General features: G+C 38.5%; 10 protein-coding genes, 1 long non-coding RNA gene and 1 other non-coding gene across 15 annotated transcripts; 4 read left to right on the forward strand and 8 right to left on the reverse strand.

The window, feature by feature from the left end:
• Positions 1-30,307: 30,307 nt before the first annotated feature.
• Positions 30,308-41,367, reverse strand: wiza (WIZ zinc finger a). The gene is made up of 8 exons (XM_056267062.1): positions 40,800-41,367; positions 39,899-40,645; positions 38,214-38,690; positions 37,250-37,570; positions 36,283-36,497; positions 32,646-32,922; positions 32,366-32,531; positions 30,308-31,556 (listed from the first exon to the last, which is right to left on the reverse strand). The coding sequence occupies exons 1-8, from the start codon at positions 41,194-41,196 to the stop codon at positions 31,388-31,390; spliced, it is 2,769 nt and encodes a 922-aa protein (XP_056123037.1). The 5' UTR covers positions 41,197-41,367; the 3' UTR covers positions 30,308-31,387.
• A 13,094-nt stretch (positions 41,368-54,461) lies between these two features.
• Positions 54,462-62,627, reverse strand: rasal3 (RAS protein activator like 3). Of its 3 annotated transcripts, none has more exons than XM_056267064.1 (17): positions 62,508-62,627; positions 62,243-62,321; positions 59,779-59,846; positions 59,563-59,648; positions 59,289-59,415; positions 59,069-59,167; positions 58,278-58,949; positions 58,057-58,201; positions 57,821-57,965; positions 57,368-57,604; positions 56,999-57,200; positions 56,759-56,850; positions 55,622-55,889; positions 55,380-55,496; positions 55,020-55,210; positions 54,849-54,933; positions 54,462-54,738 (listed from the first exon to the last, which is right to left on the reverse strand). In XM_056267064.1, the coding sequence occupies exons 2-17, from the start codon at positions 62,313-62,315 to the stop codon at positions 54,649-54,651; spliced, it is 2,697 nt and encodes an 898-aa protein (XP_056123039.1). In that variant the 5' UTR covers positions 62,316-62,321; positions 62,508-62,627; the 3' UTR covers positions 54,462-54,648. The 3 variants fall into 3 exon arrangements, with proteins under 3 accessions (XP_056123039.1, XP_056123038.1, XP_056123040.1); XM_056267063.1 differs by having other exon boundaries at positions 55,622-55,892; XM_056267065.1 differs by lacking the exons at positions 62,243-62,321; positions 62,508-62,627 and adding an exon at positions 61,272-61,448 and having other exon boundaries at positions 55,622-55,892.
• Positions 62,628-64,600: 1,973 nt separating this feature from the next.
• On the reverse strand, positions 64,601-68,689 carry pglyrp2 (peptidoglycan recognition protein 2). The gene is made up of 5 exons (XM_056267070.1): positions 68,434-68,689; positions 67,287-68,138; positions 66,976-67,186; positions 64,906-65,200; positions 64,601-64,793 (listed from the first exon to the last, which is right to left on the reverse strand). Exons 1-5 carry the CDS (start codon positions 68,495-68,497, stop codon positions 64,773-64,775), a joined length of 1,443 nt encoding a protein of 480 aa, XP_056123045.1. The 5' UTR covers positions 68,498-68,689; the 3' UTR covers positions 64,601-64,772.
• A 1,964-nt stretch (positions 68,690-70,653) lies between these two features.
• On the forward strand, positions 70,654-71,016 carry LOC130101380 (uncharacterized). Its single transcript, XR_008808977.1, has 2 exons — positions 70,654-70,837; positions 70,882-71,016. It is a non-coding gene; the product is annotated as an uncharacterized LOC130101380 (long non-coding RNA).
• Positions 70,966-97,435, reverse strand: myh11a (myosin, heavy chain 11a, smooth muscle). 2 transcript variants are annotated; one of them, XM_056267078.1, is made up of 41 exons: positions 97,059-97,435; positions 95,420-95,576; positions 92,706-92,733; positions 89,468-89,567; positions 89,028-89,054; positions 85,986-86,078; positions 85,833-85,896; positions 85,594-85,692; positions 85,314-85,457; positions 85,082-85,177; positions 84,863-84,981; positions 84,617-84,769; positions 84,352-84,525; positions 83,929-84,102; positions 83,353-83,467; positions 82,946-83,139; positions 82,718-82,839; positions 82,075-82,144; positions 81,823-81,983; positions 81,634-81,742; positions 81,320-81,451; positions 81,025-81,231; positions 80,772-80,909; positions 80,566-80,689; positions 80,279-80,450; positions 79,942-80,154; positions 79,679-79,823; positions 79,372-79,578; positions 79,152-79,256; positions 78,862-79,014; positions 78,523-78,771; positions 78,206-78,418; positions 77,897-78,109; positions 77,654-77,815; positions 76,502-76,630; positions 76,008-76,096; positions 75,598-75,721; positions 75,166-75,374; positions 74,161-74,269; positions 73,850-74,022; positions 70,966-71,324 (listed from the first exon to the last, which is right to left on the reverse strand). In XM_056267078.1, exons 1-41 carry the CDS (start codon positions 97,398-97,400, stop codon positions 71,180-71,182), a joined length of 5,952 nt encoding a protein of 1,983 aa, XP_056123053.1. In that variant the 5' UTR covers positions 97,401-97,435; the 3' UTR covers positions 70,966-71,179. The 2 variants fall into 2 exon arrangements, with proteins under 2 accessions (XP_056123053.1, XP_056123054.1); XM_056267079.1 differs by lacking the exon at positions 89,028-89,054.
• A 9,015-nt stretch (positions 97,436-106,450) lies between these two features.
• On the reverse strand, positions 106,451-111,275 carry cep20 (centrosomal protein 20). The gene is made up of 5 exons (XM_056267077.1): positions 111,199-111,275; positions 110,750-110,947; positions 109,744-109,828; positions 106,614-106,752; positions 106,451-106,481 (listed from the first exon to the last, which is right to left on the reverse strand). The coding sequence occupies exons 1-4, from the start codon at positions 111,224-111,226 to the stop codon at positions 106,623-106,625; spliced, it is 441 nt and encodes a 146-aa protein (XP_056123052.1). The 5' UTR covers positions 111,227-111,275; the 3' UTR covers positions 106,451-106,481; positions 106,614-106,622.
• Positions 111,276-111,710: 435 nt separating this feature from the next.
• ube2g2 (ubiquitin-conjugating enzyme E2G 2 (UBC7 homolog, yeast)) lies at positions 111,711-121,084 on the forward strand. The gene is made up of 6 exons (XM_056267076.1): positions 111,711-111,851; positions 112,216-112,251; positions 112,375-112,420; positions 114,613-114,731; positions 117,163-117,303; positions 120,136-121,084. Exons 1-6 carry the CDS (start codon positions 111,809-111,811, stop codon positions 120,246-120,248), a joined length of 498 nt encoding a protein of 165 aa, XP_056123051.1. The 5' UTR covers positions 111,711-111,808; the 3' UTR covers positions 120,249-121,084.
• A 5,333-nt stretch (positions 121,085-126,417) lies between these two features.
• On the forward strand, positions 126,418-147,212 carry tspeara (thrombospondin-type laminin G domain and EAR repeats a). The gene is made up of 12 exons (XM_056267069.1): positions 126,418-127,132; positions 131,989-132,209; positions 133,454-133,680; positions 134,021-134,111; positions 134,223-134,379; positions 135,674-135,805; positions 136,565-136,797; positions 140,817-141,006; positions 141,986-142,218; positions 144,364-144,542; positions 144,629-144,730; positions 146,894-147,212. Exons 1-12 carry the CDS (start codon positions 127,018-127,020, stop codon positions 147,045-147,047), a joined length of 2,034 nt encoding a protein of 677 aa, XP_056123044.1. The 5' UTR covers positions 126,418-127,017; the 3' UTR covers positions 147,048-147,212.
• An 881-nt stretch (positions 147,213-148,093) lies between these two features.
• Positions 148,094-171,743, forward strand: usp40 (ubiquitin specific peptidase 40). The gene is made up of 31 exons (XM_056267061.1): positions 148,094-148,820; positions 149,905-149,972; positions 150,073-150,186; positions 150,773-150,937; positions 151,497-151,643; positions 152,314-152,457; positions 152,739-152,867; positions 152,969-153,100; positions 153,370-153,477; positions 154,430-154,742; positions 154,930-155,011; positions 156,021-156,192; positions 156,357-156,441; positions 156,756-156,826; positions 157,265-157,626; positions 160,410-160,566; positions 161,623-161,683; positions 166,341-166,394; positions 166,471-166,559; positions 166,673-166,759; positions 166,851-166,887; positions 167,227-167,291; positions 167,389-167,463; positions 167,541-167,649; positions 167,785-167,864; positions 168,981-169,099; positions 169,270-169,335; positions 169,421-169,631; positions 169,727-169,822; positions 170,290-170,378; positions 171,522-171,743. Exons 1-31 carry the CDS (start codon positions 148,631-148,633, stop codon positions 171,634-171,636), a joined length of 3,792 nt encoding a protein of 1,263 aa, XP_056123036.1. The 5' UTR covers positions 148,094-148,630; the 3' UTR covers positions 171,637-171,743.
• Positions 171,744-212,408: 40,665 nt separating this feature from the next.
• nabp1b (nucleic acid binding protein 1b) lies at positions 212,409-217,704 on the reverse strand. Its single transcript, XM_056266936.1, has 6 exons — positions 217,607-217,704; positions 213,984-214,122; positions 213,789-213,860; positions 213,620-213,707; positions 213,478-213,541; positions 212,409-212,716 (listed from the first exon to the last, which is right to left on the reverse strand). The coding sequence occupies exons 1-6, from the start codon at positions 217,698-217,700 to the stop codon at positions 212,532-212,534; spliced, it is 642 nt and encodes a 213-aa protein (XP_056122911.1). The 5' UTR covers positions 217,701-217,704; the 3' UTR covers positions 212,409-212,531.
• A 363-nt stretch (positions 217,705-218,067) lies between these two features.
• On the reverse strand, positions 218,068-218,149 carry trnas-cga (transfer RNA serine (anticodon CGA)). Its single transcript has one exon. It is a non-coding gene; the product is annotated as a tRNA-Ser (tRNA).
• A 2,794-nt stretch (positions 218,150-220,943) lies between these two features.
• On the reverse strand, positions 220,944-238,314 carry cavin2b (caveolae associated protein 2b). Its single transcript, XM_056266840.1, has 2 exons — positions 237,699-238,314; positions 220,944-221,984 (listed from the first exon to the last, which is right to left on the reverse strand). The coding sequence occupies exons 1-2, from the start codon at positions 238,254-238,256 to the stop codon at positions 221,127-221,129; spliced, it is 1,416 nt and encodes a 471-aa protein (XP_056122815.1). The 5' UTR covers positions 238,257-238,314; the 3' UTR covers positions 220,944-221,126.
• Between the last annotated feature and the right edge of the window lie 5,852 nt (positions 238,315-244,166).

Below are 244,166 nucleotides of genomic sequence, written 5' to 3' on the forward strand. Positions count from 1 at the left end.
CCACACTGTCATGGCGTTGAAATTATAAAATTGGATATAACCTCAGAAAATGTTTGCAAACATGTTTTTAATATACTAAAATCATGTTAACATGCATATCTTGTGAGACAGACCTTTTAAAGCAGTGAGTATTTTAATGTATACTGATTGGCCTCATTCAATTCCATTGTAGTTGTTTTTTTAAAGACAAGTATGGGTGAATATATTTTAAAAAATATTCTTAACTTGTTCTGAACCCATATTCCTTTAATGATTCTCTCCAGTGTTTTTGATGTCCTTGAGAGCTTTATTTATTTAATGAAGCATAAGTCTTTTACTGCTCAGGCAATAATAAATGTCTCCGCTGACTTTTTAATTGACTTTATATGTGAGAATTCAAGCTGTGAGGTGTACTGTCCAAAGGCTGCCATGGCCTGGGTTGTTTTTCTTCCTGCGTGACCTGGATGAATTCCTGCTTTAATCTTATTTTTCAAAAGCAGGGTCCATATTACATATCCATAAAGGCAGCTGCCGCTTAATTCCTCTATATCTCATTCTGCCAAGTTTAACACGTACGTTTTCCTTTGAACTGCACTCTCACCAGTCTGGATCTGAAAATGACAAGAAAATTCAATCCAGAAGATTGAAATATTTTGTGTGAACTACTCACAAACCCTTTATTTATGACAAAGGAATCAATGTAAAAGGAAAGTTTAATACATTTTACATCCCACACAACACCTTAACCACCATTCTCATTCTGATTTATATCCGTAAATGCAACAGATATTTTGTCTTTTGATGAGATGCTAGAAATACTCCCTCACAGGGTCCAAAGGTCTGAGACCATATTGAAAATCAGTGATTTAAAATCTAATTTAAACCTTTAAAAGAAAGGTTATAAAAGGAAATCATAGTCTGGATTTCTAGGTTACTGATCAAATGAGAAAATACATAGCATTAATCATGTGAACTCAAAAGGTCAGATTTTAAAGGTGAAGTACTGTATATAATTTGCACAAATTGAATTGCCCAAAATTGATGTGTAAGTTTATCAAACACTCCCCTCCATCTTCTATTGGCCAGGCAAACAGACGACCCCGCCCCGCGATCACACCATTGGTCGAGCCAGTGTTACTGTGTTTGCTGGTTGGATTGCAGAATTCAGGGGAATATATTAGATATGGTACAATGTGTTTAACAGCAAAAAAGAATAGGCCTATTAGACACTTTGATAACTGAAAGCATAAAATAAACATACTATAAAATTATAACAAAAACACAAGTTTGAGCATTTGTAGAGCTTTGTGAATGATAAGTGGGCAAATCTTTGGTGTAGATTCTGTTGGATAAGAACTGGGAGAAAATATTTGAATATAAATGTACACATTTCAAATTTAAGATTCAATAGATAATATATTGAGAACAGATCAAAAATAAATTCGGAAGGATTACACTCTTTTGCATCTGGAAAAGGTTGATGTTGTGACCAAAACACTATTAGTTAATGTCTCTGGCAAACACAATGTATTTCTCAATGGATTTTATATTTCCGGAGGCTCTGTGCTCTTTGAAGACTCCTGAGAAATGAAAAGCATGTCCAGAGCTATTAATCATGAGTGGACATACATCTCCAATGTGAGATGTTGAATAAAAAGTGAGATGATGAAAGATTGTCTCATAACTCATTTACTTCATAGAATAAGCACACATTGGTGTTCTTTGTTGGATTTGCAGTTACGGTCAATCTGTTCTCCTTGAATAAAACACAAATGGGTTGTCTCTTCTGGGATTGAGGTTTATTGGAATTACAATAAACGTGCAGAAAATTGTGCAAATGGCTGATTAACAAGGACTAGCAGTTAACTGGCTTTGGTGTAATTTTTTTACAATTACATGATTAGAAATGTTATATAAACAATCTAACAAAACAAATTTATATGAAAAATAGCTTATTTTAAACATCAAATATCTGGCTATTTTTGAACGCATACAATATATTTTTCATTATGAATGGCTTAATTTTATAAATGGATTTATAAAAAGTCTATTTAAATTTGATGTTTATAGCTAGAAGATTACAAATAAATGAATACAATACAAAAAAAATATATTGTCACATACTGCTGTGCCAAAACATTATGACCAGTCACAGGTGAAGTGAATATCATTGATCATCTCCTAACAAGGCCCCATATTAAGGTCTGTGTAGATTAGACAGTAAGCAAACAATCCGTTCTTGTAATCAATGTTTTGGATGCAGGAGAAAAGGGCAGGAATAAAGATCTGAGAGACTTTGACAAGGTCAAATTGTTATGGCAAGGCGACTAGGTCAGAGTCTGAACAACAAAGGCTATCTATCCCATCAGAAGGTATACTGTGGCACAAGTAATTTAACATTTTAATGATGGTTATTTCAAGGAATATGTCACAACATACATTGCATCGCACTCTGCTGTGAAGCCTCAGACCAACCAGAGAGCCTATCACCCCTGTCTACTGTTGAAAGCAGGGCACACGAGTGTTGGAACTAGACCTTAGAGGAGTGGAAGAAGGTTGTCTGGTCCGATGAGTCCCGTTTTCTTTTACAGTGTAAAAGTGTGACCCTCTCTGGGCAATGTTCTGCCGGAAAACCCTGGGTCCGACTATTCATATAGACTTAAATTTGACGTGCCACCTACCTAAACATTGTTGCAGAGCAGGTCCACCCCTTTTTAAAATTTTCAGGAGGCTAACCTTCTTTCACAGAGAATTTGATTAAAAAACAAAATTAAGATGAGTTTCAGAACTTTGTAGCCCACTATGGGATTTGCAGAAAGGAAAAAGAGTCAGTGTGAGAATCAGTCAGTGAAGAAGAAGAAAAAAAAAAAGAACTGGAGAAAGAGAGAAGGTTAGGCAATGTGAGAAACACAACAAAACAAGTCTCCAGACCCCCGTCTCTGGACTATTGTCTTTCAAAGGTGTCTAGAGAATTAATGATTCATAACACAAACAGTCATGGATTCCATTTGTTCATCACAACAACGGGAAAAGCTATTTGATATTTTTTATTGCTGGTAAATAAACTCAAAAGACCAACTAAGATGCACCTGCAATTCAAATGCACTTATATTTCCCCAAGTCCCTTTAAATGTAAGCGCAAGGGAATGTAAATACAGACTAAAGAACCAGCCAATGAATGATTCAGACACTGGTGAGAGATAAAGATGCATATTTATCTATTTGAATATTTAAAAGATAAATAGCTGTTTGTCATTTAACATAATCATGCACTGAATGCCAAAGAGAATTAGATTTAGCTTTCTTGTGTGAATGAGTTTTAAAGTATTTTGAAGTAGTATAATAATTTCGTAGTAAACTGAGAAGTTATAGGATTGTAAAGGGGTCATACTTTTGTCATTTTTCATACTCATACAGTTATAACAAAATTACTTCCATTTACACACAAAATGAACACACAAAAATGGTCAAATTTAAGTTAAATTAAAATGTAAGTTTAATTGCTGCCCTAATTTAAAGCTGCAGTCCGTAGTTTTCCTCTTTGTCGCCATCTCTGTTCGAAATCTGCAATTGCAGTTATTTGCGGAATTATCAACTTTACGTGGGTTGTGTCTCGGCACGGCACAGCGCGGATGAATCCAATGTTTGAGGAGAGTGTCCGGCTGTCAGTCGCCGCGCCGGTGTGGATACTGTCGTTCCAGCCCGATCTCATGAAAGTGCGTATCTATACCACGAATGTCATTTTTCGTGCTATTTATACGCCAAAAATGGTTTTTGCGTCTGTATGATACGCAGTTTTCGCGTGCATATGATACGCACTTTATGGCGTGTAATACGCACGCACTCCCCACCCCCCCTCCCCCCTAAACCTACCCAAGGGGTTTTCAGTGCGTAGCATATGCACGCAAAAACCATTTTTGGCGTATAAATGGCACGAGAAATGACATTCGTGGTATAGATACGCACTTTCATGAGACTGTGTTGGTCATTCAGAATCACAGATTCTACGTTTTGGAAGTATGACCAACATAAGAATTTTCAACGGAAAATGTAATCTGAACAAGTAAGTAACATCCACTTTTGTTCTGACCAACTAAGGGGAAAAAAGCATTGCAGTAAATCACGCTGATTCAATCCAACGATCGCTTATCATATCACGTCAAACCGTGCAAATTATACTTTGTTCTCAAATTGTTAATGTTAACAACATCAGCATTGCATGACTACATTTAATGCCCTTCCGATATTTATCCTTGTTTTCGCATGGGCCCGGTTGCAGTCTCTTGTTTTCTGTAGTCACTCCGAAGTCCGAAGTCTTTTGCGTTTTACAACAGGTGAGTCTCCAGTTGTCACTGGTGATTGTCGTTTGAACCTTTCTGGATCCACCATCAAATTGATAAGTTTAATTATATCAAGTGCTGTGAGAAAAGGCTATAAATCTCCACCTCCAACATCCTCACTCGCAATATACCCTACTAGCCGAGACTCCTTCTTTATGTGTACAAATGTGACGTAATGATGCAAAGACATGCTTGAATTTCCTGCGGAAATCCACCAGTCACTGGAATTAAAAACATTATTACAAGCTTACCCTTTGGATTCGAGCTAAGGCGGCAAGCAGAGAGTTTTGAACAGTGGCTGGTTAGGCAAAATTTTATTTTGGATCATTTTTAACCCAAAAAAGTTACGGACTGCAGCTTTAAGTAAAATCAAAGTTACAACCTACAGTGATGAGTTCATTGTACTTTTTGAACAGTTTGAACATATTGATGAAGAAAATTGAGCTGCAACTTTAAAACTAAATAGAAATAGAGAGCAAAGATGACAGAAATGATTGTGACTGACAAATGTGATGAAAACCTTAATGAAAGGAAACAATAGCTTACAGGAGATCACAAGGAGATTTCACAGGTAAGTAGAGCAGGTGAATTGTCTGTAATCTGTACAGGAGAGAACAGACTAAGGGGCCGTTTACACAACTGTTTTCAACTAAAAAAGGAAAACTTATGCGTTTTGGCCGTCCATTCACACAACAGTGTTTTGGGGGCCTGCAAAACGCGAATTTGTGAAAATAGTGACGTCATACGCATGCGTATTACGTGTTCAGTCTATAGGTGCTTAGTGTTTCTTTACAAATGTAATGGACGTTGGCCAGTAAGAGCTGTGCATGTAAACTTAACTCCCCTGGCCTCAAGAGGTGCGCTAGTGACTGACGCTAGCGGCTGAGGTCTTTCGCGCTATAGAGTTTCCTCTAGGATTTTTTTCCAGCCGTGGTGGCAGGCCCATTTCGCCAGGGGGAGGGGGCGTGGCCCATGAGTGATATTCCCATTGGCCACGCCCCCTTATCCCAGGTGTTTAAACCTCCCCTAAGCATCATAACATGAAAGGCGCCAATAGGAGCGGCAAAGCGATTATGCGCATCCCGTGCACGTCCCGTGAATATGATTTAGAAAGCGCTATAAACTCCAGCAAGATAAAGTCATTTTATGCAAACTATAGACCTTTATCTACAAATAAAGTATAATAATGGGAACATTGATCTTGAAGAGAGTGTCGTCGTGTTACTGTCGTAACCGAACGTGACGTGCTGTTTGAATGCTGAATGGAAAATGACTGAGGAGAGATGAGTTTCCATTAACTTTAACTTAACGACTTAAATATACACTTTTACCTCACATTATACTATTGAATGACTTTAGAAGTCTTGGAACATAGTGCGAAAACTATATGGTGCTTTACAATGTTTTGTATGCCTTTAGTGGGGCTTAACAATAACACATACAATATCGGACCGAGAAGCTGCAGCCGTGGCGGGATGATTTTAGGTGGGGCGGCCAGCCACGGCAGAATGAATGTAGCGGAAACACTGTGTTAGTGTGCCAGATACCCCGGTTCAAATCCCGCTTAGAGCGGGTCAAGTTTGGTGCCGTGACCCGGATAGGAGTGAGGTTTAGGTGGGTGAGTGTAATGGACGTAAGCCTCAAGAGGCGTGCTAGCGGCTGCGTTCTTTCCTTGTTAGCGCGCTCACCTCCCATGCCAAAGACCCCGGTTTGAATCCCGCTCGGTTACACTAAGTGTCATCAGCAACTATTGGTCTGGCAGCATAACACCGTTTAGTCATTTTCGTGGATCCATGTGAATGGGGATCGTTTTGACAACATTGTTGTCTGTACACGAGAAAACGCAAAGGAAAAACTTTTCCGTTTTTAGTACATCGTTGTTACGTTCCACGTGTTTTGTTTCACTGATCTGTTTCACGTGTTGGCCATTATGTTCATTGTGTTTCTCTTTCGTCCCTAGTTCACTATCTCTGCTCGCAGGATTGCTGTGATTGGCTGAGGAATGTTCGGGAATGTTTTTATTGCCACAAAGTTGGTCATTTAATCGCCGATTGTGTTGTGTTGAAACAAAAACAACCGAATTCTGTACCTAAGAGCGCGGGTTTTGTTAAAGTGGTTGATCCTGTTAAGATTGAGTGTAGTGATAAGCCTGATCCTAGTTACGCTCCTTTTCTGCTGGAAGGGTTAATTTCCTTTACGGGAAATTCTGAGGAACAAAAATGCGTAAAAATGTTGCGGGATACTGGGGCAATGCAGTCTTTTATTAGTGCAGATGTACTGTCGTTTTCTGAGCAAACCTATTGTGGCAGTAATGTGCTGGTACAGGGCATTGAGATGGGTTTTGTCCAGGTTCCGTTGCACCAGGTTCATTTAGAGTCAGAATTGTGTACTGGTTTTGTGAAGGTGGCCGTCCGTGAGAGTTTGCCTGTTGGAGGAGTACAATTCATCCTTGGCAATGATTTAGCCGGTGGGAAAGTTATGCCTTTGCTGGAAGTGTTTGATAGACCAGTTCTGTCAGATCAGCCTGATGCACTGTCGAGGTCTTATCCTGAAACTTTTCCAATTTGTGTAGTTACGCGAGCTCAGTCTAGTAAAATGGATGCTGAGGATTTGGCTGAAACATTTATGGCACCTGTTTGTATCAGTGATGTGTTACCCCATAATGAGAGTAAAATTGATGAAAAGTCGCCTGCTCTGAGCACTCTGAATGTAAAGTTGCGTGTAACACGCGAAGGGGTTATTGCTGCTCAAGAAGAGGATGAAAGTCTTTGGAAGTGTTTTGCTGCTGTTGTTCCTCTAGAGAAAATTCAAGAGAGGAAAACTGCTTATTTTGTTGAGAACGGGTTACTGATGCGTAAGTGGTGTTCTGAGAGTGCCGATGATGCTGAATGGAACAGTGTGTATCAGATTGTGATTCCTTCGTGTTACCGACCACAAGTTTTGTCTTTAGCTCATGATCATGATTTGTCAGGACATCTAGGAATCAAGAAAACCTATCATCGGGTTTTAAGACATTTCTTTTGGCCGAGAGTAAAAGCTGATGTCACACGTTTTTGCCGCACCTGTGGCACCTGTCAGATTATTGGTAAACCAAATCAGGTAATTCCGCGTGCTCCTCTTGTTCCTATTCCTGTGATAGGAGAGCCGTTTGAACACGTTATTGTTGATTGTGTTGGTCCCTTGCCTAAATCCAAGTCCGGTAATCAATTTCTTTTGACAATAATGTGCACAACGACTAGATTTCCGGAGGCAATACCTTTGAGAAGGATTACAGCGCCTGTTGTAACTAGAGCCCTTGTGAAATTCTTTTCTACGTTTGGTTTACCCAAAATTGTGCAGTCAGATCAGGGCACTAATTTTCTTTCTAGAATCTTTACTCAGGTGTTGTCCAGCTTAAGTATATCTCATAGGGTTGCCAGTGCCTATCACGCTGAAAGCCAGGGGGCGCTTGAGCGGTTCCACCAAACGCTTAAGGCAATGCTGAAGAAGTATTGTATGGATAGGATACGGGTAAAGAATGGGATGAGGGGGTACCACTACTTTTATTTGCAATTAGAGAAGCAGTTCAGGAAAGCCTTGGATTCAGTCCTGCTGAATTAGTTTTCGGACATACCGTCAGAGGACCCTTGAAAATGCTTAAGGAAAATTTATTGTCGTTTGAGTCTAGCCCGAAAGTGAACGTGTTAGACTATGTGAGTAAATTCCGTGAACGCTTACATAAAGCTTGTTCAGTGGCGAGAGAGTCACTTGAAGTTGTACAGAAAAAGATGAAGAGTCATTATGATCGTAAGTCTGTGCAGCGTTCTTTTAACGAGGGCGATTCGGTGTTGGTTTTGTTGCCTATGGTAGGGTCTGCCCTATCAGCACAGTTTTCTGGGCCATATGAGGTGGTGAGAAAACTTAGTAACACCGATTACGTAATTGGGACTCCTGACAGGAAACGAAAAACGCGTGTGTGTCATGTGAACATGTTAAAAACTTTTCACCACAGAGAAGTTGTCCAGAGTGACGTGTCACCTGCAGACGAAACTGCCATTCCTGTGGCATCTCCTGTGCTGATCGCTTGTGCTGCTGTCGAGGTTGGTGATCCGGAGGATGATGGAGTGATCTTGCGTCATACTCATCAACAGTGTGCTCGTCTTAAAAACTCAGAGGTATTGAATGATTTTACATCCTATGTATCTCATTTATCTGAACAACAGGGATATGATGTTATGCAGTTGATTAATGATTTTAATGTTCTGTTTAATGATGTACCTTCTTGCACTACAGTCCTAGAGCACAACATCAATGTGGGTGATGCTGCTCCGATCAAACAGCATGCATATCGTGTGAACGCAGTGAAAAGAGATATTATGCGGAATGAGGTTCAGTATCTGTTAGAGCATGGCCTTGCTCAGTTCAGTTGTAGTCCCTGGAGCTCTCCGTGTTTATTAGTGCCAAAGAGCGATGGTACTGCGCGATTCTGCACCGACTACCTGCTAAAGTAAATGCAGTAACCGTACCCGACTGTTTTCCATTGCCACGCATGGAGGACTGTGTGGATAACATTGGTTCAGCTTGTTATGTCAGCAAGCTAGATTTGTTAAAAGGTTATTGGCAAGTTCCGCTTACGACCCGTGCTTCTAACATCTCAGCTTTCGTGACACCTGATAGTTTCCTACAATATCGTGTTATGGCTTTCGGCATGCGTAACGCCCCAGCCACTTTTCAGCGATTAATCAATATTGTGTTGGCTGGAGTGCCTAAGTGTAACGCATATTTAGATGATCTGGTGATTTATTCGGCTGATTGGCCAGAACATATTTCCTCGTTACGTATGGTTTTTGAACGACTTGAGAAGGCTTCGCTAACTTTAAACTTAGCTAAATGTGAGTTTGGCCAGGCCACTATTACCTATCTTGGGAAGGAAGTTGGTCAGGGCCAAGTGCGCCCGTTAGAAGCTAAAGTTACCGCGATAGCTGACCCTATTCCAACCACCCGGCGTGAGCTCCGTCGATTTTTGGGGATGGCTGGCTATTATCGTAGCTTCTGCAAAAATTTCTCGACAATTGCACAGCCGTTGACTTCGCTTCTTAGTCCCTCCCGTTCGTTTTTATGGTCTGACGACTGTCAACATGCTTTTAACTCGATTAAAACGTTTTTGTGTAACGCACCTGTTTTAGCCGCACCAGATTGCGCTGCTGCGTTTAAACTTGATGTGGATGCGAGTGCCGTTGGTGCTGGAGCAGTGTTAATTCAGGAGGGTAAAGATGGTATTGATCATCCCATCTGTTATTTCTCGCGTAAGTTTAATAAACATCAGTTAAACTATTCGACAATCGAGAAAGAGGCTTTAGCGCTTCTGATGGCTCTCCAGTTTTTTGATGTGTATCTTGGCTCGAGTAACATTCCGGTAATCGTGTTCACCGATCATAACCCTTTAGTTTTTCTATCACGCATGTATAACCAGAATCAGCGTTTAATGCGCTGGGCTCTGATTGTACAGGGTTATAATCTGATAATTAAGCACAAGAAGGGCGTCGAGAATGTGATAGCTGACGCACTATCTAGAATTGCGTATAACTGAATTTGAGCATAACTATTTGAACAACTATATGGTCGATTTTGTCCCATATAGTTGGTTCCTCAGGGGGGAAGTGTTACGTTCCACGTGTTTTGTTTCACTGATCTGTTTCACGTGTTGGCCATTATGTTCATTGTGTTTCTCTTTCGTCCCTAGTTCACTCTCTGCTCGCAGGATTGCTGTGATTGGCTGAGCCGGACGTTAGTCATCATTGAGGCGACGTTCCAGAACCAATCAAAGGCCGTTCAGCTGGTTTTAAGAGAGTGGCGCGTTCATTCATTCTCTCTCTCTCTCCTGTGGCGCGTTCAGTCTCTCTCTTCTGTGGCGTGTTGATCTCTGTGTAGCGAACTGAGTGAAGTGCGATGTTGAGCTCTGTGTAGCGAACTGAGTGATGTGCGATGTATTGGTGTGTTTATTCCATATCATAGAGGCATTACGATAATCTGGGAGGACGAACGGTAGGTCAGTATGCCGCGGTATACACTGCCCGTAGATCTGTCTCTGTTATGCACACTAGGTTAGTGGTGAGCGCCAACCCTTGTGCTTTTGTTATTTAGTTAGGTTAGTCAGCGCTGCGTGCGTGAAGACTGCGGTTTCTTTTTCACATTTTGTTTTGAGTAGGGTTAGGGTTAGCTTAAGGATTGTTTTTGTTTTATTATGTTCTTTCCTTTGGCGCCACTCTTTGTTTGTCTCCCAATCTTTTTATTATTATTGCATTGTACATAGCGCATACATTGTCCTGTTACTGGAACTAGTGGCTTCGGCTTTTTGTGTAATAAAATCCAGTAATTTCTCTCTTTCAAAGTTTGTCTGACATGTTCTTCCAGTCTACTTCACATCTAGCAGCATATTAATATTTTAATGGTACGACATTCCCTAGGCCTTTTAAAGATCATAACAATCGTTGTTGTGTAAACGCACCAAAAGTGTAGCTCTGAGGTGTGTGCTTTTATACACGGATGCTGTAGTTTCTGACTATGATGAGACTGGTGAACAGATGGAGAGCGTATGTGAACTTTAGCCGCTTTCCGACCAAGTAGTTACAGGAACTTAGTTATAGGAACTGTCCACTTCTAAACAGTTCTAAGAACTACTCTCCCCCAAACTCGGTTTTGCTGTTTGCGTTCGCACTGGCCAAGTGGCCATAGGAACTGGTAGGAGGGGTAAGGGAGTGACGCAAGCACGGCGGCGGCGGCGCCACATACAACAACAACAAACCAGCGTGGAGGAGGCTATCGGAATGTTCCTGTTCTGCCTTGCCGGGAGCTTAATAACCAAGGGGGTAATCCATCGACCGGAAGTTGAAGCCGGCCGGGTGCCGCCATGTTGTAGCAGAACTTCACTTGCGTTAGCATTTCCATTGACTCCCATTCATTTTTGCGTCACTTTGACAGCGAATAACTTTACATCTGAGGCGTTTAAAGACTCCATTTGTCCATTATTTATTTCTAAAGAAACACGACAATGTATAAAGGGCTCCATTACCTTCTATGTTACACTATGGCCCCGTAGAAACAGATTTAGTAAAAATAGGCTAACGATTGCGTCATAACCACTCGACTCTCTGTCGCGCTGTACAGAAGTTACCGTACAGACAGGAGGAGAAGCTCGCAGGCAATCGGGGGGACGTCCCGTCAAGGGAGAAGCCCATAGATAATGAGTCCATAAAAGCAACGGAATACTTACACCTGCTCACTCACACCAAAGAACTCTTTGCTCAAGTTCCCCGTCTCTGCAAGATTAACGTTGGCAGTTTTCACGCACAGCTACTAGAAGATTAACGTCTGTCAGACAGGTTGCTCACGTCATCAAGCTTAGTTTGAGTCGGTCTGAGTCTGCGCGTCAGGAACGGAAGTTCTCAAAAATCGCTAAAAGTGGGCTTCAACTGTCTCAACTGAGTTCCAATGAGATCGCTCTGTCCATTTCTTTTACTGTCTATGTTAATAACGAGTACGAACGGCGGCGTTTAAAGATCTTGAGTTCTGTACAGAGAAACACAGAAGACGAAGGCTCCAGCGTAATATGATCTTAAATAATATGATGGGAGAAGATAGAAGAGCAGAGCGCAGGAGGCAAACAAAACGACGGGTAAGTTTAGCAAGCATTAGCAATTAGCTGGTTGAATGCGTTATGTTTGTCTTAAGTTATGAGTTAGCATAGCCTACATAGGCGAATTGCAACAGACAGTGAAGAAAATGTGTTGACAGTGGGCGTGACTTATAAGTTGAACCAATCAACGTAGACCTAGGGAAAGGGAACTAAAAAAGTCCTCGCTCTAGACTAGGTACTGAAAGAGTTATAGGGGGCGGTACGAAGATGGCGAGTTGAGCAGTCGTGTTTTCTGAAGCTCGTTATAGTTGTTCCCAAAAGTTTGTCTGAAGTAAGTAACTCCAACTGATTTGTCACGCGATGTCTTCACAAAAACTAATTAAACCTGCTAAACTAAAACTAGACCCCAAAGGAAAAGATCTGTCGCCAAATATTGAAAAGAAAGTTGAGGCCAGAGAAACGGAGCACGACTACGCAATGGAGGTCTCTGTAAACAGCAAAAGAGGACGCGGTGAGGCCTCTCTTCCTGCAACGCCAAGTAAAAATCCTGCGGAAAAAAAGGTCAAGCCTACAGCTGACAGTGAGAAGGCGGAAATCTCCAATGAAACCATTTTGGAGGCAATTTTAAAACTTGAAAGGAGGGTAGATGAGAAGCTGGCGGATTTAAGCGAGCAAACTAAGCAAAGCAGCGCCATGATTGCAAGCTTAACAAAGGCGATTCAGTTCAACACAGAAGAGGTAAATGAGTGCAAGAAAAGAGTCAAGGACTTGGAGATTCAAAATGAGCTTCTTCGCAAGGATAACGATGATCTAAAGGAGAGGGTGAGAGAACAGGAAAGATATAGAATGAGATGGTGTCTTCGTATCAAAGGCATTGAAGAAAAAAAAGATGAAGATATCAGATCACGTGTCATTCAGATTCTAAGCAAGTTTGCACCTGAGTCGGAGGGAAAGATGGAAGAGGCTGTTGACATTGTCCATAGGCTGGGAAGAAGGATAGACAATAAAAACAGGAATGTCATCGTGCTGTTCACTCAAAGACGGGTGAAGGATGAAATCTGGCGCCGAAGCAAAAATTCTCCTATTTGCAAGACGGAAGGAGTTCGTTTCGCGGAGATGCTTCCTCGAGAGGATTTGGAAGACAGACGAAAGCTTTGGCCTCAAATTGATCAAGCAAGGAGGGCAGGAAAGGTTGCGTTCTTTCGCGGTCCATATGGCTTCATTGAAGGACGACGGATCGACGTTGACGGGTGAAATTATACATTTATACGTGTCAATCAGGTGCTAATTTAGTTGGAAACTTTTCAATGGGACACTAGAGCTCTATTTGTAAGTCGCGGTTCATACAGTGACTGAGTGAGCCTACAAGTGGTTCGATTTTTGGTTTTATAGTTCTCTAATTTTCGTTTTTGTTTTTTTGTTTGTTTTAGCGTAATGATTAAGGACAAAATAATCTTCGGTTCTTTGAATGTTAGGGGCTTAAAGGACATTGTTAAAAGAAAAGCAGTTTTTTTATTTTGTAAAGGGCAAAAAGCTAATTGTGTGTTTCTACAAGAGACTCATTCTTCGGACTCGGATGCATCTTTCTGGACTAATCAATGGGGGGAGAAGATTTTTTTCAGCCATGGGTCTAACCGTTCTGGAGGAGTGGCAATATGTTTCAACAAATGTCCTGGGGAAGTCATCGTTCATAAAGCTGATGGAAGTGGGCACTGGTTGATGGTGGTACTGAAAATTGAGGGTATTTTTTTCATTCTAATTAATATTTATGGATTTAATAATGCAGCACAAAATCAGAAATTATTAGAAGATATTTCTAATATGATCTCCGAAACTAAAGTAAGATACCCATCTGAGAATGTTTTAATAGGAGGGGACTGGAATCTGGTTCCTGACGAGTGGAAAGATAGATGGCCTCCCAGACTTAACAAGGGGCGGCTTATAGTGTTGATTTTTTGGTGACAGAAAATAATTTGAGTGATGTTTGGCGATATTTAAATCCTGAGGTTGAATGCTTTTCATGGTTTAAACCAAATGGGGAGAGCAAATCTAGAATTGATTATTGGATGGTCAGTGACAACATTCTAAAATATGCTGTAAAATCTACAATTTCTAAAGCTCCGTTAACGGATCATTGTTTCATAGATCTCGTTTTAGAACCCACAACTAAGCAATTTAGAAACAAAGGTTACTGGAAGTTCAATGCCTTCCTTTTACAAAATGAAGAATTTTGCAATAAAATTAAGGAGTTAATAAGAGATATAGAGATAAATGATTCTTTTGATTCTAATATAAGTAAATGGGAATTTCTAAAATGTAAAATTCGTGAATTTTCCATTGGATTCTCTAAGAAACTAATAAAAGAAAAAAGAGAATATGAAAGGAATTTAATTTGTGAAATAAGTCAGTGTTGTAACAAACCTATTTTAAATGATTATGACAATGATAAGGTGATGGAGCTGCAAAGTAAATTAGATAATTTGTATCTTGAGAGGGCACAGGGTGCTTATATAAGATCGCGCGCTAAGTGGATTGAGGAAGGTGAAAAGAACTCTTCATACTTCTGTAATTTAGAAAAAAATAGACAGCAAAGGAACTCTGTCAGTAGTTTAATGATTCAAGGTGAGGAATGCAAAGATTATAAAATAATTGAAAAAGAAGTGTTTCAGTTCTATTCTAAATTATATTCCTCAGATTTCTCTTCCCATGAGTCAGATCTTTTTTTTGCTCAAATTCAGAACAATATTCCCCGTATTGAGGACTCTTTCAAAGTTTTATGTGATTCGGATCTTAAAATAGAAGAATTGGATTCAGTTGTTGAGAAGATGCCTTTAAATAAATCCCCAGGGACAGATGGGCTCACTAATAATTTTTTTAAATTTTTTTGGGGAGATTTGAGAAATCTATTTTTCTGTGCCCTTAAAGAAGGTATTGAAAAAAAAGAGTTGATTGAAAGTATGAAGCAAGGTTTGATTACACTGATTCCAAAAGCTGGTAAAGATAAAAGAGTCTTAGACAATCTGAGGCCTATCACTTTGCTTAACATTGATTATAAAATCTTTTCTGGGGCTATCGCTGCTAGGCTGAAAAAGGGTTGAAGGGTTGGTCAAAATCCCTTGCCTCTTCAAATACATATATAATCATATATCATTTTGAATGGTTATATACTTCCTTTATAAAAATCAATAATCAAATATATTCATTATCACATAATAATTTTTATATTCTTGTGCTTGTGAAATTATATTTTCTTAAATGCATGGATGCAAGTAACCAGTTTCTTTTAGGTGCCTTCCAATCTTACTTTGAGATTGCACTTAGTACACGCAGGACACGAAGGCCACGGAACCCACAAGGCCGTTTGTCTCTTTCTCTGGGATCAGTAGAAAGGTTAGAGGGTCCTAAAGGCAGCGTGGGCACATATGATTCTTCGTTGGACATATGGTCAAGCTATATTGAGCGTTACTATCAAACTTTAATTGTTGTATTAAAATGTATTCTTTCCAGTATATTTCCTTCCTTGGGAGTAAATACCAGTTATCTGTTTTTCTCCCAAACGAGTGAATGTTTTAGCATTATGTTTTGGTATACTTAACTGATAATAAGGAGCTCAGACTCTCTTCAGCCTTGATGGGAGCTGTTATTTGCTAGTGTCTGTTATTTGTGTGTGTGTGCGTATGACATTCTATGTAGGTTCTGGACAGTCGGACCAGACACCCCGGCGCCCTTCTCTAACCTGCGAGGCCACCACAGACCTAAATCTAATGAGTGGACGACAACTATCTTGACTAATGGCGATAGGCACCCCTATCTCCTCACATGTGTTAAATTGTTTAGGCTCTTAATATTTCTTAGCCAATGAGAATCATTCAACCTGTAAGCAATGACGTAGCTTAGACCTTGGAAATGGTATAACTGCTGTGATCTTTGTAACTGTAAGCGGGGCGGCCTACGAACTCCTGTGTGAGTCTTGAAGCTGACTTCTGCTGATGAAAATGCAAACTATCTTCAGTAAAACTTTTCTTTAATTTTTTATAATTCTGACTCCGGGTCTTCATTCTTCATATCTGGTTCTGGGTCTTTGACTGTATACCCCTTACAGTTATGGTGGAGGATGCGCAGGCAATTATTCTCGGTGACACCCCTGGCAAATCAACAAACAAGGTAGTAAGCTTTTGTTAATTGTTAGGGCTGTCTGACTGGAAGAGATTTTGAAGGAGAGCGGGAGAGCTTCACTCCGATGAGGCGAGTGAAGCTTCACTCCGATGAGGCGAGTGAAGGAGTAAGTTAATTATACTACTGACAGTATAAGAAGTCGCTGAGAGCGTCGTTAAGGGTAACGGCAGCAGACAGCGCAAGCGAAGCGTGCTCTGTGGGGGCCCCGCTGGGCATTACTGGTGTAGCACCACCCCAGCAGAGCACGTCCCTGGGCTAGAGGTCCAGTGGCACCGTAAACCTGCTCAATCTCTTCCATCTCAGATAGGGGATCCCCGAACTTAGTGAAGTGAATCAGGCAGTTAGGGATACTAACAATAATAGGGTTGTTTGCCAGGGATGCATCAGGAACAATTCCGAGAGAAAAATTTAAAAAGTTGTGACCCAAATTGGCATGGACCAGTATATGTAACTGTGATTTTGGAGTATACTTTGCAGTTTCATCACGCAGAAGCCAAGCTGTGTTGTTCAAAGATCGCCGCCTCCATTTCTGCAATAACTTCAGGTGAGTATGAACCATGATTAAGATATGGCAGAAAAATGTAATAACTTAATCAGTAACCTGAAGAGTCCTGAAACAAATAGTGAGTCAGGAAAAGCAAACGCTGTAAGCAGCTGTGCTCTAAAGCCCTCACTTCAAAGAAATTAGCAGAAATGATTAAGTAAATGGTAGTCAGGATTTTGATTCTGATTGGAAATTTAAAAAAAAAACTTGACTGGCTACAAACAAACAAAGAAACTGAAAAATTGAAATGTTTAGCCTCGTATTGCTTACGATGATTACAAGAAGCAAGTGAAAGAAATTCTGGGTCAGGGATAATTTCCCTCGACAAGCGACTAAAGTTAAACAGACACTTTGTGAAAACAATATTTTGCAGCTTATGAAAATTAATGTTCTGCCAATAATAATGATGAAGATTATGATTGGGTTATTATGATTAAATCAGCCACTGGTGGACTGTAAAAGAATACAGAGAACTGCTTAATCAGTAGCTCTGTTTGCATTCCTGAATGGGACACACTGCTTCAAGGGCGTGCAGTAAGTTGGAGCCGTTGAGGCTGACACATGAACCCACCAGATGACAGAGAGTGTTTTAATGGTGGTCATCAGGACCATTTAATACGTAACTCTAAATTCCCACCGAGAAGGTGTTTAAAAATGTGATAAAATGACAACACATTTCTGGTAATAATGTGAGTTTGAAAGTAGATCAGTGTTTAAATGACGATATTAAAGTTGTCGTCTGAGAAAGAACAAGAGATAAAACAAGGTCAAAAGATTGAAGTCTTAAAGTGAATCCTTTTGAAGAAAAGATCTATAATACTAATTTTTAGTGAATTGATGAATACAGGTTGATGTAAAATTAATGACTCCAACAAATGTGAGTTGCAAAATATATCAAAGTAACTTAAAGGATGATTGTGTTGTAATTAAACATTTTAAAAAGGTTTTAGATGATATAGAGAGACTAATCTCACAGATGATTTACAATAACTGCAAAAGTATCACAAGCAGAGAGTGCTTGCCTCGTCAAACTTAGTGTGAATACTAATTGGAGATTGATAAACTCCAAGAGAAATCTTAAGTCAAATATTAAACTATGGTTGAGAACTTGACAATTAAAATTGAGATTGAGAAATGTGAAACGTTATTGAGAACTAGAATAATTATTTTTATGTAAGAACAAATAAGCAGAAGCAGTACTGGATTAACAGTTGCTAAATGCTGATTAAACAAACAGCTTGAAAAGTTGACCATGAAAGAACTAGAAGCTGATGTTTTGCTTTCAAAAGATAAGTTTGTTATTGGCTGTAAGGAAACAGTTCGCTTATCTGAATCTGATGTGTGCTGTGGCTGAAACTGCCAGTGCAACAGACTCAATCTGAGTGGAAATTTGTAATGCCTAAATTTCCTGATGTGTGGGCAAAAGACAAATATAAATAATATGTTTATTTGAAACCGTATGTAATATCTGGCAAAGATGCCTTAAGCTGGGATAGAGTTAAAAGATGGTAGATAAAGTTAGAAGTATATGAGAGAGCAGTGTACCATCCAATAGAGTCTCAGAGTCTCTCTCATTCAATGAGTCAGCTAAAAGCTGGTATCTGTGATAATGTGTAAAGCACAGTGTTTCAGTTGAAGGATCATAGACACAGAGATGTTTTAAAAATAAAACTGAATGACTTTAAAGAAGTATTTAAAATAATAATACAGATAGAGATGACATTTTGATTAGGTTAATTTAGGACCAGTAACTTCTTTGTCTGATCTTAGTCCCCACCATGAAACGGGGGAGGGGCCGACGGAAATGTACACTGAATGTACGGTTGTGATCTAAATTCACTGAGTATAATCCAAGTAGCTAGGTTGCTGCTTTTAAGATAGTTAATGGATTTAAGTGATTAAATACTGTTGTTCTGACCTGTCTCCCTATGTGAACACTATTAGGCAATCCGAATGGCTCTGGTGACTCTTGAACGTGCCTTTCCTAAGCTCTAGAAAACAGCTGAGTTCTGTTGAAGCAAACAGCCTGTGATGGGAAAGAGCGGTCACCAGTGGGCACGAGTGGCTACTCAATGACGGGTAAGACCTTCTATTGGCCAGACAAGGGGCAACCTAAGCCAGAGTGGATCACGTAAAGTCACTGGCATCTCAAGATGGAGGTGTTTATGTGAGAAAGGTATGAGAGTGGAACGGATGACTGTGAGGCCAGCAGCATCCTTTATCGTTAGGGCGGATGCGCTGTGAGGAGTTACAGACAGTCTGACCCAGAAACGTGATGTTCCTCTAATACCAATCACCAGAAACCGCATTCATTGTATGGCTTGTTTTTTTATCGTCTGCAAATATGCCAGGGGAAAACACCCTGATGGAGATTATAGATAAAGGGCTAACAGGAGTGGGCTTTCAAGAGCCAGCTGAGGCCATGAAGTGATTCCCATTAGTTGTTGTGGAGACAGTAGCAAAACTTTTTATGTACTGGTTTGCCTTATGGGCAAGGAAAATCATAGTGTTGATTTTGAACTAATAGGTCTATGACATAGTTTTAACTCCTGAAGGTCGTTAGACATGGTGGTGGCTAAAGATGAAGACAGCTTTTGTAGATTTGAGAAAAGTCTGGATAACAAGGTGAATGGTCAAAGGTTATTGTAATTAATTTAATATTACATTTTGTCTAAGTTACAGCCTTAGAAGGCTGTTGAAAAAGATTATTTATTTATAGTGAGAGAGACTGCTTGAGCAGAGGAAGGGATGGTAACTGTGTCTGTCTTTCCATTATTGGCCTGCTAGAGCAAGCTGAAGCAAAATAATGATAATGAAACAAAACAACCCAGCTGACCTTGTTAAATTCTAATGAATAATGAACAAGACATGCTTTGAAACTGGTTGGGAGACCATGTAAAATTAGGTAGAAGCTACCGGAAAATGGGAAGTTTAAAATCTTATTTAAAATGTAAATCTTTTAGCAATAATATAAAGAAAAGTGAACATTGAAAATGAACAGTTAACATATGTGTGTCTAGTATGAGTGCGTATGATGGTGACAGCACTTTATGTCTTGTATGTATTAGTTTGGGGTACTATTATTTTTCCTGATTTTGAGGATATTGTGTCATTAACCTCTGGAATTAGTGTTTTATCGTTACAGATGGGTTAAGTGAAATGACCAACTTTAGAAAAGTTGATAATTCTAAGTCAATCTGATGAAAAGACAATGCAGAACATGGGACGAGCTTTAATTGGAGTGGTTTTCCAGCTCTGTCTGCTATTGGTAATTATGAATGCTTTTGTCATTTATGATATTGAACTGAATTACTCTCTGGATTAGTATTTTATATAAATTGGAATTGTAAAGAAGATTGCCGTCCATTCTGGGGTAAAACTCTTGTCTAAATTCAACTGAGGGTCTAAATTTAAATAGACAACTAGGTGGGATCATAAGGATAAAAAAAAAAAAAGATATATATATATAGACTTGACGGCAGAGAGACAAAGTGGCACATTGGCTAAGTCACTATCCAAATTATCCAGAGTGAGCTCCCTCATTTTTATTGAAAGGCCGGAGGGCGAACAAAGAAGGAGTGAATATAACTTCTAAAAAGAAAAGGTTTTATTTCTCAATCCCTTAAATGTATGTATGACATTAGATGTCTAAGAAAACTACAATTTAATAAAGGTAAAAAGAGAAAGCAGCTATATGGCTGGCTGGGATCTGAGTAACATAATATTTTGGTTTCTGTAAAACTGTAAAGATAAGCGGAACTGAGACAAATACTGTGAGAAGTAGTTAAAATGAACAATAAAGTTGAAGTTAATGATAAGAAAACAAGAGTTTTGAAGAATTAATAAAATACCATGATTTCCCCTAACGAGGGAACTTTAAGTGTCACTAGGCTGACAGTGGTGAGAGACTCGGATGCAGAAGGAACTGGCATTTAGGGCAAGATGGAAGAAATATAGTAGAAGAAAATGTATGTTATGAAAATACAATTTCTGATAGGATTTATGGAAGTCAAATTAAGTTTAAATGGTATGAAAAAGGTTAGGGTTAGACATTGTATGATTGACAGGGATTCAAGTGATATAAGGATAAGGAATGAACAAAAGCTTTATTAAGCAGAATGGGGAACGATCCTATATTTTAGTGGTAAAGTAATGACTGAAATGATGATGTGAATTTGTTTTATTTTATTTCTATTTTTGAAACAAACAAAAAAGGGTATAAGATGTTATACAATTAAAATGGTACATGCTATGTGACCGTAAATTGAAGGATGATTTCAGTAAAGACTTAAAGTGCTTACATCGATTATTATGGGTCTTAATTATTAATATTTTATTGTTTGTTGTTTATTTTTAGTTAGACAACCATTGTGTTTTAAACCTAAAGGGTCTATAAAAGGGGTAGTGAAAATAATGGATTAACCATCCAACTTTGTTTATAATAAAATGATTTGGAAATCATAATTTTATAAAAAAAAAACTAGTGCATATATTCTGGTATTCATGATTATAGACAATGTCTTTATTTAGGATCTGAGTAGTGACTGTGGATCTAGCCCATGCTAGTAGGAATACAGCAATAGTGCTTGCTTATTTAGCCTGGCTTCCAAAGAAAAAATATGTACTTGTTTCGTAATCAGTTATGTGTTTTATAAAAATTTTAACCTGACTGATAAACTGAGGAAGAATGACATTGATGTCCTGTTGTGAGTGGAAGGTGGGAGAGCCTCTTAATGGGGACTGGAATTTTTAGTATCCAGCATGTCCGTGACGAGGTGAAGAGACAAGTGTGACCCGTCAGGGGAGCATGCGTCACCACTCCTCCCTTCCGTAGTGACCTCACTGGTTAGACCAGACGTGGCGGTATTGGACCCCACATTGGTCTAAAACGGGGGACTGAAGGGTTGGTCAAAATCCCTTGCCTCTTCAAATACATATATAATCATATATCATTTTGAATGGTTATATACTTCCTTTATAAAAATCAATAATCAAATATATTCATTATCACATAATAATTTTTATATTCTTGTGCTTGTGAAATTATATTTTCTTAAATGCATGGATGCAAGTAACCAGTTTCTTTTAGGTGCCTTCCAATCTTACTTTGAGATTGCACTTAGTACACGCAGGACACGAAGGCCACGGAACCCACAAGGCCGTTTGTCTCTTTCTCTGGGATCAGTAGAAAGGTTAGAGGGTCCTAAAGGCAGCGTGGGCACATATGATTCTTCGTTGGACATATGGTCAAGCTATATTGAGCGTTACTATCAAACTTTAATTGTTGTATTAAAATGTATTCTTTCCAGTATATTTCCTTCCTTGGGAGTAAATACCAGTTATCTGTTTTTCTCCCAAACGAGTGAATGTTTTAGCATTATGTTTTGGTATACTTAACTGATAATAAGGAGCTCAGACTCTCTTCAGCCTTGATGGGAGCTGTTATTTGCTAGTGTCTGTTATTTGTGTGTGTGTGCGTATGACATTCTATGTAGGTTCTGGACAGTCGGACCAGACACCCCGGCGCCCTTCTCTAACCTGCGAGGCCACCACAGACCTAAATCTAATGAGTGGACGACAACTATCTTGACTAATGGCGATAGGCACCCCTATCTCCTCACATGTGTTAAATTGTTTAGGCTCTTAATATTTCTTAGCCAATGAGAATCATTCAACCTGTAAGCAATGACGTAGCTTAGACCTTGGAAATGGTATAACTGCTGTGATCTTTGTAACTGTAAGCGGGGCGGCCTACGAACTCCTGTGTGAGTCTTGAAGCTGACTTCTGCTGATGAAAATGCAAACTATCTTCAGTAAAACTTTTCTTTAATTTTTTATAATTCTGACTCCGGGTCTTCATTCTTCATATCTGGTTCTGGGTCTTTGACTGTATACCCCTTACAGGGTATTTCTACTATAATTAGTGAGACACAATCAGGGTTTTTGGCAGGAAGGTCAATTCATAATAATATTAGATTGGTTCTAGATTTACTCGATTATAGTGAAATGGTTCAAGAGAGTGGGTTTCTTATTTTTTTAGATTTTTACAAAGCTTTTGATGCTGTTGAGCATCCTTTTTTTTGAAAACCTTACATAATTTTGGTTTTGGAGTAAAATTTATAAATTTAATTGAAATGTTATATAACGGAATCAATAGCTCTGTAGCTCTAGGGCATGGAACCTGCTCAAGATTTTCAATTAAAAGAGGGATTCGTCAGGGATGTGGTAGCTCTCCATTATTATTTATAATGGTTGCTGAGTTATTATCGATATTGATTAAAAATAATGGTATTGAAGGTCTTACAGTGTTGGATAGTCATATAATTATAAGTCAATTTGCTGACGATACAACATTGTTTCTAAAAAATGAATATCAAATTCCACTAGCTTTACAGTCTATTAACCATTTTTCTAAAGCTTCGGGGCTACATTTAAACCTAAACAAATGTGTAATGTTAACATTACATGAGTTTCCTTTGCAGTCATTATCTAATATACAAATTAAAAGGGAAGTTAAATATTTGGGGATTATTATTTCTAAAGATAAAGATGTTATGGAGAATAAAAACGTGTTGAATAACATAGATAAATGTAAGTCCATACTAAATAGATGGCTGCAGAGGGATCTTACAATATTTGGAAGGGTTCTTTTATCTAAAATGGATAATTTGTCCAGACTCATCTATCCAGCCTTCTCCTTGCCCATATCATCACGAATGATTAAATTAATAAATAAGGTGAATTTTAAATTTATTTGGAGAAATAAATGTCAGTACATAAGAAAGGATGACATGATTAAAAAATATGAAGATGGTGGGGTGAATGCGATCTATTTTGACATTATGAATGGTGTTTTGAAATTGAAATGGTTAAAATCCTTCATTCAAAATAGCCACTCCTTTTGGTTTATTGTCCCCAATGCGATCTTTAACAAATTGGGGGGAATACATTTTTTGTTATGTTGTGATTTTGAGTGCACCTCGTTACCAGTTAAACTTTCAGCCTTTCATCAGCAAGTGCTGCTCTATTGGAAACTATTGTTCAAACATAACTTCACGCCTCACAACACTCCAGTTTGGAATAGTAGATATATCAAGTTTGGCAGAAAATCTGTATATCTTGAGGAATGGAAATCTAAAGGGATTTGGGCTATTGCCCATTTCTTGGATGATAATGGTAATCTGTTACTCTATAGAGAGTTTTGTGAGAAATTCCAAGTACAGTGTACTGTTAATATTTTTAATAGAATGATTAGAGCCATACCAATTCCTTTAAGACTAATGGTTAAAGAAGACATGTTGTACTCCCAAATCTCCCCAGAACTGAGACCTCTCTCCTTAGAAGGTTATGATTTTTGTGATAAAAAATGTGCAAATAAAGTTATTAGAAATTTTATTTTACAGGCTAATTACCCAAACCCAATTAGACGGCACTACGTGCTTAAAGATTTTGATACGGTTGAAATAAAAAAAATTAGGAAAAATTATTTGTCTTTTCCCCTTCCTCCTAAAGCTAAGGAGGTGAACTTCAAAATTTTAAACGAGATTTATCCTACTAATGAATTTTTAAGATTGAAATTTAATTTTGAGGTGAATAATTGTGTTTTTTGTGAAAAAAATATTGAGAATTTAGAGCATGTCTTCTTTGATTGTGATATGGTGCAACCCTTTTGGAGTGAGGTGCAGAACTGGTTAAGGTCTAGGAGGGTTGAACTCCCACCTCTCACGGTGAAGTTGATTAGGTTTGGTGTGTGTCTGGATAACAAAGATTGTGATTTTGGTATTAATTTCTTGTTATGTTTTGGAAAGTTTTTCATACACAAATGCAGATGGTTTAAATCTAAACCCAACTTTAATCACTGGATGAATGAGGTTAAACTCTTGTACAAATCTTTAAAATTAGTTAAAAATCAGAAAGCCCTTAAATTGATATCTTTTTTGGATATGTTTAAATTAATTTAAAAGTCCCTTTTTTTTTTTTTTTTTTTTTTTGTATTGCTCTTTATTTAATTATTTGTTTGTTCTAGTAAAAAAAAACAAAAAAAACAAAAAAAAACTGAAAGAGTTATAGGAACTACGGTCTGAGGAACTAAAAAATCCCCAACTTAGTCCGGTCGGAACACGCGAAAAAAAGGGTTATAGGAACGTTAGGTTCTAGGAACTGCAAAAGTCCCTCCGGTCGGAAAGCGGCTTTTGTAACACACTTTAACTTGAACGGTAGCTACTACTAGTAATCAGACTCTCTCTTTCTTTCTCATGCATAAATTGTTGAGACGCTCTGCCTGGATTTGTCATTGAATCAGTCTGCTTTAAAAATAGCCCATTGGTAAGTCAATGCGGTGGCTGGACCGTCAGACAGGCCAAACATCAAACAAGGAATCATCTGGAAATGTATTCAGACAGTGTACTCGCTGTCCAGGATATTATTATTAATATTCAGCCTCATATTGTTACGTGTGCTCACATGAATTATGTGCTGAAACATTCTTTTCATTTAAAAAATGTGACAGAATGGTTTTGAAACTCAGATCATCTTTCGTGAAAGTGTGACGGTATATAGAACATGCCTCAGGACAAATTCAAAATAATTCTTTTAAGACTATAAGACTAACTATAACTTTAATAAGTTCGCTTTTCCCCAATACTGATTTATCTATAAAAAACTAGGGTTTCACACAGCCCATAAAATGTTTTTGTTTACGTTTTAAACCAATAGCCTTTTCGAGTTCTGTAAGTTAATGCGTTCAATCAAAAAATGTTTGAAGGATAAAAAAATTATTAAAGTAATTATAAAGTATTTAATATATTATTTATATATAAATATTAAATAAAAAATAAACACCTACACCTAAACAAATGTTACAAATTTGAAATGTTTCAAATGACGTGCACTCATTGGTAAAAATTACTCACTTGATTGCACACACAATGTTTATTTCTTGCCTTTGTTTAGTTTTAATTTTCTCCTGCATCAATATTTAGCTAATCTGAATATTTTGAATACTTGCTTGGATATATTGATTACCTTTAGTAAATCATATTTCACACTGAATAAAGATTATTGTTTATGCATCATCCTGGATCCATAATTTCCCGCATCCGATGGAGATACTGAGGAACAATTGAAATTCACTGGAATTGCAGACTGCAGTGTCTAGTCCTTCAAATGTCAAGATCATTTCGTATTGGTATAATATTAGTTAAATATAACTGAAGTGTGGCGAGAAGCAGGGCGGGGCCGAGAGCCGAGGGAACGGAGCGAAACTAGTGACACGAGTGCTAATGAGCTAATGATGACTAATGAGTTTATGTTGCGTTTTATGTTTATATGCGGGAGTCTCCGTGAGGGGCTGCCGCTTTACTTTTGTATTGTTGTTTGTTTATTTTGGTGATTACAATTATGTTGAATGTTCGCTGGTTTCCACCTCCTTTTCCCCAGAACCTTAGTCTTTAACCAAATGTCCAAATACTTAGATCAGTGTTATTTTAATATCAGTGAAATACTAATATAGTATTTTATAATTTTGAATCAGATATTTTGTTTTCATTTTAATTTGAGTTAAGTTGTTAGTAATTTTGTTGTGTTTTTGTCAATTTTATTAGTTTTTTAAATGTCTAGGTTTAATTATGTTTTAGTTTTTATTTTATTTTAGTTATTTTAGTACCTCAATTTAAACTTAATGAATATGCAATTTTATTCCTGTGAGGGACTCAACATGAAGGCGAAATAGAATCTGGGAAAGTATTCGGGAGAGGGCTCCCTCTGGTGGTTGGATGAATGGATGTTTATTTTATCTTAAAAGTAATGAAAATGTTTTTTTAATTGTTTTAATTTGAGTTAACAATAATAAACCTGGACTAGAGTATCAAAGAAAGCATCCAAAAAAAAAAAAAAACCTGAAAAAATATCAACATACAGTGCTAGTCAGCTAGTCAATTTAGCTAGTGTTGGCCTGTAAATACGGATTGATAACACATCAGTGGATTTCACTACAGCCCATCATTAACACTGTTATGTAACTTCCTCTTCTTCCTTCCTCCCTTAATTTCACCTTTCCTTCCACTCATCCTGTCATCTCATGGGATGTGCTATCAACTAATCTTGCATATACTGTGCCTTTTTGTACTTTTCTCTATTGAGCTGCATAATGAGAAGTGTAAAAATAAGCCAGCGCTTGTTGCTGAAATCTCCAGCAAAGTGACACAAAATCTATATATAACAGCCCCATTATACATTCATTTTATTGAATTGATACAGTTTATGTTTAAATATTATTATATCATTATAAACAATATTTGATTGATTATGATCAATCAATCAATCAATCAATCAATCAATCAATCAATCTATGGACCAAATATTGCACCTAAACATGCTCACACTAGGCTGAAAATATCCTTGATAAACATGTTATCTTCAGTTACGTGATGAGAGAAGAACAACTGAATATGTTCACAATATTCACAACCCGTCAGTGATGAAAGATACACACGTCATTTTAAGCAGAAATATGGCGTTAATTAAAGTTCACACATCCTTTCAGTTTGAGATCATCTTACCTGAGCTTTGCGTTAGATAGATGCAGTCGGGTCAGTCGTGTCATATGACAGTCGCAGAATCAATGTGTCATCAGTGGAGGAAACTGAAGATGCAGAGAGCATCATGATGAAAAACACGTTGTTCCTAATAGAAGGAGGAGCATTAGAATAGCATGAAAGATATTTTCTCTCGAGAAGATCTAAATTATAAATAATGCTAAGATTTCATAGGTCGCTTACTAATGTACATTTTTCACAGTGGGTTTGTGTTGACTGCCAAAGCTGATATAATCATCATTGCAGTTTATTCTTTTATCATGACATGAAGCACATCCATTCAATAAGGTTTTAAAGAATAAACGACGTGAATTATAGATGGGGATTATTTTTGTAGTACATTGCGAAGCAGCTCAAGATGGAATACAAAAAAACTCCAAGTATCCTCTAGCACAAGTACATCTGCACTGAGAAACGGCTCCTCGGAGAGCTCCGATTGCAAAGCCACAAGTCATGTAAGAAACTGTTCTCAGCTGCCAAACCTTGAAGCGTATAAATCATCTATCAAAGATTACAGGCCTCGTTTAAATTGAGAAGAAGGCTTGGATGCTCTACTGTAATTCAATATTGTCATCTCACAGTTTTAACCAGACTCCCGGACTTTGTGTGTGGCTCAGCTCTGATACATGGTCTCTTGTACTTTGCAATGATAATGGACTTCAAAATGGACAACCCCCTTGAAAATGCTGCCGAAATACATTTATCCAGCGTTTTAACCTTTGACTAGAGAAGAAAAAGAATATTTTGAAGATCCCAAATGTTTTATTTTAAATTGTTTTATTCAAATTCCAGATCGTAAATCAAGACTTAAATGGGACATATTATTCCCTTTTTCAAAGTTTGGATTTTTGGATTCACTGAAATAGGTTTTCTTGCTTGAATGTTTAAAAAACATTATTTTTCACATATTTTACACTGTTGCAGCACCTCTCTTTGCAGTCTGTCAGTAACGCTCTGTTCCGTTCCTGTCTCTATGAACCCCCTCCTACCGAAAAGCGCAATGTGCTCTGATTGGTTGGTGGACCAGTTTGTTGTGATTGGTCAACTGCTTCAAGCGTGTTTCAGAAATGCCACGCCCCTAGCCATAGTCTAGCTGTGTTCGGAATCACCCCCTATACCCTCATTCGCTATTCCCTACTCCCTACATTACTCCATTATAGGATTGAATGAGTCCGATTTCGGACGCAGCCTGTGAGTTTCAAACCACTTCTAATGCAACTCAACCAGGCCTCTCAGCTTTGTTTTGCATATGCCTTGAGTGGGAATTATTTAAATGAGGAATATTGTGACACTTCCCGTGCTCCGGAAGAAAACTCAACGAGTTGTTTCAGGGAGTTCAAAAACTGTGCTGATATAGCCTAGAGGAAAAACTCCCTTTGGAGTGCTTTTTCATGCGCAAACAGCAACATTTTACATACACAAGAAAGTTGAAAATGTAAGGCCAGGTCTATTTTATTCATGACTTTTATATTACACTATAAAAAGTGCGGTAACTGCAATTGTTACAATGGACAACTATTTCTACCTGATTTAATTCATAAAAAAATGTTTGTTGGTATAAATTGATAAATTTAAGTTGAATCATAGATGTTAAATTATATTTTTGGCTTGAATAAAACCAGTTACCATTTTTTCCACACAGCTCGACTACCTCCTTTGTCGGCCACCATATTTATTCATGAATATCCATTTGAATGGTGTTGTTTGAATTGCCTGTAATCTTCAGAAATGCTCTGTTGCGTTCTCCAACTCTATTTCAAGGGTCCGGTGCCTCACTACCTTACTTCCATTAAGATGTCCATTGATCTCTCTCTCTCTCTCTCTCTCTCTCTCTCTCTCTCTCTCTCTCTCTCTCTCTCTCTCTCTCTCTCTCTCTCTCTCTCTCTCTCTCTCTCTCTCTCTCTCTCTCTCTCTCTAGTCTACATGAGGGGCTCATGCTGAACTAGAAAAACTTCTTCTTTGGACTTGAACTTCTTTGGTGAGCACATGGGTCATTTTGATATAATTGTGCTGGATAATTTCAGGATTTTTAAAAAATAATTTCATTTGAAAAGGTTAGCCTAATGCTGAACTTTCCAGAAATCAGATTTTCCCACTTCTGCTCCAAAGTATCATTAACTATGATGTCAGAAAAATGAAACCGCAATTTTAATTAATGTCACAGCATAATGGGACTGAACTGAAAGTGAAGGGACATGGACAAAAACTACTAAGTTAAACCTTATGCAGCAGAGAAACAAATGTGCAGCCATCTTTATAATGTTGTGTTTGAAAATTAGCTGAAGTGGTTTATTGTAGAGTTAACGAAAGTTATCATGAGCAGCATTGTAATGTCTGAAGCGGAATGTTATAACAAATCTATCAAAAACGAGCGGTTCATTCAAAAATCCGTAAGATCTTACCTTCTTTCTGTGGAAAATTAAATACAAACCGGAAGACAGAACAAAACAAGCGCAGCGCTGAAAAGCTGCAGGATATGCCATTTTAATTGAAATACAATTTTGGTAACTTGCCTAAAAATGTATTTTTTTTTTTTTTAAACATTGGGCTACACAATAATTATAATACCTTATATAGGCCTATGTTTACATACTATAGGCTAAGCTTTTTTAAGGCTCTCAGAGATAGGCTTATAGGATATGTAAAGCACATAATAATTCGGTTTTTTTTCTAACAGAACAGTCCAGTGCTCGATTTCACCTTCCTCTTTTCCTTTCTGAAATGACCCTTTATCCAAATAACAGCTTCATAAAGGTGTTGGTCCTGTATCTCTCAGCATTGCTGGTTTACACAGACTCCTCACTGCAGTAAGCAGACGATAGGCTGCTCTTGAAACAGGAGGGTTTCATTTACATAGGAATATAGCATTACCAGACCTCGTGAGTGAAAAACAGCCATGGAAAATGGAAAGGAAGAGTAGCTCTGGGAATATCACCATCTTTTATGTCTCAGATACAAGATATAGGCTACTTCTGTAAAGATGCTGAATTGTTTATGCAGAGTCAGTAGTTGATGAGGAATATGAAAATGTACTGTATATGACCCACAAAGCAGTAAATGGATTCAAAGTGTCTTTATTAATTTGTTATTAATCAAATGCAGGTATAAAAAGCTTCAATACTGTATTTTACCAAATTATTAAGCAAGGACTACAGCTTGTCATTGACAGTTTCAATTGATTTAAAATCTTGCAAAGCCTGACTAAGAAAATGGTGAAACAAAACATCATATATCACACAAGAAACAATGTATATGGAAATATGCAATTTCCACACACATTCTGGAAAGGTATTTAATAGCATGCTGTCGGAGTATAAAACACCCTTTACTCCAACCAGACACACAGTGCTTTACAAAGAAGACAAATACACAAGTACATGTAATAGAATCACACTGTTGACTAATTTAACGGGTACTATGGAAAATATATAGAAAAAAACAAACTGATCATCAAAAATACAGTTATAAAAACATATTAACAAAGACATATTAAAGTCTCATTTAATGCTGAAATAACTAGAAATGGCCTGGCTTTACTGTAGTGCTGGTTTCTGCTTAAATTTGACAAAAAAAACAAAAAAAACACCTGAAAATGTTTATTAATACATATGAATGAAATCTTCAATTTTTTTGGCATCGAAAAATCTGATTGTTCACACATGTGAGAAGCGGTTTTTAAAATACTATATTAAAAGGTAAGAACAACAACTTCATTTCAATGACCAAAAGCTGGTCTACACTGTTTCTTTCACAAAACATTTTTTAAAACTTAACACATTAAGTACTTTTGGAAACTTTAAGTACAGTATAAAACAGGTTTGAAATCTTGTTAATCAAGAAAACAAAATGTGCCAACACATTATCGAAATACAATAAAAACAGTGAAATGCAATAAAAAGTACAATACATTCAAAACATCCCATCTGGAAAACACTTTGACATGTAAGAAACGCTGTGGTCATTATCTTTTTCAGTAGTGTCTTGCAAAAATGTTCATCTAAATAGAAAAAATAAAATCCACATCACAGTTGGCAGTTAAGGTCCAGGTAATAGAGCAATATTTGTAATAAAAGAGTCAGTGTAGTGTGATTGCAGAATTTCAAAATGATGAAAATAAAGACCACAGCAGAAAGAGTATCTAGACAGCCTGAGGGCCGATGAGAAGCGGCGCTTCGGTATGACTGAGAGGAGGCTGAGGTGATGAGGTTGAGGCCGAATCCTTCTTAAGCTTCAGGATGTGTTGCTGTAGGTGCATGACCCAATCCTCCTGTATGGACAGCGGCCCTTGGAAAACCTCCTCACAGAACCTATAAAATCATTTATAGAAGAACACTTATTGTTCTAATAGTGTATTTATAGGCATTTAACTACAATCAATGCATTTAATGACAAGGAGACAACTATTGGTGGGACATAATGCAGGTCAAATTCAAAATCTTCATGCACCATAAGCACAAGCACTGCTTTAAAAATTTTAAAAGGACGAAGATTTTTTTTTTTTAATTTTATTTAAAGGCCATATTGTTTTTATTTGGCACTGGCCTTTAGAATCTAAAATAGATACTTACATTTCCTACAAGACAAGATAATCATCACATTAAAAAAATTAAGTGCAATACCAGTGCCGAAAAAATACAGGCTTTAATTTATACTGTACATTATTATTATACTGTACTGTTAAGTTTTTGTCTCCCAAAAGAAAGTGTCAATTCTGAACCACTAAACCGTGGTTCGGGTTGATCAGCTACTTCTTCCAAAGTTTCTTTACCGGACTCGGGCCTGAATTGATGCAGTAAAATAGACGCCATCATTACGGTTCGTATCACTGTGAATCAAGTGCTGAGGAAGCCTCCAGAGCTGAAATTAAGATATGGTAATGGGCGTTTTGTTTCTGATACACGCTGTAAGCAGTAGACCGATCACAACAGACGGGGCCATCTAACCAATCAGAGCAGAGTAGGCTCTCGGGAGGGAAGGGTTTATAAACAGCATAATAGGGGCACTTTAATGAGGGAGAATGGGATCAGGTCATGATGTAAGCACACAGCTCTTCTCCACTCCCAGACAGCAAAACCACCAGGTTTACAGAACAAACTGATTTGTGTTTTCAACTCACCTGCACTTGAGGGAGTACACCTTCCCAACCAGCTTTACTAGGCTGGTCTCTGGTGGTCTAGGCACCAAGGATGGAATGTTTCCAGCCCGAGAGGGCTTTGAAGATTCTGTTTCCCTGGATCCACTCTCAGAGTGGGATAAATGCTTCGGAGGACGCCGTTCACAGCCTAAGACAAGCACAGTGATTATCACAATGCATAATCATTTTTCTTATTGACTAAAACAGCACTAATACATAATTTGGAGCTCTAGTATGAGCAAGAAATACATATTTTCCCTACCTCGAGGAAAACGAACATTCAGTTCCCTGCGGGCCGTGGGAGTCTGGAATAGGCTGTCTGAGGAAAGTTCATTTGATGAAGGCCGTTTCTTGTATGTGGAGGAGGAGTGGCTCATTCCTGCTTTGCCATCTCTAGCTGTTGCCACTGTTGCTTTGAAAAGCTGGTATACCTGCGGCTGACCAGCAGAGTCTCGAACTGCTGATGAACCCTTGTGAGAAGCAAGACGGACAGACTCAGAGTCTGAGGAAGAGTACGGAGTGGAGGATCTTTTGGAGCTCTACACCAGAGGAAGACAGAGAGACAATTTGTGAATAGCAAAGATAACCCAAGATGCTAACAACTTTGTGTTCATGCAAATCTTAAGGAGGAACAAAAATACTGTAAAAGACAAATAAATCAGTATTTTAGTATAAGTATAAGGGACCTTTGCAAAAAATAAAAAATAAAGACTATCGCGTGCGCACGCGAAACACATTGCGTGCACACGCGATACGTTTCTCGTGCGCACGCATTACAATTTCCGGTTTGCATACAATTTGCGTCACTGTCATTACTATGAGGAAAACAAGAGCATGTATGTCAAAGTTGAAACTTCTCCTCTAGATTAAAAAAGACCAAAGTGTTATTAAACTGTTGGTTGACCAATAAATCCTTATTTTTAAGGAATTGGTTTAACAGGGATATTAATCGTCTTATGAATATGTTTGATAATTATGGAAATATTTTAACATACGAACAATTTATGCGAATCCATAGTTTTCCTGTGCATTTTAAACAATTTAATTTTGTCATTTAAGCTATTTCCCCTACTCTGATTCATCTTATCAAAAGTCATATTCAATTTAACTCCACATTAATGATAAATCCAAAATTAATTTTAAATGGCATTGAATTGATTGATAAAAAATGCAATAATAAACATATTTGTACAATATTTCAAATACAAAATAAAATAGCACCTAGAGGATTTTTTTTAAACTATTATTGATAATATTAATTGGAAGACTGCTTGGTTAATCCCCTTTAAATATTGCATTAATAATAAAAACCAAAGAAATTGCAAGATACTCTGATATTGACGATTTATGTTCCTTTTGTAAAAGTGGGAAAGAGGTGTTGACTCATTTTTTTTTTTAATGCAAAATTATCCAAAATTTCTGGAAGGAATTGGCAGAATTTATCTTTAATTTAGTAAAAATTAAATACTATTTTACTTTAAAGGATATTATTGTATATTATGAAAACAATGTTAAGAAAGGTCTTGAATACATTGTTAATTTATATTGTTGGCAAAATTTTATATCCATAAGCAAAAATATTTAAATTCATCCCCAACTTAAAAGGTGAAACTAATATATAACAGAATTATTACATGCAAAGTGAGATATTTCAAGCCTTTATTTGTTATAATTTTTATGATTATGGCTTACAGCTTATGAAAACCCCAAATTCAAATTTAGAATATTGTGAAAAGGTTTTCATAGCTGTAAGCCATAATCATCCAAATTCTAACATGTATAGTATGCAAAATTTTAATATGTATTTCTTTGGTTTTATTATTAATGCAATATTTAAAGAGGATTAACCAAGCAGTCTTCCAATTGATATGATCAATAATAGAGTTCCAAAAAAATTCCTCTATGTGCTATTTTATTTTGTATTTGAAATATTGTACAAATATGTTCATTATAGCATTTTTTTATCAATCAATTCAATGCCATTTATTTTGGATTTATCATTAATGTGGAGTTAAATTGAATTATGACTTTTGATAAGATGAATCAGTGTAGGGGAAATAGCTTTAATTAAATTGTTTAAAATGCACAGGAAAACTATGGATTTCCATACATTGTTCGTTTGTTAAAATATTTCCATAATAATCAAACCTATTCATAAGATGATTAATATCCCTGTTAAACCAATTCCTTAAAAATAAGGATTTATTAGTCACGTTGTAACCAACAGTTTAATAACACTTTGGTCTTTTTTAATCTAGAGGAGAAGTTTAAACTTTGACATCCATGCTCTTGTTTTCCTCATAGTAATGACAGTGACGCAAATTGTACGCAAGCGGAAATTGTAATGCGTGCGCACGAGAAACGTATCGCGTGGGCACGAGAAACTATCGCGTGCGCACGCAATAGTCTTTATTTTTTATTTTTGCAAAGGTCCCTTTAGGGGCTCCGTAGTATTTTTGTCTTATTTTCCATTAAAATATTTGTATTAAAAATAAGTGTAATTTTACTTGAGAAGAAAAACTGCATAAGATATTAAGATTTGTTTTTTGGGGAATATACACTCACCTAAAGAATTGATCAAATTATGGTGTATGGAACACCATACTAATACTGTGTTTGACCCCCTTTCGCCTTCAAAACTGCCTTAATTCTACGTGGCATTGATTCAACAAGGTGCTGAAAGCATTCTTTAGAAATGTTGGCCCATATTGATAGGATAGCATCTTGCAGTTGATGGAGATTTGTGGGATGCACATCCAGGGCACGAAGCTCCCGTTCCACCACATCCCAAAGATGCTCTATTTGGGTTGAGATCTGGTGACTGTGGGGGCCATTTTAGTACAGTGAACTCATTGTCATGTTTAAGAAACCAATTTAAAATGATTCGAGCTTTGTGACTTAGTGCATTATCCTGCTGGAAGTAGCCATCAGAGGATGGGTACATGGTGGCCATAAAGGGATGGACATGGTCAGAAACAATGCTCAGGTAGGCCGTGGCATTTAAACAATGCCCAATTGGCACTAAGGGGCCTAAAGTGTGCCAAGAAAACATCCCCCACACCATTACACCACCACCACCAGCCTGCACAGTGGTAACAAGGCATGATGGATCCATGTTCTCATTCTGTTTACGCCAAATTCTGACTCTACCATCTGAATGTCTCAACAGAAATCGAGACTCATCAGACCAGGCAACATTTTTCCAGTCTTCAACTGTCCAATTTTGGTGAGCTCTTGCAAATTGTAGCCTCTTTTTCCTATTTGTAGTGGAGATGAGTGGTACCCGGTGGGGTCTTCTGCTGTTGTACCCCATCCGCCTCAAGGTTGTGCGTGTTGTGGCTTCACAAATGCTTTGCTGCATACCTCGGTTGTAATGAGTGGTTATTTCAGTCAAAGTTGCTCTTCTATTAGCTTGAATCAGTCGGCCCATTCTCCTCTGACCTCTAGCATCAATAAGGCATTTTCGGCCACAGGACTGCCGCATACTGGATGTTTTTCCCTTTTCACACCATTCTTTGTAAACCCTAGAAATGGTTGTGCGTGAAAATCCCAGTAACTGAGCAGATTGTGAAATACTCAGACCGGCCCGTCTGGCACCAACAACCATGCCACGCTCAAAATTGCTTAAATCACCTTTCTTTCCCATTCTGACATTCAGTTTGGAGTTCAGGAGATTGTCTTGACCACACCCCTAAATGCATTGAAACAACTGCCATGTGATTGCTTGATTAGATAATTGCATTAATGAGAAATTGAACAGGTGTTCCTAATAATCCTTTAGGCGAGTGTATATTACCCCTTTTTTATGTTTTAAGTGTAAATCTAACATCTTTAGTGAGTTTATGCTTAAGAGATAAGAAATATCATTCTAGTTAGGCAACAATTCAACCTGGACATACCTTCTTAACAAAAGGCAAGTCCCCCCTCATGTAGCTTTTGTGGAGCTCTGCTACCTTCCCCGGCTCACTTTTCATCCAGGCCTTCAGGGTCTCAATAGGAGAGCCGATGACCTTCCAATCCACTCCCTGCTGCCTTAAGTGGGCTCTTGCGTGGCTGGCCAGTGCCTTGCGATTCTCAAAATCAAAACCACAGAGTTCACAGGTGGCATCACAGCCTACAACAGAAAGGGAAGAGAGTAGAGAACACAAGACATGAAAGTAGACATTGCTTTACCATCCAGAATAATGTCTGGATAGAGTCAGCTTTGGTCAGTTTGTCCTTTGTAACTTAATATTTAGAATGAAATACTAATGTACTTAACAGTACATAACATATATATATACAGTATATATAAAAAAACACACTATGGTGCTTTTTTTTAAATGGAAAGGTTTTTCCCTTTGCGTTTTTCACATATAGGGAACGTTGTCAAAACGATCACACAAAAACGACTAAAAACGCTGTATTATCGGCATATGTATTTATCGGCCAGCACTAGAAATAGCAAAAGATCATGGCAAAAAAGGAACCCTTTAAGGGTTACTTTTTTGAATAACACTTCCCCTTTAAGAGTGCACATCAAACATATTAATAAAGTAGAATAGATTCATATTATTTGCCATTTTTTAAGTTAGCAGCCATTGCATTAAAATAATTTTTGGTATCAGAAAATGCAAAAAACATCACAAAGACAGTGTGGCATGTTTCATTCAGCAAGTGACATCCAGTTATCAACGTGGAATTTAACATAGTTATTTAGAAATTTTATCTGATTGTGTGATGAAATATCTTTGTTTTCACAGCCTGATCAAATAATAAATAATAATGTATTTGATTAAAAATAGAAGAATGCTTATGTCTATGAGCAGTTTTTGGGAGGTTGTAATGTTAGTTACTAAGAGACAAATAATTCTTGGTTCAACGTACCTGTAGTTGTGTCGTCTGAGACAGGTTTCTCTTTTTCCACAGGTGATAGAGTAAAAGTGTGAGGTGAGGATTCTGTTTTTTTCAACTGCACTGCCGCCCCTGAATCAGGTTCCGGTTTGATTTGGGATGCCCGTTCAGAGTCCTTCCTCTTCATGACCTCATACAGGGCCTCTATGGGCGGGACTTTCAGCGACCACCTTGCTCCCATCTGTCGTAAGTGACCACGTGCGTGACAGGACAGGGCTTTACGAGTATCAAACATCTCGCCACAGTAGTCACAGCATACAAACTGTTTGGGCTCCTGCTTTTCAGGCTTAGGAGCTGAGGAAAGCAGACACAAGTCATTACAAACCCAACAAAACAAGGGATTCACAATAAAACATGAGATTTGTAGTGGGTGTTGACAGTTATTTATGGGTTTTTTTAAAATGTTTTTTTGCTAAAACGTTGAACATCACATTAAGATATAAAATTAACCAGGCAAATAAATAATCAGAATTAAAATGGAAATTGTAAAATTATGTACCGGTAATTATCTATTAATTTCCTAAATTTATACTTTTAATCCTTAAATTAATAGCACACCTAAAGGAGTGGTCACACTACAACGTTTGTTCACTTGACTTCCATTTATGCACATGCGAATACAGGAAACAGGAAATGCAAAATCATGCGAATTTCACTGCATTTGAAAGTTCAAGTTTGGTGAACTCTGACTTGCAAATTCGTATCAGGTAAAGACATGTGACCAACGGAAGAACGATTCGTCATGGCATGAATATCTCTAAGCTGAATTACAAGACTTCAAACTTTAAAGCTGCAGGTTTGTAGTAAAAGGGAATTGATTGTATAGTTGTAGTCTAGTGTGACTACGTCTTAAGGATGGAAAAATCTACAGAAAGTTTAAATAAATAGAAGGAAAAGAATAAAAGAAGTAACTGGATGCACTGTAATTTTTACGCACCGATCATGGGTGATCTAACGGTGTTGGAATCAGATGGAGGTGTTAAAGGGCTGGAGGGTGCGCTTTGTGGCTTTGGAGACTCTATGATAGAGATATCAACTTCCACAGGTTCGTCCTTTGGTTTTGGGAACACAGTCCTGGAGCCTTTCTTGGCCTTTGGAACTTTGTGAGGAACAGGAGGAGGAGAGGAAGACTGGGTACTGGGTTTAGAGGATGAGAGGAGAGGGGGTATAGAGGGAGGTGCAGAGGGAGGTACAGAGGGGGATACCGGTGGGGTCAGCGAGGGCGGCCCAGGGGAACTGAGAGATCCAGCACGTTGGGCCATCACCTCTCGCAGAGTGGCCATGGGAGACCCGTTTACAGACCACTCGGTGATGCCCAGCTGGCGCAGGTGATAGCGGGCGTGACTGGCCAAGCTCTGACTCTTCTTAAACTTCTCGTGACAGAATTCACAGGCGACACCTTTAGATGACTCGCCTTGAGGGTAAGAAAGAGGGCATTTCATAAATGATCAGAGCAAAGTATGTTAGGACACGTTTTTTGTAATACAACTGAATGTGCATATTTGGTAGTTAAAGACAGAGGTCACAAACATAAAAACAAATGGTTTGTTGGTTATTGGATGTAAAATCATGTCTTAATGCCCCCTGTGAAGAAGCTTAAGGTTAACTGTATATATATGAACTACATTACCGTTTAAAAGTTTAGGGTTGGTTAGACTTTTTAATGTTTTTGAAAAAGGTCTCTTTATGCTCACCAAGGCTGCATTTATTTGATCAAATATAAAAATGGTAATACTGCAAAATGATTTTTTTTAGTAAAATATATTTTAAAATCTAATTTATTCCTGTGATGGCAAGCTGAATTTAACAGGGTCCATCAGCAATCATTCAAAGATGCAGATTTGGTGCTCATTCCAGAAACAATATCAATGAATGATATCAATGTTTAAAATAATTGTGCTGCTTTATTTTGTTTTTGGAAACCATTATATGTTTTTTTAGGATTCTAGGATGAATAGAAATGTCAAAAGAACAGCATTTATTTGCAATTTGTTGTAACAATGTAAAAGCCTTTAATGTCAGAATAGTACTGTATATGTATATTGCTACTGACCAAAATAATATTTCAATGGCTTTCCAGTTGTTCTTTACTGAAAAGACTTTTTAAGATTGCGCTCAAAAAGAGTAATTTCTAGTCTACAGAAACATGCTATATTTAACTAGTCTTTTAATATCTACACAGAAATTTAATATCTACGCAGTTTTCCATGGGTGTCACACTCTTAAAAATCTGGGTTTTCCATTACCATATTTTGCTATAAATTATCACCCACCCCCAAGTCCATTCATAGTCAAGATATTCAAACATTCCTAAAAAAAAAAAAAAAAAAATTTTTTTTTTTTTTTTTTTAAATCTGAGCTGGATGGCATCTCTCTTTTTCTGTAGAACTGCTTTATAGATGAAGTGAATCAATTTAATAATTGATGATCTTTACAATGGAACTGAATCAACATTGAACTGCTGTACAGCTGTTTGCATCATTGAATATCATTTTTCTGTTATCACTGTAAAGGTGCTTTGAAACAATCTGCATTGTAGAAAGCACTACATAAATAAAAGTTTCTTGGTTAAAAAAAAATACAAAATACAATAAAATAAATGAAAACTATTTATATTCTTACCTCGAGAGGGTGATTTAAATACAGATTTTTTGTCAAGCTGCAAGCCCGCCGAAACATCTGGAGAAATCTTCTGCTTCTTCGCTGAGGGAGGTGATATCAATTCTGTTTTCTCAATGAGAGGTAAAGCCTCTGAAACATCTGCAGAAATCTTCTGTTTTTTGGTTGGCAGAGATTTAAATTCTCCTTTACCAATGAGGAGCAAGATCCCTGGAACATTTGAAGAAATTTTCTTCTTTTTCGTTGAGGGAGGTGATTTCAATTCTGTTTGGCTGCTGAGGGGCATGTTCCCTGAAACATCTAATGAAATCTTCTTCTTTTTGGCTGAAGGAGGGGATTTAAATTCTGCTTTCTTGCTGAGGGGCAAGTTCCCTGAAACATCAGGAGAAATCTGCTTTTTGATTGGGGGAGGTGTTAGACGAATGGATGTCAGTCCTTTAAACGATAGAGGGGTAAGAGAGGGATTTTTGCTGATGGATGATGAGGTGGAAGGAGCCGAGGAGGGTGAAGTGTGATCCTCAAAGTCCGACCCTTCCAGCTGCCCAGCACTGGCCTTTTCCTGGAATTCCTCGCTCTGAATAATTTTATGGAGCATCTCAATGGGAGCACCTTTAGACTCCAAATTCACACCAAACTGCCGCAGGTGGGCCCGTGCGTGACTGGAGAGACCTTTACGGGTCTCGTACCAGGCTCCACATAATTCACACACATGAACGTCATCCCTCGCAGCGGAATTTTTTATCATAGTTGCTGGTGAAAAAGCACAGAACATTTCAAAATTGATTTTGTATGCAAGGATTGCTTCATCAGATTAACTAGCTTGCTTCAGTGAGTGGTAAAATTTACTAGTACAAGTTTCCCACTTCCAAGCACATACCAATACATTTTTAATACTGTTACTTACTTAAATTGAGAGGAGCATCTGTTTCCTGAGGGGCCCAGAGGGGCTTGGCTGAGGCCAGTGAGAGGGAGATAGGTGGGATGCCATCAATGAGCCTGGGTTCAACAGCCTTGAGAGGAGACAAGGCTGAAGATGGAGTGGACACCAAAATCTTCTTTGAAGATGCTTTATGAGGCTTCCCTACAGCGAAAGGCGAAGAAGAGTGGCCAGACGCTGCTGATCCTTTGACAGCAGAGGGGGAAGATGAGGAAAGAGCATATTTTTTCTTTACAAGGTTGGATATTTTAATCTTTAATTTGGGCCCAGCTTCCTTTTTGAGTTTGTGGGACTGGGGTTTGTATTTTTTAACAGGGCTGGCCTGTTTTTTGAGCTTGGGTAGAGTTCCGCCTCTTTCTTTCATCAGCTGGCACAGAAGGTCTATAGGAGCTCCACTGCTGTCGGACACAGCCACTCCCAGCTGCCTGAGATGATACCGGGCGTGACTGGAGAGACCTCGTCTGGATTCAAAATTTGTCCCACAAAACTCACAACTATGGACTGTAAAAAAGTGAGATCGAATAAACAATGTCACGACACCTGTATGGAATATGAACTAATACTTGACAGCATGTTTTGTCCAGTTTTCCTGAAGGATCTATATTGTTTATTTGACTGCGACATAAATGGAACAGTCCCTCCAGGATTTGAAGATTCTGCGATCACAGAATGTAATGCAAAATCAAGCCAACTCAGCATTAAATAAAAAGCTCCCTATAAATGAAATTAGTGAAAGTTTCAAGAAGTTAATGATACTATTAAACTACTATATGTAATAAGGAATATAATGTATATTGGGGTGAGTTTTTGCTAGTCCCATAATGCCTGATTTTTCAGCAATAAATAAGTACATTTATTATTTGACTGAATATGCATTAATATGCACTCTTTAAATATGCACAGTATTAAAACAATAAACAATGATTTAGTTGTTAAATGGTATTGTTTATAAATTTTATAACACGGTCACTGGTTACTTACTGATTCAGTGTGAAGGGTTGGTCAAAATCCCTTGCCTCTTCAAATACATATATAATCATATATCATTTTGAATGGTTATATACTTCCTTTATAAAAATCAATAATCAAATATATTCATTATCACATAATAATTTTTATATTCTTGTGCCTGTGAAATTATATTTTCTTAAATGCATGGATGCAAGTAACCAGTTTCTTTTAGGTGCATCCCAATCTTACTTTGAGATTGCACGTAGTACACGCAGGACACGAAGGCCACGTAACCCACAAGGCCGTTTGTCTCTTTCTCTGGGATCAGTAGAAAGGTTAGAGGGTCCTAAAGGCAGCGTGGGCACATATGATCCTTCGTTGGACATATGGTCAAGCTATATTGAGCGTTACTATCAAACTTTAATTGTTGTATTAAAATGTATTCTTTCCAGTATATTTCCTTCCTTGGGAGTAAATGCCAGTGATCTGTTTTTCTCCCAAACGAGTGAATGTTTTAGCAGTATGTTTTGGTATACTTAACTGATAATAAGGAGCTCAGACTCTCTTCAGCCTTGATGGGAGCTGTTATTTGCTAGTGTCTGTTATTTGTGTGTGTGCGTATGACATTCTATGTAGGTTCTGGACGGTCGGACCAGACACCCCGGCGCCCTTCTCTAACCTGCGAGGCCACCACAGGCCTAAATCCAATGAGTGGACGACAACTATCTTTACTAATGGCGATAGGCACCCCTATCTCCTCACATGTGTTAAATTGTTTAGGCTTTAATGTTTCTTAGCCAATGAGAATCATTCAACCTGTAAGCAATGACGTAGCTTAGACCTTGGAAATGGTATAACTGCTGTGATCTTTGTAACTGTAAGGGAGGCGGCCTACGAACTCCTGTGTGAGTCTTGAAGCTGACTTCTGCTGATGAAAATGCAAACTATCTTCAGTAAAACTTTTCTTTAATTTTTTATAATTCTGACTCCGGGTCTTCATTCTTCATATCTGGTTCTGGGTCTTTGACTGTATACCCCTTACAGTTATGGTGGAGGATGCGCAGGCAATTATTCTCGGTGACACCCCTGGCAAATCAACAAACAAGGTAGTAAGCTTTTGTTAATTGTTAGGGCTGTCTGACTGGAAGAGATTTTGAAGGAGAGCGGGAGAGCTTCACTCCGATGAGGCGAGTGAAGCTTCACTCCGATGAGGCGAGTGAAGGAGTAAGTTAATTATACTGCTGACAGTATAAGAAGTCGCTGAGAGCGTCGTTAAGGGTAACGGCAGCAGACAGCGCAAGCGAAGCGTGCTCTGTGGGGGCCCCGCTGGGCATTACTGGTGTAGCACCACCCCAGCAGAGCACGTCCCTGGGCTAGAGGTCCAGTGGCACCGTAAACCTGCTCAATCTCTTCCATCTCAGATAGGGGATCCCCGAACTTAGTGAAGTGAATCAGGCAGTTAGGGATACTAACAATAATAGGGTTGTTTGCCAGGGATGCATCAGGAACAATTCCGAGAGAAAAATTTAAAAAGTTGTGACCCAAATTGGCATGGACCAGTATATGTAACTGTGATTTTGGAGTATACTTTGCAGTTTCATCACGCAGAAGCCAAGCTGTGTTGTTCAAAGATCGCCGCCTCCATTTCTGCAATAACTTCAGGTGAGTATGAACCATGATTAAGATATGGCAGAAAAATGTAATAACTTAATCAGTAACCTGAAGAGTCCTGAAACAAATAGTGAGACAGGAGAAGCAAACGCTGTAAGCAGCTGTGCTCTAAAGCCCTCACTTTAAATAAATTTGCAGAAATGAAGTTGAGTAATGAAATGAAGAAAGTAAATGGTAGTCAGGATTTTGATTCTGATTGGAAATTTAAACAACTTGACTGGCTACAAACAAACAAAGAAACAGAGAAATTAAAATGTTTAGCCTCGTATTGCTTACGATGATTACAAGAAGCAAGTGAAAGAAATTCTGGGTCTGGGATAATTTCCCTGGACAAGCGACTAAAGTTAAACAGACACTTTGTGAAAACAACTTAGAATATTTTGCAGCTTATGAAAATTAATGTTCTGCCAATAATAATGATGAAGATTATGATTGGGTTATTATGATTAAATCCGCCACTGGTGGACTGTAAAAGAATACAGAGAACTGCTTAATCAGTGGCTCTGTTTACATTCCTGAATGGGACACACTGCTTCAAGGGCGTGCTTGTTGGAGCCGTTGAGGCTGACACATGAACCCTTTTGAAGAAAAGATCTATAATACTAATTTTTATAAGTGAATTGATGAATACAGGTTGATGTAAAATTAATGACTCCAACAAATGTGAGTTGCAAAATATATCAAAGTAACTAAAAGGATGATTGTGTTGTAATTCAACATTTTAAAAAGGTTTTAGATGATATAGAGAGACTAATCTCACAGATGATTTACAATAACTGCAAAAGTATCACAAGCAGAGAGTGCTTGCCTCGTCAAACTTAGTGTGTGAATCCTAATTGGAGATTGATAAACTCCAAGAGAAATCTTAAGTCAAATATTAAACTATGGTTGAGAACTTGACAATTAAAATTGAGATTGAGAAATGTGAAACGTTATTGAGAACTAGAATAATTATTTTTATGTAAGAACAAATAAGCAGAAGCAGTACTGGATTAACAGTTGCTAAATGCTGATTAAACAAACAGCTTGAAAAGTTGACCATGAAAGAACTAGAAGCTGATGTTTTGCTTTCAAAAGATAAGTTTGTTATTGGCTGTAATGAAACAGTTTGCTTATCTGAATCTGATGTGTGCTGTGGCTGAAACTGCCAGTGCAACAGACTCAATCTGAGTGGAAATTTGTAATGCCTAAATTTCCTGATGTGTGGGCAAAAGACAAATATAAATAATATGTTTATTTGAAACCGTATGTAATATCTGGCAAAGATGCCTTAAGCTGGGATAGAGTTAAAAGATGGTAGATAAAGTTAGACGTTCAGAGTGCAGTGTACCAGTCCCTCCCTCATTCAATGTCTCTCTCTCAGTCAATGTCAGCTAAAAGCTGTTACCTGAGTCGGTGTCATAAGTGATAATAAGCTATTTGTAGTGACATCTTTGATTAGGTTATTTTAGGACCCGTAACTTCTTTGTCTGATCTTAGTCCCCACCATGAAACGGGGGAGGGGCAGACGGAAAAGTACACTGAATGTACGGTTGTGATCTAAATTCACTGAGTATAATCCAAGTAGCTAGGTTGCTGCTTTTAAGATAGTTAATGGATTTAAGTGATTAAATACTGTTGTTTTTGACCTGTCTCCCTATGTGAACACTATTAGGCAATCGGAATGGCTCTGGTGACTCTTGAACGTGCCTTTCCTAAGCTCTAGAAAACAGCTGAGTTCTGTTGAAGCAAACAGCCTGTGATGGGAAAGAGCGGTCACCAGTGGGCACGAGTGGCTACTCAATGACGGGTAAGACCTTCTATTGGCCAGACAGGGGGCAACCCAAGCCAGAGTGGATCACGTAAAGTCACTGGGCATCTCAAGATGGAGGTGTTTATGTGAGAAAGGTATGAGAGTGGAGCGGATGACTGTGAGGCCAGCAGCATCCTTTATCGTTAGGGCGGATGCGCTGTGAGGAGTTACAGACAGTCTGACCCCGAAACGTGAGTGTTCCTCTAATACCAATCACCAGAAACCGCATTCATTGTATGGCTTGTTTTTTTTTTATTGTGACAAGCGTCTGCAAATATGCCAGGGGAAAACACCCTGATGGAGATTATAGATAAAGGGCTAACAGGAGTGGGCTTTCAAGAGCCAGCTGAGGCCATGAAGTGATTCCCATTAGTTGTTGTGGAGACAGTAGCAAAACTTTTTATGTACTGGTTTGCCTTATGGGCAAGGAAAATCATAGTGTTGATTTTGAACTAATAGGTCTATGACATAGTTTTAACTCCTGAAGGTCGTTAGACATGGTGGTGGCTAAAGATGAAGACAGCTTTTGTAGATTTGAGAAAAGTCTGGATAACAAGGTGAATGGTCAAAGATTATTGTAACGAATTTAATATTACATTTTATATAAGTTACAGTCTTAGAAATTTATTTATAGTGAGAGAGACTGCTTGAGCAGAGGAAGGGATGGTAACTGTGTCTGTCTTTCCATTATCGGCCTGCTAGAGCAAGCTGAAGCAAAATAATGATAATGAAACAAAACAACCCAGCTGACCTCGTTAAATTCTAATGAATAATGAACAAGACATGCTTTGAAACTGGTTGGGAGACCATGTAAAATTAGGTAGAAGCTACCGGAAAATGGGAAGTTTAAAATCTTATTTAAAATTTAAATCTTTTTTAGCAATAACATAAAGAAAAATTAATATTGAAAATGAACAGTTAACATATGTGTGTCTAGTATGAGTGCGTATGATGGTGACAGCACTTTATGTCTTGTATGTATTAGTTTGGGGTACTATTATTTCCTGATTTTGAGGATATTGTGTCATTAACCTCTGGAATTAGTGTTTTATCATTACAGATGGGTTAAGTGAAATGACCAACTTTAAAAAAGTTGATAATTCTAAGACAATCTGATGAAAAGACAATGCAGAACATGGGACGAGCTTTAATTGGAGTGGTTTTCCAGCTCTGTCTGCTATTGGTAATTATGAATGCTTTTGTCATTTATGATATTGAACTGAATTACTCTCTGGATTAGTATTTTATATAAATTGGAATTGTAAAGAAGATTGCCGTCCATTATGGGGTAAAACTCTTGTCTAAATTCAACTGAGGGTCTAAATTTAAATAGACAACTAGGTGGGATCATAAGGATAAACGTAGGAAAAAAATATATATATATATAGACTTGACGGCAGAGAGACAAAGTGACACATTGGCTAAGTCACTATCCAAATTATCCAGAGTGAGCTCCCTCATTTTTATTGAAAGGCCGGAGGGCGAACAAAGAAGGAGTGAATATAACTTCTAAAAAGAAAAGGTTTTATTTCTCAATCCCTTAAATGTATGTATGACATTAGATGTCTAAGAAAACTACAATTTAATAAAGGTAAAAAGAGAAAGCAGCTATATGGCTGTGGGCTGGGATCTGAGTAACATAATATTTTGGTTTCTGTAAAACTGTAAAGATAAGTGGAACTGAGACAAATACTGTGAGAAGTAGTTAAAATGAACAATAAAGTTGAAGCTAATGATAAGAAAACAAGAGTATTGAAGAATTAATAAAATACCATGATTTCCCCTAACGAGGGAACTTTAAGTGTCACTAGGCTGACAGTGGTGAGAGACTCGGATGCAGAAGGAACTGGCATGTAGGGCAAGATGGAAGAAATATAGTAGAAAAAAATGTATGTTATGAAAATACAATTTCTGATAGGATTTATGGAAGTCAAATTAAGTTTAAATGGTATGAAAAAGGTTAGGGTTAGACATTGTATGATTGACAGGGATTCAAGTTATATAAGGATAAGGAATGAACAAAAGCTTTATTAAGCAGAATGGGGAACGATCCTATATTTTAGTGGTAAAATAATGACTGAAATGATGATGTGAATTTGTTTTATTTCATTTCTATTTTTTGAAACAAACAAAAAAGGGTATAAGATGTTATACAATTAAAATGGTACATGCTAGGTGACTGTAAACTGAAGGATGATTTCAGTAAAGACTTAAAGGGCTTACATCGATTATTATGGGTCTTAATTATTAATATTTTATTGTTTGTTGTTTATTTTTAGTTAGACAACCATTCTGTTTTGAACCTAAAGGGTCTATAAAAGGGGTAGTGAAAATAATGGATTAACCATCCAACTTTGTTTATAATAAAAGGATTTGGAAATCATAATTTTATAAAAAAATAAAAAAACTAGTGCATATATTCTGGTATTCATGATTATAGACAATGTCTTTATTTAGGATCTGAGTAGTGACTGTGGATCTAGCCCATGCTAGGAATACAGCAATAGTGCTTGCTTATTTAGCCTGGCTTCCAAAGAAAAAATATGTACTTGTTTCGTAATCAGTTATGTGTTTTATAAAAATTTTAACCTGACTGATAAACTGAGGAAGAATGACATTGATGTCCTGTTGTGAGTGGAAGGTGGGAGAGCCTCTTAATGGGGACTGGAATTTTTAGTATCCAGCATGTCCGTGACGAGGTGAAGAGACAAGTGTGACCCGTCAGGGGAGCATGCGTCACCACTCCTCCCTTCCGTAGTGACCTCACTGGTTAGACCAGACGTGGCGGTATTGGACCCCACATTGGTCTAAAACGGGGGACTGAAGGGTTGGTCAAAATCCCTTGCCTCTTCAAATACATATATAATCATATATCATTTTGAATGGTTATATACTTCCTTTATAAAAATCAATAATCAAATATATTCATTATCACATAATAATTTTTATATTCTTGTGCCTGTGAAATTATATTTTCTTAAATGCATGGATGCAAGTAACCAGTTTCTTTTAGGTGCATCCCAATCTTACTTTGAGATTGCACGTAGTACACGCAGGACACGAAGGCCACGTAACCCACAAGGCCGTTTGTCTCTTTCTCTGGGATCAGTAGAAAGGTTAGAGGGTCCTAAAGGCAGCGTGGGCACATATGATCCTTCGTTGGACATATGGTCAAGCTATATTGAGCGTTACTATCAAACTTTAATTGTTGTATTAAAATGTATTCTTTCCAGTATATTTCCTTCCTTGGGAGTAAATGCCAGTGATCTGTTTTTCTCCCAAACGAGTGAATGTTTTAGCAGTATGTTTTGGTATACTTAACTGATAATAAGGAGCTCAGACTCTCTTCAGCCTTGATGGGAGCTGTTATTTGCTAGTGTCTGTTATTTGTGTGTGTGCGTATGACATTCTATGTAGGTTCTGGACGGTCGGACCAGACACCCCGGCGCCCTTCTCTAACCTGCGAGGCCACCACAGGCCTAAATCCAATGAGTGGACGACAACTATCTTTACTAATGGCGATAGGCACCCCTATCTCCTCACATGTGTTAAATTGTTTAGGCTTTAATGTTTCTTAGCCAATGAGAATCATTCAACCTGTAAGCAATGACGTAGCTTAGACCTTGGAAATGGTATAACTGCTGTGATCTTTGTAACTGTAAGGGAGGCGGCCTACGAACTCCTGTGTGAGTCTTGAAGCTGACTTCTGCTGATGAAAATGCAAACTATCTTCAGTAAAACTTTTCTTTAATTTTTTATAATTCTGACTCCGGGTCTTCATTCTTCATATCTGGTTCTGGGTCTTTGACTGTATACCCCTTACAAGTGACAATGTGCAAGCTACTGTGTCTGAGAATTATGAGCATGTCTATGCTAGTGTCACCATTGCATTGTGCAGGGGGACCAAAAACCACAATTTCAGTAATTACACACAAATATATTTACAGGTAAATCTACTCTTACAGTCACTAACACCAATTACATAAGTGCATCATGATTATTGGCGAGTTTTCACTGCACAAAAAATGCACAAGTATTGCCGAAATTTGGGAAAAGCTGCCGCAAATTCTGTCACTTTAGGCCGCAAAAATCAGAAAATAATCCTGTTGGGACTGATAAAACAATCAATGCTGATCAAAAGTGTCAGTGATCTTTAAAGGAATAGTTCACCCAACATAAAAAGTTCCTCACAGTTTTAGAATGACATGAGTGTAAATACAGACAGCATTTTATTTTTGGGTGAACTAGCCTATCTCTTGAAAGAATACATCCTAAACTGTCTATTCATTAGAGTTAAGGCTGAAATACATTACACGACTTTTCAAATCTGAACAGATTTTAAAATACTAGGCATCATACACTTGACAACTTTGTAAATGGTTACAGAAAAAATATGGAATCATAATCTAAAAATCAGAGTATGTGATCATCATACACTACTACAACTTATGTCCAATATCTACAGACTGACTGGCTATGTCTTTTAGCAATGTGGCAAAAATCTGGGCAAAAGGCATGTATCTTGGTGTTACTTACAATCAGAGTCATCCAAGTCTTTATTCAAGACTGGTTCCAGACACTCTTTGGAAAAGGTAGCAGTGGTTGTCTTCTTTGCCGTGTCTGATGCTGTCTTCTCCATGGCTGGAATCTCTCCCTGGCACTTGCAGAGAAAAGCAGCTTATACATTAAGACCAATCTTGTCTAAGAATGCAACTTATCTATTCATAGACAAAAAACAAAAAAAAACTAATAATTTTCATAGCTGCAAAATTCAAAATGTAGAAATGTCTGAAAAAATACAAGTTAGAATAACTGGTAACAGTTCTTACCAAAATGCAATAATAACTACAGCTATTACTACAATAAAAAGTATTACATTAATAACATTACATCAGTAATGATGCATTAACCATCAATGTAACAAAAATACCTAATAAACCAAAACAACAAAAATATTCTGGATTTTCCTAATAAGCAGCATTTACTTTTATTTATTATGGTTTTACAGTATCAACTATTGCATTTAAGCGGGAACTATGGCTACCATGGTGATTTTTTTGCAATGTTTACATACTATGACACTGACAAGGCACCATTGGTTACCTGAATTCTCTCGTTTTCATAGTCACGTTTTTAAATTAACTGGATACATTTGCTCAGAATCATTTATTTTAATCACGACTGGAGTCATTATTGCTGTGTGCTTACGATAAACCAAAAACAAACTTTCCATCTCGAATAATTTCATGCATCAGTTCCAACCATTTAACACAAAACACGCGCACATGCAGCTAGCACGAGCTGATTATTGATCAGGCACTGCAAGTCGAAACACATTTTTATAGTGTGCAAAGCCTGTTCGGCTTTACGTAGCTAACCATATTGAAAATAAAATGTTGAAGCACATAATGGTTAAAATTACCTTAAAGTGGCGAGGTTTCTCTAACAGGAACAAGGGACAGCAGGCACTTTAATCCCTACAGCACAGTCGAGCTAGGCAAAATCAATCGATCCCTCATTTAGAAAACGTTACATGGACGAATCACAGAGGCGTGGTTGCTATCAGAACTAAATATTATGCGTTTTCCATATAAAATCTTGAAGACCAGAACGAATGTACTGTAGATTGACATTCATTTTATATCATTATGTTAAATGTGAAATTTAAATGTCACACAAATAGGTAAAAAACGTGAGGGTACAGGTAAACCGCAGGTGAGCTCCTACACACCGACACTACTGAGGTATGAGAACATCGTGTCTTTTTAAATAATATGTCATAGATGTAACGTAACGTTATGTGTCTACGTTTAGTGATATTTTGGGCGGAAAACAAATTAGTGTGTTTCATTTTTCTGTCATTGATTGGTTGCCTCCAAAATATTAGAAGTAGGCCTATGTAGCCTAAATAAAAAAAGTTTTTCACTAGGGGAGAGTAAGCCTATCTTGGCGCCCTAGTGAAAAAAAGTATACTTTATTGTATTTTAAATATATTCCCTTTTCAATAGTACATTGCAATCTTTAAATATATTAAAAGTATTAGCATCTTGCTTTTACCTATTTTCACAATACAACTTTACACACTTTAAAATAATTGTACTAAAATATATTCTAAAAATATATGCTTGAAGTGAAAATTCTGTGTATTAAGTGTATTTATTAAAAATATATTTGAGGTATGTTTTAACTGTGTGCTGGATATTATCATTGTAACAATGCATTTAAAGTATACTTTCAAAATACATTATACTATACAATAGTATTTTGTACAAAGTATAGCTAAGTTTTATTTATCTAATAATGTACATTTGTTATTGAAGACAAAGTATGCAATTTGTATTATTTAGAATACTATACTATATACTCATATATCGCATCACGATAGCCTCGTGGGCAAGTGCACCGACATGTGCTTCTGGCACCTAATCACAGCTTCTACAGACTACAGCACAGCATCTGTGACAATTTTGGATGAATACTCTCTCGGGTGAGAGCTTTGCATCAAAAAGCATAGGCCTAGCAGTTTTCATTCTCACATGATCTGTGAGAAGCTGCCTTTGTTCCCAAGCAGAAACCATTCTGTCTGTTCCCTCCGGAACCTGACCTGCAGTTATGGTGTCCCTTAACTTTTGGAGTCTTGTTTCTAAAAAACAAAAATATACATTCACTTGTCCTTAAAAGGGCTATACTCATGATTATGATCACACATAAATATATATATTAGTTATACTGTGAGTCTGTAGTGGAACTGACAAAACACAATGCTTCAGTATGATTAAATAAATGGTGGAAATTGGAAAATGTAGTGTAATGTTAGTGTAACACTCAGTATTCTCACCAAGACTTGCCAACTCTTGATCTTCTATCTGAAGGCCTTCCCAATGCACAGGATCCCTTCTTCTGGATTGAGAAGCAGCTGCAGAGACAGTCATTTTGCTTAACCCTTGATCCATATAATATGAAACCAATTCATTTCAAAATGAAAATATTCCATAAGGACTTGGAGGCAAGGAAACTAAGCAAAAATTCTTAAAACACAACACAAGTAAGGATTATCAGTTGCATGCTCTTAAACTATCTTATATATTAGTGAGAAGATTTTTCACAAACATTGCAACACCATTTTGTCAAAGTGGTATCTGACTCTCATTTTAGAATACGTGTAACCACCAAAACACTTTTTAATGAATTATCTTTATTCTTAGATACAGTAATCATGTTTTAGTAAAGAACAAACCTGATCCAGGGCAGTGTGTTTCCCGACGTTTCTCACGCCTGCCTGTGACCAGTGGATTAGTGAGGGATCTCTTTCTGCTTTTCCTCGTTTTTCTTCGAGGAAAGGCAGGGTTTTCCTTGGCCATGGTAGCCTATATATTTGCAGAGCACTTATATCAGCAGCACTTAATTGAGCATTATTCAGTAGTTGCATAAAAGGGTCTTACTAACCCTTTACATCACATCAATAAACAGCATTAGCCATTAGTATTTTCAGACTTAGGTATTTGCTTGTCTTGACAAGCCTTACCCTGGCATCATGGAGATGAGCATAACTAATTAATCCTGCCATGTGCATCCTGGCATCATTAAGACCATCAAAGACCCTCACGTCAGAATTGAGGGACATCACATACAGACAATACAGACACAATATAAAAGCAATACACGAAATGAATCAACTTTACCAAACAAAACGAAAGTAATGACATCAGCCCCTCACGGACGGCTGCTGTCACATATAATAAAACACAACATCAAATAAAACAGTCCAGGCCTGGTCCTCTCTATAACATGTTGCTGCTGCTAGAGAAAGGGAAGTTTTGGGAATTTTGGGCATCCAAGACATTTATGCATTTGGCAGACCAATGTCAAGACCAAGTCCTATCTACTTGAATGGAGGAATCCTGAGATCTTTAAAAAAAACCTGCTTGCCAAACTCATTTAAATAACATATTTCAAATCATCATCAAAATCTGATGAACTGTCCCATAAATGTTGTTTCTTGTGCTCAAATAGCATTAAAAATACTTGGATCAGCCTCGGATGTCATGCCTACGGATGTCAGGCTGAACGTCTGATGCACAAGTTGAATTTTCCAGGATTTCTGGGAGACATGCGTTCGCATTCTTTAACAGTCCACCTGGAAACAAAGTCCACCTTGACGGCAAACCCTCTTATGGAAGAAGAAAGCCGTCATGTTTACAACTGTGGCAATGATCGCTTATCAGGATCAACTAAATGCTGGATTTTCAAAAGTATGTGACGTTCACAGGATCACTGTTGCAGTTAACTTGCACGCTGGTCTGTTATTATGAGGACATCGGCTTTACATCTTCATGCCCCTAAACATCACACTGAACAAAACAAACTGACCAATCAAAAAAAAATGTTGCTTTACATGTCTGTCAGATGACCTCTTGGGGAGTCCTTGGCCAATGAAAGCTGCTATGCGAGTCCAGACAGAGATGGTCCTATTATTGGGACTGGGAGATACGAGGGTCCATGGCTCTACCATTGGAAAAAGCATAACAACTATTGCATTACGTGTTCCTTTGGTTACTTAATAACCAAACACATTACAGGCTTGACGTCTTGGAATTTTGTTGTGCGACAGTCAATCACTGTTTGGGGATACCACAGAAATGAATGAAAGTGCCTTAAACTGAATTATAACTGTCACGCAATTGTCCGTGACTTCTCTTAAACAATTAATGTTTAAGAGTAAACATACTGAAGATTATCCAATGGGCTGTTGATTCATTAAATGATAAGCTATTTCCTCACAAAAGCCTCTCTTCCATTTGCATCCATTTAAAAAAATGGCCTCTTCTCTCCTTCGCTGCGTACCACAGTGTTAGCATGCGTTAATGAGTAGTGAAAAGTATTGCTTAATGGAGGGATGTTTCATTGATCAATGACATTATGCTACAGATGCTGTTACAGGAGTTTATCTTGTGCAGAACCCAGAATATTGCTTTAACAAGGCGTCACTTACAAATTTTAGGGTATCCAGTATCTTTGAGTTGGCCTAATTGCAGTTACTTTTTACAACAATTACAGTTAAAAGAATAACAGCGATGATTCTGCTTGGTTTGGTTAATACACATTTTATTTGTGAAAAGTCTACAAAACCGTTGATAAAAGTCTCATGCAGATCTATACGCAATGTTAGACTAGAAGATCAGGATTAAAGAATAAATGCACAAATAGGTGTCCCATTTTTAATTTGCAGTGATTGCAGTTAATTTTTCATTATTGCAGTGATAATAAGATTTGGTTTATTTGTTACAGGTAGGTAGCTATGTAAGCGCATTGTTACCAATGAATAAAAGAAATCTGACAAAGGCTACTAGCAATGCAAAGGGGCATCATTTAGCGCACCACACCAGTACTTTCTATGTTACATCAGGTATTGATGTACGTCTTTCTTATGCCATCAGCGTTAACTGCATAGAGTTGGTGCACATCTTTCAACAACCCAGCAAACTGTTCCTCCTGTAATCAGACACACAAATGCAAGTGTTAACTTAACCATAACGTAAGTACAAGCCTGAATTAACGATGTGCATTTGTAAAACTAGAAAGAGGAGAAAACCATTACTTACCAAAACATTCATGCGTTCAACTGCAGCCACAGCGACATTCAGCTTTCTTTCGTCTTCCTCCCTTTCCTCTTCTATGACGCCCAGTCTACACAAACATAAGTACAAACATCTCAGTTGTCCTATTTGCATTTACAAATTAACAAATTTTTACTTCTTTTAAGCCAAAATTACCTGAAACTTGCACTGGCCAGCTGTTCCTCACGGATGGCTAACAGATTACGAAGGTCCTGAACCTCTGCCTGTAGCTGTGTATTCTGGTCTTGGCTCAGAGCTATGAAGTCTTCTAATCGCTTGGCCATCTCCAGCTCGCGCTCTGTCACCTGCTCCACTCCTAAACGCAGCTCAGCCAACTCTTGCGCATGCTATGGCACACCACAACTTTGTCAATATTCTGTGACTTTTTATTACACCATTTCCTCTAAGTAATTTCTGATCAACTTCAAAGTAGAGGTAAAACATTTTTTGTTCATGCATTCAAATACACTTGATGGCCCAAACCTGTTGCTTCTAGAGTATGCAGACAAGACCCACCCTATCTAATGTGCTTGTGTCCTCTTGCTCTTGCCCTTGCCCTGTTATTTGATGGGACTCATTGCGATCTTTGATTTCCCAGAATACTCTTGCTGGTCCGGTATTGGGTTTCATGGACTATACACAAACAGAAAATACACATCAAATAATATATATATACTGTATATATATATATATATATATTTTTTTTTAAAGCAAATCATTGGCAAAATGTCTGGTAAATTTTAACCAATCTTACTTACATTGCTGGGCAATGTAATTTCCAAACTGGGAGCTTGGTCCGGGCACTGCGTAGGTAGCTCTTCATTGCTTGCTTGCCGCTTAACTGTTTGCCTGAGCTGCCGGGATGGTCTGTTGGGGACACTGAAAGCCCGCTGCACCTGCTTCCGCTGACGCTCTTTGCCTTGGTTGAATTTTGAGTCTACAGGAAGCTGCTGCATGGAGTTTTGCAATGGACTGTACTTGGGGAGATCCCTTGGAGGTAAGTATATAGGCTTTGGTGTTCCATGACTGCTGTAAGTAAAAGTAAAAGTACTTTGAACAAACATTGATTTTAAAGCTTGATACAGCTTCTATTAAGCCTTGCGGGTGTCCAATCCTGCTCTTGGAGGGCCAATGTCCTGTAGAGTTTAGCTCCAACCAGCTCCAACATACTTGCATGGAAGTTTCTGGTGAATCTGAAGACCTTGGATAGCTGGTTTAGAGTAATTAAACTCAGCTGGAACAGAGTTGGACACCCCTGCCCTAGGCGAATTTTGTTTATTTTGGGTGTCTCAATCAGCTACCTAGGTTGTGAATCAATATATCAAGTACACAAATTCGGGCACTAAGGACAGTAAGGCCCCTGGCTCACTACACATTGGGACACTGATAGTGACATCTATAACGTCTTCGTTGTACAACATCACTGTTGATGCAACAGCAGAGCTGATTTTAATTTTTTTTCTTTAAGTAAAACTCTTTAAGTTAACTTTTCAGACGTAAATGTTAGCTATATTATGTTCACTACTGCAGTCTTAACCTTGTTAGTACCTTGTTAGCGCGCCCGCCTCCCACGCCAGAGACCCCGGTCCGAAATCCCGCTCAGAGCAGGTATAGTATCTGTTTCACTGAAATAGAACTAAATGACGGTTTGTTTTTTCAAAACCTCTATCCTCTAACCATCTATCTTTATGGTTGTTGATTTGTCTTGTGTGATTTATGTTTTGCGCTTCAGAATTTTCGTTAAGGGAACATAGTGATTTGTGGTGCAGTGTGGGACTTTTTAGAGAGTGAACGTTTCAGTGAAGGAATGCGACAGCCCTTCAAATGGCCAACTCCCTGATCAGTGCCCTGATACTGGGGAGCTGATTGACACACCCATTGTAAAATAACCGTACCTGCTAAAAGGGATCCGTTGAGCATCATGATCAAGGAATTCTGTGATCTGGTTCAGGATTGAAGGCAAGGGTTGTAGGTTGTCTATTTGGTCCTACAAATATATATATATATATATAAAAAAAATTTTGCATGAGCACATTGTTTTATGAGATGTAAAACTTATTAAAAAGTCAGTAATCCCATAGTGTTCTGAACAAAGATTACAGCAAAGGTTTAGATGAGACCTGATGTTTTGTTACCTGTTTCATTACAGAGATAATATCCACCAGGAGGTTGTGAAGGACCGCTAGACGAAGGGGCAGGTCTACATAGCCATCAAATCGAGCCATGGCCATTTCACTGTCTGGATCAGATACTTTCTGTAAGAATCCTCGCATAGGCTCCCAGTGTTGTTCTAGAAACTCATTCATAAAAAACATGTATTCTTCCTTTTCGCCAAACCTGGTGGATATTGAGATAAAATGGTTCTTGCTTATCATATATGAAACAAATCTTTCAAAATCTTAATTTCCTTTTGGATATATAATCCAAGACCTGATGTAAGTTAACTGGAAGATGGGAATAAATTTGCAATATGCAGTAAATTTGGCTTTAGAGATGTGACTCACAAGGTGCAGTTTGCAAGGTTTTGAATGACCTTGGCTGTCAAAGTGAGAGTGCGAAGGGTGTTTGTCTCTGGATAGGGTTGGGTGAGGCCGAAGAGTGATGGACTGAGGATTGCTGGGCATAAGAATCGAAGAAACAGAGATGCTGATATGAGACGGTGTCCGATGTCCGTTAGACCTCGATCCTCACAATCTGATACCCAACTGGAAAAAATGTCATTCAGCTCTGCAGGGAATGAGCTGTTTATAGAAAGGAAAGAATTAATCATTTAAAAATAATTATCCATTGGAAGATTTCTGACACCTATTTAGTGGACAAGGTACATCTATTTACTGTTATTCACAGTATATTACAGCAGTTCGGTCATCTTATGTGTTCTCTACAGAAAATACTTACGCTAATAAATACGTTTTCAAATATATTTTGTAGAGTGTGTTCTTTTTGGTTTATCTTACTCATGCATGTCAGTGATTCTCTTTACAACATCCCCACATGTCTCCTTTAGATGTCTCTGGTTGATTGGTAGATCAGAGGAAGAGCATTTTTGTGGGTCTACCTCGCAGCTCTCCCCTCCACTATACAGTCTGGATATAAAGTCGCCTATGGGTGAAGATTGTTACATAGGGGATTAGAGGTAAATAAAATGACACATGGAGTTTTATAAGAAGGGATGCAGTAGAATATTCCTTACCAAGTGTGTCTATGAGATACTTCTGGCCCACCAATTTCATATATTCATCAATAGCCTTTGTGGCCAGTGTATTCTCTCTGAAAATCAAAGCCTCATTTTCTCCCAAGCGCTGAACTTCTGCACTACCAAGATCAATCAAGAACTCCTGCACAAACAAAAACCATTCAGAAATTTGAAAAGCTTATCTGTCTTGTCCTACAATTACTGCTGTTGCAACTCACCTTAGCTTTCCCAATGCTCTGGAGCACATGAACAAGTGCTCCTGCCAGTTCTTCTTTCTCCCGTACATTAAGAAGAGGTTCCAGGCTGCTGCACATACCCACATAATCCACCGTGACATACTCAGCAAATTCCTTGTACCTCTCAATAGGCAGAATTTTCAGGTTCTTAAATTTGGCCTTGACTCGAAGTGAAGCCTGAAGTCCAAGTTGGTCCTTTGCTGTACTTGTTCCTGGGGGCTTGTAGGGAACGATGGGGTACCACTTCTCTTGAAAGGCCCGTCCTTTTATGTCTGCTAGAGCAAGAGCCACACTTCCTAGAGGATGCAGCATAGAGTCATCCTTGGAATGGCGCTTCTTCTTGGAGTCTTCTTCTCTAAAGAGGTGCAGGGTGATCTGGGTGACAGGGGGCAAGTTGTCAAGTTCAAAAAATTCGCCCCAGAATATCTGGCAACCTCCTGCAACACCACCACCATGGCCTGTACCAGCTGCACCGGATCCTCCGTCAACTGCTTGACTGGAGCGTTGGACGGACTTCCCCACGACCCGGCTACTGGTACGAGCAAACAGTGTACCATCAAGGTGGACCTCACAATAATATCGCTTCTTTGGGGGAAGGTCTTTTGCTTCATTAACCCAAAGGCTCAGGGAGTTCTCAGTACGCTCACAGTTGTCCTGAAAGAACAAGACAGTATAAGACAGTAAAACCATTTTCATTATTTCTAACAAATACTGTTGGAATAACAAATAATGACAATTTTGGATAGACATTTAAGTTGAAGAATATGTGGTACCTTATTTGGATGTGCAGTACGACGCAAGTCTTCAATCCAGCGGTCTCTTTCTGCAGCTGAACTGCACCCAAAGCAGTGGTTATTCTCTGAGTTTATGACCTTTTGTGAGTTGGACAAGGAAATACCCAGAAAATGAGTAATTTGTTTGGATTGTGTATAGACATGATGATCTGAAAATTTAAACATGGTTTACACTTCAATATTCAACAGCAAGGCCTACCTGAAAACAGTACTTTTCCCCTAGAATAGAGCTGTGGACTGGCCTGATGACGGTGGTCTGGTCTGCATTCAGATCCAGGCTTTTTGCAGCACTGACTGGAATGGATAAAGATTCTCTGGAACCGTACCTTGATAGAAAGTGTGAAAGACTGGTAAATGGCATAGCATATCAAACCATCACATAATATGTTTGTTCCCATTGATATTAGACATTACTACAGAGTGAATTTTGGAAAAATCTGTATTTTTTCTGTATTATTTAAATTATCCTCCACCTTCCAGCACCACTTAGTCCTGCAGTATTGATCTGTGTGCTGCTTTTCCGTTTATCATCACCCTGTAAGCGGCGCTTGATTAAGTTCTAGCATGAGAATGAAAGAAAAGGAAAAAATCAATATATTTTGGAAAAAATCAATATATTTATGCATGCATTTTGTTCAGCAACAGTTTCAGATGGTACACATTTCTTAGACATACTAATGTATACTCACTTTGACACCTCCATCTTGCCCTTTTATTTTGGTACCACTTTGGGGAACCACAGGATCTGGATTTAGCTCTAAAGAGAGAAAGAGAACACATTCTATATTAGATCATCACTTTAATGACACTGTATTCCTCTTTTGTTTGTTGTGAGCATTGAAGATGGAGGTCTGTCCCTTTTCTTTTGAAACATGTTCCATAATACAATTATTGAAATAAACATTTGCGTGTGCATGTACTGTATGTCTTTCTGTTTATTTCAGTCTAGTGGGATAAAATACTGCAGAAAGACATAATCTCAGTGCAATCGCAGATTCTGAAACCATGACAGGAAGCATATCATTTCCTTCCTTCTTATGTGCATCAGATCAATAATTTCCAGTTTAACAGAAAATGTAACTTTGTTAGTTGAATTCTGTTAATACGGAACAGAACGGAAATCTAGGGCTTATTTAATTTTTTATGTCAAAAATGAGCTATTACTTGATCATCCATGTGCCTTTATGGAAGCTGGAGACCAGACGAGCAGTATAATGCACAGGATGTGGTCCCAATTTTTGGACATACACGATTATGGGGGTCGAACTTCACATGCTTTAAACAAATCACAATTACAAAAGCAGCAGCTGTGAAAATGAATGAGCCTATTAACGTTTTGTGTCTTCTATATAAAAGAAGTCTGACAGTTTGGACGTTGACATGAATTTTCAAAGCAACACTAAGTAAGTAACTTAGGAAAAAGGAAAAAGTGCAACCTTAAAAATTACAACACATTTAACTGAACTAGCAACCACTCCCAAAAGAAATTAAGCTTTAAGTTTCCTTAAGTTGATGGGTTATCTGTCACTCACGACCAATTGTGATACATAACCTGGTATTAAAAGCACAAAATCTCTCAGCATATTTCCCACATACAGTCGGTATTAAATTCGGTGGAAGGATACCTTCAACAGGCTTTTAGGAGTCTTTAGGTCGTATGACGTGCATGGAATATAAAACTTTAACAGAACCAGATTTGGCTTATAATCTTCCATCACAATATACAGTGTCAAAATTTAGAAGGTGTCTTATATGATCCTCTAAATGACCAGATCTAAATTCTATGAGATATTTATGGAAGCTCAAAATTTTTTTCCACTGGAGGCTTTTCTTCTTCCCACTAAATACAGATCAAGATGTATATATATATTAAAAAATCAAGGTCTGTACTAAAGGTCAGACCCTGCTTAATAATCTTGTCTACTCTCTTCATGTATAGAGTAACAGCTTAAGACATTACATTTAATAAACTATTCTATTTGAAAGCAGTACTCATAATATATCTTTGTGCTTTGCTAAACAACTGAATTAAATGAAAATGAAGACCAATTTAAACTCGAGTGTATTCTGCCGTCTCCTTAAATTTGTTTTAATGCTGATTGTATTTCACATGCATTATTCTCTCTAGCAAAATAATTTGATTTATTCATTTAAGAAGGCAAAGTTGAATTTTTTTTCTTACCTAGTGCCCCTCCACATACAATCCAACGCCTGAAACCCATGCTTGGGAGTAGCTTAGAATCAATTTTCCTTTCAGAACGCAATACTCATAAATGTCCTTTTATGTTTTTTTTTTTTTTTTTACATTTCAAATGAGGGTCCTGCATGCTTATGTTGAGTGCTAGATAGCACACCCCATCAGTCTCAGTCATCCTCTGGTATGGAACACCCAGTTTTGATGCTATCTTCAGAAACTCAAAGGAAGCAATTTTACAAGCACACGCAAACATAACCACGTCAACCATTTCCTCTGTGAATATCTTGCTTCACTTTAGTCACTGACAGGCAGCCATTGGCTAGATAGGGACAGATGATACCTCTCATCTCTTGAAGTCATCTCCAGCTTTTAAATGGTCATGGACACGGAGAACTTTAGACTGTTACTTCAATTAAGTGTACTGCAGTCCCAACAATGATCTTCACAAGATACAGTCATACAACTTTTGTGCACTTTTTTGTTGTTGTTGCTTAAATAGTGGTATTTGAACCCTTAAGCCACACTTATAAATGTATGAAGATATGATAAACCAAGTGGAATTTATTTGAATATTTTTAATCTAAAAAAATTAACACTGCACACTTTTTCTTAATTTTTTTTTAGCTAAACATTTCACTAATTATATGATATATGAAAGGTATATATGTTATATGAAAGATATAGTGATTGAAATGATATCAATAGATACATTTAAAAATATATATTGTTATAAATTAAGACGACAAGGAGTAGGATATTTGAGGACACCTGTGTGAACTTGAGGGGAACCTCTAAAATGACCTTGAGACCAGTTGGTTAAAATTTTAATTTGATCAGAAAATGGAGGTTCTGAGAAAAGGTTGAGTGTCATTTTTTTGCAGATGCTATGTTGTATCTAATGCAATGACATTCATACATTTTTAAATTTGATTTAAGTGCAACTCTGTGATACTGACCAGTGTGACTTCCACTGATGTTCTGGAGACTGACGCTGGAGAGACAACTGCTGGCCCGGTTCCGTACCCTCATCAAAGGCTGAAATAAATTCAAAAGATAGTGATATATCGGCACCAAGTTCACCTTAAGTCGAATAGCGCTTCCAAACTAGCTGGACTCGCACATCAAAGTCAGTTTAAGGGCATATACAGTACATCCAATATCTTAATCTGCTAAATAATGTCTCATCTGTTGGCATCATTGAATGTGTCTGTTGTCCTTTACCTCCTCCTCGCGTGGGATAAAGATCTGTCCATCTTGAAGAAAACAGTTGCTTATGTCCCAAACTGGAACGTCTTGTGGGGGGGCCCAGGAGAGCCGAACAGGCTCTTGGACCACATTCTCGTGTTCACCCTTTTCTTTGTCTTTTCATAAAATGTAAACATGAAACATTTCAATTTAAATGGCCTAAAAGCTTCAAAGACAAAACATGCTATGAAATTGTAATCCAGTTCCAACATCACCAGGGCTTAATTAGTTAAAATAATGATAGCCATCATAAGTAATCCCATTAACGTCCAATTACATGTTTAGGTCATTATCCTTTGGGTACAAAGGAGAAAAACAGTTTCTTGTTAAGCGCTTCTGTTAGTTAATTTGTAGTCTATTGTTCCATCTCCATCTTGCACATCCTGTTGTTGCAACCTCATTCTTTAGCGCCATTTAGTGGCATCTGCATGTACAATCATTTACAGGGTTAGAAAGTAAGTTTACACTGTCCAACAGAAGTTGTCTTTCTAAGAACTCTACAAAAACCCTCATATCATTTAACGGATTCAACTTTATAAGCTTATGTTTTTAGAACATTTAGCATTGAATATAAAGCTCTTACCATGCTCTGCAATATGAGTACTCTGTATACGCGGTCTCTTAAACTTCTGTGAGACCGTTTGCAGGTACTTTCTTATTTTACCCTTCTGTGTCGTGTCCTGGAGGGTTGTCCCTGATGCCTGCGCACTGGAGGACCCAGATGTCGAAGAGGAGGACAGGACCGAAGATAGGAGGGACCCTGGTGGCTCTGAAAGAGCTCTGCGGAAAGGGTTTTTCCTTGAAGTTGCTGGCTTGTCTGGTTTGGAGGGGCTTTCGGCCCCTCGAGCTGCAGTCGAGCACCTTTCCCCTGCATCTTCACTCAGAGCTTTGCGCCAACTCTGCATTTTATTCCATTTGTTTGAAGCCCCTTTCTCCAGCCTCTCGATAGCCCCCTGTGCCGGCGTCTCAGTCTTGGCTCCCGTGTGCCACTTGTATGTGTTGAGTAGCTTGCCATCCTCTGGTTGCCGTGGGTCTTGATCAACCGGGCTGTTTTGTTCAGAAGACAGTTCCATGTTCTCCTCAATCTGTGGTTCTGACTGCTCAGCACTCGGTTCTTTGTTCGTACCCATCTAGATTTCTTCTCTGTGACCCAGTTTTGTGAACTCGTATGTTTTGTGTGGTATGGAAAGTATTTTCTTGTCGTACCTCAAAGTGTATGGTTTCCTCAAATTCAAGTGCTCCGGATCTCATCATCCACTCACTTCACCTATTGGCCGCTTCCTCAGATTGTTTTGTGCATCATCAAGTTCAAAATTCTGTCTGTTCACTAAGGTATTTTTGAAGGGTTAACTCTTAAACTCACAGTATATGGTCCATATATAATTTTTTGGCTTTGATAAATTGGTGCTCGTTGTTTTAAATGATGCGGTCCTTTGTGGTCCCCAGCTCTTGTAGGTATACGTCCTTTTTTTCAGTGCGTACTTGTCGTCCAGCATTCAGGAAGCCAGTCAGTTTGTGGGTGGGGAAATCAGGTTATGTTCACAGGTTAAAGAAAGACTAAGAGATTAGGATGTTTCCCAGGCTGACCTAACAAGTGCAACATTTCTGATATGTTCTATTCTATGTCCTTCTTATTTATGAAAATCTAAGAAAGCATAATCTGTCATGTGATCTTGTTTTGTTCTTATTGTAGGCCTATACATAGTGTTTAATCTTGAAAAGGTATGACTGTGACTGGTAAAAATACTTACAATTATTCTAGCGTAACATAATCAAGATTAGATTTGATTGATTAAATATGAGCAAGATTGGAAGTTTAACTGAAATACCTGCTTGTTTTGTTCAGTGACGGTTGAATTTCCTGTCACAACAGCAGCACTTCCTGTCTCACTCTGCGGCCTGCTATGAAAACCACTTCCTGTCGTGGTAAAGACTAAGTAATCTTCTCAACCTTTTCTTAAATTTAAACTGCCACATACAAAATTCAACATGTAACATTAGAGATCACGCTCTTTATTTTTGCACACGTCATTCTCACTTACATAGCATTTTAAGCTTTTTGAATAACAGACTCCCAACCAATGTACAAACTAATGCTAATGTCATGTTTTATGCAGATAACCTTACATTTCAGTGTCATCCTTTTAACTTTGACATTATATTTTAAATTATATGTATTTTTCATTAAAATTAGTGGGTTTTCAAGTCATTTCATGTCAGTGACAGCAGATGTCCACACTGTTACTTTAACGGATCCGTATCCTGTGAAAAATATAGTACAGAGACACAGATTGATGTGTTAGATAGCATGACAAATATTTCCGGCTACATGTTGAAGTTAATTAAACATTTTTGAGTACAGAATCCTACATACTTTATAGTGTTCCCAGGTGGTTATCTCAGAATACAGGGAATCTCCTGGGCAGTCAGTTGCTACTACTTGTCTATGTCCCAGAATGGTGTAATTCTCCTGGAGGAATCCGTTGCTCACTCCACATTTGACCAGATGATGGTGCACAAGCTCCATGTCATAACGGTAGGGTAAATGAGTGCTGTAGCTCCCGATGAAAGCAACACCATACCCAACAGTATTACGTCCCTTAGTATGAGCCCCTGCCCACATCCAACCTCGACCTTCGTAGATGTAGCCATCAGACCCAACCACAAAGCTTGGAGAGACACATCATACATACAAATAACCCAGAACTTTTAAGCATTTTACATTATATAAACATTATATCTGTTCCAAGACCAGTTGCTGGCTTCTAAGGTAGCATCCGATCTTAAAGGGAGTTCACCCAAAAATGAAAATTGTCGTTCCAAACCCGTAAGACTTTCTTTCATCTTCGGAACACAAATGAAGATCTTTTTGATTAAATCTGAGAGCTTTCTGTCCCTCCATAAACAGCTACGCAACTACCACTTTGACGCTTCAAAAAGTTCATTAAGAGATCGTAAAATGAATCCATATTTATTGAGCGGTTTAGTCAAAATTTTCTGAAGAGACAAGATCACTTTATATGATTAACAGATTTAATTTAGGCTTTTATTCAAATATAAACATTGATCAGTGAACATAAACAGAAGCTCAATCGAACATCCTTGACGTATGAGAAAAAACTCTTACAGAAGCTCAAACGTGCTGCGTAACACAAGAATGAACCTCATTGGTTCTCGTGCGTCAAACGAACATGTGAGCTTCCGTTTACCACAACTGATGTGTGAGTTGATGAATGTTTATAAGTAAATAAAAACCTAAATTCAATTTGTTTATCATATAAAGCGATCGTCTCTTCCGAAAAAACTAAACCGCTCAATTCATTTGGATTAGTTTTACTAACTTTTTTAAGGGTCAAAGTGGTACTTGCCTAGCTATCAATGGAGGGACAGAAAGCTCTCAGATTAAAGCAAATAGATCTTCATTTGTGTTTCGAAGATGAACAATAGCCTTATGGGTTTAGAACAACATGAGGGTGAGTAAATAATGAATTAAAAATTTTTTGGTTGAACTTTCCCTTTAAATGTAACTTTATGTTTTGAAATGACATAGCCAGCAACTCTGTCATCATTCTAAAAGCACTCTTCACTTAAAGCATTGAGGAGACTCGACTTACAATAACAATTAGCATTAGCATGTTGATAAGCTAACATTGCTATAACAGAACACACAGAGAAAAAAAGATTATAAAAATTGGATATTGGATAAAAAAAAAAAAAATTATCCAATTGATATATTTAAATGCACTAAACTATTTCTGATTAAGACTTTCCAGTATTGAATGAAATATGGGATCGCTTATCTGCCGTTCTAGGTTTATTATCGCATCTGAATATGCAGTACGCGTAAAACAGTATGTAAATGAGTTGGATGTCTGGATTTACGGTATTTATAAACACGTCAAGGGCAAAATGACAAATGTAGTAGGCCTATGTCTCGATTACCATACCTCACACATTCATACTATATGAATTTTTTTAAATGTCGCAAAATCATTACTTATTCAATAAAAGTAGGGTAGACTGGATACAGTTGGAACAGAGGGACAGTTGAAACACCTTAACCTGCGTGCGCATCACTTCTTACCTGTGATTTTTTGCTCCACACATATGTATTAGGATCCTCTTTGATCGTGGAAAACTACCATGCATGTGTGGAGCAAAAATGTGCATTGAAGTTATTTAAGGTGTTTCAACTGTCCCTCTGTTCCAACTGTATGTGGTCTACCCTACTTACTCAGAAAGTGTGCAATTTCAGACGCCGCCAGAGAGTGAGACACACTCAATATTAACAAAGAAGTTACGTCATAGTAATGTATTCTGGGATTGTTTTCTCACAAAGAATCGTTTGGAACAGCTTTCACACTGGGATGGCCACCTTTGTAGGCAGTACACTAGGTTTCGGAATAGAGCACATGTGACAGAATCATGCTGAAGCACATGGTACCTGTAGCCTAAGTCGTACCAACCCCGTTCCTTCTGGTGGAAATGTTGCATTGCCCTCATATTTTTGGAACACGTCTGAAGGTTTAGACAGGGTTTGCTGGGAATCTGTGTGTGGTGAATATACAGATATTGCAGGGGTGGAGACAGAGGGGCGAGAGGAACCTGGGGTGGCGCTGCTCCCCATATACATCTAGGAATGATGGCAGGACACTCTGAAGGAGGGTTACACATTTGTCAGCTTGGCAATTGTCACCAAACACCAGTGTTTAAACAGGCAAGTTTATTTGGTCAACTGGACGTACCTGTACTTACCCATGTAACGTAGCACAAACTCTTTAATTCCCTTTTCTATAAGAATTTCCATCCCAATGTCCCCATGTTGTTGAAGAGCATCTAGTGCATGTGCTACCTTCTTTTGAAGCAGTGATGAATTTGTGATCTTTTTAAAATTATGTCTGCGATAGCGACCTCTCAGAAGAGTATCTGAGACATGATCCGACTCTTCCATAGTCGCTGAGTAGTAGCTCCTCAGTAGTGTGCTTAAGTTTATTTCAGTGCTGTTAACAACAGAAAGGTGCTTCCCAAGTATGGCTCCGTCCATTCCACCATGGACCAGAGCATCAGTGGCCAATGAAGGCACGCCTGAAAGAGTAAAAACCATAGGAGCAGATACACTGTCCCAACAACCATCCGGCCCAAGTTGATCAGGTGGAGTTGTGTTCCGAAACTGCAGAAATGACAGGCCTAAGTTCTTGGCCAGTGGGAGTAGGTAGAAACCGTGAGGCTGGTTACTGTATTCATTAACTCGTAGCCCAGATTCAAGACCTGAAAGGAGGGGAGCAAGGGCAATCGTCGTGCCATCAGGAGTCAGAACAACTCCCCTCTCTTCGTGACCATCTGTTATGAAATAATGAATGGCTTGTTTGAAGAAATTGGAGAGATTGTGGTTAATATTGAGCAGCTCTGTAAAGCTGTTGTTTTTGTAGTGAATTTCATCTCTGTTGTCAGATGATTCCAGAAAGTCGTTTGCGATATTGTCACTTTGGTCTGCAATCTTGTGTAGACTCGTCATTAAAGCCAGCGGACTTAGTCTTGGGTTTAAACCTTCCAAGTGTGTAACAGCAGTAATAAAGTTCTCCATGTTCCTCAGATGAACTGTTGTAACTAAAATTATAATAAAACTTTAAGAGACTGACATGGGAAGCCTTGCACATTCAAGTTAAAATGGCCGTGCCTGCTCTTATAGTATGTTAAAAATAAGATGGATACATGCTGAACAAAGCAGAACTACAATTACATTATCTAGTCAGTTAGTCAGACTGGACAGGAAAAAAGACAAAATATTGCTTTAGTCTGACTGAAATCAAAATGTTAAAGTGCTTGGAAAACAACATGTTATATCAAATTTATAACTTGGAAATTTGAATATAATTAAATAGAACATTTATTGTTTACATACCTGAGCTCTGAATGACTATGCACATCCCAGACATGGTAATAATCCATAGTGCTCCAGGTGTCATTATCAGTACTAAATATTACTTCTTAGTACTAAGTGCTTGATTTGAATGCAGTGTATGAGTACTTATGCTGAAACACCGAAGGCAGGACACTCCAAATTCTGCAATGTAGCATCAGTCAGGTGGTATTCCACCATGATAAACATGTTTTTGTGGTGTGTCAGAGTATGTGTGTACTCTGATGTGAGTAAAGGTCTACCCCATAATGTGAATTTAGCTACAAATATTGATTTTTGGATGGCAGTGACAGATCTGCTGTTCTGTTTGTTGCGTAAAGAGGACTACCAACCTGGACTACCAACTGGAAATGAGGGAGGTAAAGGTCATAGATGTTGTGTTTTATAATGTAATGACAAAAAAGTAGTTGTAGTAGTGTGCATTCATTTATCTGAAGACTGAGCAACAACTGTCACTATTTTTCAATGAATGTGTTGATTTACAAGAACAGCAAAGAAACTGAGTTAAGAGATCTTCCCTCTTGCGGCCAAGAGAAGCACTGAAATTAAAGCAGAAGCAAATGTTTTGTCCAAAAGACCAAGGCTGTTTTAGAACACTAGCTTACTACTTAGGAATACTGTATACTGCCTACTATTTGTTTAGTGAAATTCTGGGCATTATTCAATAAACACTTTAAACAGTAATATGTTCTATGTATAAAGAAAATGTGCAATATGCACAGTATAAATACTGTTTTATGTACTGCAGAAATACTAGTACGTTTCTACCAATAATGTACCACTTCTAAATTTGTTAATAATAGCTCCCATTGTTTTGAGAAACACCTTGAGTGCTGTTTGAGCTGCAAATAGTGATTTTAACCCAGTTGCATGTCAGAAATGACATACTTAGCATTTGAACATATTTTAGTTTTATTTAAAGGTTATGGTATTTTAGTCTTGATGGTGTCCTTTAAGGTTAAAATAATTATGGCATTTTGACATGTTAAAAAACAACAACAAAAAAACAGAGATTTTTTTTTCAGAATTTATTTCATGTGCATGTGGTTTCACAAATGAATAGATAAAAGTAGATAAAAGTGAATTAATCCATTGACATGTAATTCCCAATGTTCTGTAGATTGTGCCAAGTGAAATTACTGGAAAAATAAAATTTATATAGACCAATTTTCAGTTGGTAAACATGGTGACGTTTTCTGTGGGCGGAGCTTAGGTGGTGGCAGAACGATCCCTCTGGCCGCTTCACTAACGTAAAGTCTGCAAGTTTTGTTAGCTTGTTTTTAACAATGACTGGAGAAAATCCGATTTTATCTTAATGTGCAAGGCCACTCACTGTCCAGGACCGCGATTGTTATTTGCAAAAGTTAATTTTAACGGACAGAACCAGATTGGCCGACCCGTACTGTAGCCTATACGCTGGACGATCTGACAGGACTAACGTTAACGCTACCTCCGGTTGAGTGTCCTGACTTCTACACCTACCTGATAGAGAAACGGAGGGCATATAAATCTTTAGATGCCTATAACTATGTGCTGAATGGTCATGTACAAGTTGTGTGGTACGATCCGCAGTTCTGCCTAGCCAGCACCATGAAGACGACAATGTAAAGAGTGACATTACGGTGCAATTTTAATGAGGTGAATATTTTCTAGAAATAAAAAGTTGCAGATAAAGCATATTAACTTTTCATTGATTCTTGCACCCAACAACACAACAAGATGACATTTAATAATACGAAGAAGATCCTTATTTTGTAGCCGAATCTGTCCTGGTTTGTATTTGCCGCCTCCAGTTTTCCCTTTGTTCTGCCACCAGCTAGCGCCGTGACGCAACTGTGACGTCGGCTGGAAATTGGTCTATACTGTATACATTTATATAATTTCAAAGTTCTTTTACAGGCATTGTCTGTCAATAGGATGGAATTTGGTTGCTTTCAGTGTCATTTCAAATATTGAAATATCTGTAGGATAATGAAAACCACAATATTTGTCTGTTCAATTTTTTTTGTTTTATATATAATACTTCTAGCAAACATTCAAAGGGAACATAAAATGCTATAGAAAATTACAGTTTTCCGAGGTACCTGACTGTATGATAATATAATAGTTACATGATATATAATTACACTTCTGGCACAACACACACCTTTATTTATTTTATCCAGGATGTGTAAAGCGGATCATTTTAATGTTAGAAAAAATCCATTTTGTTGCTAACTTGTCTGAGCTGTATGTATTGCAGGGATATATATACCAAATAAATGAGAAAGTGCAGTATATTCAAGGACAATTATGCAGTACAAAACAGTGAACAGCCATTTACCCGCAGTTGAGACATACAAATTTGAGACATAAAAATACAGATGGTCTTTTACCCAAGATCTGAGTGAGGGTAAAAACTAGGTGTTGGGACCACCAGGTTTCATTCAGATGTTTAAGAATAATTAAAGAGCCTGAAAAAAAGAATACATAAGTCTCATGGTGCTATACTGGATTATGAGCATATTTGCAGCCACAGAGGTCAATGTAAAATTGGGGGTTGTGTAAATGATATAACAATATAAACTATTAAATCATGTATGGGGCAAATGCCTGGTCAAACAGCAGTGCTTTGTTGCAGTCAAACGAAACATAATTATGATCTAAATAATGACCTTTGTAAAAGAAAATTGTGGTTCTTTGATAAGAGGATAAGAATACCATGTTTGGACAGCATGGTAAGAGGCATTTATTCAGTAGATTTGGTTCCGTTGTAGTCACTCTGCATGTCCGCATCATCCTCTGCAGCATCAGAGCTGTCAATCATTCCCCGTCTGCCACCACCTCCAGAGCGCCTCGTTGAGCTGCCGAAGGGTGACGGTTCATTGCCTCGCCTGAAAAGTTACAGCAAATCTTAGCATAAAACACAAAACTTTCAATGTAGGTTAGCCCTTAAGCAGCAAGTTAAGTTTCTCAAACCCTTTTGAACCAAGGAACCAATTTCATAATCCCAAACTGTTCACAGGAAGCCCATAAGAAGTCTTTTTTTTTTTTTAAATAGGATTTTATTGCAGAACTTCCAGTGAACTATCCTGAAGTGTGATCTACAGCAATCGTACATGCTCAATGTGGCAGTCTTCCATCCATCCATCCATCCAAACTGAAGCACCCAAAGTGTTCCCATGCCAACATAAGGAGGACATGAAAACTCCACATGGAAGGGCCTCCTGGCTCAGGTGGGATTCAAACAAGGGACCTTTTCGCTGTGAGATGGCTGTTACCTGTTGGGCTGCACGATTTTGGGACAAAATCAATTGTGATTTTTCTGATAAAAAATTTGCTCTATAATGCTTTAAAATGCGATTAAACAAAATCCAAACAAAATCCGCCACCCCGGTGGCAGTTACCTAAAGGCACCGGGGTGGCGGTGCTGCCGGTTTTGGCCCTTTCATCGCTGCTCGCAGCTATATTTATATATATTTTAAAAAAAAATTTTTAGTTAGTTAGTTTTTTAGTAGGAATAATAATATAATTATTATGTTGAAGCCACACTGAAATAATATACCGGTAATCACAACATTTTGGCCAAATTGTGCCCTGAGCTGTCGAGCCCCCCTGCCACGCCCGGGTACCAGCTTCAGCCCGGCCCTGATGGCCGCGGGTTCTGACCCGTGTGCAAAGTTTCAAGAGTTTTCGAGCACGTTAAGAACCCCAAAAGGTTGAAAGAAAAAGAATAATAATAATAATAATACATAATCCTTAGGAAAAGGGCTTTCAGGCCTTGGGCCCTAATTACTATTTTAATATTTCACTGTAAAATAAAAAAATAGGGCAAGTTAGCATGAGTGCGCAATTCCAAAAACATCGAACACCGATGCAGCCGGATCATCTCCATGATGACCAATGCAATCTGCCAAGAGCAGCGCAAATTAGCGTCTGGTTTAAGACGTGCTTTTTTGGGGGTGGTAAATAATGGCGCAAATACCAGTAAATTGACTAGCGCAAATGTTAGTAAATCACCATGCACGATTCATTTCAATTCTCTCCTTCCATAAATTGTGATGTTAAAGATGTTAAAAACTTCAGTAACAGCTCATATGTGAGAAAAAGCGATGTCACTTCTACAACAGTATACTAATGTATAGGCAAGTCGCCAGAATTCAGCCACAAGCTTCCTTTACAGTGGAAATTGGTATCAGATATCGGGTAAGATTTGTTAAGGTTAAAGGCAGCGTTAAAACCTCATTCGTAAACCTGTAAACAGGCTAAATGAGGTTGGTTCAGAAAACTGAACCATGCTTTGAGACGGAAGAGGGAAATATGGTGTAATATGCTAGTCTGAGAACCATTAAAATGAAGACTGTGCAAGAATGAGCTCTCCATCAAGTGCATTCAATTAGGATTTAGAGGGACCATTAATCATGGAAGCATTTATAAACAATACCTGATACATTGTATTACTTTTATAATTATACAATTCTTTGAATAAAGTTCTGGTCATGGATGCTGATTGGTCAATAAATTGTTTCCGTTGTTTAAGTAATCTATATAAATCGAGCGGTTTAATCCAGGGGTGATCGCTTTATATGATGAACAGATTTAATTTATTCACATATAAACATCAACGCTCAAATGTGCATGCTTGATGTGAGAAAACCAAAAAGGTTTGTTTTCATGTCACACAAGTATGTTTATTGTTGGAATGAAACGGAAGTTGCGATAGTCTTTTCTTCACTGTAGTGACATATATCCGAGTGATATATGTGTATATAACAGCTTCTCGCACAAGACAAAATGTAGGGCGAAATTCGATTTAGTCTATCAGGAAATGATTGGGTTGTTGTGGTTTGCTATTGGTCGATCTCAAGTGAGTGACAGGTTGTCCCGCCCTCACGCCAGTACACGGCATCAGAGAAGAGAAGAGATGTCATTCCAAGAGGGATCTTCATTTGTGTTTTGAAGATGACCGAAAGGCTTATGGGTTTAGAACGACATGAGGGCGAGTAAATAATGACAGAATTGAGATTTTTCAGTAAACTAACATTACTACTTATCCACTACTGCTTAAACAGTCTTATGTGTGCTCTCTGCGATTGTTAAAAGATATGTAATAAACCATATTTCACTCTTGCAGGCAAGAAATATATTTGTGACGAGTAAAAGGAAAGATTTGTGAAGAGTACATCTTCTGTGTCAAATTTTGAGCACAGAGGTACCTGCATAGTCACTGTGGGTTCAGGATTGCCTCTGCAACAGAGATAGACAATCTTCGGTTTGCAGTTTATAAAAGGAAGGGATTTGGGCTGCGCTAACAAGCGCTGAGTCTAAAAGTGTATTCATTACCCAAAGATTTCACTACTTCCTGTTGTGCTCAACCCCTTTGACATTAGACGCCATGTCTTTGGAGTGCACTACGTACCTGAGTTTGCTCTTGAGGGTATTGACCTCACGGCTCATGGCATCATTGGTCTCTGTGGCCTCATCCAGCTCTCTCTGAAGCTTCCTGCGGGCCGCAGTGATTCGCTGGGACTCCTCCTCGCTCTCTTCCAACTGCCTCTTCAACTGTTTGACGCGAGCATTCGCCTTATCCGCCTGTGAAAAACAAACACTTTTCAGGCCAAGCACAGACTACATTGCAATACAGTCAGTTATAAGATCATTTTCCTTTTGACTGTTGGTATGATCTCTACATTTTATGGGGAAAGAGGACAGAGCTGCTGTATGGCTAACCTGGTCTTTGTATTGTTCTGCTTGTTTTCGTTCATCCTCCACTTGGGTCATAATATCCTTCAGTTTCTTGTCCTTCTGGCGAACTGCCTTTGCTGTGTTTTGCTTTTCTCTGCATTAGAAAGAAAAAAAATCAGTTTTCAAAATCACTTTTTTTTTTCTTCAGTTGGCCTTCCTGAGATCTACATGCACTACCATTTTTTATTTATTCCTGGGATGGCAAAGCTGAATTTTCGGCATCATTACTCCAGTCTTCAGTGTCACATGATCCTTCAGAAATCATTCTAATATGCTGATTTGCTGCTCAAGTTCTTATTGAAAACAGTTTTGCTGCTTAATATTATTGTGGAAACTGTGATATTTTTTCTTTAGGACTGATGATTAATATCAAGTATAAAAAACAGCATTTATTTATTTATTGTAACATTATAAATGTCTACATCTGCTGTATTAATTTGTGTATTTATTGATTTATTATTATTATTAAATTTTTTAACAGAGTATTTCTTTCATAAATATCTTACTGGTGGTAGTATATGAATATATGATATGATGTATGACTTGGTGGTTAAAGTATTTTATGTTAATATGAAGGGTTAAAGTATATAATATAATACTTATTATTGAAAAATGTTGTTTACCATTATAAAGCCTTTTAACATAAGGCTTTTTGTTTATTGAATTATTGTTTATTTATTTGTGTATTGAAAACTAATTATTAAAAGATTATCTGGAAAACATTTACATTGTAAAAATCTTTTAAAAATGTATTGATTTTATAAACCCAGTAACACAATATTAGATCAAATTAAATTTGTATAGCACTTTTCAAAATAAATATTTATAGAAAATAATGCCACAACCATTAAACACATGTACAAACAATTTATGAATGAGGGAGAGATGAATACATATTTTTCCTCACAAAAACTGAATTTGTGAAATCTTTTTAATTTCTATTAACCGTTCTCTGCCGCCCCTCGGGGAGCTTTAGAATAAACTACTTGCCTGCTCTCCTGCTCAACTTGTTCCTCCAATTGTGCCACTTTGGCCTCAAGAGCAGTAATTGAGGACTTAAATTTGGATTTAACTTGGTTCTCCATCTCCAGGAGTTTAGCTTTCAGCTCTTTATTCTGTCTCTCCATCAACTGTCTGGCGCTCTCGTTCTTTTGGGATGTGGTGCGTTCGGCCTGGAGCTCGTTGGTTAGCTGGTCAACCTGAAGGATGTAGAAAACAGCTGAGCAAATGACACGGTTTTCATACAAATTACAAAGTCTCCGTAATGGCATTTCCATTGATGAGTGTGTTTATGGCTACACATTGTACACCTTAATTTAATATGTGATTTCTATATTTCTCAAAGTTTTGAAATCCAAATGTATCATACTTTTCTTGATATCTGCCACAGATGGTCATGGCTCCATAATATAATACATGTACCTGCTGGGCACTCTTCCTCAGCCTGTCATTGAGCATCTCCATATTGCCCTGCTCCTCCTCCAGCTCTTCCTCCAGCTGTTGAATCTTCGCTTCTAACCGTCTCTTCTCGTCAGACAGCGCAGACCTTTGAGGTTCAGTCAAGCCACACATTAGTTTAAATCAGAATGTGCTTAGAGCACATTTTTGCCGTAATGTTTCGCTTCACAATCTGTGCTGGTATGTCTAAAAAGTGATATATTTCTAGAAATCTAGAACTACACTGTTCCCATACAAACAGTCACACTAAAGTATGTCTACTATTAATTGTAACAGTGAACCACATGTTCCAACGGAAGTCAATATATCAGAGGGTCATAATAAATTCCACAGGATTAGAATATCGCTATGATATTTTATGTTGTCATACTCACTTTCCAGATGTGTTGCTGGCCAACTCATCAGCCAGTTCATCTCTCTCAGCTTCAGCTTGCTTTTTAGCCCTCTCAGCTGCAGCCAAGTCCTACATTCAAAGAATTTAACTGAATTCAACAATAATCAAGGTGAGATGATCATGCAAACCCCTTAAACTTCATTAAATACTTTAAATTACCCCTTAAGATTGTAAGTAATGCAAGCATTTCAATAAATACAATGAATTTCACAAAATATTCTAATTTAATATTTATTTTGTTATTTGTCATTGTTATCGTTAAACTGATCTATATCAGTCTTTTAAATTTATTTCCAAAATATACTATTTCTGTATTTGCATTTCTATCACAATCAAACCCTCTGCAGGTTCCATCATGAACCCATAGGGGCTTTGTGAGCCCTTAGTTGGGAAACTCTAAATTAGTCAGAATTGTATTAGTTTGGAAATAATATATATCAGTTGGTTCAGTGTGTTGTTTAACCATTGCCTCACCTCTTGCATCTGTAGAAGTTCAGCCTCCAAAGTCTTGGCCTTCCTCTCGTTCTCCTTGGCACTGGATAAAACTTCCTCCCTGGCAGTTCGAGCATCATCAAGCTCTCTTTGGAAGTCCTTCATTTGAGCCTAAAGTATTCACACCAAAGTAAAAGTAAAACACCTAAATAATTACTAAAAAGTATTACATTTATAATTAGAGTTCAATAAATTCACTAGGGCTGTCCCCGACTAGAGATTTTTCTAGTCGACTAGTAGTCATTCATTTAAGCCATTAGTCGACTAATCGCACGTTTATATTAATTTAATTAGTTAAATATATACAGAGGAGAATACCAATCCACAATGAGTGTTTAATATATATAGGCCTAATATAAGCTATAGCCCATTCCGCGCTCAAGTGCACACATAAAGCTCGCCGAAAAGCACCGGCAAAAGTAGCCTAATAATTTTGAATGTGTCAGAAAAAATAGCAAGGAGACATTTTAATTATTATTTATGAAAAAAATTTTTTTGTGTCAGTGTCGGTTGCAAAGATAACGTTTACGATGCTGTCTCGCCATCTCCGCAGTTTAGTGGAGGCATCTTTAGAGAGAAATGGACCTTTCATACGGATTACATCAGCAGAGAGTATTTCTTTTCGATTTGTTTAAAAGTAGACATTTCAAGCTTTCTTTAGATATATTTCTCAGGCCTGTGAGGCAAGTAGCCTATACGCTGAGTTTCGGTTCATTTTTGTGACACGCTCCAGTTCACGGAGACAGAGACGGCAGGCAGAGAGCGCATCCTGTGTGTTTTCTTTATTTTACAAAGGTAACGTTTTCTTGTTATTGTGAATTTTACACAATTAAAGTTTAGTAAAGTAGACCATTTTCAAATAATATATTACTCTTATCTGTATGACCGAAAATGAAGGAGAATTTTAAGTTGTTTCCGCTGTTGTCAGGAAAAAATGGAATTGACCGTTTGGATTTCCTGCCTGACATACTGTATTTACCACAAAGAACAGCTGTTAAAGATGTGTCCTTCACGGACTGCGACTAACCAACTAATAAAATGTTGGTCGACTAAGCCTCTTCTAGTCGACTAACGTTTAGTCGACTTTTAGGGGCCAGCCCTAAAATTCACCCATGTATAAAATTTCGTTTTCACCTGGAGCTTGCGGAGCTGCTTGATCGCCTCGTCTCGACCCTTGTTAGATGTCTCAATCTGGCCCTCGAGGTCTTTTATGTCTCCCTCCATTTTCTTCTTGGAAGCAGCTATTGCAGTCCTTTGCTTGCGCTCATCTTCAAGTTCAGTTTCCAGCTCACGCACCTGATGGTCAAGATGTTCGTTTAAACCCTTATACACATGAATGTGGATGTCACAGTCTTGAGCGAAGAAGAGGTACTGCACCTGTTTGACCAACTGCCTCTTTTTCTCCTCCCCTTGCTCATCTCTGCCCTGGAGATCTCGCTCAAACTGTGCCTTTAGAGCCTGCATGTTGACTTCTAGACGCAATTTTGCATCCTCTGCAGCCTGTAATTCATCCTCCAGCTCTTCCAACTGAGTCTTCATCTCTTCCACCTGAGCCTCCAGGCCACGTTTTGACTTCTCAAGCTCATGCACCTAAAATTTGAAAATGAGTTTGATTGAAATTTCTCTGACTTCAATGGAAGATTTGTTTATGATTGATTTGTTTAATGGTTTACACTTTGAACTTACGCTCTTGCCCACATCATCTTTGGAGCTGACCAGGTCCTCCATTTCAGCACGAAGGGCTTTATTGGCTCTCTCGAACTCCTCACGGGCATCTTGAGCTTCTTCGAGAGCTCTAGCTAAAGACAGAGCCTTGGTCTCTTTCTCTCTGGCCTCAGCCTCTGCACGATCTCGCTCATCTGCATACTTATTAGAGATGCTCTTCTCCTCAGCAAGCATCTGAAAGAAAAAAGTAGAAGTGAAGATATGTCCACACCCAATGGAAAAACATGTCACTGATTAAGTAGACATATTGCATAATATTTTAAGAGATCATCAGAAACCTGATCAAACTTCTTCTGTTTCTTCTCAAGATTGGACACCAGCTGTCTCTGGTTGTCCAAGTCCATCAGTGTGTCCTCAAGCTCCTGTTGCAGTCTGTTCTTGGTCTTCTCAAGCTTGTCATAGGCTGCTGCCTTCTCCTCAAACTGAGTATTGGATGCCTCCAGGTCTCTCTGCAGCCGCTTCTTACCCTCCTCTAAAAGTTCTGCATTACCTGACACCTCTTCCAGCTTCTTCTTGAAGTCAGAGAGCTGTGGACGCAAAGGATATTCAAAAGGTAAATATTGGGGTGTCAATGGAACAAGACCACAGATTATTTATCATAATATCGCTAACCTTACCTGAATGTTCAATGTGGAGACATGTCTCTCCACATTCCTCTTTGCTTCTGCTTCCTCCTCAAGCTGCTCCTGTAGGGCATTGCGCTCATCCTCCATTTGTCGTAGTTTGGTAGAGAACTGGAGCTTTTGTCTCGTCTCTTCAGCCAGCAGCTCCTAAAAACGTCAGAGTCAAAATCCAAAATACACTAAGCAACAACTCAAACCCTTTCCACATCGATAAATAATGGTGTTAGCTTAAAGCTTCTGGTTTGAAGCTATAATTAAAAAACACTCCATAACATAGCACATACTTGTGTATCTTGGACTTGAGAACTCAAGCTTGCCACATCCTTGCTAAGCTTTATGTTCTTCCCCTCGGCTTCATTAAGAAGGTTGGTAACGCTCTCCAGTTCCACCTGTCAAAGAACCACGTTAAACACACTGTGTTTGCTCTAAGATCAAAAACCTTTAAACTTACAAACATGTTGTAACAGCAACATATCTAATGATACATCCTCCACCATCACTCACAGTAATTTTAGAGACCCGATCACCCAGCTCAGCTTTCTGCTTCTCGCTGTCATTAAAGCGAGACTGCAGGTCAACAAGCTGTCCTTCCACCTTCTTCCTCTTGTGTTCACCATCCTGTTTGCCCTGAGCAAGAGAACGGATCTCCACGTGAAGTTCTGATGTCTCCTTCTCCAGAGTTTGCTTGGCTTTCTCCAGGTTTACCTTCACCTAAGAAGCATTTTGTATATATTTGACATAAGCACATATTTTACATAACACAGAGTACTTCAGAAAGCTAAACATGCCAACAGAAGATATGGTGGCCTACCCTCTTGGACTGCTCCAGCTGCTCTGTAAGCTCCTCCAAAGCTTGGGTATGTTTCTGTCTCATCTCTTGCACCTGAGCCTCGTGGACACGGCTCTCGTCATCCATGGCTCTCTTCAAAAGAGTCACCTCCTGCTCACGTTTGGCCCTGAAAAAATACGCATCCTGACGATCAGGTCAATGGTGTAAACCTTTTCTCAATATGTAATATATTAAATCAATACAATGCAATTCAGATTAAAAATCCGTTCATAATATCTAGACACCTGAGCTCTTGCTGAGTAGCTGTGGTGTCTAATGTGTCCTCCAGCTCTGATTTGAGAGCTTCAAGCTCTTCTCCTAAGTCTCTCTTGGTCTTTTCAGCCTTATTCCGGGCAGCCCGCTCTGACTCTAGGTCCTCCTGAAGATCTGAGATGTGTCCCTCCAGCTCCCTGATCTTCTTCAGTGCATTGTTTTTCTGAGCTGCCTCATCCTCCATTCTGATGTAAATGCAGAGAGAATACAATATGTACTTTAGGTTTGTGAAATATGACATGAAAGCACCTCCAAATTAGCTTAATAGACGAAAAATCTAAGCAATTAAATTGCTTAATATCTGTATACCGTGCCAGTGCAGCCTGAAGCTCCTCCTCTTTCTTAGCAAGCTGGGCTTTCAGATCAGCAATCTGAGCTTGAAGTTCAGCAATCTGCTCCTGAAGGTCATTTGATTCACCCTCCAACTTTCTCTTGGCTTTGTCCAGCTCCTGTCGAGTCTTCTCCTCTTTTTTCAAGCGCACTAAGATTAAAAAAAACATATATTATCACTTATAACTGAATCATTTAGTAATCAGACATTAATGTGATTGATTTCCAGACGAACATTATATATCAAAAGTAAATATTGGACAAACCCTCCAGTTCTGAGATCATTGACTCATGCTTATTCTTCAGCTTTGTCAGGTTTTTTGATTTTTCTTCTTCTTCAGCTAGGTTTGAGCTATAATCTGCTACCCTTTCTTCTAGAAGCTTCCTCTCCTGCAAACAGAGTACTTAAAATTGAGTACACCTAAATTTCCACCACCACCGCCAAAATATGCCATCTTGTTTGAAGTCAAACCTTCAGTAATTTGTTGTTATGGTCCTCCATCATCAGGATATCATCATCTAACTTTTTGATCTTAGCATCACATGTAACCTTCTCCAGTTGCAGCTTCTGACGAGCATCCTCTTCCTCTTCAAGATGTTCCTCAAGATCCTTAGAACATTCATTGAGAGATAAGAGAGAGACTAAATGGTAGAGTTTAATCTAAGGACAGAATTCGAAAAAGTACCGATTGCCTGTGAATGAAAACCAATAGATGATAACCTACTCTGATCTGGTCGTGCATTTTCTTCTTTTCCATTTGTAGGGCTGCACCACGATCCTCCTCTTCTTCCAACCTGGCCTCCATCTCATGCAAGATTTCCTCAAGTTCTTGTTTCTTGCTAGCTAACCGTACTCTCATTTCCTCTGCCTCTGCATAGAGCTCCGTCTCAGCCTGCAATTTCTCCTGGAGCTGGTTCCTTTCTTCCATAAGCTGCAGATAGAAGGATAATATTGTTTGGAATCAGTGTTTAATGAATTGGCATTTAATGCAGAAGGACAACGTCAGGATGTCTGCATACCTGCGTGTGTTTCAGTGAAATGTCTTTTAGCTCAATTTCAAATTTTTGTGAAGATTCTTTCGCCCTTTGGAGCTCCTCATCCTTCAGACTCATCTCCTCCTCTTGGCGTGTCACCTGCAGGAGAGGCTTTACCTGTGGGCATTGAGGGAAATGTGTTTAGACAAGTGTTTTAACATAGACAAGTGTTTTTGCTTGAAACAAATTGTTAGCATGTTAGCACCATGTTCAACCAGTTGTGTCACAGGATATATAAACTATGTTTATAGTCACATTGTTCAATAGATAAGAAATTCAGAAGCTAAGAAATGTCTCACCTTGGTGAAGAGTCTCCACCACTGCCAGTTCCTGAGTTTTAGATAAGCAGCACAGTTCCTCTGGATCACCTTCATAGCTGTCAGCTGTTGCTGCCTCTTAGCAAAGGCCCTACACACGGTTTTAAATAAGAATAACTCAAATTGCATAATACGGTTTTGAAAAATACTATATTTGTACATTTAACTCACTTTCTAGCTAGGAATCCCCTGGCCTGCGCCTGGAAGGCAATGATTATGACCGTAATCTTTAGATCACGCTCCTCTTCCAGCTGGGCCAGGACTCCTGTGCGGAAGAAGATTTTGCTCTGACCAATACGGTACAGGTTTGGGTCCAGGTCCAGGTGCTTGATCTACAGAAAGGGTTAGGTATAAGAAAAAAGCTTTTACATCATTATTGTTGTATGATGCTCTTTAACAAGATTTCATTGTATAATATCTTACCATGAGACAGCAGGCCTGCTTGCCATCCATGAAGCCTTTGGGAATAGCATTCGCTGCCAAGATCTCATATCTGTACGTCAAGGTAAAATAAAGAGAATTGCATAAGGTACAATTACCTGTACCATGCAATATATTTGGCACAACATAAATACCACACTTGTATTGGACTGCAAATCTAAATCCAGGTTGGGATGTTTTTTTTCCCACATCTTTCAATGTGATTCTAGAGCAGTGCTTTTCAAACACATTTTGTATGTCTCCTTCATTGGACACACCCATTTCGAATGCACACTTCAGAATCTCAGGGGAAGTAGTAGGTCATCCGGTGACTTTGCACCTTCTTTTTTTTCTCGAATACTATGTTTTCGGAAATAATTATCTTTTGGCGTACTGTTTTTCGCTTACTAATAGTAGGGAAGTATTCGATTTCAGACGCAGTGCAAGTCTATGAGCTAGTGAGTAGAGTCAGGCATGTTAGATGAGGGAGACATCCAGAATGTGCAGTTGTGGGGGGTCCCCAGGACAGGTTTGAGAAGCACTGTTCTAGATTATTATATACTGTTTTTACAGTTGATATGCAGTTAGATAAAGTCAATAAGTCTCACTAAATGAAAAGCTCCAAATAAAATAAGGAGCCACCCACCGCTGCCGGAACTCTTGGAAGACAATTCTGTTGGGGAATCCTTGGCGGCAGATACGAATACCTTCAAGCACACCATTACATCTCAACTGTTCAAGAACCAGGTTGGCATCCAGCTTTCCTGCCTGCAGGTGAAAAATGTATGTTTAACACAACTAGTCTGATAATGTACCCTATGCCCAAACATCATTGGCACTGCCAATTTTAACATGGTATGCAATAGTGACTTACCCGTTTCTCATGGTTGGGGATAATGCAACGGACAAAGTTTGGCTGCGTGTTGTGCAATGTGGTCATTAGCTTAGCCAGAGACTCTTTGTAAAGCTGACCCACAGTACGGAACATGCCCTTCTTGGTCTTAGAGGCACTAGGTGCAAAGCTGTCTGACATCTTGGCAATGGTTTCCAATCCAACCACACGGTCAGCTGAGAAACAGAAAATATAGAAGATATCAGCCATTATTCTTATCTCAGTTATACTTGCCAATATTCTTTGATTAACCAAAACAAAAAAGTGAGAACATGTACACCAATAATTCAGTGGTCGCAATTGACTGGTTTGCAACCATTTTTATCAACTGTATATTTAGTTTTTAGACATTTTAAGAGATATAAGAAGCATGCGTTGCTCATACTGACCATCCTTCCACAGATCTTGCACAAATAGATTAGAGGAATTATTCAGCAGTGATGTAACATTGTCATTTAAAGGGTCCATGTTCTTGGTCAACCATGATGTGGCATTGTAGTCCACCTAATTGAGCGAGAGTAGGTTTGGGTCATAATATTCAATACAGAGGGAAGAATTCGCTAAGAATTAACTGTGCCCAATGATGCACTGTCTGCATTTTTTTTACATAACATACAATAAAGGTAAAAATGACCACAAAATTCAAGCTTGACATTATTTGCACAGCACAATTCCCTATCTTGCAATCTAAAATGAGCCTAATTTACATAGAAAAGCGGCATGGTTGCACAGAGAATGACTTGATGTAAATTCTCTGCAGTGCTACTTCAGTGCATTAAGCCTAGTTAAACATGATTGCGACTGCTCAGTGATTGAGACATAGGTTTTTGTGCTGAAATGCTGCATATAAAAGTGGCGCAACTGTGTGGTGTATTTGACCCAGAGTCGGTATTCCTTGGGTTGTTATTATCTGGATCACGATACTGTCCACATGTAAATCAGTAAATATATCTTTCAAAACTCACCCGTCCAGCATAGTGAAGCACAGAGAATTCTGTCTTGTCCTTCAGTTGCTTAGGTTTAGCAAACTTAGTATGATTAGCATGAGTGTTGCAAAGTTTCTCCACAAAGGAAACATCTGTTGCCTTTGGAAACCAACACTCTTCATCCAACAGAGCCAGGATGCCTGGAGGATTGTTCTGTGGATGAGTTTCAGTAAAAGTGAGTGACATTACGTACTGTAAAAATGAGACATCATCATTTCAGCCTAAAGAATTTGATACAAGACTTCCACCAAAAGAATGCCTGTTACAGCCATCAAGCCAAATTGATTAAATGAAAAGACATTGGTCCCGTACAAATTTCTGCAGGAAGCAGTTGGTTCAGTTCAAAACAGCAGAGAATAGGAATCATTCTATTCCTGGAAATCAACACACAAAAAAACTTACCGGCCTTTCAATAAGCTCAATGCAAGGTTGCAAATCTAGCCCAAAGTCAATGAAGTTCCATTCGATGCCTTCACGTTGGTACTCCTCCTGCTCCAAGATGAACATGGTGTGGTTGAACAGCTGCTGAAGCTTCTCGTTGGTGTAGTTGATGCAGAGTTGCTCAAAGGAATTGTCCTAAAGGAGAAATACAGTAGATGCCATTTGCACTAACACTTTACAGATGTTGTTTACCAAATTTAATTCTTTCTTTTTAGTTTTTCCAAACCTCGAAGATCTCAAAGCCAGCAATGTCCAAGATCCCCAGGAAAGAGGCACCCTGACGTTTCGTCTTGTCCAGTGCCTTATTAACTCTTAGAAGGATCCAACGGAACAAACGTTCATAGATAGCTTTAGCTAAGGCTTCAGTGGCAAAATCAGCCTGAAAAGAAATAAACATCTTATTGGTTATATACCTGAGCAACATAACCGAAATTCCACAACATCGCAGCACAACTATAAACTCTCTCTTCACCTGTTCTTTAGTTTGGGCCTTTTGCACAACCTCACGACCCACTTTAATACGTGGCGTCAGAATGGCTCTTGTGAAGTCTGTCACATTAATGCCTTGGAGATGGCAAACTTTCTGAGCAGCTGAGAATGAGACACATTTCAACAGTCATTTAGGTTTGTAATAATGATTTCTATTAGCCTGAGATGTCTTTCATTTGCCATTTTCCCAAAGGTGTCTGACCTGTGTTGTCCGGCATGGTAGCCTGTTCCTGGTTCCTCTCTTTCTTGAACTCAATGTTACCCAACTGCAGCACAGTTGAGACTACTTTGAGGACCTCTGACAAAAAGAAATAACATTTCTCAGAATTGATTATCTTTTCAAAGACTCCAAAACTCTTCATTTTGAGCTTATATGTTGGTCAAAATAAGCAGAAAATGTGTATACCATGTGTATATTTTATTGTATTTGATACCTGTTCTTTCTTCAACAGTGAAGCCCATGATATCCATGGCCTCCATGGTTTCATCATACATCTCATCATCCTGGTTGCCTGGAACCTGAACATGGCCAGCCGAGAGGAAACGGTACTTGCTGAAGTTTTCGAGCAAAAGCTCCTCTGACAATAGAGAATAAAAATCATATGACATATCCCAGCAAGAATGCCATTGATGCAAGAACATTTCAAAACAGTTCTGCATTTAGTCAAGCTGATATGCCAATATGTTTGAACATATTGAGGTGTCTCCACCTACCGCGTAATTTGTCCTTTGTTCCTGCTACCATGTAGTAGAAGATGTGGAAGGCTCTTTCTGTTTTTGCTTGTCTGATACAGCGAGATTTCTCCAACAGATCTGAAGTGGTTTGGACATTAAGGTTAAACTCTGCAGCATTAAAATGTTACAAATAATAAATCATTTAATTGTTTAATAATTCAGGATGTACGATTAATCTGCATCTGTACATGGCCTATATATTAAGTCTTAAAGGATACAGGTCTCTATGTTGGCTCCAACTATGAAACCTGTCACATCAAAGTTAATGCGGATGAATTTGCCCTGTGAAGACAAGATTTTGAATCCATACATTAGTTACAGTCTTGGTCATTCTAGTTACATCTGCTATCATATATCATTTGCAAACTTACGAATCGGGAAGAGTTGTCATTCTTGATGGTCTTGGCATTACCGAAGGCCTCTAGAATTGGATTGGCCTGCAGTAGTTGCTTTTCCAGCTCACCCTATAGTACCAGGGTTAAAACGTAATGAGAACCATTCCATAGAAAACAAGTCAAGGAGGAAAAAATGAGAAGGGGACATGCCAGAAGATTGGAATAAAACAAAAGAACTCAGATGAAAAGGCTCTCCTTTAGAGTACACAATGCAACGTTTAACTATAAATGTTTGGCAGGTAAAAAATGTGAAGTTTAATACATTTAGGTGCAAATTATTTCTTCAAAGGACTGAAGCAATACTTAAGATGCAAGTACCTTCAACAGTGCAAAACAAATTAGGTCATGTCAATTTAGATGGACATAATCCCCTTAGATCAAAAGAGTGATTTTCTATTAGGTGCCATATCTCAAGCCTGCCAAGCATGTCCACCTCATACAAGGATATCAAGAGGAGCAGTTGAGGTCAGTCTGGAATACTAAGCATGGGCAGAGAGGTCATTTTAATAGGGTTCATGAAATGGATCTCAATTAGGCCTATAGATATTTAAGAGTTCACTTAACAAGATAAAAGTTCATCTGTGGGATGAAACACCAAGTTCTTAGAGAGAATAGTGCTGCATGTGGTTCACAAAGCTATTGGTGTCATTTAACCTCATAATTAGGCCTTGTTTACACCTGGTATTAAGATGCGTTTTGGTTGATTGGATCACGTTTTAATCCGTCTCTTTTGTCCACTTTCGACCACTTTTGTCCTGATTTCTTCGAGGGGAGGGTCTATAGGCGGGTAAATGTATTGGCTTTTTCAGATATTTCGATCTAATGGACGAAATAAGCAATTTACATCGGAACACGACCAGAGACAACGGAAAACATATGGAGAGCAGCAGCTTTCGTTTCTGCTCTGACGCAAAAACCCGTGTAAGAAATCAGGAATGGTGAGACAACATTGTGCTTGGTTAGTTTTTCCTCTTCCAAACAAACTTGGGTCTCCAGCCGACAAAGTTCAAATCTTGCCTGGCTAGCTTCACAAAATGTTTACGCATTAGGTCAGTAGACGGTATTTTGTGGCTTGGTCGAACACATTCGACCACATGAGCGTCTACACTACGAAAGCAATCCGGTCAAATGTGTTTTCTACTAGCCTACCTCTGGAAGTGGTTGAAAGTGGACAAGCTCAAAGTGTTTTAGACCCCATTTGACTGAGACCTCATTTACCTTAGATCTGTATTTAGGGTTGTCCAATTGTGATCCGATCGACCAAAACGCATCTTAATTCCAGGTATAAACAGGGCCTTAGATTCTAATTTTTAGACTTAAATGAAGCAGAAAAAAGTTTTAACCGTGACACAGACTCTCAATTACTTTCTTACTGAGCATCAAAAAAAGAAAAGAAAAGAAAAAGAAGATATCTACCAGAGGCAGCTTGCCGCTGAGAAGGAAAGAAGATCCCTGATAGCATCAGACACTGACAAAGAAAAATAAAGTAAACCAGAAAAGAAGTAGAAAGAGGGACTTTTAGAATGATGGAGACAGAGAGACTGTTGACAGAGAGATTGCTGGGAAGAAAGAGGACAGAGTGAAGACTATATAAACATTCTTAAAGCACTTGGCTAAGTTCGACAGCTTCTTTCATTGGTCTCAGGGCAGAGAGAGGCATATTAACTAACAGATGACAGTTTCATTGGTCCATAGAGTGCCGTTCAGAGTATGTGAGTGGTGCGGAGTGGAGCTGCGATATTTTTGAAAGTCAGGGCATCCGTGTTTTCTCTTGTGCCAAGATCATTCTGACCTGGCTGACATTGTGAACATAACACGTTAATAACCCACAATCCAATTACATAAAAAGAATTCAACACATTTTAAACTATTTTAATAGACTATTATGCACTCAAAAGGAAAGAAAGATGGGATTTGTGAAATATTATCAGACAAAAATAAAAAATGTTTAGTAAAAATTAAAGTGTGGGGAAATTTAAAGTTGTCGACCAAGTGTTCCTCTTACATTAAACTAAAAATCGAATCTTCTTCAGAATTCGAACACTTGTGAAATCATGCTAATGGATCATCTTCAATCTTCATGATGCTAAAAAAAACGTACAGAAAGAAAACAATAGAACAATAATGTAAACTCAGAGCAGGTTTCTCTCATCAGTGAGTGGAGAATGAACGACAAGCGGGAAATGGAAAACCCAGTGTGGAGTTTAACTGGAAATAGCTGTTGATTCACTCCACTCACATACTCTGGTGTTCTCTCTTGCTCACATGCAATTGATCTTATTTACATTTAACTGAAAGAAGAACAAATAATTTCAATTGTAAAATTTTCAGAGGACTAGTATGTAGAAGAAGTGTTTAGTAATTTTCGAAGTAGTGCATTCAAGTAACGAAACTACTTTTTTAGGAACCAAGAACATAACTATTATGGGCATCCCTTTTAAGCTCATATGCATGGCTGTTATGCATAAAATGTCATAAAAACAGCTATAATGTGCGCATATATTTTTGTTTCCTGTGTCGTACCTCATAAGTACGCATTAAACGCAGATCTACATTGAGGTGGGATTTATATTCCTAATGCACACACATATGAGCTTGACAGATGATGCAAGTGATCAAGGAAAAACGGGAAAGGATATGAGATCGTCAATTCAAAAGGCTATAAATTGGCATGCACACACACTGTGCTCAGACAGACAGTTTCAATGCCAGGCATCCGCTCTGGCAAAGAAAAAGTTAACCACATCTCAGATGGGGGAATGGCTCACACATGCTCTAACGACATAATCTTGATATTATTATTTTAGTATAATCTTTTTTTTTTAAAACACCATGCGAACACTTAGGCTTTTTGGCACACTGTTTGTCTACAATCATTTGAACAGTAGCCGTACAAGTGGTTTATTCAGATGGTCCCTCCATGTAAGACTAGTCTAATGTCACTCTCAGTGAGAAACTCAAGCATGCAAACTCTCAAACCCACACAAGAAGAAATTTTTCACAATCCTTTTTACTCACATAGGCAAACTGTTGTCCTGATTGTTGCTATTTGAGGAAATTTATTAAGGAAATTGTCATTAGATGAATGCGAACTAAGGGCATTCTGTTGCATTCACTGGTTCTCCTTTAACATCTGCAGAAGTCTTGATTTCCTTGAGATACTAAAGGCTCAACAGCAAATTATATTTTGGTATTAGGCAAAATCAGAGCCAGCATAATCTTGTGATAAATGGAATATGATACCGAAAAAGTGTTCTTATCTGTTCACAATATGACCTTTGCACATAATTACTCAAGTCATTCTTAGAGGATTCAAAATGTCAGACTCTGATCTGAAGGAACAGGGTCAAAGCAAGGGCAAAGCATAAAAATGATGACTGAACCCATAAGCACTGGCTTGAGGAGAAGACAGAGGTTAACAAAGATAGAAAGAGTTTTTCCAGAGCGTTCATACTTACAGCGCTTGTGTCTTTCTTGCCTTTGTGGGACGAGGCCACTACAGCCAAATACTGGATGACTTTCTTGGTGTTTTCTGTCTTTCCAGCACCTGATTCACCACTAGGAAAAAAAAAAACACTGAATGACAAAACTGTTTTCTTCCATTGAATAATACCAATAATGGAAATACCAGTGTTTGCAAGGCATCAAAACACCAGCGTTACAGGTAGGTTTTAGGATTTGGTTCTATGTAAATGAAATGGCACATCAGAGCCATAATCATGAAAAATAAGTCCATGTCTTGGCACTATATTTGCTGTGGAAATATTTTAGTCACATGACTTTTCTCCTCATCATCCACCATATTTATGACCACCTGCTGGGGAAAGTAATGGATGTGAATACAAAACACATGAATCAAGAAAATGATAAATCGATGCTTTTGGATAGTATGTACAGTACTTGCAGAAGATTTTTGTAGGAGATAATTAGTTTAAAATAACTCTATGACTGACTTTTTCTCTATTTTAAAGTGTAATTTATTCCTGTGATGCAAAGCTGAATTTTCAGCATCATTACAGTCTTCAGTGTCACATGACACTTAAGAATTCAGTTGATTTGGTGCTCCAAAAATACAACATTTGTGTTGCTTAATATTTTTGTGGAAATGGGGATACTTTTTTGTAGGAAAGAGTTCAAAATAACAGCTTTTATTTAAAAAGTGTTCATTTGAACAATTTAAAAGTCTTTACTGTCACTTTTGATCATTTTAATGTCGTCTTTCAAAAGAAAAGAAATCTTACTGACCCCAAACTTTTAAATGGTAGTGTAAACAAAATGAATAGTGTTTAAAAAAGATGCATGCATGTGACAAAAAACAGAAATTAAACAACATTTTATATCAAAACATATTTTTTACCATCATCTATAATTTACTTTGTTACAAGAGTTTACAGTGCACTATCGGCTTCTATGATACGAGAGAGATATTACTGAGCCTTCATGCTGACACGCTAACATTTCCATATTAGGAAAACCGAGTCTGGGATCCACAGGCCCTGTGCAGCCGAAGGGCTGAATCTCTGGCAGCCCTCAGATCAGTAAAGCCATTTAATGGAGAACTTTATACAGCAATGTTTGTAGATCCACAGTTTTTTACCAATTATGATAAGGTATAGTAAAATTCACGATGATCACAGTCACTGTTGCCAACAATGTAACCAAATGGTGACTGAAGTATTGGACAATTCCCATACACCACATTAGATAAGAGGTATGGGAAAACACGTGTAGATTTTTGCTTCAGATCAGTGTTTTTTAACAGTTTAACAGTCCATGTGTTTGAACTTTGGGTGGTTATTCCCAAATGAATCATTTGATAATAAAAAAAAACTTAAAAACGACGGCTTAGAAAAGTGTCTTCATGGGAAAGTTGGGCCATGCGGAAACATCCTGATGTCATTAGAGAATTCTGTGCCTTAGCAACAGTTGCCCAAGAGCAGTTTAAATGGCTTCAATTTCCTATTCCACACTCAGAGGAAGTTTGCAGACAGTATCTGAGGGTGCCTCCCACACTGACACATTGCATCAACACCATTTTATTTTAACATCCTTATATTTCACAGCTGTTTTAGTATCACACAGACGTGAAACAATGGTATCGCCTGTAAAGATCACCTTATGTCTATTCAATGCTATAACAGCTATTTCTGCAAGGCTTTTTTTAGGACCGATCAGGTTTTGTTGTGGGGCCTCTACAGCCGCAGACCAAATGCCCAATAATGACTCAACAAAACAAACACAAATGAAGTCAACATGCAAGATGATCTGGATTTAGAATCAGGGCAGGGGGCCCATTTCCTGCGAGTAGGTCGACTCTGAAGAGACATGACCCTTGGGTTCATCTGCCTTGTTCCCAGTGCCGAGGACATTTTTGGAAAAAAAGGTCACAGTTGAAGGACTCTTAGTTTAAATTATGTCTATTAATCATAATATTTATATTTGATAGATGTCGTCTTTTTAATTGTTGAATATTATTCTAGAAGGAACTTATAAGAGTGAGTTCCAGATTGAACATTAGTCTTAATTTGTCAAAACTGTTAACTTTAAAAGTGACGTGAAGTTCAAGAATGTTAACCCATACTTGGAATGTGTCCTCTGCATTTAACCCATCCAAGTTAGTGCACAGACATTAGAAGCAGTGAATAGTGAACACACACTACAAACCGTGGGCATCCGAGGAGGAGCGACTGGGTGTTAGATGCCTTGCTCAAGGGCACCTCCGTCGTGGATATTAAAGGGGAAAAGAGCGCTGTTCATTCACTCCCCCTCCTACATTTTCCTGCCGGTATTGAGAATCGAACCTGCAACTTTCGGGTAAGAGTCTCTAACCATTAAGCCACGACTGCCCCCTTAAATCCCTTTATTCAGGGATGTAAACAGTACCACTGTCAGATGACATTAGATAACCTTTAGTTTTGTCTGAAAGCTAAAACATCTGCCTTTTTGTTCAGTCAGTCATGGACTTAACAGAAAGGGACTACAATGCTATAACTTAAAAAATCCATTTCAAACACCATTTTTATTATTTATATTAAGTGCCTGCACAGGAATGTAGGATATCAAAGGGAGCAGAGGATACATGCAAGGCACCTTCAAAATGAAAGCATCTTACAAAACGCTGGAGTTACGCAGACACTGGATTCTCGGCGCACTTCAAAACAGGCCTTCTCTTTACGACTTCAGTCAATCAAGTTCAACTTTACCATATCTAACTCTATTTGCAAGTTAACATGTACTCGCAAAGTTACTTTTAGTCAGTAGAATGTCTGTTGGGGAATATACAAATAAAAAGTTAGCAGATCTTAAGCAGACAGTCTACTATTACTCTAATGACTGCTAGTTGAAATGTAGTTGCAACTTATAGTCAGTAGAATGTTTAAAGTGGACAATTTAAATAAAGTGCTAACTTTTAAATTAATTAAAAATTATTAATTTTGTGATTCTAAATGTCAAGAACTGCATGTTATTATGATCTTAGGAGAGAGAGAAAAGTATGACTATGGTTTACATGATTTTATGTGTTTTTTAGCATTTTAATTTAGATTAGAGTTTGATTGCTTGAATAAATGAAAAATGTATCCATTTAAACATCCTGCAGACCCCCATGGAAGTCCTGGTGGAGACGCACAGCTTAAAAGCCAGTTAGACTAAAAGCAGTTACTGCAGTGATGTAAATAAAACAATGAAAAAACTCACGTGCAAAGAATAGACTGGTCCTCTCGATCTGTAGAAAGAAAAGATAGACATTACAGCGGCCCAAGGGTAACTGTCAGGCTGGTGCTCATGGAAACTGCAAGAGAATATACCATATCATTTTTGAACATCATGAAATACATATGGTCTGCTTTTAAGCCTAGAAAAAAACACTTTTTTCTTAAAGTCGGCATGAAACGGAAGTTGCGATAGTCTTTTCTTCCCTATTATTCAAATGAAATGGCTTCTTAAAAAAAAATATTTGATTTTGTCCATCAGGAATTGATTGGGTCGTTGTGGTTTGCTATTGGTCGATCTAATGTGAGTGACAGGTTGCCCCGCCCTCACGCCAGTAAACACATCATCAGAGAAGAGCAGAGATCTCACTGCAAGAGGAAGGGGAAGTTATTTTGATTAAAGGTTACGAGAGCACATAATTATGTGCATGGATAAATCATTTATAATAAATAATGCAATATTCCATAAAAAAACCCAAGACTTGTCGATTTTGATTGTCACTTTAAGTCAAGTTCCTGCCATGTGAACTGGTGTATGATCAAATACCATTGTCATTACAACATCGAATAATGCACATAATCTAATCATCTTTGGTGTTTTAGTGCAGCTGAGAAAGAAAAACTGACTCCACTATTCTTTTGGGAGTTGCAACACAATTCTTACTGAGTTCAGCAATGGGACATTCATTGATTCATGCTGCTAAAATTAGAACCTGAAAACCTTCTCAGATGATCTTGGCTCCATTTAAGGTTTTCTAATCCTAACCGTACACCACAGAATGAACTAAAAAGCCATTTATTATTAGATCATTTATCAAATAGGTATTTTGATCAAGTCAAAAAAAAAAAAAACAATCCTCTCTAACCAATTCTAAGCCAATAAATTTGTAGATTAAATTCAAACAGAGTTTGGTTCTTATCTATGATCCTGGAGACTGGACGGACGCCCAACCAGCTAATCAGCTGAATGTGAGCTCACCGGTTCTGCTCATGTACTATAGAACCTTCTTCTGTTGTAAACACAACGAATAACCATTGCTCATTTTGGATATGACTTGAGCTGGGCAGGTTTCCACATACAACATGAAGTCTGTTCCCTTGTTTCTTCCTAATTAAGGCACAAATCGAGGCATTCGGGACGCAGAAAACCAAATCTAAACACACCGATGGGGAAACTGCACCTCAGCCAGACTGTTTGACAAAAAGCAAGATGCACAGGTATTGTTTTATCCAAGCTAGTAGAAAGTTATGCATTCAAATCAAAACAAATCCAACAGATTTAATGCCATAAATATACCATACTTCAAATTATTTTCCATTCCATCCAATAAGGGATCCTAAAGTTTTGATTTACGACAAGGTTACCCCATTTCACACTTGGTTGAGCATGGAAACCCATGCTGGACTTCAAAGGAAGATCAGTTTAAGCCCCTGCAGGAATGTGAACACTGGCACTCATGCTTGATCATGCTGGATTTTTACTCATGTCATTGAGTGTAACAGTTCAAGATATTGCTACCACAGGAAGCCCTCAAAACACGCTAGACCCATAAGACTTTCGTTCATCTTCGGAACACAAATGAAGATCTTTTTGATGAAATCTGAGAGCTTTCTGTCCCTCCATTGACAGCTACAAAACTTCCACTTTAAAGCTTCAAAAAGAGATCGTACATTTAATCCATATGAATTTAGCGGTTTAGTCCAAATTTTAGTATCTGTCAAAGGAGGCTCAGAAATATCTCAGATTCCATCAAAAAGATCTTCATTTGTGTTCTAAAGATGAACGAAAGTCTTACAGGTTTGGAACGTCATTAGGGTGAGTAATTCATGACAGAATTTAAACTTTTCATCAAAAGATGTGTTGACGTGGTTTTTAGGTGCTATAACTGGACACATTTTGTGCTATGGACAATAAATTAGCATCTCTCTTCATATAGCAGGAAATGAGCCTCACTGTGAACAACATTTAGGTAAGTTCTGCATGAATAAGGACATTTACAGGGTTTAAGCATGATTTTTCAGCCCATGTCTAATGTAAACATGAGTGGACTGAGCAGAATTACTCTTGAGGAACAGCGTGACAGCACACCTTCCTACTTCTGCTTTTTGAAAGCAATTTGTTTTGCGAGTTGAACTGTTTCTCATGAGATAACAGTTTCTGAAATTTTCCATTGCAAACTTTGCAGAAAGGTTTTGTTTTCTTAAGCACTTATCTTTTCTCGATGAATTGATGCATCAAAAAACTTCATTAGCAACACTTTTGACCATGCTAAAAGCTGTAAGACTGGGGGTGTAAGATATCTTGTGGTTTTTCTTCTTTTCATTTAGCACCTAATTTCCCTCACTAATATAGCTTCAAACTTCTGTGGGTAACAACAGCTGTTTTAATTATTGCTGTTGAAAGTGTTTCAAATGGCATTAGATGTGTGACCTGCTGGCACATGTGTGCATGCACCCCTCACACCACTGACGGACCTGTTAACAAGAGCTGTCACACTCCATTTCAACAAACACAAATGACATTCGTTGTTATAAAGACATTCTACACTGTTCTGTTGCCTATTAGTGAAATAAAAATGCCTTTCGGATTCACTTGCGCTGGAAGTTTCCAAGACAACGCTATTGTGAAATCCAAACATTGAGATCTAAAGAGAAGCAAGGTATGATTTAATATGTGAACGTTAGCAGTGCGGGCCTTACCTTGCATCATGTTCCTATAGGCGTTGTCCGTGATGGAGTAGATATGGGGAGGGACCTCGTGGCGCTTTTTGCCTTTGTACATATCAATGATCTTCTCAGAGTAGATTGGCAGCATTTTATAGGGGTTCACCACCACACAAAACAGCCCAGAGTATGTCTGAAGAAAGATAACGTCTCAATTTTCCACTGTATATGAAGTGTTATGAATCCATCAGGTAAAGGACAACAAGGAAACATGGCTGCACAGTACCGAGTCATACAGCGTGTCTTAAAATATAAATATAAGGAAGTTAGGATTAAGTCTGTATATTTTACTCATAATATTTGAAAGCTTAGGCGATGCATGTTCCATATGGAAGACTCCTTTTCCCAAGATTTCCTCAGAGCAAAATGTCGTAAACTAATGGTTTGAAAACAGAGTGCAAACATAGTTTGGAGGCCTGTGGATGTTATATAAACCTCTCACTCTTGGGGAATTTATACTTCCTCTTTCTTACACTTCAGTGCATTAGATACTGCAAATTCTCGATGCCATTTTAAGCTAGATGGTTGTCAGTGCAAAAATGATTTTGGATTGGTTCGGCCACAATAAAGTTATTTTTAAATGTTATGCATTGGCTGATAATAAAATGTAACGCAATGTAATGTAATAGTAATGTCAGCAGGGGGTCAATGACACATATGAGTGTCCAAGATAACTAATACAAATATTAATATAAAATATACTCCTGTTGGTGTCATTAGCTTGAAACATTTTCAACATTTGAATGACTCTAAAAATGTAATGTGGTGTAACCATCAAGTAAAAAAATAACATATTTTTCTTGCACCTTGAATACACGAGAGTGTACAGTGTGATATATATATATATATATATATATATATACGTATCATAATGGAGTATCAAAAATAAAATTGTGCTGAGGTATTTAAGTGTTTCTTTTAAAGCATTTCATCCTTTCAATCGGGCTTTTATGATATCTTGTCAGTTGTATCACTCTAATATTTTTAGTTTAGAAATTAAAAATAAGCTTATCATATAAGAGGTGTAATGGGCTATATGCACGCATAACTTCCGCGTTTGATGCAAGGATGCTCTTGCGTTTCCGGATGGGGAGATTTAAAGCGGAGGAAAACCGAGGGAAACGGGATTATGGCAGAGTCTTCAAAATTTACTGTCCTCTCGTCTTTGAAACGAAACTTTAATACGTTTAATACGTAGATGTAATTTTATATATAGTTATGTTTATTTAATATAATAAACAAAGAAGCATAAACAAAATGAGGGGTGTCTGTTTTGTCTGTTTTTGTGACTAACGTTTCTTTAGTATAGCAATAGAGTATAAAAACCAATATAAATTCTCGGTATAGCATTGGACTCTACGATCGGCGGAAGTAATCCAGCATCCTTAGACCTTCACCGGAAATACCGCCGTGCATAGAGCCCATTGAAGTCACTGTATGTATGAATTGCATTTCAATGTATTTTTTAATAAATTAACAGATACCAACAAAAAAAGTTACGTCACTGGCGACTGGCCCTAAGTCAAATTTATAAATTAGAGATCATGTTTATTATAATTTACTAAGCAATTATTATTATTTTTAATATTATTTAAAAGCACTGTGTCATACTTACATAGATGAGCCCTGAGTAGTATCTCTCCCTCAGGTTGTGCAGAACAGAAGCTTCATTCAGGCAGGTGAGCTCCGCCATATCCTCCACCTTGCTGAACTTGGGTGGGTTCATCTTCTGGATGTCATCCTTGTTGACTGTGATTTTCTTTCCGTTGTCCGCCAGCTCCACCAGGACCTCATCACCATGTTCCTCTTTGATGCAGGCCGACTCAAACCCATGTTTCTCAGAGGGGACCCACACCAGCTTTTTGGCTGTCCAGTCTGCCTGTGCGACGGGGCTGTTAATGAAGTCTTTGTCCGTGTAAAGGAATTTCTCGTCCTCACTCAAGCCCTTTTTCGTCATTTTGGTGCTGGGTTAAAATAACTACAAATTTAAGAGGAAAACAGATTTTTAAACACAATGATTGCTTTCTAAATTTAAACAATATTGGCAACAATATTGTATCTGTGCAATAGACTTTAATTAAATACAAGTTGCAAAAGGCAAGGCTGTAACCACCACAGACATTGAGGTCCCAATAGAGAAGTATGACCAACAATAGAGACCAAATTGCCCATCCCCAATATCTGATATTTGAAAATATTAGACAGTTTTAAAAGTTATGTTTATTACATTTTTATATTTTTGATGGGCAAACTGTCACCTCCAATATTTGATATTTTAGCGCTCGTCAAAATCAAATTGTTGAGATGGTTGAGATGGCAAATCAAATAAAAGAAATCAGGCTTTACTGTTCACACAAATTCCAGCATGACGCTTTGGTGAAAGAGTGCGAGGTAAGATGTGAGCAACTAAACGACAAACTTCTTTTTTTAATCATACAGTAAGTCACCATTTTAAATTGAAAATATAGGCTGTCATTTAAGTGATTAATGTAACACAAAACAGAATCTGATTAGAGAGTCATCTAAAGTCATTAGACAGTGTAATGGCCAATTATCAATGGAATATGTAACATCCAACAAACACTTTATGGATGATTTTTGGATGTGGTTGCAATTCACTATTGCCACAGTGTACCAAGTTGCCAAGTTCACCAATCAAACAGACCCTCTTCCTAAACAAACATTGCATAGGTCACAGGGGACACCATTTAGATGAAAGGATGAGAAAAATGCCTGGGAAATATCAAAAATGTTGTCAGTATTGATCAAACAATCCCTCAGTCTGACCAAAAACCATACAAAACATATCCAACTGGGAAAAACATATATGATTATGTGATAATCTCCACAGCAAATGCTGTTTTTCTTGTTTCTTTTGGTGCTCAGCTGTGGTCCCGTGCTGCGATGACCATATAAGGCTGCCTTTGAGTCAGTGGACGCTCTGTCGACCTAAACAGCAGAAGCAAGTGAACTCCCAAACAAAGCCCTTATAGGGAATAGTATGCCTCCAGTCGGACTCACAGTTTACTCCAAAATGATAACATTAGGCAGGGACAGTCAGAGGCTGGTGGGGGTCTAATTTTCCTGCCACTTTCCCCCACCCTTCTTTTCCTCTGGGTGGCTGATATAGGGAAGTTTACACAAGTATTTTCGAGTACAGTACAGTTGGCAAACAGCAGGTGCAGTTTTGGAGTTCATGCAAGCACCGAGCTTTAAAAGCAATTTTGGGAAACAATATCCGAGCTACGCCTTAGATATGAACCGATTTCCTCCTCCGTTTATAACCTATTGTTTATACATTACTTACATTGTATAGTCTAATAGCCTAACAAAAACAGGAAAATATTGTTCCCACTTACTGACTTTCTAACAAAAGTTAACTTAAAAAAAAAATAAACTGCAGAATTACATTTTAAAATTGTATAGCCAGCAGCAAATTTGCAAGAAATTTGCATAATATCTAAAACCAGTGTTGCACTTGCTCAATTAAAACATGGAGTCTGTGCTGTAGAAAAAAGACTATTCAACATTAACATGCTTAAATTTTGACAATTTCTGAAATGCAAATCTCTTAACTGCTCCTTTTTCTACCACCAGTTTTTCAATCCACATTCTTTTGTCCGAATGACGACAAAAATCGTCCATCGGAAAAACAACGGAGGGAAAAGGGTCATTTAAATGCCCTGTAATCGTTTTGGAGCGAGACAAACAAACAAAGTTTCTCTATGATAAGCTGATTTAATTAAAACTGGGAATTTCCTGTGTCCTGTGCATAGATTCACAGCCCCTCTTTTGGGGGGGATCCTCCTTCATTTCAGCACTTGAGACTTTTATGGATCAGGAGCTCCACTGCAAACATACTGCAAATCCTACCTAAATGATTGAAGGGTGTGTTTTATTTCAAAGAAATTCTGACATTTTCTTTTTTACATGGCAGAAGTAAAAGGTAGCAAAAATCACGGTCCTTGGCCTGTGTTCAAGTGGGCCTAAAGCCCAGAAAATCATGTGACCATGTTGTGCGGGTGGATTTTTGTGACCCCCGGTCCTGTGAAAAGTTTCCTCCTCCTCATCTTTTTTTTCATTCCACCCATATGGTTTTCTTTTTCTCATGAGCAGCTGTGTAATTTCAGTCTCTTTTATTAACATTTATATTGAGATGGATGTTCAAACCAGGTCAACGGCACCAGCTTTAAAGCTGTTGCAATGACAATATATACTGAATATAATGCTTCCTAGTTCAGGCACATTTAAACAACATGTTGCCATTAATGACCATAAAGGCCTTTTTTCACCAAAACACACATTGATTGTTTGATAAGAGTGGATTAAACTGTTAAGACAGTAGTCCAGCTACTGGTTTTAAGAAATAAACAAGAGTTCAAGTAGGAGTCTGTCAGGTGATGCAGAAATGTGTTAAATCATTAGAGTGACAATCAGGTAAGCAGCCTAAAGATAGACCACAAATGTGCTAGTGTCAAAAACATAGCTAAACTGATTCACTATTGAAGGATAGCTGCAAGTAAACTGGTAAAAAACGATCTAACCAATATATCTGTTAAACTTCCTTTTTCTGCTAAGCCAGATTAAAACTCACTTCTGCTACACGCACACACCTTTTATCATTATTATAAAAGATATTCCAAAAAAGCTGTCAGAAATGTATCTAACGTAATACAAAATTCTAAAAGGCACACATAAAGGAACAGTTTCCCCGTAAATGAAAACTCTGTTATTATTTATTCACCTGCATGTAGTTCTAAACCTTTATGACTTGCTTTTTTCTGTGGAACACAAAAAGTGAATTTCACTGCATGAGTTGTATGGGTCACATGTATGATACATATGCTTTTGTATCCCTTTACAGCTCAGTTACTTTAATGTTATTGAGACAAGTGAACAAATTATTCTTTAAACATTCCATAAAAGAAAAAAAAATCCACATAAAAAAAAAAAAAAAAAAAAAATGCTGGGTTGTTTCAACCTATGTTTGGGTCCATAATGGACAAACCCAACCACTGGTTTCAATTAAACAGTTTAAACCTAGGTTCATTTAAACCAACCAAACATGACCCAAACATGGGTTGAAAAACAACCCAGCATTTTTTTGGAAAGACATGGCGGATGAGTAATTATCTTTTATTCTAAATGGTAATAATGTTTAGGTGATTATCTCTTTAAATTTCCAAAATTACACCCATTACTCTTTCAGAATGCCTCTTAAGAATGTTTATGTTACTGATCAAGACAATAATGGATAAATGATGACACAGTCAATGACTACTTCCCCTGCACTTTGTTACAAGATCACGATTCTTCTTCAAAGACTTCATCACACTATTGTCTATGGTTTGCTGCCGTCTATGCATGTCATCACTTCAATGGGAAACGAGAGGACAGTCAGTTGACTCTGTCTGCTGTTCACCACAACCTTCAGCAGAAAGCTGCATTTGACAACCATATTTGGAGAACAGGAAACTCTTTGGTTTGTCAAGCTCACTGCTTCTCTCATTCTACGCACTTTCTTCAACCATTTCCTATGACAGACTCAGCTGAAGTCAAACTTATGCATTCAAGAATGGATGGATAGACATGTGTTCTCACTTAAAAGCTCACAAGATACTTTATGATGATGTTTTGAATAGAAAGTCAGAGATGCACGAGTTGTGTGCAATAAAATACGATTCTGTCATCATTTACTCATCTTCATTCTGTTCCAGACCCACTAAAAGTTCTTTCTTAAGTAGAGCACAGTCACCATTCACTTTCATTGTATGGAAAACAGATGCAATGAAAGTGAATGGTGACTGAGGCTGTCAGGAACTAACATCCTGACATTCATGTATGTTTCAATGAAAACAAATTAGTCATACAGTCTGGAATAATATGAGGGTGAGTAAATGTTGACAACATTTTAATTTTGACTAAAATATCAGTTTAATGGTGGCATAAAATAACTGAATGAACAACTGTCAAACACATATTTCAAAGTAATTAAATGTTGACAGTTTCGAGATTCAGTGAAAGATTACTGTTTTTCCTCTCACAGCTCAGAACCCAAGCAATTTTTTTGCACACTTGACACTGTATCAACTTAACCTACTGGCATTCAGTCAGATGATTTACATACAGTAGACTATCTGAAAGCCTCTGTAAGCAATGCATACACAACTAAAAGAGTGCAATGAAATATATAATAAAGTATGAGTAATATCGCTGCATACTCACAAGCCTGATGAAGAAATTAGGTCGATTTGGAAAGTTAGGGTTTGGAGAGTCCTGCGACAGTGAGGTACTCCAAAGACGAACAGTCCAAATTAGACAGAAAAGCATGAGAACATCATTTAAACGGAGATGCGGATGGAGTGGGCGGGGCCTCACAATCGATCCGCGCTGTTATTGGTCAGTGCGTTTTGACACTTCAGGTGAACGATAGTCTTTTCGCTCGCATCCATTTAAATGTCCTGTTTCAACACAATGTGAAACACTTAAATGTTACAAAAGTCCCATTAGAGTAAGTGCTAAGTTTTCAGAAGGCAGTAATGATGAAAAGAGAGAAATGAAAGTTAACAGGAATTCATCAGTGCACGGTCTAATGCTCCGCTCATATTTTTGCTTTAGCAGAAACGCCTTGAATTAAACACGCATCTCAAATTACATAATCTTAATATCATTGTATGATGGTAATAAATGTTATTTTTTTGGAATAAAATTGCACACATTGGGCTCGCTAAGGCTGATTTCATGGCATTTTATTTTTTACTTAATACACATGCTTACTATTTAATATTCAATTAAATAGACATTCTTGCATAATATTACAAAATGAAAGCTTGACTGGAAATGACACGTAATATAACATTGATTTTTTTCAGTTCTTCACACATTGGGTCTCATATTTCATCTAAAGCATGCTTAAATATTTCATTGATACAGTTGCCTCCTTAGTAAAGTACACTAACTTGAGGGAAAAAAATGATAATGGACAAAGTTGCTTGTGGTTGAAATGAGGCAACAATGGTGAAATTTATGCAAACATTTTTTAAATGATTTTCACACAATGTTGAAATTGATTAGAATTAACCCATTCTTTATATAGTTTTAAAAATGTAGTAATTCATATTATATGATGGATTTTAATGCTAATTTAGTTGCAGTACACAAATATTTGTGGCAGAATGAAAAAATACTGATTTAAAAAGATGGTTCACCCAAAAAAATTTAATTCTGTCTTTATTTTTGTATGCCAATCTTATTCCAAAACCATTTGCCTTTCTTGTAGAAACACAGAAGATGTTTTGCAGTATGTTTAAACTGCTCTCTTCTTCCACTCAATGAAAGTGAATGGGGACCGGCAGGAGCTGTCAATGAATACTAGAGGAAAGAAACAGAAGGAGTGAAACAAGAAAGCAGAGATTCCCCAGCCTAGACTACATGCTATACGCCACATCTGGATGAGGCGAATCCCCTGAGATCCTTTTTGGGACCCTTATCGCTACGCACATCACATTCCGTCCCCTCCATTCCCACAACGGGCTCCTTGCTATCTAATGGAACTTCCTATATAAGGACAACCTCATATTGCATCCAGTAAATCACGTCTGTGATGTTTCAGGGAACAGGACCATGGCTGGTATGCTTCGAGGCCTTGCTGCGGTCCAAAAGAGAGATGGAGGAGAAAACAAAGCCTGCAGAGAAAGAAGCGCCTCTGTCACTGGTCAGCATCAAGCTTTCCTGGATGTGCGAAGGGAAGGAAGGGAGGTAGAGAGAGTGTCTTGGAGACAGATGGAGAAGGGGGGTGGGGGGGTATATTGAGAGTGAAAGTGAGAGAGGGAGATGTACAACTCTAGGTCTCTGTTGTGCCATATAAGGACAATGGGGTCTGCCTGGAATCTCGACTGTATTCGGTGTTTAGAAGGGAACACCGAAAGACTTGGATCGAGTGACTAAATATGGTGCAACAGCAGTGTCATTGTTAAGACAAATAGGCTTTCATTGGGATATCTTTTGACTGTTTACTCACCAACAATAAACTTCGGGGGTAACTGCAGACTCTCATTCCGGCAAAGACTAATACCAATTAAGGAATGTGAGGTATTGCACCTGCTCATGCTGTATCACACCGTAGAAACAGGAACATAGATGTGAGTTTAATAGTTTGTTACTTTGTACTGTGGAGAATCATGCAGTTAATTTGTATAGTCAGAGACACTAAATAATGAACACAGTACATAGGCTATAAAAAATACCGGTTGCAATTTTATTTCACAGTGCTGTTCCCCGTTTACATATTATGCACTTATTATACCTATTACAATAACTGGGTAATAGGTACTAACCCTGAACCTACCCCTAAACCTATAACTTAACCAATGTAGTTACCTTATATTAACCAGTACTTTGCAAGTACACTAGTGTACTGTAAAATAAAGTGCAACCCAAATATCTTGTTTGAGCGTGTGTTCATGAAACACATGATATGACATATTCCCTAAAACTACTGTACAAATCTGTTAATTGGTAAGTTATTTTATATACACAGTGAAAAACTGTTTAACATCATATTATATGTAATTACTGAAAAATACAATAACATTTCCGTTTTTTTTGCAAGTAAAAACTGACTTATATTATTCACAGTGAAAAAACTAAAAAGACATTCCCAGAAGTCCTTGTGTGACATCACATATGAATATATTTTATATAAATAAGTAAGGATTCGTTTACAGTGTGCATTATGAACTTTTTATTTAATTTAAAAAAACAAAAACAAATTATAGCCTTATTTAACCTCAGGTCATTTCTTCCTTCCATAGACAACAAAATGAGATATTTTGAGATATGTCCAAGCTGCTCTTTTCCATAGAGTGAAAGTAACTGGTAACCAGAGGCTTTCACGCTGCAAAAAAATTACAAAATAGTTTGTGCGACTAATTGTGCACTATATTCCAAGCGTTATGAAGCCATACTGAAAATATTTTCATCAAACCTTTCAAATATGCTCATTTTTTAGATTCGGTGATCATGAAGAAACAATGATTGGTCTTGAGTGCGCTGTATTTGAATATTCTCGAACACAAAAGAGATTGGAAAACCATGGCAGAAGAGAAGATTATCAGTGAATAACAATGCTCACAAAGATCTTGTATGTCTTTTGAAAGACATGAAATACAGTGCACAAGTCTTATGGAGGACTTGTAAGGTCAATTTTTTTCATTATACTGTATTGTACTGTTGGGAGTGCAGCAACAATATTTTGCTAAACTTCCCTTTCAAAAAGAAAGCCATGACTCATGAGGGTATAGTAAATGCTTACCGAATTTATAGTTTTGCTAAACAATTCCTTATTTTCATTAAGTGAAAACCAATAAAATGTAGGAAAGAAATTACAATATGCAGAATTATACCTGCTTTGGCTTCAAAGCCTTTGCTGAAGTCCTATTTAGCTGTGCCCTTAGTGGAAGAACACTATCAGGAATTAGTCCTGACAGACAGTGTGTTTAAAGGAGAGGAGGGAACGGGAAATATGTGCTGGATTAAAGCTAAGTGAGGCACATGCTGTTCGTCTCCTTCGTCATCCAAAAACTCACTTGGAGTGAAGCCGTTCCCAGTAACGGGAGCATTAAGATTTGCCTACATTAGTAAAATAGAAGGTCAACACCCTAGACAAAATCTAACAAGGTGTGTATGGTACCCATAGATACTAATTCAGGAAATTACATGTATAGTGAATTAAAAAGTTAAACCCAATTACCAGTAAACCCAACTTCTTTTAAATAACATCTGTTATCTACAGCCTCTATATATGCATGTTCAGTTCCCAAAGAAATCCTGAGTATAGATGTAAACACCATTTTAGAGAGTCATACATGTTTGGATATATTTATCCCTTTTGGAATGCAGTTAGCAGCGGGAGAGCAAGCAAATATTTGGCTTCTCGTATTTATTCAAAATATTTCACATGATCTATCTGTTGATGATGATAACCTTTTACTGAAAGAAAGTTTACCCGGACAATGCACTGGGAACATTTCATCAAGCTTCCAACGAACCGCTTTATTACCCCTTATCTGTGATAATAATCAGTGCAAAAAGCTATCAAGTGAAGTATTGAGTGAGTATGAGGTGACTTACCTTTTAAGGAATAAGTGGAAACTTGAAGAACTTGGCAACAGATGATGTTTACAATGTTTGTGAGCTGTGCTGTTTTGAGGTGAAAGGAAACCAAACATAGTACAACACAACTGAGATTCTTAAGTTTCTCAGTAGAAGCACTTAAGAAATTAAAGAATGACCAAATGATACTCATGTTTTCTCTTTTGAAGTACAAGTACTTTCTGATGAAACAGACAATTCATCAGTCAAAGGTTCGAAAAGACAGTAGCTTAAACAAGAAACTGTAGTTCAAATGTCATTCCTAGATATATTGGCTTTGGCAAGATGAAAAGAGAGTGAAGGATGAAAACCAATCAAAAGAAAGAATGTTCAAAGTTCAAGGACCTGGGGCTTTACCAGAAAGACTCATGAAGCTATCTGACAATCTAGGCTTGTTTTGACAGTTCTTTAATGTACTGCCATTTAAGATGAAGACTCAAAGCACTTATCTTAAGATTAGCTTAACATTTTCAACCCAGACTGCAGAAATGACCAAAATGTGCATAATTGTCATTGCTAATGTAGTTAAAATTAGTAACAGATATGTGTACAAAAAAAAGGCTGTTATTGTACTGCAAATGTAAATTTAATATTGCATGTGCAGAATTTAAAAGAAAAGGATACAAACACATCGAATTCAAAATCAGTTAAACAAGACTATTTACATTTAATACATGAGGAATATTGTAACGAACTGTATTTTTCTTAAGAACCTAAACTGAATATCTAATACTATGAATATAAAAAACAACATTAAAAATTAAACGTAGTATATTCAACATCTAAAACCAGACTGACAGAATATTTTAGCCTCTTTAATGGAAACTGTGCCTTCACTATCTATCTGTGATCATATGACGTCCTCGTGTATGTTGGTTCTTGATGACTGCAGAAATGGAAACACAACAAAAAAGCAGCCGAATGGGATGAAAGCTTTTCAGACTTATGAAACTAAAATTACACTTACACAAATTAAAACAATATGTACAAGCAAAGTCAAACTCAAGCCCTCTCTTACCCATCAGGGTTATGACTCTGCATTGAGATGGCCATGTGGTTCTTGTGAATGCACTGTTGCCGAGCCTTTTAGGAAGAGTTTTCCTTTGTGCTCGTCTTTACTGCTGAGGAAATGATGGAGCAATCCATACATCAGTGGCCTAAAAACAGCAAGAAAGAGCAATACAAAAAGCATAAAGGAATGGTTCACCCAAAAATGAAAATTCAGTTTTTAGAGCTTGAAGCCCCTGGTGACCATTCAAGGGATAGTTCGCCCAAAAATTAAAAACGTTCAATTTTTCAAACTTTCAACAAATCAATTACTCACCCTCGTGTCGTTACAAACATGTAAGACTTTCATTCATCTTTGAAACACAAATAAAGATATTTTAACAAATAAGATAATCGACAGTCCACGCAACAACCACTTTGATGCTTAAAAAAGTTCATAAAGAGATCGTAAAACTAATTCATTTGAATTAAGTGGTTTGTTCCAAATTTTCTGAAGAGACTCGATCGCTTTTTATGATGAACAGATTGAATTTAGGCTTTTATTCACATATACACATTCATCAAATCACACATCAGTCGTGGTAAACGGAAGCTCAAGCAAGTTCACTTGATGTGCGAGAACCAATGAGCTTCAGCAAGAGGTTTGTTCTCGTGCGTCAAGCAGGTTCGGTTGAGCTCCTGTTTATGTTGGCTGATCAATGTTTACTGTATGTGAATAGAAGCCTAAATTCTCTTCAGAATATTTGGACAAAACAGCTCAATTCATATGGATTAGTTTTACGTTCTCTTTATGAACTTTTTAAAGCGTCAAAGAGGTAGTTATGTGAACTGTCAATGGAGGGACAGATATCTCTCAGATTTCATTAAAGGGATAGTTCACCCAAAAATGAAAATTAAGTCATTAATTACTCACCCTCATGTTGTTCCAACCCCGTAAGACCTTCGTTCATCTTCGGAACACAAATGAAGATATTTTTTTATTAAATTTAAGAACTGGATCACTGCTACATATGGCTTCCTAAGGGAGTGAAACTCGATGGCCCAGAAAGTCATTGAAGAAAATGTTTAAATAGTCCAAGTGACTACAGTGGCTCAACTATAAGTTTATCAAGTGACGAGAATACTTTTTGTGCGGAAAAACAAACAAAAATAACAAAATATCAAAAATATCTTCATTTGTGTTCCGAAGATGAACGAAGGTCTTACGGGGTTGGAACAACATGAGGGTGAGTAATTAATGACTTAATTTTCATTTTTGGGTGAACTATCCCTTTAACAAGATCTTCATTTGTGTTCTGAAGATGAGTGAAAGTCTTACGGGTTTGGGACGAAGTGAGGGTGAGTAATTGATGACAAGTATTATATTTTTGGGTGAACTAACCCTTTAACCGGGTTGACGAAAAGCAATGTTTTGTTGAGTGTTTAGGCCTGGTGTCACAGACAGGATTTAGATTAAGCCAGGATTAGCCAGGATCATGTTTAATTTGGACTTCTCTGTGCATGCTCTTTGAGGTGGTGACCATAGACCTGCATTATATGACTGACAGACAAGAACGGTTTGACCTAAAATATCAAAATTGAAACTACTGCGGAAACAAAGACACCTACATCTTTTGGATGCCCTTGAGGTAAGTTAAAACATACCAAAAATTCATTTCAAAGTGAACTATCCCTTTAACTTTTAATTGTACGGAAAAGAGCAGCTTAGACATTCTTCCAAAATTTTGGGGTGGTCTATTCCTTAAATATGCAATGACAATGAATAAAAGTTTAGATAAAGTGTTTCTGGTGGTAAGAGTGAGTATTCGAGTAACACTATAGATGTTGGTCTGAGCAAGAAACTCATTCATGTGTTAGTTACATCTAGACCTGACTACTGGAGTAGTGTTTTGGCTGACTTACCAAAAATCTCTATCAAACACTTATAATTAGTTCTGAATGCAGCAACAAGAATGCTTCCTCGTACTAGAATCACATCCAGCACTTAAATCACATCACACTCTGCTTGTGTCTTGCAGAAATGATTACAACAACCCTCTTATTAAATTTTCAAATGTCTTCATGGTGTTGCGCCAACATTCCTCGCTGGTCGTATTTAAAACATGGCTGAAAGTGTCAAGTCGGATTTGAATCACTACATGTTCCCAAGCAGAGGATCTCATAATCAGACAGTCTTCTAGCAGACTCAATTTGCACTATTATAAAGAATCACACTCAAAGAACTCTTATGTTTACTTGTTAACTTCTTTAATTTAATTGTCTTTTCTCCTTACTTTGTTCTGCATTTAAATTTCTCATCTTTCAATGTCTCGTAACTTTCTAATACTTATATTTACTCTTCTTGTATCTCCCAACATGTGCATGTTTGACCTGCCAACATTTTAACTGGCCCCTGAAATAAATTAAACAGGTACACGTTTTAGCCTAGATTTTTATATTATTTCTATATTATTCTATAAGGCTTTCCATGGTATGGCTCCTCAAAATTGTCAGAGATCTTAACCCCTTACACCCAAACGTGTGATCTCCGCTCCTCCGAAGCTGGTCTTTTAACTGTTCCGTCAAATTGTTTAAGACCTATGGGTGATATGGCTTTCTCTTCATTTGCTCCAAAACTATGGAACTCTGCCCTCTAAGATTAGGCAAGCAGAATCTCTAAGTGTTTTCATATCTTCCTTTAAAACTCATTTTCTTACGGTCGCTTTTATTTGATTGCTTTGTAATTGGTTTATTCTATACGGTTTACTTACTTCTTGAATTGTTTTGATAGAATGTTTTTATTTTGTATTGTGTATCTGAATGCATATCTTTTTAATGAATGCACTTCTTTTATATAATTCTATTTCTCCTTTATTTTTTCTTATTCTTGTAAAGCGCACTAGGATACAACTTTTAAAGGCGCTTTAGAAAATAAAGGTTATTGTTATATTATTATTATTATAAAACCATGTACATGATCATCAAATTATTGAAATAAAAGATCATAAGTACTACAATAGGTAAAGTAACAGTCCTTCACACTGACCCTGGGCCTCCTTATTGTTGAGGCCTGTACTGTACACTGTAATTCACTTTGTAAATGCTCATTTAAAAAGTGCTATATGAATAAAGTTTTACTTATTTGTCACAATCATACTTACACTGCTTTGGCACTCGAATCTTCTGCGACGTTGAGCTCATTGGCCATGAACTGACGGTCCAAGGGAACTTCAGGCTGACCTGATTCTGATACATCATTTTAAACAAATCAACCTTCAAAGGTTTGTTTTTATAATGCATTTTATATTAAATGGTTAGTTCACACAAAAAATGGAAATTATCCCATAATTTACTCACCCTCAAGCCATCCTAAGTGTATGACTTTCTTCTTGCCAAGCACAATCAGAGAAATATTAAAAAATACCCTGGCTCTTCCCAGCTTTATAATGGGAATGAATAGTACATGAGATTTTGAATCCCAAAAAAGCGCATCCATATTTATCACTTTATAAACTATAATCACTAGTTTCAGGTAATGGCTGTGCGCGAGTCGAGTTACGGCGGAAGAGTGACCTCTGACCTGATGCATGATGTAGGAGTAGCGTAAGCTTAGGTGAGAGTAGTAGACACCTCTCGTGGTTCAAACGAATAATCCTCTGACATTTCTCAGTAAAAATTCTTGTTTTAGACTTCGAATTCATGACCGATGTTTTGTTTTGCTTTATCATCATGCATCAGGTCAGAGGTCACTCTGCTGCCGGAACTAGACTTGCATATGGCCATTACGGTAAGCCAGTGATTATAGTTGATAAAGTTATAAATATGGATATTTTTCTTACAAAAATGCATCGCTTCGATTTGCTTCAGAATACCTTAACTCCCTGGAGCCGTATGGATTACTTTTATGATGGATGGATGATACATGGATGTATGCACTTTTTTGGCCTTCAAAAACTCACTCCCATTATACAGCTTGGAAGAGCCAGGATATTTTTAATATAACTCCGATTGTGTTTGGCTGAAAGAAGAAAGTCATATACACCTAGGATGGCTTGAGGGTGAGTAAATTATGGGATTTTTTTTATTTCTGGGGTAACTAAGTTAACCCTTTGATATGTATTATGAGTGACCGTGCATATGGTCTTCCTGCAGTGCTCATCTGCTCACCTGCGGTCAGCACTGATGCAGTGTATCTATACTTGTTGAACTCCAGGTATTCTCGGATAAGTTCATTAATCAGCAGGTTCTCGTGCGACAGCGGCGGGCGCGGCGTGTTCTGGTCATCCAGCGCGCTGAACACCTCCGCCCGGATCCTCGCCTTCAGCTGCCCGAGCACCCCACGGGCCTCCAGCGTCTCCTTTAAGGCTACAGAGACGATTCATGTGAGAACAGAGAGAGACAGCAGTAGATTAATGTGAGAAACAGAGAGAGACTGCACTCAGCTGGGCTAACCAAACGTTACACAACAACTGTGGAGAGATTTGGTGCTTTGGTTTAAAACATATAACAACATTAATATGAAACGTGACGACGGTAGACTTGACATAAAAAACTGTCAAAATAATCATAACCACTATTATATGATGCATTATTTCAATGTTTGAGTATCAGCTCACCGCTTTTCAACTCTGTGATGGTTGCCATTGAAACCCTTCTGCACTTCTCAGACGCTTCCGCTAGAGGTCAGTTTGCGCTTACTACGTACACAGTTGTACTAACTTAGCCATTCCACTCTGGCGAGGGACATTAGGGAATCTTTATATTGGTTTTCAAAAGCGAAATAAAATCAAATAATACATTTCTTAAACCAAAGTCGATTTTAACCTTTAATATCCCTTAAAAAAAAAAAAAAGCATTATCATTGTTTAACACAAACACCATACATCCAAGCATCGCCATCGACAGAGATACATAAAATAAATAACTCTATGTGGTTAATAAACATATATTGCAAGTAATTAAGAGAGTTTCAGGGTGTTCCTTTTGTCCTTTTTTCCAACTTAAAGTCAAATTTGACCTGTTATGTCAGTGGAAAGATGACGTGTAGCCTATGCGTGTAGCACATGTAGAGCCACCTGACGTCATGCGGAAGTGAAGGTGGATTGGCAAATCTTTCGCTTGCGAAATTCTTTGCTCGCTTTTGTCCCGGAAGGACAAGCCTTTTCATCGTGTCAGTTGTCGTCACCCTTCGTGCCAAAACAACTTCTTTCTTGACCAGGCTGTAAAATGGCTGGAACAGCTTTAAAAAGACTCATGGCCGAATACAAACGTAAGTCACTTATTGGCAATTACATTTAAAAGGCAGCGCAATGCTAGTGCTTGTGAATTGTGGATTTTACACTGTTTTGGTAGCAACAGTTTGGCAGCGGTTGTCCCCTCAAGCAGACACAGATACTTCCAGAACTTCGCTGACATATGATGACAGTATGAATTATTAATAGGTTGTAAGGCAACAGAAGTCGCACTGAGCAAACCGAAACTGTATTGCGAAACTAATTTCTTTCTGTCTAGTGCTGTCACTGAAGGAAACTGTGATGATGATGATGATGATTTTTTATTATATGTATTTACTGTTCAGCATATTTACATGAATACAGGTAATTTATCTCAAATCCTTTCTTTTTTTTCCACAGAACTAACTCTCAACCCTCCAGAGGGGATTGTGGCAGGTATGAAATAGGGCAGTTACTAAACTGCTCCATTGACCCTGGTTTTACTGTAGACAGAGTAACTTATCCAATGATTTATTTATATTATAAGAATATTGATTGAGATCTATTTCATCCCTGCAGGGCCTGTAAATGAAGAGAACTTCTTTGAATGGGAGGCTTTGATTATGTAAGTATTATTTTGCTTTGTTTTCATTGTTTTATTATTATTTAATTTGGTTAATTTGCTCAGAGTGGGTGAGAAAATGTGTTTCTTGAAATTTTAGTAACTGTTTCAATTCAAACAGATTTTCTCTGCCATGTCTAGTGTGACCCAGCAGAGAGGGCCAATACGCCATAGCTTGATTTCGCTCGTTCAGTACAGTAAATCTTTTATTATTCTTATTAATCCATTTAGTTTGCAGTGTACTGACAGAACACAGACAATAAAATGTTAAAGAAAATAGAAATATATGCTAAAAATAAATTTTTCTTAATTATTATGAATGCTCCCAAAACAATAGACCACAACTATAACGTTATTGCCACAGAGAATCGATACCGATGGAATCTCTTTCACAAAAAATTTTTTCCCAGCTGATGAATGATAAAAACATTGACAACCAATCAGAATCTATCCTGAGCTCAAGCATTTAAAGCAGCAGACGACATAACTGCAGTGCATGCTTATAATGATGTCCTATTATTAAGAAAAGTATTAGCACACCCGTCCTCAGCAGCTGAAAAATTGAGGTGTCGTTTATGTCTGTTTGTAGATTAAGCATGAGACAAGTTACTCGCAGAATCATAACACATGGAAAAATATCACATTTATAGAAATAAACTCTCAACCAGAACAAGTGGTTTCAGAGCTTCTGGAGTTTTCTCTTTGTGCTTTGTGTTTTTAATCCGCTTCAGGTTGCATTCACCTCAAAAATGTAAAATTGCACTGTGAACTTATTTAATCGCTATAAGTCACAATAGCTATGTTTCCAACCAAAGTTTTGAATGTATCCTATGTGCAAAACTGGAATATTGCATAAAACATTTGCGTAAAATGTTTCCATTCCATGTGTTCAAGAGAAATAAATGGTCACTTCCTGGGAAACTGGCGCAAGATATCTGTATGAAATGCAATAAATGCCGCCATGTAATCTTGGGTTCGGAGGTGGATATCTGGTGTTTGGGAACGCAAAATCGTGTTAGACTGTTATGGGAGGTTATTATACCCAACATTTTTTGATAACAGACTTTGGCTCAGTAATTTCAGAATAGTTGAACCAACATGTGAGATGCTGTGCAATTTCATTGGTCCACTGGTTAGTCCAGTTATCCAATCACATCCTCTGTTGAGGCAAAGGTATTGAGTTTTTTTTGTTGGGCATCAAGGGATTCATTTGGTAAATGTGTTTCATTGTAGTTTAGGCGCACGTCTTCTTATTCATTAGGTGATGATAACTGATTTTGATTTTGGATAAGACCAAACAATGTGTCCTCCGGTAAACCAAACTGGTGGTTAGATCAGTGGTTTTGACTGATAAGTTTTTAAGTGAAACTAATTGCCAAGCATAATAAGGAAGTGTCCCTAGCAACTCCCCGACAGCTGTTCCACAGATACAGAACTGTGTTCGTTTGATGCGCTCCTCATCATGATTACCGATCAATATCTGCCCATAGAAACAGTATTTGATAGACAGCTGGATAAGTAAACAGAAAGAGATTTGCATGTTAAATGGGCCTTTGAAAATGATTCCATGAAGTTCTACCAATGCTGTCAGTAAATCATTCAGATTTATGAAGTTGTGTGATTTTATGATTGTGATTGTGCAGTTATATTTAATCGGTTTATTTTTTATGTTTAAGTATATGTATTTTATGCGGAAGATTGTTAATGTTTTCACTTGCCTCATATTTTTAAGTGATTCTCGCAAACAAACATTTGGAATATTGTTTGTCCTCAACCAAAAGATGCCTTTAGACTGGATTTTTCATTTGCGTTGTCTCTTTTTTTTCTGAGAGACGACTTCTGTGCACCATGTGGGTTCATCTAATTCCTTATGTTAATGATTTTTATTATATTCTGAAAAATTCTGTGTAAAGATACCTGTGTAAATCTGTGTGCTTTAAAATTTCTAATAAAACTACTGAATGCTTGGGATTTGCGGGCAATTGAGTAATAGCTTATCCAGACATTATATCTGCTGCTTAGGGGGGTTGAGGGGTCACTACTGGAATGCTTCAGTTCATTGTTTCTTTATTAGCTCTGTTGCAACACTGAGCTTTAGAACAAGCATTAAATGATAAAAATTAATAAATGGCGGTCCTGCTTGTCTGGATATATTGCAGCACTTTCTAAAATCTGTTCTTGTTTTCTTATTTTAGGGGACCAGAGGACACATGTTTTGAGGGCGGTGTGTTCCCTGCCATCCTTAGTTTCCCCTCAGACTACCCCCTCAGCCCCCCCAAGATGAGGTTTACCTGTGACATGTTCCATCCAAACAGTGAGTGGTCTTTATTCTGGACTACACATTCAACATTCAGACCGTGTATGTGGGGTTTGGTGACTCAAATATTCATGAATGTCAGAATGCTTCAATTCAATTAAGTTTTCCGTTACGGTAACACTTTACTTGAAGGGGTGTGCATAAAACTGACATGACACCTTCATAATCATGACATGACACATGTCATGAATATGAAGGAGGTTTTATGCATGTTTATGACAACTGTCATTAAGTGTCATTCGCTCAATTATGACATTTTTTAATGCAAATATGACATTGTTTGAGATGTCTTTGTTATGACAACTTGACATAAACCAATACATCATAACCTGTCAGAAGCTATGTTTCCATCCACACGTTTTTATCCGCATTAAGTGATATCGGATGAAAAATGCCTTATGGAAACAGTAAAATTCGATTGAATTTCATGAATATCGACTCAAATGAAATACGATCGGTCTCATCGGATTTTATCTTGATCGATATACGGCTTATGCGATAAACGCGGATGGAAACGTTATTATGGTGCGATCCATTTTGCCTAGTAAAACTTTGTTCGCAAATGTTGTGAATGCTTGAATGTTGTGCAATTCGGTGAGAAAATGAATGGAAACACCTTAACATGTCTCAAATCAATTCGATATACCAATTTCATCGCAAAACAGCATGTAAAGCCGTTTGATGGAAACACACTTTCACCAGCTTTATTCGCATGAGGCTTTTTACCGAACTTCAGATAATTCGATTGACAAGTGGATGGAAACATGGCTAGTGTCTTGGTAATGACAACTTGACATTATCAAGACAACATAAATTGTCATAAACATGACAAAGCAGATTAATTATCAAACTTAAGAAACCACTTAGCCTTTATGGGTTAACATTACATAAACTGTCATGTGGTTGGTTTTGACATTGGCTGTCACGAGGCCATTGAACAAGTGAATGGTGCTCTGCACGCTCTCTGAAACTGAAATAGCCTTCCACAGCAGCACAACTTCTATGCAGGAGCATCTGAAAAGAAAACATCCTGGGGCTCTTCTACCTCAAAATGACGAGACTGCAGCGCAAGGATTTGGACTGTAATAGTGAATTTTTACACAGCGCTAGAAAATGGTCGTCAGTCCCATATTTTGTGCTTAATACGGCTGCGTTCATACAGCACTGTTTTTTTACAAGCTGTCGTAGGTGCAAGGCTGGGAGACGCGCGGCTCAAACATACTCTGCAACCGCTTACAAAGCATTAAACGCTGTTGTTGGTTATTTAAAATGTCTAATGGATGAACTCACACCTCGATTGGACTCATTTATTTAATTACGCGCTCATTTATTTAAAAGTTCATGGTTTTATGGACACTGCCATGTTTGATAGTCACTATTACAGCGTTAGTTAGTTAGTTAGAATGCGGTTGTGACTTCAGCTGTTTGATCAATCAGCGGAATGAACATATTCAAGCAGCTAATTTAATCTCCTGAAAGAACTAAACATTTCAGAATTTGCACTTGAATTTGCACATTTCAGAATTTGTAAGCAATTGCTGATATAAAGCCCAAAAAGTGTCTGTGAACGCAGCCATAGTAAACCCCTTTCCTAATTAGGCCTCCACTGCATAAACCTTATCTTTTGTGATGATTAATATCATTAAGTAAAGGTTCATACATTAGTTACTGTTATTATTTATTGGTAAATTAACCAAAGGATTAATTAATTATTCAGAAAATAATCGATAGATTATTCAATTAATCGAAGACGACGACCATACACCCCAAGATAGATTAATCGATTGAATAAATGAGGGCATTTCCTCTGGTCCTGCTGGTGGATGTGTGGACAGGGAAGTGGGCCCAGATAAAGGTCTTCCTGCAGGCCACAGATAGCAGCAGTCCAGCCTGCTGTCCTCTGATGGTGCCGGGGCTCTGGAGGCGGTTATCAGAGCTGGACGGCTCAGATTCTGATCACTGTCCTCATCTGTGGAGAGAAAGGGGAGATAACATCAGCTGTGCTGTTGAGTGGCTGATACCGTGCAGTGCGGGGGTGGCTTCATTCAGGCCTGATCCAGGGTTAAAAATCTCATCTTTATTTGTGTGCTAGACAATTTTAGCAGAAATCGATGTTCTTTTGATCCTTTGAGGGCCCTGACATCTGTTCGTAATTGCCATTTCAACTCTTTTTATGGCCTTTTTATTATGAAGTGGGAGAATAGTTCATTCTGTGGGATGAAATGCAGTGAATTTATCCACCATTTAGAGTCCGTTTGTTTCAGCTGCAGCATAGAAGAGTCACAGACAAAAATCAAGTCGAAAGTTTATTCAAATGTGTTCAGTCAACCGGCAATGAAGACAGTAAAGATGTCTAGAGGACAAAGGGCAACAGAAAACTCATAACAGAACTTCATAACTTGGTTGTGGTGTTTTTTTTTTTTTGTAGTCTATCCAGATGGACGTGTGTGTATCTCAATCCTGCATGCACCCGGTGATGACCCCATGGGCTATGAGAGCAGTGCTGAGAGGTGGAGTCCCGTGCAGAGCGTGGAGAAGATCCTGCTGTCTGTGGTCAGCATGCTTGCCGGTCAGTCACCGTTCACTTAATGATGAGCAAACTTTTTTCACAGTTGAGTTGTCTTGATCCTTCTTGCCTTAAAGTGGTTCCTGAGAGATCAAGGATATATCTCAATGATGGTGAGATCAGATATATATAAACGCTGCAAGTTTTAAAGGTTATGTTGTATGTCGTATATGTGCTGTGCATATATATACTGTATATATACTTTTTTACTGCGAATTATTTTTATACTCGATAAATCCTGCATCATGGATTTTTAATGTTTTAATACCTTTTATTTAGGGGTGTAACGATTCATTCGTTTTCTCGATGCATCGATTACAAATCCTGACGATGCATATGCATCGATCTTGAAACATGTATTTTGAATCGTGAATCGTTTATTTCGGTCAATATTCGATTTAAAATGCTAAGAATCGAATAATTTGCGATTCTATAGCAATTCAGTGCTTTAAAACATATAAACATTAAATGACTACATGTGCGAATTAATGAGGCGTTGTGCGGCGTCATTTCGCGTCCTCACAGCTCTCACATACTCGCTGCACTCTTTACCATTCACTGGATTTCGCTCGCGCTCGGTCCCATATAGCTCTCATCTACTGATTTTTGAGCAGTCCATGTTTGAGCTCTCCTCAGGACAGCCACTGATGTTCACATGAGCAGATGACAGCTCTCTATCGAGAAAGCAAGCCATTGATAAAGCTGCCATATCATTACGCGGGCACTGCTATGAAACAACGCGTTCGTTGCGTGAAAACGTCACCGTTATTTTCTTTAAGTTAAGATACTGAAGTTTTACAGAATTTAGTTTCATACCCGTCCTGAGCAGTTAAAGTAAAACCCCACTTATTCAAGGGTGCGCATTTATTACATGGAAAGAGAAAACGTATAATAGGTGTGTAAAATGCACATGCTTCCGATTAATCATGAATGATGAATGAAATGTAACTTAATGTCGTTAAACTGAATGTACGAAGAAAACTGATGAAATGACTACAACATTAATTACACTGAAATAAGAGCGCGTGGTTTATCCATCAATCAGATGCGCATTAAAGTTGCATTCGTAATCGTTAATATAGCACAAGTAGACACCCGGCGCGTTTTCTTTCAGAATCACAAGGAAAATGTTCAGTATAAAGAGAGCAAAGAGTAGCTATTCCATGAGGAAAAGTTAGTTAAGGTTTAGTTGGGAAAGTTCATGGTATTTTTAGTAGGGATGCACCGAATCCAGATTTGTGGGGTTCGGCCGAATACCGAATCCACTGGTTAAGATTCTGCCGAATCCGAAACCGAATACCGAATCCTACTCTCATCCTCAGTCCATTAACACAGTAAACACATTAATGAAGTAAACAAAGTGGATTTTTCATTTTATTTTATTACTGTAAATAATAAACACTACTTTTACTTTTATAACTGTAAAAAAAAAAAGAATAAGCAACATTATGCATTTTAACAGCGGCGATGTTGTGTAGCCTATTGTTTAGAGTCCTTGCCACCATGAGACAAATCGGCATTGCAAATTGAACATGTAGCTCGACTTGAATTGCCTTCTTTTCACTGAAAGTACTGCCAAACAACACTTTTTCTGCTCACGAGTTCCATTTTCACTTTCTCACAGCCTACTGCATTCGAACGGTGCACCTACTGTAACGACGAGTGGAAATAAGGTGTGGCCCCTTTAAGAACTGCGCGCTCCTGTTGAACTGTCTGCAGTCTGTATTGTATGTGCCGTGCGCCTCGAACACATGCCCATGTATGCGGGTTATTTCTGTTTGATGCTCATTTTTACCTTATTTTGTTAAGTAATGCTGTGGACGGTAGAACGTGTGACAGACAGTTACACAAGTTCGATTGTGGAATAAAGTGCGAGTTGTGAGATGTCAATCGCCTCCGTGAGTCTGTCTGGCCTCTGCAATAACTTTAGCTGTGAGCTATCCCTATTTTTCTTCCTGACACAACGCGTTACACTACAGGCTTGTTCGACTTGAACCGGCGCTGCACAGACAGATCAGTTTATGACATCAAAGTACCGCGAGAGCAATTCAAAAGCATAAGTAGCCGTCTCCTCTCTATTCGTTCACGCGGTACTTTGATGTCATTCACTGATCAGTGACTTCGACGTAGCGCGCGTAGTGCAAGCCTAGGGTTCGGTGGAAAAAAATTCTGAGGTTCGGCAGAAACCGAACCCCGTTAAAAAGCCCAATATTCGGCCGAATCCGAATCCGAATCCTGGATTCGGTGCATTCCTAATTTTTAGTCTCACAATGGAAGGATGTTTAATGTACCAGGAACACTTTAAGGTTGTGTATCCATTAACACTATCCTACAAAATAGTTAGCATGATGAACTAACAATACTTTTAAAGCCTTTTTAAATCTTGGTTTACATTTCTACAAATGCTAATTTATAGGCTTTGGAAATATTTTTTATAATAATAGATTCATTAAAATGAACTAACGTTAACAATAGACAAAATGTCGTTGTTTTTTTGTGGTTGTTCCCACTCTCTGACCCCCGAAGGCCGCTGTATAATTCACACCCTGACTGAGACCCATTGGGGGAAGCATTTAAATAATCCTATGAATGCATATAAAAAATGAAGAATCGAATCGAATTAATCGAATCGCATCGAATTTTAATGTGAATCGCATTGAATCGAATCTTTCTGAATTTGCAAAAATCGTTCTTGAATCGAATCGAAAACCTATGAATCGTGAATCGAATCGATTCGCTGCCTACCCAAAGATTCACAGCCCTACTTTTATTATTTACATCCCATCAGTGCCTATCCTTAATTAATTGTAAATAATGATCTATTTGCTCCTACAGAGCCCAATGATGAGAGCGGAGCAAACGTGGACGCCTCTAAGATGTGGCGTGAGGACAGAGAGCAGTTCAATCGACTAGCTAAGCAGATTGTGCGCAAATCTCTGGGTCTCTGACTCTCTGTGTACAGACACACTCTCACACTCCAGGACAGTGAGGATTGACGTTTGTGAGGATACAAACTCCCAGCGGAAGAGTGAGTGTTGTAGTGTGCTACCCCCCCTACCTCCACCAGTGTGAGCACTTTATTCCCATCCAGGCTTTCATACTCTCGTCCCAGTCTTGCCCTCTCCTGTGATTGGGTGGATGCGTGGACAAATGGCTTTTGTTGAATAAGGCAAAATGGCATGCGTTCACCGGACAGTGTTTAATAGAGAGTCAAGCATCATTCTCTCATCAAACGTTTTTCACAGCCATTTTGGGCTGCCGGTTTGTCTGTCATGCCTGTTACATGTCTATAGATCCATGAGATACCCAGTGGAATGCAGCTTTGGTTTGATGACAGTATGCTGATGCATGCTTTAATGCCTCCTAATAAAATGCATTGTGAGGAAATCATACGACGCAGTGACTATCACATCCACTTATTTGTTTATGAACAGATTGTATTACTGATCTTTTAGGAATGTGGGAAAAGATCATGTCTATTGATGGAGATTTAATAAATGTTTTAATTACAAACATTTGATTACATTTAATGTTGAAATTTGGTAATGCACAGATAAGTCAGTGTTTTTGTCAAATTTCACTCTTTGCATTTATTGATGTTTTTAGATTCTGCAGCAGCAAGCTGGAATTGTCCAGCCTTCAGCAGAAAGACAGACCAAAATAATTGATTTACACCATCATCACTTCAATTAAGAAACGTTTCATTTCTTTATTTGGTATTTTGCCTTTCATTTGTTCTCAAGGATTGTATAGCCAAATAAAATCAATAAGTGTTTGTGATGTATGAATGTCTTCTGTTATTTTATTATGTGTATAAAATCCAAAATGGTTTCTGCACACTTCTGATGTTGCTCCAGCGGAGATGGGAAAAAACTGCACAAGGGAAATTTGTCAAATATGTAGGGAAACATTTGCAGCTTAATTCATGTCATATAACAGTAGGATAGAGGGGTAAGCTTCCAATTTACTTCCAATTTGGTGAAAATGCTACAGTAATTTAGTTACAGTTTAAGTTCAGTTTAAGAAAACCGTTACCTGCCATGTAGAAAATTTCCTACATACACTTTTTCCTTTGTTGTCTTCTCTCTAAATCATCGGCAGCTGTATACAAAAGACTCCTTTAAAATACACCACCATTCAAAAGTTTTTTAATGTTTTTGTGTTTAATGTTTATTACTGTGATGGAAAAGCTGAATTTTCAGCGTCATTACTGTCACATGATCCTTTAGAAATCACTCTAATGCTGATTTGCTCCTCAAGGAACATTTCTTAATATTATTAATTATATTAATTAATTATATTATAGTTCTCAATAGTTTTGTGGAAAACATGTTTTTTTTTTTTTTTTTTTTGATTCTTTAATTAAAGTTGTTGGAATATGTAACATAAATGTCTTTAGTCACTTTTAATCAATTTAATGGATTCTTACTGAATAGAAGTAATCATTTATTTACGAAGAAAGAACGCACTGACCCCACACTGAGGTGGATATCAAACCTGTTTGGTTTGGCAGAGCTCAATCAGGATTTGCAGAATCTGACCACATCAGAGACTGGATTAACTCTTGTTATTTTTAATGGCATATCAGCTGATGTGGCTCATTATTGGACAGTTGCTTCCGTGTGTATCTGCTTCACCATCCGCATACTAGACCGCAGGTTGCCTTTTACTGGCAGGCCAGAAGCTGTTCTTCTGTACACCTATTGCCTCCCACACATTACTGTAATTGAATGTCAAATATGATGACTGCTGTCATTGCTGACAAAACAGTTATGCCTCTGATCACCTCCCGCTGATGGATTCACACAGTCTTTCTCTCTTAATGAACAATAATACCAAACATAATGGAAATATATATACTGAATAATGTCAAATGTTTTTTAATGTTTTTTGAAAGAAGTTCAAAAGATCAAAAATAAAGTAAAAACAATATTGTGAAATGTTATTACAATTTAAAATAACTTGTTTTCTATTTGAATATTAATAGTTTTGATGAATAAAGTTCAAGAGAACAGCATTTATTTAAAATAGAAACCTTTTGTAACATTATAAATGTATATACTGTCACTTTTGATCAATTTAATGTGTCCTTGATGAATACAAATATGTAATAAGTTCTATTTTATGTTAATTATCCCAAACTTTTGAGTGGTGTATGGCTTCCACGAAAAAAATAAAATCAGGAAAAACTGTAGTCAACATTGATAATAAGAAATGTTCCTTGCATTTCTATTTGCACTTAGTATTATTTTTTTATATACATCTATCAAATTCATAGAGCAAGACTGCGTCCATCTCTTCTGGAATCTCATCAATAGGAGCAGAAACCCTGCAGTTGATGAGTTCCCCTGTCTAAACATGTCTGATACTTCACACACAGTGCTGATTCAAAGCACAGCTCAGCCCCAGGGTCAAACGGAAGACCACAACATCTTTCAAAGAAGAACATGACACACACCTCTCTCTATCACTCCCTTCTCTCTCCATCATGTTACACCACTCCTGAACAATTTGATCTGAAACAGGTTCACTAAAGTCCAGTTTGTTGTTCACCCAAACCGGAGACTGACGTCAAGCTTGACCTGCATTAACCAACTGGTCATTTGGTCATTTGATTCTGTGTATGGTTCACAATATGTTGTATAATATGTTGCACAATATAAAGCCCTTTTTTCACTTCTTAAATAATAAAGTCATCAAAACTATGAAGCAAGTTGAAGTATGGAAACACAAAACACCATTTTATGATAAAGGACTGTCTTGGAAGTCTGTTATGGACCGCTTTCCTAATGGGATTACAATTTCATTATCTCCTATAAATATGCAGGTTAGGAAAGCAGGATTCTGTCAAGAGTTCATGAACTAGTAGCACAGCTCTTTAATATCCACTATATTACATGAACTGTTTGTCAAAGGCTGTTGTTCTACTTACAAAAGAATTTCAATTGCTGTGTTCCTCCTCTCTAATGTTCCTTCTTTTCTGCTGGCTTTGATGTGAAAAAGACTTTAAGCGACAAAGGTGAATTGGGGTCAGTTGAACTGCATGCTGGTCTTTAGCCTCAGATGTTGCTTTGATTAGCTCATTAGCAAACCAAACAAAACAACTATTAGCAAACCTGCTATTCTAGTGAGTGATCATGTATGTTTTGTCTCGAGTGGTCTGTTGTGCTTGTTATAGATTGCAAAGGCAAGCAATGCCATATTCGCTCATATTTACAGGCAAGGATGAATAAACCCGACCGCAAGCAGGCATTTTTATTAGCGTTTTCTTATGCTATACCATCTATGCTACTGCTAAAAGATGAATGTAGTCGTGTGTAGGGTAGAATGTGTGTGCTGAAGAACTCTAGCAGTTGACTGTAACCTAATATCTGACTCACTAATTAGTCAAACCCACACCATTTAGCCATTAGTGGGGTGTACATCCCAAAAAGTACCAGAAGAGGGAGAGACCGAGAGAGAAAGAAAATCATCCAAAACAAAAAAGTCTGGGAAAACGACACTGGGGTGTAACAGCCACGGACAGGAGTGATTCCTCGAATCATGCAGCTTGTTGAGCAGAGGTGTGGAATATTTTTTAAGCAATCTGGACTTGCTTCACAGTGGATGATAAAACTAATCCAATTCTTATGAGAAAATGCAACGTTTTGACTTTCTGTTTCTGCTGCCGTATGGTCTAATGGTACGTTCAAGTCATGTCGGAAATAACGTATTTATGTGTTGTTGAATGCACATGAATGCCATCACAATATCATAATTATGAGCGGGAAACTCAGAATAATTTTTTTTCTAAGTATTGTAAAATAAAACCTTACTCTACTTCTGGAAAATGATGAATGTGCATCAGGTGTGTTTTTCCTTTTTTAGGTTGTTATTCAATTTATGTGGGTTCTGTAAACTGGATTGTGATATATGCTATTATATTTGTACAATATTATCATATTTTGTACATGCAAATTAGTAAAACATTGTAAATGGATAAAAAAAAAAAAAAAATTTTTTTTTTTTTTACATACTGCCATTTTTCTTACTGATGCCCCCAACTTGGAAATTCGGGACTCAAAGAAAATCCAGAGTTTCCCAACTTGTTATTACAATGTTGTGGTGTAGTTCACGTTTGTTCAAAACGTGACTTGAACGCTCCATAATTTTGGAACTCAGTCAAGTTTGACTTTTAATTCATTCATCTAAAAGGGATAAAATGAAAATTCTGTTATTAATTATTCACCCTGTCGTTCCAAACCCGTAAGACTTCCGTATTCAGAACACAAATGAAGATCTTTTTGATGAAATCTGAGAGCTGTCTGTCCCTCCAATTGACAGCTATGCAACTACTACCACGTCCAAAAATTTTGGACTAAACCTCTTAATTTATATGGATTATTTTTACGATCTCATTATTAACTTTTTGAAGCGTCAAAGTGGTAGTTGGGTTGCTGCGTTGTGTGAGCGTGTGGTTTCAAGTTCGCTTGGGCCATATGCTCTTCTGTCTCTGTGTGTGTTGTGTTCTGTGTAGCATGCCGTTCGTGTTTATGGCTTGTGATTGTGTTCATTAGCCATTTGCTCGTTTTTGTCATGTTTGGTGTGAGCAAATGGCTTGTCATGTTTGTTTCTATGTGCCATGTGCTCTCCTTTCTATTGTCTTAACCCTGCCCTTCTTGTTACCTAATTTTTGGTTTATTTGCTCCACCTGCTCTCCCTTGTTACCCTCCTGATTTCCTTCCCTATTTATTCTTCCTCGTGTTTTTAGTCCTGTGCCAGTTCGGTGTGTTATTTAGCGTTCGTGTCCAGTCTTGCCTTATTCGCCTGTTTTCCACCACGGGGTAGTTTTTGATTTGTTTTATTGTGAAATAAAAGCCCATTTTCTCTCTATCTCCGACTCCGAGTCCTCGCCTCATCCCTTCACCCCAAATCTGAAACTATTTAAGATAGTAAGATATAAATCTAATAAAAAGGTAACTTAAAACAAATCACAAATTGTTGCCAGTTAATTCAAAATATGTTCTCTTAAAGGGATACTCCACCCAAAAATGTAAATTCTGTCATCATTTACTCACCCTCAAGTTGTTGCAAACCTGTATGAGTTTCTTTCTTCTGCTGAACACAAAGGAAGATATTTTGAAGAACGATTGGAACCAAACGGTTGTTTGGCACCATTGACTAGTAGAAAAAAAAAATACTATGGAAGTCAATGGTGCCAAAGTTCCAATCGTTCTTCAAAATATCTTCCTTTGTGTTCAACAGAAGAAAGAAACTCATACAGGTTTGCAACAACTTGAGGGTGAGTAAATGATGACAGAATTTACATTTTTGGGTGGAGTATCCCTTTAAAGACCTCCTATGGTGAAAATCAAGTTTTTAATGTTGTTTCTTGTGGTGTTTTTAAAATGCTTTAAGACAAACCATGTGCAAAGTCATGTCAACATCATTGCTGAGTATTTTCTCCTTAAAACTGCAGTGAACCAAAGACAGTCTCAAAAACACGGTTTGAAATCACTGGTGTTTCTGACGTCACAAACTACCTTGTAACCAATCAGATCAACGTGTGATCGTCTACAAGTGGATCTCGGAACTGGTGTGAGTGAGTGGAGGCGGAGCTAATTTGCATATTCATAGAACATGAAGCGCTATTTAGTATACTAAATGAAGCAAGGGTTTAGAGTTACATTCAAGCTGTTTTAAGGCATGAAAAGAAATCCAATGAAAAAACGTTTAAATATGTCATTTTGGTGATCAAAGATGAGTTTTAAGTGATAAAATGATTGACTAGGGGGACTTTGAGACTTATTAACTTTGCACTTCAAATCATTTATCTTGTTTAAAAAAACTGAACAATGAAGATTAAGAATGCTTTTTTCAATGTACACACATGTTGGTAAGGAGAATTTCAGTAAAGGACAGCAAAAAAACAAAAAATAAAACAATTACCAAGTGAGACTGAACCTGATCAGGACACCAAGAGGGACTCCACCCAGAGGAAGAAAACAGAAAGAGAGAGAGGGAGAAGGGGGGTTATGAAGCAATGAAATGCTGAGATTAGGACCGCAGGAAATCTCTCTCTCTTTCTGTCTGCCTTTCTCTCAGCCTCTGTACCTCCTTCTGAGCCCCTCCTCTCATGTTGGTTTCATTTGAATGTCTCTCTAAATACACCACTTTTGCCCCTTGAGCTCTCAGTTGTAATTCTGATCTGTGAACATGCTCATCTGACCCTGCAGGTGACAGGTGAATTAGGTGCTTTCTGATCGCCTCTACGCACCTGAGCAACAGGGAACAAGAGGGGAAAGGCACAAGCTTGTGGATTTTCAGGACTTTGATTACAACTTTCAGAAATATTTAAGCTCTGACTCTTTTAAACTGCTTGTTAATGATTAGCATTTAAGTGGATGAAGGACTTTCTTGGGAAGAACATGCATTTTCATTTAGAGTGTATCGAGAAGTTATACCCAGTGTTTGCTCTTCGTACATTGTGAATTTTTTAAAAACAACTTTATTAAGTAGCTCATGTTCATTGGTGTTGAGCTGATTCTTTAATCAAAATTATACAATGATGGACAGACTCCATTCTGGACAGTTCAGGGAACAAAGAATACAGGACCTAAAGGCATCTTGACCAGCGGATAACTTTGGACCATCCTGAAGTTCATATTTTGACTTTTTTTTTTTTTGGCCAATCAAAAGTTTGTAAGAACATTTTTTTCTCAGCAAATCAACTATCTAATGGAAGGACAGCACAACTTGGTGCCTTCATTATGGCTACTTGCACTGCAGTGGTGTCTGCTGCTTCTACCACTGACAGAAAGTGTGACCGTCGTGCCATGGAAACCCTGTACAGGTGAGATTCATGCTGTACATTTTTTCAACGCACTAGTTGTTTATTTATCATGAACTAGTCTTTAAGAAAACTCATTGAGTCCTGGTGCTACAAGCTGTTTATCAGCAGGCACCAAGATAAAAGTGATTTCCTCTGCAATAAAATTCTTCAGATTAGATCAGGTCCAGATTTTAAAGGTCTTGAATTAGACTTTACATCCTGAATCTGAATGTTTATTGTGTATAACTATGGGCATTTTTGCTTTATATTTATATATATATATATATGTGTTTGTGTGTGTGTGTGTGCATCATAGAAGAATTCTGTTCTTATTGCCATTTTTTATGTGTCTGAACCAACAAATGCCATTCATGTAATTCTAGCATATTTGTGGTGAAAACAATGATGGGAATGATTTATTTTTAAATAAAATTTTCATACTCCTTTGCCCTTGCTTTGATTAACTTCATAGCTTGAATGTTATTTATCTAATTACATCCAATTACATAATATTTTTACACTTTTCCTATAATTACGAAATTACAACTTAACTGGAAATGACGTGCAAAAAACCCCTCATTTTTCTCACACATCACGTCCAACCCAATCTCACAGGAAAATGTAACATTTTTCATGAGGTGGCAATTTATTTGAATTGTACAACAAAAAAAAAGAAGAATATTTTTAGACAAAAGTAAGCATAAAGGTCCTCCCTAACCTCCCCCCTAAACATAACTGCCACTGGGATGAAAGCAGATCATACAAAAATGTACGACTGCGAGTGCAAATTAGCCACCAATTCGCCAAAACGTAAAATAATTAGGAATTCCCATGAGATTGCGTTGCAATTTTGCATCTCAAGCATGTTTTCACTGACATTGAAAAACAATGGTCATGTGTCATGCTGACCACCACATAGAAGAAATAAATGTGAAGATGTAACACAAATGCATTCACAAAGCTGGGGATGTTACCACCCCGTTGCCAGCTTGGTCTCTACAATGGAAAAATTTAAACTCTTCCCAATCCCGGCGACATCCCTCGGGCTTAAATTCCCCAATTTTCATACCACGGAGGCAATTACATTAGATACCAACTCAAAAGAAATGAGAAAATAAAAAATGCTAATATAAAAAAAGAAGGTTACCAAAGTAAATTCCTTAAGTGGTATTTTAAAATATTGCTTTTGTATGTCAAGAGCACACCATCTAAATGGTCCATAATTAGGGCAATGAGCTCAGCTAAAGGTCTGTTATTACAATAGAAGCTGTAAATACCACAATAATGTGGATGAACCAAAGCATGCTGGGAATGTTTAGGGAACTGCAGTTCTGTCTCTGAACATATCATCTCTGTCATCAGTGTGTATCCTCATTTGAAGCGTAACATTTTTGTGCATCGGCTGCCCTCCTAAACATTTACTTGTAGTTTGAAAATTGAGTAAGAAGCATGCAGTATCCAAGAGTATCAGTTTGCAAGTTCGTGTATGCTGTCATGAAATGCATATGCTCATGTCACTTTGCATATTTAGATTAAGACTATGTATACTATTGAGGAAAACAAAGGGCATATGAAGTCATAGACTTGGGCTGCTAATAAAAACATTACTTGAGCCCAAATTAAAAGTTTTGAAACCATGTATGAATGACAGTAAATCAAAGTTCAGGGTTTTGTAAATTCTGTGAACCAGGGAGAGCTGGTATAATACTCTGTCTGCCCCTCTTACCTCTGTATATTTTGCATGGAAGGCAATTTGCATACTTTAGTTAATGAACTATATCAAGAGCTATTCCCATCCGCAGATGCAAAAATGCATAGGCCCCCAAGTATTCAGATTGAAATGTATGGATTTCATTGTATTAAATAGCAATGTATAAAACAAAATGTTATTTGTTTTAAAGTCACAAAATCAAAGACCCTGTTTACACCTGGTATTAAGATGCGTTTTGGTCAATCGGGCAGTGGTGGACAAAGTACATACTATGTACTTGAGTAAAAGTAAAGATACTCAAGGTAAAATATTACTCAAGTAAAAGTAGAAGTGCTGCCTTTAAACATTCACTTGAGTGAAAGTACAAAAGTATTTGCCTTCAAATGTACTTAAGTACTTTGATTTTTTTATGGCTATAATGTCCTATTATAATTTGTCACAAGACTCTTGCTTAACTCAGTCTAAGTGAAGACTAATGTCACTCTTGGCACACCAATCTATTAATGAAATGACATTAATTAGTCTGAGATATATATATATTTATATATAGACTGTATATAAATCTTATATATATATATATATATATATATATATATATATATATATATATATATATATATATATATATATATATGTATATATATTTGAATTGATTTTATTTTTTTGTGTTTAATTTTGGAGGGAAGGGGACTGTTCCCATAAGGTATTAAACATTTACAGTATTTACTGTATATATTTTTCTCCAGCACCTATGGTAATAATTATTAACATCTTAATGTTATGATACATTCACATAAACCTGCACAACGCCATTAAATATATATATATACACACATATACATACACACACACACACACACATTCACACAGCACACACACACATAGGCTACATATATATATATTCTATGTTATGGGAGCAGCCAATTTCCCTCCAAAATGAAACACAAAAACGTATTAATGCAGTGTTTCTGCTAGGCTACTCTCCAGAAAAAAAAGCTATTATATGCAAGTCATTTTAGTGGCAACATAAGCAATGTACATTATGCGTCAATACTTACCGATAATTGCTGCAATAATAGCTGCTGCTCTCTGTCCCGCTTAAAATCCTTGTCAACGCGATTTGTTTGGAACTATTGAGAGCTACACGAATAGCGTGACCACGCGGCGGCCAGAACACTGTCACAACCATCTATGTTCGCAACTCTCATATTTAACGGCTCTGGTTCGCGCTTAGTAGATACCGCCAAGGCAAGTTCAAAACTAAGCGCGCGCGCTGTACTGTGATTGGTGGCTCAACAGTTACGTTTTTATCCACTCATAAATAAAAAGGAACGACTGATTTTGAAAATGTAGTAGAGTAAAAAGTAAGATATTTGACTTTGAAATGTAGTGGAGTTAAAGTAAAAGTCTCCCAAAATTGAAATACTTGAGTAAAGTAGGCTACAGATACGCAAAAAAGCTACTTAAGTACAGTAACGAATTACATTTACTTCGTTACTGTCCACCACTGCAATCGGGTCACAAGTAGACGAGGGAGACACATTCCCGTTTACACCTGGTGTTTCAATCCATCTTTATTGTCCACTTTCAACCACTTCTGTCCTGATTTCTTCAAGGGGAGGATCTATGTGCGGGTAAATGTATGGATTTTTTCAGATCTTTTGATCTAATGGACAAAATCAGCATGCTTAATTTACATATGAACGCCCCCGGAGACAACGGAAAAACATACAGAGACTTACAGAGACTGTCTTTTGTGGCTGTTCAAACGCAGTCGACCACATGAGTGTTTGCACTACGAAAGCAATCCAGTCGAATACGTTTTCAACTACCTCTGGAAGTGGACAAGCTCAAATCGTGTTAGACCCCGTTTACAACTATATTTAGCATCGTCCACTTGTGATCCGATCGACCAAAAAGCATCTTAAAAGGCCAAAATGAACAATTCTTATTCTTATCCTTTCACATGAGATCACAGCGATAGCAAACCACAACCATCCAATCAATTCCCCATACATGGACAAAATCAAGTCCCGTCCTACATTTTGTCTTGCACGAGAAGCCGTTTCACTCAGATATACGGTACGTCACAACAGGAAAGAAAAGACTATCCCAACTTACAATTCATGTCGACTTTAAAGTATAATAGATAGCACAAGCACACTTTTCAAGTCATTTCACAAAAAGATATTTGTTTCCTGGTTTTTAATGATACAACTATACTGGTCAAAACGAACAATTTCGGACACTTACTGATTATCAAACTTAATAGAAGGTAGCATTCCCTATCCATTAGAAATCTATCCATTGGCATTCCTATTCTCAATGACAGTTATTTGGCTGGCGTGGACAACATTGGAAGTATGCAACCTGCTTGCTCCCATCTTCACTCATGGAGCTCATTTCTGGCCATACTGTAGAAGTTTTTGTACCAATCACCTGGAAAATCAGTGAGTCATAACTGATAATCTGAATGGCATGACAAGAACACACCCAAACCCTTAAAACTAGCAAGTTACAAAGCATACTCCACTCCAAGTCCACATCAAAGGGAGTTATTCTCTATATCAGAGAGCACTGTTTCCAAACTCCCTAAAATGTACAGTTTTCTTCTGGGAACGTACTCATTACAATATTCCTCATTTAAATTATTCCCACCCAAGGTATACACAAAAAAGGGAACATGGCCTGGCTGAGTTGCATTATTAGTGTGCTGTAACTCACCATTATGCGAAGGGGGGTGAGTTTACCGAATCACACTTGAAGCTGTTGACCAATCATAACACATTGTTCCAGCTGACCAATCAGAGCACTTTGTGCTTTTTGAAAGGAGGGGCTTCATAGATACAGGAACTAAAAAGAGCGTTACTGACAGACTGGGACGAGAGGCGCTATAACAGTGTAAAATATATGTTTTTTGAACAATCAAGCATGAAAACCTATTCTAGTAGAGCCCATAAACAAAATTAAGACTTTGTGAAAGGGCATAATAGGTCATCTTTAAGGTCCTTATAAATAAATAAATAAATAATGTTGCCTATTGAATGATCCCAGAGGGTTACAGCATTAACCAGCAGGGGCTAACTAGACCATGCGAATCAACCAAAACTTGTTTCTACTTGTTTCCTCAACTTCTGTCTTTAATCTTTGTCCTCTTCCTCTACAGATCTCCATCCAGTGGACCTGCTGTCTCGGGTTCTGCCCCATAACGGAGAGGCTCTGGCTGGGGTCCGTATGGTGCAGGAGGGAGGTGCTCGTGGAGTCCAGCTCTTCAAACCTACGCAGGCACTCACCTTTCCATCTTCTCAGCTCTTTATTAACTGCGCTCACTTCCCTGCAGAATTCTCCATAGTGGCCACTCTGAAAGTGCCTCAAACCAGAGTGAAGGTAACCTTATCCTGACATAGACATTTAATGCCAGAACTGCTTGTGTCCAGAGATGCTTATGTCAAGCTTAATCATTATAGAAAGTCTCAGAAATTGCTAATTTCCTCTTTGAGAATAGCAATTTTAGTTCGAGCACTGTTAAACTCTGGTGTATTATATTGGGGTTCATTCACTAGGAATCAATTTTTTGAAACATCATAGAGTGTTTCAGTCATAGAGTAATTTTATAGGCCAACCCCGAAGTTAGTATCACTCTGGTTCCCTCAACAAAAAAACAGTATAGGATTTTTCCACTGGCTTTTGGATTATTGCAGAAATTATTGCTTTGAGACCGAAAAAGTTATGATTCTTACAAGTTTTGTTCATCATGATAATCTTCACAAATTAACCAAAATTTTATGACTTTTGAAGTCTAAATACAATAGCCAGAAGTAAAAAGCTAAACGTAGGCTACAAACGGACTACACCACGGTCGCATGACTTCAATGTCACCACCATTAAGCTTCCAACAACTATTTCAGCCTTTATTTAAAAAACATTCACCATATATGGTAGTTTGAGTTAGAGTAGTTTTATTTTATAGATATAGCGCTTATAAACACAACAGTAAAAGCGGACTAGTGAGTAGATACATGATAATACATGACGACATCGTATTGGGGACCTGAACTTTTGAAAATGGCTTTCAAAGTGCAAGTTTTTGAAAACAATACCAATTTTTGTCTCTGTGTAAACTACAAAAATGCGAATTTGTGAAAGCGGTGACATTATGCACATGCGTATTACGCGTTCAGTCTATAGGCGCGTAGTGTTTCTTTACAAAGCGACATCGCCAACTACTGGCCTGGCAGCATAATACAGCGTTTTTAATCGTTTTCACTGATCCGCGTGAAAGGGGTTCATTTTGATAACGTTGTCGTCTGTACACGAAAAACACAAAGGAAAAGCTTTTCTGGTTTTAGTACATCATTGTCGTGTAAACGTACCCTTAGCCACTTTTCAGCAAGTGAAATAGCAAGTGAAGTGAAAATATCTTAACTTGTATCAACCACAGACCTTATTTCAGGCATTTAACCAAAAAAAACATTCAAAAAACCAATTGGCTAAAATGCTTGTTTCTAGGTTTTGGCCTACAAGGGTCAGAAAGAGGGTAAATAATGGTTATGATATGAAATTGACCCAAATGAATGACAACCTAAACCTGACTGTCCTTACTTTATCTCTGGACTCACGCTATCCTTCAGAAGAATGAGTACTTGTTTGCTGTGGTGAAGGAAGATGCCGATCAACTCCTGCTCGGCCTGCGTTTCTCTAAAGACAAAGTCCATCTCATCTATCGGGGCTCAATGGGGATGGAGCGCCTCAGCTTTAAAAGAATCCGCCTGGCGGACAACCACTGGCACAGCATGGTATTAGCTATCAGTGGCCACCATGCCACCCTCACCCTGGACTGCGGCATCCCACTGGAACTGTGAGTCTGTAACGGCAGTAGAAAGACCCTATTACCTTTTAGGTATTCACTACAAGATTTAAGCATTTAGATGACCTCAAAGTAAAAAAATGGACAATTTATACGATAAAAATACGATTTCTTGTCCAGAATGTACACATATTATTGCAATGAATTCTTGAGCAATTAGCTGCAAATAAAGTGTATGGGTGGCATTTAGAACATTAAAGCGCCTGACATTTGTTATTTCTAGGGGTGGGATTTTTCTAACCATAAAATAGAAGAGATTCAGAAACAAAACATAATGTTGCAGTTCAAAGTTGAGTCCTGTGAGTAATGTACTTCCACTGATGGGTTCCAGGGTCCATAAACAGCCATTTCCCTCTGATCTCAGCACCGACGGCTCCAGGTTCCACATTGGAAGTCGAAGGAAATGGAAAGGCCTGTTCACTGTGAGCTTTGTATTCTCATATTGCTAATTATTATTGCTTAAAATGTCAAATATATTAGCATACACACAAACATACCTGTTGGTCAGAGGATGATCTGTCTACTTTCTTAAGGGTTTACTGCGCCAGCTCGTCCTTTTACCTGGATCGGACGCGACGTCACGTGTTTGCCCCTCCTCCAATCCGTCACTGGTTGAGCTTTCTGTCCCTACAATTCTGTCAAACTTGCCAGTGAAATCCCACATGAATGATGTCCTGCTCCCTCCATATGGTAAAACTAAATGTTTAAATTCAAATGATTTTAAGGTTGAATACATTTTTTTTTTTAATTCCAAACCCATATGACTGCAAAAGGAGCAATTGTAAACAATTGTAAAGGTCGCTATCACAGAAGAGTGACTTATCTAAAGTATGCTTAAAGGAATAGTTCATTTATTTACCCTCAAGTTGTTCCAAACCTGTATGAATTTCTTCTTCTGAACACAAAAGAAGATATTTTGAAGAATGTTGGTAACCAAACAGTTGATGGACCCCATTGTCATCCATAGTATTTTTTTTTCCTATACTGTGAAGGTCAATGGGGTCCATCAACTGGCAACCGACATTCTTCAAAATATCTTCTTTTGTGTTCAGCAGCATTCATACAGGTTTGAAACAACTTGAGGATGAGTAAATGATGACATAATTTTCATTTTGAAGTTAACAAATCCTTTAACTACTTTTTTGAAGCTTGACATCCCCAGTTCCTAGTTTTTATTAAATGTTATTATTGAAAAGAATATCTAATATATTGTATAAAACAAGGATATCTGTGTTTCACGGAAGAAATATGATTAAGGACTTGATAAGAGTTAAAACTGAGATGCTTAATGGAAAATAGGCTGGTTAAACATCATATCAATATAGCCAATGTTAACACAGAGTTACAATGAACCATTACAAAAAAATTATTTTATCATGACTGGAGCCATGTACAACATTTTGATGAAAAGAACAGATCTATGGTGCTAAAGACGGCACTGATGACATATCGCCCATGGTCAGATTGAGTTATCATCCCAAACTAAACATCTGACACTTGTTTCGCTCTGAAAAGGAAAACAGAGGTTATGCCGCTCGCAGTGAGAGCTGTCAGTGATTGAGTGTGTGCTGGTGATGAGGGGGTTTACGCTGGCACACATCTCGGGCAAACAATACTGTGTTTATATCATTTGTATTGACAATTTAAATGAGCTAATGGCAACTTTGATCTAGAATACACACCTTGGTTAATACTTTTACAACCTCACAGTCTGAGACATATTGTTTTGCACTTTACGTCTGTGATGACATAGCAGAGATTTTGTTTATTGTTTCATATCCATATTCTTTTGATAAAGTAGATACATTACAAATAATCATCCAATTTCATTAACACATCAAAAACGTATGTATTGTACAAATCCAGTTATCACAGATTTAATCAAATACAATATATTTTAATGTAATTCAAAAAGAAATATTACTTTAAGCATATTTGTACAGTATGTGTACTTGAACTTTTGCATTCTCACGTCAATGAACAGAGACGGAGGTCCGTGTGACTCTGGGGTCTAAACCAGCATGCACTGCGGCAGAGCAGGGACAACTCTGGTTTGACACTCTTAAAAGGGGCCTCTTCCTATGTGATGGTGCATACTGGCACTCTATGCTGCAAGGTAGGAAGACGGGAATAATGGACTTACAAAATATTTTATTTGAACTTTAAGATTATGACCTAACAAGTCAAGTCAAATTTATTTATATCTCACTTTTCACAATAAACAGCTTTAAAGAGAACCTTGTAATGTAAATGTTTATACTATCTTAATGCCTTATAGTAGATTAAAGCTGGGCGATAATATAGTTTACATTTTGTGATAATACAAGCAATTGAGATATGCTAAAAGTATGTATCGCCCTACATGATATACGGTACGTATTTGAATAAAGTTGGACATACTAACATAAAGCCGACCGTTAATATAGTTTACATTTAGCTATGAAAATAAAAAAATCAAGCTGTTGAGATTTGCTACATCATATATTTGTGTGTGCTGTATGTATGTGAATAAAGTTGGATATAATATACATCCACTTTATACGGTAGGCCTATATATAGAGCTGTGGATTAATACAGTTTATATTTTTGCGATGATTTAAATAATCAAGCAGCCACAGTTTGCCATTTTAATTTACAAAATCATGTCATATTTACAATTAAAATGCAATATTTATATAAATTCCAGAACCTAGTATTATTCATAACAATAAGCATAATCGATCAGTTCCTTTATGAAAAAGTACTGTTGCATTAGAGATGGCATCAGAAGGTAATACCATGGTACATCATGATCACCATGACCAAAACCCTGGTACGGTTCTTTTTTTTTTTTTTTTTGCCTCAGTAATTGTTTTTAACACTGTTCAATTTACAGATAAAGGCAGACTAGACTATGTAGATGATCACCAGGACCTCTACACCACCTCAGAGACACAGGACATCGAGCTTTTCCAGATTCCCTCTGTTGGGATGTTTGCTGCTATGGCTCATCGGGCCACCAAACCAGGCTCTGCCATCTACCGCTGGACCCATGGCCACTTCCAGCTTTACCAGAACCTCAGCACCTTCAAAGCCCAGGCATGGAAGCAATTCACGATAGGGAGGAAGGTGAGAAAAGATAATAATCATTGTTGGGGAAAGTAAATGCATTAAAAGTAATGCATTACAATATTGCTTTACTCCCTAAAAAGTAACTAATTGTGTTAGTTACTTTTAATGGAAAGTGATAGGTAACATTACTTTTTTTCTCACCTGGGCTGGGCTTGCTTTTTTCATTTTTAAAGGGGTCATATAATGCCATTTTTGTACAAGCTAGTATGATTCTTTAGGGTCTAAATTAAAAGTTTGTAATATACTTTAATTAAAAATTCTCATTAGTATGGTAAGAAAACACTTATTTTACTTGGTCAAAAACAGCTCTGTTTTCAGCACGCCGTTTCAGTGCATATGACTTTAAATGATAATGCGCTTTGCTCACCCCGCCCCTCTGTTCTGTGTGTACACCGTTTGTAACACAATAACCATAACGCGTTGTTCAGTATAAACGTGGGATTATGAATTATATTGAGAACATCATACATAGAAAACATGCCGTAATGTACCCTGAGTGTAAACCTTAGACGCATTCATTGTGAAGCGTGCAGCTAGCGATTTGCAAAGATTAATATAAATATTAATATAAAGTTTAATAAAACGTTACACTCACTTCAGTTGTTCTAGAGGTTCAGCAGGAACACCAATAGCTGGTACCGATCCTTTTTTCATGAGCAGCTTCTTAGCAAAACCAGCTCATACTGACCCTCGTTTATAAAGCAGTCTGGTGTGTGAAATGATTCGCGCAAACATGAAAGCATTGACGTTGCTCGTGGGGAATATTCCCTTCGAAAACAAACTCAGCCACTGCGTCTTCATCGGTACGGATTTAGGAACATTAAAATGACTGCTGTGTTCGTTATTACACCCAAGAACAGAACACCACAATCGCTTAGACGCCATTCTGCTCATAGACAGTGCTCCAGCATATCAACAATGACCGCGGCGATCCGCGCAGACTATGATTGACAGCTCTCACGAGCGAGGGCGGGTCTGTGTTGAAACGATGCTGTCAATCAACAATCGTGGGAGGGGCTTCCGAGCGTGTGACGTCACAAAATCGAACTGCTCAATTTGAGGCAGGGGAAAACATATAAGGAGATTAAAACAAAAACACTGGATGGATTTTTATCATTTTATGATGGCTGTGTACAGGCACTGCCAACACACATTTCAGTACAATCAACTTGCAAAAGTTGCATGTACCATTATATGACCCCTTTAATAACAAATAAAAGTTCTTTTTTTGGTAAATGTAAAACGTTAAAGTCCCCGTGAACCGGAAGTTGCAAACGACTTTTCTCCAGTGTTGTGACGTATTTCTGAGAGAAACGGAATACTAAATGAGGCAAAATAGTGGGCGTGGCTTTTTTCCAACTAGCACCTAATTGGTGATTTCATTCAGCCTGTCTACTGTCAGTTGGAGGGGCGTGGTTACGGATGTTAAGCAGACACCCAAACCGTCAAACCTACGTCATCAGGGAAGGTCCTCCAATGCAGAGGGGAGGGGAAATTTCAGATTTTGATTAAAGATTTCGAAGCCCAAATTTTTTTTTGTGTGGATTGACTTGCATGGATGAATTGTTCACCACAAAACGATCAATTTTGGCAAACAAAGTAAGTATGGTCAATTTTGAATTCATGAGGACTTTAAATAAACAAATCTCAGACTGAAGTAAATAAAAAATTAATGCCTGTACAGTAGAGGGCGCAGCTCAGACAAACCTCTCAGCTGTGCAGCCATTCTGAAGAATAGGATGCAAGAGAAGAAAGTTCAACACTCTTCAGTCATTTTTGCTTATTAGTATGGTTGATTTGGATCATCGAAGGTCAGCAACAAAGACATTGGTTAATAAACTGAGATTAAAAAAGTATATTTGTATTATTTAACACATTTAATTATTGCAATGTTTTTCACTGTATTCATTTTGAGTAATACTGAATCTGATTTTGTGTAAGTGAGATGAGTAAATGCCTGCTTCAAGTCTAGAAAAATCATGTTCACACAGCGCACAATGCCTCTGTACATGCCTCTGTACTTACTCCCGATTTCTCTGAATATGGAGACAGGAGAGCTATCAGTCACTAAATGGGAAAACAAAGTAACTTACGTTACTTATTTGAAAAAGTAACTTAGCAATTTAAAAGTAATGCTTTACTAGTTACTTCTAAAAGTAATCTGATTATGTAACTTCACTTGCATTACTTGTAATGCGTTACCCCCCACACCGATAATAATGTTGTGAAAGGCTAGAACTTTCAAGTGCCACAAGTATCAAATAAAAAGTCTATTTTCCAGACACATTGAAATGATTAAAGTCGGCATGAAACGGAAGTTGCAAAATCCAATTTTCTTCCCTATTGTGACGTATATACATGTAATGATGGCGCAGACGCAGAGGAATCCAATTGCAGCTTTATTGAGAATGGTCAACAGGCAGGGTAAATCAACAGCAGAAAGGATCAACGGAGGGAGCAAAGAGCAAGACGAGGTCACAGGCAAAGGTCAGGGCAGGCAGCAAAAGGCAAAGTCCAAAGAGCAATCCGGGTCAAGACAGGCAGAGAACGAGGTACACAGTCCTAGGTACGATATCAGATCAGCAGACACAGAGATAACCGCTTGGAACTGTAAGCCGGGGCAGGGCAATACTTCGCCGAGAAGTGGTGTGTGGAAGTGGCTTTTATGTGTGTGTAAATGAAGTGCAGGTGTGTGCAATCAGTGCAGTGCAGGTGTTTGGTGTAATCAGTCCAGGGAGGTGTATGCTGGGAAATGTAGTCCAAGTAAACCCAGGAAGTGCGTGGCTAATCGTGACAATAAAATTGAAACGGCTTTTGGAATGAGAGAAAATGTTGGGCGAGACTTGATTTCGACCTTCACGAATTGATTAGATTGTAGGAAATTGGGCATTGCTAATTAAATGGAGTTAGTATTTGGGAAATATTTAGTTTTGATTAAAGATTACAAGTACACATGAATTAAAAAATAATAATAAGGATGTGCACTGAGTCTGATAAATCATTTATATCAAATATTAATATTTGGAAAACCTTGGTCAACCAAATAAAAATACAGTAACGTTTAACCAACAACAAAACAGGAAATTGTATCACTGTGTCAAGGAGAGTATTTTTATTTTAAAAATATACTATAATAGTCGATTTTAAAAATAGACACTTTGATTTTAAAATCTAATCTAATTAATTTGAATATTAAGCTTACACATCTTAAAGTCACCATGAAATCAAAATGGACAATTCATATTTTCATTACAATTCGTTTCTCAGAAATTGCGTACTGCACCTATAAACAGGCAACGGTTGTACAGTGCAGCTGTAGAGAGCAGTGATTGACACTTCATTAGGAAAGAATTACTGGCAGAAAAAGCCTGAGGTGAAATGTTAAGGGGGGGCAGGTGAGAGGTGAGACGCTTCATTCAGAGATACAGTAGACTGGGTTCAGTACGGTAAGTGTGATTTGAATATTTTCCACTCATTCCACAGAGGACAGACTTTACACTGCACTTCAGGAGACAGATGTGTTTTGATGTGGTGTTCCTTACACTCAGTACAAACATACGCAATAACTTTAAATCACTAGTGTAGTCAATCACAGAAATTAATTTTGTCTGATGATCTTTCCCTTCCCTGAATGAATCATTTATACACATCTGTCTGTCTGCAGTGTCGTTGTTTAGTCTTCATTATATCACACAGATCTTGAATTATAGAGAATAGGAAGTAATAAAAGGTCTTTGTTGAAACCTGCAGCTCCTTACAACTATCATTATCATTACTGTAAATCATGGAGCCTGTATTTGTATCAGTTAAATCATCACTAAACTCTTCGCCTGAGTGAAATTATGACTCATACTAATATGATACAGTATATATCTACCACCTGATCTTCACACTGTTCTAAATTTAGCGAGCTGGAATCGTGATAGCCAAATGACAGACTGACTGATCAGTGTAACTTTATCTCTGTTTGTCTATATCAAGCTCATTTATCACTGTGTGTGTTGTATGTGTGCCAGATGTTCTTGGCGGTCTCGAACTCCGTGGGCCCAGCGGACGGAAAGCAAGAGCTGTCTGTGATCTATAGGTGGAGTAATAAGAGGCTGAAGTTTTTGAGATATCAGACCCTGGAGACGCACAGCGCTCGTGACTGGGAAGCCTTCCATATTAATAATGAAGCTTTTTTGGCTGTGGCCAATCACCGAACAGGTTGGTCCTATAATGGTGTGGTGGGGCTAAATCAAGAGATTATTATCATCAATAGACTTGTACATGCTGACCAAGGCTTTTATTTGATCCAAAATACTGTAAAACAGTAATATTATGAAATGATTGTACAATTTAAAATAACTTTCTATAAATTCCTGTGATGGCAAGGCATCATTACTCCAGTCTTCAGTGTCACGTGATCCTTCAGAAATCATTCTAATATTTGATGCTCAATTATTGGTGCTCATTATCAAAATTAATATTTTGTGAAAACCGTGATACAGTTTTTTCAGGAATCTTTGATGAATAGAAAGTTCAAAAGAACAGCATTTATTTGATATATAGAAATCTTTTGTAACATTGTAAATGTATTTTCAATCGATTATTGCATCCTTGCTGAATAAAAGTATTCATTAATTTCTTTCTTTTTTGTAATCATATTACATCAAAGTTTTGAATTACAGAGTATCACGGTTTCCACAAAGATATGAAGCCGCACAACTGTTTTCAACAGTGATAATAATAAGAAATGTTTCTTGAGCAGAAAATTAGCACATTAGAATGATTTCTGAAGGATCATGTGACACTGAAGACTGGAGTAATGATGCTGAAAACTTTCGTTACTTTCACAGGAATAAAGTACATTTTAAAATATATCCAAATAGAAAACCGTTATTTTAAATTGTAATAATATTTCACAATATTACTGTTTTTTTTAATCAAATAAATGCAGCCAAGAAAACATTAAAAATCATAATTAATCCAAACTTTTGTCCTAAAATACTGCTAAATTCACCCCAAGCCAGAAAAGTTAACCCACAAATGAAAATGAATGCCCATCATCATGCCATTCAGTTCAGTAAATGGTTTCAGCATTTCATTTTGTTACAGTTACTGCTCTTAAAATAGCTGACAGTTGTGAGAATAGTTTTATCTTTTATCTTAACCCCCTATATTATGTACCTGTCATCCCTATTAGATAACGGGAATCACAACATTAACAGTGTCGTTTATAAGTGGAACCCAGGCACCAAGACGTTTGAGGTGAACCAGACCATCTCGACATCAGGAGCATATGACTGGGAGTTTTTCACCGTAGGGCCCTACCACTTCCTAGCAGTGGCCAATGCATTTGATGGCATCTCCACCCAAACAGATTCATCAATCTATATCTGGCTTGGTGGAGCCTTTCAGCTCTTTCAGACTATAAGAGTGAGTTTAGGAAGCATACAGCATCATTTCAAAATGTCTGTGATGGACGTAAGGCCCTGATTGCTGATGGCTTGGATCAAATCAATTGGATCATTCTGAAACTTAGAAGTGGTTTACTTTTGAGTGGAAACACTTGTGGGTACATTTGTATCCTGAGTTACACATTAAGAAAAATAGTACGGGTAAATGAAGTGGAAAATCATGACACAAATGAAAAAAAAAGTTGAATGAAGGACTCATGTAGGTGTTTCCCAGCTGCAGCATGTTATTTTACATTTACCTGACACCTGTTCTCACTGAATGTCCTCGGGGCATCTGTGGTATCGCTGGGGTTGTTTAAGTATAGGGGGAACTAAAGCTTTAACCGCCGTAAAAGACCCTCGAAGAGATTTACTGCTTGAAATCTTGTTGTCACAAACTTTCATTCATCACTGCAATTTATTTTACTAAACATATAATGATTAGAAAAAAGACTTTGAGATGAGATGCAAACATGAGCTATATAAAAAGTCTGTTTGGTTATTGGGATTGGTAAGGTGATTTCTGAACAGCTGACCCAACAATTTTGTCATTTACTCAGTCTTGGGTCATTATTATATATAATAGTCCCATATTATTTCCTTTCTTCCATGAAACCCAACAGAAGAGCTTAGGCACTATGTTGGAGGAGCCACTCTTTTTCCATACAACGGAAGTGAATGGGAAAGCTCCAAAATATCAAATCTACCAAGCTTTAAAAATGAATAAAAGTAGTCCAATTGGAGCTTGATAATATAAAATCACCATCCACTTTTTATGAAAAATAGCATCTCGGAAAACACCCTTTACAAAAAAAAAAAAAAAAAGACCCAAAATTTGCAATCGGAAGTCAGATGAAAAAGTACCGGCTGCTTTCATACGAAACTATAAAAGTGTTAAACATTTTCAATCACTGTTGAATTCGCTCTAAATCACTGATCCAATGTACATGTCAACAGACTTAACGAGGCAGACTCACCGCTTGTGATGTTGTCAGCCGTTTCAGATGGGAATTTCCCTGTGTGCAGATGTGTTTTACAGGGGAATAAAGAACAAGAAGAGTTTTTTTGTTAATATCAAGCGTTTAGATGATGTTACACTATAATTAAATTCTTGAGATCTTACCATAACAAAATCAAAGTCATAAATGTGATATGGATCTCGTGAAGTTATCGATGCAGTCAGTGTCAATTCAGCAGGACCGTGTTTCCCAAAAATGGTTTTAACTTATGAAGAATACAGTTAAGTTTTTGCATCAGTTTGTGAAAATACTTCTGCATGACTGCATCTATATTCGTTTGGAGGTTTAACCTCGACTTGATATAAGAAATAGCGTAGGCAGCCTTTTACTTTAACATATGTTTTTGAGAGACAACAATAAAAGCCATATCAGCCTGAGTGCTTTGGAAAACTTTTTTTGGTAACACTTTACAATAAGGTTCCATTTGTTCAAATTAGTTAACATTAACTAATTAGTAGCTACATTAACATCAAAATGTACTAATACATTGTTCAAATCAAAAGTTTATTTTAGATACAGATTAAGAGCTAACATGAACTAACAATGAACAGTTGCATTTTTATTAAACTAACTTTAACAAAGATTAATAAATACTGTAACAAATGAATTGTTCATTGTTACTTAATGTTGGTTGATGCATTATATAGGGGCTGTTTAGACGACACCCTTTCAACTGAAAACAGAAAACTTTTAATGCGTTTTGGCCATTCATTTAAACAACTACAGCGTTTTGGGGACCTGAAAACAAAAACGGGTTTCAAAGTGCACGTTTTTGAAACCGATACTTTTATTGTCTCCGTGTAAACTACAAAAACACACATTTTTTAAAACAGTGATGTCATGCGCATGCGTATTATGTGTTCAGTCTATAGGCGCGTAGTTTTTCTTTACAAAGTGACATCGCCAACTACTGGCCTGGCATCATAATACAGCGCTTTTAATCGTTTTCGTGGATCCGTGTGAACAGGGATTGATAACCGAAAAACACAATGGAAAAACATGTACAGTACGTACCCTGGTGGGACCTCATTGTAAAGTGTTACCCTTATTATTATTACTACCAAGCCCAATCTATCCTTTTGAACATATATCTTTAATTTCTCTAGACATTTGGGGCTACAGACTGGGAAATGTTTCAGATTGGAAACAGAGTCTTCCTCGCTGTTGCTAATGGACACATGCTGTGTGAGAGAGGACCAAGCCGCTATACCATCAACTCAACTATATATGAACTTGATATGACAACCAAGATGTTCCTCAAGTTCCAAGACATTGTAACATACAGGTAAAGCCTACACTATAAAATATTTTTGGGGGTTGAGAGTCAATCATAATTCACTAAATAATTCTTTATTTCCTCCTGTATGGCAGTGCGGTGGACTGGGAATTCTTTTCGCTTGGAGATGAGCACTTTTTAGTTGTAGCCAACTCTTACGATGGATCGTCTTACTCTTTGAACAGTGTTATATACAGGTAATTATTTCAAACATAAACATCATACACATGTTATAAGATCAATATCAGACATTGGCATTGCGGTTAAATATCTTACCTTTCAATTTCTTCCTTCCTTCCTATAAATGTAAAAGTTAAGACCCAACTTGTTAAAACCCCAAGTAAGCCTACAAATTTCACTTAGGTTAAGTGATTAAGGATTAATCTTAAAAATAAAAGGTTCTTTAGTGACATGTATGGTTCCATAGAACCTTTAGGGATAGTTCACCCATAAATGAAAATGCTAATAATTTTCTCACCCTCAGGTCGTTCCAAACCGGCAAGACTTTCGTTCATCTTCGGAACACAAATGAAGATATTTTTGAAAGAGAGCGTAAAACATGAATAAAAGTCTTAAATTCAATCTGTTCATCATGTCTCCTCAGAAAGTGTGGACTAAACAGCACGATTCATATGGATTAGTTTTACGATCTCTTAATGAACTTTTTGAAGCGTCAAAATGGTAGTTGCGTAACAGTTAATGGAAGGACAGAAAGCTCTCATATTTCATCAAAAAGATATTTGTGTTCCGAAGATGAACGAAAGTCTTGCTGGTTAGGAACGACATGAGGGGGAGTAATTGATGATAGAGTTTTCATTTCTGGGTAAACTATACCTTAAACATCCATGGAACATTTCCATTCCACAAAAGGTTCTTTATATTGGAAAAAAATTCTTAAAGGAACACTCCGACTTTTTGGGACTTTAGCCTATTCACCTTATCCCCCAGAGTTACGTCCATACATACCTTTTTCATCTCCGTGCGTGCTATAAGTCTGTTTGACGCACTCACCGCTAGCCTACCTTAGCACAAAGACTGGTGCTGCGTCCCAATTCGCCTACTTATACTACGCCCTAAAAGTATGTACTCTTTTTGTGAAGAAAAAGTACATACTTTTGAGTTGTGTAGCAAAAGAGTAGGCAAGCTTTGGGACATACTAGCAGCTACTTCGTCATCTTTAACGGACAGATCTGTCGCGTGCATCCCTTCTTATACTGTCTATGGTGCATCCTATCACCGTAAACTGCCCTGTCAATCATCTCGTCACAGTTTAAATCCTCCATTCAATCTAATATAACTTCTTACCATTTCGGAGAGGAATTGTTGTCGCACGTTCATCTGCCAGTCATGGGTCTTTCATGCGGAGACTCTCCTCATGTGTTTGGAATTTGAATATAATAATGCGTTTAAAAGTTAATGGCTAAACGTATCTTTGCAAAAGTTCACTGCTGCTGCAGGTGCAATATAATGTGGACAACATTGAATAAATACATTTTCGTCAGGTTAGATACTGATAATTAATCACTCAAACCCCTTTATCTAAACCTCTCTACATAACCGTCGGACTCGCGCGTCCTCCATGTCTGTAGTTTTTGAACACTTTTCATTCGTGTTTGTAGTTCTAACCGAATCCTCGTCCAACGCGCGATGGGTTGTGGAGAATATATCAGCCGTTAGAGTGCGCATCGATCTGCACTTCGGATTCTGACCGGATATAGTAGACCATCCGGGTCTCTTTGGGACACTCATTTCAACATACTACGATTTGGGACGTACTAATTCTATTTTCGAATACTATTTAGGACGGATAGTATGCGAATTGGGACGCAGCATGGATGTAAATGGTTGCAGCTAGCATACTAATCCAAATAAGTGACAAAATAACGCAAACATTTTCCTATTTACATGTTGTGATTTGTATAGTCACAGAGTGTACAAAAAACAAAGTCACATGAGACACAGACATATTTTAACCGTATAAATACTGGGAACTATATTTTCTGAAGGCGAAGCACTGCTACTTGGGCGGAGTGATAACCGCAGCACCTGAAATGCGTTCTCTGCTCCTCACCACGGCGCGTCTCAGGTGCTGCGGTTATCACTTCGCCCAAGTAGAATTTTATCTAACTCTGGGGGATAAGGTGTATAGGCTAAAGTCCCAAAAAGTCGGAGTGTTCCTTTAAGATTTTTAAAATCTATTTTAAGAACTGTTTACTGAAAGTTATTTTGGGGAACAAAAAAAGTTTCTTTGGTGGCATTGCTGCAAAACACACTTTTTTGGAACAATAATTGTTAACAGTGTATAAAGACTATTGCAATAAATGAAGATTTTTGAATTTTATTGTTTTTATCTCTGACAGATGGCAGGGATATGAGGGTTTTGTCCCTGTCCATCGGTTACCTACTATAGGATGCAGTGACTGGGAGTTCTTTACCTCAGCAGAGGGTTCATACCTGATGTACTCCAGTGCCAAAACACCTCTTTCCAAAGTCTTCAAGCTGAGGATCCACTGAGGGCACAAACGGTTGTTCAGCTTTTGCATATTTTGATAGGATTGAATATTTTTCTATGACACTTTCATGGGAAACCTTTTAATGTCAGAGAAGTCAATCAAGCTGGCAGGAGGTGGAATCTGGAGTTTGGTACTTCCCGAAAACTACCTCATCTGCATAAAAAAAACTGTCTAAAATCATGTCAGTTTTAAATGATATTTTGGTTCAGCAAAGGTACACTTATTTGTGGAAAGTGCCATGTTTTAAAGATTATATCAATAATGTAAAATAGTGTAATAAATAATGTTATTTATATGTATAATATTTGTATTTGACCTCTTGTTCTTTGCACTGCAATTAATTGATTTTACTTTATCAATAAACTGTATGTTCATGTTTCTAAGTTTTAAATATGTATATTACATTGGGCTGTTTATTTAACAACCACTGATCTATTCTAAATTACATTTGTACTGGTTCCTGAAGCCATTTCACTTGGATATGTCATAAAAGGGAAAAAAATACGATCACAACTTCAGTTTCATGACTTGCTATGTTTACAAATAAGCATAGTTTAAGTATTTGGGATTATTATACATTGAAATTTATTATACATATTACACATATACATTGAAAAAGAGCATATCAAAACACATTGAAACAAAATGTTGAACCAAACATTTCCCCCATCTTGGGGGAAAAATACTATGGAAGTTAATGGGGCCCCATCAACTGCTTGGTTACATTCTTCAAAATATCTTCTTTAGTATTCAACAGAAGAAAGAAATTCATTCAGGTTTGGATGGAACAACTTGAGACCGAGTAGCCCTATATGACAGAATTTCATTTTTGAGTGTACTTTCCCTTTAATTGACATTTACAGGGTGACTATATGAGGTCAACAATAGATTATGGTTGTATGGTCATAGATAACAACATATATTTATTATAGGCCTATATATAAAACTACAGAACCCGTCAAGCCAAGGAAAAGCCGGATGTAGTTCAAAGTCAAACAAGATTACTTGCACAAAAGAAGGCCGTTACCGTGAAGAACTGCAAGTACCACAATGCATAGCGGCTAGACGTGTCATCAAGCAAACATGGCTGCGCCCTAGAAACATTAATGTCTTCTACTCAGATTTCATTTTTGACCATTATTACTACTAAGAAACGTATCGATTCGAACGAAACGGTCGCGTTTAAAATATGATTTAGTTAATGCGTTAACACGAAGGCTGTCAACGAGAAATAATTGTTCTTTTAAATCGCAATGGTGAAATATGGAAGCAGTGCAGTCACCTCTCAGATGTCCATTTTCCGTTTTACGGGCTGAGATTTACTCACGAGACCTGTGATTCATCCAGAGGAACTTAAACGGGGCAAAACGAGCATTTAGTTCCTCGGTTGGTTTATAAAAGCGATGTTTAGTCCTGTGAAGTCATCTTATTCCAGGGTGAGCCCATTGATCGTTAATCGAGAGCTGGGGAAGACCAAGATGAGATAGCAATAGGTGAAACACTTTCTATTCACAGTAATCGAAACTCGGTTCTTTAAAGAGCAGGAGGTTTACCGATACTAAGCTTTACAAGGCAGCTGCGGTTATGTTTGGAGATCTGTTTGAGGAGGACGGGGATGGATTTTCGTCTACACCTGGCACAGGTGTGAAGGGGAGGGAGTCTGAGCCTCCTCCACCCAGAGGAAAAGTCAGGCTCTGTGGGATCAAGAATCAGGGTGGCACTTGTTACCTCAACTCTCTGATACAGACTCTGCTCTTCACACCAGAGTTTAGGGGTAAGATGGAAGGTTGAAAAATACATTACTACTTAAAAGAATAAATGGCCTAAAATCAACATACTGTCATTATATACTTGACCTACTTCCAAAGAGAATTCTGGCCACTCTATACTATTTAATTAGTGATGACCGTCCAAATACCCACACTTGCTGTCTTTGCACTTGACATGACATGTTTGACATGTTTCCTGTATGTGTCCCAAGTCTTCAAGTGGGTGTGAAGACCACAAGTTTGTGTAGAACTTTTGATTACCCGATGTAAAAATGCAAGTGTTTACTGAGCTTTATTTTGCATTTTGAAATAAACTCCTAAATGTCTGTTCAGTAGTCCCTATAGCCCCTTTCACACAATGTTGATCCCTGAATTGCTAGAGTGTCTTATGTGTGAACGCAAACATGTCCCACGATTTATCCCAGGATGGGGGCCTAGTAACATTGCTGGGTAGTTATGGGGTTTTAAATGCAGATCAATGACAAAGAAGAAAGTTTGTGTTAATCACATCCTGATGTCATGTGTCTTTACGGGATCTTTATAGGATGTGTGTGAACGCACACAGATTCCAAAAAATCACTGGCAGTGTAAATAAACCAAACGATCACGGGACACATTATCACAAGACCGCAAGTGTACATGAAGTGTGCCATTTGGGACAGGGCCAAGGATTTGTTCATGAATCAAATTATAATCGGTACATTGGATAACTGTGAAGATTTTCAGTGAATAAAGACTTAAATTTGTGCCTGTTTGGCCCACAAAAATATTATATCTCATGAATTCAGAAGACCTAGTGTAAGAGTCATATGAACCATTTTTCTATTCTTTTATAGTGCTTTTTCTGTCAGTTTGAAGCTTAACATCCAAGTCCTTATTCACTTTTTATAGATAGAGTGGGCAAGATATTCTTAAAAAGAAAAAGAAAATCTGGGTGGGCAAGATATTATTAAAGAGAAAAAAAAATCAGCTTTTGTGTTCTTTGTAAAAACAAAGCCAAATGGGTTTAGAACAGCATGAGAATGACAGTATTTTAGGATGATTTTTGTTTTTTTGTGATGTGTTCTAAATTAAAATGATTTCTCACAGAGGAGCTGTTTCATCTCGGACCGGATGAAATAGGATGTCTGGCTGACAAGGCCAAACGGGAGGCAAAGGTGTGTATAAAAGTGTGTGAGGGAGATGAATGGAAGCTTTATACTGTACGTGTTTCAGAGGATCAGATGGATAGATGTTTCCTGTTCTGTGTGTTCTCAGGTCCGTGTGATTCCTCTGGAGCTACAGAGACTGTTTTCTCACCTGTTGCTGGTGGATGAGCTAACAGCCTCCACGACAGACCTAACGGACAGTTTTGGCTGGACGAACAATGAGGTACAAAGACTTTATGATCTGTACTTACTTTGTATTTAGCAAGTACTTTTCATGTAACAGTGACTAATTGCAAAAACAGTCCATTTGTAGTAATCTAGGGTTAAGTGGTACCTCAGGGTCACCGCATCTAAATTGTGCGGCTAATTGATCTTGCTCAAGGCAAAATCAGCAACCGGTCATTTTTTATAATTAACCCCGTGATCTTTGTGTTCAAGCCCAGATCCTTAAAGGGATAGTTCACCAAAAAAACCTGTATGAGTTTTTCTTCTGTTGAACTCAAAATAAGATATTTTGAAGAATATTGAGTAGCCAGACAGTTCACACAGTAATCATTGATGTCCATAGTCAATGGGGTCCATCAACTGTCTGGTTACAAACATTCTTCAAAATATATATTTTTTTGTTCATCAAAAATAAGAAACTCATACAGGTTGGGAAAAACTTGAGGGCGGGTAAGTGATGACAGAATTTAAATTTTTGGGTGGACTATCACTTTAAGACTGGTTAAAGAATGGTTAAAGCTAAACTGAAATGATCTGTCAGTTTGTTAAAATCTTTCATCTTATGCTTTGATTTTTGTCTTCAGGAAATGGGCCAGCAGGATGTGCAGGAGCTGAACCGGATCCTGTTCAGTGCTCTGGAGAGCTCTTTAGTGGACACTTCAGGCAGCAGTCTCATACACCGGCTGTACCATGGGACGCTTGTCAACCAGATCACCTGCAAGGAGTGCGGCAATATTAGTGAGAGACAGGTCAGAATGGAGCATGTGCGACTTACCTTTTCTTCTAGCAGTCCAATTTGTAACCGCTTTAAATATAAGCAGCACAAAAAAGCAGTGCATATTTAATATTTATGATACAGTACCGTTCAAAAGTTTGGGGTCAGTAATCAAGCAAGGACGCATTCAATTGACCAAAAGTGACAGTAAAGACATTTAAAATGTTACAAAAGATTTATATTTCAAATGAATAGAAAGTTCAAAAGAAAAGCATTTATTAAAGAAAAATTGTAAAATGACAGGTAGCAGCAAATCTGTTTACATCATTGATAATAATAAGAAATGTCAGCGTATTAGAATGATTTCTGAAGGATCATGTGACACTGTGATCATGTGACACTGAAGACTTGAGTAATGATGCTGAAAAATCAGCTTTGCATCACCGGAATAAATTACTATTTATACTCTATATTCATATAGAAAACAGTTATTTCGAGTTGTAATACTATTTCACAATTGTACTGTGTTTTTGAGCAATAAATGCAAAAAAAAGTGTGCATCCCCCACTCTCACTATCTTTCTGTTCTCTCAGGAGGACTTTCTGGACCTGACCGTGTCAGTGCGGGGTGTGAGTGGACTAGAGGAGGCGCTGTGGAACATGTTTGTGGAGGAGGAGATGTTTGAGGGGAATAATCTCTACCGCTGCAGCAGATGTGACCAGCTGGTTCGGGCTGCTAAGGTCAGTCAACACTGTTCATTTGGTCATTTATCTTCCTAAGGCAATGGAGATTCATTCAAAATCACCAGTTAGATATTTATTTAAAGGGGTCATGATGTCATAATTTTTCATTATTTACCTGAGGTACACTACCATTCAAAAGTTTAAGGTTGTTTCTTATGCTCACCAACACTGAATTTATTTGATTAAAATACAGTAAAACAGTAATATTGTGTAATATTATTACAATTTAAAATAGCTGTCTTCCATTTTGGTAACACTTTACAGTAAGGTCTCATTTGTTAACATTAGTTAATGGATTAAAGGGATAGTTCACCCAAAAATTACCCTCATGTTGTTCCAAACCTGTATGAATTTCTTTCTTCTGTTGAACACAAAAGAAGATATTTTAAAGAATGCCAGTAACCAAACAGTTGATGGGCCAGTATTTTTTCCCACTATGGAAGTCAAAGGGCTTCATCAACTGTTTAGATACCGACATTCTTTAAAATATCTTCTTTTGTGTTCAGCAGAAGAAAGAAATTCATACAGGTTTGGAACAACTTGAGGGTGAGTAAATGATGACAGAATTTTCATTTTTGGATGAACTATCCCTTTAACATGTGAAATAGCACTTAAGATGAGTACTGTAGTCATTTATAAACCTGCTTAATTTTGTCTTTTGTCACAGTCTGCTAAACTGAGAAAACTTCCACCATTCCTGACCATTTCTTTGTTGAGGTTCAACTTTGACTTTGCCAAGTGTGAGCGCTACAAAGAGACCGGGAGCTACACTTTTCCTCTTGATTTCAACCTCAGACCGTTTTGTGAGCAGGTACCAGAGCTGAATCGTACACAAATACATATTCCAAACTCTCCGGCCAAATAAATCTTGTGGAGATTCTATGCTGAACCGTAAGGTAATGTACTGTAGAATGCACTGCAGACTTCCTGTTAGCATCTGTTGAGAACATTTATATTGTTATCCCAGACTCATCAAGCATAGACTAATCCTAGCTACAAATCGCTAGATAACTAGAAGCATAACTCTAGATGCAGAACAATAATGACCACAACTTCAAAGCAGAGGATGAACATGTTCTGTGTTTCTGACAGAACAATTGGCCAGACTCCGAGTATTCGTATGAGCTCTTCTCTGTCATCATACATAAAGGAGGCTGTTATGGAGGACATTATCATGTCTACATCAAAGACATCGATCATCTTGGCCACTGGGAGGCACCGGTCAGTCTTTTGTTTTTTATAGCATGTATGGTTCAATATTAAGCAGTCCAATCCAAATGTAACAAAACATCTCTGTCTGTGACTCCCCCAACGTCCCACAGGAGGAAGAGGTAAAAACAAAGGCCAAGACCCAGAGACAAGACGCCAAAGTTGGGGAAAGAAAGGAGAATGAGAATGAGAACTGTGTAGAGACTGAGGATCCACTCTCTGTTCTTACTGGCATTCTGGCTCAGGTATGCTATTACACCATACAGCTCTACAGCTGTGCAAGGCAGTAAGTAGATGTTTGAAATATTATTAGCACTTTTGTGATTTATAGCAGTTATTTAGTGTATGGAATAATGAAATTCCCTCTTGAATCAAGAAAATGCCTTTTATTCACTTCACAACTCAATAAAGGGAACAGAGTTTTAAAAAGGCACAACAGCTGTAATCAATATTTCTTAAATTTTGTGGGCAAACACATTTCACATACTGATTTTCACTTGTTTTTTTCTCTCAGGAGGATTCAAAATGTGTGCTCGTAGACCAGCTGGGCCAAAAGCTGATGCATAAAACCGGCACGCCATGGAGCAAAAAATATAAAAAACAGTATGGCACCATCAGCAAGGTTAGGGTTCCAAAGTATATAATTCACACTATAGAGACACTGATACACTAATACACTAACATTTGGGGGCAGTAAGATTTTTTGGTAACACTTTATTTTTTACAGTGTCCTTGTTACATGTAGTTACTATAGTAATAACTAAATTATGCATAGTTACATGCACCTAACCCTAAACCTAACCCTATAAGTACATGTAGTTAATTAATATTACTCGGTACTTAAATGTATAATTACACTATAACAAGGTTTGTTTATTATTTAAATTAAAACTTATATTCGACAAGAATGCATTAAATTGATCAAAAGTGACAGTAATGACATTTTCTAGATCACCTAAATTGATCTGGAAAATAATCATATAAATTCTGTTATTTTGAACTTTCTATTAATCAAATTCATCAAAAAAAGAATCAGGGTTTGCACAAAAATTGTAAGCGGCACAACTGTTTTGAACATTGATAATAATAAAAGTCTCTTGAGCACCAAATCAGCATATTAGAATGATTGACACTGCCGAAAGTTCAGGGTTTTTTTCTGAAATAAATAACATTTTAATATATATTATAATGGAAAACGGTTAATTTCTATTTGTTTTAATATTTCACAAATGTTTTTGCTATATTTTTTTATCAAATAAATGCAGGCTTGGTGTGCATAAGAGAGAAAAAATCTTACTGATCCAGAATTTTTTAACAGTAGTGTCTTTTATTGCATTTTTTTCATACTGGCCAACAATATTTGCAGTGCTGCAATCACTTTTGTAGTTCAAATGCTAGAATAACTGCAGGAAACTAGATTTTAATGGTATTAAGCTGTGCCTTTATTTATGGTTATGGGTCACTTTTCATGCTCATGGAAGAGGTGTATCTTTAGTCTATTCTTTAAGGTTATTTTGATCAATATAACTATATTGAGATTTGAAAAAGTCATATGACCATTTGTCTTCCTCCAGTTTCTTCAGAACCACCCTGAAGTCTTTATGCTGGTCTCCAATGGAACCCGTGTAGCTCTGAAAAATGCTCCTGTGGCCACAGAACCCAGTCCAACAGAACCAGTCAGTTCAACTTCAGCCAAAAGCAACCCAGAGAACATAAAGCCAGAAACAGCAGGAGACACAGAAGGCCCTGATGGATGTCATTGGTTTGATCTGAATGACTCCACTGTAACATCCATTACGTTGAAGGACATCGAGAAGCAGTTTCAGGGAAAAGAGAGTGCCTACATGCTCTTTTACAGGAAGACAACTATGAAAAGACCTCCAGAGGGTATGCTGTGTGTATGAGCGCAGGGTCAAACCTGTCGGATAGACGTTTTTTATAACACACATGAAACAAAAGCCAATTTTAACTTGCATTTAGTCCTTGGAAAGTGTTATTTTTTGACCCTATGTGTGCATATGTAGTGAAAATCTATTTGTTTCACTGGTAAATACTAAAACATGTTTTTAAACAGCCATAGGAAACCCTGCGTACAAAGTGCCTCCTCACCTGGTGGAGATGATACAAGAGGAGAATGCAAGAGTTCAGCAGAGGAGGTGACTTCATATACACTCTTACACACTAAGGGTGTATTCACACCAGGAAAGTCCGATAGTTCACTTGCTCTGGTCCGGACCAAATAATTTTTATTTTATTTTTTTTGGTACGGTTCGCTTTCACACTGCTCTTTTTGCAAGTGAACCAAAATGTGTAAACAAAACCACACGTGTGCTAAGGTCGTCCATTCATTGGACAAGGATTCTCAAGTAGGGAAATCAGGAAGTGCAAAAAAGGCTCAGCATGGAGACATTTCGTACTGCAATATTTGTTATTTTACTAATTTCGTGTTATATTCTGTACAAACGCAATATGAAGAAACTGCGCAGAAGACGGATAAGGTATAAAGTTTTGATTCATAGAGAGAGGCTATGTTCACACATTCAAATAATGAGATTCTTAATGTATATACTGCTAACAAGTGCTGTCAATGGTAACGCTTGCAATTTAAGTTTGTCCAGTTTAACGCAGCGTCATCCTTGTAATTATTATATGAACTGCAAAAGCTTTTTTTTGCATCTATGCGCGATTAGACTAAAGAGAACGCGCTGTATGTGAATGTCCTGATGCACACACTCATTCATTCATTCCATTCCAATGATGCACATACGACGCGCAGAAAGACGCGCAACGCCGGAATGGAATTCTCTTTCGCACTTGAACAACAATAACACAAACCATTATGCCAAAATCTCCGACTACGGAAGCCTTTTAACTCAAAGACGCAGTGCTTTCTTGCAATTGGGTCGGTTCATGTTCACACCGTAAACGGACCGTACCAGAGTTCGTTTGGAAGCGTACCGAGACCACTTCTTCAGCTGGGTCTCGGTTCGGTTGTTTGGTCCGCACCAGAGTTCGATTGCTGTATTCACACCTGCCCAAAAGGTCCGCACCAAGGGGGGAAACGAACTAGAGTTCGATTCAATCGAACCAAACAAGGCAGGTGTGAATACACCCTGAGTGAGCATGGGGTGTTTTATGCAATGTCGTGTCATATGTGTCTTGTAGAGCTGAGTTTGATGCCAGCAGCAACAGCATTGAAGTGAGGCTGCATTTGGCCCCTCATTATCACTGCCAAAACGGAGCCCTACACCCCACAGCCCCGGGCGAAGACTCCATCATCACAGTCACCTTCGACCGCAGAAAGACTGTGGGAGACCTGCGATTGGCCATCTACCAGGTACTGTTTACACACCGCATTAAATTTGTCAGTGACAAGGCGACCAATTCATACTTTTTTTTGGTTACATGAGCGAAAACAATTGTAATGTAAATGAATGCCCCGTTAGATTAGATTTGACAGAATATGTCAAGTTTTCTCTGACCTTTGACTTTGGTTTGTAGATGCAGGATCTTTGGGAAGGAGACATGGCATTGACATTGGCTAAGAATGTGCCAGCTGGATTACATTTGTATGATACACTGACGGGTGAATACATTTACAGTTTACTTACATTTGCACTAACACGTTTTGTAAAGCCCTTCCAGACACTTTCAGACAGCCTTGTCTGAGCAGCAAATCAGCATATTAGAATGATTTCTGAAGGATCGTGTGACACTGAAGACTGGAGTAATGATGCTGAAATTCCAGCTTTGCCGTCACAGGAATACATTGCATTTTAACATAAATCAAAATATAAAACACATTTTAAACCGTAATAATATTTCACAGTATTACTGTTTTTACTGTATTATTACAGTAGTATACATTAGTTATCATTTATGTCTCTTGTATTGTTTCAGATGACCAGATGTCGCTTTATAGTGCAGGAGTGTGTAATGGCTCTGATCTCTTTGTGTGGAATGGAAGAGAGGTGAGCAACTAATACTTTAACTACTATCCTATATGGATTTGTTATGAAATTGATATTATCCCTTTTCAACCAAAGTTTCTACCAAAATATTGAGTCGGTGCTCTACTTGTGCTCATTTGAGGGATCTGTGAACCTTTCAGAGCTGGCCCATGTTTCCACTGATTTGAGAGTTGTATACTGGCAATGATGCTACACAACCTGCCCTCAAACTATCATGGTGCCTCACGATCTTGGTTCTAGTTTTGATAACATACAAAAATCCACATTTTGTCAATTTTTTCAGCTTAGAACCGCCATTTCTTCTGTGTAAACTCATGTAAAGGGTCAGATTGGGCATTGGCGCTCAGATGGTGAAAAAGAGACATATGTGGATTGCAATTTCAAAACATTCGAGCCAAATTGACGTTTTCCTTTCCTTTTCTCTCTCTCTTTTTCCAGGTCAGTGGTGTGGCGGTGCAAACTGGCATTGAATGGGAGCCTGTTTTGTTGACTGTGTTGCGTCCCTCTGCAGAGGAGCTGGGATGTGGGGATGAGTCAGGGGTCGGAGACACTGATGGATCTGGTCTGGTGCGTTCCATGAAGGGCTTTGCTTGTGGGGCCACTCTGGGTACAGTGCTCGAGGCTCTAGGGCCCCAAGAGGCCTTTTTGTGCCAGGAGCAGAGCCGTCCAGGGGCCAGTGGGGGCGGGGCCAGTGGCTGGAGGGTTTTTCCACCTCAGGACATGCAGAGGACACTGAGAGAGCTCTCTCTGAAGGATGGCGACGCTGTACTGCTGCTGCAGCCAGAGGAACTAGACAGCAGGTAAGAGAAGCAATTTCAATATTTTTGTCTTTTTAACACAGCAAAATTTATATTAAACGCACCTTTTAACTATTTAAGTTCAAGGGTTAGTTCACCCCAAAATTTAAATTATGTCATTAGTTTCTCACCCTCATGTCCTTCCAAACCCGTTCGTTCATCTACACTTCGACACAAATGTAGATAATTTTAATGAAACCTGAGAGATTCAAAAGAGTCTGTGGATTGCTTCGTTGCAGATAAGACACACCGGCTTTGCATTCACAAAACTAGTTAGGATGAGTTATGAGGATAGTTGTGAGGATAGTTGTCTTTCCATTTTTCTTTGTATGCCCTATTTTTGCTGTTAACTTTCCTCTTGATAGTGCCATTTTCTCTCACCAGCTATCTTAAATGTTAACATCACTCTGCACACGGTGTAATAGTATGGGGTGAGAATTGTTGCATTATTCCAAATAAATAGATTATGATCAACAAATAAATGTAAAGAGATTCACAAAAATATATCAAATTCACAAATAAATAGATTAAGATCCACAAATAAATGTAAAGAGTTTCACAAAAAAAATTTAAACTCACAAATAAATAAAATTAGATTTGCAAATAAAAAAATATATTTACAAATGTTTTTTATGCCACAAACACAACTCTGCCTGGCATTTATTTGTGAACCGCTTTCTGTGCATTTGTAAATCCCCTCACGCATTTGTGGATTTTGAAACACTTCTAGCGTCGAGGTGCAGACAAATCCACAAATAAGTGGACTCCACCCACCGTTTCCTCAAGCCAATCAGATAACGGCCACATTGAGCTGACCAATCGTAGCACGTTCTGGCTACAACTAATCACGTTTGGTTGTATCAATTAATCATCTGCATTGGCTCAAATAGGAAGTGTAAGGCTAAGGCCCATAATATTGCTACAGTAAAATATGTTTAAAATTTGGATTTCGTTAGAGTTAGACCATTAGACTGTGTATCAAGCCAAGACACATTTTTATGAGCCTTTGAAAATGCAAGAGAAACAGCGCGTACATCTCTGTTATGGGAACAACGCGTTATGGAAGCGTCACGTTATTCATGATAAAACAGAAAAGCATCAATAAGTTGCTGACTAATGAATAACTGGATTCAACCTCGTGATAAATACGCGGTAAAAAATTACTGAGGATGCCATGGAATAATTCTGAGTGGAAAAGTAGGCTACGTCAAATAATTATTACAATAAGTTAGGCTCCATTGTGTAACAAGCAAATTAAAATGAAACGCATTTATAACAATATAGAAATAGGAAATAAAACAGTTTGTAAGAGCATGACTCAAACATGTCTTTAATGGGCTTATTCAAGTCCTCTTTTATCTTTTGAGTTATTTTTGTCCATTACGCATCTCCCACATATGTGTGTTTTAGCAAGGCTGTGTGTTGCAAGTTAGTGAATGAAGATACTTGCCAGGTTACGTGTCACTACTGCTTTATTCATATATCCAGTGTAAAACCCGGACACCGCCGCACAAATGTGGCTTTTTGTTATTGACTGTCCTACTACAGGATTTAACACAGAGTAACAGCTCACTACCAGTTACAAAAGATACACTGTAACCGTCTGTCACAAGCAATTCTAGTTGCATTTTTCATCAATTCATTTCTTAAATGATCCTTTGACTATGTTCTGGGCCGTCACCTGGTGGCAAATTTTTTTTGGGCCCGATGCCAAACTTACTTGCCGCCCCCTGCCATATACTGTAAAAAAAGATGGACGACGCACCATTTTGGAAGTGCATGCAAACTGAAAACAGCGTATTCTTTCCAGGCCTCAGCTACAACTACAGTGTTTGAGGGCGGTAGATGTTGTTCATGGGCAGCCAATGAAGACCACAGACCCATTTCTTACAAACCTACATAGATATTTTACGGAAGTGTGACTGGAATTGCTGACGACTCGTTTTGGCAAATCGATTCTTTCTTTTAGGAGACAAACTTTATTTCTCGTGCACTTTGATCTTTAAAACTTAGCTGACCTTTTACATTCACAAACTATATTACACACTGCATGAAAGGTAATATTTGAAAAGCATAAAAGTGGCACTTTAAAAATATCTTCATTTGTGTTTCGAAAATGAACAATGAACGAACAATTATTTTTCAACATCTTTCAAAAAAGACAGTAACATTTAACATTTCCCAACACAGATACTAGAGAAGTGAAATATATACACTACCCTTCAAAAGTTTGGGGTCGGTACGATTTTAAATACTTTTAAAAGAATTCTCTTCTGCTAACCATGGCTGCGCTTATTTGATTAAAAATACAACAAAAATCAGTTATAGTATTAAATATTATTCCAGTGTAAATCAGCTGTTTTCTGTGTGAATATATAGTAAAGTGTAATTTATTCCTGTGATCAAAGCTGAATTTTCAGCATCACCAGTGTCAGTGTCTTCAGTGTCAAATGATCCTTCACAAATCAGTATAATATGAGGATTTGATGCTCAAGAAACATTTATTAGTATTATCAATGTTGAAACAGTTGTTGGTCTGTCAGTTGTACATTTTTTTTTTTTTTTTTTTTTTTTTTTAGGATTCTTTGATGAATAGGAAGTTCAAAAGAACAGCATTTGTTTGAAATAGAATCTTTTGTAACATTATAAATGTCTTTACTGTCCTTGATAAATAAAAGTATTGATTTCTTTCCTCCAAAAAATAAAAATAAAAATTCTCACTGACCCCAAACTTTTGAACGGTAGTGTATATACATTGATATAATAGGAACCATGATTTTCCACAGTATCTTCAGCCTCAGTGGTGACATGGTTACCGTGACAACACCATCAGACTGTCGGTGGCTGCAGGTGGAGTTTTGCCCACAGAGTGGAATGAAGGAGGAAGAGGAGGAGGAGGAGCAGGGGAAGAAAAAGAGTAAAGTCTCAGCTTCAGGGAACATGGTGAGAATACAAATATGCATGTATACACACAAACACACACTGTTGTCTATCTATCTATCTATTACCATTTCAGTCTTATCCGACTTTTGGTGATTCTATGGGCCATGTCTCGCCAGACACGAGAGACTGTCCATGAATTTTCTTGGCAATGATTTTTCTGGAGTAGGTTGCCAGGTCTTTCCCCAACAAGTAACTTTGCAACTGCATGACAAGTTACTAACTCTCATTAGAGTATTAGTCGACTCTAGTGAATTGCTAGTAGACTGTTAAGTTCGAGTTAGGTGTTAGGGTTCAGGTTAGTCGAATAAGTTGACTTGTAGTTGCAAAGTTACTTATCGTCAGTAGAATATATGTTGGAGGAGTATCAAAATAAAGTTTTAGCAGATATTAAAGGTTCTCTAAGCGATCCTGGGTGACGTCACTTCTTGTTGACGTTCGAACTATTGTCAAACAAAACGGAGGCTAGCTAGACCCTCCCTCCTCCTCATCCGCGCACTAACCCCCCAAACCACACCCCCAAACCCTTCTTGTCGGTCATTGGCTGGAACAGTTTATGTTTCGTGGAGCGGGTCGCTGCAGTTTGCTTTTGTTGCTGTTTGTGGAGCCTGGGCTGTCTACAGAGATCGCGTTTCTTTACAGTGTGTTCAGGGGACAGGCATCCAGCGGATAGTGAGGAGATGTTTGCTGTATGTGACAAAAAATGTTTTGGCCTAAAAAACGCGTGACATCGCTTAGAGCACCTTTAAGCTGACAGTCTACTAATACTCTGAGTTGACATGTTGCGAAGTTACTTATTAGTTAGTAGAATGTCTAAAGTGGACCATCGGAATAAAGTGTTACCTAATAATTTTGTTATACGCTTTTTCTGTTTTAGCTTTAATTTATTTCAATTTCAATTTCAGTAATTTTAGTACTTCAATTTATTTTATTTCAGTAAGCTGCCAAGGCAACATTTATCATTTTGAAGTTTATCGTTCAATATTTATATTTGATTGTAGTTAACAATCCACAGAATGTTGTACACTCGTGCTGATTTGCTGTGTGTGACTCTTGCAGCTGCTGGCAGAGGTGAAGGAAAAAGCTCTTGAGGAACTTCGCCTACAGGATGAGCTCAGTGGTAAGAACACTTAATAATAAGCCCCAATAATATCTAGTAATAATTTTCAATGATAAGGGAAAAGACTCAAAAATACTCAGTAACGTCCCATAGCGTTCTCATAGCTTTAGTTTTCTGTTTATTTTTCAATTCTATATCAGTGCTGCCAGCATATAACAGCTTTTCAGCATAGTGCTATTTTAAAATAGAGGAGTAGAAAGTAGTAGTAGGGAGGTTAAGCCCAAAAAATAGGCCTTTGACTTCAAGTCATGATGCAAAGGTCTCCTTTGGTATGGAAGTACCTTAGGGTCATACAAATAAATTTATCCCAAGACACAAGTGAGATCACACTTTGTATCAGAAATAAACATGTTTTTTCAAAAATGCCCGCCAATGCGCCGAAAATACTCTAGAGCCCATATCTTTGCTTCTGTTATCGCTATAATGACAAATTTGGTGTCAAAGTGTACATTTTTGGGGTCAAGGAATCCAATAAAATTGGTTTCAAGTTTAAAAAAATAATAATTTTCCCCATACCATGACAATTGGGGGTAAATATGCACATTTCACATAAAAATTGTCATCAGAGTGACTTTACTTATCTTTTCGTTCAAAAACTTTAATTTTGTATTTAAGCAGTGCAGCTACTTCTGTACAATACATTTGTCCTAAGTAGCATGAGATTTCGACCAGTCAGGAGTAGCCTATAGCATATCAGTTCCTGCAACAACACATCCCATCTGCACCAGGAGCTGTGACAGCTGTTGAAGGTCAGAGGTGACAGGTTAACACTTTGAGGTTCGTATGACTTTCTCATTAAATAGAAAAATGTTTTTAATGTTAGATAACTAATAAATAGCTAGCTAGTTGACTATGGAAAAAAAACCTTAGAGGGAAAACCTCTTTTCTCGAGAATACTGAAGCCAAAAATTATCCTTATAATTTGTATTAATTTAAAACACACTTGCTGCAGCTAGCAGACCTAGGCGAGGCAGCTCGCGCGCCTATTGGATGCTATGCGGCAACTGCTGCAACCTATCGAGGCACTGCCTGTGACATAAGCACCAATGAGTGGGCGTGTGGGCGAATGGGCGTGGCTTATGCCTATATAAGCTAGAGCTCGATAAGATGCTCCTTGGTTTTCATCGACTGAAGCGAAACCAGATGGTAGCACAAGCACGGCAGGGTTACGCAACACTCATTCCCTCTTCTAGAGAGAACCGAGGTTACGTTAGTAACCGTGACGTTCTCTTACGAGAGTACTCTCGTGTTGCGTAAGCTAGCTTACGCTACGGGAATCCAATTTAAAACGCTGTGCGTGCTAAATCTACCACAACACTGACCCAAGGGCGAGCGCCCTGAGTTCATATGATATGGGGATATAAAAAGCCGACATTGGGAATGGATGTATAAGCCAGTGAGATAGCGTCCACTATCCACCTGGAAAGGCTATGTTTCGAGGCAGCTAGACCTTTAGATCGGCCACCAAACGAAACAAATAGCTGTCCTGACCGTCTGAAAGCAGCCGAACGTTCCACGTAAATTCTAAGGGCCCTAACCAGGCAAAGGAGATTCACGTCAGACTCACTGTCAGATCCGAAGAGAGAATGTCAGATTGAAGAGGCGGTGGTACCAGTACCAGTCGGTCGTCTTCCAAGGTTTCAGAGCTGCGACGCATTTCTGATTGACCCTGAGGCGAAACAGATCGGAGGCCCAAGCTTGAGCCACCACTGCAGTGGGCGCATGCGCAGCAGACCCAGCTGGAGTACTGATGATGATGAGGCCATAAGGCCCAGCATTTTCTGAAATCTCTTGAGCGGGACTATAGTGCCGCAATGTTCAGTATGCGCTCTGGCGATAGTCGCGCTGTCATTGACAGCGAGTTCAGCTCTGTGCCCAGAAAGGATATTTCCTGGCTGGGGGACATCGAGCTCTTCGCCCAATTGACTGTGAGACCAAGATTCTCGAGGTGTTCGAGTAATATGGTCCTGTGTTCTATGAGCTCTGAATGAGATCGAGCTAGAATCAGCCGATCGTCCAAATAGTTCAAAGCTCGCATGCCCTGAAGTTTCAGGGGCGCGAGAGCCGCGTCCATGCACATCATAATATACAGGATGCCAGGGACAGGCCGAACGGTAGGACTGTGTATTGATATGCCTGGCCCTCGAAGGCGAATCTCAAAAATCGCCTGTGACGAGAGAATGTCAGACTCGCTGTCAGATCCACAGAGACTTGTGCTCTGAAAGGAGTGGCAAGTACTTTGGGGACATAATCATGTCTTGGTTTGAGGATGACCTTGGAGTCATTAGGCCCAAACTCAAGGCACGACGCGCAAACAGAAAGTGCGTGTAAGTCACCCACCCGCTTGACTGAGGCGATAGCCACCAGAAAGGCGGTTTTCAATGAGAGATACTTAAGGTCCACAGACTGTAGAGGTTCGAAAGGGGCACCCTTCATGGCCTCCAGGACCAAGGAAAGGTCCGAGGGGGGGCGAGGAGGGTTCATCCTTCTAGCTCCCCTGAGGAAGCGGACTACAAGGTCGTTCCTACCCAGTGACTGGCCATGCGAATGTTTGACAAACGCAGCAATAGCCGCCACATATACCTTGAGCATGGATGGGGATCTACCCTTATCCAAGAGCTCCTGTAGGAAGGAGAGAACCTCCAACACCCCACAATCTTGTGGATCCAGGTTGCGAGCTGAGCACCAACCTGAGAACACTGACCACTTGGAAGCATAAGGCCGTCTAGTAGAGGGCGCTCTAGCTTGCGTAATCGTGTTTAACACTCCGTCGGGGAGACTGACGGGTACCCGTTGATGGCCCACACATGCAGAGCCCAAAGCTCGGGTCGTGGGTGCCAAATCGTACCCCCGGCCTGTGAGAGGAGATCTCTCCTCAACGGGACAGGCCACGGAGGCAAGCTCTGAAGCTGCATCAGCTCCGGAAACCAAACTTGGTTCGGCCAGAACGGAGCTACTAGAAGTACACAGGAACCGTTCTCCCTTATAGGCTTGATTACCTGTGGTAACAGCATGATCGGAGGGAAACCATAGAGAGGGCGGCTGGGCCAGTGATGGGCGGCCCAGCCGCCAGTGATGGGCTGGGCCAGTGATGGGCGCTGAACCCATACAAGGATGCGTTCTGCCAGTGCATGAAGGTTCCGTGATCTCAGACTGCCCTGGCGATTTATGTAGGAAACCACTGACATGTTGTCCGTGCGGACAAGGACATGGTGGCCCTTTAGAAGGGGAAGGAAGAACCGCAAGGCGTTCTCGACCGCCTTCATCTCTAGACAGTTTATGTGCAAGCTCTTTTCTTGGCTTGACCACAGGCCAAAAGTCGGTCTGCCCTCATAGAGGGCGCCGCAGCCCGAATTGGAGGCGTCTGTCGAAACCACTATCAGTTTAGAGATTACTCCCAGGTTTACACCTGTCTGATACCAGTCGACCGCCTTCCAGGGCTCCAGAGCTGTGACACAGTTCTTAGTTACCTTGAGACGTAAACGACCGGATGCCCATGCTCGACGCAGGACCCACGTCTTCAGCCAGTGCTGTAAAGGGCGCATGCGAAGCAGACCTAAACGAAGAAATTATTAAGTTGTGAATGGACTGTGTGTTTGGCATGTGTTTTTTAATAAAAAAATTGCATACTTCACCTCCAATTGTCATGTTAAGGACAACATTATTGTTTTTTAGTCTTGGAACCTATTTTATTGGACTCCTTGACCACAAAAATGTACCCGTTGATACCAAATGTGTCATTATAGCTATAACAGAAGCAAAGATATGGGCCTCTCAAGTATGGTCGGTGGCCATTTTTAAAAAATGTGCGTATATAAGATACAAAATGTGATCTCACTTGTGTCTTAGGATAAATTTATTTCTATGGCCCTAAGGTACTTCCATACCAAAGGGGACCTTTGCATCATGACTTGAAGTCAAAAGTCACTTAACCTCCCTACTATAGCACTTGTTTGTCAGGGAAGAGCGTTTTGTTCGCCAACATTTTGTATCAACCGATATGTTTTTTTTGGTGGGTTTTTTTGGTGGCTGATATAAAGCAGAAATATGATATGGGCTACATCTGTAATCACATACTTCCCTGCTGTATATGTGAAAAAAATTCACAATGCTAATAAAAAAAATAGGCAAAAAAAAAAAAAGGTTCCCGGATGACCAACTACTTAGGCGATATTCTGAAGTGTGCGTACTATGGACACTTTACTATCCCATGAGGCCAAGGGACAGGATTTGTGTATGGCAGTGAAACTCTCACTGGTAGGTCATGTGATAATGACAATATGGCGGATGTAGTTTTTAGCTGTCGCAAAGTAATTACTTATTCATAATACTTACTTATTCTATTCAAAGTATGCACGTTTGGACACATCCATGCTACTTAATATATAGATGTTAAATAACACATGCTGCAAGTAAATGGTTTTGGTTTTACATATAATTTGTAAAAATGTAAGCCTGTAAAATAAACAGTATATGAGAAAGTATTATACGTTTGCCTTTTTTACTAATAATAGAAAGCCATATAACTTTTACTTTTACTCTTACACGTATCGGCCAAAACGAAAAAATACTTAACAGCTGATTCAGTTAATTACAAATGCCAATATATCTTGTAGTTTGAAATCAGTGTGTCTCTTGTCTTTTACTTCTTGTTTAGGTGTTGAGTGCTGTCTGAGGCAAATGGACCGAAGTGGAAAACTTTTACCTCCAGGTACTTTTCAAAATGATCAGACAAGGATCACACCCTTTAAATGTTTACATTGTAAATTGGCTTGTCTGTGTTCTAGTGCATGAGCATTTGAGTGTTCGGGATGCAGGGATCAGGCTGATGACTTCACTCTACCTGTGCCCTGGACCAGTGCTAACAGCAACACAGGTGCGTCCATACAATTTGGGCTTGTGTGAATGTAAAAAAATCACTTCTCTTTGTGACTTTTTTTCCTGTTAATTTACCTTCTATAATGAAAAATATATGTTTTCTCCATGCAGTTGTTCTTGTACTTTAGCGTTGGTCTTGTGCCTTCAGTCGGTCAGGAGCTGGAGATTATTGTAGAGGAGTCTCTAACTGTCAAAGAGGTGAACTGTAATGTAATTAGAATTAAAATGTAATTCTACTAGTGATCTGAAAAGTAAGGTGTTTTAAAATGGCTGGTTCCTCTTATTCCAGTGCCTTAAGGAAATGTTGCAGATGGCGAGGCTTGAAGGTAAAATTCTTCAAATGTTTGATTTTTAATTGCACATTTAAAGGGATAGATCTCCTAAATTCAAAAGCCTAAATTCAATCTGCTCATCACATGAAAACGATCGTGTCTCTTGGGCCTAATTTGGACTAAACCGCTCAATTCATATTAATTAGTTTTACAATCTAAGTTTCAGTTATGTAACTGAATATGGAGAGATAGAAAGCTCTCAGATTTCATCAAAAAGATCTTCATTTGTGTTCCGAAGATGAACAAAAGTCTTACGGGTTTGGAACGACATGGGAGTGTGTAATTAATGGCAGAATTTTCATTTTTGGGTGAACGATTCCTTTAACTCTCCAGGTGAGGCATGGCACTTAAGGAGAGTGGACTGGTGTGAGGAGATTGGAGAGCCACTTATGGATGAGGTGGGAACTCCAAATATCAGTACTAATCCTCTCATTTTTTTTCTTTTCTGTTAGCAATATTTTCAAATATTGACTCCTGTTTACTTGTGTCTCCTAGAATGCATTTCTGAAAGAGGCAAAGGTCATTCATGGGGACACACTGGTGCTGGTGGAGGGGCGGCTGCCTCCAAAGGTGCGTTTTCAGTTTGGAAAGATTTCTTGTGTAAGATTAAAAGGAAATAAATCTTTATTCTCTCATCTCTACGTCAGGGTTACCTCAAGCTGTCTGTGAGGATGTACATGGACATGATCCACAGCTCCAGCGTTCCAGAGCTGAACCACACAGCAGAGTCTCAGAGCATCGAGGCGCTCACCACAGGTTCGACTTTTACCAAATTTTCTATAAACCAAGTGGGATTCAGGTTGTTTCTGTCAGTGGGCTGTCAGATTATGAGTGCTTGAGAGAATAGTTCTGGTTTATCCTTGCTTATGTTTATGTGTCCTGGTGTTCTAGAGTGGTCTGGATCAGAGATGAGATTCATTGGTTATGTGGAGATATCAGAGGAGGCTTCACTCGATGACCTCAAGACTCAGGTTGGCATCACTACTCAAAGCATTAATGACAGCAGCTGATAATAATAACTTAAAGATTAAGTGTCATTTTACTAGCTGCACCATACAGAATTTCAAAAATAATGTTTGTTTCCCAATACTTTTCCCACATAAATCTAGCATAATCCAAACAGAATATATACAAAACATCTGTCACATAAGATCGTGGTCTAGAGATTTAGTTTTAAATGGTCATAGGGCAGTGGTTGTATTTGCAATGGAAAATTTCTACATATTTACATACTTCATCTTTTATTAAACAAGTTTATTGATATAAAAATGCATGAAGAAAAACCAACCTGTGCAGCGCTTTCCATTTGGGTCAATTTCACATACTTTTACTGAGTTCGGAGACCCCTTTACTGTTAAATAAAAAATACAGTCTTCAAGCAGCTTATTAAATATTCTGCATATTAAAACTGGGATAAGAGAAAATATAGTAAAATGAAAAAATGTACATGCTTCACGTTTTATGAGCTATAAACACCCTTCACTCATTTAAAGATTAAATGATTAAAGAAAAAAGGTAAAGAAGTTAGTGAAGAAGGAAATGCTGTACACTACCGTTCAAATGTTTGGGGGTCAGTATAATAATAATAATTATTATTTTTTATTCAGCAAATGATAGACATTTTTAATAATGCAAAAAATAATCTATTTTAAATGCTGTTCTTTGAACTTTTCTATTCATTAAAGAATCATGAAAAAAAGTATCAGTTTACACGAAAATATTAAGCAGCACAACTGGTTTCAACATTGATAAGACTAAGAAATGTTTCTTGAGCAGCAAATTGACATATTAGAAACATTTCTGAAGGATCATGTGACACTGAAGACTGGAGTAATGATGCTGAAAATTTAGCTTTACATCACAGAAATAAATGACATTTTAAATATATTAAAATTCACTGTTTTTTCAATGTAATAAATGGGCTTGATACATATTAGACTTTTTCCTCAAAAACACAAACATTTCTTATAGACCCCAGACTTTTGAACAGAAGTGTATATTTTTGGCTACACTGTAAACAGTGCAAGTGAAATGCAGCACTGTCGCATCACCATCCCTTGAGAAAAGCCATATATGTGTTTCGGTAGGTGATGACTCTGCCGGCACTTCAGGATGTGTGTGTTCCCAGCCCTGCGTTCCTGCGTGTGTGGTTGCTAGATTGCAAGAAACCGGCCAGGATACTCAGAGGAAACCAGCAGACCCTCAGGTTGATAGATTAGGATTTTGTTTATGCTCTGCTCTTTTGTCTCTGTTCCCCTTTTCCCACCAAAAACAGATGGAAACACACCGAACGGTTCCAGATTTGGCACCAGCACTCTTTCGGTGGGAAAAGGACTTTTTATTGTATTTGGGATTAATGTCCTCCTATCCCTGCAGGAAACTGAAGCTGGGGAATGGGGCCGAGGTGTGTGTTCAGAGACTGATGAAAGAGGAAGACCTGGGGTGAGACATTCTCCATGGAAGAAAGAAACAAGATTTTTACACTGTTTGAAAAACACTGATTATTCTTTTCTCGTAATCTGTTCAGGCTAAAGGATTTATTGCTGAGGGTTCTTATGGGGGTGCCTGGAGAGAAGGCATATTATCCCTCTGAGGAGTTTTTGTGGGACGCTGGGAGGGACAGCACCCCTAAGGGCCTGTACGCTGCTCTGGCCTCCCAGTACGGTCTCACTCCTGACAACCTGCTCCTGGCTAAACACCTGCCTGACAAACACACCTGGATGCCCATTTCCAACTGGGTGAGAAGAGAGAGGGAAAATGGGAATAGACTATTTGTAGGCAAGAGCTAAAGAGTTAAGATTATACTTGAGTAATCAAATCTGAATAATTCCAGATTCAACAGGTCTCAAAAAAGAAGAAGAAGAGGAAAGCTGAGAGTCTCCAGGCAGCTCCTTTCTACCTGAAAGATGGAGATATTATAGGTGTCAAGGTAATTTCTTTTATTTTAAAGGGATAGTTCAGCCAAAAAGGAAATATTCTGTCATCAGTTACTCGCTCTCATGTTGTTCCAAACCCGTAAGACTTTCGTTCATCTTCAGAACACAACACAAATGAAGATATTTTTAATGAAATCGGAGATTTCTGTTGAAAGTTCATTGAAAATGTATTCACCAGACGCTTCAAAAGTTTCATAAAGAGATAGTAAAAGAATTCCATATGAATCAAGCGGTTTAATCCAAGACTTTTGAAATGATGAATCGATTTAATTTAGGTTTTTTATTCACATACAAACATTGATCAGCGAACATGCATATACAGCCTGTGCCCCTTTTGAGATTATTAAACTGCCAACAATAGTGTGATAGACTTGTAAAAAATAAGTTTTCTTTATATTTTTGGGTCTTCAGCAATGCCTCTCTCACTTTTTTTGTTTCGTTTGTATTTGCATGTGTGCAGAATCTGCTAATAGACAATAATAAAGAATTCACTACTCTGGAAGATGAGATTGGTCAGCAGAGACTCAGGGAGGAGAATCACAACACAAGGTGCATTTTTTTTGTTTGTTTTGCTTTTATTGCCTTCTCTTCAGGATTACAAGATATTGGGTTGTCACCCTTTGCTGGTTTGATTTGATTAAACGTGTAGAATTAAAGGGGTCATGAACTGGCTTTTTAAATTGTTTTATATTGTTGTCTGAGGTCAACTTATGACGTTCGCTTGGTTTTTACATTCAAAAACATCAAAATGAATAAGTAATAGGCTATTTTCTACCCTAGTTTTGAGCCTAGCTCAAAAACGCTCGGTTTTTATGGGCGTCTCGCATTGAAGACTTGGAAGTAAACACCCACTGCTTTGAGTGGATAACAGTTTTTCATATTATAATGAGTTTCGTCTAATGCGCGAATCGGTGGGCGGGGCTAAACCGGCCGTGTTGAATTAGGCGTTGATCTTCTTCTGCGGGGGTGGTGTTTTATCCTCTTTGTCGTCATAGTTCCCCACTTTGAAAAACGAGTCGTTTGCTGAGCCTGGTGTCAATAAAAGCTTTTATTGGACTAACAAGGACGTTTTCAGTTCTGAAACTTACAGGATATTCTTATAATTTGATGACCTCTTAGATGTCAAAAGCTCAAGGAAAATTTGATTTCTCAGTTCATCACCCCTTTAAGAGTGCTATAACATTTGGACACACTAATATTCGATCAGAAGTTTGGGTTCTGTAGAATTTTTAGTTTTTGAAATTTCTCTTAAGCTCCGCAAAGCTGCATTTATTTGATCAAAAGTAACAGTAAAGGCATCTATAATATTACAAAAGATTTCTATTTCAAATAAATGTTGTTCTTATGAACTTTCTATTCATCATAAAAGCCTGTCCACAAAAGAATTAAGCAGCACAACTGTTTTAACATAAAGAAATATTTCTTGAGCATTACATCTGCATATTATAATGATTTCTGAAGGATCATGTGACACTGAAGACTGGAGTAATGATTCTGTAAATTCAGCTTTGCCATCACAGGGATGAATTACATTTTAAAATATATTAAAATAGTAATATTATTTCACCAAATTGCTGTTTTTACTGTATTTTTGTTAGAATAAATACAGCCTTGGTGAGCATAAGAGACTTTAAAAAAAAAAACTTTTGAACAGTAATGTCTCAATGACAGTTTGATTATGTTGTCCACTAGGGGGCGTACTGCCAGTGGAGAATGTTCACAAGACTCTGGGTCCAAGAAGTCGGTCTCAACTAAAAACAGGAAACCAGAGGTGGCCTTATCCATCAATGTGGGAGTGTTCAGGTAACACACCCTGTGAACAGCCCATTGGTCTTCAAAACCATCACTAAGGCCACTAAGATGCCATGGCAGAATCTGCCCCAGCGAATCACGGCACAGAACCCAATCCGAAGACAGTGCTGACCCACCCTGTGAAAAATAAGATTCTATGGGCACAGGGAAGCTGAACCAAAACTTAATTTTAAGTGGGAATATCATCTTCAATCATTGAGATTTTGATCTTGAAGCTTGTACACTTTCTTTGCCCTTTATATGCAATTCATTCCTGGAACAGATCTCTGTACCCTACAAGACAAAGAGGTCAGTTTCAGCCTATGCCAATGGATTTTCCTCTGCCTCACTTCTGAGGGTGTGCTTTTTTTCCCACAAGGAAGGGTGTTAAAACTGTTGTCTTCAATTTTTTTTTTTTTTTTTTTTTTACAAAATCATCACAATACTGTATGGAAAAGGTTTTACACAGATAACCTTAATTATGTGGAGTTATTTATCATTTATAATGCTTTCATTCACTCAAAAATAAAATACTGTGATTTATTACTCACCCTCATATCATTCCAGACTGTAATTTAGGCTGTTATTCAGTCTTAATATTCCTGTTTGCTGAAGCTTGTATCTAGCCTGTGTTCGCATCCAGGTACAAAATTCGTCATTGACCGAACGTAATGCACATTTTTTAGGTGTGGATGAAAACGCGAGCAAGATCCATGTTTCAGTTCAGATTATCAGTGAATAACTATTTACATTTTCTGATGTTTCTCACAAAGTGAGTTTATATCTCTTAATTCTTTTTTTTTTTTTTTTTAGAATTGTGAGATATAAACTCGCAACTCTCAGAAATAGTCGCAAATCTCACAATTCTGAGAAAAGAAGTTGCAACTCAATTGTGCTATAAACTTAACCTCATTTGTAACTGAGTTATGGTCTGGCAAAGCGTCATAGACAAATCATTTCCAGAGGGGCGTCACCAACGGACGTCGCGGATAGACTTAAACCCAATCAGAGCGATGAAGGAGATGATGCAGAGCGGTGGAGAAACATCTCCCGAGTGTTGTTCTTTGTTCGGTTTTTACCAAAAAGGAAACGTTCAAATCGCTTAAAACAGACGCGATAGCTGATTCGAACGAGTGATGTTCGACGGCGGCATCCATCTTTGTAATGTAGGCTAAAATCTGCTTCAAAATCCCAGCGCTGACGTCATCGTGTAAAGCCCGCCCCAACGCTTCTGATTGGTGCCTCGATTTCGGCGGATTGGAAATGAGCTTGAATGAGCTCTTTGCCAGACTAACTTTCAGAGCAAATCTAAATTTGCCGGAAGTTTTCTGGGTTTTCCCAGGCTACTGTAAACTCGTAATTGTGAGAAAAATAGTTAGAATTGGGAGATAATACCTTTTTTTATTCCTTGGTGGAAACGAAAAGTCAGTGAACAAGGACATAATTTTTATTTTTGGACAAACTTTTATGTTTTTAGACTGGTCATATTAGGTCAAACATGTTAGTAGTCTTCTCAGAACAAGGCTGTTGATTCAGGTCTTGACGGTGGTGATCTCGCATCATTTTTTCTAGAGTTTTCCATCTTTTCCATTTGAAGTTGTAAAATGTGCTTAATTATGAATGGTTTGACGCTGAGTGTGTGCTAATAGTTTACAGAAATCTTCAAACCTGTTTGACCAATCATCTCTGGCTCCTCCTCTCCCACTACCACCTGCAGGAACTCAGCTGAAATAATGCAGAACAGAGAAATTCGACAAGGCTATAATACTGCATATTGTTGTTCCTGTAGTTAAACAAACAAGCAAAAAGAAAATACTTTTCTGAATCAGAGACATGGAAATCAGGGATATATATGTCTGTGCTTGTTTCTGTTGCCAATTTGGTTCTGAGCACAAAATCTTTAAGCATTTTTCTTGATGAATGAACCGCATGTTTAGTTATATATTGTTTGCCTTGTTTCCAATAAAAAAGTAATGTTCAATACATAGTAATGTATTTATAAAATGACAACATGCTCATCAAGAATTGTTGAGCATAAAGGCCAAATTAGGTATAGCTATTCATTTTCGTGTATTTTTTTCAATTGATTATTTTGCATTCAGGCTTTTTTTCTCATTAAACAAGAATACATAAAAATGTCATCATCTTTGTTATGATTAAGTGGTTGCGCAGATCATCTATATACTGTTTTCTCTTTCCTCTTGGCTTTGTTCACTGTTTAGCAAGTGCAGTGACTTCTGCACGACGTTGTTAAGGTGTAATGTTGGGTTTTGTACACTATCCAAAAGCTGAAGCGACCTGGATGAGTGGCAAATTGAAAACAATAAGATTTTTCTCTGAATTGTTCATGTCTAACATGCAATAGTTTTTCTGCCACTACAAACTAAATATTGCACTGCAAGAATTGAAGTGCCGTAACCCGTTGGCTTCACTGAGAAATTTTATTTATTTACTGACAGATTTTATTTATTTATTTGCATTATGATCATTCTAAATCAGACTTGAAAGGATGTAGCAAGGATGGTTTAAAGCATTATACGCAAGATGCAAAAAAAAGTTAGTCTGTGCATTCTTTAAGGTCTAGATCTTTTATTTCAGTTTTGTTTTAGCATTTAGGGTGTGGTGGTAGATCAAGATTGTGTGTGTCATGTTTCACTGTTCGTGTTCTTGCGTGTTCTACCTAAGAAACATTCACTGTAAACCTTTTTTGATACATACTTTTGATTTCATGATCTGCAAAACAGAAGGCACAAACATCAACTTTATTTCGGTCCATAACATTAGCAGATTTTTTTTTTTTTTTTTACTAATTCCATTGTGTGCAACGTGCCTGAACCATGCCTTCAATGGACAGAGAACTTCTGGCTTCTTGTGCGATTACAAGTGGTTCAAAATGCTGCCGCTAAGCTTTTAACTAAGTTATCAAAGAGATTCATGTTACTCCAATTTTAATTCCTTACATTGTCAGATTTAGAGTTCAATTTAAAATCCTTGTGATTGTGTTTAGAGTATTGCAGGGTCAAGCTCCTGTTTATATAAAAGAGTTGTTGCAATCTTATAACTCCAATAGGAATCTGAGATCCTTGTTAGCTGTCCCTCGCTCCAGGTTAAAGACTAAAGGTGACTGTGCCTTTGAGGTTGTTGCTCTCTGTGTTATATACTTATGTGAGAAAAAAAGTAATATAAAAAAAATAATAATTCTATTGTAATTTAAATGTATTCGTCTGTCTGTGTCACCGGTTGAAAGAAGATGAAGACGAAGGAGTGTTCAAAAAGCTTACTATAAACAAAATGGTTCTTCAATAAAAACAAACACAGGTAATCCACAACAACGAAGAAAAAGTAACTCATATGTTCTAAAGAAAATAGTTTAGAACTTAAGAATGCTTCATGAATTACAATTAGGAACATTCTTAAAAACTACTTAAGATTTTTGTGAATATGAACAGTTGTAACACTGCCAATTGCTAAAAGTTATGTTGATGTCACTGCCTATGTGAATGCTGGATTAAATCCTGTCTGTTTGCTGAAGGGCAGCAGGGTTATCCCTATTTGGATGGGGATTAATTATTAGTATGTAATGTATGTCTTTAAAATAGTGTAATTGTTCCTGCGGACATTTGTAATGTATATTTAATCCAGATAAAATGGAGGTATTACTTATTGGTCCAAAAAACTACCCACAAAATCTCTTACAATACAACTTTAATTTAGAAGGATGTCCTGTTACCTTATCCACTACAGTAAAAGACCTGGGTGTTATACTAGACCGCAACTTGTCTTTCGAAAATCATATTTCATATGTTACAAGAACTGCCTTTTTCCACCTTAGAAACATTGCTAAATTACGTAACATGCCATCTATTTCTGATGCAGAAAAGTTAGTTCATGCATTCATGACCTCAAGACTAGATTACTGTAATGCTTTATTAGCTGGTTGTCCTGCATCCTCAATAAACAAGCTACAGTTAGTGCAAAATGCAGCTGCTAGAGTTCTTACTAGGTCAAGAAAATATGATCATATAACACCGATTTTATCATCTCTACACTGGTTACCTATTAAGTTCCGTATCAATTACAAGGTATTGACCTATAAAGCCCTAAATGGTTTAGCTCCTGTGTATTTAATGGACCTTCTGTCGCCCTACAATCCATCGCGTTCTTTAAGATCACTAAATTCAAGGCTTCTGGTCATTCCTAGGATATCTAAGTCCACTAAAGGAGGGAGGGCGTTCAGCTCGCATTTAGCTCCAAAACTCTGGAATAGCCTTCCTGATACTGTTCGAGACTCAGACTCGCTGTCCCAGTTCAAAATTAGATTAAAGACGCATCTCTTCAGCCAAGCATTCACATAATGCTTACCTTTTATACCACTGTTGAATCAGATCGAATGCATTAATATTATGAACAGCAGCTACGCTAATTATTTCCCATCTGCTTTTCTGCTGTTATCTCGGGACGTTAGTCCCGAGGTAAATAGCGTTCGTCAGCTCCAGTTTGTATCCAGCCTCTCACGGAGACTTCAGATGCCCCAACACCTGCGATGAAACGACTCGACGCCTGTGAAGAGACGACTCAACGCCGGCGATATGTTATGCCCTAAATTAATACATGATAATAATTAACTAACTGTATTTTCTATGTACATTTCTGAAATGCACTTTCTGTAAAGCTGCTTTGAAACAATATGTATTGTGAAAAGCGCTATACAAATAAATTTGAATTGAATTGAATTGAATATTGTTGATTCACACATAGATGAATGTCCATAATTTGGTCATTGGTCTTTTTGACCATTTGTCAATATTTTTTAATGTGGAACTGCTTCCTCTTCGTACATCATCTTCAAATACTGTTAATTAAATGGAAATCAATAAATCCTACAGTTTTTTTTCTGAATCTGTTGTTTCCTCTCTTCATGGACTTTCGTCATAATACTCTTGCCTCTAATCTGGACTCTTTTGCTCCCTTGAAGTCACGCAATGGCACTTTTGTTCGTACTACTGCCCCTTGGTATAATGACAGCCTCCGCTCTAAGAAGGCAGGTTGACGTAAAATGGAGTGTAAGTGGCGTGACTGGCTTGAATGTATTTGATCAAGTTTGGAAAGACCTCTTGGGGGAATACAGAGCTGCAATTGAGTCTAGATCTGCTTATTTTTCTCAGATTATTGATAATGATCAAAGCAATCCCAGGCATCTTTTTCAAACTATTAACAGACTCCTCAAAGTTAACGTTGGCACTCCTATGCCTGTTTCAAATCAGTTATGAAATCATTTTCTTCATTTTTTCAGTTCTAAAATTGACAATGTCCTTCATGATACACCTGTTTCCTCTTCAACACTCTGTTTGCCTAGTTTCTCTGGCACATCTTTTACAAATTTTTCTCAAATTGACTCAAAGTTGCTTACTAGGGAGGTATCACATATGAAAGCCTCCACTTGCACGCTTGATCCCCTCCCAACAAGCTTATTTAAATCCTGTTTTAACTCTTTGTGTCCTGCTGTTATCAGCAGTATTAACGACTCTCAAACTGCTGCATTTAAAAACTGCTGCTTTAACACCGGTTCCAAAAAAGCATAATGATGATTTGGACAATTTTAATAATTATCGCCCCATATCAAACCTCCCCTTTCTGGCAAAAAAACTAGAACGAGTTGAGGCTTTGCAGCTACACAATCATCTTACTGTTAATGATCTTTTCGAGCCCCTTCAGTCTGGTTTTCGTAAACTCCACAGCACAGAGACAGCATTGGTCAAGGTTACCAATGATCTGTTAATAGCTTCAGATTCTGGTTCTCTCTCCATCCTTATACTACTTGATCTTAGTGCCGCTTTTGATACTGTCAATCACAGCCTCTTACTCAACCGACTTGAAACTGTCTTTGGTGTTTCTAAGACTGTTTTAACCTGGTTTAGATCTTATCTTTCTGATCGCCGCCAGTTGTTTCAGGTCTGAGATTGCCTCGGTCACTACTGGTGTCCCTCAGGGTTACATTTTAGACCCCTTACTTTTTAGCATTTATATATTTCTGCTTGGATTGCTTTTAAGATCACTTGGGCTTAATGATCACTTTTATGCAGATGATACTCAGAATTATTTTCACTCTAAGCCTGGTCAAAACGTGGATGTTTCTTTTCTCTCACATTGTATTTCTGAGATAAAAATATGGATGACCCAAAACTTTTTGTGTCTTAATAGTGATGAGACCGGGGTCTTGCTTATTGGCTCTCCTCATCATCTTCGTAAAGACTAAACAGTTGATGGCTCTCTTTTGGAGTTCCAAACTAAATAAAAAAATCTAAGGGTTATATTTGATTCGAGCTTGTTTTATTTAGTTTTTCCTTGTTTCTTTTTTTTGGCAACACTCTTGTTCCCTTTTCACCTTTTTGTGTGTTTTCTTTTGTTGGATCTTTGTTTATATGAATATGTAAATCCATTTAATTATTCTTTGTAAAGCTTTACTTCTTACGCTTCACACTTTGTTGGTGGTCTGTTGTTTGAGTCTCCTTCTGTCTAGTAAGACAGTGTTGTTCTAGTTGGTTCTGTTCTAGTTTATGTTTTATGTCCTTTCGATACCCCTAGACCAATAGGGACGTAACATAATGCTTTAACGTCTGATGCAGAGTTTCTAGTGCCTACCACCCTGGCCTGTTGAGCAAAAAGTTACTGCGATCACTGCCTTTCCTGCTCCTACTACACAAAAAGAGCTCCGTAGATTTCTCGGAATGGTCGGGTATTATAGAGGTTTCTGCAAGAACTTCTCAACTGTTGTTACCCCACTTACCAATCTACTGAGCCCTTCTAAAAACTTTTGAGTGGACTCCTGAGTGTCAGCAGGCATTTAATGTGAAAGCTTTACCGTGTACTGCCCCTGTTCTTGCTGCTCCTGATTTTGAGGTACCATTTAAGATTGAGGTATGCAAGTGCTTTTGGTGCAGGCGCGGTGCTGTTACAGGAGGATGCGGATGGAGTTGACCATCCTGTTTGTTATTTTTCTCTTCAGCATTTTGTTTATGTTGGTTCGGTTCGTCTTGTGGTGGATTTTTAATAGATAAGATAGTAAACTATCTTTTAGAACTAATCATGTTTCTGACTCAAAAAATCTGACCTTTAGATTATCTAACCTTATGATAAACCTTTATCTGACTTCCCCTTTGGGTCTAATATTATGACTAACTCTTACCTTACTTCCCTTTTTCTAACATTTTAACAAAATGTAGTGTTCGAAACTAGTGAAAACTCATGACTTTGGACGCGTAGACGCGCTAGAGCAGTGTTTCTCAACCTCTCCTGCAGGGACCCCCTGACAGGCCATGTTTTTGTTTTAACCCTGAAATGGCACACCTGATTCAAGTCATTAAAGGCTTAATGAGTAGTTGACTAATTGATTAATTGAACTATTCCTACTCTAATTACTCATTAAGCCTTTAATTACTTGAATCAGGTGTGCCATTTCAGAGTTAAAACAAAAACATGGCCTGTCAGGGGGTCCCTGCAGGAGAGGTTGAGAACCACTGCGCTAGAGTATAGGTAGCACCCAGCCGACGTCAACGAGTAGACGCGCTAGAGTATAGGTAGCACCCAGCCGACGTCAACGAGTAGACGCGCTAGAGTATAGGTAGCACCCAGCCGACGTCGACGAGTAGACGCGTTAGGGTATAGGTAGCACCCAGCCGACGTCGACGAGTAGACATGCTAGGGTATAGGTAGCACCCAGCCGACGTTGACGAGTAGACGCGCTAGGGTATAGGTAGCACCCAGCCGACATTGACGAGTAGACGCGCTAGGGTATAGGTAGCACCCAGCCGACGAGTAGACGCGCTAGAGTATAGGTAGCACCCAGCCAACGTTGACGAGTAGACGTGCTAGGGTATAGGTAGCACCCAGCCGACGTTGACGAGTAGACGTGCTAGGGTATAGGTAGCACCCAGCCGACGTTGACGAGTAGACGTGCTAGGGTATAGGTAGCACCCAGCCGATGTTGAAGAGTAGACGTGCTAGGGTATAGGTAGCACCCGGCAGACGTTGACGAGTAGACGCGCTAGGGTATAGGTAGCACCCAGCCGACGTTGACGAGTAGACGTGCTAGGGTATAGGTAGCACCCAGCCGACGTTGACGAGTAGACGCGCTAGGGTATAGGTAGCACCCAGCCGACGTTGACGAGTAGACGTGCTAGGGTATAGGTAGCACCCAGCCGACGTTGACGAGTAGACGTGCTAGGGTATAGGTAGCACCCAGCCGACGTTGACGAGTAGACGTGCTAGGGTATAGGTAGCACCCAGCCGACGTTGACGAGTAGACGCGCTAGGGTATAGGTAGCACCCAGCCGACGTTGACGAGTAGACGCGCTAGGGTATAGGTAGCACCCAGCCGACGTTGACGAGTAGACGTGCTAGGGTATAGGTAGCACCCAGCCGACGTTGACGAGTAGACGCGCTAGGGTATAGGTAGCACCCAGCCGACATTGACGACTAGACGCGCTAGGGTATAGGTAGCACCCAGCCGACGTTGACGAGTAGACGCGCTAGGGTATAGGTAGCACCCAGCCGACGTTGACGAGTAGACGTGCTAGGGTATAGGTAGCACCCAGCCGACGTTGACGAGTAGACGCGCTAGGGTATAGGTAGCACCCAGCCGACGTTGACGAGTAGACGCGCTAGGGTATAGGTAGCACCCAGCCGACGTTGACGAGTAGACGCGCTAGGGTATAGGTAGCACCCAGCCGACGTTGACGAGTAGACGTGCTAGGGTATAGGTAGCACCCAGCCGACGTTGACGAGTAGACGCGCTAGGGTATAGGTAGCACCCAGCCGACATTGCCGACATTGACGAGTAGACGCGCTAGGGTATAGGTAGCACCCAGCCGACGTTGACGAGTAGACGCGCTAGGGTATAGGTAGCACCCAGCCGACGTTGACGAGTAGACGCGCTAGGGTATAGGTAGCACCCAGCCGACGTTGACGAGTAGACGCGCTAGGGTATAGGTAGCACCCAGCCGACGTTGACGAGTAGACGCGCTAGGGTATAGGTAGCACCCAGCCGACGTTGACGAGTAGACGTGCTAGGGTATAGGTAGCACCCAGCCGACGTTGACGAGTAGACGCGCTAGGGTATAGGTAGCACCCAGCCGACGTTGACGAGTAGACGCGCTAGGGTATAGGTAGCACCCAGCCGACGTCAACAAGTAGACGCGCTAGAGGGTAGCACCCAGCCAACGTCGACGAGTAGACGCGCTAGGGTATAGGGTTAGACTCGGCCGACGTCGACGAGTAGACGTGCCAGAGTATAAATAATATAAGACGTAGTTAATGTTAGGGAAAAATCTACGTCAGTCTCCTGTACCCGTAATTCTTTTCACAGATCATAACCCCGTGACATTCCTCTCTCGTATATATAATCAATCATAACCAGCATCTCATGAGATGGTCTTTATTGGTCCAGGATTATAATTTGGAAATTAGGCATAAAAAAAGGCATCGATAACGGTATTGCCGATGCGTTGTCTCGTGTTTAGTTACTGAATGCAAACCTTTAAAGTTTGTTCTTGTGGAAGGAGGTGTTACGCCCTCTAGGCGTATGTTTTGTTTTCTCTCTCTGTGTGTTTTCTGTTGCAGGTGCCTGGCCCCGCCATTGGTTCATCCATTTGCATTTGCTCCAGCTGCCTGTCTTGCTGCCTGTCTTGTGATCAGCCAATCACACACTGAAACTTGAGATCACCAAGGTAAAGCTCAAGATGGCCGTTATACCAGAAAGACTTCTTTTTGTTATGCTTGTGGCTTTTGTAAAGCTTTTCAGTTTGTTTTCTTTTCTTCGTTTCTTCTTCTTCTTTTGACTTTGTAAGGTCTTTGCACCTTTCTTGATGCTTGATTTATTTTTGAATTGGGAACAGGTTAGGGGCCCTTTACATGTTGCAACATGTAGACCTTAACCCTGTCTAGTAACACCAGGTAAGGAGTGGTTGCCACCTATTGTACATTTTTGTTCTAGTTAGAGTAGGCAGATTTATTTTGTGTTTTCTTTTCAGTAAGACACTTCTGCCTTTAGTTAGTTGGTTGTTTTGGCTTTCCTTGTTTCTTTTTTTGGCAACACTCTTGTTCCCTTTTCACCTTTTTTGTGTTTTCTTTTGTTGGATCTTTGTTTACGTGAATATGTAAAATACATTTTAATTATTCTTAGTAAAGCTTTACTTCTTACACTTCACGCTTTGTTGGTGGTCTGTTTGAGTCTGTTCTAGTTGGTTCTGTTCTAGTTTGTTTTATGTCTCTTCGACATCCCTAGACCAATAGGGACGTAACAGACCCACATGTGCAATATACTGATAAGAATTCCTTTTTTCATCTCTGAAATATTGCTAGACTACGACCGGACCAAGGCTTTTCAATTTTCTGTCTTTTCCCGCATTGACTACTGCAATGCACTTCTTGCTGGGGTTCCTAAAATCACACTCAACAAATTGCAATATGTGCAAAATTCTGCTGCTAGGATCCTGACTGGAGTCAAAAGAAGTGAACACATCACTTCAATACTGAAGTCCTTGCACTGGCTCCCGGTCAGTGTCCGCGTTGATTTTAAAATCCTTATGCTCACATATAAGTAGGGTTGGGTATCGAGAACCGGTTCTAAAATGCCAAAAACCGATACGATAAGACACGCGCTTTTCAATTCCGCTTATCGATTCCTGACTTTTTCGTAATGCTCACGAGGTGAATGGCAGTGAGCATTTTTTACAGTTGTATTGATCTTCCTGGACCTGGCTGCCGCACATGCGCTGCACGTTACATTTACCATGGCGGAGCGGGGCAAACGTTCGAAAGTTTAGTTATCTTTTCAAAAAAAGATGACAATACAGCAAATTGCATCAAATGCAACAAAGAAATTTCGTGCAAGGGAGGAAGCACCTCCAATATGATGAAACATTTGCTTCAACACGGGGTTAATTTGAAGGAATGCACCGCATTTGATTGGGTGCGATCTCTCAGCAGCAACAACAACACACCAGATACAGTTAGCAGCAATCACACTCGGGTACAAAAACACAGATGAGCGGACCTTCGTCTTCGAATTAGAGCCGCATAATTAGAGCACGAAAGACCTGCTGGTCTGGGATCACTTTTCTCCCTAATAATAGCATATTGACTAAACAGATTTGGCAAACGATCCAGTGCGTATCTGTTTTTGCGCTCTGAAGAACGTCAAAGTTTTCTATTTACAATGTGTTTTTGCAGCATTGAGCAATGTCAATCACAAACATATCTGATGATTTCTTGATTTCCCCTCAAACTGTTTTGACCGGTGTGTGGATTCTGATTTCTGCACGCTCGCAAATACTCTCATTATAAAAAACAATTATGTAAATAAGAGATTCAATCTGCAGACAGCTTAATTCTTGATAATAACTGAACTTGGTAACACTTTATTTTACAGTGTCCTATAGTTACATATGTTACATGTACCATATAATAACAGTAAATTATGCATAATTCCATGCAACTAACCCTCAACCAAACTCTAATCCTAACCCTATAGTAAGTACATGTTGTTAATTAATATTACTCAGTACTTGAGTACTTCAGTAAAATATGTTATTACACTTTGCGGTATTTCCTTTGCATTACCTGGAGTTGGTTCACCCTATATATTTTGTTATTCTTATATATTACTGCTATAAATTCTGATTAAATATTGATGCTTGATGCATCATGAAAGTAAATACTGGCATTTCCCACAAACCATTTTATGGTGTTTTTGAGGCCAAAGGCTGCGCAGCTGCTCATTTTGAAACTAAAAATGAAACTATTAAGCTCTATATGGCCATTAGTTTGTAACACTTTATGCATTTACTCTTTACAATGCAATTTTATTTATCCTTCATAAAAAAGAGATACTGTGTTTCTAATTTGTTTCTCACTGTTTGCAGTCATTTCCTGTAACATACCCCTTTACTTTTGGTCAAAGTCAAAGATGGGGTGTCCTGTAAGAAACAAGTCGTTGCAGCATAAGACATAAAATTGTCAATGAAGCACTAAACAGCTGAAATGATTTCTGATTGCATGACTGAATTTATGTTTCTTGTTGTATTTAAACATTTTGGTCTAAATGTTTTTTGCTGAAATGCTTTATTTTATTTGATGACTTAACTATTAACTGTCTATTACTAAATACTTTAGATATACAAAGATGGTGCACTCATATTACTTATGATTGGGAGAAAGTGTAATGCGCAATATGGTGGAATAATAAAAGAGCCAATTGATAAAGTCATTGCATCACTGCAACTGCCGTTAGAAGCTCTGCTATATAGAAAGTCAAAAGATGTGGGTATAGTATCCAAAAGCTGTTGCCTATACTCAAGATATATTTACTTGAAGTAAAAGTAATAATCTTAGTTACTTGAGTAAGAGTAAAAAAATATCCAAAAACTAGTCAAGTAGCTACTAGCTTCCTTTCAGTCAGTCACACTCGATGTTAGGCTACATCAGAACGGAACTGACAAATTGGGATCTAGCCTGAGAGCCCAATCTCCTTCGAGTGTAAACTAAATGAGCCAATGCATATTGGCGTGTGAGATTTGAATTGCGCTGGTATAAATACGTAAGCATGTGCGATCTCACATTCAGCTTTTAGCTTCGGAGCAGAGCGTTTGTTTTGTTTTGCTCTAAGCAGTCACCTCTACGAATGTTGAGTGCTCTGGAAGAAGGTCTGCGTCCGGTGTTGGTGTGACTGCGCTGCAGCGGTGGTTCAGCGACTTCTGAAAGAGCACTTCCTGCTGTTAAATACAGCTTTAAAAGAGCGTTCCACTGCACACTAGAGGCTGCACTAATTCCTGCAAGCTGTGCTGCGGCCATTCCCCCTGTGCACTTCAGCACTGAAAGGGCTAATTTCCCTAAAAGAGCAAACATGGGTGACTGTGTCTTTTAAAAGATATCATTCCAACTAAACCGTGTGTTACTGGATCCGGTCGTTACTTGGCTCAGTCTGACAGTCACTATCACTGCCTCACGTGTCTGGGCTTAAAGCAGGCTGAGGTAGCGTTTGTGGTTGTGTCATGTACCCATTGCAGGAAGATGACTATCTCGGTGTTGCGGTTGAGGAGCCCCCTCTGATCTAGTTCCTCTTCTGGTAATCAGAAGAGGGCTACTTCGGCTACTTCTTTTCTGTCCGAAACTGGTCTGGTGGCTCCTCCCCCCTTACTACCCTCGATGGTGGGGCGACCAAGGGGTACGTGGAGATCCCCCCGATGGATCAGGGCATGTGACAGGTTGTGAACAGTTTCAGACCAGTAATATCTCACTCACAGCACACTCCACACTTATATATATTTTTTAAATGTCGTATAAAGCATACTTAAAATTTAAGCATCAGTCTGACACTAAATTACTTCACTTCATTTATGAGTAGTGATTATTCAGGAGACTGCAACTTGATAACAGGTCTCAAAAGTACTAAATAGAAAACCGTACATCTCTTTGAGGTCGAAACTCACAACAAATCCCCCAAAACCACTTATTTGTCTATATATCATTTAATTAATCTGTAAAGATCAATGGGTATAATACACCTTAAATATTAAAGTATAATGGAGTTCAAATGTAATTTTTCCTAGCCAGTGTCACGAAGATGAAAATGAAGGTATACAAAGTGATTTTAATAAAACAATAAACACAGGAACAGACAGAAGGTTTACCAGTGCATGTGTGAAACGGGTAGACGCACACAACACACAAACAACGACCGACAACTGAATGTACACAGAGAAACTAAATACACAGAGGTAAGGTACTAAATGATGTGCAGCTGTGGTGGAAGATTAGTGTTCGGAACAGATGAGTGGTGGGAAACAAAGACAAAGAAACATGTGACTGATGAAAGTGAAACTAAAGATTAACAGAACTGAGTGCGTGTGACAGCCAGATTGTGGAATCCTGAATGCTCCCGACACTGGGTCAATCAATAAATAAAGGCAATAGATGTCAATGAAAATACCTCTTTGACTGCAACGGCTGTCTTGTAGCCAACACTACAACACTTTCATTTCTCTCTGAAGTTTATAGAGCAACTTTATTTTGTTTCTTCACATTGAATTGTTTAATTTCCATGCTCATGGTACACCATAAGCTTAAAACAAATATATTTAAGTTGGACAAATCAGCACAATCAATGAAAGATGTGCCAGCCACTTTGTTTATACTGTACTTGTAATTGTCTGTGTATATGAAGAAAGTATTTTAACTTGAAATATTTCAGCATTATTACTGCTGCATTAGGTTTTGAAGTTCTTGAGCTGCATTAGTTGTTCCGTATGAAGAGGTAATAAGAACAGGTGTGCTAATTAACTAATGATCAGGAACACAGGCACACTAAAAAAGAAGAACAAAACCAAGACAGAATGAAACCGTTACAGGAAGCGGTGCACAGTGTATGACAGCAGAATTGGAAATATCTGTTCTTTCCATGAGTCACATCGTTTAGTGTGTTGAAATCTATGAAATCCATTGTCTTCCAAAGTTCACGCAAACTGCCAAAAACATCACTTTAAACAAACCTCTGACTAGAGTTATACTGTCTTTTATCAGCAGAATTTAAAGTTCAGATGGGGCGTTGGTTTCTAAGCCTGGTAAAATCAGCAATAATACACTAATTTCATGACATCTTTCATATGGCCGTTAAATCATATGCAACAGAGACAGTAGGCACTATATCAATTATGCTCAACCATGCTATTTAATATTTTCCTTTTTCATTAATTTATTATTTGTCATGAGTAAAAGTGGCTATGCTAGGCATGTTATTCAAAAAGTGAAATAAAAATATTCAAGGATTATGTTTATTTATTATTATTTATGGCAGACCCTGAATTGCTTCAAAACTGAAAGTAAAAAAATACCACTCCCTCTTTGTCATAACAGAGTCCTTATTTAAAGCAGAGCAAGAGCCACATCAGTGTGTACGAGCAGAACGTTGAGTTTGTTGAGGCAGTTCAGCATTATGTCTACAGTGGACAGGGAAGTTGTTCTGGAGGCGCTGTCTGCCCTCCTCGAAACAACTGTGAAGCCTTGCAATGCAGGAAAGGGGAATCCTAATGAGCTCAATATACATAATTTTCTGGCAAAAGGATTGCTCCAACATTTTGCAGATCTGTTTTATCAGCAACAAGCGCCAATGGCAGGTTTCAACTACTCAGATGTATGTGATGAGATGTTTGTGGACATGGATGAATTCTTCGAACCTCACTTTGATTATGATTTCACAAATTTAAGTGACAAGTCAGTATGCATGCGGGGTGATGAGCCATATAAACGTCCATGTGGATGGTACCGCATTGCTCTCAAAGTCCGGAGCAAGTATCCTGATGGAAACGCCTGGCTGGGCACGGATGGATGGAGGAGTCACTCAGTGGCTGGTGAGTGGCCCGTCTCCTATCATGGAACCAGTGTTGATGGTGCTACATCTATCGTCAAAACCCATTACAAAGCAGGTCCTGGAGACCTCTACGGGAGAGGAATCTATTCAACATACGACATAGATCAGGCTTCTGGCTACAGCAAGGAATTTACATCCAAAAAGACCGGGAAGAGATACAGAGTCCTGATGCAGAACAGGATCAATCCAAAGATGAGGAAAGTGTGCAAAAGAAAGGACTATTGGCTGATTGAGATTCCTGAAGGCACCTCTGCTGATAAAGAGAAGGAGATCGTGGAGAAGTCCATTCGTCCTTATGGGATTCTGCTAAAAGAGATGTGAGAGAAGCATCAGAACCAGCTGACTGACTTCATTTTACTGCAGGGATATTGTTAATAAAGTACATAATTGGTGGAACAGATCAAATTGTTATCATGGTATACCCTTTTTTATTTACTCTGCCTTAATTAAAATAGAATATGTATCCTCAATGGTATAGAAAAGCTGAGATATATTATTATTTACCAACTTTTTTCAATCAATCAGAAATTAATATACATTGTTAAAACTTACTGTGATGTTTTATGGAGAAATATGACTGTTATCCTTGTTGATTTACTCATAATTTGCTTCTGCATTCTGTTTTCAAGTGTTCAATTGCATTCAAATTGTGTGATTAATTATGTTATTTTCTTTAGTTTAATATTTAAAATATCGATAAAATCCTTCAATAATATAAATAAGTATAGTTAAGATGCATATGATTATTCATCACCAGTGATCATTCAGGTAAACACAAATGTGACCAGATTTGCTTCATGTATACTTTGGACTTGCTTTTTGCATCCACTTTAAACTTTTAAACAATTTGTATAATTGAAATATGTTTCCTACTTATTAATAACATTTAATAAAGATAATCATTTTATTTCCATGACTTGCATTCAGCACAATGCCATTTTAATGTTGAGAGATTGCTCTATGTGCTTATTACAATCACTGCTGTTAATTTTAAATCTCATAAGTTTGAAGAAGTCATTCAAATCATTTAAAATGATAAATATTGATTAATAACTTGATTAATTAATAAACTTGACTCAAAGTATATATATATATATACACACACACACACACACACACACAGTATGTATAAGTGTGTAGTATTCTTGAGACAGTATTCTTGAGGCCAAAGGCTGCCCGGCTGCTCATTTTCAAACTAAAAATGAAACTAGTAAGATCTACTATACAGCCGTAGTCTGAATTATTGGTACCCTTGGAATCTATTATTTATATCTTTCTAAATTCTTATTTTGATCTTTCATTTAAAAAAAAATCACAAAAATCTAACCTTTCATCAAGTAAAACAAATGAGAGTGGAGGTGAAAATCACATTATGAAATAAATGTTTTTCTCTAATACACATTGGCCACAAGTACTGGCACCCCTAGATATTCTTATGAGTAAAGAAGTATATTCCCAATCATATTTAACAGTTTTAGCAGGGTGACAAGGATCAGGAAATTGTCTAGCTTCCTGTTTTGCAGGACTGAGAATAAACAATGGCCAGTTGGGTTTTGCCTAAAAAAAAAAATCAAACCGCACCTATATCACCACATGTTGTTTGGGAGGGTTTCAATAAAAAAAAAATCCTCTGCTCTCATCCAAAAACAAACTCAGACACTACTGGAACTTCAAATAGGGACCAGGTTCTATGGTCAGATGAGCTTTTTGGCAGCAAATGAGGTTTGGTTTTTGTGATAAAAAAAAAAAAAAAAGATAAAAATTATGAACAATGCGGATTTATTTTCACAGGCATATTTACCAAGGGTGCCAATAATTCTGGCCATTAGTTTATGACACTTAATGCACAGATTACACACTGCAATCTAATTTCAGCTTTAACTATCATAAAAGAGTGTTACTGTTTCTCTGAAGAGGTTTGCAATGATTTCCTGTAACAGAACCCTTTTGTGGTGACAAGATAAAAATCTTAAAATAACACTGAAATTAAAAATGAAAGTAAAAGTTGGGATGTTGTGAGAAACGACTTGGTTGCAGCATTAGAAATAAAACTCAGAACTATATATTTTTTTCTTTTGGGTGACCTTAATAATTACAAGTGAAGTCTGCTATTACTATTTACTGTATAACTGCTGGAACAAAAAGTATTAGCACAGGTTCGCTTACAGTAAATGTAAAGTAAAAGTAGAAGTGTCTTTTGTTAATAACAGGTATCATGCACAATAATGTCACTGCTATTACTGTCACATGCCACTCATAAATGCTCAGCTCAGAAGTCAAATCTGTATTTATCTGCTACATTTTAAATATATGCTTATTAGATTTATTTAGATTATTTAAAGGTGCAGTGTGGGATTTCTAGCGGCATCTAGTCAGGGCCGGATTAAGAGTTCAGAGGGCCCTGGGCACAATGTCTTGTAGGCCCCCTCTTAGGCAGGCCAAATGTATATTTTGCCCAAGGACATTTTAATATGGCATTTACAGTTTTACTGACTTAAAAGGAATTTTGTTGTACTATGCTGGAGTAAAGTTCCTAAATGGTCGTTCTTTCCCATAGGAATTTGTAAAACTATGTTGGGTGGACCTCTGTGCCTCTAGGGGGGTTCGGGGGCATGCTCCCCCGCAAGAAAATTTTGTACATTTTAAGGCATTTTAAAGCATTGATTTGTACCAGGACAATAAAGAGGGCTCAAACATCTTTTTAGTTATGAGAGTCTCAGTCTACATTACATTATCAATGGTGTTTTAGGATGCCAAACAATTATTATAATAATGTAATAATGATTTTTATAATTATTCCTATGACGTAAAATCCGTATAGCCTATAAATGTACTATAAATGAAAATGAATATTTCAAAAGTATATTTTAGTCTACATTACACTATAATACAGGAAAATTAAAAATGGTCGTAAATGGTCGTTCTTTCCCATAGGAATTTGTAAAACTATGTTGGGTGGACCTCTGTGCCTCTAGGGGGGTTCAGGAAAATTAAAATACTTTTGTCCTAATTATTTCACTTGCAAGAAACCCTTGAGCTTTTATTTAGGAGAAAACACCAGATAACCATGCTGATCGCGTGAGCAAAGAGCGCACTTTTCTTTAAATCACCCAGCACACACAGGATGCCTATTCTTAAAGTCTTGTGCTGTTTTATAAAGGCACAAAGCCATATCATGGTTTCGATTTTATTTCGTTGGCAAAATATAACGCTAGAGACCTTTATGTTAGGTTATACATTTTACATCTCATATGTGTTGGGAAAAGGGAGAAGAGAGTTCGGCAAAAGGCGGATTCGAACTCGGGTCGAGCGCATCAAAAGCTTTTATAAAGCAGTTCGCGCGCTACGACCTACGCCACTATAGCTATTCCGTGACGGGCGTCTTTTTGGTAAAAAGACAGGCACTTAGTGCAAATATACGCTCCGTTATCTAAAATATTTTTTTTCTTCCCCTCGCTTGGGCCACAAGTGCGCATGGCGAACTTGCAATGAATACATTTTATCAGACCGGCCCTCGCGGCCTCAAAACACTACCGGCCCACCGGGGAAACTCCCGACTCTCCCGATTGCCACTCCGCCCCTGGTGCCCAGGGCCCCTTAGATGTCATGGGCCCCTGGGCAAGTGCCCAGTTGCCCTAATGGTTAATCCGGCCCTGCATCTAGTGGTGAGACTTGCAAATTGCAAACAGCAAGTCACTCGCGGCCTATCCCTCGGTTTTCAAACTCGAATGAGAAGCTGCTGCTGACTCAGACGACGACATATTTTGTCTTACGTCGGTCACCGAGTAGTAAGTCAAGCAATGAGGTTTCTTTAGCGCTGTTTGTTCGCTTTCGGCTATGGTAGAAACATACCTTCAGACCTTCATATAAGGGGATTCCCGCGCCTATGTAGATATAAATGTCTCATTCTAAGGTAATAAAAACATAACGGTTCATTAAGTAAGGTCTTTATACACCACTGAAAACATAGTTATGGATTTTATATTGCATTTCTGTCAATAGATCCTCAGAAATATTACACAATGCACCTTACATGATAATATAATAATAGTAATCAGCTGATTGTATCACGAACGTAACCAGCACATTCTCCCCACACCAGGGGCGGAGCTAGACTCTCAGTACAGTGGGGGTGGAGCTTCATCATGGGGCCCTCTGCTACCAAGTCATTTTAAAATTAAAACCGTTAAAAAAAAAACGTAAAATATTTGATGAATGCATATGTAAGAATGTGTCACTTGTTGAGCCAAGTAATCTTATATTTTAAATAAAATAGCCAACAATATTTTAAAAGTATATAATTATCTTATGACTAATTAAAAATTAACCTCAAAAACATAACTTGCTAAATGGGGATATCTATATCTAGCATTAGCATACTAAAAAATAGGCTAATTGTCAGAAAGTCGTCTCTCAGTTGCTGAATGTCGTGCAACAGCGTTGCTACAGCCCTGTTGAGTCTTTCAATTCTACATTGTTACAATGTTGCGAGCACGTAGACAGCGACGTTGCCATAGCAGTAATGCAACGTGCCACAGGCATTGCCGCAACGTAAATGTGTTTGCTGGGTGTACTTTGCCTGGGCCCCGTTCCTGTCATTAGCCGCGTTTCCATTACCCTTCAAATTGCACAAATTGAAATTGCGAATTAAAAATACGCTCAATGGAAACATGTCAATTTCGCAAAAACTCCCATTTATCGCAAAAAAGTTTTTACGCTCGCATGAGGTGGTTTTTCAGGCAATTCGAAAAAGGAATATTTCGCAAAACTGCAATGGAAACAGTTTTTGCGCAATTACAGTCACCTGACTTAGAAGGCGCGTGTGTTTGGGGTCCGTGTAGGCTATTGCGTCCATTCGTTTTTCCATAGGCTATAATAGAATAGCAAAAAAAGACTTCTCATACAAAAAAAGAAATATAACAAACTCATTTTCCAAAACTGTAAAAGGTTATATAAAAATAATACATTCATCAATTATTTTATGATAAATATATTACTGTCTTAAGTGAAGTCATTTATAGTTATAAACGCAAATAATAATAATTATTATTATAGCCTATTACATTTATTAGGCTACATTTATTAGGCTACATATTTAGAAGGCGCTTTTATCCAAAAAAGGAACAAAGCAATTCGTCAAATGTCATTCATAATACAGGTTAGACAATAATAATACAGGGCTAAGATTATCACAAATAAACACAAGATTTTGACGTATATCCAAGGGTTTGTGGAGCGCGCACTGGATGACGGAAGCGCAGGCGCGAACACTTGCATTTTCCTGTCAACAGTGGAAACAACTTAAAATACTCTATCATTTATGGTCATACAGAAAATAATAATACATAATCCGTAACTACTTTTATTTGTGTAAACTCACAATAACAAGAAAACGTTCTTCTTTTGCTAAATAAATCAGGCGCGCTTTCATGATCTCCGTGAACTGGAACATGTCTCAGAAATGAACTGAAACAAAATATAGCCTATAGGCTAAAGCTTGAACGAACAAATTCAAATCGAAAGCAAATACCTTCTGATTATGTAATCCATATGAAAGGTGCATTTCTCTCTAAAGGCGCATCCCATCCGCTTTACAGTGGAGATGAAAATATGTTTGCAGTCGGCACTAACACTGTAGTTTATTAATAAACAATTAAAATGCCTCGTTATTTTTTCAGACACATTTATTATCATTAGCCTATAATCACCTATAAATCACCTAGGCTATGGTTCCCGAGACATGGCTCTTCTTATTCAGCACTGCGGGAAAAATATCATCGGGTTCTAATTTGGCCTTATAGAAAACCAGTAAAATCAACATTTTTTTCATATTAATTTGTGAATATTTTAAATGTTTAATAAAGGGGCAAAAAGTCATAAACAAAAATCTGAAAATTCGTCTATATTTATTTTTTTGCGCAGCATTGGTGTGTAGTAGGCTACAGTTCAAATTGAAAATTTGTTGTTCAACTTTGCGCTTTAAAATACAACAACCGTTCATTTTTCGTTTTTCAATTAGGCTACGGGTTAAAAAAGGAAAAATAAATGGACGCAAAAGTACACGGACTGTTTGGACAGAATACGAGACAAAGTTCTTTATTAAATTCATAAAAGAAAAAAGAATTGCAGGAATACTGGATTCTAAACCTCAAAGAAATGCCACAATCAAGACCTTGGAGCAGAAATGAGGGAGAATCACACAAAAACACCTCATGTGCCGTTCACAGTATTAGGGTCTTTCCTTACCATTAATGCTTGGATAACACACCACGTCTCCTTCCATTAATAATAATAATGTCTTGTGCGGTGGCTGCACGTCTATTCACATGTGTTAAACCTAAACGTCCAAAGTCGCATAACATCGGTTAAAGGAAACGCCGTCATATCGCAATAGTTTTTTATCGATATTTAGAAAAAACGCAAAAGTTTTGCGCAAATCTGTAATGGAAACGCGGCTAGTGACGCAAGATCGGCGGCGTTTGAGGGGCCCCTAATTGGCACGGGGCCCTGGGGCGGCCGCACCCAAGCACCCACGCTATCTCCGCTACAGCCCCACACAGCAAACCCATAATACAGCGAGGGAGAAGAACCACATGAAACTATGCAACTATATATTTTTTCTAACAGGGTAGTAAAAGTTTAGCTGGCTAATATGAGCTGTTACTGTGGCTGAGCTGGTTAAAGCGTAAAGCCTTGTTTAAACTCGACGCGTCCGCATGAGCGCAAAGGTGCGCGCGGCAGAAATGACGTGATTGTAACAGCGCGCGCGCCTCCGCATCCCCTAGACACCACTTACTACACACCATAGATATCATATAGAGACTAGATGCCTTATTGGCCGCTGGAAACCGAGAAATCCGGCCGCCATCTTGAACCGGTCGTATTCCTAGTTTCGTTGCGTGGCAGCAGATAAGATGCCAGAGCATTGTGGAGCATTTTCCTGTTCTAATCGTCGGACCATCGAAAATAGGGCTTTTCACAAGTAAGTCTTAACATTACCGTACTATTGGTTGTATTTTGTGAATAGAATATTACCAGATAATCAAGAAGGAGCAAGGATATTTGCTATTACTGTACTGAAATCGTTGTGAAATGCTGTTTACTGCATCAGCCGGTGTTCACCCGGCATGGAGAGGTGGGGTAACTGTTAAAGTAGTAATTACAAGAGCTTCTAGGTTATCAGATAAGCATTCAACTGCCCTGTTGTATGTTATTTGTGTTTGCGCATGTCAGGAGACCAGTTACACGGACATGATATCAGGAAGCAATGTAAATACAAGCATTACAGCGATGCGCAAATTGAGTTACCCCTCCAACTTCTAGTTTTATTGATAACCTATATCTTATCACATGCGATTTAGCTATTGATATTACAGAAGTCCTGTGGTAAAATTACATTATTAACTTACTCCATCTACCCTTGTAAAGTTAATCCGAATAGGGCTTTAGTCTCGACATTTTCCCCTCCCACATCCACATACAATAAAAAAGGTATAGGCTTAATGTTGTCTGAATTTAATTTTTAGAAATTACTGATGCAAACACGTTGAAAAGCTTCTTCTCAATTTTTATTACAGGTGGCTGCGTTCGGTGGATTCGGTGGCTGCGTTATGTGTGTGAAAGTGTGTGTGTTTGTGTGTGTGTGTGTGTGTGTCTGTTCGTGTTTGTTTGTGTGTCTGTTCGTGTGTATGTGCGTGTCACAAATCATAAATTGTTTCTTCAACTTATTAAAATATCTTACTTTACTGCAACTATCTGTTTCTGCTTCTTTATTATATTTATAGTGTGTGATTGATAAAATACATTATATCCTTCATCACACATATTGTGTCTGGTCACTTTATATCTTATATCAGAATATTATATTACTGTTAAGCCTACTATGGATATTAAAATACGCCGAACCATGTGTCCTGTATCATAGCTACATGAATGACCTTTGCAGCAAAAAAAACCGCGTGAAAATCAGTTCAGTATTCAGTGAGATATGATTAATTTAATGTGCTGACAGCTCATTTCACCTGCCATTCAGATTACACTGAGCGGAGCGGATGACCGGTTTAAGATGGCGGCTCCAATTCTCGTCCGTGCCAATAGGCAGTAACGGTCGATAGGGCGTCTATCTATATGATGTCTATGATTCCCGCGCCTATGTAGATATAAATGCCTCATTCTAAGGTAATAAAAACATTACGGTTTATTAAGTAAGTTCTTTATACACCACTGAACACATAGTTATGGATGTCATTTTGCATTTCTGTTAATAGATACTCAAAAATGTTACACATTGCACCTTTATTTAAGTTTTTGCAGTTTTAATTCATAAACACTCTAGGACTTAAAATTCCATGCAACGCAATTTCAACACAAAACAACAGTAGCTGACATAAGCACTTGTAGAGGTGTATTTAGTATTTTGAGCGATTTTTTTTATTTTACACAAGAAAATGAACATCACTCGTTTATTAGAGCCTCAATTCAATATCAAAACATGCAGTGCCTCCTTCTCACCAATAGAGGTCAATCTCGCCTCAGTTTTATTCTAAAAAATCTGTCCGGAATAAAGTCACAGCAGATCACTGTCAGATCTTAATTCAGAAAGTTGTTCTAGCACTGACAGATAACAATCATTAAGTACACTATGACTTTGTGACAAGTGCCTTAACTTGCTAATTGATATTCCAAGTGCCATATTCTAGTGTAATATTTGAGATTGTATAAACCAACCAGAAAAAAATAACCATCTTATTTTATGAGCAATTTGTTTTATAAACACTTTTTGTTACGGTTGTGTTAACTATTTTACAGTAACGAACCATGCTCAAGATAAACACTTTACTAAGGAACTGACCTCATAACCTTGTTGTGTCCCCTTTTACAAATCCGTACAACAGTAATTACACTGAATGTTCCCATTACAGAACAGTTACTGGTTGAAACTCTCTTCACATCCTGATAGCAATCAATAATACAAGTGGTCGAAATATTAGAACATGTACACATGTCTTCTGTGGAAGTCTCAGGACCAAAAAAAAATCGTCCAGTCATTGCATTCGGTCCGAATACAATGATACGATGTTCTACCTGCCCGTCAACATGCATTTCTATACCACCGTGGCGGCCTCGCACATACATCACATGTCATCAGCGCAAACCGATGCCTTTTACAGTTCCTCCTGATCCAAAACAACAAGCTTATGCTGCATTCACGCCATGTCGTAACTGTAACTTTCTACCTGGGAGCTTTTCTATCATCGACGAAATGAACATGCAGCAGTCTAGTAGTACAGGTAAGAGCTCCTGTTTACATTCATTATTATTTTAATGTTATGTGCTTTGAGACATGAGGTAATTTAACTCCGTCCCTCGTCTCGTGATGCTGTGCGCATTGAGGTGTTTTGAAGGAGGCGTGGCTTTCGAGATGCCCTGAAGGGAGGGTGGGAGCAAGGGAGCTTGCTATTGCCAAATTTAAGTCCCTTTAAAGATAAATAATTTCACTCGGCGGCCATCATAAAAACAAATTCTCGTAAACTGTTAGCCAAGCTTCGCCTACAATTAAATTTCATATTTGAAAACACCAATCACTGACAACAACTATCTCATAAATTTTGTTTCTAAATGCTAATGACAAAAAAAAAACTAAAACAAAATCAGACTGGACCAAGCTAATGCACATGCGCAGTCCTAAGCGCTCGTCTCAGGCCCTGTCCCAAATGGCGCACTTCATGCGGAGTTTCGGTCTCGTGGACTTAAATTGCGCGTGCTCGTCGAGTCTACTAATCCGTAGGCCGTCCCATTTAGCATTTTAACGCTCTGAAGTGTGCTCAGCAGCGCCCCCTTTGTACCCTTGAAGCGGTCTTCCGCGAAGCCCGCTTAGATGCAGGCTCCACGCACTTTAACTACCCAGGAATCCTTGCTAAAGGCCAATCAGACAACGGATGGGAGGAGATTTCGCTCACGGACAATTGTTAACATGGCTGAGAAGAAAATATTTAAAGGTGCTCTATGTAACTTTTAGCGGCCTCTAGTGGTGATGTTTCAGATTGCAACCAAATTTTACAAGAGCGCTCGTGCTCGAACTCATAGACAATACCGTCTATTACGCAAATATCTCGGGGAATACTAGACGGATTCGGCGAGCACCGAGCTCGTTGGGACCATCTAGTCGAGCTGAAAAGAACCATATAAGTTCCATAGTTTTTGGTGGTGTTTTCGCGGAGATATTAGCAGAAAACCATAGGGCGCGCTGCAAAATTGCGGACGCCGGTGACGTCACGATCTCAGAAGAAAATCGCTCGTATCTCTGGAACGCAAAGACCCAGAGAGCTCAAATTCGGGGGAGGAGGTCCCAGGGGAACCCTTGCCCGAACGCTAGAGTGGCGGGCCTCGGGGATGCCCCCTACCGGATCGCCGTTCGCTGGGACCCCCGATTTCGAACGGCTATAACTCGGGGAGCCGGGCGAGTTGGACCTCGGGGGTGGGCTCGTTCGAAAGGCCCCGTCCAGCACTACGAACGATTAGAGTCTTGGGAATATTGATCAAAGATTGACTGAGATATAAGCCGAAAAACGTGCGCCTTTAACCGGACGTAACTCCCTGACCGTCTACAATAGACTGTATATAAGGAGAGAGGCTCGGGAGCGCGCATGTACGTCACATCCGTTGGATTTCGCGGTAAATCCGACCCGGAGACTTCACATAGAAATAGGAATACTGGCCTTCAGAGGTAATAGCAAAACTCGACAAGTGGATCATTTTAATGTGTGATTACAACCCCTTCACACACAGGCAATAAAAAAAGGATTCATTTTAGTAGAAAAGTTACATAGAGCACCTTTAAGTGTAATTATCATTACGGTTTTTATGACAAGTTTATACAAACATTATGATCATCGACCAGTGGTTGATGTCTCAAACATAGGCTAATAATAGCGAGCTGAATAATACGATCGTATTATGATTCGTTAAATAAATAGAACAGAATGTCAGGGCTTTACTGAGTCATATGTAAACACAACAACAATAGGCAGCATATTTCCCCGAACCTGTAGCTCCTGTCCATAACAACAATCAGGCCGTCTTCCTGTTTCCGGCGTGACGATCGAGTCTGTCCCAAAAATACCTCTCAATGCGCCCTCGCGGACTCGCGCTAAGGGCCCTATAGGTCTGCACTACATGACGTCACCGAAGTGTGGACTCTGAGGAAGTCCACAAGTCCGGAGTGTGCCATTTGGGACCGGGCCAATGAACACTGACTGTTTCTAGGAACCGGAGCTTGTAACAGCAGCTGCAGTGAAGCGATGACTTTACCAATCAGCGATTGGCTCTTTTCTTTAGAAGGCGGGACTTATTCCGCCATGTTGCGCGTTGCACTTTCTCCCATTCATAGTAATACGAGTGCACCGTCTTTCTACATATAAAGTCTTTGCTATTGCTAGCCTCTCCAAAATGTCTCTACCTTTAAAGGTGCAGTAAGTGATTTCTGAAAACACTGTTGAAAGTGGATCTGCCCGACCACCACAACAAACTTGTAGCCAATCAGCAGTAGGGGTGTGTCCACTCATGATGGGGGAGGAGAAAGAATGAGCAAGAGGGAGAGTTGAAGAAAGACTGTTGAAAGAGAGATGGCTGAGAGAAAAAAAGGTCAGAGGAATATCACTGAAAAAAGAAGGGTTATGATCAGGCAAGAGCTTTAGGACCCACATTAAAATTAGAAAAGCTTTGCAGTGCAGGAGAGAATTCCTAGAATTACAGCAAGTTAAACACTTTGGGATGACCTGGTGAGACTAAAGCTACAAAATGAATTAAAAAAAACATGGTGAACTATATACACTCACCTAAAGGATTATTGAGAACACCTTTTCAATTTCTCATTAATAAAATGATCTAATCAACCAATCACATGGCAGTTGCTTCAATGCATTTAGTTGTGTGGTCCTGGTCAAAACAATCTCCTGAACTCCAAACTGAATGTCAGAATGGGAAAGAAAGGTGATTTAAGCAATTTTGAGCGTGGCATGGTTGTTGGTGCCAGACGGGCCGGTCTGAGTATTTCACAATCTGCTCAGTTACTGGGATTTTCACGCACAACCATTTCTAGGGTTTACAAAGAATGGTGTGAAAAGGGAAAAACATCCAGTATGCGGCAGTCCTGTGGGCGAAAATGCCTTGTTGATGTGTAAGGATTCAGGGCGGATCTAATCCGTGGGGAATTTGCATAAATTAATTAATAATTGGTAATTAATAATTATTCATACATGTTTGGATTAGATCAATCTTACATTGAATTTACTCTCCCTCTAGGGGAGGATCTATCATTTTACCTGCATGCACACGTGTATCCTTGCATTTTAACTACAAGTTGATTGCATAGATCACGTTTTACAGACAGGTAAAATTTAATTAGCTCAATTGTCAGGATAATATTTGTGGGATCCACAATATCATCTTACTTTATAGGATGTCAGGAAACGCAATTCTCTGGCCAGAAGAATTGGGTTTCCCGCCCATCAACACATAACGTTAACGTTACTCTTTAAAGTATCTGTAATTCGTAAAGCTTGTAGCATTTAGACCTTTGGCACTTAAGTGACTTGAAATTGAGCAAAGAAACAGCACATCAATCTAATGAATATATAATTATTTTAATAGAGGCATGACTACTTATGTATTTACTACGGTTACATGGGATATATGTATTTACAAACACATAGACAACAATGAACAATACAATAAGACATCAGTGAACGAGAAATGCATAAAGTTTGGACAATGGATAACGTACACGCGTGAGCGAGTAAGAGAGAGAGGAAAGGGGATGGGGAGAGAGAGAACAGAGAAATTGGGAGAATTTCATTGGCAGGAAGACATTCACCTCTCTGATAACAACACGAAAACACATTCTTAATGCTCTGAAAACAGGGTAACCCAAATTTACTTGCATGTGGAAGGGTTCTCTCATGTGTTGCTGCGTTCCTTGAGCGGCCTGCATGTTGAACGAAGGTCCTGTCCTGCTTGCGCGCGTCGTGTGGAGCGCGGCTGCAGCGTTTTTGCACGGCCCGTCCCGGCGCGTGCATGGTTGGCCGCTTGCGCGTGGCGCCTTTGTTCCATGGGGGATCACGTGGCGTTCGTTGGCATTCGGCGCGAGTGTTTGAAAGGCTTAACGTCTTTGAGGTGACGTTACCCGAGGAAATAGTTCGGCAGAGTTCGTTTCACTTCGTAGAACGGAGGAATCACGAGGAGTTAATGTTCCATTTGTGCATGGCTGGCGAAGGAGCGCGTGCTTCGCTCGGTCCGGCGCGTCACGCGGTCACGTGCGCGTGTTTCTCCTTCAAAGCGAGCGCGCGCTCGTTTAAAAGTCCCTTGTAGATGGATTTGCTGAAGAGATATGTCACGGGTTTTCTTTCCAATCGTCGATTGGAATTAAACACAGAGACTTATCTACAACTGAAAAACACAAACTAAACTAGAAACAAATAAAAGAAAGGCGAAGAACTCGCCCGGAGGCGAGACGTTACATCATGACACGAGAACACGGGAGGAAGAGAGCGAGCGAAGGGGAGAGGCGTCATTTATCACTTTCGGAGAAATCCATCCTCTTCCTGTTGGCTTGGCCAATTAGAGGGTTGGAAGTTTACAGGCGGGGCTTTGGGTTTATGATCCTTTGTCTTCAGAGAGAGACATCTGAAACCCTAATCTCGTCGGTTGTTTAAGAGAAGAATCTTCACAATTCTTATAATACTAATGTGTCACAAAGTTCAGCAAAATGTAATGTCAATTAACAAATGGGGAACGAAGATTGGAGTTTATCGAGACCAAACTTGCCACAAATGGATTTGGTTAAACATTAGTTGGCAAAGTTTGAAACATTATTCAATTAAGACTTGTCGAGAAACATAGACCAAACCACCGAAAGGCAACTCATGAAATAGGGAACTTAGATACATCGTTCATACAATTCTCAAGTGGATATATAATAGCATATATATATGAATACAGGATTCATTTCTCCTCCTTGGTTAGAATTCAGAGAGAGAGAGAGAGAGAGACACTTCTCTGACATTCCTGGTGCGGTCGTAAATGCTGTTATCTAAGGCCCCAGGCTCTGACAGTATGTTAAGTTTTGGTTCTTACTGTCCCCAAAAGCTGGTGCACATAGAATCATAACTTTTACTGTAATTTCTTGTATCTGATTAATTCCGCTGGATCATGAGAATTAAAACAAGACCAAGAACAGTATAACAATACTGGGAATAGACAGTTAAATGTAAAAATGCATAATGATAAAATCACAGTTATTCCAATGTGACATGGGCAAATGGACACACATAAAAACACATCAAATATATCTGGTTGAATGTCTTTTAAAGAAAAGAAGTTCCTTTGGGACATTACAAAAATGTCATAAAGTGTCTTAATGTCTTGTAAGCGGACACCACGCTCTGTCCTGAGTGTGGGTGTCAGCTGTGGGGGAGGTGTGTGTGTGTGTGTGTGTGTGTGTGTGTGTGTGTGTGTGTGTGTGTTTGTGTGTGTTTTTTCAAGTTCCAGGCCTTTTGGGGCTAAAGGCTTTGGGATTTTAGCACGAAGGTATTTAGTTATTCAGATTCACCCTGGCCCAGTCCTTACAGTCCCCCTTTTTGTCTGATGAAGTCCCTGTGTGGACTTAATCGGACAACAATCATCACAATGGACGGATGGCAGGTGAATCATGACTCATGCAGCAGGTGGTTATTAGGGCTGAGGATTCAGCTCTATGAGGTTCGAAGCGGCCTCTGGCCTGGTCTCTGACTTGGCACCCCCTTTTTGCGGGTTTCGTCCGAAACCTTTCGTGAGCTTGGCTGAAGATGTTTGTATCTCGTTGAGTCTCCTGTATAGGATGAAGGTCAAGCCCAGTGTCAGGGTGTGTCTGACTACCATAGAGGTACACCGTGCAGTGTCGGCTGCGGTCGCGGACAACAGGTGAGGTAGTCAGAATGGGTAGTAGAGACAAAGCTTGGAGAGCTGTGTCGATAGGAGCAATGTCAATTAGCTGGGATCACCCCCCTTTCGCAAACCACAACTCCCGTTCTGGAGTTAGGGTGAAAGTGTGGTACCTGGAGAAGGATGGGATTTCCAGTTTTAATTTGTACTCTTTGCATGGAAGATGGTACCATGCCAGGTCGCCAAGGTGAGGGATGGCACTTTCCGGTGCTTGGATTCACAGGCTCTAGTGGAGCAAGGTGACACAGGTGTCGGTGTCATTCTGGTCGTAAGTGAGTGCAGCTGTGCGCACAGGAGGGTTAGCGAGCCGCCTGTCACTTACACTCTCTGCTTGGGTCTTGATGCCTTGAGTGCGTAGCTTGGCTTCGGCAGGGCAGCGGTTGTCGCTGATCTGCAGCCCGCAGATTCCGTCAGTGTTGTCTCTGAGGAGAGGCTTGTTAGGGCAGAGATAGTGAATTTCTTTGGTCAATGTGCACACGTACGGGTTCGGAGCTTAGGACGGCTTTGTGTTGCCGTCGTTGCAGTCAACCCCGTCCGGCGTGTGGATCTTGATGTGAATGTTACTTTTCAAAATCTGACCGTGACAATGTTCTTGAGCCGGTAGATTCGGCTTGACTCTATGATGGGCAAGTTCAAGAGAAAACCCCCCAACTTCTCTGCTTGTAGTCGGCGCAGAGAGGGATGGCACTACCCAGAGAGTAGGAAAGGTGTATTTGTACTCGTGGCGTGGTGATGGCGGACGCCAGTACGGTTTTCACGAGGCTTAAGGGTATCAGGTGCGGTGGAATTCTACCCCTGGCGAGGCTGTCGATGGAGGAGTTCACCCCCTGCAGCAGGTTTGTCATCAGGGCTGTTACCAGCTGAGTTTGAGCACAGTCATTCTGGAAGACAGTACACAGCTGTTTCATGGAGTGAGTGTTGGAGTGCATGGGGTTCAACGCTGTGAGTGTTGAAAGTTACCACAGTTCCCTTCAGTGTCTTGTCGATGGTCTGCAGGGATGCACTCTGTTGTGAGTGCTCGTGACAGTCATTTTCTCAAGTTGCTTGAGCATGTGTTCAACCACGGTCTCAGCGTGAGTGCGGGAGTCCTTTGTCCATCGGCACCTACCCAGCTGTATTGTGTTGTTACGCTGGGGTAGTGTGTTCTGTAGGCGTTGTAAGGATCAGGTGGCACATTCACTTTCTGAGTGCGGGTCCGGCAGAAAAGGAGTCCTGGTGCCAGACCTGGTGAGATGTCCGAGTGCGGTTGCCCTCTGGTTGGCTGGAGGCACAGCCGCATCCTGGTAAAAGTGAAAGGGAGAGAGAAAGAGAGAAAGGGAGGAAAAAGTGTCTTGCAAGTGTCTCTGGTGCTGCGGCGTGCAGCGGCATACATTGGCATTACCCCCCTTTTGCACTGTGGCATCACAAGCTGTGGCGCGGTGATGGCATCAGGTGCAGAACGCTGAATGTTGTTTAGTGCACGCAGCATGTGCTTGTCGACGCAGGTTGGCTGAAGGCACCGGTTGTCGGTGGGTGCAGACGGCGGTCGTGGGTGGTTGGAGGGGTAGAGAGGTGGTTGTCTCAAAGTTCATTTGGTTAGTCACAGTCTTTGGTGAGCTGAAAGGTGCAGGGTAGCAAGTTCACATCTCCATTTGGTGCTGAGGCTGTGCCTTTATGGCTGGCTGAGGGAGTTCTTGTGACCTCTGTGACCTGCCAGTTAGGTTCTCTTGACCTGTGTGACTGGAGGGGGAGGGGTTTTTGAACTTGAGCTCAGACGTTCAGTTGTTTAGGGTCTATTAAAGGCTCAAAGCGATTTAACAGAACTTGGCCAATCAGAAGTGGGTGCGTGATCGGTACACTGGGTGAACGGAAGCTACCTGTTTTGAGCCAAATGTTGTTTTGGCTGTAGGATTGCACGTTCAGCTCACATGTTTGGGACTTGAGAGTTCGTTTTGATGCTCAGCTGTAGCACTGAGTCTTTCAGAGAGTTGGGCTGACATTAGCGTGGTGTTCGAGCTAGTGTCTAGCAGGCCTTCAAGGCTCAAATCAATGTCTCTGGTGGTGGTTAGGTAGAGTTTTCGTGCCACCCCCTTTTTGATTAGGCTTTACAGAAGTCTTGGCGTCTGGGCTGGTGTCGTGACTGATGAGCGGTTAGGCAGGGGCTCTGTGGCATTCTGGCACACTTGTTGTGAGTGATTAATGCGTGGCCCTAAAAGTTCAGAACTACTGCTTAATAGGTAAGTTAAGCATTTAGCATAAAGCTAAGTGTCTCTTGTGTCCTTATCTTAGCTGTGACTGTTAGGCTAAGTTTTGTGTGGTTCCGATGGTATTTCCTGGAAAGGACATAGCCGAGATGAAATAAATGACGTAAGGTGGATCTTATGACTAAATTATTTCTCTGGACTTAGAGATGGTTCGACGAAGTGAACTATAATAGGGAAAAGGACAGCTTTCTTATTTAAATTCTGCTTATTGTCAATCCTCAGGACTCTAGTAGTGGTGTTGAAGGGTCACAAAACGAGTGCACTGGTTGAAATTAAGCCAAAATAACAAATAAGGGGGTCTGTTTCCTTTCTAGGCCCTATAGGAGATGGAACCACAGTCGGACAAGAGAGGCAAACAAAAAAAATTAAATCATATAGATGACCTAATAGACCAGGGAATAGCTGCTTGCTATTATTATCAAGGTCAAAGGAATGAAATAATTAATGAGGAAAATAAAATAAAAATTAAAGCAAAATGGAATAAAATGATCAAACACAGGAATGATCTGAAGTCGAGAATAATCAGTGGCATTAGGGACTAAACTTTGGATTTGCTTTGATCAACACTTTATAGTGGGTTGTAGCGGTTGCATGTTCAAAACCACATCGTGTGTGTCCCTCCAAAGGTTTAGTCAACATGCAGATGAAAATTCCTATGGTTATACAAATTCTTCTGTAGTTAGTTACGCAGCTTACATGTAGTTAAACTCAAGTTTAATTGACAGGGGATCTGCGAAGTTAGTCTTCAACGGTTAGCAAGGAGTATTCCTAAACCAGTGAAGGTGAACTTTAGCTAATAAGAATTGCAAACACGGAAAGTGGATAATTAGAAACCCTAACTGGTGTTGAGGAAAGTATTCTAGAATACTTTGCCCTGTGGAACACAGGCGGTGATCAAGGGTTCAAGTAAATGATGCTAGCTGCTAACTGTGGAAGTTATTTAGCTTAGCCTATGCTGTACGGGAGCTAGGTTAGATTTAGCTTAGCCTAAGTTAGCTGGATGCTAGGTTAGGTTTAGCTTAGCCACCCAGGCTGGTTTGTTTACAAAAGTGACATTACGAGTTAACACTTCCTGTGGCAAGTGGTTGTCATGGGAACCAGAGCATGTCAGAACAATTCAACAGTACTTGAAGAATGTCTGTACATTTTACATGAATCACACACGTTTTAACGGGTTAACGGGAGGCGCCTATACTTTGTTTTTCAAGAACTTGATGTTCCATTTAGTAAACTGCAGATGTGTTTTGGCATTTGCTAATTGTACTAATGGAACTTTGCTCTTTACTTTACATGACTTATTCTATTTGTTTACAAAGTAAGGAAATAGAATTGCTGCAAGTCAACGCTTGTCTAAGCGTATGTAGTTACGTTTCTTCTCGTGCATAAATGCTGATTTTTCAGCACGTGACTTGGTTTGATCGCTTAGTAGCTTTCTGCTTGTAGATGCAGCCAAAATTTAGGTGAATTACATCAATCTAGCAACAAATTTATTTTTCTTTTTTTTTCTGAGGGCCTTTACATCGTAGAAAGGGGAGCATCACCCGGGTCTACATAGATAACACTGTTCTGAGTTTTCTTTGTCAGAAACAGGTTTTAGTCATACCGCGATTTGGATTTCTTTTTAACCAAAGCGGAATGGATATCGGAACAGATTACAAGCTGCTGAGATGATACCTTTTTCACACAGACTTACGCTTTAATGCTGAAGTTACTGATACCAGTTGAGAATCTAAGGCTCTTTTACTTGAAGTAGAGATGTCAATTCCAGCTATTGTTTTATCGGCATTTAGACAAGCCAGCGATCGAAACACGTATTGCACGTTTTGTTTTAGTTGGATCGCGATGATCAAGTGCACGCCCGTGGATTAACGGTAGTTTAGAACTCAGGTGATTTTACTACACTCTGGCGTCAAGGTAACGTATACCCTATTTGGAGCTGGTGTTCTATGTAACTCTTCACTGTCATGGAACCTAATGTTTAGCGGTGCCGATTTACTCAACATCTAGAAACCGTTTGTTTCAAAAGAGTCGTGCATAGTCTGTCGGCCGTTGAGGCTTACATGTCTGTCTAAGATTCCTTTAAATCAGTAAAATTCTAATTTTACAGACGCAGAGTCTTGCAACTCTTTGAGCACACTTTCATCTACTTTTAAAAGTTTTATGTCCGATGTTGATCAAGGACCTTTTAGCTGAGTCTTGCACGGTGTTCGTGCAGTGTGTCTTCTGGTTTTGCAGTTCAGGAATTTGGGGTTTTAGGAATTCTTACTGAGGGGACCTTCACGCATCGTTGAGTGGGCATTGCGTGGGGGCAGGCCGTGCGCTTTCGAGTCTCTTTCAGTTCGGTCTCTGCTCTTTGCAAGAGGCTTCACTTTGTCGGAGTTTCTCGTCGAGTTCCTCTCTGGTTCTTTTCTCTGACTATTCACTTCGGTCTGTGTCGATGAAGGTTAGCCAGGGCGGTTTGAAGTCTTTCCACTTCCTTCTTGTAGCTAGGGGTCGTTGTCATCCTCGGCTTGCATCCTTAGCGTTGCAACTTTGTGCTCAAGGGCGATGCGGCTCCTTTCGTGGAGACGTTCTTGTGTGATGAGCTGGCAAGTGAGGTTGACGTGTCTGACCGGTCTTTGTCGTGGGAGCTTTGGCTTGGGTTGTGCGCCGTCAGCTTGTCCACGTCTGCGATGCTCTTGGCTCGAGGCTCTGAGTCACTAGCGCCCTCGGGCAGGAAGTTAGCCGTCATGGCCGTCAGCCATGTGTCGAGGTTGTCCCAGCGGGTTGTGGGACCGGAACAAACTGGCTTCACTGTGGGCGAGAGGAACACAACACACACAGAGAGACCACTGCAAGTTCGTCTATGTCTAATGAGCTATAATACCGGCTATGCCGTGTATGAAAATTTTGGTTAACTGATGCAGACAGTTAAATCATTCGGTGGGACAATTTAGGTAGTTCAGTATGGGCCTGAATAAAATTTAACAGGGCGGTAGCTTAGTGGTCACCTGTGGATGCTAACGGCTTGGTTTGTCAAACTATTATTCAGCGTTCCTTGTTGTCTCAGATAGGCTCTGTCTTCTAGGTGAACTGAAAGGAACAGAGCATAACAGAAAAGAGCAGTGGCAAGATAGCAAAGTTTGAAGTAACATGCAACCATTAAAGATGGAAAGTTCTGTAATGAAATGGCGTCAATAGTACACAGGAAGTGTTACAAGGGAAGAGGAGGCCTAAGCCTGCGGTTTGTGGCTCGGAGAGGAGAAGGGAGCCACACACTTCAATGACCGGGGGAATTCATAGATTCTGTGGCCAATACTAAGTGGATGGGTTTAATACCTTTTTCTAGTTTGCCTGGGGTGAAATGAGGTCATTCCGCTCGAAGTCAGCATCGTGGTTGGTCCATCTGTCGCCCCAAACACTTGGCAGCAGTGTCCCGGGCCTTTCGGTGCATCTGTACCTAAGTGCGCCCTTTCAAGCAACTTGACCTGGAACACAACCGGCGGTGCCGAATTGGTAATGTCGTGTTGCGGGCCGCACGAAGGGAAAGATACAGGAAAGTCCGAGACCCGTGCTCAGTCAGTGCTGGTGACGCAGATCAGACGAACCACCCGCCGGACCTCGAGCAGAGCTGACTGTCAAATCGCCACAGCCCGAGAGAGATTTCTACCTACAAACACAAAACAGGATGAAGAACAATTGAACCTCAACGTGAATTAAAGCTCTTTTATCTAAATCAAATTGAGTGTCTTTTTTTTTTTTTTTGAAAAATCAAAGGCAACGGCTTTACTAAAATTATGGTAAAAACAAAAGGGAATTATGACAATGTTAATTATCAGAATAACCTAGTCTCCCTTCGGAGGAGAGTTTTAGAGTCGCAGGAAGAGCACAGGAGGAAGCAAGCTGCAGTGGCGTGTTTGGGCCACTTCCTCCTAGTGGTCAATCTGGCTGACAGAGACCTTGATTTAAATTGCATTCAAACTGGTTTAACTACAATTCAAATCAAGCATATGCATAGATGTTAAGTAACTTCTAGAAAGTAAGGATACAGTTGTCACAACGTATCGAATCAAAATTACTAAAAATAATTTGAAAAAGGAAATATAGAAATAAAGCCATAAAACCATTCCCGACAGGAACGGAGACTTCCTTCAAATTAATTTGAAATTTGTTTGTTTCAAACCAAATTTGAATAAGTGTAGGAAATTGAAGGTTGGCATTATATTTGATTAGTCATCAGAAACTGCTAATACCTACTTTTGAATTTTAAATTCAAACGTGGTTTGAACTAAATTCAAAATAAATGTACACAGTCAGTAGTGAATTCATGTTATTAAAACTGGAACTTGCACATGCATTGAAAGTTAGAAACACAATTTCAGGAATTCACTGGAACAATCTGAAATGGTGCTGAGAGAAAATTATTTAGGAAAGGATGACCTTGTTACCATTGTCCACACGATGGCGACATCTCGCTCATGGAGGGTAAAGTCAGGACGTGGAGGCCGTCTGATACTGGGAAACTCAAGGGCGCGCCCTAGCGTTTGGCAGTAGCATTGCAACCCGCCTGCTTTCCCATGTGACTGTCTCAGAGGACGTGCAAAGAATTACACGCCTCAATTGCTGCATCAATCCGAAATAGTGCGGAATTTAAATATCGACGGATTTCTTTCCGGTTCTATATTTCACAAAACGGCGTGGCAGGATTTTTCCTACACACACACATAGGGACAACAGGAATTACACGTCTGTCGTTCGGATACAAATACATTTATCAAATAGCATTTTATGATTTACAATGTTTTTTTAGGTTTTGGATTTTTTCCGATGCTATATTTCACACAAGTGTGTGGCAGGATTTCTTGGCTGCACTACACGTAAATTGTGGACAACAGGAATTAGGCATCTGTTTTTCGGATCCAAATAACATTTATCAAATAGCATATATGATGAAAAATGCTTTCAGTGTTGGATTTTTTTTTCTCGGTGCTATGTTTTACAAGCACATCTAGCAGGATTCGTCGCTGCGTTGTGCGAGAGAAAACAGGAATTATTCATCTGTTTTCAACTCCAAGCATATATCAAATAGCACTTGTGATAATATGCTTTTCGGTTTTTTACAATTGAGTAGCTAAGTCAATGTTTTAACCAGGAGTTTTTATCGTTAATCTAACGATTATAAAATAAGGCCTTTTTAAGAATAGTGAAAGAGCATCGATTCACTAAATCTTGTCTTCACCCTGACAGAAGAACATCGTTCGGACAGGGGAGTTTAACATTAAAAATGTCGTCGTTCAAAAGAGGTTTCTTCGTCTTTTGTGGGACAAATTTAATACTATGAACTGCAGTTTACTTTTAGTTATTAACAATGGCAAACGGAATGTCAGACATTATTTTGCAGCGGTGAGTTCGCATTGCGTTCGCTCACTCGAGGCGCACGTACAATATTAAATCACAATATAGACATAGATTGAAAACTGATTTTGCTCATAAAACAAGTTTAAAATGTGCCTAGCATTTTCTCCACCATTTTATGTAAGGATTCAGGGCGGATCTAATCCGTGGGGAATTTGCATAAATTAATTAATAATTGGTAATTAATAATTATTCATACATGTTTGGATTAGATCAATCTTACATTGAATTTACTCTCCCTCTAGGGGAGGATCTATCATTTTACCTGCATGCACACGTGTATCCTTGCATTTTAACTACAAGTTGATTGCATAGATCACGTTTTACAGACAGGTAAAATTTAATTAGCTCAATTGTCAGGATAATATTTGTGGGATCCACAATATCATCTTACTTTATAGGATGTCAGGAAACGCAATTCTCTGGCCAGAAGAATTGGGTTTCCCGCCCATCAACACATAACGTTAACGTTACTCTTTAAAGTATCTGTAATTCGTAAAGCTTGTAGCATTTAGACCTTTGGCACTTAAGTGACTTGAAATTGAGCAAAGAAACAGCACATCAATCTAATGAATATATAATTATTTTAATAGAGGCATGACTACTTATGTATTTACTACGGTTACATGGGATATATGTATTTACAAACACATAGACAACAATGAACAATACAATAAGACATCAGTGAACGAGAAATGCATAAAGTTTGGACAATGGATAACGTACACGCGTGAGCGAGTAAGAGAGAGAGGAAAGGGGATGGGGAGAGAGAGAACAGAGAAATTGGGAGAATTTCATTGGCAGGAAGACATTCACCTCTCTGATAACAACACGAAAACACATTCTTAATGCTCTGAAAACAGGGTAACCCAAATTTACTTGCATGTGGAAGGGTTCTCTCATGTGTTGCTGCGTTCCTTGAGCGGCCTGCATGTTGAACGAAGGTCCTGTCCTGCTTGCGCGCGTCGTGTGGAGCGCGGCTGCAGCGTTTTTGCACGGCCCGTCCCGGCGCGTGCATGGTTGGCCGCTTGCGCGTGGCGCCTTTGTTCCATGGGGGATCACGTGGCGTTCGTTGGCATTCGGCGCGAGTGTTTGAAAGGCTTAACGTCTTTGAGGTGACGTTACCCGAGGAAATAGTTCGGCAGAGTTCGTTTCACTTCGTAGAACGGAGGAATCACGAGGAGTTAATGTTCCATTTGTGCATGGCTGGCGAAGGAGCGCGTGCTTCGCTCGGTCCGGCGCGTCACGCGGTCACGTGCGCGTGTTTCTCCTTCAAAGCGAGCGCGCGCTCGTTTAAAAGTCCCTTGTAGATGGATTTGCTGAAGAGATATGTCACGGGTTTTCTTTCCAATCGTCGATTGGAATTAAACACAGAGACTTATCTACAACTGAAAAACACAAACTAAACTAGAAACAAATAAAAGAAAGGCGAAGAACTCGCCCGGAGGCGAGACGTTACATCATGACACGAGAACACGGGAGGAAGAGAGCGAGCGAAGGGGAGAGGCGTCATTTATCACTTTCGGAGAAATCCATCCTCTTCCTGTTGGCTTGGCCAATTAGAGGGTTGGAAGTTTACAGGCGGGGCTTTGGGTTTATGATCCTTTGTCTTCAGAGAGAGACATCTGAAACCCTAATCTCGTCGGTTGTTTAAGAGAAGAATCTTCACAATTCTTATAATACTAATGTGTCACAAAGTTCAGCAAAATGTAATGTCAATTAACAAATGGGGAACGAAGATTGGAGTTTATCGAGACCAAACTTGCCACAAATGGATTTGGTTAAACATTAGTTGGCAAAGTTTGAAACATTATTCAATTAAGACTTGTCGAGAAACATAGACCAAACCACCGAAAGGCAACTCATGAAATAGGGAACTTAGATACATCGTTCATACAATTCTCAAGTGGATATATAATAGCATATATATATGAATACAGGATTCATTTCTCCTCCTTGGTTAGAATTCAGAGAGAGAGAGAGAGAGAGACACTTCTCTGACATTCCTGGTGCGGTCGTAAATGCTGTTATCTAAGGCCCCAGGCTCTGACAGTATGTTAAGTTTTGGTTCTTACTGTCCCCAAAAGCTGGTGCACATAGAATCATAACTTTTACTGTAATTTCTTGTATCTGATTAATTCCGCTGGATCATGAGAATTAAAACAAGACCAAGAACAGTATAACAATACTGGGAATAGACAGTTAAATGTAAAAATGCATAATGATAAAATCACAGTTATTCCAATGTGACATGGGCAAATGGACACACATAAAAACACATCAAATATATCTGGTTGAATGTCTTTTAAAGAAAAGAAGTTCCTTTGGGACATTACAAAAATGTCATAAAGTGTCTTAATGTCTTGTAAGCGGACACCACGCTCTGTCCTGAGTGTGGGTGTCAGCTGTGGGGGAGGTGTGTGTGTGTGTGTGTTTGTGTGTGTTTTTTCAAGTTCCAGGCCTTTTGGGGCTAAAGGCTTTGGGATTTTAGCACGAAGGTATTTAGTTATTCAGATTCACCCTGGCCCAGTCCTTACAGTTGCTAGAGGTCAGAGGAGAATGGGCTGACTGAGGGCGTTTTGGGGGTGGAGCAATGAAGGGAGGGGTTTGTTTGTTTGGGTTGATTTCCAATATCAAGTGCTCAACGATGATTCTCAGAAATCGCTTACTGCACCTTTAATGTCCCGAACTTGCTATGAAAACACAAATATGACAAGCAAGACATGATTTAAAGCAACTTTATTTGTACACAACTTTGTTCTGCAAAATAAGTAATCAAATAACCCTTAACTAACTCAATTGACTGAAAAAAAGCATTTAAAAATAAATTCAAAATAGCATTGTCTCAGATACTGAAACATTTTCTTGTTCTCATCTCTTCAGTGCTCTGCGAGGATCCCGTCCATTAGTTATGGTGGCAATGGGTTTTGGGCCCTGACCTCTACCTGGTACTGAAGAAGCAGTGCCACTCTTCCAATGGTTGCGGTTCAAATGACGCCCACCTTTACCAAAGGACGTCTCTCGGGGGACAGGTGAAAACACAGCAGAGCCGTTGGCTGGGAGGGGCAGAGAGAAAGGTACAGATTTCAGCTTATTCTGACCAAGAATCACATATTTATACAGAGAGAGCCATCTGACTGACATGTTAAATAAGCAACCACAGCTTGTTTTGTTTCTATCCATTTAATTGTTAAAGGTACACTATGCAACTTTTTTTAGTTATAAATTTACAACATTTATATAATGAGCAAGTACATCATGAATCCATCTTCCAAAACATGTTTTTGTCTTATCCCGAATCGCTATGGTACACCTATTCTAAGTGTTTATATTCAGACTATTTGAGACCGACTGGGAACCAAAAGTTAGTGTACCTTTAAGGGAACAAATGAAAATAAGAAATATGATTCCAGCTTGATTTTGAGCTATTTTAGCTTATTTTAAATAATTTTAAAGGCCCCAATATTCTTCAAGAGAAATCAAAGAATGAAAAGGTGTGATGTCATTTCGAAACAAATTTTCGAAACTTGTTCGAAATGATTTTTGTATCAAGTTTGTTTCTAAAGTTTGAAACAGCTCGCGAAATCAATCTTTTTGGAAAAGTTCAGTACGACTGGTAAACCCATTCAAACTACCATTGTTCCATGCCGAGTACATAATATTTAGGTGTAGATCTGAGGCTCCGCCTTCTTTGACGTGGAATTCTGGAACGTGGAAGACGTGATGTGAGACGTGGAAGACGTGATGAATTAAATATGATTATTTTCAACAAATACTGCCTTTGTCAAACAATCGTTCAAGGTTCTAAAGTGTCAACCTGCGGGTACAGCTGGTCCGGGATTCGGTATACTAGGAGCGCTGCCATAAGCTTCTGTTTTAACCTGTTAAGAGAGAAAACAGACACTTATTCTGTGCTCATCTGACTGTTCATGCCCTCTGAGCTGTATTTTTGCACTCACTTGGGTGTTGTTTATTTGGTTGATTTTAGCCAGAACCTCTGGGTTGGGCTCACTGAAATTTGGCACCTCCGAGAATATCATACAGAACCTTTGATAGATGCAAGAAGGTACTTATTGCAATCATCATTGTTTCAGAGAACTTAAGTTCAATAAAAGTGTGAAGACCCACTCTCCGATCTTCTGGAGGTCCCCTGTTCTCCCAATATACAGTGTAAGACATCCTTTGAACAGAGATGCGTATCTGAAATCAAATGTGATTTTCTTTAACACGATGAAAATGAACAAACCAAATCTTTCTAAGAGGCTTTATTAAGATTCGAAGCATTACTATTATTATTAACAGCCTAATAAACTTTACTCCCACCCTCGATTGAGTCGGATGATGTCACCGGTTTGTATCAAGCTGCCCACCTCGTCCCACACTGATATGGTGATACTTCCGGTCCTGTCAGCTACTTTACATGAACGCACTTCGTGTCCGTCCTTTGTCTTAGACACTCGACCTGGTATATTTTGTTAAAGAAGCACAAACAAGGAACACACTGAAATGTAAGGCAATTGGCGAAGGCAAATTAGCTTTCCAACTAATTTTCATGATTTTTTTTTTTTTTTTCAGTTTCTTTTAAAAAATATGTAATCTTTTCTTCCCTATTGTGATGTAGGGTAGGTTATATCCGAGTGAAACGAAAGGAAAAAGGGGTCAGGACTTGATTTTGTCCATTGAGAACTGATTGGATCGTTGTGGTTTGCTATTGCAGTGATCTCATGTGAGTGACAGGTTGTCCCGCCCTCGCGCCAGTAAAAACTTCATCAGAAAAGAAAAGAGATGTCACTGCAAGAAGGAGGGGAAGTTATTTTGATCAAAGATTACGAGGGCACATGAATTAAAAACATAACGTTCACGGATGAATCATTTGTAATTGTGCAGTATTCTAGCCTGGGAAAACCCAGACAACTTCCGGCAAATTTAGATTTGCTCTGAAAGTTAGTCTGGCAAAGAGCTCATTCAAGCTCATTTCCAATCCGCCGAAATCGAGGCACCAATCAGAAACGTTGGGGCGGGCTTTACACGATGACGACAGCGCTGGGATTTTGAAGCAGATTTTGTAGCCTACATTACAAAGATGGATGCCGCCGTCGATCATCACTCGTTTGAATCAGCTATCAGCTGTTTTAAGCGATTTGAACCTTTCCCTTTTGTTAAACATCGAGCAAAGAACAACACTCGGAGATGTTTCTGCCTCTCTGCATCATCTCCTTCATCGCTCTGATTGGTTTTAGGTCTATCCGCGACGTCCGTTGGTGACGCCCCTCTGGAAATTATTTGTCTATGACGCTTTGCCAAATAGGCTTTATGCACAGCTTCACTACTTCCTGAACTTCAGCCAGCCCTTTGTTTCCTGTCTGTCATTATTGGACAAACTGATTAATCCAGGTGTGCCTGATTATTGTTACTGAGGCCAGGCACACCTGGATTAATCAGTTTGTCCAATAATGACAGACAGGAAACAAAGGGCTGGCTGAAGTTCAGGAAGTAACTGAGAATGGTCTGGTTTTAACCAGGCTAGCAGGATTCCATTAAAAAATAAGAATGTCAAATTTGGTTTCATGGTGACTTTAAACAACACTGAAATTCATTAATTTAAACACAACTCTGTAACTGTGCCTGAAATAGCTCACCCCTTCACACATTTCATAAATTCATACCTACTAATCCCAATAGTGCATGCAGCTGAGTGGACAATATCAGCAAGGAGTGAGCTAATTCGATGCTGATGTAGGCCTATTCTCTGTGATTTTCTGAGTCGAGAACATTACGGGTTGATTCAGTCCAATTCGTGAACGATTTTATCAGTGGCGGTTCTAGCCCATTTCAACTGGGGGGGCCAAGCTGGGGCCAGTTGTACTGTTAGAGGGGCCAGTTACATTTAGACCTTATTGTTGTCATATCATTTTCTGCACTGCTGCAGGCATTAACAGGCAAAATACCGTGTTTATAATCATTCAACAATGTATTTGCATTTCCATTATATTTTTACATTTGCATTACATATTCAGTATTAGTCACAGTAACTGTAATAGACATGATGTCCTTTTTTCTCTTCATTTTGAGAACTATAGAGCAAAAGCAATGGGGACCAAGAAGCTTATTAATTCATTTACTGAAAATAACTGACTTGATATGTCTAACCGTTTACACTTTACAGGGTTCCTGCACACTTTTTAAAGTCAAATTTAAGGCTTTTTAAGACCTAAAGAAATCAAAATTAATACCGTAGGGGTGTGCAATATTGACAAAAATATATTTCAATATTTTCAACATTTTGTTAATAATTAGATAATATTTTACTGATTGTGTTTTTGTGCTGGTGCCATGGCTGGTTTAGGCCTGTTGTTGACAGCTGAATCACGAAGATATTAATATTTTTCATATTCTATGCAGTAGTCAGTTCACAGCAGTGACAGAAATACATTTTTTAATTAAGAGGCAATATTTGCCGCCTTAAATTGATTTCCAGGGGCATTTTCACCTATATATGGACATTTTTTCTAAACTTATTTAGAGTTATGCATCACCTTTTATGTCAAATACTAACATTCAAATTATACAGTAATTATACTTATTTATACAATAATACTTAATTATGCAATAATTATACAGTACCACTGTTACCAGTCAAATTAATTAATTCAATCAAAATCCATCTTTGCAGTGCAGAGGTGACACAGAAGTGGCATTAATATATTTACACTCCATTTACAATTGCATAAATAAAGCTATGAGATTTTTTTTAAATCAATATTTAAAAATAAAATTATTTCTAATTTTAACGTTTTAATTAAAGGATACTTTAAATATGAAACTAAAACCGCCAGTAGGCGGCGGCAAGTCCCTGTAAGAGGGATTCATTCATTCAAACGAATTGTTCAAACGGCTGATTTATTCGGGAAAGCAGCAAGTGATTCGTTAAAAACGCGGATTTCAGTCAATAAATCATCGCTGTGTTGCATTGAGACTCACTACTACGGTTTCATTATGAAATTCTAGTCGGCGAAATAAAGGGAAAACAAACAATATTGACAATATTGTGTCTAAAAAGTAACTCCCAATGTTAACTTATTGTTAATTTAACTGTTGTATAACATAAATATCACAGTTGCAATTGTGCACGGGAAAACGGCACTCTTGCTGATGTGATATTCTAATATAAGAACATAATATGATATAAATATAAGACAAAAACTAATTTGGGGACATAGCCTACCTATGAACTGCACACAGCAGTGAAAGGACGATAGACAAATGCTATGTCAGCTCACAGTGCCTCGTACATAGTTAAAACAATGATTACAATATCATAATAGACAATACACATCGCACACGCCATACGCACATAAAGAATGAACTTACAACTGAACTGACATTTACCAACTTTCTTCTTCTCTCCTCTCTCGCGTGCAGGAGACAGGCGTTATTCTGCCGCGATTCCCGCGAATGTGATGCGAATTGTCACGTGAAAATGCAAATCCACAAAGATAGAAAAAAAAAAAATAATACGCATACGATAGCAAAAAACAGTTTTGTAAAAATTATTTCAAACTCCACATTTAGGGGGGCCACAAGGGGGGCCAAGCTTTTTGTCACAGGGGCCCCCCTGGCCCCCCCTCTAGAACCGCCACTGGATTTTATTCAGAACGCCATTGTGACTCAGCTCAAACGACTCACAGAAAAGATCCAACTCAAAAGATTCGTTCACGGATTCACTACTGAAAACAATGTTGACTAATATATCTTTTTATAGAAGTCAGCATGGACTTCAAGAATTGTAAGACATTATACTAATCTTATTTGAATTTATAGGCTACATCAAACTGTGTGTGAGCACAGAAACATTTAAAAAATGAGGACAGCAGCAACGCAATCGTAGCCTACAGGCCGCGTTTGGTCGTTAAAAAGCAAACGTTTCCCACTTAAATATGACTTACCAGTTTCCAGGACGATGAAAACCAAATTAATATTTTTTAATCCAGGTTTAAGGTCTTTAATCAGACACACACTTTCGTTCAACGGGTTTGCCATTATAAAACAAGGGGGGGAAAGCTAAAGGAAATCCAATTCAGTCAAACTGCCAGCCACCTTGGATCACCTAACGTTAAGATGACTGATGCCAGGTATTTATATAAGCTACCTGAATGAGATCAGATTTTAACGAATGTTGCACATAACATCCCCCTTTAAAACTGCATAAGAACAATTCAGCCTTATTAACAAGTTAACTAAGGAAGGAAAGGGGAAAAAAAGTGCTAAATTGTTTACGTTAATTTTCCTGTAAGAACGCAAATGATTAAACATGTTCACAAATCAGTTTATTCGTGCGTTTTGTGTGATTTGAAATTGTTTGAAAAGTAGCACGGAATCAAGTTCTCGTGGAATAAAAACTAAATATCGTCACGAACAGGATTCGAACCTGTGCGGGGAAACCCCATTGGATTTCGAGTCCAACGCCTTAACCTCTCGGCCACCGTGACTGTGTATAGTGTATAAGTGAAAAACGGCTATCTACTAAAGGTATCATACCGTGACTTTATTGAGCAGGTTAAGCTTTTTTATTTGACTGAATTAATAAATAGATCATGTAAACGGTGCTTTTTTATCTTATAATAATATAGTGATATATAAGCATTCATTTCGCTTGTTTCGTTTTCTGCTGTTTTAATTGAGTCATCATAACGCCAGATGGCGCTAGTGCACAAGGAGTTTTTCAAGTGTCATAGAGGGCGCGTTTTCAATTTGAGCACTCTTCACGTTGAAACGAAAGGAATTACAAAATTGTACATAAGCCAGGCCTTGACATACAATTAGTTCATATGAATGTTCATATGAATGTTCAGGAACAGATAGTTCAAATGCCATACAGTACAGCTCTGACAAGAAAGGTATAAATCAACAATTCACTTGTTACCATGGCACTGCAGGTAAGAATATTTTTTTATTACTGATATCTTTGTAACCCCACATACACTGCCTGGCCAAAAAACTAAAAAGCAAATGCTTAAGAGTCTATCATTAGAATATTATTGATTATTATGTTTCTAGCATATTATATGTTTGGCAACAGTTCTTCTAACCCTAATTGATGGAGTGTGTAGGATACGCAACATATAAACATAATAATCACTGTAATAATCACTTGGCCAGCCAATCCTACTTCAATATGGCCTATTACGCATCTAATATGAATGTGTAGCCTAATGTTTAAGGTATTCAAAGTCTAGGTTTAAGTCTGTTTCTGTCATACGGATTAGGCTACTAAAGGAATAAAACAGGACTTTGAAAGCATAGGCTACTAAAGATTCAACGGGACAAGATAGACACGAAAACGCATGTTTCAAAGTTTTTATTTATTTGCATTATAAGAACAATTTGAGCAGAGCGTGAAACAACGTGGTAAACAGGTGTTACAGAAACAAGTTCTCTGCTGTAACTGAGCCATTCTCTTTGGCGTGAATCATAATGTTTCTAAAATATAACCAAGACAACATATAGCTCTCGTATATATTATGAAGTCATTGATGCAATTAACATCTTAAAGAATATGCAAATACAGATTAGGGATTACAAGAATCAGAAAAAATTAGTTAAAATCTGTTATGTTTTAAAGAAGTAAAACCTCATCCCTTTTCATCTGAAAGAGACATCACCCGAAGCAAAGATACACACTTTTATGTTTTTGTTCAGCACTGGAATACTGAAATGAAAATATGCTGGAAATAAACACACAAAAAAATCCCACTTGCTCTGACTTATAATAAAAACATATGAGAACCAAACTCTATTCTCATTCTCACAATATCAACAATATCAAACCAGACTTGATTGGTCAGTGCTGCTCCTCATGCTTTTCTTTATCCGCTGACAGCACTATTTTATTTATGGATTTGTATAATAGCGAGTGGTGATGTGTGCACAAATATCAGTTAACTGCATTTATTCCAAAGTGATGAGGGGGATTTTTGAATTTGCCCTTGTGTTATTCAGTTCTCACATTTTGAAACTTCAGTACATCAATCCAAACAGACTTTCACTTTTCATACTTTTGCAGTTCTCCACCACTTTCCACACTTCTCTGGCTTATTTGCATGCATCGTCTCCTTCATCACTTTCAGACGTATGCCTGTAATCTAGACTGGCTTCACAGCGCCTGTTTCTCAGCCAGCACAATGCCAACGGGATCTTGAGAAATGGTCTCTGAAAAGAGCCGTACATCAAAAGCAGGAATGCTTTCTGAATAAAGGTCTGAGACATGTGTGGAGCTAAGGGAAGACCAGGATCCCCCATGTAAGCTGCATTCCAGATTTGAAGTGTGTGTGAGCATGGCGTGTGATCATTAAGGACAGAAAAAAGTTATCTAAATGTTTATTAGTCACTACGAAACAGAAATCTAGATATCAGAAATTATTTGTAGTTTAGTTTAGGACAATACACTAGCTTTCTCACATCTTTTGGTCTCTATGTTTATGGGTTCACAGTACACTTAAAATTTAATATTGAGTACACTTTTTTTGATAAATACAGGGATAGAACATGGCAGTATATTTGTGCTGTTTAATCTCTAAAACAAAACTATGGGAGCTTGTTTCCGCTACAGAATCAAATGATTTAAAAGATAATTGCGACTTTTTATCTAGCAATTCTGACTTTTTTTCACAGAATTGCGAGATATAAACTCGCAATTGTGTGTTATAAAGTCAGAATTGCGACTTAATATGCAATTCTGACTTTATAACTCGCAATTGCGAGTGTATATCACGCAATCCTGAGAAAAAAAGGTCAGAAGTGCAAGATGTAAACTCAAAATTGTGAGAAAAAAAGGCAGATTTAAAAAGTAAAATGACTGTTTTTATGTTTTATTCTGTGGTGCAAACAAGCTTCCATACAAAACCTAATTGGACCAAGGTTGAAAATTATCTTGGTTGCATGAAGTCAATATCACTTTCAGCTGTGCACAGGCTGTTCCAGAAGAAATGAATTGTGGGATTGTGGGATGAAAACCAGGCTATGGTCAATACGTGTCCATCGAATAGATGGACTGCACTTGGCGTCCGTTGACTCCTTTGGCTGTAAGCGATTTGTTTTCCTTCGCCAACTTTCTCAGCTGACAGGTAGTCACCAGAGGAAGACAGAATGTTCAGTAATACCAGCTGGAGTGGGTTTCTCACAAGCGTAAGTTTTGTAACAGAGTTTTGGATAAGACGAACTGATATGACTGCTTTCACATTCACTTCTGCTAAAAGACTAGGGACTAACAACAGCGATATGGGATTTTTAAGCAAATGTCATATAGTTCATGAATTTTGCCTTTGAATGGACTGTATTGTAAGTCTGTTTTCTGCAAGGACAGGCCAGATGTCTGGGTTCTTGATGGGGATGGCTGGCACTGATAAGGGAGAGAGTGTTTTCTCAGCTTAGGAGGGTGTCCTAGGGCTGGAATGGAGGGTCAGGACATTAGGATGCTTGTCCTACAGCAACACCCTCTGCTAGAGGGCTGTCTTCACTCTGCACTCTTTCCTTTCCCTTTTCTTCCTCTCCTTCCTCTTCATCCTCTTCCTGTAAAGCACTGTGGGACACCACTATCTTGGAGGCGTCCTGGGGCAGGGTCGCAGAGAGAGCATACTCCTCACTTACATCTTCTGTGATCGACAGCTCAACCTCAGCTGTGCCATTCAGGATGCTGGGCACCTCATCTTTCTCCATTGCCTCCACAGCTGCCTTTACTTCCTCCTGTCCTGGTGCAAGATGGGAGTGAACCTCTTTGAAGGACAGGTCTTCAGTTGGGCTCTCAATAGGGGCCAGTTCGATGGAGGCAATAGCACTTGGCGAGCTCTCTGGTTGAGCTGAGTCCTCAGTCTCCGGTTCCCCTTCCCCACTGCGGTTCTTCTTGATGTTGAAGGTTAGAGGAGAGACCTTGAAAGAGGTGTTCTTTGCACTAGGGCTCTTCTGGTGGTTCGGTGTCAGACTTTTCTTGATTTTATCACGCTTCTCTTGGGACACAATCTTGTTCATCTTCTTCTCAATGTTCTGCCTGGAGAAAGCCTTCTTCAGGCTGTCCACTTTCTTCAGACTGGAACGCTTGATCTTCTCAGCTCGAGATTTTTCAACTCTGGTTTCAGCTTCGAGATCCAAAACCCTCAAAATGTCATCCTCATCCTCTTCTGGTCCCTGCTCCTCATCCGAGGAGAGAGCGATGGTCTGAAGGCCCTCCTCTTGAGAACGGTTGGTATCAATGGCCGGGGTTTCCTCTTCCAGTTCAGGTAACGGTGCAGGTTCATTCACAAAGACACTTGAAGGGATTTCATTTTCCTCCTGCACAAAAAAAAAGAAGAAAAAAAAAGAATAAATTATACAGTTCTGCCCATTTACAGCGTTATTTTCACACCACATATGATTGCTCTTAATACACAGTTCTGCCAAGTTTAATGCTATAAAAAGTTTTGATTGCTAAAGCCATATTATTGTAATACGGTTTCCCCACAGAGGAATCCAAGTCAGTGCCGAATTAGCTGCCTGCAAGATTTGTATTTGGTTCCTTGGCAACATGACTCTAAGAATGCTTATGATACAGCTGTCATGTGTTCAATAGTTTCTACATAACATCATTCTCTATTAATGCCTTTAAGAAAGTCTTAAGATAATCAATCTTAAGACTTAATTTTAGGTCTTCTTTTTAATCAGGATTTTAGACCAGGGTAAAAAGCTTTATGGTAAAGTCTGTAGCTTAGTAGCAAATTAAATTAATCTGACAAATGAATTCAAATAAACATAAAACTCCGAAAATCTGTGTATTGGCCAGATCAAAATCACTGTGAAAAAAACTCTTCTTAAAATGTACAACAGGACAGCCTTTCCGGACAAACAATTCCAGGGGTTTGTCTGTGGCTTTACAGCAGCCATTATGAAGGGGTTTGAAACAGTTGAACACACTTTTTGCTCTTAAAAGTATATTGCCAAAGAAATGTTCTTCATCAACACACCGTGACCTTTTATCACAGTTTCAAGAATTTGTCTTTTAAGCTCATTCTGCTCAGCTTGTAATATGAAGTACTATATGGAGTGTTGATGTGTAGTGTGGATATACATTCCTTTAAATAACACAAGGGGACAAGAACATTTGGTGTGAAAAACATTGTGTACTACAAACCCTCTTTTCCCTGCTGGAGACAATCATAAAGGCTGAAGAATAGCGAGACGATTGGGAAGGAAGGCCAGGCATGACCCTACACAGCTCTTATCAGAGTTTCCACTGAGTTTTGGAGGACAGCCAGTACAGAAAGAGAGCGAGAGTTGGGCAATTGGAAAGAGAGAGAGAGAGAGAACAGAAAGCAGGGAAGTCTGGTGTAGAGCTTTTGGAAGGGAGTATAGGATGAGAGTCAGGAAGCATTTGGGGTGGAGTGCAGCAATGGGGACACCTGGACAGAAGCCCTGTTTGCCCCCCACCCATCAGAATGTTCCATGGCATGTCAGAAATTCGAAGGAGAGCCTGAGAGCCTCGCTCTCTTAGCGATAAGACTCTAAATTCTGATACGGATGAGGTCACGTCGTCACACAGGAAACCTCCCAGTTAATCAATTTAACTGCACTGTTTTCGTTCAGTCTGAAATGTAAGCACACACAAATGTGCTGCATTTGTACAAATGTACTGTGAATGCAGATATCTCCTGTTTTTGGGCATACAGTACATGTACAGTACATGCTTTAAAGGGTCATGAAACAGTAAACTACATTTTTTAACAAGATTTTAACAGAAGGATGTGTTGCACATCATAGAAGAGAATGTTACCATCGACTAGTTTTAAATGTAGGAGATAACTGTTTCATTGGAAGCTGTTTGAATCAGACGCTGTTGTTGTGTTTTCAGTCTGCCCTCTTCCCCCTCCACTCTCAGCATACCACACCCACTTTTGGTGCATTTTTCAAAACTGTGGTGAGAACTAACAGGTGCTAAAACGGTGTTTCATTTACCCTTTAAAGGGTAGTTTATGCTGGAATCAGGTGTGTGCCTTTTTCCTATGTAAACATACTAGACTGCTGCTTATTTCTCAGTAGAAATGGCATAAGTTAATTGACATTTATTTAAATGATCAGTATGTCTCTCATTTGCTCCATCAGGCTCTATTTTATTCTTTCTGTGAACCCCCAAACCACACAGAAGTGAGGTATCATGCAGCAAAGGATATATCTAAACTCTCTTGAAAAGGCGAAGAGATGAAGGAATCTTAAGTTGACAGAATGTTACGCAAACATTGAATTCGAACCTGCCTTGATTCCTCTTATCTGTTTATACTGCCTGCATAGAGCCTTAATGTTCACATCTGCTTTTCTAACATGATAGAAAGGTTGTGTTGCCCTCTGAACCCCCTGTTGTAACTCTGGCCTCTGAAGCTCTCTGTGTGTGAGGGAATGCGAGTATGGCCTGTCAAAGTAGAGGGAGAGATTTGACCTAACAGAAGAGAACTAACAAGAAGGATACATAATGACTGACGGTAATCCCTGTGGATATATGCAACATGCTAAATCAGGGGTGAAATACCGCTTTTGGGATTTAGTAGATCTGTCCACCCACGAAAGAGCTTTACTTTGGAAGGCAAATATGGATCAAAGGTATTGGTATGATATTGCTGGCACAGTTTGAGAATGAATTTGGCGGAGTCCCTGCGATTTTTAAAATGGAATTTCCATGTTCCATCAGTCTCTCCTTGGAGTTACCACAGCAATTAGTAAACTTGGATTCTTGGAGTTAAAAACATAGTAGAAAACAGTGTGACATAACATTGGCTGAAATCTTATATGTGAAAGCAAAGGGTTGGATGTTTTGCATTGATTTTTCCTGACAGTTTCTTTGTTAAAGTATTAGTCTATTTCTGTTGTGATAGGGCTGTAAGAGGTGGTTTTCGGTGAGGAGTAGCTAGTTTTAGGAGTAACTAGTAGCATGTGTTTAAAAATAAGCATCAAGAAAAAGTTGAAGAGATGCCAAATGATAAGATTTTGTGAATCAGAAAGAAGAATCACAAGGGAAATTAAATGCTTCACTTTAGAATTTTAGAAGGGGAACTTGTGAACAAAATGAGCTGTAAAAAATAAAAGAACAGATATACTGTACACAGTCTTGTATAACAGTAATAATGCCTGTGATATTTGGCATGCAATATTTTCTTTTAAGCTCCAACCGATCATGAATTAGATAATAATGAATGCAATTTATTTATAGCACCAAGTTAAAATTGTAACCACAATAAACATGTTTTCTTCCTTCAGGGTCATACTTACAAATATTAGTATTACACTGTATCATTTTTACTCAAACTATGAGCTTTTACTACATTAAGAAACCTGAAAACTAGGATCATTAGAATTGTGGCATTGTGAAAGTTATTGTGAACATTGTTATAATAGAATTCTTTTGAATTTAAACGTACATAAAGGCAGCACAACAAGCAATATAATATCCTATAATTCATTAATAAAATATCTTTAGATAAATTAGATAGAATTAGATCAAATATCTTTAAAATACAATAATGAGACTGAGACTGTTTTGCGTAATCATTTCATGGTTCATTTCATGTCCAATGAAATATGTCACTGGATGCAAAACATCTTTATTGAAATATTTTCCCTTTTTTTTTTTTTTTTTTACTAATATAGAGATTGACCCTTCAAGTCCAAGTCTTTTTTAGTAAAGCTTAGATTTTATTGCACAATTTACTCAAAACTCTGAGAAGTCAATGCTGTGTATTGAGTTTCTGTGCTTTCAACATTGCTCTTTGTTTGTATTTGCATGTTTTCAAGTACTGTCCTCAAGACTCTAAGTGGCAATCCGTATAGCTCAAATTGCTAATTTGGGAAAGAAAATGGACTGAGCCACTGGACTAGCCTGTGTGGCAAGAAGAGTGTCTATCAACAGCCACTAAACTTTGTAGTCTTAACTGTAGATGGTCTCTGAGAATGAGAGTAGAGTGTTGACATTTTGATATGTGTCTGAGAGCAGCTTGCGTAATTGTGCTGTTTTATGTGGACAGTTTCTCTTGACTTAACCAGGTTGACCAGGTTCAGGCTTGTCTCCGGAACCACTGTATTTGAAATCACTTTAGATGAACTGCTTATGCTGATGGCAAAAACACAAACAAAGTAACAAACGCCCCTCAAATTAAGTATTAAATACTATAGAGCTGTTATAAACATGTTAAAAAATCCCTCCTTATGGCCTCCAGAGACACAAGTTCCTGTTGTTTTCTCAGTGGGGAACCAAACAGTTCATTCCATGCATTCTGCCTTGTAGGTATGAGATCTGGAAATGACTTGTAAATGACTACAGCCTCCTCTACATCTACATTCTGGTTGTCATATTCTGGTTGTGTTTTAGGATTCTCTAAAAAAATGTTGTCACTAAAGAGCATGATTACCTCATGCTGCGCAGCCTGTCAAATGATACTCTAGGTTTGATTTATTTTCGTACTAAACCGGTTCCTCTCGCCTTGGGCAATGTAGGCGCTTATGATAGCTGAGTTGATATATGTTTTCTCATATATGCACAATAATATAAGGGGATCTCACAAGGGGTACATTTCTGTTACAGTTTATGGTTATTAAAGGAATCAATTTTTAGAGAGCATGTTTTGGTAAACATTGTGAGCATGAGTCATTGCATACAATGCATGCTTTGTGCCTGTTCTCTTTGTGCAAGAATAGACTGGGTTTTATTTGATGTTTATTTGACAAGATGTGGTTCTAATAGACGCATAAATGCCTGCATTACTCTTTGCCTGCTATTACTCAAGTTTCTCGCAGATAGTTCAAACCATAAATGTAAACTACATTAACTCATCCTCATGTTGTTCCAAGCAACAAAAAGCTTTAAAAGACTATCTTGCCCTTTCTTTTCAATATAAGTATCAACCACTTTTTACGGTACTTTTATACTTGAAAACTCATGAATTAGGCTAACTTATTCAAAATGTCCTTTTTTAATTTCTGTAATGATCCCAGACTATGTTCCCCTGGTTTTGTGTGGACTTTTATGTTATTTCCTGTTCTGTACATGTTTTGTAGTCCTTTGTAGTTTTTCTTGTTGATTAGTTATTTTATTGTCCCATAGGTGTGTCTTGTTTGCCAATGTGTATTTAAACCCCAGTGTTTCTTGTGTTCCTTGTTGAGTCTTGTCCTTACATGGATGTTTTGTTGGGGTGCTCATTCTGTTTTCCTGGTTTTCTAGTTCCCATGTTTGTTTTGTTATTTATATACTGTTTATCAAAGTACTTATGGGACTCAAGCTCCGGTGGCGGTGGAGCCTGGCCCACCATGGGTCCCAGCGTTTCTCAGCCCTCAAGTCCAGTGTGACTGGTGACTGGTAAGTTGGTAACTGGGAACTGGGGCGGATTGGGGAATCAGCACCCCAACAAAACATCCATGTAAGGACAAGACTCGACAAGGAACATAAGAAACACACGGGGTAATAGGCAAACAAGACACACCTGGGAACAATCAAATAACTAATCAACAAGAAAAACTACAAAGGACTACAAAACATGTACAGAACAGGAAACAACATAAAAGTCCACACAAGACCAGGGGAAGACAGGCTGGGATTCTGCAAAAGAAAGTCTTACAGGTTTGAACAACATGAGGGTAAATAAATGACAATCAATGATCAATTTAAACCAAACTTTTTAATCCAAAAGCCTAGGCTCTGTCCCTCCATAGACAGCTACACAACTACCACTTTGACGTTTCAAAAAGTTCATAAAGAGATCGTAAAACTAATCCATATGAATTTGAAGTTTAGTCCAAAATCATCTAAAGAGACTGAGTCATCTGAGTTTTTTGTCAGTTTTATATGATGAAAAATTTGAATTTAGGCTTTTATTCACATAAAATTCATCAACTCACACATCAGGGCTGCGTTCAGCGCCGACAAAACGTTGCAGAACGTTTTTTAAACAGAAACGGTGATGCGTTGAACGCACTGTTGTGATGACGCAAGAGTTGCAACTACGGCAGCTGAGAAGGCTTTTTGTGTTCTTTGTGAAGAATTTTCGGAGCCTGGTGAAGTCGGTATAAATATGTTTAATACTACAAAATATGCCCGATGTTACAGTTACTGCACTTGCCGCCCAGAACACAAGAGAACAACTCAATCGAGTGAAGGGATTTGTGGAAACTGAAATGGAAGCACATCTTACCTAATAAAGACTAAAACACATCTATTTAGCCTCACATTCTTGTTGTTCATAATGTTTTATTAAAACCCTGTATTTTCTTTCTCATTTTTAGGAAAAGCACTTTACATGCATTGTTTATTTCTATACCAAATGTCACACACTTGCAATGAAGCTAAAAATATAAACAACTACATCATTATGTTGATATCCTATATTTTTACAATAATACTTACGACAAACATGTCTTCTGATATCCTTAGTTGTTGCGTATCGAACACATTTGGAAATTACTTCCATTGTGCGAGTTCTCTTTAATACCGTGTGCTTTATATACATGTTGCTGCTGATTGGACTGCAGTTCTGACACGCCCACCAAACAAGAGAAAACGCATCTCAAACCCCGTTGCACACCGGTGCACGCCGTTTCCAGGAAACATGACGTTCAACCCTGAAACCGTAGCAAAACGTTGCGCACCTTTGTGATCTTGAACATGCCCCAGTTGTGGTAAACGGAAGCTCAAACATGTTCACTTGAACCAATGAGGTTCATTCACGTTTGAGCTTCCGCAAGAACCAATGATGTTTGTTCTTGCACGTCAAGCAGGTTCGGTAGAGCTTCTGTTTATGTTTACTGATCAATGTTTATATTTCTGTTATATATATATGTAATGTATATATATGTATATGTGTTTCTATATCTGTTCATAATATAAAGTGATCGAGTCTTCAGAAAATTTGGACTAAACCGCTCGATTTATATGGATTAGTTTTACGATCTCTGAAGAACAGCTGAGCAAATTAAACTTTTTAAAGCGTCAAAGTGGTAGTTATGTGGACTGTCAATAGAGAGACAGAAAGCTCTCAGATTTCATCAAAAAGATCTTCATTTGTTGTTCTGAAGATGAACGAAAGTCTTATTGGTTTGGAATGACATGTGGGTGAGTAATTAAAGACAGAATTTTCATTTTTGTTTCAATTTGTTTGTTGACAAATAGGAATAACCACTTTCATACTGTTTATGAATTCCTTTACAAGCTAAAATGTATTAGTTTATAAAGTAAATAAAAAAAAAATGACTTGTTTTTTAAATTACTTGACTATATCAGGCCCTGTCTACACGGACACGGGTATTTTAATAACCGTGACTTTTTTTACGCGGTTCGGCCGTTCGTCCACACGAAAACGCACTGAAACCGAACATTTTTGAAAACCCCTGCCAGGGTGAGGATTTTCAGAAACGCCGGTTACAGTGTTGTCGTGTAGACAGTGAAACCCTTTCTTATACTGTCTATGGTGAAACCGGGGGTGCTTCTCAATATCCCTCCTCGTCTCCTCGCTCCTCCGTCCTCCATCCTATAACCCGGAAACCAATCGAGCTCAGCCATCTTGAAGGACATCTCAATTCTCTAATTGCACCGCGAGGAGGCGAGGATCGAGGAGTGAAGAGGCTTCCAGAGGAGCTATGAGCGAGGATACACAGGTGTACCCTTTGCGGAAGAGTTTTATCGACTAAACATGACGCACGTATCAATTCTCCTCCCCCTTCACATCTGTCACAATCATTTGAATTTATACTTTACTTTTGTAGTTTACATAAACCACACAACTCACATATTTCAACAAGGTAGCTTGCTTTATTATTATTTATTATGAATTTCTTAAATAAACAAACTTTAACAACATAAGGGCAGAACCTTTGAGCACTGCTGATGACGCAGTGAAGTGACGCTCGAGTGATCAAGTATTCCAATGTATAAAAAAACTTTCCTTCGATTCCTCCGTCCTCATTTTTTTCCCTTGCAGCCTTCCCTCGCGTCCTACAGGGGGTGGAGCTGAGACGCGAGGAAAGGAAACGAGGATGCACAAATAAGAAATGAGAAGCACCCCGGGGGTTTTGCCTTGCGACGTCAGAGTGTGGGCCGTTATCCGCTGTGTTTGACGTCAGATTTGCGCTTCTGATTGGCCAACGTGGCTTTACGGTTAAGGTTTATATCGCCGCCTGCTGGCGTGGCATCATGCTCTTGACCGCGCTTGATAGCGTGTTTTTGCGTTTTCATGTAGACGGAGACCAAGCATGTGTGGACGGGATTTTTAAAAAAAAAACGCTGTAGGAAAAACTCTGGTTATAAAAATACCCGTGTCCGTGTGGACAAGGCCTTAGTTTTGACAAGTGTATATCCACAGATATACACCTCTTCGTACCATGCTCTGTTCTCTCATTGCTGTCAGCTTTATCAGAGACGCTATCCAGTTGTTTTCCCAATAATTCACTTTACATTCTAAACACACTTGACATACGTGTCACCTTGTGGCCTACTTATGAAGGATTGGGGGGTAAATATTTGCTCAGGGGTGGGGTGTGGAGAGTAAAGAGAGAGAGATGTAAGTGGCTGTGTTTGAAGGAGTTGTATATGGTGGAGAATTATTTTCAAGCTCATGCTATTTTTTTTTTTTTTATCGTTAGCGATGCATTGGGATCTCCAGCCCCTGTAATTCTCTGAATTTTTTTAATGCTTGCATTTCCCTTCCTGCTGCCCATTAACAACCAGGAAGCAGCTGTTTAACCTCATAAGCTCGCCTGTGTTCTCTGCTTTTGTGTCACACCAAAGGCAGACCTGTAACCCTATACATTCTCTATCTCTTTCAAAAATACACAGTGATTTTTGCAACACACTGAAAGGGAGGGAGAGAAAAATGGGTACATTTTTGTGTGGAGTGTTTAGTAGTACTAAAACTATTTTAAAACAACGTTTTTTTGTAGCGTGACCATAGTTCAACTGTTTCCATTAACCAAGTAACAAGACATTTTTCCAAGCTTTTTTCTGCACGGAATAAAAATCAAAAAAGGTAAATGTGACTCTCTATCTCACAATTCTGACTTTTTTCCTCGCAATTGTGAGTTTATATCTCAATTCTTTTTACTTCTCAGAACTTGCAATATATATAAACCATAAATAAAACAGTGAGTTTCAATTACCTTTTTTTAATTCTATGGCAGAAACAAGCTTCCATTAGTATCATGATGACAAAGTCTCACATTACTGTTTTTTTTTTCTCTCTGTTTCAGACACCATTGGTAAGTCATTCTAGCTTAGTTTGTTTGTATGCTTCATTTCAATGAAGTGGTGAAAAAAGATCATCACAAAGAATTTTGGTAACACTTTAGAATACGGTTCCTTCGTTAATGAATAACTACACAGGAACAAATGAGTAACACAATATTAACAATCTAGTAACTACTAATAACTAACAAGAAATTCTGATTAACAAATTAATAAGTAACAGCGCACAGATGAAAGTGGTAGTTCACTATTAACTAATCAATAACTACTTTTTTTTAATGCTTCCCAGAGAACCACTGTAAGAATCATGATAACTAACTAGTAATGACTCAAGTGTTACTACATACTTCTAAAGGAATGACTAATTATTTGGATCCGTATTCTAAAGTGAAGATCATGGTAACTAACTAGTAATTACTCAAGTGTTACTACATACTTCTAAAGGAATGACTAATTATTTGGATCCGTATTCTAAAGTGAAGATCATGGTAACTAACTAGTAATTACTCAAGTGTTACTACATACTTCTAAAGGAATTACTAATTCTTTTAAGCTTTTGAGGTTTTTGGTGAAGTTTTAGATAGTAATTCCCATAGAAGTATGTAGTAACACTTGAGTAATTACTAGTTAGTTACCATGATCTTCACTTTAGAATATGGATCCAAATAATTAGTCATTCCTTTAGAAGTATGTAGTAACACTTGAGTCATTGCTAGTTAGTTATCATGATTATTACATGAAAAGCCAATCCTAAAGTGTAGAATCTTCTAATCCTTCACAAGATATTTGCACACACGTATGAGGTAGGAGACATTAATAAAATCTTCTCTTTTTTTTTGCGAGGTATAGGTTAAATAATAAAATCACTGTATATGATATTTGGATGGCCGATATGTTCTCAATATCGATAATCGATAATGTTACTCAATATGTTCCAGCCGTCACCGTCACTCTGGCCAATTTTCTGGCATTCCTTTGGACTGGCATTGAATCACTACAGGACAAGTAAGGTCCCGACAACTGCATTTAAAAAGCCATTTCTTTAAAATTATTCAGTTGATAAATAGTTCTCTAGGAGAGAGCATAGGCTAATTATTTCCCAAATCATAAGTCTGCTATGCTATTACATATTGATAAACCTTGTGTATTTGTTTACAGCAGTTATTAATGTTAATGTAGTACTAGTCATTTGTCCTGAATAGTTATTGATTAGTTTTGCATGAACTATTAATCTTCTTCAGTGGTTCTCTGGGAAGCATAAAAAAAATAGTAGTTATCAATTAGTTAATAGTGAACTACCACTTTCATCTGTGCGCTGTTACTTACTAATTCGTTAATCAGAATTCCTTGTTAGTTATTAGTAGTTACTAGATTGTTAATATTGTGTTACTCATTTGTTCCTGTGTAGTTATTCGTTAACGAAGGAACCGTATTCTAAAGTGTTACCAGAATTTTCCCTACAACTCTAGGATCTCTACACCTCAACTGGTCACTCTACAACATTTCCTCAAGTCTAATATGATAATTGTATAATTTAAAATATATTCACCCTTTTAAAGCTAGGTAGGTAATTTTCGTTTGTAGCTTTTGGTATACTGTAGCTAACGGCTTTTTCTAAAGGTTGGCTTGACTGTAGTTGAACTATACATTGTGTAACTTCTACTGTAGCTTGTTTAGCTATAGGTTCAACACTATTTGTGTTCACAAGAAATGTACTGTGTGTGTATGTTTTTGAGTGTGTAAGAAGTCAGGCGGAATAAAATAGTTGGAGCAGGATGGGGTGGGAGAGCTGAGCGGAGAAAAAAAATCAGCCCTGGAAAAACTTCATTCAACAATGGCCATGTTTACATGCACACCAACATTCTGATTATTGTCAGGAATCAGAGTAAGGAATTACATGGATTAAGGTGTTTACATGACATGAGCAACCCTCTTAAAACTGAACTATTATAATTATTCAAAGAGAAATTTTGTTTTGTCACTTTGATCTGAGTGTGAGAAATTTGATGAAACCCTATGCCTGTGTATTTAAAACATCTACTGCAATTGTGGTTATGAGCATAATCACATTAACAATAATTGTATTCTGTTTTTATTAGTTTCATGAAACCACTTCCACTTATGTGGTAGTTTTAGTTTTAACTCTAACTATGCTAGTTTAAGAATGATTTTTTTATATCCACTTCTTACATGGCTCTCTAACTTGATTCGGATTCATCAATCGCTGCATTCAATTTTCTTTCACATAATAACATAATTTCAGGATTTCATGTCCTTTATTCATTCATTCATTCATTAAGTAGCTGCTGTAAGTGGAATAATGTGCCTGCAGTCATAAAATCATTATTGCAAAATAAACCCGAACAGGGTGATCAGGAGTCCTGATGTGATTTATTACTTAACCTCTATTCTGAAAGAAGTGGTTGATGTAAGATCAGTGTGAAAGGGCATGGTTTTATTGCAGTTTTCTTTGTAAATGATGTGTAGTCTGTCTGCTGTTTCTGGGCGGTTTGCCCCAGCATATAGCATATTGTCCACAGGAGTTCCCATGGCATTGTGAGTGTGTATGGTCTTCCCTCTGTGCTGGCATTGCTCCCTGTCACGGGACACACACAATAACAGCTTTTGTCTCTTCAGTGTGTATGTGTATGTGTGTGTGTGTGTGTATTTAGATAGGACCAAAGAGCCAGAACTCTGTCAGTATTCATAACAGTAGTGCAAAAGGATGTCTGTTTTTTGTAGATAATTACAGTGTATGTCCAGCTCAGGAAGGCCCTGTGAGTGTTAAAACTGAAATTTCTGTCAGACACTGAGAATACACTGTATCACTTGCCTTCACCTGCTTCAATAATTTAATATTTAGCATATGACGCTATCACAGGTGTGCTTTTGTGTGTGTGTGTGTGTGTGTGTGTGTGTGTGTGTGTGTGTGTGTGTTTATTGTGTGTCTATCTTGTTCAGTGCATAAATGTTCAGTATGCTTGTAAGTTACTCAATTTTGATTTGGTTGTCAAATACAGATTTACATGATTTGTTTGCATTTCAGTTGATTTCATTGTGGCTGTAGAGAAAAGGGAGTGAGAACCTGCAGGCAGTGTATTAGACAGCTGTCAGATAACTACAAAACATGTAGCGTATATGTACTGTGTAAAAGCTAAACTGAGAAGTTTTTTACAACATGTGTACAACATGTTCATTCTCTCCCATGCGTTTAATACAATAGTTATGGCTGGGTAATTTATTTATTCATTTATTTTTTCATCACAAATACAATGCTATTCACAAGTAACTGTCATGAGTCTTTTTAGTGAATCAAAAACATACAGTGTGACCAGTGTAGCCTGATTCCTGAAACAACTGATTCTTATAAGCCGTCTTTTAATGAATTAGTTTTAGAATTTAGAATTAGAAGCCTGTATTGATAACCCACCCCTAATAGTTGTTGCTAGTCTCATGTGCAAAAACATGTTCAGTCCCTTTCATGTAACTCATTTCACATGCTCATTCAGTATTTAAACCTGTACAGTGAAATGGACCCTGAGGCCACGTTTCCATTAAGGGAGTAAATATTTGCTTGGCTGTTCTTAAATTCTGTTACATTCCGATAGGATTCAATTGAATTATTTTGGTTGTTTAATTATTTTCAACAATATCACAATGAATTGATATATTTACAGCCCTTATTTCTATCCTTTCAAAGGAACAATTTAGCTTAACAAATGCACTGTCCGTTAAAGTCTGTGAATGACTCTGTTTACCTCCGGCTCAGTAAGGTCAGAATTACAGTACATTCTGCAACAGTGATTGGTGACCGCAACAGTCACACATTCCATATTTGGAAAATAGATAATGCTTTTTATCTGCTAACGTTTTGATGTTTTGTTGCGGAGGAATGGAGTGTTAATGTCACTCTGTTGTGTCCTCAAAAAAAACAAAAAACACGGCCATTACCACTGCTCTCAGCCCTACTCGAGGCATTAGGACTTGGTTAATTAGCAGTTTATTGCTGGTTCTAAGTTCTTAGCTAAGGTGGCCTACCTGTTTTTTTGTTCTAGTGAATTTGTAGCTCTAACATGCAGTTCCATATAGTTTGCTTGTTGCCATATAGTGAGAGACGAGATGTGAGTTTTTGTAATTTGCACATACATTCAAAATATCTCTGAGCAAGCATGTTGTAAATCTTTATCTGCAATGAAGCCCTTTTCTCATCTAGTCTAATTTTCATATCGCCCCAGTGCACCACTGGAAACTGTAACAGTAAGCTAAGTTTGGAGAGAGATAATGCCTTTTTGATGGACAATGGGAAACAAACACTATTGTCTCCTTTCTTTCTGCCTACAGGCCTTCTTGCACTGACACTTTTCTCCCCCTCCCCCTCTCTCTCCTCTTTCTGGAGAGGCACAGATAGCCTTATTAGGTGATAGTGAAGGGCTAGTTGTAAAAATATTCCATCTTGCACTTTCCTACTCTAAATTTGGCTTTCAGTATGATAAAATTGAAGCATTATGCACTGATAGTTATGAGATGTTGTGCAGCTATAACACAACCCATATGTTAAGTTTTGAGAAACACAGGGACAATTAATTAAATGTGTTCATTGAAAGTTGCATCATGCTAAAAAATTGCAAATGGAATGATGTTTGATTATAGCAGACTTTACAAGCTCTGACCTTTCTCTTTATTGGCTGTGGTGACCAATGTCTTGATACATGTCTCATGGAGCTCTAATCGATTGTTGTTATTGGCCTATTTATATCATTGGGCGAGTAGGAGAGACTTGCTCCTCCTCTGGAATGCGAGTATTTGAGCCAGAGTTTCTTCTTATGCAAGAACAGCGTTCTCTCTTGCGCATGCAGTCCGCCTAAGGGGGAGCCAAGCACCCCTTATCCCAAAGCAGCAGGGGAAGATAAAAGTGAAAAACACAGGCAAGAGAGGGTGTGGTGAACACCTGAATGTAGTTATGGAGATGAAGAAATAAAACTGAGAATCTGTTGACTTGACTCTGTGTTGAAACCACAGAAATGTCTGCCTTCACCCAAAAGTCTTTTTCAGTTTTTGTGAAGCTTGTTTGGTAGTATATAAATGTGAAACATTTGGCAGAAGTGACTTGAAAAGTTTCTTTGATTCTCCTGCTGAAGTTGTGTCTGTTTATTCGGCTGAGGATAGTTTACTGGTCAGATCCTATCATTCCTCAGAAATAAACTTAGGCTACCCCAAGGGACAGCGGAAGGGGGTTTAATGAAGGAACATTAAATAAGACAAGGACTGTTAAGGAATGTTTGTGTCTGTCGAGCATGTCTGATGGAAATGTAAAAGCACACACTTTCTTCCCATGTCCTCCACTGTCCCACCCATCCTAACTATAATACAAGACAGATCAGGAGTATACAAGAACCCCATGGCTGGATTAAACACATTCCCTTAGACCAGACATGTCTGAACTGCTTGGCAAATGCTTAGAAAATGAAGTTGCGAGCCTGAAATAATTTAGACAAAGAAGAAAATCTCAACTGTCTTACTCTCCAATTAGATTTCCCTGCAAATAAACAACGTAGTTGGCATAGCAACACACACAACATTTTTGTCTAGCTTTAACAAACAGCACTCTGTCTGTGACGGCAACTGTAGAAACTGTTCTCAGACAGAGTGCTCTCACTGTTTAAAGTAGAGTGTAATAGTTTTCACACTTTCATCAAAGGCAATTTACCATCCCATCTTTTTAAACACTCTCTCCGCACAGAGATGGAATGTTGACTTTCTGAAAATGTGTTTCGCTAGGCTCCCTCTCATTCTTTACATCATGCACTTCTGCAGTAACCACACAGTTGGGAAGAGAGAGGGGAAAATGGAAGGCCTCTCTCGGCACTCTCTGACTTTGGAATCACTGAGTCATTCGGTTGATTGCAGGTCTTGCAGTAAACAGCAGCTAGGCAGTGTAGCATAGCACATTTCAGCACGGGTCTTCTGACAACAGGATACACATTACGCTGCACTGTAGCTGATCTCTGGACACACCTTCTATTCAAGGCTATTGTGCTTTAAATAATAGCTTTTGGCTAAGCTTCAAAACTAGGCTCCCCTATTGACTCTCTCTCTCTCTCTCTCTCTCTCTCTCTCTCTCTCTCTCTCTCTCTCTCTCTCTCTCTCTCCTCTCTCTCTCGAGCTTTCTAGCTCTCTCTTAGTTTGGAGCCCCAGTTGCTATCCCCCCCCTGAAATATAGGTCATAATATGAGTCAAGTACAGAATTTGCAAGGACTTACAAGGAGTTCCACTTGCAGGTGTTCTAACATCCACAAATAAAATAGTTTTGACTAGGTTTAACCATCCCAGAAGCACTTAACAGTTTCGGTAGTGTCGTCTAAGCTTTTGACCCCAAAGCATTAGCCAATCTATTCCACCCCACCTCATACTGACCTTAAGTGACATCACACCCTCTCACGCATTGCTTTCATTTTTACACTCTGAACTATGACCCTTTTCTCCTGCTTTAGAAATGGTACCACCCTGAGGGAGGCACGTGTTAATAAACTAAGATCTGTTAATCAACTATGAGGTAATTTAGTCAAATGACATTTAGATTCATTAGATTCTACTCAGCTGTGTAAGACCGTAATATCGCTGATTGTTAACAGAGTTGGAGACAGTTGAACTTGGTTCAGTGAACGCCGACATGCAACAAAGAACCCTCACACAATGCAATCATTCAGTGTCCTCACCTGAGCATATCAAATACCCCACCACCAACTGCCCCCAACACACACACACACACACACACACACACGCGCACACTGTACATTTACCTGAAAGATGAGCACTTTGAAGTTGTTCCTCTTGATCAGGGTAGCGTGGTTGGCCTCCAATTTCTTCACTTGGACGGCCTGCTTATCCATCTTGTCCTTGACCTCTTTCATGTGGACGCTGACCTTGCGGCTCTTCTCCAGGAGTTTGCTGACCGTGTTTGAGGTGGAAGTGTGACTCTTGGAGAGCTTGGTCATATCATTCTGGATGCCCCTCACTGCCCCTTCCATCTCGACCTGTCTCATCTCCATCTTGTGCTGGTTCTCTTGCACTGTGTCCAGCATGTTCACCAGCTTATCTAGAAGTGTCAGGACAGTGATGGCATTCACTTGGCCTGTGGGTGAAGCTCCATCTCCAGGTAGAGTGCCTGTGGTGCCCCCAGCCAGAGCCCCAGGGCTACTAGGTTCTCCGCTAGAGGCGTAGATAGCGCCAGTGCCCAGCTGGGAGAGGCTATGGGTGGGTGAAGACTGAGTAGGGCTGGGGCTTGGCACCACCAGCTCCTGGTTCTCATGGGTGCCGATCATGCTGCTCCGCTCTGCTTGCACTGAATCTTCTCCCATTCTGAGGCTGTTCTTGGTCTCGACTGATAACTTCACTCAGGAAAATTGTCTCGTTCTTTACCTTTTCCTTTAAGCGAGCTGGTCTTGCTGTACCGGGTTCCCCTTCCAGTTGATTTTAGTGCCTCCACGTTCTTAAAGCTTTAATTTCTGTTTACAGGATTGGGAATAACTTTTCAGCTTCCAGGTTCAATGTTCCCACCCCTTTTTGAAGATAACCACACTCTTACTCTAGTCTCTCTCTTTCTCTCTCTCTCTCTCTGTCTCTCCCTCCCTCTCTGGTGCGATTGAAAGAGCTGCGTAGAGGCTTCCCCACAGCTTAAAAAGGCCATCCACACCCTATGGGGGCGTAGCTAGGTTTCCATGGCATCTAGCCCGGCCCATTGGTGAGGGAGTTATGTGTTTGCATGTGTCAAGTGCGAGTATGTGGGTGTGTACAGTGGAACATGAGCAACTCTCTCCACATGGAGTACCTCCCCCTAACTCTCTCTCTCTCTCTCTCTGGCTCTCTAGTTCTGTTTATTGAAGAGAGAAATAGTATATTAAGAGTCATGTTTGCAGAATGAGCTCATCTGTGCCAGAGAAATAAAGAGGGGGAGTAAAAGATAGAGAAAGGAAGAACAAAGGTGTGTGTTTTTCCCCATGAGTAAAGATTTGCTAAGCAACATTTTGGAGAAGTTTTCTATGTGTGCATAGATGTGCACAATAATGTATGTATATGTTTGCCTGTATTTATTTTGTAAGAGCCTTTTCTTACAGTTGAAGTCATTCTAAGTTTATTCTGGAAAAAAATGTCACACAAACAGTTCTCAAGCCGTTTGAGTGGAGTCATTTTTCCTGTCTGCAGCTGTAGCAACAGCATGGCGAAACTTCACATATTCAGAACTGGAAAAATTAGCTTTTACATTTCACTATGCAGGGAAATATAGTGCAGAATAAAAACACTGTCAGCATGAAACCAAATCTTAAAAATTGTGGGAAACCTTCAGTGAAACTTTCTTGGGTGTTTGCCTCTTATACACACAAAGACAACGTCTTAATTGCTCCCGTTTCCTCCTTTCTGCATTGTTATACATGCCTCCATTATGTCATCTTCCCTCCTTTTTCCTTTACAGGGTAATGGTTGTGGAAACACAGACTTCTGAGAGAGGAAAAGAGTCCATTCATGTTCCCCTTGACCTCTGACCTGTTCTCTGGGGATACTTTACATGCTCAGATGGATTACATAACACATTATCATAGCATACAAGCACATGGATTTTGGCAAAGGTCCATATTGGGTTTTCTAAATGCAAAGCCGTTTACAGGCAAGTGTGTGCTTGTTTAGTGTTGGGCTAGTGCAGTTGTAAATAACATGGTAATTTACAACCTTTCATTAATTAGCGAATAGCAGTTTAACATGCATTGGAGTGACAACAAAAGAGGAATTAAGAGACCGATTGAGATTTAGGATGAGAGAAATGCACCTGGAAAGTTCTTCTGCCTGTTAGGATTACATTTAAAAGGGTGGGGATTCTTGCCTTATCGACTTTTATCTCCATTGTTTTCATTCCCGGGAACTCGTATCCTGATCTCTTGTTTTTCATGAGAATTTCTCAAAAGGCTTGAAGGTACATGGCTCGGATTGCATATCCATTAGAAATGACTCGTCGCCCCCTGGAGAAAACATTATGTAATTGCAACATCAGAGCGCAAGTGCTGCACAAAAACAAGATCAATGGAATGTTTGGAATATCACAGCTGCTTCTTTGGAAAGTCTTACAGTTAAGTGACACGAGGTCAGTATATTGCAGTTAATACACCACTACACCTCTTTTACAAAATAGGCGTCAAAGAGTAAATTGACCCGCACAAAATGCAACCCTCAACCCAAAACAAAATGCTTGAGATATAATTTAATAATGTGACATTGTGGAAAACCTGGGAGGCGAGGAAGTAAAACATAGAAGTTACCCAGCTTGTGTGTGAAGAGTAGAGGCTGGTATTATATATCACCAGTAGGAGTCAGTAGTGTAATTAACCAAATAACCCAGAGAAGCAAAAAGTAAAAAAAGTTCAGTACAAAGTTGAAAGCATCAAATCTTGGCTGAGAACAATGCAAGAAATGTGTCCTGGAAGGGTGGTCACATTTTGTTGTGGCCACAACTGAACTTGTGGAAACATGGTAATATGTTGTGGCCACGAGATGGAGATGATTAATTAAATACCATTTTATTTTAAATAAAAAAACAGAATTAATACATTAATACATAGCTACGTAATTAGTTGAGTTTACACACTGCTCTAATGAAATGATAAGCCTCTAATTCTTCACACTTTTTCTAATTCTAACACCTTTGATGAGACACCTGAGTCTCTTGTAAACAGCTTCGTTTTTGTGTTTTTAGTCTCTACATATTTGCGGCTAAACCCACACTCAATTATCTTTATTGGTTTAAGTGCTTTTTTTGTAGAAACATAAAGCCTAATTTCATTTTAATTTAATTTGACCTGATTTCCATTTAATGATTCTTCTCATTGGTTTTTACAGCGTGCAATTTGTCTATTTAAAAATATATATATATTGGAGGCACCCAGTTTAATATTTGGGTTCCAACTGACTTTGGCTTAAAATCTTATCACCTCACTTTCTCATAGTTTCTTATAGTGTCATTATCTTAACAGACCCTTTTTTAAATTTTGTGTGATGTTTCTCAACCTACACCATGATTCATATTTATTTGCATTTTAGGATGAAGATCTGCTGTGACAAATGTGGAGAATGAAAAGGTACATTGCATGCCCATTATGCCTTTGTCTAATTTTGTGTAACAGTTTACTTGTCAGTCTCTTAAAAGCCTGCTTTTGGCTGCTTTCTACTTTAAAATAGTTCTATTTTGGGCAAATGTAAAAGTGCAAAGTGATGAGTAAATGCATGCACACATTTAGTCTAGAACTGCAATAACCATCATGTTCACACAGCACACGCAACGCCTCTTCACTTACTCACAGTTTCTCTCAACAAGGAGAGGTGTCATTCAATAAATGGCAAAACAAAGTATCTTGCTTTACTCTTTCGAAAAAGTAACTGATATTCTGTTGTAAATTTAAAAGTATGCATTATGTAGAAAAGTTAAAGGCTCAGGGAAGGAGGTGGGAACCGGCAAACATTCAATGAAACTTTAATCATAAAATAAACAAACACAAAACTAAAGTAAAGCGACAGCCCCTCATGGACGACTGGCCTGGTCCTCTCTCGTCTTGCTCTGTCGTCACTCTGTAAGTAATCTGAGTATGCAACATGTGTTACACAACACTGCTTTCTTCTGAATTAATGTACTGTAGAAAGTACAAGATCTTTTCTATAGGGTTTTTCCAGGTTATATTCTTTTTGCCATTATATTTGGGGTTTATCATAGTTAACATAATTCTCACAATATAAACACTGATTAGCATTTTTCACACACCAGAAAGAATCTCGAGAAGTGTATTTAGCCTATTAACAATAAGGGGACAGAATATTAAAATTCAATTCTCATATTTTATACATTTAAATAATTTATGCATATGATATACAACAAAGTGCCCCTTCAAACCTTTTGTCTCCTGTCTCAATTATTTTATTACTCTTTCTCCCTCTCATTTGACCGAGCTCTGTGTCTAAAGTCAATGTCTGCATTATTGATTTATCATAAAATGAAAAATGCTCTGTTTGCCTTGGATTCATTCAATATTGATGCCTTTCTTTGATCCTTTTTACTTTTTCTCTCATTTTTTGATGTGATCCTAATCTCCTCTTTACACTTTTCCTTTCTTGAGGACCAAACCCTTCCCCTCCCCTCATCTTCTAGTAACCGCAGAAGCAGTGGATCTCCCTGCTGGCTCTGTCTGTTGAGCCGAGCGTCTGCTGTACTTGTTATTGAGATTCCCTGCTGACAGCCCAGCTCTGGGAAACCTATGGAGATGGAGGGGTTCTGGTGTACCTGGCACTGCCATGTGGGAGGAAGGTGGGAATCAGTACTTACAGCATGTCATGAAAATAATTTATTACCTTACCTCAAACACACATCATTCCACAGCCCTGGTGTAGATTATTCATAACTGTGAGAGAAAATCGCCTTTGGTTGCCAGGCTTATTTATAAGGCTTCACATTCCCTCACTGATATAAATTTGCACATTATATGAAACTCTTGGCAGTCTTTCTTTTGAGTTTTGAGAATATGGGTTATATTATAGAAGCCTGATAATGCCACACTTAAAATGGTCGGGATGTCATTGTCTGATTGTCAAATATCGAACAAAGTGGACTTTATTTTAAAGATAACACAAGCAAATCATTTCACATTTCAAGTTTCTTAGGTATTTAATGAGAAAGCTGACGGTGTCTCATCGATATGTGTTCAAAATGAATGTCACAATGAATTTTATTTAAAAAAAATTTTTTTAAACCAATTTAAAATTATGGTAGCAGTTTAGTTTATGGTCCAATTCTCGCTATTAACTAGTTGCTTATTAGCACGCATATTACTAGAATATTTGCTGTTTATTAGGATTTATAAAGCACATATTAATGCCTTATTTTGCATGACCATTCTACATCCCTTAATCCTAATACCTAAACTTAACAACTACCTTACTAACTATTAATAAGTAGTCATTTGGAGTTTAAGGCAAAAGTCGTAGTTAATAGTGAAAATTGGAACTAAAGTGTGACCAAAATTATATATTAAAATACTGAATATCTAAACTGGCCAATCAGAATAGGTGATACTATGTCTTTGCTTCCATCCAAAATGTAGCTGAAGTGAAAAAGGTGGTTACATTTAGCTGGCTTGTATCAGTGCATGACGTTTAGAAAAAAACCCAAAAAACGAGATGTCGCCAATGCCACATAAATGTGACGTATGCCATCAAAGTTCCACGACAATACTTCGATTGACACGATTAGGCTTATAAATGTGGTAACCATAATCACAGTAAAATGGCGTATGTTGATTTCGCAATAAACTGGCATGTAAACACTTGAATCGCATCTGTTCCAATCAGACCAAAGTGCGCATGTGCTTGTGATGTACACTGACATTTTCATACACAGATTCGTATACAGTGATAAAGAAGGCATTACATTTTTGGGGTGCTTAAAAAACTCATGTTGAGTTCATGTTGACATTTCACTCGACGACCATCTTTGAAACTTATTCAAATCTTATCTTATCTAATTATAAAACACAAACCAACACATTCTCACCAGTGAGAGGTTATCCCATTTCTTCAAGGATTTAAATCTTGGCGGTTTCACTAACTACACACATTCATTCTATATAGAACAGACTTTTTTAGCAGTTGCAAAGTAACTACTTAATCTAAATCTTAAATATCTATTCAAGAGAGTACGATTTCAGACGCAGCCTGACTGTTTCTTTAGCAAACCAGAGCTTCTAACAGAAACTGCAGTGACTCAATGACTCTACCAATTGCCGATTGGCTCTTTTATTTAGAAGGCGGGATTGATTCCGCCATATTGTGCGTTGCACTTTCTTTTTATGTCCTTTGATATAATGCAGTATATTGATTGCAATGAAGACATTTTTGGTTGCATCACCGGAAACAAAAATTCAAAACGTTTTTAGAACAAAAAGTATTAAAACAGTGGTCAGTAGAATATCAGAATAATGAAAATTGCATGTAAACGGGAGTGAAGAGGTTTGCTTGTCTCGTGTAAACATCGTACTGCGATTATGTCCTTACTCTGATTATGGGAAATAATCACATTATTGGTGCACACTGCCATCGTGAGGCCATTGATCATAATAGCAACGAGAGACAGGAATAATACAACTCTTGTTCTCTTTCATGCATCATTTGTAGTTTTATATATATACTTGCTCACACACATACACATTCACGCCATTCTGTCTCCCAAGGACTGCTGG

The sequence above is a fragment of the Rhinichthys klamathensis genome, unplaced genomic scaffold, assembly GCF_029890125.1.
Source record: "Rhinichthys klamathensis goyatoka isolate OS25496 unplaced genomic scaffold, OSU_Roscu_1.1 h1tg000254l_1, whole genome shotgun sequence".
Classification (NCBI taxonomy): domain Eukaryota; kingdom Metazoa; phylum Chordata; class Actinopteri; order Cypriniformes; family Leuciscidae; genus Rhinichthys; species Rhinichthys klamathensis.

Bases quoted from the DNA above. Each gene is read 5' to 3' on its own strand.
- wiza (XM_056267062.1), bottom strand. From the start codon at position 41,196: ATGAAAGAAAGAGGCGGAACTCTACCCAAGCTCAAAAAACAGGCCAGC. The intron at 37,571-38,213 runs GTGCGTAAAAAT...TGCTTTCCTCAG, and splicing joins CGTTAGATCACCCATGATCG to CTCCTAAGCCTGAAAAGCAG. The intron at 31,557-32,365 runs GTGAGTTGAAAA...ATGATTTTATAG, and splicing joins GTGTACTCCCTCAAGTGCAG to GTTCTGTGAGGAGGTTTTCC.
- rasal3 (XM_056267063.1), bottom strand. From the start codon at position 62,315: ATGAGGGTACGGAACCGGGCCAGCAGTTGTCTCTCCAGCGTCAGTCTC. The intron at 59,847-62,242 runs GTCAGTATCACA...TTCTCTCTTTAG, and splicing joins CATCAGTGGAAGTCACACTG to AGCTAAATCCAGATCCTGTG. The intron at 58,202-58,277 runs GTGAGTTGCAAC...TTGTTTGTGCAG, and splicing joins AGAGCATTGGGAAAGCTAAG to GAGTTCTTGATTGATCTTGG.
- pglyrp2 (XM_056267070.1), bottom strand. From the start codon at position 68,497: ATGACACCTGGAGCACTATGGATTATTACCATGTCTGGGATGTGCATA. The intron at 67,187-67,286 runs GTAAGTACAGGT...ACCCTCCTTCAG, and splicing joins GTTTGTGCTACGTTACATGG to AGTGTCCTGCCATCATTCCT. The intron at 65,201-66,975 runs GTACCATGTGCT...TGTCTCTCCAAG, and splicing joins TGGTACGACTTAGGCTACAG to CTTTGTGGTTGGGTCTGATG.
- myh11a (XM_056267078.1), bottom strand. From the start codon at position 97,400: ATGACGAAAAAGGGCTTGAGTGAGGACGAGAAATTCCTTTACACGGAC. The intron at 85,178-85,313 runs GTATCAAATACA...TCTTTTTGTCAG, and splicing joins CACTGTTGAAGAAAGAACAG to AGGTCCTCAAAGTAGTCTCA. The intron at 75,375-75,597 runs GTACATGTATTA...TACATCCTTCAG, and splicing joins TGAGGAAGAGTGCCCAGCAG to GTTGACCAGCTAACCAACGA.
- cep20 (XM_056267077.1), bottom strand. From the start codon at position 111,226: ATGGCAACCATCACAGAGTTGAAAAGCG. The intron at 109,829-110,749 runs GTGAGCAGATGA...ATGATGTATCAG, and splicing joins TGCATCAGTGCTGACCGCAG to AATCAGGTCAGCCTGAAGTT. The intron at 106,753-109,743 runs GTAAGTATGATT...TGCTGTTTTTAG, and splicing joins GATTCGAGTGCCAAAGCAGT to GCCACTGATGTATGGATTGC.
- ube2g2 (XM_056267076.1), top strand. From the start codon at position 111,809: ATGGCTGGAACAGCTTTAAAAAGACTCATGGCCGAATACAAAC. The intron at 114,732-117,162 runs GTGAGTGGTCTT...TTTTTTTTGTAG, and splicing joins TGACATGTTCCATCCAAACA to TCTATCCAGATGGACGTGTG. The intron at 117,304-120,135 runs GTCAGTCACCGT...TTGCTCCTACAG, and splicing joins TGTGGTCAGCATGCTTGCCG to AGCCCAATGATGAGAGCGGA.
- tspeara (XM_056267069.1), top strand. From the start codon at position 127,018: ATGGAAGGACAGCACAACTTGGTGCCTTCATTATGGCTACTTGCACTG. The intron at 134,380-135,673 runs GTAAAACTAAAT...GTCAATGAACAG, and splicing joins TGTCCTGCTCCCTCCATATG to AGACGGAGGTCCGTGTGACT. The intron at 135,806-136,564 runs GTAGGAAGACGG...TTCAATTTACAG, and splicing joins CTGGCACTCTATGCTGCAAG to ATAAAGGCAGACTAGACTAT.
- usp40 (XM_056267061.1), top strand. From the start codon at position 148,631: ATGTTTGGAGATCTGTTTGAGGAGGACGGGGATGGATTTTCGTCTACA. The intron at 166,560-166,672 runs GTGCGTCCATAC...TTCTCCATGCAG, and splicing joins CAGTGCTAACAGCAACACAG to TTGTTCTTGTACTTTAGCGT. The intron at 167,464-167,540 runs GTGCGTTTTCAG...TCTCTACGTCAG, and splicing joins AGGGGCGGCTGCCTCCAAAG to GGTTACCTCAAGCTGTCTGT.
- nabp1b (XM_056266936.1), bottom strand. From the start codon at position 217,700: ATGGCAAACCCGTTGAACGAAAGTGTGTGTCTGATTAAAGACCTTAAA. The intron at 213,861-213,983 runs GTGGGAGTAAAG...ATTTGATTTCAG, and splicing joins ATCATCCGACTCAATCGAGG to ATACGCATCTCTGTTCAAAG. The intron at 213,542-213,619 runs GTGAGTGCAAAA...CTCTCTTAACAG, and splicing joins ACCAAATAAACAACACCCAA to GTTAAAACAGAAGCTTATGG.
- cavin2b (XM_056266840.1), bottom strand. From the start codon at position 238,256: ATGGGAGAAGATTCAGTGCAAGCAGAGCGGAGCAGCATGATCGGCACC. The intron at 221,985-237,698 runs GTAAATGTACAG...TTTTTTGTGCAG, and splicing joins TCAAAGTGCTCATCTTTCAG to GAGGAAAATGAAATCCCTTC.